Source organism: Mytilus edulis, chromosome 10 (genome assembly GCF_963676685.1).
Source record: "Mytilus edulis chromosome 10, xbMytEdul2.2, whole genome shotgun sequence".
NCBI lineage: Eukaryota > Metazoa > Mollusca > Bivalvia > Mytilida > Mytilidae > Mytilus > Mytilus edulis.
Window position 1 is genome coordinate 53,134,533 of NC_092353.1, and position 247,802 is coordinate 53,382,334.

General features: G+C 32.3%; 5 protein-coding genes, 1 long non-coding RNA gene and 1 pseudogene across 10 annotated transcripts; 4 read left to right on the top strand and 3 right to left on the bottom strand.

The window, feature by feature from the left end:
• Positions 1-1,144: 1,144 nt before the first annotated feature.
• LOC139491472 (ganglioside GM2 activator-like) lies at positions 1,145-11,135 on the bottom strand. Its single transcript, XM_071279178.1, has 5 exons — positions 11,026-11,135; positions 4,614-4,802; positions 3,308-3,506; positions 1,977-2,160; positions 1,145-1,428 (listed from the first exon to the last, which is right to left on the bottom strand). The coding sequence occupies exons 2-5, from the start codon at positions 4,687-4,689 to the stop codon at positions 1,309-1,311; spliced, it is 579 nt and encodes a 192-aa protein (XP_071135279.1). The 5' UTR covers positions 4,690-4,802; positions 11,026-11,135; the 3' UTR covers positions 1,145-1,308.
• A 7,090-nt stretch (positions 11,136-18,225) lies between these two features.
• LOC139491473 (E3 ubiquitin-protein ligase Mdm2-like) lies at positions 18,226-123,955 on the bottom strand. 3 transcript variants are annotated; one of them, XM_071279182.1, is made up of 11 exons: positions 123,878-123,955; positions 34,995-35,041; positions 30,662-30,847; positions 30,328-30,402; positions 28,955-29,088; positions 28,100-28,211; positions 27,222-27,348; positions 26,910-26,962; positions 24,317-24,529; positions 23,105-23,185; positions 18,226-21,690 (listed from the first exon to the last, which is right to left on the bottom strand). In XM_071279182.1, the coding sequence occupies exons 2-11, from the start codon at positions 35,025-35,027 to the stop codon at positions 20,980-20,982; spliced, it is 1,725 nt and encodes a 574-aa protein (XP_071135283.1). In that variant the 5' UTR covers positions 35,028-35,041; positions 123,878-123,955; the 3' UTR covers positions 18,226-20,979. The 3 variants fall into 3 exon arrangements, with proteins under 3 accessions (XP_071135283.1, XP_071135282.1, XP_071135281.1); XM_071279181.1 differs by lacking the exon at positions 123,878-123,955 and adding an exon at positions 36,099-36,206; XM_071279180.1 differs by lacking the exons at positions 34,995-35,041; positions 123,878-123,955 and adding an exon at positions 34,705-34,895.
• LOC139491475 (uncharacterized) lies at positions 36,207-61,782 on the top strand. Of its 2 annotated transcripts, none has more exons than XM_071279185.1 (9): positions 36,207-36,318; positions 44,243-44,406; positions 48,324-48,439; positions 50,099-50,168; positions 51,513-51,629; positions 52,135-52,228; positions 56,743-56,831; positions 58,690-58,800; positions 61,404-61,782. In XM_071279185.1, the coding sequence occupies exons 2-9, from the start codon at positions 44,257-44,259 to the stop codon at positions 61,578-61,580; spliced, it is 924 nt and encodes a 307-aa protein (XP_071135286.1). In that variant the 5' UTR covers positions 36,207-36,318; positions 44,243-44,256; the 3' UTR covers positions 61,581-61,782. The 2 variants fall into 2 exon arrangements, with proteins under 2 accessions (XP_071135286.1, XP_071135287.1); XM_071279186.1 differs by having other exon boundaries at positions 36,220-36,273.
• Positions 67,203-93,376, bottom strand: LOC139492488 (galactose-specific lectin nattectin-like). The gene is made up of 5 exons (XM_071280665.1): positions 92,979-93,376; positions 90,108-90,196; positions 88,288-88,375; positions 87,064-87,267; positions 67,203-68,393 (listed from the first exon to the last, which is right to left on the bottom strand). The coding sequence occupies exons 1-5, from the start codon at positions 93,295-93,297 to the stop codon at positions 68,380-68,382; spliced, it is 714 nt and encodes a 237-aa protein (XP_071136766.1). The 5' UTR covers positions 93,298-93,376; the 3' UTR covers positions 67,203-68,379.
• LOC139491474 (uncharacterized) lies at positions 111,179-119,894 on the top strand. Of its 2 annotated transcripts, XM_071279183.1 has the most exons (9): positions 111,179-111,217; positions 113,720-113,911; positions 114,614-114,729; positions 115,398-115,461; positions 115,625-115,738; positions 116,822-116,921; positions 118,372-118,460; positions 119,082-119,192; positions 119,670-119,892. In XM_071279183.1, the coding sequence occupies exons 2-9, from the start codon at positions 113,738-113,740 to the stop codon at positions 119,844-119,846; spliced, it is 945 nt and encodes a 314-aa protein (XP_071135284.1). In that variant the 5' UTR covers positions 111,179-111,217; positions 113,720-113,737; the 3' UTR covers positions 119,847-119,892. The 2 variants fall into 2 exon arrangements, with proteins under 2 accessions (XP_071135284.1, XP_071135285.1); XM_071279184.1 differs by lacking the exon at positions 115,625-115,738 and having other exon boundaries at positions 119,670-119,894.
• Positions 123,956-127,256: 3,301 nt separating the features above from the next.
• Positions 127,257-239,629, top strand: LOC139492833 (uncharacterized; annotated as a pseudogene).
• LOC139491476 (uncharacterized) lies at positions 234,198-237,181 on the top strand. Its single transcript, XR_011656549.1, has 3 exons — positions 234,198-234,308; positions 235,311-235,410; positions 237,089-237,181. It is a non-coding gene; the product is annotated as an uncharacterized lncRNA (long non-coding RNA).
• Positions 239,630-247,802: the final 8,173 nt, after the last annotated feature.

Consider the following 247,802-nt stretch of genomic DNA (forward strand, 5'->3'; position numbering starts at 1 on the left):
AAAAGGTTAGAAAAAGCACACAGAATTTAAAATAATTCAGAAAATTTCATCACTTTTTTCTATTAGGGATATTGTTTTGTAATTACGAGTTATTTTCAAATAAAAGTGCAAAGTTTGATTTCTAAAATAAAAGAAAAGGATATATATCAACGAGATGGAAGAAAAAGCTAGGAAAGAATACATCATATATTAAATAACAATTAAAATGTATGCAAATATTGTAAACCGTGTCAAAACAGTTAAACTTAGGCAGCAACCATTTGATTTTCTGGGGGGGGGGGGCTATGTTTTTTTTTTCTGTACAAACTTTTTTTTCGCCTGCGGCGAAAAACAATCTATTTTTTTCGCGACAAGTCGAAAACATTTTTTTTCTTTCAATTTTAGCATTACATATAGTGGCAGCTGGGAGTGAAACAAACAATTTTTTTTTCTCAGAATCAAAAACAAATTATTTTTTTCTCCAAAAACTGGAAACAAACTTTTTTTTCCAAAAAAAACCATAGCCCCCCCCCCCCCCCCCCCCAGAAAATCAAATGGTTGCTGCCTTATCGAACGAATGATCATTGCATGGTATTTTTTTTTAAATAGAACAAAACAAATTAACAATTGCAATATATTTATATGGTTGCAATATGTCTCAAAAAAGCTTGATTTGTGGTGTGAACCAAGGCCGGTTCATGCTGAAGGCCGTTCTTTGACCTGTAATTGTTTATTTTTACTATATCTAAACTAATTGTGACTTGGATAGAGTGTTGTGTCATTGCCACTCATATCACATCTTCTAATATCTACATCCTAGATGAAATTTGGACAGTGTACAGTTGAAAGAAAAGTTTCAGTTATATTGAGGTCGGAATTTTACCTCTTTTAAAATCCATCACTTGCATACATCTACCATAAGTGTAAAGATCTTGACGCTGTAGTATAGCTTCATGAGTTATCGGTAGGAAATTATAAAATACCTATTTAAATTTTGATCGGACATGGCAGGCCATTTATATATTCAGCTCAGTCTATTGGGTGCCCCTTTAGTGGTCACTTGAAGGGAGTCGGACCACTCAGTCAAAAAGAAAATTGGTCCAATTTTATACCTAAAACAAATACTGAATGCATGAACTAACTTTCCATATTTAAACAGAAACACTTTGAAAAAGAAATCTTTATGATTCAATTTTTGTTTTCAAAATCTTGAATTTCATACTCTTTGCTATTCGTGAAGGTTAGAAAAGATAAGATTCTTCGAATTAAATTATTTATTATCTTAAACAATAAGATAAACATAATAATTTTGTTGATAGCAGACATTTATCATCCAAAAATACATCCAAATCCTGAACAGGAATGATCTAAAGTAATTTCAACATGGTAGCATCCTAGCTGCTCTCCGGAATCTTTGTTTACAAGCTTTGCATCAACTTTGTATTTTCCCTGTAAACAAGGCATTATTTAAAGAGGAATGACGGATATATTAATCTTATTTACAAGCAAAATTAAAGTATACATTTATATCTTACAATGAGGACATAACATGCAATTCTATATTTACAATGCCATTTATTTTTAACAAATTTCGTCATTTATTAAAATTTGTTAGAAGAATTTTAATTCACAGTTACATAATTGAGAGTGTTTTTTTAAAAGCATACACTATAAAACGTTAAAATTAGTTTAAAAAGTTCCAGACAATGAAAATTCGCTCAATGACGTACGTAATGCTATTCTCATTTTGGTAAACGAATAATGAGATTACCCATTGAAAAGGTGAATCTCGCAAGTCTGAAAATAATATAGTCCGATAGCTATAATTAAAATCTAATAACACGATAACCCCAAAAACATTAATTCTAAAGGGTAAGTATATTCCCTGCTTTACATTGGGCACCCACTATTCCTACTATCCAACAAGTCAAGTTCATATGGTCGTGGGAGTGAATTACATGTAAGCAACCTTCAAATTCAAAAGCATCACAACTCACCGACATCAGATCCGAAACTATCCCTGATATTTTTGGAATTTGTATAACGACTGGTTTCAGCGTGTATTTTCCGGCTTGTATTGGGCATGTGCAGGAGAGATTTTGTGCTTTCATCTCAGAAGGACATGATACTTTCCCGTTGCTAACGAAATTTGATGTCAACAAGCTGCAGAAATCATACGTGCTACAAGTAAACACCACGATATGGCATCAGTATTTTATATTTATATAAGCATCATTCTGTTTTGTTTGTAGTTTTGGCGGTCCTTCAAATCTGAATTCTTTTTAGCCATTTATAGATTATATATTCTTTGTATTTTATAACACCCCATATATTTCGTTTTCAATTGCTGTTTTTTTTTTAGCCCTGTACTAATAAGAATTCTGTATTTTTTGCCGATTACTCTCTGTTAAGAATTCTGTAAACACCCAACATACCTTCGTGTATAGTTATATAAAGTGGCCGGTGAGGGTCATAAAAAAAGGATAGGTTTGTTTGCCCAAACCCTTCCTACCCAGAAAAAAGCTGCCTACTCAAATAGACCACTTTCGAGTTCATCCGTCACCGGAAAAAACTCGTCAATTATACGCGCCTTTATCACTGTCATTTTTGCGTTTAGGGGCGTCGTCACTTCCTTCCAATGTTGAGCGAGTGGTTAGAAAACTATAATTCTATATTGTACGAATTATTCGGCAAATTGAATTCTCAAAATTGACAATCAACACTGCTGTCATTAGGGAATTGTCAGTAAGTACCTACAGAGCAACCGTTATTTCTAGGTTATCCTGCACAAAGACGATCACTAAGACGCTTGATGAACGTAAATAGTGCAGGGATACAGGCGAGCCCCTCTATCTGGTAAGTGACGTCATAAAGGCGTGCATAATTGACGAGTTTTTGCCGGTGACGGATGAACTCGAAAGTGGTCTATTCTTTTATTGTCCTGATTTGAAGAAGTTTTTTTCAATCAGATAGGCATGAAGACTAATAAACATCCGATACTTCAATTTCTTTTTTTGAAGAAAAAAAAATACCTACCTACCTACCCACTGTCTCAACCTTTGGGTAGGGTTTGGGCAAACCAAAATATGTTTAATTATGGTCTGGGTTCTATAGACGGTCTACAAAGAATTGATACCGGCATTCGCTTTCATATTAGACAATGTCCTAAATTAAAGTTGTCAATATTTCAAGTTCAAAGTAAATCAATTGTTAGATCTAAACAGATTTTTAAACCTCTATTTCATACAACCTATATAAAGACAAATCAAATATTCTCTGTAACAAAATATTACACAAAAACTATACATATATAGATACTAAAACATACCAACTTCCAACGCCAGATACACAAGGGACACGGATCCAGAGGAAAAGTTCCTTCTTGTGAATGCTGACATCGAGCTTTATGTTTCCGGAAATATTTTTCCCAAGTTCCAGTTGACCGGAAACTGTCAGATTACCAGGTACTTTTGGCGGGTATGGGCTTAGACTCGCAGAGTTGACATGCAACACGTGCTGGTTCTTGTCTAATAAAAAACAATGGTTATTAGCAATATATATTTTTCTGTGAATATATTTAATGTGTACATAATACGTATACATCGTTCAATTATTCATCTTTGGTTATATATGTACCAATTATGTTTCTTTTCAGTCAACTGTGAGCTATTTTCTTTCGAGACTTGATAATCAATTAAAAGTTGTCGTTTGTAAATATGGATCATAAGTGTTTCTCGTTTTTTTTTTAAATATAGATTAGACCATTGATTATCCCATTTCAGTGGTTTCACACGTGTCATTTGTTGGGGGCCCTTTGTATAGCTTGTTGTTTGGTGTGCGAGCTAATTAGCCGGGTTTAAATCTATAATGGTTTACTTTCACAAATTGTGACTTGGATGGAGAGCTGTCTCATTGGCACTCTGACTCATACCACATCTTCTTATATCTATGAAAAATCTCCATTTATAACAATATACATTCAAGAAGTAAGTTAGTTAAATCTGCTGCTAACTTGATTCATTTTTTCTTACTTCAGTTAGAACTAACTTTATCAGTTTGTATGATTATAGAGATGTTTTTTCAGCTCAAACTGTTATTTTAATTCTATTGTTTGTTTTGCATTCATTGGAATGGTTAAGTAAAAATAATGATAGGTTCATACCATTTTATTTCTGTTTTAATTGTTTATTTGTTTGTGATACTGCGGCCTTTTATCATATTATACGGTATATGTTTGCTCATTGATGAAGGCCGTTCGGTTACCTATACAAGTTAATTTGTTCACTCTCGCGTCCTTTCAGTGGCGGATCAAGCCATTTTAAAAAGGGGGGTCCCAATCCAGAGGTAAAAAGGGGGGGTCCATTTATATGCTCCCATTCAAATGCATTGATCGGTCAAAAAAAAGGGGGGGGGTTCCAACCCCCGGAACCACCCTCCCTCCTGGATCCGCCACTGCCTTTCGTCAATGGTGAATAGTTATCTTATTGGAAACCATGCCACATCATTTTCCCTATTTGTATATTTATAAATTTTTATATTCGGAATGTATTGAGCAATTTGTAGTACCTTAAAAATTGACACTCTTTGTAATGTACTTTAAAATTTTGATTTCCTTTTAAAATCTTTAAACTTACTGCAGTCTGTGTATACTAGTTCACTGGCAAGACACCCAATGACCATCATGATTAAAATACAACAAATTTTATCCATGTTTAACTTTCGCCGATAATGTTAAATACAAAGAGACCTCTGGCTCAATATAGGAATTGCATCGTTTTGATAAAGTCGTGAATGTTTTAGTGGCCCAGAGAAGATGATGAAATCTGAAAAGAGCAAGTGTTAATTGATTGAGTAATCCTATCTTCTGACTGAGTTTTATTCAGATTCAATATTTTATTATAAATGCAAGATTTTCAAAGTTTTAAATATTAAATTTAAAAAAAAAATATTTCTTTTTTTAACGGAAAATATTTACTTTACAATTTCAAAGAAAAATCAAAATGGAAAAGCTAAGTGATTATTTTAAATCACTTAATTTGCTGTAGACTTTATATCAAACTTACATATAAACAAACGATATAACTCTTTTGTTAAAGACAGTTAACGAAATTGTGAATAGAAATTAACATTAACATACATTTCTACGATTTCGCGATTTCGTGTTTTTTGGGCGGTACATTTCTGATAAAATAGTTGCATATGTTACTGTATTGTATTAATACTTTAAAATATCAACTTTTGTTATTTGGAATATGTTCAGTGCAGTTTGTTTTATATTCTTACTTGAAATTAACCCTTTTCTTGCCGCTCGTTTAATGTGGTTACATTTCGTGTGCAAGACAATACGATAGCTGGACGTCTACATATGACGTCATATGCCCAACTATGAGGTCATTCGTCATCACGGCCTCATGACGTTGCATTTGAGAGACTTCGAAGAAAATATTACACTGTGCATTTAAATTAAATTTTTAATTTGAATAGTAATGAACAGGTGCTTGCATACATATATTAAAACAAAACTGTTACCTAGTTGACCTAGTTATAGCTAGTTAGGGACTTATCATTTTTACCTGGGAGGGGGAGTGGTTATTTTGAAATCAAACATTTGCGTAGGGTTAAATATTTCGCAGTGGTGTCTTAATTGCCATGGCTTTGTTTGGACTCATTTGTTTGCTTTTTGGCCTTGAATGTTTATCCCTAATATTTTATTAACTGTGCATTTACATTCAGATATCGCAGATCAAATTTATTCGTTCATAGTGTATTAATTTACGTTTTTTGATTGAGTTAAGCCTGCCAATTGATATTTTATCGTATGTTTTTCTATGTTGTGATGTTGTACTATTGTTTCAGAAAAAGGGAGAAGGTTTGGTACCATTAAAACGTTTAATCCCGCAGCAAATGTTTGCATTTGTCCTAAGTCAGGAATCTGATGTACAGTAGTTGTCGTTTGTTTATGTAATTTATACGTGTTTCTCGTTTCTCGTTTTTTATATAGATTAGACCGTTGGTTTTCCCATTTGAATGGTTTTACACTAGTAATTTTGGGGCCCTTTATAGCTTGTTGTTCGGTGTGAGCCAAGGCTCCGTGTTGAAGGCCGTACATTGACTATAATGGTTTACTTTTTTTTTTTAATTGTTATTTGGATGGAGAGTTGTCTCATTGGCACTCACACCACATCTTCCTATATCTATATACAAAATTTCTTGCCCCCACCCCCCAATAATATTTCACTATTTTAATTTGAGCCCCCCTCTATTAAACATGCCAAAAAATTTAACATGCAAAACACTTATCATGTTATTACACGAAAATATTGAAAATGAAATATTCTCAGTGGATTGAGTCCAAAAACATATTTGAGGGAAAATTGTCTTGAAATAGGGGTCTTCCATGAGCCTCTTCCATGAATATAAGTAGGCGGAGTAAGCCAGTGCTTTGAGTATTTTGTTTCTGTCTTTTTTATTCTAATTTCCTATATTATGCTATAAAAGAAAACTTGATCCTAAGTAACTTTAAAAAATAACTTTTTGAAACAGTAACAACACATTATTTACTAAAGGAATCTATTTAGAAATAATTTAATTTTGGATGTAACGCGTCTTCTGATTGGCTGGCGTTATTTTGTTATGAGCCCATAGACCTAATTTAGTCATGTGACCGTGACGTCATCAACTTTTTTTCATGGTTTTCTACGATTTAAGAAGGTATTTAGAATTAAATTATAAAAAATGACTGTAATATTTTTTCTGTCTATTCGAAATAGCATAAAAAATGTGGTGCACACTGTTAAATAACCCGCGGCCTTATTGAAACCTCAATTGAGTCGCTAAACTTTTATATGGATAGTTTATGCTTTAATTAATTGAGCTTGAACAATTCATTTACTCATTTATTGTCACATTTCATTCAGAGAAGGATTCCATTAACATATACTCATCTCAGAAATCATCGGAGGTCCAGGACAATTCAAGTATATCTTATGATTAACCTTTGTAATAAATTCCATTTTTTTATGAAAAATATCTTTATTTGCAAAACATACAAAAACCAATTTTGGTTGTGGCAAATACATTGACAAACAAACATAATGAAACATAATGAAAACTCGACAATATTATAAGAAATATGATAAAAACAGTTACTGTTCTCCTTTCCTCAGTTCTAATGACTCTTTAATAAAAGAAACAACTGCTTTTACATCATTTGGTGTTGATGGATTAAGTATTATCACGAGTTTATCAGTAAAATTAAGTGTATTAAAATTTACATATTTTTGTATATAATATTTTAGAAAGATTTCTCTTATATTTTTATTTATTTTACAGTTGAAGAAAAAATGAAATTCATCGTCTAAGATATTACATATTTTACATTTTCTTTCATTTCGTGGTATTTTGGTATATCGTCCAGTTTCTATGAAGAGACAATGATCGCTTATTCTAAATTTGGTTAACATTTTTCTTGTCTCTTTACTTGGGTGTGATAGGTAGTATTGCATTTGGTTATTTATATTAGATTTAAGAAATTTATATAGATATGTTTTATTATTTTCATTTAAGTTATTTATTTTATCATCAATAAGAGTTTGATAATAGTTGATATAACTTTTTTTTAATTGGGGTTTTAACATTTTAGTCTGTTTTAAAGTTTTAGTTTCCTCAATAAGTTTAATGTCAATATTTATATCTTGTGACACATTTTTTGCAAAAGTATACCAAGAGTATGTTCCCTTGGTATCTAAACTTTTAGTTAATTTAAAGGCTTCATTAAGAAGTGGGTTTAGATTTTCATTATTTAATCTAGATAGGTACATCATAGTTTGGGTTTTTATGAAAGTTTCTAATGGCAAAAGTCCTAGTTCATTTCTAACAGCTAGATTTGTTGAGCTTCTTTTTGTCCCCAGTACTTGTTTCATAAAATGTAGCTGGGTTTTTTTCTAAAACAGTTTTATCAATAAAATGAATAGCATCTGGTGTTGAGCTATTTTTGTTAGCTCGGAGTTTTAATGTGACTGTATTTAGAATTATCTTAATTTTTTGTATGAGAATAATATTCCTTGTTTCCCGTACGAACATATGAAATTAAAACAATTCTTAATATGACAAATAGGAAAACATATGGCCAGGAATATCTTCAAAGCAGAACCAAATGCATTGTACAATGAAAGTTCCAACCATGTACTTCGGTCCGAAGCTGCACATAACTCATTACAAACAAAGATTTATTTTGTTTCAAGCCATTGTTTCCCTACTAAACTATTATTCTACTTACAAGTACACTTGGTACAATCCAAAACCTCAGCTGATAAAAAAATGTTCAAATAAGGCCTTTGAAAATAGTGGAATAAATTGCTTTTTGAGTGTCAAAATTCGTTCGAACTACTTGATAAATTGCATGCTTATAATTGGTGCTTTTGTTTTTTCTACCCTATATACCACTTTACCTCATAGTCTTATTAAGAAAAATTCACACACCTCATTAAATGGTCATTGAGAAAAAAGTCAGAATATTCAAACTCTTTTAGGTCATTTTTTTTAAGGAACAAAAGGAGCTTCAGTCAATATATATAAACAATACACCAACGTTTTATGAGAACTGCTGAAAGCATTTTTGAGTTATTTTTGAAAACTAGAAATACCACCTTTTCTAATGAATAAAATCCTTAAACTCAATAACATAAAATCTAAAATTAATAAAAATCGAAAGGGAGTTTACATCAATAGATATAAACATTTCAGCAAAGTTTCATGAGAACTGCTGAAAACATTCTTTGTGTTAATGTCTGAAAACTGGAAAATCCCCCCTTTTTAATTAATAAAACCCGTTAACTCGGAAACGTAAAATCTAAAATTTATAAAAATTGAAAGTGACCTCATGTTAATAGATATAAACAAGTCACCAAAATTCCTTGCTTTGTAAAAGCATTTTTGAGATAATATCTGAAAACTGAAAAAAAAACCACCAATTTTATTGAATAAAAACCCATTACCCAGAAACTTAAAATCTAAAATTTATAAAAAAAAAAAAGAAAAAAAAAGGAGCTCACGTCAATATATATAAACAATTTCCCAAAGTTGAATGCAAATTGGTTAAAGAGTTTTTGAGTTAATGTCCGACATGTTGACAACAGACGGACAACAGTATACCATAATACATTCCGTAAACAAGCGTATAAAAATATTATAATACATTGAGTAGTAATTTAAACACATTCTTACTAGAATTGTCATAGAAAATGGAATGCATTACAAAGGATTATATCCGTAATAAGAAATACTGATTTGTCAAAGACCGAATTATTTTAATATTTCATTTACTGTTATATGTTTTTGTCCATTTTAATTCCTTGTTATCTGTTATGAACCAAATCAATTTGCTGTTTGCTGTTATTGGGACCCCCCTTGCCCCCCTCTTGTAATGTTCTTCTTGACATTTTGTCTCTTCAGACTCTTGATGTATGTGAAATACTAATTTCCATGTGTAAACAATATTCATCCCCCCACATTGAATTTATAAAAAAATGTAAACCCCCTTTTCCACATTAAAAAAAAACCAACCTTGATCCCTCGTGTATTTTGACCGGCCCCCTTCCCAGATAAAAAATGATTTGGATTGATGTTATTTAGTCAAACAAATAAACGTAGCATAAAACTCATGAATTGCAATAAAGATATTTTTTTTTCAAATATGGGTTTCGTTGAATGGAATTTATTTTGAAAAAAAAAAATTTATTAAAAAGAAGATGTGGTATGATTGCAAATGAGACAACTCTTCACAAGAGATCAAATGTTAAGAATATAAGTCCCTTAGTTGTGAAAACGTCATAGGGAACGCGATGTTAATACGATTATTTAGTTTATTTCGACCTTTTGATGTATTTATTCACATCAGAAAACATCAAAGGGATGATATATACCGTAAAAAAAGTCTGTAAAAATGACCCAAGGTTAAAAAATAGAGAATGGAGATAGTCGTACATGGTTAAAGTAACAAGCCATCTAAAAGTATTCAGGCATATTCAAACAAGTTTAAGAGATGCCACGGAAAAGAATTTCATATTCCCTAGTTTTAGAGTGTTTATGTAATCGTATCTAGCCAACCTTTTCATATCCTAGACCTTTTGGTCTTGAAATCCTCGTATGATATACTATAAAGTCATCGAGTGCTACACTTGATAATGCAGGAACTTTCAATGTACTGTTACTCAGTGTTGAAAAGTGTGTTTCAAAAATCTACATTCTGAACTTGAATATTATGTTTTCAAAATTTAGGGAACGACCATTTATATCAGATACGTCTAACAGCATATGCAATGAATATATAGACAAGTAAAAATAATCATATATCATTTAACTTTTACAAGGAGGAGAGGCGGTATGAATTTTTCATTTTAACTCCAATTTGATGGAAAACAAATATTGACCAAGCCAAGGATTTGTATAGTAAGATCTTACTATACAAATCCTTGACCAAGCAAAGGATAACAAAAAATCATTATGAATGCAGACTTACCCTACACCTTACAGTGTTAAATTTTGAAGAAGAAAAACATATAAATAGCTTCGAAAAACAAAAAAAGCGCGAAATTTTTGTTCTGACTGCGACAAAAATCCATAACGTATTTCTCATCATCTGATCAGTGACATGATGAATGATCCATTTCTTGCACTACATGTATGCCATGTATATCAAATGCGATACATATAAAATTAAAAATATATTTCTACTTTTTTTCTTTTTTTTTTAGGTAAGTCTCAAATAAAAATGTGAAATATCTTTGAAAACTGATAAAGAATAGAATCTCGTGTTGTGTACATGGATTTCACATCAGTGACGACAGTGTTTAATCCAATCGTACTACATGCTTATCAAATGCGATACAAAAAATTGAAAATAAATTTCTACTTGGTCTTTTAGTCAAGTCTCAAATACAAATGTAAAATCTCCTTGAAAAATTAATAACGACATCAAATACAATTTAAACAAGTATACAATTTAGAAAAAAATATAAACAAAATAAATTATTTGAGAAAACTTACATCTATGTTAAATTACATTATTCTTTTCCACAAACACATTTGTGTATATTAAAGAAATAATCAGTCCCAGCTGTCACAAAGACTTGACATTTGTTATGCACTTGTTGTAGTTTAAATTATAAAACATAATTCTTATTGATATTTAAGAAGTATTGACTTCAAACAGGAACATATATACTGTTCCCAGCTTCAAAGGAGCCTCTTCTCTTGTCATCATTTAGGCAAGTAATACAATTAAGGTACACGGAAAGTACTAACTAGAGGACCATAACAGAAGGCCAGGTTGGAGTTCCTTTATATATTTTTTTAAATACTAGGACCTTGTATCGCTTGTCTTTATCTATTTCGTCCGTTATTCTTTATTCTTTATTCTTTATATTTACATTTCATTATTCTTTATTCTGTAAACCCTATCGACCTTCTCCCCCGCCCCTAAATAAGGAAATAAACTGATCACCTGTCTACAACCTATTGTGTATGGATTGTCGTTTTTTAATTAATAAACAGGGAGCATTTCAATGGTCATATATAAGATCGTTTATTTCTGACCGTTACACTCTTTTCAATTTCCACACTCCATTGTAGTTTCCGAAATACCAGGCAAATCTCAAACAATCGTCATTTAAGGGCAATAACTCCTATAGGAGTAGTCCAATGTTAACCGTCATTGTAATCTTTGTAATGTTAATGAACTTGGTCATGAGTTTCATTACTTATTCAAATGTACCCTTTTCAACAATGTAAGAGCTAAGTTTTTACCTTTAGATATATGTAATCACCCAAATGTTTTAAAATTTAAAGACTTGATGAATACATCAGATCTATTTACACTTACTGGAATAGCAAAAGTTTGCAATTTAAAGTGTTATTAAAACCTTTTAATACATGTGCTTAATCATGTTACTATAATTTGTACTTCCTGTCAAATATCTGTATCAATTATATATACTATTCTTGCACCTTTGTTAACCATGTTGTTCTAATCTAAATATGTTCACACTTTTATTGTTTGTTAAAAAATGTTGTACTAACATACCCCACGTGGGGGCTTTAGTGAAATAACATGTCTTATGTTATATGTCATATAAGCGTTTATGTACCTCAACAAGAGGCTCTCAAGAGCCTGAATCGCTCACCTTAATTCTTTTGGTTAAATCTCTCATCAATGATTATTTTGGCTTTTCAATTTATTTAAATGTTTTTTGGATCGTCCTATTTTCTTCAAAAGCCAAAAAAAATAATCATTTTCTCCTATGTTCTATTTTAGCCATAGGAGCTATGTTTCTTGACATACAAGGAAATAAAATATAAAATTTATACTAGATACTCTGAAACTCATTTAGCCTAAGTTTGGCTGAAATTGATACAGCAGTTTCAAAGGAGAAGATTTTTTAAAGTAAGTCAACATGATGAACAAATTGTGAAAAAAGTCTTTAAAGGGCAATAACTCCTTAAGGGGTCAATTGACAATTTTGGTCAAATTGACTTAATTGAAGATCTTACTTTGCTGAACATTATTGCCGTTTACAGTTTATTTCTATCTATAATTGTATTCAAGATAATAAACAAAAACAGCAAAATTTCCTTAAAATTATCAATTCAGGGGCAGCAACCCAACAACAGGTTGTCTGATTCATCTGAAAATTTCAGGGCAGATAGATCTTGACCTGATAAACAATATTACCCACGTCAGATTTGCTCTAAATGCTTTGGTTTTTGAGTTATAAGCCAAAAACTGCATTTGACCCCTATGTTCTATTTTTAGCAATGGCGACCATGTTTGTTGATAGATCATAACTTCGGATACAATTTACAAACTATATACCCTAAGGAACATTCAGTTAAAGTTTGGAAGTATTTGGCCCAGTAGTTTCAGAGGAGAAGATTTTTGTAAAAGATTACTAAGATTTACGAAAAATGGTTAAAAATTGACCAGAAAGGGAAATAACTCTTAAAGGGGTCAACTGACCATTTCAGTCAAGTTGACTTATTTGTAAATCTTACTTTGCTGAACATTATTGCTGTTTACAGTTTATCTCTATCTATAATAATATTCAAGATAATAACCAAAAACAGAAAAAATTCCTTAAAATTACCAATTCAGGGGCAGCAACCCAACAACAGGTTGTCTGATTCATCTGAAAATTTCAGGGCAGATAGATCTTGACCTGATAAACAATATTACCCCATGTCAGATTTGCTCTAAATGCTTTGGTTTTTGAGTTATAAGCCAAAAACTGCATTTGACCCCTATGTTCTATTTTTAGCAATGGCGACCATGTTTGTTGATAGATCATAAGTTCGGATACAATTTACAAACTATATACCCTAAGGAACATTCAATTAAAGTTTGGAAGTATTTGGCCCAGTAGTTTCAGAGGAGAAGATTTTTGTAAAAGATTACTAAGATTTACGAAAAATGGTTAAAAATTGACTATAAAGGGCAATAACTCCTAAAGGGGTCAATTGACCATTTCCGTCATGTTGACTTATTTGTAAATCTTACTTTGCTGAACATTATTCCTGTTTACAGTTTATCTCTATCTATAATAATATTCAAGATAATAACCAAAAACAGCAAAATTTCCTTAAAATTACCAATTCAGGGGCAGCAACCAAACAACGGGTTGTCTGATTCATCTGAAAATTTCAGGGCAGATAGATCTTGACCTGATTAACAATATTACCCCTGTCAGATTTGCTCTAAATGCTTTGGTTTTTGAGTTATAAGCCAAAAACTGCATTTGACCCCTATGTTCTATTTTTAGCAATGGCGACCATGTTTGTTGATAGATCAAAACTTCGGATACAATTTATAAATTAGATACCCTAAGGAACATTCAGTTAAAGTTTGAAAGTATTTGGCCCAGTAGTTTCAGAGGAGAAGATTCTTGAAATAGTTTACGACGACAGACGACAGACGACAGACGACGGACGACGACGGACGCTAAGTGATGGCATAAGCTCACTTGTCCCTTCGGGACAGGTGAGCTAAAAAGTGATTTGCAGTTTCTACCTATCTTTTAATAAAATTTATTTTGAGAGAATACCCAAATATTAAAAAGCTTGTCCAAAATCGTCTTTGAAGAACAGAAATACCTAATTTAAAGTCATTACATGTATTCAGTGACAAAACCAGTTGTATAGAGTTTATACCGCTAATCAATTTGATGTCTACATTTCTACAATTTTCTTTCGAGAGAATAGACAATATTTAGTAAAACAAATCGTTATTTAAGGGCAATAACTCCTATAATAAGTAATCCAATGTTTTCTGTCATCATCAGTGTTTAAATATCTTTAACTGCTGATCGTTTTGTCTGTTTACAGTTTCTATCTACCTATAATAATCATTATCTGCAAATGTTTGCACCTGTCCTAAGTCAGGAATCTGATGTACAGTAGTTGTCGTTTGTTTATGTAATATATACGTGTTTCTCGTTTCTCGTTTTGTTTATATAGATTAGACCGTTGGTTTTCCCGTTTGAATGGTTTAACACTAGTTATTTTGGGGCCCTTTATAGCTTGTTGTTCGGTGTGAGCCAAGGCTTCGTGTTGAAGGCCGTACTTTAACCTATAATGGTTTACTTTTTAAATTGTTATTTGTATGGAGAGTTGTCTCATTGGCACTCACACCACATCTTCCTATATCTATTATCGTTTTCAAGATGATAACAGATGTCATTAATGGGCAATAACTCCATTAAGGACCCAATCAATCAATTGTTTTGATTATTTTTGTAGATTATTTAATGCTGATCATTTGTGCTTTTTACAGTTAATATTCATGCATAGTTTTCATGATAATAGTTTTATATATGAAAATAAGTTACAACTCTTTATTTAACTTTATCATCAGACCAGAACAAAAATTTTACTCAATCTGTTAAGATGCCTGAATCACATTTTTTATGTTCAGTGGGGATCATGAAAATTGGGGTTAACACACTAATTTGGCATTAAAATTAGAAAGATAATATCAGAGAACATGTCTACTAGTTTTAAGTCGATCAAACTTCAACTTCTTCGTTGACTAAAAACTTCTGCCTGAAGCTGGACAGACAGACAAAAGGACGCACTGACAGATTCATGAATGGACAGACGGACGAAAATATGTAATGCACCAAGGTGGGGCCTCAAAATGTGAAAATTGATTACTTGCCTGAAGTTTAAGTCAAAGGGACATACATCTGCACAAAATCATTAGACGGGAATAAAATTCTAACTTAATATGTTACTGGTTAGAATTAAACTTGATGGATTAAACTATATACTAAATATAATCAAGCTTGAAGGAACAAAAGGGTATTGAAAACTGATTGCCTAGCTGACAGATGAACGAACCCCCCTAACAAGTAATAAAACAAATTTTGCATCTAAGAGGATGGTAAAGGGGGAGGGGGTACTGAATACAGAAACACGTGAAACCAGATGCTACGCAGAGCGTAGCTTTATACGATCTCAAATGTCGAACCCTAAACGGTTGGGGCAAGTATGGACACAACATTCAAGCTGGATACAGCTCTGAATTTGGATTGTGATTAAATAGTTGACACAGCATAGGTTTCTGAAACAGAATGACTGTGGTCTAATGAACTTAAAATTTTTATTTTTTTTTTGCTTTTGAGCAATTGATCACCATGCTGTTGAATATTAATCCTCTCTCTCAAAAAAAAAAATTTGATGAAATTTCTGATATCTGAAATTAGAAAAATTGTACCCCCTATTTTTTTTTCACCTCCCCCTTTCCCTTATTCCAAAAATGATCTCAATTCAAATACTAATGGAGTTTGCAACAATAACTACATCATAACATATAAAATGACATACAGTCATGGTTAACATTAATATTTAAGAATTGAATGCTCTTTTTTGTAAATTTATTGGGGTGTAAAAGCGTTGACCGAAGTACATTTTGTATGAAGCGCGGAAGCGCTTCATACTAAAAATGTGCGCACGGTCAACGCTTTTACAACCCTATAAAGTTACAAAAAAAGGCATTCAATACTTATAATTACATTTTTACCTATATGATCATGAAAACACGCCTTTTATCAAGTTTTTATTTCATTTACCTGTGCACTTTATTGTGGGACCTCGTGTCATCATGAATGAAAAGTTTTATTGTGTGATACAACTGCTTAAGGAATAACACGTTATGTACAGTTAGCCAATCAGAATAACATATTATAGTGAAACATACATTTAATGTAATTATTAACTAATAGTAACTTCTAAAACAATAAATGGGGAATGTGTCCAAAGGGACACATACGATACCCTTAATAGCAAATAACGTTATAAAGGGACATAGCTTTAGAACTGTAAAAGTGAAGCTGCCAGAAATTGAACTTTAACTGAGTTTAGAGGTAATAAGCATTATATACACATATCATTAAATTTAGTTAATTCCTCAATTTTTCCACTTGTAAAGGGGCATAACCCTAGAATGGTAATCAAAGTGCTTGTTATCACTGAAAGGTTAAGATTGCTTTAATTTATCAGTTGGTAGTAAAGTGAATATTGTATTGTATATTGTATATAGCATTGACTTAGTTGATTCAACTACTATTCTGGACAAAGAAACATAACTCCGATTTTCAAAGAAGATTTCATAAAGTATTGGTTTAAGGTGATTCAACAACCATTCTGGACAAAGAAAGATAACTCCAATGTATTATCTACAAAAATGCTTGTTTTTTGCCCCTTTTTTGTCCTTTATTCCTAGACTGTTTGCCAATAACCCTTAACATATATCCCAACCTTCTACTTATGGTATTAAAAATTTTGGTACAATTTCAGAACAATTGAAATACTTATACACAACTTATTGTCCTGACACTAGATAAATGCTTGTTTGGGGCCTCTTTGGGGCCCTAATTCCTAAACCTTAGGGACCATAACCCCCAAAATCAATCCCAAGCTTCCTTTTATGGTTATAAACATTGTGTTACAATTATATTGATTTCTATTAACTAATACTAAAGTTGTCCTGACACCAGATAAATGCTTGTTTTGGGCCCCAAATATCTAAACCTTAGAGACCATAACCCCCAAAATCAATCCCAAGCTTCCTTTTGTGGTTTTAAACATTGTGTTAAACTTTTATTGATTTTTTTTACTGATACTCAAGTTGTCCTGACACTAGATAAATGATTGTTTTGGGCCCCTTTGGGCCACGAATTCCTAAACCTTAGGGACCATAACCCCCAAAATCAATCCCAAGCTTATTTTAGTGGTTATAAACATTTTGTTGAAATTTTATTGATTTCTATTTACTTATACTAATGTTAGTATTCGGAAACCATCCGTCTTTGACGACGACGACGTGATACCAATCTACGACCGCAAAAATTTTGAGGTCGTATAATAAAAATCACCAAAATGTTGCACAGCAAATACAAATCGGTGAAAACGAAGCGGGAGAAAATAGACTACAAACCAAAAGTCCTTTTGACTTTGTCGGTAGTGGACTTATCATAAACTGACAACTTGGCATCATTGGCGTTACATATTTCCAGGGTCTACTGACTAAATTAAATGTATACCAGACACTTGTATAGACTTGGAGTAATGACTTTATTTATGATCATTTCAAGTTGTCATGTGATAAACAAGAATGCATTTGTTGTTGATCTAAGTATATATATACCTACCAATATCATTATAAAAATTAACAATAATATTGGTTAATTGTATATTAATACATAGACAAAGTCAGTATACATGTTATTTAAGATTACACAAAATTTAAGTTATATCCAATAGAAAAGCTGCATATATTAGATTTTAAAAACAGGAAGGTCTAGAGGTATGGACTCAGACTTCAGTAGAGCCAAAAACAGTAAAATTCAGGAAAACACTGATGGCGTTCATTATCACTGAACTAGTATATATTTGTTTAGGGGCCAGCTGAAGGATGCCTCCGGATGCGTGATTTCTCGCTACATTGAAGACCTGTTCGTGACCTTCTGCTGTTGTTTTTTCTATGGTCGGGTTGTTGTCTCTTTGACACATTCCCCATTTCCATTCTCAATTTTACTTACAGACATAGATTTTCACCTCCTTGGATCTGTCCTTCTACCATTTAATATCAATGTTTAATAAATAAACAAACAAAAAAACTATGAAGAGCTGCTGCTACCAGAAAGCTATTTCAATGAGCAATAATATAAATACTAACACAACAAGAACAAAGTCTTTTGTATATATCCTTTATTTACGCTGATCTTATTACCAGAGATAATAATTCCATGTAACTGAACTTCTAAATATAAATTTCAAATACATGAGTACCCATATCCATTTGTTTAAATTATTTTACTTTCTAAAATGTTTATTCAATCATCAAATATAGTCATTACAAATTTCTAAATCTTGTCATATATGTGTAAACCAGTATGAAAACTTTCTAGTTGTGCTGTCAGTCATCTTGGTTATTTCAAAACATGGATATGTTTTAAAAAAAAAAAACTTGTCCATGATGATATGCTTACTTTGAATTGTTGTGAACCATTTTTAATTTCTGGCAAACAGTTATTAGTGCAAGCCATGTATTTTTAATACAATACACCAGTTCGATTATCACAAAATGAAACAATTAACTTTTTTTTTTACCTAGAAAAACAAGATTCACTAACCCAAAAATACATTATTTTAATAGATCAATGGAGTTGATTATAGTATTTAGCGTTAATAAATCCTTGTATCCAAGACAACAACAAGCACTTATTTTATAAAGGTAACAAACAATAACAGTCTATCACAAACAATAATCTTTTAACATTATAACCTATGTCTTATATCATAGGGGTCAAGTCTGATATATTGTTCTATCTAATATTAGAATTTCCCTTTAAAGACTGAAGCCCATGCCTACTGGTATGAAAAAAAACTCCCAATAGCAGAAACAAACTTACACTCCTGCACTATTACATAATTAAAAGTATTTATTTTTCCAGTAAAACATCACAAATAATTATCATAAGTGTGGTTAAATTGGTCTCAGTAGTTTCAGAAAAGATATTTGACAGATTACAAAAATTTATGTAAATTTATTTTAAAGGACAATAACTCCTTAAGGAGTCAATTGAACATTAAGGTCATGTTGACTTATTTGTAGAACAATATTGCTGTTTACAGTTTATTACTATCTATGATTAAATTCATGATAACCAAAAACTGCAAAATTTCCTAAAATATTGCCAATCGAGGAGCAGCAACCCAACAACAGTCTGAAAATTTCAGGGCAGGTATATCTTGAACTGATAAACAATTTTACCCAATGTCAAATTTACTCTAAATGCTATGGTTTCAAAGATATAAGCCAAAATCTACATTAAACCCCTATGTTCTGTTTTTAGCTATGGCGGCCATCTTGGTTGGTTGTCTGGGTTTAACATATTTTAAACTAGATACCCCAAAGATGATTGTGGTTAAGTTTGGTTAAATTTGGCCAAGTAGTTTCAGAGAAGATTTGTGTAAAAGTTATCGGACAATGGACACACAGTGATGAGAAAAGCTCACTTGGCCCTGTGGGCCAGGCGATCTTAAATGGGATTTCTTCCACTTTGATTTGGATATTTGATGCCCTTGTCTGTTTTTAGGAAACAAATGACAGAAAATAAAGTGTTTAAAAGTATCTTAATTCTAGAAGCTGTTATAATGATCCTTATTGTTAACATCAAAAGATCTAAATTGCCTCCCTTACACCACTGTAGAAAGGTTGAAAATTAGTTGGTTTACATTTAAAACTGTCCACCATAAACTTGTTTTGCCCTGCAATATACATGATATAAGGCAGAAATTTCTGGCAATGGGAAATGCAACTTATTTTTTTTTACATTTTGTTAATTCTTCTTTTGAACTTCACTAGTATGAAAAATGCATTGCAAATAATTGAGATTGCCACCAAAAGTGTTATTTTCTTTTTAAATATTTGTGTCAGTTAAGACATCTTAACTCGTTTTACAGTTTTGCTTTTTTTCTTCGTCAAAATCAAACATTTGCAATTGCTTTCATTCTGATACAATGTTTTATAGTAAAATGTGAATAAAAGTTACTTATTGGAAGATTTTGTATTAAATTATGAAATAAATAATACTTTGGTTAAATTGCACATTAAACTTTGAAATTGATGAGTGCACATATATCTGTGCAAATATTTATTAAATGAAAATTTTAATGGTAGAAATTGTGAAATATAAAATATCCAATGCTGAATGATTCGTCTATGCAGTAATTGGTGAACACATTAACATAAATAATATGACAATTATGAATCAAATTAATGTTTTAATCATGTGGTAATTGACAGAGATTGCTAAAAATGTGATCCAATAATAGCTGCCATGTGAAGACACAAAAATAAATATGATTAGAACTTAAATTAAATAACAGTACATAAAAATAAATAATACAAGCCAGTGAAACACAAACATAATGAATATGTGAGTAATAAGGTAAGAAAAAAATATAGATTAATATATACATACAATGACATAATTTGATTGATAAAAAAAAAATGCTGAGATTTTAACAATGCACTACAATATGCTTAAACATCTAACCATACTTTATCATAGACTCTAAGGGCCATTCAAAACCAATGCAATGGACTCTTCTGAAATTAAATTGGCTTAGACAATTGTCTAATTTAGATATAGATTTGTTTAATAGTTTGAAAATTCCATTATAAAAAATTATTGCTTTAATGAATATCAAAAATATCTCAGGAAGGTTGTTTCCAATGCCTTAATATATTGAAAATCTGAAAGTTTTTTTAATCATTTAATTGGCAAGTTCACTATAAGCCTACGACACAGATAATAATTCAAATAAAGGCAAAGTTTCTATGATAATTTGTATAAGTGATCACTAGTATTGATAATTCAGTCATGGCAGTGCAATTTACAAAACAAATTACAATATGGCCAGTAAAAAGTATAAAAGTATTTAAGCAAAATAGTTTTTAATGACCTTTTGAATAGGTCGTCTACAAAGGGGGCATGGTTTTGCAAGTCTTTTGAGTCGCTTGGCACATCTATAACAGCAGACTTGATGTCCAGTGCAGCCATGAATAATGCTGGCAGTTTTAGGCCGGCTGAAACAAATACAGCAAAGACCGAGTTGTGATTGAGAATTTCCAGTTTCCTTTATGCTTGAACTTTTCTCAAGCTTCAAATCTTTTTGAGGTTTGTCCGGTTTATCTATTTTTTGGGATATTGTCTCTTCATCTTTATCTTTTGCCGATGCTGTAGTTTGAAAGTTTAACAAAGTTCTATACGATCCTAACGTGGAAGAATTTTCTATCAACGACGAATACGATTTATGTTTATTTTCGGCTAAATTTTCTTGACTAGATTGCTGACTGGACACAGTACTGATTCCTGAGTCCTCTTCATCGCCTATTAAATCCTTGTCTGATTCCAATTCTATCGACGTAAGACGGTCTCTTGAAAAGCGACGTTGAATTTTTGAAGAGATGTGAGATATGTCACTACATTCAGAAGAAGATAAAAGTGCCTGATCTTTTGAGGTCATTTTTTCCAAACGTCTCTTTCGTGTAGTCTCTGGTAACCAGTTTGGACGTACTTTTTTACAATGTCCGCAGTGACCATGTAAAGGAGAATTTTTCGTATCACATTCTGTACACGTCCATTTATCCTGTAATTAGAAGATTTTGTCATGATATTTCAACAATTATTTTTTTTTTTTGTGATTTTACTTTTTTTTTTTAAAAAGGCACACAAAATTGATTTAATTTAGTGTCCCATAACCCCACCACACTTTTGCAACTGTTCCAAGTAAGGAGCCTCTGGCCTTTGTTAGTCTTGTATCATTTTTAATTTTTGTTTCTTGTGTTTAATTCAGACTTAAGTATGATACCATTACCACTGAACTAGTATACATATTTGTGAAGGGGCCAGCTTAAGGACTCCTGGTGTTGGAGTTTCTCGCTGCATTGAAGACCCATTGATGGCCTTTGACTGTTGTCTACTCTATGGTCGGGTTGTTGTCTCTTTGACACATTCCCCATTTCCATTCTCAATTTTTCTTAATCATACACTTTAAAATTTAACATGAAATCTTTGGGATATTAATTAAGTTAAAATATGACTGAATACTGTAAATTCAGAAATTATTGCGTTCATTTATTTTTGCAATTTTTGTCATTTTTGACTAAAATGCAATTTTGATAACTCTGACGCAATTTTTGCAATAATAAAAACATTGCAATAATTTCTGAATTTACAGTACTTGCTTTGGAAATACTGACAAATGAAAGACCTACAACAGACGATCTTAACACTTTATGCCACCAGTTTTTATTTCTAATCCATCCATATACTTTTTAAGGTGGTACCTAACACTACAGGGAGATAATTCTGTAAAATCAGCAGAATGTTTTAATGACATTGTGTTGTTAAGGGAATACTAAGCTTCTGATTGATCAAAATAAGTGTTTGTCAAACTGCTATATAACCAGTGTATTTTTTCTGATTAAACGGTTGGTTCAAATTTTTTGAAATGTTTATATTTTTGTCAAAGGGTCAAAGTAAATATTTTGTCAAGATTTTAAGAAAATTAAACGAGCCAAATTAATTTTAGTTCAGGTGTTGGGTACCACCTTTAATGTTTTAATAATAATGAACAAATTTGTTTTCTTTAAAGTTTCATATCAATATAAAATATAAAATTCGGATCAAGGGATAAATCATAGTTTTTAGCTATATTTATATTTTTTGAGCGCTGTGAAAATAATATTTCTCCTCACTAGTGAAATATCTGTTTTCAGAAAAGGACTGGTCGAAATTTAATTATGAACATAATCTTGATTTCTTTGTTATTTCCTATTGCGACTTCCTGAAAAAATGCGAAAGAACCTCGTGATGTGACATTAATATATACAAAAAATTTTAAAAAGGAAGGAAAAAGAAACAATTAAACAAACAGAGTCCATCTCTATAACCCTTGTATGACAATATTTCTCTACTTTCAACAATTAAATTTAAGTATTTAAAATGCTCAGCAAAAAAGTGGAGAAATATTGTTAATCTAATATCTAACATTAACTTACCCCATCTGATAATTCTGAATCACTTGAATCAGAATCACCCCAGAATTCCATATCACTATCACCACATATTATCACTACATTCTGAAAAGTAAGAAATCAAATTCACATGTTGATATTTTTAGGAAAAAAACATATATATACCTAATTCAATGATTTTGCTTGAAACACATTCAAAGGGAGATAATTCATAAATAAATTCTACAACACTCTAATTTTGTCAAGGTACAACTTATTTAACATAATCAATTAGAATTCAATGGTGTTTTAAAGACACAAAATATCATTGTTCTTTCCTAACGAATTACTGTAAATTCATTTATTTTCATGGAATAATGTAAACTTGTATTTTCATGGACTATTAATTTTTGCCAAAGTTTGCATGCAATCTCGTGGAAAATTTGTAATTCGTTGAATATTTAATTTTGTGGTTCACCTGTACTCACTAAATCCACAAAAATTGGTCTCCAACGAATAATAATGAATCCACAGTACAGTATGTGATTGTATCTGTTTGATAGCCAAAAGGAACTTCAATGACCCTTTGAAAGCTTAAAGGCAATAGTTTTAAACTTTAAAGCTGTGGTGAGTCCCATATTACAGTGTTGAAATATGATAGTTCTGAATACCACAATGTAAAATTGGCCAGGAGAGAACACAGCACTTAAAATGTCTTTTATGTTTGTGTTGATCATGTTCATAGATATTTCCTAAGCTTCTACAAAGGTATATTATTTCCCTGATTATTTCCATTCTATGTAAATAGATATAAGATGTCGTCGTATGAGTGCCAATGAGACAACTCTCAATCCAAGTCACATTTTTTACAGTTTTCAATACAGAGCATTGGCTCATTCCAAACAGCAAGCTATAAAAGGCCCCAAAAATGACATGTGTAAAACCAAATAAACGGGGAAACCAACTGTCTAATCTATATAAAACACAAGAATCGAGAAACACTTATGAACCACATCAACAACAAACAACTACTTTCTTTTTAACAACTATTACAAACACATTACTGATCTCTAAGGAGCATCTTAAGATCTAGTACAGGGAAAATGCAAAATCTTCAAAAAGGGTAACAGATTATAGATAATCATTCTAAATCATTACTTTATGAACTTTAAGTTTAGTGAAGCTAGTGATATAAATGATATATAAGATTTTAAAAGGGACAGACCCTTTCATAATCTTATATCTCCTAAAACTTACAGTATCTGAGATTCCTGATACACTGGCTGTGCTGGATATAATATCATCCTCATCTGAACAGACTTCATACTCGAATGAGATTCTGTCAGCATCAACCTCTACAGATATAACTTCATCACCACCATTGGTTCCAACCTCCACACCTATAACATCATCATCATTGTCAGCATCTAGCTCGATGGCTATTATATCTGGTACGGAATTGTCCCTTTCCTATAATTGAATATAAACTAGTTTAATTTGTTTTCTCCGCTAAATATGTTTCATGAGGTTAAATGTGTCAGTGTTTTTTTCTTAGCAATTTTTCTTTTTTTGTGGATGAATATGGGAATGTTAACTTTCAGCCAGTATGAAAAATTACGGTATTAAGGTGGTACCCAACACTTTCACTAAAATTAATTTGGCTCGTTTAATTTTCATAAAATTTTGTCAAAGTATTTACCATGAGACTTTAATTAAAATATAAAAATTTCAAAATTTTTGAACCAACTGTTTTGTCAGAAAAATTACACTGGTTATATAGCAATTTGACAAACACCAATTTTGATCATTGAGAAGCTTAAGGTGGCTCATGGGTACAAAAATTTTAGCAAAAAATTAAACCTTTATTTTTTCATTACAAATTTTATTTATTACACTATTACTTGTTACTTTATGATATGGTACAAAAAACAACCCAAAAAAATTATTTGGTTTGGCCCCAGATGACTTTAAAAATTGAAAAAGCTCCAAATTATCTCCCTTTGGTGCAAAAATGCCATTTTATGGCCTTAAATTTGAAATATCTTTTTTAACTCATCGGTGACCTATATTTTTTATTATTGTTTTCAAATAAGCTGTACATAAACTAAATAATTGTAAAATTTAAGCGATTTCTTATATTAGGTTATTTTTTTATTTCGATATTTCCTCTTTTTCTCCTATTAGTTCAACAGAAAAAAAGGACATTAACAAAAATGTATGCTTCTTCTAGAGGCAGATTTTAGCTTAAATGAACGGTGACCCCATTTTTTTATTTCATTTTTCTTTTAAGTATATGATAAAGTTCATTTATGAAAAAATATAGCGAAATCCTATATTAGAAAAAAAAATTCATTTATACCCAGGAGCCCCCTTAATATTCCTTTTACTACACAACGTAATTAAAACGTTTAGCTGACTTTACAGAGTTATCTCCCTGTAGTGTTAGGTACCACCTTAACAAAGATTAATGATTTACCTAACAACTCTGTATTGTTATGGGTTTAGTCTGAAAAGACCTACCTCAAAAGAATGCTTTCAAGTTATAACTTTTAACAACAAACATTTGTGTTGAAGGCCATTAACTTTGACCTGTTACACATTGTTACATGGATGTAAAAGAGTTTTCTCATTGGCACTCATACCAAAACTTCTGATTTCTGTAAACTGCAATGTTTCATTTTTTTATTCATCTGCTGGACAGTTGAATATGTTTAAATCTAGTAGTTTATTTCAAGAAAAGGAGGGCAAATAAATGGGGAATGTGTCTATATGGTACAGATGATGCTCCCAATTGCATATAATTTTATAGTGAATCATTACTCAGGAATGGTAGAAGTGATGCTACCCAAATTTGTACATGATCTGAGTTTTGTGGTAGTAAGTATTATGCATAAGTGTCATAATATTTGTTTGAGGCATATGCATTCTATATAGTTAAAGAACAGACTCAAAAACTCAACAATTATCCTTTTGTAAAGGGGTGGGTACAACTCTAGAACTGTAAAAGTGATGCCACCAAAACTCAAAGTTGAACTGTGCTTTCTTCAAGCTACTTGATAAAGATGATTTCTTCACAAAACAGAAATGTTTGTTTAATTCCCACAAGCAAGTTTAAGGTGGCTCGGGCGTATTCGAAGTTTCTATCAAAAGTGCCGTATTTTTGGTTATTTTATTCTTTAAAGAAAATGATTCAAATTGGTCAAAAAAAAATAGGGGGTCATGGACCATTTAAGCTCAAAATTTTACTTTTAAACAGGTATGTAAAAGGGACCATTTTTCAATGAAATGATAGGGGAAATAGAGTTGTTGACATATTTTTTTCGGAATATCAAAAAAACGTTCTATGACAATTGGTCCAAAACTGTTATATGAAAAGCTGGAATATAGCTTCAAAGAATGAGCCAATAAAAAACATAGGTCACCGATAAGGAAAAAAAAATATTTTACCTTAAAACCCAAATTTTGGCGGGAAAATGGTGAAAATGGGTGAATTGTCATTTTGACCCTTTAAAAAATACCGATAATAACGAAAATATTCTATTAGTTACATAACTACAATGATTTGACATTTCTAATCAATCAAAATATTAAAAAAAATTATATGGAATTTACGACAAATACTTTTTTAATTCATGCGTGAAATTATGCGCAGTCGAATAGTCCCGAGCCACCTTAATCACAATAGAAAGTTCACTTATAACTAGGCTGTTGATACAGCGAGTCGAGAATGGATAGGTTTAAATTCAGGATTTGGAATAAACAGGTTTGACTGCACATATAGTATCACAATTGTCTCAACTATCAGTAAATCTATCTTTCTATTTACATATCATTTGTAATTTTTACTTACAGAAACCCATCTATGTCTTCCACTACCAGTAGATGAAGCTGACAAATTTTGTGCTAAAATGGATAAAAAATACTAAAAAATATTAACTCTACTCTAAAACAAGGATGCACATGCTGTCATGCAAAACAAACCAAACTCAATGTAGACAACATCTTGCCAATGCTGAAACATGGCAAAAGCTTATCGAATTTGTATCAACATGTCATTTCGAGTTGTTGCCAATTTTTTTTTTCTTTATTTTTATAAAACTAACATTACAATGCATATAGTCTTTTATTTCATAATAAATACATATATTCTTTCCATGTTTACCTCTGTGAGCACTTGTGTCTGATGTTTGACCTTGGAAATTACTCTGATCTTTCTGCTGTTCCCCTGTCTGTGTACTGGGAATATGTACGAGTATGTCAATCAACTTTGGACAAGAAACAGTTACTATCTATAAATAAACAATTTTTTCATAAAGTTCTGATGATGAGACTAACCATTATAACTAAATGAGTGCAGAAACTAAAAAAGTTAGCAATTTTCCAAGTTTTAAAGGGGCATTACTCTAGAACAGTAATGATTTACTGGCCAAATCTATCTACATAATGTGATTTAAATTTTTTAATTAAATTGAGAATGGAAATGGGGAATGTGCCAAAGAGACAACAACCCGACCATTGAACAAAACAACAGCAGAAGGTCACCAACAGGTCTTCAATGTAGCGAGAAATTCCCGCACCCGGAGGCGTCCTTCAGCTTTGTGTATGAGTTTCATAAAATTTGGATGTGGAAATTGAACATTTTGCAATTTTCAAAGTTATAAATGGCCATTACTCCTGAAACTATTAGTGACATACTACCAAAACTGATACTGTAAATTCTGAAATTATTGTGACATTTTTGTTATAGAGAAAAATGCAACAGGGTTATAATAATGCGATTACTGTAGTTATAAAAACTCACATTTAAAAAAAATTTATGAATCCAACAGGATTTTTCTGAATATCGCAAAAATTAAAATAATTGCAATAATAAATGCATGCAATAATTTCTGAATTTACAGTACTTGATTTTACCATTGCCTACAATGGGGACATGGACAAAATTATAGATATTTTAGGTTACAATAGCCATAGAATTTTTAAAACACTCCAAAGATCATGAAGATCTCTGATTCAATTTATTATAATCATGATAATTACCCTTTTTTCTTGATTTGATGAATCACCTCTTTTCTTTGGTCTAGCGACTAAATGTTCTTTCTTAACCATACATGAGTCAGGTAACTGGTGGCAGTTAGCATCTATCAATTTCCTAAAAATACAAGACAGACGTAAATTTTAAAGCATTATAGAGATTCATAATTTCAGATAAAGATTATCAACCCAGACCTCCCTGTCTAGATGAGTTTATAGTTAGATCCATTGTACAAGTTGATAGGAGAATAAATCATTTGGACAAGATTACAGCAATTTAAAAACCAATCAACCAATCATTCTTATCCACATCCTTTGGTCTTCCATTTATTAGCAGTTACATATTGTTCCCATTCATCTACTTATTTAATTCTGAAGAACAACAAGTCGCACACTATTCCTTGCAATGCATTTTTATATAAATGAGGTCTTTCACTTTCGTCTTTTAGATCTGTTTATCCCTGCTGCAAGACTTGAAACACCCAATCTATAGGATATTTTCATATAAACTTGCTGTCATTTCAATTTTCACCTTTTCTCTCCCAAACACAGATCAACAAAAAAGTACACCTTTATAATTAGTAAATGTTTATTCCTTCAGACATATCCAACAGATACACAAATAATAAATAGCAAATTATATTGTTTCAATCAAAATATACAGTTAATTAAACAATATATAGGTGATCATCAAATTTGGCATATAGCAGTCAACTCACTACAGTGCATGCACCAGTGCAAGGCAAATTGGTGCCACCATATCTCAGTAACATGAATCCCGGCCAGGCATGAACAAAAAATTTGCTTCCGCTTTACAGATCTAACATTGCTCGGCTTATATTTTTATAGATAAATACTTACGTTGCTTCTGTAAAGGTAAACTTATCAACTCCAAATACTTTTCCCAGAGGATCTTTTTGACAGAACACTATACTAGGGTCATTTGGATTATACAACTGTCTGCTACCAATGTACTCCTTCAGATAACTACAGACCTTCAATTTATAAATAGATTAACAGGTTGTAATTACTACATCATATTCAAACATAAATAATACCACAATAAAAAGATCAATACTGTAGATTTCAGAATTCAATGCATGCATTGAGAATGGAAATTGTGAATGTGTCAAGGAGACAACAATCTGACCAAAGGCCAGAAAACAGACGATGGCCACCAATGGGTCTTCAACACAGCCAGGAAATGTGAATAATGAGCTTATACATGGTAGGCATGCCTGATCTATTTTAATTAATGTGATTGCAAAAATTTCGTGCAGGAATATCACTGCTGAAATTATGATTGCAAGTTTTTAGTATATCAAATATGAAATGGTTGTATTTTAAGTCCCCTACCAACGAAGGTGAAGGGGACTTAAGGTTTGTATTCCTTCTGTCTGTGTGTCCATCTGTCAGTTTGGCAAATCAGTTTTTAAGCTTTTTTTTTTGTGCTTGAAGAAATTTATATGTTTTTTGGTATATTGTTTAATCATGACAAGTTACAGGTCAAGTTCAATTTTCAACATTTTAGCTTTTCTCCTTGTTCAGTTAAAGCCCTTTCTCTAGAATTTAAAAAAAAATGCTTATTAATTACTAGACTTCTGTTCAAAGGGAAATAACTCACTTTTTAAAAAGATTATTAAAAGATATTTTTATTAATGATAAATGACATTTTGGATTTGTTCCCTTTTCTTTGGTAAACTGTTTGAAGAATTTAGTGGAAGGTTTGTTTGTTATTGATTTTGTATTTATATAAACTAATTTTCTGAATGCATATAATTATATATTAAAAAACATTTGGATGAAAATTGAAGTGAACTCTTTTAGATAATAATCTATTTTTGATAAAGCCATTAAAGGATAATTTAATTTAAGAAATGATTCATGGAAGCCATAGATTTTATGGAAATTTACACATGGCCTGAGCCATGGTATTCTAATTTATCCTCAGCGTTTAGGGGGGGGGGGGATAAAATAAACAAATTAATATCATCACTCTTCAGGCCATGTGTAAATTCACTAAGATAATAATTTTTTCAAACTTTTTTTTGGTCATTCTTGAAGATTTTGCTTTGATACTTAGTGTATAGTTTTATCATGACAAGTTATAGATCAAGATAAAATCACTCCTGAAAATTAGAATGAGAGCTTTAATTAATGTGAAACCTGATGCTGTGCAGTTTTGGCATTAATAAAATTATGGAAATAATTTCTGAAGTAAGAGAAATTCTTACCTCTTTTCTGGTTAACACTTCCCATGATGCTCCTACTTGTTTAAGTAGGTCAAGAAATTCACGTCTGGGTCTGACCTACAAATATAAAACACACATTAGTCATGATTTTTGTTCAATATATATCTCCTATGTGTACAAGTTCTACTATAAAAATAAAGATAACAAATTGTTAAATGCTGCTTCTGTAATTTTTCTATTTTGATTTTGATTTTTTTCATAAAATTATGCAGTTCAGGATTTTTAGGTAAAACATTGTAAAAGGTCATGCCTGTTGGAGGTGCTGATGGATAATAGTCTAGTCAGTCACGTAAAAAAAAACTTGTTTATATCTTACCATAGGATAATTGACGACACATTCTTCAGTTGTTATGTAGTAGGACTCTGTGAGTTGCTTCAAAGTAGATACATTTGATCCTGCCGGTGCGTTGTATGTATCAGGAGGCTGTCTTACCATTAAATTTGGATTATTGCACATGTTTACTTGGCTTGATGTTACTTGACCACTTAAAGTGTAATTGTGCTGAAATAAAATTAAATTGATGAAAATATCAAAATTGATTAAATTCATGAAATTTAAGCATTCAAATCATGTTAATTATTTTTAAAATACAACATAAACACTTGAACTTTTTTTTTTCATTCGTGGAAACAAACCTTTTTCTGTTGCACATACATTTTTTTTTGTTTTAATTCTTTTAAAACATGATGTGGTTAAGGAGGCTCGAAGGTCTAAATCAAATTTTTTATTTAATATCTATAGGATATCTCTATATTTTTCTATAAATGAACTTTATCTTATACTTAATAGAAAAATGAAATAAAAAAATGGGGTCAACGTTAATTTACGCTCACAATCTGCCTTCGAAAGAAGCATACATTTTTGTTAATGTCCCTTTTTACTGTTGAGCTAATAGGAGAAATAGCGGTAATATCGAAATAAAACAAGAATGTGTCCCAAGTACACGGATGCCCCACTCGCACTATCATTTTCTATGTTCAGTGGACCGTGAAATTGGGGTCAAAACTTTAATTTGGAATTAAAATTAGAAAGATCATATCATAGGGAACATGTGTACTAAGTTTCAAGTTGATTAGACTTCAACTTCTTCAAAAACTACCTTGACCAAACACTTTAACCTGAAGCGAACGGACGCAGAGATGGACGAATGGATGCACGGACAGACGAAGACGCACAGACGAAAGGAGGCACAGACCAGAAAACATAATGCCCCTCTACTATCATAGGTGGGGCATAAAAAGAACTAAATTACAGAAATCACTTAAATTTTACAATTATTTAGTTTATGTACAGCTTATTCGAAATCAACAATAAAAAATATAGGTCACCGATGAGTTAAAAAAGATATTTCACATTTTTTGGAATGATTTTTGTACCATATGACAAAGTAACAACTACTAAAGGTAATAAATAAAATTTGTAATGAAAAATTAATGTTTAATTTTTTTCTGAAAATCTTTTACCCACGAGCCTCCTTAAGTCAATTATTTTATCGTAAGTTTTTAAACACAATAATTGATAATGCTTATCATATATATGGTTACTAAATTTAAATTAACAGATGGCCATCCTTTTTGAATTATTATGTAGGCTTGATATACTCTATATCCTCTATACAAAAAAAACACTCACTAATGAGAACCTATAATGACTTCTAATAACAGATGCAAATTGTTTCGTCACAACAGTAAAATTCAGATTACCTTATAGAGAAAACAAAATTCTATCATCAAATATACAACTGTACCGTATGTATGTGTGGCCAAAGAAAATAGTTATTGGATTTTTCTAACTAACATCTTAGTTTTAAGGATCAAGGTTAAAAAAATATGGCTTTTTTCTATATACATGATATATATATATATATATATATATATAACTTCAGCTTAAACACAATAATCATTTACATAATTTTGATAATTTAATTTCACATAAGGCCAGGATTTTTTAATTTGTTGGTTTACGGATCCGCCGACCCGATTTTGCCGATTTCCAAAATAAAAATAAAATCGAATTTTCAGGCTTTTTTTTATTCTCGCCGACCCTAACAAATGCATTATCCCTGAAAAAAAATTAAAATATCCTTTTTTATGAAATGCAATGCATTAATCACTAACAGAAGTCAAGTGATGACACTTTCTGTTGTGAAAAATGAGACTTTCAGTTTACGTTTCTAAAAATAGACAAATCAATTATTAATGACCTTGAAATGTCGTTTGCGCAAATAATTTTGCGGAACGAAACCTCTGTTTAAAACCAATTACACAATAAGTTCGTTTCCCTTATTTGTCACCAGTCCGTAAGATGCATGTTCTCATATAAATAGACTTGTCCAAATGTGGACAGGTGGAAGTTTAAGGGTGTGTTTGGATATACGCCTGAGGCGTCCTATGGTTATCCATAGGTACCTATGGTTTGATATTTTGTGTATAAAATATCAAACCATAGGTACCTATGGGTAACCATAGGCCGCCTTAGGCGTATATCCAAACACCCCCATTGACATCAAGTTAAAATACTGAATTTTAACAAATCATTTGATATTTTCTTGTTTTACAGATAATAAAAAAATATCGTCCATTTGGATAAAAAACGGGAATGCATGACAACAGATTATTTAACCTGATATTCTCGTTTTTCCAGTGGACGAGTCTATTACGTTTTTGACACGTGTGTTGAAACTTATTTTCGTACGACGTTTTTACTTTTTTTTCTTTATCAGTTTTCGTGCTTATTATTTTTCACCAAGTTTTGATTAAAAGCTAAGTCAAATAACTGACGTGAATCTGTTTTTCTTGTTTGTGAAATGACGATTTAATTTCGTCTTTGTCAGTGTACCCCCCCTTTTTTTTACGGGAAATTATTAGACAATGTCATGCGATGTTTACAGCTGAGCAATAATATTTCATCAAACTAAAATTTAAGAACGATGAAAAAATAGTATGACAAACATATTATTAGAAAGGTGAAATATATTTTTATTTTGCATATGTTTTCTGTCTTGAAAGATCTTTTTTTTTCTTTTTTTTCCCGACCGACCGACCCGACTTTTTCATGGAGAAAATCCGTAAACCAACAAATTTAAAAACCGTGGCCTAACATGCATAATACCCAAATATTTAAAAATAATCTTGTCCAACGAATATCTAGCCTATCCCCTTTTCTATTTTGAAAGTTTTCCTTATTCATTTTATTATGCAATAGTCATGCTAGTTTAAACTTGATAATTATTTTGTTATAATCTATATTTGAATTATAATTTATAGCACCATTCACACATTTGTATCAAAGTTAAATGTACGTTGCAATGCAAAGAACATGAAGAAATTCATTTCCTGTTGCACACTGATATTTATTACTACTTTTATCTTATGTTGCTTTAATTCAAGTTGTATTTAAATATGAAAAAAACATGTTATATTTTTTATTCTTCCCATCAGGTTTTTATTTAGTTTAAACACTTACATGACTTAAATGACTTTTTACTTAAAAGAAACAATCTGTATTTAAAAGATTCCTTCATAAATCCTACACACTGGCAGTCTGGTTGTCTGATAAAATACATACTGTGGAATTATAAACATGATAAATATTTATCATGTTTATTCATTTATTGGGTACTGTTTTTTGTGGATTAAGGGTTAACATGGTTAACAACCAATTCATTTTTTCAATTAAACAATATTTCATTTTTGTAATTTGTTAAAAACACAAATCAAGCATGCAAGAAAATTGTTACTCAAGAAAATGAATGAATTCACAGTAAAATGTATTTATAACTTCAATATCTTTTTACTCATACAAAGCAAATTTTTTCTACACTTCAATTATGACAATTTATTATCAGAAGATGCCCACTTGTTTTGTTTTGTGGTGAAGATGGTGGTGGTGTTTTTTTTTGGGGTGTAAGTTGTATGTAATAGTTTTCATTTGTTACCAGGCACTACCAGTGAGGGGGAGGACAGGGGGTACCCTTCTCCCTTCTCCCACCCCTCTTCTCCTTTCTCCCATTAGAATAAAACATCTCCTTTTGAGATATTTTTTCTTGAAATATTAGAAAAAATTTTAAAAGGAGATATTTTATTTTTTCTCCTTTCTCCCAGCCTTCCTCTCCTTTCTCCTACCCCTTTCTCCCTGTCTCCCTTACCCCTGTCCCCCCTCACCAGTACCCACTTCTAACCTCCGCCCCACCCCACCCACAACCACATGCTGTCCTGATTTGTGTTTTTCTTGTCGTTCATACAATCAATATGTATGTCAAGAAACTCTCTCATACATGCACATATCTCTCTCAGCTTAAAATTGAACAAAATAATAAGCTGCATAGTCAAAATAAAATCTCTGCAGTGTTTTCTTACCTCAAAAAGAAATTGGCTTCCTATGTAAATTTCCATGGCACTCTGAATTCTCTCTACACTCTTAATGCGTCTTTTTCACAGGAGACTACATGCATAACTGATATAATGCCAATGGCGCAATTGATTCGCATGCGTACTCCAATGCTTTTAATTTTGTTATGTATGTACTTAATCTGTAAGGATTTCATCATCACTATAAATAGGGAAGATAACTCTACAGGAAAACAAAGTAAAAAAAAATTGATCAACATGATCAAATTAATCATGTGTGTAAACTGCTTTATTTTTACCTTGTCATGATCTGTTTGGTCTGTCATTGACATTTTCCAAGTAATACCTGTAAAATAAATTACTATGCAGGTCAACTGGTCAAAGGGTCATCAGCAGGTCCATCAATTTAACTTTTAATTAAAATTGGCTAATCCCTGAAAGGTCAAAGGCCTTTCCCTAAAAATTCAAGGTTGTTGAATATTTTTTTGGGGAAAGTTTGTATCATTTTCACATAAATTTGAAATTTTAAATAAATACTACTTGTAAACTAAAAAGTTCCATAACCTTTTACAAAAACCTTTATCACAACCTTGGGAGTTCCTACATGATCAACCTTAGTCCAAATGATAATGACGTCTTGGAAGGCTATTTTAAATTTTTGTGTTGATGCCTTCCTGTCGATGTAAGGCCTCAAAGAAAAAAAATACAATAGCCTTTCAAGATGTCATAATTATTTAGACTGCATTTGTAAATCAACCTCAATCTGTAAAATTATTTTTAGTGTAATGGTATGTGCATAGCTATCTATTTTATTCTTTTCTGTTCTCATATTACATACAGAGAGATGCACTTTCAAAAAAGAAATAAACAATATCAACATAATTAATGTTATTAATAAAGAATTAATGAAATTTCCAACTTTCAATGTGCAATAAATAACTTATTTTTTCCATAAAAGAATAAGACAGAATATTTAAAATTTCTATAAAGAGCAACTGTACCTGTCATTTTCATTTCTTTTGGAACACCAATACAATTAAAAAAATAATTTATAAATACTTGTAACATAAATTAATAAATTAAATAAATCACAAAAAAATCTGCTAGTGCTGTTCAAGTGATCATTCGGTGAAATAATGGGGTTTATATATTTATTGTTAAACATATGGTACAAGTGACAACAGATGGCATCATGTTTAATTTAAAATCATGTCATTTTCAGATAAGGAGAAACGTGTCTGTACAAGAAACAGTCGTACGCAGTATGAGTGTAAAGGGACTGTAAAAAATAATTTGTTTTTATCGGCATATAATTTAGACATCTTCTGGTATTAAAAAATTCATATAGTTTATGAAGGTCCTATATCCTAAAATATGTTTAGTTCTGTAACTGGTTAGCATACTTCATTCGATTGCAGCACTTGGTGAATCTAAGTTTTTTGTAAAGTTTTGCCGAACGTGTCTGAACATGTTTACCATTTTCCAGCATGTGCTTCCGGTTTACTATATTTAGAATGTTCAAAACGAGATTCCGCGGGAATCTACTTTCATTTTCATTTCAAAAGGGAAAAGACTATGGTATGTAAGCTAAGTTGTAATAGTAATGGTGATCATTTATATAAGGTAAAAATGACACAATTTAACAAACAATAAACAGTTTAAAATCTGATATGTTAGCACCAAAAAGAATAATAGTTTTTAAAACAAATAAGACAGCATGCATTGACACTGTCGATGACAGTAAAGTTGTTATAGAATAGAATAAAATAGAATAGAATATTTTTTATTTCCCAAAATACAGGGCCCATAAAGGGCATAAAATCAGATACAATTGATTTACATAATTGGTGACCCAATTTTCAGTTTTCCTTTTTATCAGTGTGATCATTTGAACCCAAATTGATTAGATTAACTGTACAATCAGAGACATTTATATAATACAACGGCCAGATCTCTTTAGGTAATAGAGTCTTTATTAAGTATTAAAAGTACTCGAGGTAATGGGGAATGTTTAAGCAAAAATTAACTGTTTCAGTGGTAAATTTAACATAATTAATTAAATTATTTGAGTTCATACATAATTATTTATTTCAATGTCATTTTGATTTTGATTTGTATTATTTGTATTATTGAAAAAGAGACATAAGGCCAGGATTTTTTAATTTGTTGGTTTACGGATCCGCCGACCCGATTTTGCCGATTTCCAAAATAAAAATAAAATCGAATTTTCAGGCTTTTTTTTATTCTCGCCGACCCTAACAAATGCATTATCCCTGAAAAAAAATTAAAATATCCTTTTTTATGAAATGCAATGCATTAATCACTAACAGAAGTCAAGTGATGACACTTTCTGTTGTGAAAAATGAGACTTTCAGTTTACGTTTCTAAAAATAGACAAATCAATTATTAATGACCTTGAAATGTCGTTTGCGCAAATAATTTTGCGGAACGAAACCTCTGTTTAAAACCAATTACACAATAAGTTCGTTTCCCTTATTTGTCACCAGTCCGTAAGATGCATGTTCTCATATAAATAGACTTGTCCAAATGTGGACAGGTGGAAGTTTAAGACATCAAGTTAAAATACTGAATTTTAACAAATCATTTGATATTTTCTTGTTTTACAGATAATAAAAAAATATCGTCCATTTGGATAAAAAACGGGAATGCATGACAACAGATTATTTAACCTGATATTCTCGTTTTTCCAGTGGACGAGTCTATTACGTTTTTGACACGTGTGTTGAAACTTATTTTCGTACGACGTTTTTACTTTTTTTTCTTTATCAGTTTTCGTGCTTATTATTTTTCACCAAGTTTTGATTAAAAGCTAAGTCAAATAACTGACGTGAATCTGTTTTTCTTGTTTGTGAAATGACGATTTAATTTCGTCTTTGTCAGTGTACCCCCCCTTTTTTTTACGGGAAATTATTAGACAATGTCATGCGATGTTTACAGCTGAGCAATAATATTTCATCAAACTAAAATTTAAGAACGATGAAAAAATAGTATGACAAACATATTATTAGAAAGGTGAAATATATTTTTATTTTGCATATGTTTTCTGTCTTGAAAGATCTTTTTTTTTCTTTTTTTTCCCGACCGACCGACCCGACTTTTTCATGGAGAAAATCCGTAAACCAACAAATTTAAAAACCGTGGCCTAATTTGATATTGAATTAAAAAAAAACTATATTTAACACTTAATGAATTGTTACAATCAGAGTTCATTTTATTTGATATTTTCATAATGGGTTTCTATTAAATATACACCTGTCTCGGAGACATAATTTCACAGTGTGACATGTATATTAGGCTTGAATTATTCGATGGTCAGGTAAATCACAACCTGTTAAAAAGAGTTTTACTCGACACCTGGTACACAAGAAGTTGTTACACCACAGGTGTCCAAACTCTTTCCGAAAATACTTTTTACAAAATGTAAAATTAATTAATGAGTAGAAAAAAAACTTAATTTGTTTTTTTATTTACCGTTAATCATGATCGACTTTGTCTTATATTCATAATTTGTATAGATCATTAAAAAATGATTACTTTTTTTGTTCATTATTAATTGGGCTTGTATGACGTTGTTTTTTATGATTGTCGGTAAATTTGTTTCTAAGTGTGTTTTTCGAAAGTTACATTATGAGCTTGCATTGAGTTTCTTTTTTATGATTGTCGGTTAATTTATGGTTTCTCCTTTTCATGGATTGTGTATTTAGGACTTACATTTAAAGATTATTTAATAGAAAATGGCAATATAAGTCTCACTTTTGACCTCTAATATAAAGAGATTAAACCATATTTTAAGTGTAAGGAACTGCTAAATATGGACCATAATTTGGTATTCGGCCTTTGGTTTCTTTTTGTATCCTTTTTTATAAGTTCTAAAACTTTAACTTTTATTCTGTGGGTTGTGTTGGTGTTAGAATAGTATTAATGGAACAATTGAGTTTTTCAAGAAAAAAATAATACATTTTGATTCACCGTTTACGTGACAGGAAACCAAACAGGAAACCAATCTTTATTTTCTTTATTTTGCACAATATATTTCAAAAGACATAAATGAACACCATTACTATAGTGTTACTTGCTTCATGTTCATATTTAAAATCTATTTTCAATGTTAAATTTAAAGTTTTTTTTAAACGCGACAGGAAACCATAAGAAACCGAAAGCATTTTTTTAGTTTTATTTTATTGCAAAATCTGCTTAAAATAATCTGAACAGTATACTTTTTCTTAAAATCCATCTTAAATGTAACAGTATTATAAAACTCCTAAATATGTGCTTGTTTTGAAAACAATTAGTACAATTTATTCAGAAATTTCCATATTTTCTTCATTGATACAGGATACCATAATCGTTGTATCTTGATGTTTTAGTCAAAAAAATGTATTTATATTTGGTTTTGAAATTCCAGTTATATACAACTTATTCCAAATCATTGGCAATGTAAAATTCTTTAAATCCAGTAAAGAAAAAAACTTTTAACTTGGAATTAAAATCTTTAAAATAGGCACCATGTGATACTTGTGACCTGTACACCATCTACATGGTTTCCACTTTTTAACCTACTTTAGTGGGCTAAAATCAATAAAGTACTTCCTTTCAAGTCATGCATGGTAAAAGTTTACTTCGCCTTTGACAAGTTTATTGCGTTTCTGAAAAGTGTTTGCAGAACATGAATAAAAAAAAATAATTAAAAATTGTGACAAAGATACCAACTTTGTACATTCCAAGTGTAACGGTATATTAACATGTATTTTTTATTAAATTATCTTTATTCACCTAAAATATCCAGTAATATTTACTGCTGAAGCAAAATCAATCTAACGAGCATCGGCACAATGATAAGAGACGTAATGTCTATTGAATTTTCCAAGGACCCTTTACATCGTTATCAGGAAACAAAGTGTGTTATAACGTCTGTCAAATCTGTTATCGATTTTGTCAAGTCATTGGGCATTTATTTTCACACAAGATCGTATGTAACATTATGCACATAGGAAAAATAATAGACCCCCGGCGCAATCTCTTTGAAAATTGTATTTTCCTTTTTTAAACAAGACGAAACAAGTCTACAGATAATGTTTGCTAACATCCCGTTGGAAACAAAAACAATGTTTAGACCTAGTATTTCATACATCCGGCCGTAAGGGCGTGATCACATGTTAGTCACATGTTTCACGTATGACCGGAAATGATTAGAACTTAACGACAAAAACAATTTTAATAAAAAAAAGGAAATAACTGGACTTCTGTTTCGTTTGAAATGTAACGCATAACGATAACGTCATTTTCTAACTTAATTATTATGAAGAACAAAACTAGAATGTAAATCATCTCTGATTTACCTGTTTGAACATCTCGCGAGAGTTCATATTTACATATTGTTATAAAGAATTCTATTACAACAAAGCAGATTACATCATCTAAAATTTGCGTTACGAAATTGGAAACCAAAGTAACGCTAGTGTTCTTACACCTGCTACAGAAATACTTATAGTTCTCGGCATTTTCTTCTGACTATTCTTATTGGTCGATGTTCTTAATAATTTGAAAGCAAAAGTTACGAATTTGCCGGTGACGATTATCTATAAATCAGTCAGCGTTATGCACTTCGGAAGTGAAAAGTAACGGGAGAAACGACACAAAAATACGGTCATATAATCTTTAAAATTTGTTAATTTCAATTTTTTTTCTAGGGAAGAGTAGCATACACTTGTATGTTGATAAAAATAAAGGCATCTTTAGATGTAGTTACAACTTTTCTTACAGTAATACACATTTTTATCACTTTTCTATAGTTATAGGAAACGAGCCCAATAGCAAATTATGGTCCATATACGATAAAAACTCACAGCTTCAGGTATTGCTACCTTTTCATGTAAAGATTTTTGTAAGAAGAAACATTTTACTATGTTATACTTAATGTTAACTTGGCAAGTTGACTTCAAAGCATACACCAGTTTAAATGCCATATTGATATCTAAATGTTTCAAAATGTACTGTACATGTTTCCCTTCTTTTTTTTAACTTTTGGACTAGTTAAAATCTCCTTTTAGTTTTGAAACAGACATGCACATGTGTAAATAGTTTTACAACTATTTGACTTGATTTGTTATTTAATACATTTTTTCTTTTTCTTTATACAACATTGTACAAACTGCACGAAACTGTGTCTACCTTATTTGTTGATTAGGCTGTTTTAATTGATGGTTGCCTAACGTCCAGTTGCAAATATTTCATATTTTTTATATATTTTTGTGCGAGTGTATGACATTTCTTTTCTGTACAGTATATTCAATATAATATTTAACTCTCCACAATAAACCAAACAACACAGACATTAACAGCTTTAGGTAACTATAAGGCTCTTAGCAATGAGTAAAATTCATACTGCACTGTCAACTATACAAGGTCTATTTATGAAAAAGGTTTAACAATTCAAACAAGAAAACTAACGGCCCGATTTATGTACTAAATAATAACAAAAAAATCCGAATATGATATAAAGCAACAAACCATAAGTAAATTACAAGCTCCTTACTTTGGAAAGGCACGAACATTATAAAGGCATGATAATAGATTTCACCATTATCACAAGCCGTACAATTTTATGTTCTTGTTTTTTTTTTATTGTTATGTTTTTTCCAACAGTAAGCAGATCTATAAAACCTATAAACCAATTAGTTTGGTGTGGCTTTTGGATAAACCAAATTACATCTGTAAAAAAACACTGACATACATCCCAGTATTCTGAAATGAAAAGGACCAGTCAGACTGAGAATTAGAACATGTATTTATGTATACAATATATCTAGACTATCACTACATATGATTCCATCCTTATTGCCCTTTATAGTCAATTTTTAACCATTTTTCGTAAATCTAAGTAATCTTTTACAAAAATCTTCTCCTCTGAAACTACTGGGCCAAATACTTCCAAACTTTAACTGAATGTTCCTTAGGGTATCTAGTTTGTAAATTGTATCCGAAGTTGTGATCTATCAACAAACATGGTCGCCATTGCTAAAAATAGAACATAGGGGTCAAATGCAGTTTTTGGCTTATAACTCAAAAACCAAAGCATTTAGAGCAAATCTGACATGGGATAATATTGTTTTTCAGGTCAAGATCTATCTGCCCTGAAATTTTCAGATGAATCAGACAACCTGTTGTTGGGTTACTGCCCCTGAATTGGTAATTTTAAAGAAATTTTGCTGTTTTTGGTTATTATCTTGAATATTATTATAGATAGAGATAAACTGTAAACAGCATTAATGTTCAGCAAAGTAAGATTTACAAATAAGTCAACATGACGGAAATGGTCAGTTGACCCCTTTAGGAGTTATTGCCCTTTATAGTCAATTTTTAACCATTTTTCGTAAATCTTAATAATCTTTTACAAAAATCTTCTCCTCTGAAACTACTGGGCCAAATACTTCCAAACTTTAACTGAATGTTCCTTAGGGTATCTAGTTTGTAAATTGTATCTGAAGTTATGATCTATCAACAAACATGGTCGCCATTGCTAAAAATAGAACATAGGGGTCAAATGCAGTTTTTGGCTTATAACTCAAAAACCAAAGCATTTAGAGCAAATCTGACGTTCGGTAATATTGTTTATCAGGTCAAGATCTATCTGCCCTGCAATTTTCAGATGAATCAGACAACCTGTTGTTGGGTTGCTGCCCCTGAATTGATAATTTTAAGGAAATTTTGCTGTTTTTGTTTATTATCTTGAATATAATTATAGTTAGAAATAAATTGTAAACAGCAATAATGTTCAGCAAAGTAAGATCTTCAATTAAGTCAATTTGACCAAAATTGTCAATTGACCCCTTAAGGAGTTATTGCCCTTTAAAGACTTTTTTCACAATTTGTTCATCATGTTGACTTACTTTAAAAAATCTTCTCCTTTGAAACTACTGTATCAATTTCAGCCAAACTTAGGCTAAATGAGTTTCAGAGTATCTAGTATAAATTTTATATTTTATTTCCTTGTATGTCAAGAAACATAGCTCCTATGGCTAAAATAGAACATAGGAGAAAATGATTGTTTTTTTTGGCTTTTGAAGAAAATAGGACGATCCAAAAAACATTTAAATAAATTGAAAAGCCAAAATAATCATTGATGAGAGATTTAACCAAAAGAATTAAGGTGAGCGATTCAGGCTCTTGAGAGCCTCTTGTTTTTATTCATGTTCTGCAAACACTTTTCAGAAACGCAATAAACTTGTCAAAGGAGAAGTTAACTTTTACCATGCATGACTTCAAAGGAAGTACTTTATTAATTTTAGCCCACTTAAGTAGGTTAAAATGTGGAAACCATGTAGATGGTGTTCAGGTCACAAATATCACATGGTGCCTATTTTAAAGATTTTAATTCCAAGATAAAAGTTTTTTTCTTTACTGGATTTAAAAATTTTTACTTTGCCAATGATTTGGAATAAATTGTATATAACTGGAATTTCAAAACCAAATATAAATACATTTTTTGGCTAAAACATCAAGATACAACGATTATCATGATTATGGTATCTTGTATCAATGAAGAAAATAGGGAAATTTCTGAATAAATTGTACTAACTGTTTTCAAAACAAGCACATAGTTAGGAGGTTTATAATACTGTTACATTAAAGATGGATTTTAAGAAAAAGTATACTGTTCAGATTATTTTAAGCAGATTTTGCAATAAAATAAAACTAAAAAAATGCTTTCGGTTTCTTGTGGTTTCCTGTCGCGTTTAAAAAAACCCTTTAATTTAACATTGAAAATAGATTTTAAATATTAACATGAAGCAAGTAACACTAGTAATGGTGTTCATTTATGTCTTTTGAAATATATTGTGCAAAATAAAGAAAATAAAGATTGGTTTCCTGTTTGGTTTCCTGTCACGTAAACGGTGAATCAAAATGTATTAATTTTTTCTTGAAAAACTCAATTGTTCCATTAATACTATTCTAACACCAACACAACCCACAGATTAAAAGTTGAAGTTTTAGAACTTATAAAAAAGGATACAAAAAGAAACTGAATACCAAATTATGGTCCATATACGAAAACAGTATCATTTGAACGGGATAACAATCGAGAGTAGAATAACACTATAAAATTGTATTTTAATCGTAAATTTCTAAGTTTTATGAAAAAAAATGGTGGGCCACACCGGTTCTATGGCAATATAGAGGGGAAGCTGAATGGACCAAATTTAAATTGGTCTGCATTTGATTATTATCATCATCTCAGCACATTATAGTATAATCAAATTGGTAGAACTAGTTAGATGTATTTTTTGAATATACTTACATGCTTTAGCTGTGAAAACAATCGACATAAACGAGAAAACAAATCTTTAAGCGTATCGTCTTTCCTAACAACAATGGCGGAATTTTCTCATCTTCATCCCAGGTCACATATAATCCCAATCACGTCCGGTCTCACGTGATTTCATTTATCGTTACTTGGATTATATGTCTCTGGTACAATGTAGCAATCTTTTTTTGAAGTGTTTTGATTATATTTTTAATATTTCAGAAATTTAAAGCAATATGACAACAATCCCTGTAATTGATTTCCAGCTTCATGCTGTGGGAAAGGAAGGTTGTGTTGACTTGGACAACCTTGCCTCAGAAATGTGTCAAGCACTAGAGGGAATAGGATTCTGCTATCTGAAAAATCATGGCATCTCTGAGGAAATTGTAAGTAATGATGCAGGGTGGATCCAGCCATTTTCAAAAGGGGGGTTCCGAAACCAGGATAAGTGGGGGGGGGAGGTGTCCAACTATATGTCCCCATTCAAATGCATTGATCGGCCAAAAAAGGGGGGGTTCCAACCCCTGGATCCGCCAAGGTGTTGTATCATAGTTCAGATGAGATATTAACAGCTGAATCTTCCACAAAAAGTACCGGTAGTACTGTAAATTTCATTTTTATCGTTGTTACTTTTTTGCTGGATTAAAGAAAAATGCATTACTTGTAATTTTGATTTTGTCATGTTTGTTGTTTTAAAAGTCTGCATCCAAGACAAATAGAAAATTTCTACTACATTGAATATTTAAATTGCATGGGCAGCACCCCTGAAATCCACAAAAAATGGTATTCTATTAATAATGCTTTCCATATATACATGATAGTATCTTTCCTATATTAATTTATCATATATTATCTGTAACCTGCAAATTACTCAACCCTAGCTGATGTGAAATCTTATGCTATCTCCCACTTACATTTTAACACAGCTTAAAAAATTGAAAACAACATGTTCATGATGTTTAATAATTTCAATGCATCCAAAGCGCTTTTCTGGATTTACCTTCATCAGGAACGCTCATAGCCAAACATTTGAAATCCGAGGATGTATAAGTACCGAAACCATTGACATGATTGAAGAGCTTTATGACAAAAATACCTAAAATTGATAACCGGTAAATTGATAGCCAATTTCAACTAAAGTCAACTTTTCCTGAGGGAGTTAAAACCTTAGTTTCTTAATAATTTCAAAATCTATAAACGAACAATTTTAGAAAAGTTTGTTAAATCATGTCAGTACTGAAGTACTCAAGGATGTACTTAGGTGAGGTTTTGGAATTTGTGTCAAATGTTTGGACTCCTTGGTGTTTTTCCATACAATATATACAATATAAAATATTTTGCCCCATAACACCCATTTATTTTTTTTCATATAAGACTTAATAGCTCATGAGAGGTTATTTACCAAAATTTTAGAAGATTCTTAATTTTCTTTCTTTTGTTTTGAGACCCAAATAATACCAATGCAAATATAAGGTGAAAGTCCGATTCAGCCTTTTCCCACCATATTTTAAATCTCAAATATCTTGAAAAGGAGGTCCATGACCTATCAATCGGCGTTTTACGTTTCCGCAAATTGGCATTACTTATCCGGAAAAAAAAGATGACGTTTCCGGAAAACAAAGTTTACGTTTCCGCAAATAAAGATCTTACTTTTCCGGGAAAAAAGTAACTATTCCGGAAAAAATAAAATTATTGCTTTTCCGCAAATAATTGAGGAACACCTGTTGATCGAAAGCAAAGCCATAATAAACAATAAATATTAAGTAAGTCAAACGTCATCATAACATGCAAGTAAAATTCATCATTTAAATCTATGAAAACGTATGTTCAAAAGTCAGCACTAATCAGAAATATCTTGATATGAGTTCATAAGTCAGTTCTGGTAGAATATTTGTAGCCAACACGCCGCACAACGTCCACAGTAGTACATTCATCGTTTACAAGTTTTGTATTTTGTTCAAGAAGGTAGTCCATCTTCTCCTTTTCACATTTCCAAACGGGTGCTTTTACAGTTAGAGTTCTCATCTTTATGTAAGATGTTGTTAATGCAGTTTCAATAACACATCGATAAAAACAAAAATGTTAGGATGGCTAGCGTAAAACTGCTCGTTCAAGTGGGCATGAAAAGACTCGGCACTATTCGTGTTTTCGTAACAGCAGTATGCATTACACATTCAAAGTCATTATGAACTACCTCGGGCTGTAGAGTTATTCTTGGGGTAGTGCACACATCAATAAGCCGATCCAACAGTTTCGTGTAACATTCCTCGGATTTAAGTGAAAGTAACGCAAATACAAGACGAATGTAGTTACCATTTTTACATTCATGTATCGAATAAACTGAGTTGGTAGAAAATTTTCGGACAGGATTTAAATGTGCCATCTATGAAAATATCAGTCATTTCATTACATAGACATACCAAGTTGGTGAAACATGAAAGTATAACGATTCCCGAATCAAAATCATTGACTAATTAAAAGTAAAAATAAGTTTCAGTTTTGTTAGGGAGCTACCATTTGATTTTTATGGGGGGGCTAGGATGAAATTTGAAAAAAATAGGCAGGACAGGAGTTTTGAGTAAAAAAAAAGGCAGGATGAGCAACTTGGTAAAAAAAAAAGTCAGGATGACAATTTGTGTAAAAAAAGTCAGGATAACTAGTAAAAAAAAAGGCAGGATCGAATAGAGTAAAAAATAAAAAGGCAGGACAGAGATTACAACTAAAAAAAAAAGCAGGACACAATTTTTCATCCTAGCCCCCCCATAAAAATCAAATGGTAGCTCCCTTAGTGTTCAAATCTATTTGTCTTAATGTCTCTTGAATTTCTAATCTACATTTAGGTAATTTTGGAAACTGCTTTCGCCTGTCTCTGTATAAGGATATATCAACATTTTTTAAGTCAATATATATTCAAATATTTATAATTTACCAGGTAAATTTCTGGAAAAGTAATAAATACAAATTGCGGAAACGTATACTTTAAATTTGCGGAAACGTAGCATTGGGACTTTGAAAAATTAGCGGAAATGCAATACGCCCCTATCAATATTTTTAGCTTATCTTTATCCTTAATTGATGCTCTACCAGCTTATAGTATCAATTTTAATTTCTTAAGGTAGCACAATACAAAGATTTTATAACTCCAACTCCCAAGTTTTAAAATGCTGTAACTTTCTTAATAATGCTTGAAAATTTATAAAATTGGTAGTTTTGGATAGCTAACAGATTACTCTTTCAAATTAATGCAAGGCCACGGTTTTTAAATTTGTTGGTTTACGGATTTTCTCCATGAAAAAGTCGGGTCGGTCGGTCGGGAAAAAAAAGAAAAAAAAAGATCTTTCAAGACAGAAAACATATGCAAAATAAAAATATATTTCACCTTTCTAATAATATGTTTGTCATACTATTTTTTCATCGTTCTTAAATTTTAGTTTGATGAAATATTATTGCTCAGCTGTAAACATCGCATGACATTGTCTAATAATTTCCCGTAAAAAAAAGGGGGGGTACACTGACAAAGACGAAATTAAATCGTCATTTCACAAACAAGAAAAACAGATTCACGTCAGTTATTTGACTTAGCTTTTAATCAAAACTTGGTGAAAAATAATAAGCACGAAAACTGATAAAGAAAAAAAAGTAAAAACGTCGTACGAAAATAAGTTTCAACACACGTGTCAAAAACGTAATAGACTCGTCCACTGGAAAAACGAGAATATCAGGTTAAATAATCTGTTGTCATGCATTCCCGTTTTTTATCCAAATGGACGATATTTTTTTATTATCTGTAAAACAAGAAAATATCAAATGATTTGTTAAAATTCAGTATTTTAACTTGATGTCTTAAACTTCCACCTGTCCACATTTGGACAAGTCTATTTATATGAGAACATGCATCTTACGGACTGGTGACAAATAAGGGAAACGAACTTATTGTGTAATTGGTTTTAAACAGAGGTTTCGTTCCGCAAAATTATTTGCGCAAACGACATTTCAAGGTCATTAATAATTGATTTGTCTATTTTTAGAAACGTAAACTGAAAGTCTCATTTTTCACAACAGAAAGTGTCATCACTTGACTTCTGTTAGTGATTAATGCATTGCATTTCATAAAAAAGGATATTTTAATTTTTTTTCAGGGATAATGCATTTGTTAGGGTCGGCGAGAATAAAAAAAAGCCTGAAAATTCGATTTTATTTTTATTTTGGAAATCGGCAAAATCGGGTCGGCGGATCCGTAAACCAACAAATTAAAAAATCCTGGCCTTATTTTTCTTTTATCAGTTTTTTTTTCATTTTTCAGATAAATGAAGCATTCAGCTCATCAAAAGACTTCTTTTCACAGCCTGTGAACGAAAAAGAAAAGTTTGCCAGATCACATAACTATAATTTTGGTTGGGTTGGACTAGAAGTTGAAAAGTAAAATATATATATATATTATTAACTTGCATACTGCATGTATTTAAGTCTTTGTTTTGCCTCTTAGCACATATTGCAAAGATGGCCACCAATCATTTCTGTTTTCCTCTTTTTTTGCCCTGTTGTAGGTGATGGGGGTATTAATTGGTACCTTTGACAGTCTGTCTTTCTGTTTTTCATCTTTCCATCTTCCTGTCTTTTTTTATTTCCTTCCTTCCGTCTTGCAGTCTGTCTGTACTTGCCATTTTGTTTGTTTGAAGCTGGAGCAGTGGCATTTGTATTCTCATCTGCAGTCTTATTGCGGACCTGTTTTTGTATTGTTATGAGTTACAATTTATGACTAAAATCAGCAAAGACCCATTGAAACAACATTTGATACAAAAAATTAAGAATACTTTTAGATATTTGGATGATATATTGGCTCTCAATAATGACGACTTCAGTATTTATATTAAAGAAATTTATCCTGTTGAACTTACTTTAGATAAAGCTAATACTAGCAATGACCTGCCCTTTCCTCGATCTTGATATCTATATCATTAACGGGAAGCTTAATACAAAAATTTATGATGAAAGAGATGATTTTTCATTTCCTATCGTTAATTATCCATTTTTAGATGGGGACGTTCCCTTGTCACCATCTTATGGTGTTTATATATCTCAACTTGTACAATTCACTTGTGTATGTAACAACGTATTAGATTTTAGCGAGAGAAATGTGACCAGGGTTTTCGATATCACAAACTAGTCAAAACATCTACTAAATTTTATCATCAGTATAAGGAGATCATTCGTAAATATAACTCAACATGCAGACATCTTATACTTTCAGGTATTTCATTTTATTTCACATCCAATCTTTTATGGTAATATTCTTTACAAAGCACAAAAATGTTAGTATTCACCTTAAAAGCTAACGAAACCTTTAAACAGACTTATTAGAAGGGATATAGTTACGATACTGTTGTCAGGTCATTAAAAATTGCATATTTTGGCTTTAATATTGATTCACTTATAGGGTATTTGCATCGGAATTAAACACATTTATTCTAAAACCAGTTGTTGGCATGACACGGGTTATCCGCCAGTTCTTCTCATATATTTCATGATGGTATAATACTTTACTCTGAACAGGAGGGATTGTGCCTGATATTCATATGATGAAAAAAAACCGAGAATCGAGAAACACCTATGATCCACATCAACAATTGACAACCACTGAACATCTGAGTGAGGTTCCATGTATTTGAGAAATTTGCATTGAATCAATATTATATATCTATAGATACTAAAATGTCAAAAAGTGCAAAACCCTGAATAATTTGGAACAGTCAGTTGTAATTATATGATAAATTTTGATGTTACAAAAACTTTCACTGGCCGACCGTGGGCACCTGTGCCCACCCTAGCTATAATCTCTTTTTTTGTAAAAATAGTGATTACAAATGCTTATCTGCTTTTTTCAATTGACTGTACTTGCCAGTCTTTTGATTAAACAAAAGAAATCACATGCCCACTCCTATGGGTGGGCAGAGTGGACAAGGAAGAAATTTTGCCCACCAGGTGCCCACTCCCATGGGGGGCCGGTGGACAAAGCAAAATCCACCTGAGCTGTAGTGTATGTATTATTGTATTGTGACAGTATGATTTGAATTGTAGATTAAACCCAGAAAGACCTGTGGGAGACTATAAAGAGGTTTGGAATATGACCCTAGAGGACCTTCCTTTGGTATGACAGATTTACATTCTCTTCAAATGCTCTTCTTGGTTGATATCTTTTTAGTTCACCTGGCCCAAAGGGCAAAGTGAGCTTTTCTCATCACTTTATCTCTGTCTGTCGTAGTCGTCCGTCGTCGTTCACTTTTACAAAAATCTTCTCCTCTGAAACTACTGGGTCAAATTTAATCAAACTTGGCCACAATCATCATTGTGGTATCTAGTTTAATAAAATGTGTCTGATGACCCAGCCAACCAACCAAGATGACCGCCATGGCTAAAAATAGAACAAAGGGGTAAAATGCAGATTTTGGCTTATATCTCTAAAACCAAAGCATTTAGAGCAAATCTGACATGGGGTATAATTGTTTATCAGGTCAAGATCTATCTGCCCTGAAATTTTCAGATGAATGTGATAGGTAATTTTAAGAAAATTTGGCAGTTTTTGGTTATTATCTTCAATTTTATTATATACAGAGATAAACTGTACACAGCAAAAATGTACAGCAAATTAACACCTACAAATTAATCAACATGATTAAAATGGTCAATTGACCTCTTAAGGAGTTATTGCCCTTTATAGTATTTTTTTTAAATTTTCATAAATTTTGTAAATTTTTACTAAAATGTTTTCCACTGTAGCTACTGGACCAAGTTCATTATAGATAAAGATAATTGTAAGCTGCAAGAATGTTCAGTAAAGTAAGATCTCTAAACACATCACCATCACCAAAGCACAATTTTGTCATGAATCCATAGATCTGTGTCCTTTGTTTAATATGCACATAGACCAAGATGAGCGACACAGGCTCCTTAGAGCCTCTAGTTTCTATAGATTGTACTGTTGGTTTTCCTGTTTGAATGGTTTTACACTAGTAATTTTTGGGGCCTTAAATTATAGCTCGCTGTTCAGTGAGGGGGAGGACAGGGGGATACCCTTCTCCCTTCTCCCACCCCTCTTCTCCTTTCTCCTACCCCGTTCTCCTTTCTCCCATTAGAATAAAACATCTCCTTTTGAGATATTTTTTCTTGAAATATTAGAAAAAAATTTAAAAGGAGAGATATTTTATTTTTTCTCCTTTCTCCAACTTTTTCTCCTTTCTCCCAGCCTTCCTCTCCTTTCTCCTTTCTCCTACCCTCTTTCTCCCTGTCTCCCTTACCCCTGTCCTCCCCCTCTTCAGTGTGAGCCAAGGGTCAGAGTTGAAAACCATGCTTTGACCTTTAATGGTTTACTTTTACAAACTGTGACTTTGATGGAGTGTTGTCTTTTTGGCATTGGTACCACATCTGCTTATATCTAAATAATCACTTTTTTAAATCGATAAGATTACCTGAATTTTTTTAATTTATGTTTTAGGAATGGCCTTCTGAAAAAGTTCCTAATTTTAAGCCATCTATGCAGAAATTATATGAGATGTGTACAGATTTGTCAAAGAGAATATTTGATGTCATTTCAGTTGGTCTAAAACTAGATGTATGTATCAATATCTTTTGAATAATGTTTGTTAATGAAGAGCGAAAGATTCAAACTCATAGATTAAAAAATTATTGATTATAAAAATAAACTGACAAAGCCATGGCTAAAAAGACAAATGTATTGTTGAAACTTATAAAATATTTTTTTTTGTGGAATGAGGGGAAAAATATTTTTCTTGATATTAGATTTCCTGGTTTTGCAGAGGTCTGCATAAATATTAAAACATAGATATTACAAGAATGTGTCCGTAGTACATGGATGCCCCACTCACACTATCATTTTCTATGTTCAGTGGAAAGTAAAGTAAAGTAATTTGTAAATAAATCTGCATGTGGCTCTCTTTTGTTACCTTCATTTATGTTAAAAATGTACTGTTTAAACAAGTTTAGAAAACAGCTCAATATAATGTTATATTCTAAACATAGATCACATATTTGTCAAATCTTGAAATATAAATCAAAATTGATTATTTAATTTCTTCTTTCTTATATTTCTAAATTAGGAACAAAAATTTCTTCAAAACTGCCACAAAAATATTGGAATCGCAGAAAACAAGACAACTCTCAGGTCATTATTTTATCCTGCTCTCCAAGAAGGTAATGATTAGTTTAAAAAAACAGGTAGTTTTGATTGGCAAGAAGATTTAAAGAATATGAACAATAAATTTGAAGTGTCTTCAACTTTTGTGACTATGGAAAAATAAAATAGAAGGAATTGGGATTCCTGTGTTTATGCAGATGTATCAGGGTCTGGATGAGGGGTTCTTTATTTCTTTATTCTTCAATTTTTTGGGCATTTTTTCTCTACCAGTATTCTTTATTTATTCATAAAATTGAGAAAGGAAATGGGGAATCCCATTATTCTCTGTTCTTTTATATTTTTGCACACCATTATTATCCATTCATGATTAATTTTGCCTACTTTTTAGTTCACCTGGCCCAGAGGGCCAAGTGAGCTTTTCTCATCACTTTTCGTCCGGCGTCCGTCGTCCAGCGTCGGTCGTCCAGCTTCCGGCGTCCGGCGTCCGTAAACTTTTACAAAAATCTTCTTCTCTGAAACTACTGGGCCAAATTTAACCAAACCATGGCTAAAAATAGAACATAGGGTTAAAATGTAGATTTTGGCTTATAGCTCTGAAACCAAAGCATTTAAAGCAATTCTTACAAGGTGTTAACTTGTTTACTGTGGATTCATTTATTTTCGTGGGTATCAATTTTCGTGGATAGAGAAAAAAAAGACTTTTCGTGGTATACGTAAATTCGTGGATCGCTGATTACATTAACAAAAAAATAGATACTTAATTCGTGGATTTCTTTTTGATTTAGGAGATCATATAACCTCCTTGGTTTGATCAATAATAAAACAAAACAAAAAAGAAGGAATTAATTGAAAAAGTTTTGAATTGTCAAAATCCTCGCTTGGTCATTCTAGGTTAAAGTGTTCATTGATAACTTCGATTACAATAATTGACAGAGACAACTAATTATTTGTTTGTTTTACAATTTATAAATTATTGTCTGAATTCTATAAGGCATTCAAAACTTTACGAGTGAAAGCTCATTTCCCTAATCACGATATGATAAACAGTTATATAAGTATAAGGTGTGAAAATAAATGTTCCTGTCATAAACAATATTACCTACGCGCAATATCCCCGTACTTAATCCTATTGATTTTTAATCACTGGTAAACCAAACTATGACACGGTAATTAACAACTTGCAGTTATTTTCCATGAACAGTTTTAATCAATTTTAAAAAATAAATTATCACTGATATTCGATATATTTATAATAAATTTAATCAAAATACTTGTATCTTCTTTCAATAAAAAAACATGTGTTATGTTACAATGTTTATCGCTAGTCAACACTATACTAGAACTGCAAAACATAACCGGAACTAAACATCCGACTCCATACACATTTCTTGGGATTATTCTTCGTTGAATTCTTAAATTCGTGGTTCGCTGTGACCCACGAAACCCACGAAAATTGGTATACCACGAATAAAAATGAATCCACAGTATCTAGTAAATATCTATCTGCCCTGAAATTTTCAGATGAATTGGACAACTGGTTGTTGGGTTGCTGCCCCCCAATTGGTAATTTTTAAAGAAATTTAACTGTTTTTGGTTATTATCTTGAATACTATTATAGATAGAGATAAATTGTACACAGCAATAATGTTCAGCAAATTAAGATCTACAAATAAGTCAACATTACCAAAATGGTCAGTTGACCCCTTAAGGAGTTATTGCCCTTTATAGTCATTTTTTAACATTTTTCATTAATTTGGTAAATTTTGGTAAGTTTTTACAAAGTTTTTTCCTCTGTAACTAAAGGTCCAAGTTCATTACAGATAGAGAAAATTGTAAGTAACAAAAATGATCTGTAAAGTATGATCTACAAACACATCACCATCACCAAAACACAATTTTGTGATGAATCCATCTGTTTCGTTTGTTTAATATGCACATAAACCAAGGTGAGCGACACAGGCTCTTTAGAGCCTCTAGTTTCTTTAATTATTAGTTCTGCTCATTTTCTCTATTGTTTTTATTTGCACACCATATTTTTTTTAATTATGATTCCAGAAAATCTTTTATAACCTTAACTAAATTTGTGTGTTTTCATTTTGCATACTTGATAAAAAAACATGTAAACTTGACGATAATTATAATCATATATAAAATTGCATATAGGTTGCATTTCTGTAAATATTGAAAATGCAATTTCCCATAGGACAGTAGGAACTCCTTTTACGGCTAAAACTGTACCACTTTTACTATGAAATTTTGAAAAAATCTTATCCTAGAATTGAAAGTTCATATGCACTACAATTTTTTTCAAAGGTCAAAATATAGGGCTGTGCGGCATATATTCAACGTTTATATGCCCTGAACTTTTCAGAGTTTTAACACTAATTTTCTTAACCACCCTTACCTCGAATGAAGGGTTACCACAGATTAAATGCACATGTATATTTACTGGTAACATTCCCAAGTTATGTCTCTATGAGATGGGACACAGAGAGCATAACTGGGAACCAGTATGTAAACAAAATTAATTTTCTATGAATATTCTAAATCTCCCCAAAAGAGGCGTGGTTAGAGAAACAGCTGTTTTTACAAAGTGAAACCTACATATGGCTAAAAGTTATTTGAAAAACAATGTGTTTAACATATTTCAAGTTGAGGTAAATACATCCTTTTTATTTGTTTAATTTACTGTTAAATGATGGTAGGAAATCCTGTAAGAGATGAAGGCACACTGAAAAGTAAACATTATTTTCCCCCAGAGAATATATCAAATAGCATGAATAGTGATCGCTTAAAAATTAATAAGTTAAAAAATTTTCAATTTGGACTGTTGCCTCAAGACACGTCAGAGGGTTTCTTATTTTCATTACACTCATATTGAATTTTGAAACAAACTCATATACTAAATTAGGGCTTGAAACATCACCTGTTTAATACTGAAGTTAAAATGAGGCTTGACATTTTCAGAATTCCTATGGTCATATAGGATCAGTGAGTTTTTATGCCCTACTGTGGGGCATTATGTTTTTTTCGGTCTGTGTGTCCTTTGTGTGTATGTCTATCCGTCCGTCAGTCCCAATTCAGGCGAAAGTTTTGGGTCAAGTTAGTATTTGATGTAGTTGGGAGTCCCATCAAATTTAAACTTAGTACACATGTTCCCTATCTTATGATCTTTCTAATTTAAATGACAAATTAGAGTTTTTAACCCAAATTTATGTCCACGGACCTATAAGAAAATAATAGTGAGAGTGAAGCATCAATATACTATGAACACATTCTTGTTGCTCTTGAGGTTTGAATTGGCATTTTAGAAATTACAAGACTATAGTTTCATATAAATACTGGTAGATATAGATTAATGTTAGTTTAAACATATTTATTTAGAGTGGATTAATAATTGGGAAACAAGTTATTGCAATTTATATTTAATCCCTTTACACTTTGCCGAGAACAAGTGCTGCCTTGTAGCAGCATTAGCCTGCTCTTTTTTTTATATGCAAGAGATATTGCTCTTTCTTCACATGGGCAGGCCATTTAGTGTCCTCTTCCGACAGACTAATTTACCTATAGTTTACCAATGAAATGAAGATGCGCAAGTAGAACAAACAGTTGGAAGCAATTGTAACAATTTTACACACAAATGTAATGGTCATTCATGTAGAAGTAATGAATCCCTCCAAGCAATAAATTAATTGGGGAGCTCAATATTCTGACCCTACTCCTTCTTCTGTGTATAAGCTTCCTATAGACAGGAACACCTCTAATAATATTAGAGTATATACAAGTAATTTTGTGTAGAATTTTTGATTTTGTTTTATATGTACCGCATACTATGTGGAAGGTTTTTATTATATATTTTTTGTTGTGACTTTTAAAGTTATACATACAGATATTGCTTTTAATTTGTTTATTATTATAAGCTTATCATATTTACATGTGTGCGTGTCATGCATGTTAATGACAATAATATTATAAAAATAATAGATGCTTATATGGGTATACGTATAATTTACATATGTTTCCATACATTACCTGCGAATCGGCCTTAGATTGTTCCCTTTGTTTTGTCCACCCTCACTCAACATGCTTAAGTTTTCATGAAATTTTTTATTAAGAAATTTAATTATCAAGCTGTTATGAACATTTAGCATAAAATGCACTTGGAATACATTCATTTATTCAAGAACATTGTACATAAATAATCCAGAACATATATGAAAATTTAAAATCTTGCCCAGGTTAATTTTATTCTTACTGACATGCCAAATGTATGAATAACAAATCAGTTGTTGGTCCTTCACCTCTACATCCGAGTTCTATGGATTCATCATTATTTGTTGGATACCAATTTCTTGGATTTAGTGGGTCTAGGCCTTGGGAACCGTAAGTTTATCTATTAATTGAATTACAAATTTTCCATAGGAACTTAAGCAAAATAAAATATCTATAATTATGCCAGTTTTCTCAATCTACAAAAAATGGTACCCACTAAACATGCTAAAATAAGTTAATCCACAGTAATGTTAAGGAGAGTGCTTTAGTGTTGTTCTTATTTTCTTTTTGTTCACAGTGATGAAAGAAGGACAAGTAAGATGTGGTGAACATTCCGATTATGGCTCTTTGACATTGTTATTCCAAGATCAGATTGGTGGGTTAGAGGTGAGAATTCATAATTTATTTTGGGGTAAAGATTGCATGAAATGCAATCAAAACCATATTTTATTAACTTGAAATCTAAATCTTCCAAGGCTTATTGCTACCCTTTTAATACACAAAATATAGTGTATTCTATCCATGAACATTGTCAGAAATTTATGGATGTAATATATGGTTAGATATCAAAGACACAAAATGATGTTTCGCTTGTCAAGAAAATTCAGAACTTTTCCAGGTGCATCTGTTCAGCAATTTAAATGATGTCATTGTTAAAGTCATCTTTAGAAATTAGAATTATCTCCCATTGTCCAGAATTGTAGTTGAAACACCCACAACCAATGCTTTATAAAATGAAATATTTAACTTTTCTTCCTGTCGATAAATTAAAGCAATCTTTACCATTCACTAAAATTGAGAAAGGAAATGGGGAATGTGTCAAAGCGACAACAACCCGACCATACAGCTGACAACAGCCGAAGGCCACCAATGGGTCTTCAATGTAGCAAGAAACTCCCGTACCCTTAGGGGTCCTTCAGCTAGCCCCTTGAAAAATATGTATTCTAGTACAGTGATAATGGACTTCATACTAAACTCCGAATTATCATTGATTATACACAAGAAACTAAAATTAAAAATCATACAAGACTAACAAAGGCCAGAGGATCCTGACTTGGGACAGGCGCAAAATTGTGGCGGGGTTAAACATGTTTATGAGATCTAAACCCTCCCCCTATACCTCTAGCCAATGTAGAAAAGTAATCGCATAACAATACGCACATTAAAATTCAATTCAAGAGAAGTCCGAGTCAGAAGATGAATACAAGAACTTTGATTATCTTATAGTCAATGAGATCCATATATTTAAAGTTTAATACAGGTCAAAACCTAAACAAGACGGTAACTGTTGTAAAATTGATATTCCATTTAGTATTCAATTTGGAAGCACTGGGGTTTCATTATATATTTGCTCTAGATTGTGTTTAATAACCAAAGAGTTTGATACAATTAAATAAAATAAGCATTCAAAATATTTGTAAATCCAGATTTTAAAACAATGTAATTCTTGAACAAGAAATAGTAAAATCAATGGACTATTTTCTGACTTTTGACTTCAGGTTCTATAATTTTCGATACATTTTTTGTGTAGGTCACCTACTCTGTGTTCAGGACATTCTTGTACTTGGTCAATTAGGAGCAACCAAAGGAAGAAAATCAAATATATAATCCGTGCGACTTAGGGGGAAAGTTTACTGTTTTGTTTTCGGATGATTAATTCATAGATATAGGAAGATGTGGTATGAGTATAGAAAGCATTTAAAAGTAAACTTTCCCTTAAAATTTTACCTATTGAAATCTTGAATTTACTTATTTGCGTTGCTCTTGCTTGACCTGGCTAGTACCAGGATGTCCTACCACAGAGAATGTAACCTCTTGCTTGACCGAGTACCAAAGAGAAGGTAACATGTCAAAATAACACATATTCTGAAGTCAAAAGTAGGTAATATGCAAAATGGTCTATTAGTTATCATCCTTTACATATTCACAAGGCAAAAGTTATTAGAAAAGTTTTTACAATATCTTTTACATTTTTGCTTCATATTGTGTATCATAGTTCATCCGTAATCATGTTGATAGTGAGTACGCAAGAAATTATGAAAACTTCTACCTAATAAAAATTTTCCCATTCTGATATGTCGCTCAACTAGGTTACAGGATTTGACCTCTCTATCAGGTTTCATTAGATTCTTGATGCACAACATATTAGTACAGGAGCTATTCAAGGATTTAATTTTAATTAGATTGTGAAACCTTGAATCTGTTGTCAGGAAAAATGAAAAGATATATACCATTCTATTTTAAGGTTATGAACTGTGACGACCAATATGTACCTGCAACCCCAATACCAGGCACTGTTGTAGTAAATATCGGTGACCTGATGCAAAGATGGACAGCTGATAAATTGAAGGCTACCGTAAGAACTAACATTAAAATTATAACTTAAAAAATGGAAGAATTAAATGAAGTAGCATCTCAACAATACATGCTTTAAGAGAGCTGTGGTGTAGTGGTCAGCGCATAGCTATTAACACAAAGTTTCCTGGTTCAATTTCCGTTCTGGGAGAAAATTTTAGGTTCTCCATTGATTCCATTTGCAAGTATGGTCTTGAGAAACTTTGATAGTCCCTTGGAAGGGGACGATAAATGGCTGACCCATGTTAAGAGAGAGAGCCATATCTCTTGCATGTAAAAGACACCCTTGTAGATTTTGAAAAAGAGCAGCAAAATGCTGGTACAAGGCAGCACTTGCACCCACAAAGTGGAAAGGATTTAATATATTAAAGTTGCAATATCTTGTTTCCCAATCTACTAAAAATAAATATGTTTAAACTAACAATACATGTTTTTCTTCATTTGTACCCTGACATGTGTAGCCATGCCTATAATTTGTTAAAATAGTCAGGTTCAAATAGCTGTTTCTTTTGTATACAGCTGTTGAACTAATATAGATGTTGAATAAAAGGTCATCCATGTCTCATTTAAAAATTTTTAAGATATATAAGCTCAAGAAGCAAATTAATTTTTTAAGCTACTCGTTTCACAAAAATCTATGATAAATGGGACGATTTCAACTTCCCAATTTTCAATTTCCCATTTCTCAGCAGTAACATACCCTCTGCCCCTTCATATGGTGTCTACATATCTCAAAATCGTTATGCTCGTTCATGTTCACACTATACAGACTTCATATACAGGAGTTTGCTCTTAACGCAGAAACTGCTCCAACAAAGTTATGAGGAGGACAGATTAAAAATGACACTCCGTAAACTTAACGGACACCATCACGAATTGGTTGATCCATATGATGTGTCTTTGTCCAAACTAACTAAGGACATTTTTACAACATGTTAGATTGTGGTTTGATCTTTTAATTACCAAACATGACTTATTCCCGATTGTGACTGTTTTGCTGAGTGTGGTTTCGCATTGCTATAAGATGTGTCATGGTACTTTTCTATCCGAAATTCATGTATTTTGTTTTGATGTAATATTTGTTATTCTCCTCAGATTTTGTCCTATGTCTTATCCTTTGTAGTTGTAAATCTTATTTTTTTCTGTTGTATTCATGTGTTATAGTAGAGATACTAATTATTAATCATCCAGTTCATTTAGTAGATTTTAGTTTGGTTCAACTAAATTTATATGATATATTTAGTTTACATTTTGATTTAGAAGATATACCAACATAGCTAGATAATAAATTAATTATCTAATTACTTCCACAATTTGATATTAATTAGTATTGTAATTGTCATTGTTATTATTAAATGTTATATCAACATTACAAACCTAATCTTGAATTCTATCCTAATTCTATCCTATTTTAATTTTTTTTTGGGGGGGAGGATTTTTAGAAATTCAAATGTGACGTTACTTAAATTTGTACATCTATTGAACTGACTAACGCTGGTTTAGGTTATTTATCTATCGGTTTTTATTTTGTAGCTAGTCACCAATTTTATCATTTATATATATAAAAAAAAGAAGATGTGGTATGATTGCCAATGAGACAACAAGAGAACAAAATGACACAGACATTAACAACTTTGTACTTATATCTATTATATAGTCATTTCATAAAAATTTACTGTTTGCAAAAGTATGAACTATTCTAAATGATAAGGATATTCTTATCCCAGGCAGAAAACCCTAGCAGTATTTGGCACAACTTTTTGGAACTTTTGGTCCTCAATGCTCTTCAACTTTGTACTTTTTTTGGCTTTCAAACTTTTTCATCAGAGCGTCACTGGTTAGTCTTGTGTGGATGAAACCTGCGTCTGGCGTATTACATTTTAAACCTGGCACCTTTTGTTAGCTATTATTCATGTGTTTCTCTGTTCTATATGTTCCCCCATTTATTTGTATGGTAGTCCTATCATGTAATGTTGTCATTTTAATACGTTATTTCACATTGCCATAAATACGGGAGGTTTGGTTAGCCACAAAACCAGGTTCAACCCACCATCTTTTTTTTTATTAAAATGTCCTATACCAAGTCAAGAAAATGGCCATTGTTATATTAAAGTTCGTTTCTGTGTGTGTTACATTTTAATGTTGTGTTTCTGTTGTGTCGTAGTTCTCCTCTTGTATTTGTTGTGTTTCCCTCAGTTTTATTTTTTAACCGGATTTATTTTTTTCTCAATCGATTTATGAATTTCGAACAACAGTATACTACTGTTTCCTTTATTTACAATTAAAATAAATTGTACGGTACTCTGAAATGAGTTTTTCTAGTCTTAAGATATTTTAGTGAAAAGAGCCACAAAACAGTGACCTTCAGGGTTAGCGCTATAAAACCAGGTTTAATCCACCATTTTCTACATTTGAAAATGCCTGTACTAAGTCAGGAATATGACAGGTCTTGTCCATTCGTTTTTGATGTGTTTTGTTATTAGATTTTGCCATGTGATTATGGACTTTCCGAATTGATTTTCCTCTAAGTTCAGTATTTTTGTGATTTTACTCTTCACTGTTTGAAACTTATTTTTACCCTGTTCTGAAATTTATTCTTTTCAGAAACATCGAGTGCTGAATCCAAGTAATGAACAACAGAGAAGTCAGAATAGACAATCAATAGCATTTTTTGCTCATCCAGACGATAAGTTAATGATTGAATGTTTAGACAAATCTAATAAATATGAACCTATCAGTAGCATTGACTACCTGAATTCAAGATTTAAAGCAACATACTGAAATGTACCATAATACATATTATATATGTGATTTATTCTTATTTATCAATCATATATTTTAATTTTTAACATTTGACTTATAATGGTTTACTTTTACAAATTGTGACTTGGATGGAGAGTTGTCTCATTGGCACTCATATCACTTTGTCTTGTATCTATATGAATGTATTAGATGTAAGCCTCTCATATAAAGGTAATTTATTTTTCGTTTCACTTGATCTTTAAAAGAGCCATCAGTTTGTTGACAGGAAAAGGGTTTCAAATTCCAGATGCAGTAAATGGTTAAACAAAGTTACCAGGATTATAATTTAGTACGCCAGATGCGTGTTTCGTCTAATATAAGACTCATCAGTGACGATCATATCGAAATATTTATAAAGCCTAACAAGTACAAAGTTGAAGAGCATTGAAGATCCAAATACAGTAACACTATAATAAGATGATTTGTAGTAATGGATTTGGAAAAAAATCTTAATTGCATCTATTTTTCTGTCACCAAATTGATACCTTTTCACTGCTTTAGTATGGCAAAATGAATAAACTCATTTATAAAATAAAAATTCCTTATTAGTACTGCATCTTTTAAGATAAGTTGAGATCTGCAAGTGCTATTTTATGTAGTGTTTGTGTCACCTGTGACAAAAGTTGCAGTATATGAAACATAGATATTACTATCCAGCTTCAGCGGTTTAAACTATTTATTCAAAGCTTTATATTTCAGAAGGTAGAACACCTGGATGCTTTATAATTTATATCTAGATACCTTATATTATGACGTTTCTGTCTGTGATATGTCCTATGACCTTGACCTCATTTTCATAGTTCAGCAATGCTTGAAAAAGAATTTGATTTTGTTTTGTCTTGTGAAAGTTCTCACTTACTATAAGTGAAAGGGAAACCATATTTAGCATATGGGCTCTTTGCAATGTCTTCATATCTGTCAGTAAGAGTACACCTGACATCGGCCTCCTTTCACGGATCAGGTTGAAGTTACATGATTCGGTCCTTTCAAAAACACTATGAGCAGCTTATCAGCCGTGACAGTGGTGTATGGAATGACTATAATGAGTACATGTCAGTTTGGCAGGTTTCATCTGACCTCACACTCATTTTCATGGATCATTGATTAATGTTAAGTTTTTGTGCTTTGTTCTGTTTTTTCAAGTACCTTATTAAATCAACTGATGAACTATATTTGATGTATGGAATGCATGTAAAGTGTATGTGTCTGTCTGGCATTTATCCTCTGACCTTGACCTCATTTTCGTGTCCATTGGTCAATGTTATTTTTTTTTATACTTCAAAAATGTGGTCTTTTTTCTAGTATTTTAGCAATAGGTAAACTTTTTTTTGTGACGAATTGGTTTTTAGTTGTGTATATGTCCATCAGGCATGAATTATCTGAAAATTTTCATGGTTCATTGGTCAATGTGAATTATTTTGTGGTTTGGTCTGTATTTCAAGTAATATAAGCAATTTGTCAACTATATTTGATATAGTATAGCATGGCTGAAATTGGTGCATGTAGGTATTGCAGGTTTCATATGACCTTGCCCTCATTTTCATGGTTAATTGATCAATATTTAGCTTTTGTGATATGGTCTGTTTTTCAAGTACTATAATCAATAGGTCAGCTATATTTGGTGTATGATATGGTCATAAGGTGTTTAGGTATGTCTGTCAGGTATTCATATGACCTTGACCGCATGGTTCATTGGTCAATGTTAAGTATTACTTGATTTATTTCTCTTGACTGGGTGGGGTTTAATTGGTTCGCTAATCAAAGACCCGTCCGTCTTTAGATAGGTGTTTTGGGATAAACTCATCAATTAAGACTAGTTCTCAGTGTAACCACCAAAATTTCATATATACAGCCTGGCAGGCATGGTACTGAAACTTCATGAAAAAAAAAGTGTCCAGTTATCGTCATTGGTCCGGCTAAAAATGGAAATACTGTAATACCAGTGATATTGTTGGCTTTTTTCAAAACTACCTCTACCCTTTTTTATTGGGAAAATATGCGTCATTTTCATCAAATTGGGAAATTTAAAATAAACCATGAATTTGACTGAAACTTTAATTTACAGACTCAAACCCTGCTTTAAAATAAGACTCCATTTTGTGAGTGATGATACATAAATAGACACTCAAATGTGCACATATAGTCATTTTAGGCAAGAAAATTGTTTAAATGAGTGTTTTTCAGTTTGTATTCATGCACAATTACTACTGAGACTGCACTGTTTGGGAAAAAAGTTGTCTTTTTGGGAATAATTTTAAGCCATTTTATTTTCAAATTGGGATTCTTCTCCAGGGGAAAAAGCCTTTATTCTCCACTTATTTAAGGCAAACAATATCACTGGTAATACATGTATGTGTATTCGCAATAGTGAGACATAGCCGTTCTATCACGGAGTTTAAGAACATGTATCGACGGCAAATGTAAAATATGCAAGTGTCGTAATTCTATAGCGTTTTGATGTACCCTTTAATTTCCTTTATTCTGAATTGTTTTTTGTTGTTTGGGTGGGGGCAGTGGGATAACTTGCAAATCGTACTTCGACCCTATACTTCCTTTTTTTGACAGCAAGAAGAATTTTCTTTCAAACATTTCCTTAAAGATTTTGCATATTAGATATTACGAAAGGAAATTAAAAGGTTTAAGTAACGAATGCAAATAAATCACCGCCAGAATTATCAGGATATCTTCCATTCTAAATCATTATAAATATGTGTATTGTCGAACGTTTCTCTTTCTCTCTGTTTTTAGTTTTTTGGGATACGATTGCTTTTAAGCAATCTGTAGACATACCATTGACTCAGGGCCATGCCATCCCGTCAACCGTTTTATTCTAAACATCAAGGAACATCTCAGATTCTTGAAATTGTCTTGCTTTAAATGGTATAGAATTGAATTTAAACATCTGTCCTACAATGTTCTTCTCATAATCTTCATGTTTCGATATTTCCCATGACTTGTATGCGTATTTTTAATAACACGGAAAATCAGAATTAAGCAGTATTTATATTTAGTGTTTTTATAAATTTAGAAACACGTCAGAGGGAATTCCCCAGTTTTGATAACGTAAATTACATTTTACCAGCATTTTACACGTACAGTTGAATTATTTCTGAAAATAATACTGATACATGTATCAATGAAAACAATGACAGTCGTATCCCTCAGAGTAATCTGCTCTTTAATTTTTTAAGTGTGTGGGGCGAGTTGCATGGTTACATTGTCTCTCTTTTTGATTGTCCCATATCATTTTCTTATGTACAATCACGGTTTGACGACACTGATAGGTAATTAGAAATCAATAATAACTAACAGCAATCATCCTTATAAATAAAGGCAACAGTAGTATACCGCTGTTCAAAACTCGTAAATCTATGGATAAAAAACAAAATCGGGGTTACAAACCATAACTGAGGGAAATGTATTAAATATAAGAGGAGAACAAAGACACAACATTAAAATGTAACACACACAGAAACAGACTAAGCATTAGACAAAATCTGGTGAGAATAACAAATATAACATCAAAACCAAATATATGAATTTGGGATAGAAAAGTATACCGTGCCACGTCTTATCACACACATCTTCAAATAGACTGTCCTTATGCTCCGCCCGATCAGTTGAAATAATTATAATTTTTCGCGTTTCGAAGTATAGAGCATAATTAGTGTACTATCGGTTCTTTCAATTATATGTATGGACATGTATGATATTCATTGTAGTATCACGTGAGAGTTAATTTTTCCTGGGTTAATTTCCCTATTAAACCATTCTCTCGCCAACTTCGAACTGGTCAAGTTCAGATTAAATGTTGGTTCATTATTGTTTGGTTTTTTTGTCGAGCCTGCAACTTTTGTTGCAGAAAGCTCGACATAGGGATAGTGATCCGGCGGCGGCGTTAGCTAACTTTTTAAAAGCTTTATATTTTAGAGGGTGGAAGACCTGGATGCTTCATACTTTGTATATAGTTGCCTCATGTTACGAAGTTTCCGTCAGTCACATGTCAAATGTCCTTGACCTCATTTTCATGGTTCAGTGACCACTTGAAAAAAAAGTTCAGATTTTTTGTAATGTTGAATTCTCTCTTATCATAAGTAATAGGATAATTATATTTGGTATATGCGTACCTTGCAAGGTCCTCATGCCCGTCAGACAGTTTTCACTTGACCTCGACCTCATTTCATGGATCAGTGAACAAGGTTAAGTTTTGGTGGTCAAGTCCATATCTCAGATACTATAAGCAATAGGTCTAGTATATTCGGTGTATGGAAGGACTGTAAGGTGTACATGTCCAACTGGCAGGTGTCATCTGACCTTGACCTCATTTTCATGGTTCAGTGGTTATAGTTAAGTTTTTGTGTTTTGGTCTGTTTTTCTCATACTTTATGCAATAGATCTACTATATTTGTTGTATGGAATGATTGTAAGATGTACATGTCTAGCGGGCAGATGTCATCTGACCTTGAGCTCATTTTCATGGTTGAGTGGTCAAAGTTAAGTTTTTGAGTTTTGGTCTTTTTATCTAATACTATATGCCATAGGTCAACTATATTTGGTGTATGGAAATATTTTATGATCTATATGTCAGTCCCGCAGGTTTTATTTGACCTCGACCTCATTTTCACGGTTCATTGCTCAGTGTTAAGCTTTTGTGTTTTGGTCTATTTTTCTTAAACTATAAGTAATAGGTCAACTATATTTGTTGTATGGAAGCATTGTTAGCTGTACATGTCTGCCTGGCATGGTTCATCGGACCTTGACCTCATATTCATGGTTCATTGGTCTTTGTTTAGTTATCTTGGTTAATGCTAAGTTTATGTGACAGTTTTTAATAAAGTTTTATACTTAGGACTATCAACATAATATCAATAATTAGTAAAGAAGGCGAGACATTTCAGCGTGTGCACTCTTGTTTCTTGTTTATACTATATATTGGTATTTTGTTTACTAGTATACTTTTTGTTGATATTTTGTTTATGTAAACATAAACTAATTTTCAGGACTGTCCAATGTACACCTCTCGAGACGATCTTCTGAGCATTAGGGTTTGGACACAGGTTTCCATATCGACTAAGGTAACTTGGTTGTTGGTTTTTCCTGGCAGGCGGGTTCGTTTGTGACAGAGTATTTTTTTCAATTCGTATTGAAAGCTTGAACATTGTTATTATGTATATAGATATTATTTGCAAATTTATATTATGTGTATTGAATCTATTGATGATAGATTATAATAAAATTCGATGTCCTTCTGGTCTTGTTGACGATCAGCAATCGTAAAATTGTGTTTGATATATGTCATAGAAAATCTTCAAATTAATTGAAGGGATAGTACAATAAAGAAATAAAATGTATTTAATCCTAGAGTCAACCAAGAACAAAGGGACCGGTGCGAAATAGTTGTAAGACAGGCAGCTAGATACCATAAACATACTATGTATACACAGGGCAGAGTATGAGCTTGATTTGCTATATGATATAAAAACCAAACTGACGAAAAAGGTCATTTATTCAAAATTATAAAATACAAAAAAATTTATTTTGCAAATAAAACATTTGACATAAAAGTTCATATTTAATATGAAATAATAATACATACTTAATACGAAATCACATCAACTAATATCATATAAATGAATGACAAAGAACAGCAAAGATGGGAAGAACAATCTGACACAAATTTACTCTTAGGCTGAACGAGTGGATCCGAAGTCTACTCTTAGGCTGCATGAGTTGAATCCCTACCCGAGGACTCTGGCGACGTGAATACAATTTATATACATCTTGAACAAAAAACAAGCATGACGTTCACATACATGTACATAAAAAATAGCACTTTACTTATAAGTTTAGCAAAAAAAAATTTACGAAGCCCTGGTATAATAATCATAGATGAATTCTTTATGGGAATCTTTTTTTATTATGTTTTTTTTATGTTTTTAGAGTTGTTTTTTTTTAAATTGAAATGAGTAAATAGGTATCTTATGTAGACCTTCTTAACTTTCAGTTAATTTTGTTGTGATCCAAATTGATATGAGACTTTAGAAATAATTTGCGTAACTCATGATTTGGTAAAAAGTTAAGCTTTAGTCATGATATTTAATATACATAATATAAGATTTTAAAGACTTGTGAATATCACCATTCAATATTAAAAGTAATATTTAATGACCCCGCAAGACCATTGTCCAATAAGGAAGATGACACCCAATAAGCACTGCATCATGGTCATAGGTAAAATTTCTCTGCACGTAAAAAATGTTATATAATTTCAACAATTTATCGTTAAATTAAATGGCACACTCTGACCCTTTAACCAGACTAGAGACATAATACATTTACAGTATAACTAGCTCTCTTCCTAATAAACTATTAAAACAAAATTATCTTCTCTGCTGTCTTAAATTATTTTATTCAGCTTAATTTTCAATAAGCAAATAAAATGGATTATAGTATGTTATGCGTCAAAGTATAAACATAATAACAAATGTTTTGCTAATATATAATCTCACAATCATTTTTTTTAACAAGATAATCAAATAATAAAAAAAACTTCTAGATAATCAAATAACCATTTTAAATATTTGGTCTCGTAATCAAATAATCCCTATAAATACGGACAAGTAATCACATGATCAAAAACACCTCGAGGAGGCTCTTATTATTCTGGTGTGAAGTAATTGATATTCAAATGATATTTTTCAACGCCGAATAATACATATGTTCTAATGCATAATTTATAGGGATGTTCTATCCAAGGGAATCTTTGTCTTCCAGATCTCTATTGTAATAAGCCTGTAATTAGAAATTATAATTTTACAACATACATCAACAAAAATATGTAAAAAAGTAAGTATAATTAAAAGCCAATTGTTCAGAGAACAATTGAAGGTATATCTACATAAAGGAAATTGTAATAAGAAGATAGTTTCTTTATACTAATGCGATAAATAATGGTTTAATTATATTTTTGTGTGATGTAAGGGATACAATATGCTACTTCTGGTGAAATGAATGTCACTTTCGGTCTCATAGGATAGCTTCTTTCACACTGATTCCAAAAATATATAGTTTCTATATACTTTTGTATGTAGAATGGGAGATACTTGGCCACTTCCGGTTTGTTTTTAGTCTTCAGTAATCAGTGTATGTATCTATATGACAAAATATGTGGATTCTGAGTAATTTTATATTAAAAAAATGCAAAACAGGCTACTTTCGGTTTTCTCAAGGTCACTTCCGGTTGTCTCTTCAAGGTCATTTGTCACCTAACCTTTTGTATAAGGTCAAATGCCTTTATTATGATCTTAGTTGAAGTTATAATCAAATAACCGCATATCAAGACATATCAGGGGCACCAACTCCTATAAGATGCCATTAAATTGTATAAGACTTAACGTAGCATATCTTCATAACAATAAAGCAGACATTTTGCACTTGTTTTTTTTATATGTATCTTTCAAAATGTCCTAGAAAATGCATAAACAAGCAAAAGTCACAATTTAGAACTTGACCTTGACCTTTGACCCGACCTCAATTTCTAAGTTAGGACCTAGGGGACTCAAATAAAAACATTCCAGGGTTATATGGTTAACTGTTTATGAGTTAAAAAAACATACTGACATATTTATTTTGTAAAGGTTGATAACTCTTATAAAATTTCATCGAATTGCTTCGATCCAAATTAGCCAAAAATTCCTCAGGATGTAACGAATAATTTGTAAAAAGAATTTTGCCGATATCTTTTTTTGTTACGAAGGAGATGCACACATGGTAAACAGTAAATATTAAATAGGGAGATAACTCTTACAAAGAAAATTGTTCGGCTTAGCAGGGTGAAATGTAAAAGCGCATAAACTATACGATACAATATGAGAAATATCTAAGCGACATATTGCAAAACAAACATTAATCGCAATATCAAAATTTGGCGAAAGAAAAAAAGAACGATTGAAGGTCTTTCCACAAAGTATTCAAAGTTATTGAAAGGAAGGTAGTTCCTGTTTACTCAAAGATAAAATTGTCATCCAATCATAAGTTTAATCATAATGATGAGATTAATAAGTGCTTTCTATATATTTAAAAGTGAAATAAGGGAGATAATGTGCTACTTCCGGTATATTAAGGGTCAATTCCGGTCTCATATGATAGCTTCTTTCACACTGATTCCAAAAATATATAAATTTATATATTTTGCCTTTAAATAAGGAGATAATTTGACACTTCAGGATGTGTGTGAAGTTAGCAGCCGGTTCGTTATTCGATATTCGATATTCAATATCCAACCGGCTGCTAGCAGTCGGTTGGATATTCAAAATTAAGTTGAAAATAAAAAAAAGAATAATACTTAATAACATTAAAAGCATGATTTTTATAGTTAAAAGAACTGATAAGATACGTAGGAGATAGTTTCATGACCTCTTCAAGCTGTCGCAAATTCTCGTTGTTCTCGAATATAAACCCTTTTCTAATTTGCATATTTGTCTAAATGTAATATAGATTAATGTCAATAAAAAAAAATCAAAGAGGTACAGTACTTTAATACAGGATTTTTCTTAAAAACAAAAACCGATTACTCTAGAAAACAATTAGGATTATAAATAGAAATATTTATGGAAAGCCCATAAAAGAAATATATAGTGAAAAGCTACCTGAGACCGCTTAAATGAGGGTGAGACCCCCTAGTCTTTCAATGTTCACAAAATTTAAGTAAATCATAGACTCTGTATATATAAAGGTTGTATCAGAAGGATTGCCCAGAATAATGTCATATTCGATATCTATGGAGGGCTTGTATTGTCACTTTTCAGCTAAAAATTATCAAAATTTTAGGACAAAGGGCACAGGGCAATGGTGAGAGCCCCCTAATTGCTCAATCTTTCTAATATTATGCAGACATATAGTCAATAGGTAGATACACACGTGACTAAAAGGAATTTGGATAGACTTCCTGTCTTTAATGTTTACGGAGCGCCCAAAGTGCCAGTTGGATATTCGAAATAGATAGTGAAAAGCTACCTGAGACCCCTTAAATGAGGGCGAGACCCCCCTGGTCTTTCAATGTCCACAAAATTTAAGTAAATCATAGACTCTGTAAATATAAAGGTTGTATCAGAAGGATTGCCCAAAATAATGTCATATTCGATATCTATGGAGGGCTTGTATTGTCACTTTTCAGCTAAAAATTATCAAAATTTTAGGACAAAGGGCACAGGGCTATGGTGAGAGCCCCCTTATTGCTCAATCTTTCTAATATTATGCAGACATTTAGTCAAAAGGTAGATACACACGTGAAAAAAAGGAATTTGGGTAGACTTCCTGTCTTTAATGTTTACGGGGCGCCCAAATTGGCTGTTGGATATTCGAAATAGATAGTGAAAAGCGACCTGAGAACGGTTAAATGAGGGTGAGACCCCCCTGGTCTTTCAATGTCCACAAAATTTAAGTAAATCATAGACTCTGTATATATAAAGGTTGTATCAGAAGGATTGTCCAGAATAATGTCATATTCGATATCTATGGAGGGCTTGTATTGTCACTTTTCAGCTAAAAATTATCAACATTTTAGGACAAAGGACACAGGGCAATGGTGAGTGCCCCCTAATTTCTCACTCTTTCTAATATTTTGCAGACATTTAGTCAATAGGTAGATACACACGTGACTAAAAGGAATTTGGATAGACTTCCTGTCTTTAATGTTTACGGAGCGCCCAAAGTGCCAGTTGGATATTCAAAATAGATAGTGAAAAGCTACCTGAGACCGCTTAATTGAGGGTGAGACCCCCCTGGTCTTTCAATGTCCACAAAATTTAAGTAAATCATAGACTCTGTAAATATAAAGGTTGTATCAGAAGGATTGCCCAGAATAATGTCATATTCGATATCTATGGAATGCTTGTATTGTCACTTTTCAGCTAAAAATTATCAAAATTTTAGGACAAAGGGCACAGGGCAATGATGAGAGCCCCCTAACTGCTCAATCTTTCTAATATTATGCAGACATTTAGTCAATTTGTAGATACACACGTGACTAAAAGGAATTTTGGTAGACTTTCTGTCTTTAATGTTTACGGAGCGCCCAAATTGGCAGTTGGATATTCAAAATAGATAGTGAAAAGCGACCTGAGACCGCTTAAATGAGGGTGAGACCCCCCTGGTCTTTCAATGTCCACAAAATTTAAATAAATCATAGACTCTATATATATAAAGGTTGTATCAGAAGGATTGACCAGAATAATGTCATGTTCGATATCTATGGAGGGCTTGTATTGTCACTTTTCAGCTAAAAATTATCAAAATTTTAGGACAAAGGGCACAGGGCAATGGTGAGAGCCCCCTAATTTCTCACTCTTTCTAATATTTTGCAGACATTTAGTCAATAGGTAGATACACACGTGACTAAAAGGAATTTGGGTAGACTTCCTGTCTTTAATGTTTACGGAGCGCCCAAAGTGCCAGTTGGATATTCAAAATAGATAGTGAAAAGCTACCTGAGACCGTTAATTGAGGGTGAGACCCCCCCTGGTCTTTTAATGTCCACAAAATTTATGTAAATCATAGACTCTGTATATATAAAGGTTGTATCAGAAGGATTGCCCAGAATAATGTCATATTCGATATCTATGGAGGGCTTGTATTGTCACTTTTCAGCTAAAAATTATCAAAATTATAGGACAAAGGGCACAGGGCAATGGTGAGAGCCCCCTAATTGCTCAATCTTTCTTATATTATGCAGACATTTAGTCAATAGGTCGATACACACGTGAAAAAAAGGAATTTGGGTAGACTTCCTGTCTTTAATGTTTACGGGGCGCCCAAATTGGCTGTTGGATATTCAAAATAGATAGTGAAAAGCGACCTGAGAACGGTTAAATGAGGGTGAGACCCCCCTGGTCTTTCAATGTCCACAAAATTTAAGTAAATCATAGACTCTGTATATATAAAGGTTGTATCAGAAGGATTGTCCAGAATAATGTCATATTCGATATCTATGGAGGGCTTGTATTGTCACTTTTCAGCTAAAAATTATCAACATTTTAGGACAAAGGACACAGGGCAATGGTGAGAGCCCCCTAATTTCTCACTCTTTCTAATATTTTGCAGACATTTCGATGAAGAGATCGAGATCCAAAGGTGTGGTCGGCGAAGGATCGTTACTGATCTGCAAATACTGCTGTGCTCGAAGTCCGAGGATGGTGTCTATAGGTGGTGCAATGGATAGTGGGTAGTCAAACTTGGGCGGTGGAGGCTGGAGGGCTGTCACTGCTGCAGGAAGTTAAACGATCGTTTAGGTGATCGGTGAAGCTGCCTCTCGCTGAGCCTCAACCACAGGCTTAACACCTTGGAAAGGTCAGGGTTGAGTCCAATCTTCTCCAGGCGATGCTGCATGTTACTGGCTTGAATCTTCCGCTTGATCTCTTGCAACTCCTTGGCGAGCGCCTCACACTGTTTCGGGTCTGTAATCTTTATAAACGTTCATTTATTTAAAGCGTTGACGTGAAACTTCCTAAGTGAAGGTTTGAATACCTGTAAGCGTTTGTTTGAACGCCCCTAAGCGTTGGTTTGAACAGTTGTACCTTTCCTGAAACTATAGGCATATATCTATCGAAAGGTTAAAAAAACACACATGCATTTTTGCTCGTTTTTCCATAATTTGAATTGAAAAGGTCGAGCTATAAATATTTGTTGATAAACACTACAATAATTTGTGGACCTATGGGTGGTACGGATAGAAAAATACGGACTGTCAAACAGATACATACCATATATAACATGCTAAAAACAATCTAAATGTTCATATAACCCCACTAAGGAGGCTATATTATTCTTCAATTATCTAAAAATGTATTTCATTGTACAAAAACTTTCATATTTAAAAAATTCACCATGGCCATAATGCGATACTAAACTTCTATTAAACTGTGTATTGCTACAGAACCTTATCGTTTTTGATTTCAACCTTATCGGTAAATCAAAGCACTCAAAGTCCGCGTACACTACGAAAGGGACTCTCATCGGGTGGGTGTTGTTGACAAAAGTCAGCTGGTATGTCCCTTCTTTGGGCAGCTCTGATCTTGGCTGCCTTGTGGTTGACGCAACACTCTTTGTTGGTTTCCAGAACTTCCTTGCTATAAACGTGGTTTAAGCACATGTAGCCTTGGATCAGCAGTAAGTTGAGTTCTCTCTCCCGCTGTTCACCAATGTTTGAAATGTGCAGCGGGTATACTTCACTATCATCTATTCTAAATCAAGGGTTAATCTACCCTTCTTAAGGGTTTCAAGCAAGTCCGTGGTTGAAGGGAAAATCTGGTTTCCCGAGTGAAAGTATCCCACGTTCTCATCATCCATCTTACCTGTTGGGTTAATCTTCACAGTGCAGCATCACATTGACTTGTTATCCTTTCAATGCCCAATCGTCTATAAGTTCCACTCTTGACATCTGAGAGACCTCAAGGAAGGTCTGCACCTCCATGTCAATAATAGTGGTCATCTTTCAGGTAGTAAATACATCTTTAAAGGCTTTCTTCAGTGGATATACCTCAATTTTATCCCCAATGATTTCCTATCTTCTCTGATCTGTTCCTGTAACTTATCCAGTAGTCGATCTTTCGACATCCTGCTAACCTCTATCAACTCATGCTGTTTGGCTTGGGTGATAATAATTATTATCCTTCCTAGTATAGGGTTGGAACAACGCTAAAAAAATGTTGGTCTTCGTTCCGATCAACTGATCCAACTGATCCTTCCTCATCCGGGAGTACCATCGGTGGTGGTTCATTTTGGCAATACCACTCAGGGCTTTGACGTTTTCAACAACTAATTCCAGCTATTAATAGTTATTGGATCGATGTCTTAATCTTTATAACAATCCAAAACAAAATCAATTTGTTTCACCCAAAACCAATATCCACGATTAAACGGTTTTTAGACCCAGCTTTTGATCTTTCGATCCTATCGTCCATATCAAAAAATATAAAATTCGTGGTAATCATACCCGGTGCGCCTGTTTTTTTTTCATCCCATAGCTCACAATTTGCCGAGCTCAATCGGTCTCTCTCTTTGTCAAGACGGTGGTCAGCTGCTTGTTTAATCTCTCACAACCCCAAGTGGGGATATGGTTGGCCCTTTCCAACATAAGGTTATAATTTCTGCCTACCTATTAACTAAATGTCTGCTTAGTAATACAAAGATTGAGAGATTAGATGGCTATCACCATTGCCCTGTGCCCTTTGTCCTAAAATTCTGATAATGATTAGAAAAGTGACAATATAAGCCCTCCATATATATATTGAATATGACAATATTCTGGGAAATCCTTCTAATACAACCTTCATATATACAGAGTCTATGATTTAATTAAATTTTATAGACATTGAAAGACCAGGGGGGTCTCAACCTCATTTAAGCGGTCTCGGGTAGGTTTTCGCTATATATTTTGAATATCCAACTGGCACTTTGGGCGCTCCGTAAACATAGAAGACAGGAAGTGTACCCAAAGTCCTTTTAGTCACGTTTGTATCTACCTATTGACTAAATGTCTGTTAAATATTAGAAAGATTGAGAGATCAGGGGGCTCTCACCATCACCCTGTGCCCTTTGTCCTAAAATTTGGACATTTTTTGACTGAAAAGTGACAATCTTAGCCCTCCGCAGATATTGAAGATGACGTTTTTCTGGAAACTCCATCTAATACAATCTTTATAGATACAGAGTCAATGATTTGGTTGAATTTTAGGGACATTGAAAGACCAGGGGGGTCTCAAACTCATTTAAGCGGTCTCGGGTAGGTTTTCGCTATATATTTTGAATATCCAACTGGCACTTTGGGCGCTCCGTAAACATAGAAGACAGGAAGTGTACCCAAAGTCCTTTTAGTCACGTTTGTATCTACGTATGACTAAATGTCTGTTAAATATTAGAAAGATTGAGAGATCAGGGGGGCTCTCACCATCACCCTGTGCCCTTTGTCCTAAAATTTGGACATTTTTTGACTGAAAAGTGACAATCTTAGCCCTCCGTAGATATTGAAGATGACGTTTTTCTGGAAACTCCATCTAATACAATCTTTATAGATACAGAGTCAATGATTTGGTTGAATTTTAGGGACATTGAAAGACCAGGGGGGTCTCAAACTCATTTAAGCGGTCTCGGGTAGGTTTTCGCTATATATTTTGAATATCCAACTGGCACTTTGGGCGCTCCGTAAACATAGAAGACAGGAAGTGTACCCAAAGTCCTTTTAGTCACGTTTGTATCTACCTATTGACTAAATGTCTGTTAAATATTAGAAAGATTGAGAGATCAGGGGGCTCTCACCATCACCCTGTGCCCTTTGTCCTAAAATTTGGACATTTTTTGACTGAAAAGTGACAATCTTAGCCCTCCGCAGATATTGAAGATGACGTTTTTCTGGAAACTCCATCTAATACAATCTTTATAGATACAGAGTCAATGATTTGGTTGAATTTTAGGGACATTGAAAGACCAGGGGGGTCTCAAACTCATTTAAGCGGTCTCGGGTAGGTTTTCGCTATATATTTTGAATATCCAACTGGCACTTTGGGCGCTCCGTAAACATAGAAGACAGGAAGTGTACCCAAAGTCCTTTTAGTCACGTTTGTATCTACCTATTGACTAAATGTCTGTTAAATATTAGAAAGATTGAGAGATCAGGGGGGCTCTCACCATCACCCTGTGCCCTTTGTCCTAAAATTTGGACATTTTTTGACTGAAAAGTGACAATCTTAGCCCTCCGTAGATATTGAAGATGACGTTTTTCTGGAAACTCCATCTAATACAATCTTTATAGATACAGAGTCAATGATTTGGTTGAATTTTAGGGACATTGAAAGACCAGGGGGGTCTCAAACTCATTTAAGCGGTCTCGGGTAGGTTTTCGCTATATATTTTGAATATCCAACTGGCACTTTGGGCGCTCCGTAAACATAGAAGACAGGAAGTGTACCCAAAGTCCTTTTAGTCACGTTTGTATCTACCTATTGACTAAATGTCTGTTAAATATTAGAAAGATTGAGAGATCAGGGGGCTCTCACCATCACCCTGTGCCCTTTGTCCTAAAATTTGGACATTTTTTGACTGAAAAGTGACAATCTTAGCCCTCCGCAGATATTGAAGATGACGTTTTTCTGGAAACTCCATCTAATACAATCTTTATAGATACAGAGTCAATGATTTGGTTGAATTTTAGGGACATTGAAAGACCAGGGGGGTCTCAAACTCATTTAAGCGGTCTCGGGTAGGTTTTCGCTATATATTTTGAATATCCAACTGGCACTTTGGGCGCTCCGTAAACATAGAAGACAGGAAGTGTACCCAAAGTCCTTTTAGTCACGTTTGTATCTACCTATTGACTAAATGTCTGTTAAATATTAGAAAGATTGAGAGATCAGGGGGGCTCTCACCATCACCCTGTGCCCTTTGTCCTAAAATTTGGACATTTTTTGACTGAAAAGTGACAATCTTAGCCCTCCGTAGATATTGAAGATGACGTTTTTCTGGAAACTCCATCTAATACAATCTTTATAGATACAGAGTCAATGATTTGGTTGAATTTTAGGGACATTGAAAGACCAGGGGGGTCTCAAACTCATTTAAGCGGTCTCGGGTAGGTTTTCGCTATATATTTTGAATATCCAACTGGCACTTTGGGCGCTCCGTAAACATAGAAGACAGGAAGTGTACCCAAAGTCCTTTTAGTCACGTTTGTATCTACCTATTGACTAAATGTCTGTTAAATATTAGAAAGATTGAGAGATCAGGGGGCTCTCACCATCACCCTGTGCCCTTTGTCCTAAAATTTGGACATTTTTTGACTGAAAAGTGACAATCTTAGCCCTCCGCAGATATTGAAGATGACGTTTTTCTGGAAACTCCATCTAATACAATCTTTATAGATACAGAGTCAATGATTTGGTTGAATTTTAGGGACATTGAAAGACCAGGGGGGTCTCAAACTCATTTAAGCGGTCTCGGGTAGGTTTTCGCTATATATTTTGAATATCCAACTGGCACTTTGGGCGCTCCGTAAACATAGAAGACAGGAAGTGTACCCAAAGTCCTTTTAGTCACGTTTGTATCTACGTATGACTAAATGTCTGTTAAATATTAGAAAGATTGAGAGATCAGGGGGGCTCTCACCATCACCCTGTGCCCTTTGTCCTAAAATTTGGACATTTTTTGACTGAAAAGTGACAATCTTAGCCCTCCGTAGATATTGAAGATGACGTTTTTCTGGAAACTCCATCTAATACAATCTTTATAGATACAGAGTCAATGATTTGGTTGAATTTTAGGGACATTGAAAGACCAGAGGGGTCTCAAACTCATTTAAGCGGTCTCGGGTAGGTTTTCGCTATATATTTTGAATATCCAACTGGCACTTTGGGCGCTCCGTAAACATAGAAGACAGGAAGTGTACCCAAAGTCCTTTTAGTCACGTTTGTATCTACCTATTGACTAAATGTCTGTTAAATATTAGAAAGATTGAGAGATCAGGGGGCTCTCACCATCACCCTGTGCCCTTTGTCCTAAAATTTGGACATTTTTTGACTGAAAAGTGACAATCTTAGCCCTCCGCAGATATTGAAGATGACGTTTTTCTGGAAACTCCATCTAATACAATCTTTATAGATACAGAGTCAATGATTTGGTTGAATTTTAGGGACATTGAAAGACCAGGGGGGTCTCAAACTCATTTAAGCGGTCTCGGGTAGGTTTTCGCTATATATTTTGAATATCCAACTGGCACTTTGGGCGCTCCGTAAACATAGAAGACAGGAAGTGTACCCAAAGTCCTTTTAGTCACGTTTGTATCTACCTATTGACTAAATGTCTGTTAAATATTAGAAAGATTGAGAGATCAGGGGGGCTCTCACCATCACCCTGTGCCCTTTGTCCTAAAATTTGGACATTTTTTGACTGAAAAGTGACAATCTTAGCCCTCCGTAGATATTGAAGATGACGTTTTTCTGGAAACTCCATCTAATACAATCTTTATAGATACAGAGTCAATGATTTGGTTGAATTTTAGGGACATTGAAAGACCAGGGGGGTCTCAAACTCATTTAAGCGGTCTCGGGTAGGTTTTCGCTATATATTTTGAATATCCAACTGGCACTTTGGGCGCTCCGTAAACATAGAAGACAGGAAGTGTACCCAAAGTCCTTTTAGTCACGTTTGTATCTACCTATTGACTAAATGTCTGTTAAATATTAGAAAGATTGAGAGATCAGGGGGCTCTCACCATCACCCTGTGCCCTTTGTCCTAAAATTTGGACATTTTTTGACTGAAAAGTGACAATCTTAGCCCTCCGCAGATATTGAAGATGACGTTTTTCTGGAAACTCCATCTAATACAATCTTTATAGATACAGAGTCAATGATTTGGTTGAATTTTAGGGACATTGAAAGACCAGGGGGGTCTCAAACTCATTTAAGCGGTCTCGGGTAGGTTTTCGCTATATATTTTGAATATCCAACTGGCACTTTGGGCGCTCCGTAAACATAGAAGACAGGAAGTGTACCCAAAGTCCTTTTAGTCACGTTTGTATCTACGTATGACTAAATGTCTGTTAAATATTAGAAAGATTGAGAGATCAGGGGGGCTCTCACCATCACCCTGTGCCCTTTGTCCTAAAATTTGGACATTTTTTGACTGAAAAGTGACAATCTTAGCCCTCCGTAGATATTGAAGATGACGTTTTTCTGGAAACTCCATCTAATACAATCTTTATAGATACAGAGTCAATGATTTGGTTGAATTTTAGGGACATTGAAAGACCAGAGGGGTCTCAAACTCATTTAAGCGGTCTCGGGTAGGTTTTCGCTATATATTTTGAATATCCAACTGGCACTTTGGGCGCTCCGTAAACATAGAAGACAGGAAGTGTACCCAAAGTCCTTTTAGTCACGTTTGTATCTACCTATTGACTAAATGTCTGTTAAATATTAGAAAGATTGAGAGATCAGGGGGCTCTCACCATCACCCTGTGCCCTTTGTCCTAAAATTTGGACATTTTTTGACTGAAAAGTGACAATCTTAGCCCTCCGCAGATATTGAAGATGACGTTTTTCTGGAAACTCCATCTAATACAATCTTTATAGATACAGAGTCAATGATTTGGTTGAATTTTAGGGACATTGAAAGACCAGGGGGGTCTCAAACTCATTTAAGCGGTCTCGGGTAGGTTTTCGCTATATATTTTGAATATCCAACTGGCACTTTGGGCGCTCCGTAAACATAGAAGACAGGAAGTGTACCCAAAGTCCTTTTAGTCACGTTTGTATCTACCTATTGACTAAATGTCTGTTAAATATTAGAAAGATTGAGAGATCAGGGGGGCTCTCACCATCACCCTGTGCCCTTTGTCCTAAAATTTGGACATTTTTTGACTGAAAAGTGACAATCTTAGCCCTCCGTAGATATTGAAGATGACGTTTTTCTGGAAACTCCATCTAATACAATCTTTATAGATACAGAGTCAATGATTTGGTTGAATTTTAGGGACATTGAAAGACCAGGGGGGTCTCAAACTCATTTAAGCGGTCTCGGGTAGGTTTTCGCTATATATTTTGAATATCCAACTGGCACTTTGGGCGCTCCGTAAACATAGAAGACAGGAAGTGTACCCAAAGTCCTTTTAGTCACGTTTGTATCTACCTATTGACTAAATGTCTGTTAAATATTAGAAAGATTGAGAGATCAGGGGGCTCTCACCATCACCCTGTGCCCTTTGTCCTAAAATTTGGACATTTTTTGACTGAAAAGTGACAATCTTAGCCCTCCGCAGATATTGAAGATGACGTTTTTCTGGAAACTCCATCTAATACAATCTTTATAGATACAGAGTCAATGATTTGGTTGAATTTTAGGGACATTGAAAGACCAGGGGGGTCTCAAACTCATTTAAGCGGTCTCGGGTAGGTTTTCGCTATATATTTTGAATATCCAACTGGCACTTTGGGCGCTCCGTAAACATAGAAGACAGGAAGTGTACCCAAAGTCCTTTTAGTCACGTTTGTATCTACCTATTGACTAAATGTCTGTTAAATATTAGAAAGATTGAGAGATCAGGGGGGCTCTCACCATCACCCTGTGCCCTTTGTCCTAAAATTTGGACATTTTTTGACTGAAAAGTGACAATCTTAGCCCTCCGTAGATATTGAAGATGACGTTTTTCTGGAAACTCCATCTAATACAATCTTTATAGATACAGAGTCAATGATTTGGTTGAATTTTAGGGACATTGAAAGACCAGGGGGGTCTCAAACTCATTTAAGCGGTCTCGGGTAGGTTTTCGCTATATATTTTGAATATCCAACTGGCACTTTGGGCGCTCCGTAAACATAGAAGACAGGAAGTGTACCCAAAGTCCTTTTAGTCACGTTTGTATCTACCTATTGACTAAATGTCTGTTAAATATTAGAAAGATTGAGAGATCAGGGGGCTCTCACCATCACCCTGTGCCCTTTGTCCTAAAATTTGGACATTTTTTGACTGAAAAGTGACAATCTTAGCCCTCCGCAGATATTGAAGATGACGTTTTTCTGGAAACTCCATCTAATACAATCTTTATAGATACAGAGTCAATGATTTGGTTGAATTTTAGGGACATTGAAAGACCAGGGGGGTCTCAAACTCATTTAAGCGGTCTCGGGTAGGTTTTCGCTATATATTTTGAATATCCAACTGGCACTTTGGGCGCTCCGTAAACATAGAAGACAGGAAGTGTACCCAAAGTCCTTTTAGTCACGTTTGTATCTACGTATGACTAAATGTCTGTTAAATATTAGAAAGATTGAGAGATCAGGGGGGCTCTCACCATCACCCTGTGCCCTTTGTCCTAAAATTTGGACATTTTTTGACTGAAAAGTGACAATCTTAGCCCTCCGTAGATATTGAAGATGACGTTTTTCTGGAAACTCCATCTAATACAATCTTTATAGATACAGAGTCAATGATTTGGTTGAATTTTAGGGACATTGAAAGACCAGAGGGGTCTCAAACTCATTTAAGCGGTCTCGGGTAGGTTTTCGCTATATATTTTGAATATCCAACTGGCACTTTGGGCGCTCCGTAAACATAGAAGACAGGAAGTGTACCCAAAGTCCTTTTAGTCACGTTTGTATCTACCTATTGACTAAATGTCTGTTAAATATTAGAAAGATTGAGAGATCAGGGGGCTCTCACCATCACCCTGTGCCCTTTGTCCTAAAATTTGGACATTTTTTGACTGAAAAGTGACAATCTTAGCCCTCCGCAGATATTGAAGATGACGTTTTTCTGGAAACTCCATCTAATACAATCTTTATAGATACAGAGTCAATGATTTGGTTGAATTTTAGGGACATTGAAAGACCAGGGGGGTCTCAAACTCATTTAAGCGGTCTCGGGTAGGTTTTCGCTATATATTTTGAATATCCAACTGGCACTTTGGGCGCTCCGTAAACATAGAAGACAGGAAGTGTACCCAAAGTCCTTTTAGTCACGTTTGTATCTACCTATTGACTAAATGTCTGTTAAATATTAGAAAGATTGAGAGATCAGGGGGGCTCTCACCATCACCCTGTGCCCTTTGTCCTAAAATTTGGACATTTTTTGACTGAAAAGTGACAATCTTAGCCCTCCGTAGATATTGAAGATGACGTTTTTCTGGAAACTCCATCTAATACAATCTTTATAGATACAGAGTCAATGATTTGGTTGAATTTTAGGGACATTGAAAGACCAGGGGGGTCTCAAACTCATTTAAGCGGTCTCGGGTAGGTTTTCGCTATATATTTTGAATATCCAACTGGCACTTTGGGCGCTCCGTAAACATAGAAGACAGGAAGTGTACCCAAAGTCCTTTTAGTCACGTTTGTATCTACCTATTGACTAAATGTCTGTTAAATATTAGAAAGATTGAGAGATCAGGGGGCTCTCACCATCACCCTGTGCCCTTTGTCCTAAAATTTGGACATTTTTTGACTGAAATTTTTTTTTTTGGCTTTCCATATATATTTCTATTTATAGTTAAAAATATTTCTAGAGTTATTGGTTTTTCTTTTTGTCGTAAGAAACATTATACACAAAAGTACATCTTTGAAGTCGTTTTTATGACAAAACTCTATATTACATACAGACAAATATGTCGCACGGAAAAGGGTTTATATTCGAGGACAACGAGAAATTGCGACAGCTTGAAAAGGTCATTTAATGATTCCTACGTATCTTCTCAGTCCTTTTGACTATGAAAATCGTGCTTTTTATAATTTCAAGTATTTAATTTCTGATGATTTTTCACTAAATTTTGAATATCAAACTGGCTGCTAGCAGCCGGTTGGATATTGAATATCGAATAACGAATAACGAACCGGCTGCTAACTTCACATACACCACTTCAGGTTGATCGAAATTCATTTCTAGTCTTGAGTGATAAGTTAATCCATCTAATTTACAAAATATATGAATTCCGAGTACTTTTTCATGAACAAAGTGCAAAAATGGCTACTTCCGATTTATTCAAGGTCACTTTCGGTTGTCATTTTTCAGGATTATATGTCACCCAACCTTTTGTTAAAGGTCATATGGCTTTATAATAAACCAAGTTGAAGTAATAATCAATTAACCTTATAATTGAACATTTCAGGAACAGTAACTCCTTTAAGATGCCATTGGATTATTTCAGACCAAATGAAACATATCTTTATAACAATAAAGCAAACATTTTGCACTTGTTCTTTTATATATACCTTTCAAAGTGTTTGAGAAAATGCAAAAATAAGCAAAAGTCAAAGACCTTGACCTAATTTTAATTTTTTTTTACCGAGGACCTCAAATCGAAAGATCCTAGATCTCTTTTACTTATGGTTTACAAGAAAGAAATGCATCTCACTTATATCAAACGCATAAGGGGAAATAACTCTCATATAGATGCGTTTCCCCCAGATTTAGTTTGTTATCCCGATTTTATTTTTTGTCCATGGATTTATGAGTTTTGAACAGCGGTATACTACTGTTGCCTTTATACATATATCTTCGGTCAAAATACAACAAATCATGTGAAAGATATAACAAGCAATTCTATAAAATAAATTTGTCGTAATCTTTTACGGTTGAGAAGGAGAAGCGGACACAAGGAAAACAGTGTTTGGGGAGATAAGTTCTACAAAGAAAAGTATTTGGTTACGCAGGGTAAATTTTAAAGGCGCATAAACTGTTCGATATCATATACCAAATATCTAAGCGACATATTGCGATCCAAATATTAATCACAATAACAAAATTAGGCGGAAGAAAAAAAAAATTCAGAAGAAAAACAATAGATCTTTCAACAGAAAAGTGGAAAGACCTAAAAATAATAATCAGAAGAAATACAATAGGTCTTTCCACAGAAAAGTGGAAAGACATAATAAAAATTAAGATAAAAGTTAGGTGGATGATGGCAGGATGTAATAAAAGATCAATATAGAACAATCAAAATGTATACTGATAATCAAAGAAGATTCATATAGAACAAAACAAAATGTATATTGAATATCAAAGACGATCCATATAGAACAATCAAAATGTATACTGATAATCAAAGAAGATTCATATAGAACAATCAAAATGTATACTAAATATCAAAGAAGATCTATATAGAGCAATCAAAATGTATACTGATAATCAAAGACGATCCATATAGAACAATCAAAATGTATACTGAATATCAAAAAAGATCCATATAGAACAATCAAAATGTATACTGAATATCAAAGAAAATCCATATGGAACAATCAAAATGTATTCTTAATATCAAAGAAAATCCATATAGAACAATCAAAATGTATACTGAATATCAAAAAAGATCCATATAGAACAATCAAAATGTATACTGAATATCAAAGAAAATCCATATGGAACAATCAAAATGTATTCTTAATATCAAAGAAAATCCATATAGAACAATCAAAATGTATACTGAATATCAAAGAAAATACATATGAAACAATCAAAATGTATACTGATAATCAAAGAAGATCCATATAGAACAATCAAAATGTATACTGATAATCAAAGAAGATCCATATAGAACAATCAAAATGTATACTGATAATCAAAGACGATCCATATAGAACAATCAAAATGTATACTGAATATCAAAGAAAATCCATATGAAACAATCAAAATGTATACTAATAATCAAAGAAGATCCATATAGAACAATCAAAATGTATACTGAATATCAAAGAAGATCCATATGGAACAATCATAATGTATACTGAGTATCAAAGAAAATCCATATGGAACAATCAAAATGTATATTGAATATCAAAGAAGATTAATATAGAACAATCAAAATGTATACTAAATATCAAAGAAGATCCATACAGAACAATCAAAATGTATACTGATAATCAAAGAAGATCCATATAGAACAATCAAAATGTATACTGAATATAAAAAAAGATCCATATAGAACAATCAAAATGTATACTGAATATCAAAGAAAATCCATATGGAACAATCAAATGTATACTGATAATCAAAGAAGATCCATATAGAACAATCAAAATGTATACTGTATATCAAAGAAAATCCATATGGAACAGTAAAAATGTATACTTAATACCAAAGAAGTTCCATATAGATCAATCAAAATGTATACTGATAATCAAAGACGATCCATATAGAACAATCAAAATGTATACTGATAATCAAAGAAGATCCATATAGAACAATCAAAATGTATACTGAATATCAAAGAAGATCCATATAGAACAATCAAACTGTATACTGATAATCAAAGAAGATCCATATAGAACAATCAAAATGTATACTGAATATCAAAGAAGATCCATATAGAACAATCAAACTGTATACTGATAATCAAAGAAGATCCATATAGAACAATCAAAATGTATACTGAATATCAAAAGAGATCCATATAGAACAATCAAAATGTATACTGATAATCAAAGAAAATCCATATGGAACAATCAAAATGTGTATTGAATATCAAAAAAGATCCATATAAAACAATCAAAATGTATACTGAATATCAAAGAAAATCCATATGGAACAACAAAATGTATACTGATAATCAAAGAAGATCCATATAGAGCAATCAAAATGTATACTGATAATCAAAGAAGATCCATATAGAACAATCAAATGTATACTGATAATCAAAGAAGGTCCGAATAGAACTATTAAGTTGTATACTAAATATCAGAGAGGGTTCATATACAACAATCAAAATGTTTACTAAATATCAGTTGTTATCGTTTGTTGCTATCTGTCATATTTGTTTAATCATGTGATTAAATCAGCCATGTCAATAATTATTTTCGTATGAATTGGTTCACATTAATTTATATTGGGAGCCTTTATAGGTGAATAGAAAATTTTCCTATTACCGACTTTTGACCCAAGAATTCATATTTTATCGACAGATGACCTTCTCTGTGTTTGGACAGTTGGTACTTGGTCAAGCAAGAGCAACGTAAATAAGTAAATTCAAGATTTTGTAGGTATAATTTTGAGGGAAAGTTTACTGTTTAATGTTTTCTATACATGTCTTAATTCTCAGAAAGTAGTAAATTTTCCCCTCCCAAACTACTAGGTTTATATGTTTACTTATTTTGATCACTCGCAATTGACCGAGTACCAGTATGTCTTACCACAGAGAAGGAACCCTGTCGAAAAAATATAAATTACGGAGTTCAAAGTCGGTAAAAAAAAGATTATAACTATAAGGGTTTCGCTCATTGTTCAAGAACGGTTGATGACTTAAAACTGTGGTAATACATGTCGGTTAGAATCTTTGTAATAGTTTTATCATTGGCAATCATAGCAGCATGTTTTGCTTATCGTTAAATCCATATTTGTAGAAGAGGAGTTTTTTTTATTGAAAATGTTGCAAGGAATCCTATAATTTTGTTTTATTAAGAACTACCATACATATGTATAGCTTGCTCAAGATGTTGTACGTTGTCGCAATTGAGCTCTAACATGATTTTTCTTTTTTTTGTTCAATTAAACAAAACTTAGGATACTTAATGTATCATTTTACCTACATCTGGCATATGCCATATAATCTTCTATATTAGTATAGCATTACAATTCCTTTGGCTAGATGTATGATCATAATATAATTGACATCAACACACAATGAGATTAAAACTGTTTCTTTGAAAAATATGTATAGTAGTATTATATTAAAATGGCAAGCACACAGCATGGTTTTGGGTGTGTTGTCCGATTTTCTTTTAATTCGTTGTAAAAATGTTAGGGGGGAACTGTGATGTAGATGATGATCAAATAAAATTATATTCAATTAATGTTGAAATAATAAATCTAAATAAATTCGAAACAATCTGATAATTATTAAACACCATTTATTAGTTTTTTTAAGTTGCGAACTACACCCAAAGCTTAATCGAAATCTAGTTGCTGTGATCCTTATGACATGAAACTTACTCTTTTCGCAGATAAAAGGACGAAGGAGAGCACATTCTTTATCATTCCATGCTGATTTATAGTTGAATTCAAGGCAATGTTGACCTCCATAATAATTGTTTGGTTGATTGGGACTCCAGTCAAAAAATGTGAGCTTGGTCTCACTACTCGACCAAATCCAAAGATTCTCATTTTGTATGTCTGTTCCGCCTATCCAGTATTCAACTATAATTATATACAACAATTTTAAGAACAATTAGTTTCTGTGCCTACGAAACAGTTTGGAAGACAATTATGATATGTTCCTTACGTCGTAACTACAATCCCCTTCCCTTTCATGAATGTGACCTACCGAATTAGACTATTTACCGGATTTGTAATCACATAAGCAACACGACGGGTGCCACATGTGGAGCAGGATCTGCTCACCCTTCCGGAGCACCTGAGATCACCCCTAGTTTTTGGTGGGGTTCGTGTTGTTTATTCTTTAGTTTTCTATGTTGTGTCATGTGTACTATTGTTTTTCTGTTTGTCATTTTCATTTTTAGCCATGGCGTTGTCAGTTTGTTTTAGATTTATGAGTTTGACTGTCCCTTTGGTATCTTTCGTCCCTCTTTTATGTAATATTATATCAGTTTAAATACGAAAATGTATTTTGTGCCGAATTTGGCACAACTTTTTGGAATTTTGGATCCTCAATGCTCTTCAACTTTGTACTTGTTTGGCTTTTAAATATTTTGATATGAGCGTCACTGATGAGTCTTATGTAGACGAAACGCGCGTCTGGCGTACTAAATTATAATCCTAGTACCTTTGATTACTATTTAAAACTTCTTGTTATCTCTTAATCAAAATGATGTAAGAAGGAAAATAATCACATTAATTTTAGTATTTACATTTTGCACTGCTTTAATTTTTTTTTGTTGATTCAAAATGTTCTAAAGAAATTTAAAAAAATAATCTAATTAAATGAAGTATTTTTACAGTAGGTTTATTCCTGTATGAATTAATTTTTTGAATAAACAAAACACTTGATGTTCAACTAATTGTCCTCAAATGCAGTTTCCCTTTGGAATGAAGAATTGCACCTTTTTTTTCTCCATTAAATAGGTGGTTTAACTGACTTTCAAAAACATTATATTAGTTTCCCAAAAGTTGATAAAACTAAAAACAAATGACACTATCATTATATAATATTTTAATATTAAAAGTTCTTTGGAATAAAAATGTAATACATGTACATACGTGATCCATTAACTTTGGTCTTCAAAAAATCATTTTCACAACTTGATTTGACTTCTGCAAGCATGCTTCCGTTCTTTATGCAAGTAACCTATAAATATTATAGATCTCCGGTAATTATTATAGATCTCATGATAATTGTTTAATCTTGTTTCCAAGCTGTTCACGTTGTAGTGAACACGATAATATGTTTATTTGCGAAAATGGAAAATCTCAAGAATGCGTTAGAACATAGTGAAATTAAATTCAGAATCAAACTTTATGAATAAGTCGAATCTAGACTGAAACAAGAATGTGTCCAAAGTACACGGATGTACCACTCGCACTTTCATTTTCTATGTTTAATGGACCGTGAAATTGGGTAAAACAAATTATTTAGAATTAGATTTAGAAAGATTGTACCATAGGGAACATGTATACTAAGTTTCAAGTTGATTAAACTTCAGCTTCATCAAAAACTATCTTGACCAAAATCTTTAACCTGAAACTCGCACTTTCATTTTCTATGTTCAGTGGACCGTGAAATTGGGGACAAAAGTCTACTTTGGCTTTAAAATTAGAAAGATCATATCATAAGCAATATGTGTACTACATGTAAGTTACAAGTTGATTGGACTTCAGCTTCATCAAACACTACCTTGACCAAAAACTTTACCCTGAATCGGGACAGACGGATGAACGGACAGACGGACGGACAGACCAGAAAACATAATGCCCCTCTACTATCGTAAGTGGGGCATAAACATCTTTATTATTACTCAAAATGCTTTCCCTATTGAATTTCATACATTCGAATTTATAAAGCTTTTACTTTACGACTTTAAAACACTTTAAATGTACAACTTTAAAACAATTTAAATTTCGACTTTGAAACACTTTCAATTCGTCTTTTATAACTATTAATGTTTTATAATTTTTTAGATAAATATCAATTTAAAATTATCAAATATCGACTTGTAAAAAATATATTGAAACACTGAACGAATTACAGAAGGAGAAAAATCATCAATTATAGTTGTTACATGTTATTTACTGATACTGAAAAATGTTTCTTTTTTTTATTTTTTGATACGGATTGACATTTAACACGTTCATTTATTATTGCTTGGTAATTTGGAACGATCTCATTTTTCTGCATAAACCATGACGTTGATTTTTTTAATTGAATTGTCTCACAGTTTGCCCTTTCTATCATTATATCTAACTAAATGATATTGGTATGGCCATTTGTTGAAAAATGCGGGGTGACATATTTGAGATGACATTTACGTCATTTGGTATCGGATTGATAGTTATCTGATTGGTATTCTACCATATGTCCTCATATCAAAATCTAAATAGTATCGCATTTCTAGGGGGCATTAGATAATTTTAACGAATGCCCCTATTTAGGATGTAAAATATTGAGTATGTGTACATTTTTGCAGATTTTACAATAATAAACGAAAACGTAACGCAATAGCAAATTCGTACCACAATAATTATCAGCATTGAATAAACAACAAGTTGTTTTGCAGTGATTTAATTAGTTTTTGTCTGATATCAATTTAAATGTAGAAATTCATGTAGGCAAGTAAGATACGAAGAATAGATGCATATTTGTGAGATAAAAATCACTGCAATGCACACAAAAGGTCGAGTAAACCTTTATTGCTGATATAAGTCGAACATTGTACCACTTCATTAGTCTTTGTACTCGTAACATATTTGGTTTTGAGATTTTCTGTATCCCAAATCGAATTATATGGATATAATAATGATCATCAGTTGAAAACATATTCATAATTTTACATACTCATGAACATAAAGTATTACTTAATTACCTCAGAATCGTTCCAGCTGTTTGCTACATTACTTATGTAATAGCAGTTGTTTCCGAACTTATGCCATCCGCTCTGGCATGAAAGTGAAACTGAAATTATTCACAAAATATAATCGCATTATTTAGTCACTGAATTACATTCTGGCATATATATAATTTGGTTAAAAACTTTGGGATTTGTTTTGTTCCATTGCTGTTCAATTGTCGAAAAGAGAACATTGAAAAAACCAACATAATCAGTAATACTAAGCCCTTTCATTTCTCTAATAATCCTATAGTCTACTTAAAATGAGTTTCACAAACAAGTTATGATTGTTTATATGTCCAGGCATATTCACTACAGGGATTGTACATCTAAGTGAATATCAATTTAAGCTATAATGCTGTGGTACAATTTACCATTCGTACATTGACGACTTTGCTAAAAAAAATCCCCAAGTTTATTAGTGTGTATGCCAGATGCAAGTTTCACGTGGTCACAAGCCATGTACACGGCCAATACATTAGTAATTTTGAACGCATTCAACTTGTCAGTAATATATGTATCGTCTGCACAACGAGCTTTAAGCATATTAAATGCATACAAGAAGCATGCATACGCGTTTATAGGGCGTTCAAGTAAAGTAAGTTTTCGTAAGTAGGATGTTTGTCTAACGTAGATAAAAGACACGCTAAGGAGGAAAAACGTCCCTTGAGACACCCCAAAGTCGAACCTTGGACGATTATCCATGCGTTCGGGGTGTCTTGGACAAGCAATTATGGGGTGTTTCACTGAAGTAGTTCACATATTTATTATGGGGCCAAATGATTCAAATATCTGGGTGCGGGATTTTCTTTGCTGCATCGTAGACCCATAGGTGGCCTTCGGCTGCTCTTTGGTCGGGTAGTTGTTTCGTTGACATATTCCAATTTCCATTCTGGATTTTATTGTTTGTACTACTTCTGGATACACATGGTTTTGTAAATTCGCGGACATATGTCATTTTATAAACGTCACAGCAAGTTTCGTGGCATGTCAGAATACAACGTGCCTTAAAAGTGTTCCAAACTTCGATGTAGTGTTTTACAACGCGCTCGTAACGTATGTATAACATGCGTGTAGCTAACAGGTATCACTTGAAAATCGTCTGGCGCAGGTCGGTCTATACACAAATGTGTGACGCTGGCATAAGGCTCCTCAGTGACGCTCAGATCCAAATTGCTAAAAAGCCAAACAAGTATAAAGTTGAAGAGTATTGAGGAACCACGATTAAAAAATAATATGTCACATACAGCTACGATAATCTATTACAATTTACTCTTTGATAGAGTACAACAAATACTTTGTCAAAATGTTAATAAATTTTAAACAAATCTGACAAATGATTGCTGAAAACATCAAATTTAATGTTTTTTACTGCAATTTTTTTAGATATATTTCCAAGATGAAATGCAGGTCAGTTAAACGTGTAAATGTATGAATTGGTGAAAAAACCACGCTTACTAGTATAAAGTTTCCCTTTACTATTAGGATAACACAAAATTAATTTTAAGATCTAAAATAAAGTGTATCAATTAAATCGTGTGTCTGAACTGCATAGTAAAGATGTCAGTATATTTATTTGAAATTACAAAACGTCACTTTATCATAGATATTTTCATAATATATATTCCTTATGGAACAGATTTTGTTATCCTTCAAGAACCATACCTCTAGAACGGTGAAAGTAAAATACGCCAATATCGAACTTTGCCTCTATTTTGTCACTAGAAACATTATATATTAAAAATTGAAAAGTTTTGATTAGATGGTCACAGCACGGACACATCTAGAACCCCATTTTTCAATCCTTCAAGAACCATGACTCCTGAATGATGAAGGTAAAAATCGTCAATATTGAACTGTACCTCCATTTTGTCTTCAGTAACAACAAATCAAAATTTCAAAAACCTTTGGTTGAAGTGTGTGCCAATACATGCATAGAAATTGTTTGACAGCTGCCCGCCCGAATGCCCACGTGCCTGCTGTACATAACCAAATCAGTAACTTACTCAGCACTTCTTTAATCCGTTAAAAACAAATAGATTATCAATAGATTTTGATCAAATCTAGAAATACCACCGTCCCCAGCAGACACGTACACCTTTCCAATCATATATTAGCAAGCAATGATATTAGAAAATGTTTATTCTAAATGTTTGTATAGTTTTTGTTAGTCTTTAATAAATTTATATAGTAATCAGACTATTCTTGTCCATAATTTATATTTCTCAGTGACTTTTATAACTTACTCGTAAAGATTTCTTGTAACTTATCAATGCGGTACTGTTTTAATAAACTCACCATAGATACCAGAATTTTGTATTTGCGCCACACTCGCGTGTTATTTATTCACACTAAATAGAGTTACAAAAATACGAGTGAAACTGCATGTCTGTATTTGTAGTCTCGTATTGTTTTGTGATCTCAACACAGTCACCGATCAGTTAAAATTTGTATATTTTGATAAATATTTGTACATGTACATTCATAAAGGTATGGAAATTATTTAATTATTGAAGGATGTTCGCTATTCTGTTTTAAAATAACAATTTTATAAAATGACTGTTAAAAATTGATAGTATATATATAAATAAAGAAATTAAAAAAAGTAGAATTTTTGAGATATAAAGCGTGAAGTAGTTATCGCTGGATTTTTCCTCTACTTAAAATTGGTGTCTTTTTATGGATAAAAAAAGATTTTCAAAGATGGAAAAGAAAAGTAGAGGTTATTTATCAATTTGTTTTAATGGTATTACATTAATAAAACCAGAGGATTCCGATTATCTGGCAAAACTTCAAAAAGAAGAGAAGCGAACATCCTAAAACCAAGAAGAAATTATGTTTACTTACCCGAAAGAATCCGAAACATAATTGCACTTGGTAAAGGCTCACTTTGTGGGCAGCAAGATACATCTAAATCGCAACGTTGCGTGTTACTGTCATGACTAGCATGGCAGCACGTTTCCTGTGTAGAGCACAACGCCACACAAGCCACACCAGAAGGGACTATCTTTGTCATTATTGTTGTATTACTTGGTAGAATCCGTCTGCCTTGTATTTTTACAAAATTACGTTTCCTAATATTCTGTTGTGCAAAACAAAAGGAAATCATGAGATAAAATAAAAGTAAAGAACAGACAACAATCAAATGTCTTCGCAATGTAATCATCGTGACCACAATCAGCTTAAACTAATGTTGTAAAAACATATGATGTGTATGTGTCCCTGAATATGAATTGCGTCAAAAACAATACAAACAACTGCACAAAGCAATACAAATAACGATTGGAAAATCATCGCTAAATTATTGGGTGAAAGCAGAAATCATGATTGATATCAAAATGGTTATATTTCGTGTAGGTGTTGTGTGAATATTCCTATAGTTTATTTATGATATTTAGTGCATTGTGGCATCTCTTGGACCAAGGGAGATCATTTAGGCAATAGTTGGAACAAAATTGTTCCGAGTATGATAAATGGTAACATTACTAAATGAAGGAAAAATTGTATCTGGTATGCCACATGCATAAAAAAAAAACAAAAAAAAAACAAAAACAAAACAGGAGAACAATAGACGAAGAATTACACGTATCGTCTAATCTGAAATAAACAAAATGTAGGAAATTAATATTTAAAAAAAACATTTCGAGGAAAACAAAAAAGATACCGATACGAAAAAAAAAAACGTGAAAAAACACAGACATTTTTTACAACAAAAATAGATCATTTTCAAATATTGACCAATAGTATGTTAAGTGGATCTTGTGTGGACGAGATGCGCTTCTGGCGTATTAAAATTTTGAACTTGTTGCCTTTTGTTGGCTGTTGTTTGTGTGTTTCTTTGTCGATTGTGTTCTCCAATTTATTTATATTGTAGTCCTGTGGTGTTGAGTTCTCATTTTAATGTTATATTTCACATGGCTATACAAGAGGGAGGTTTGGCATGCCACAAAACCAGGTTCAACCCACCATTTTTTCCTTTTAAAAATGTCCTGTACCAAGTCAGGAATATGGCCATTGTTATATTATAGTTCGTTTCTGTGTGTGTTACATTTTAACGTTGCGTCGTTTGTTTTCTCTTATTTTTGAGTGTAAATTCACATTGCGATAAGACGTGTCACGGTACTTGTCTATCCCAAATTCACGTATTTGGTTTTGATGTTATATTTGTTATTCTCGGGGGGATTTTTTCTGATGCTTGGTCCGTTTCTGTGTGTGTTACATTGTAGTGTTGTGTCGTTGTTCTCCTCTTATATTTAATACGTTTTCCTCAGTTTTAGTTTGTTACCCCGATTTTGTTTTTTGTCAATGGATTTATGAGTTTGAACAGCGGTATACTACTGTTGCCTTTATTAAGTACAGCTCTTCATAAGAATCAGGCAGAGTGCCATATACATTAGATTTATGAGGGTTTTAGATTTTATCTATAAATGGCCTAGAAGAAGTAGCAACAACATACTGCTCAAAAAATAAATTTGAGTGGGAAAATATGAGTGGTTGCCATGGTAACGGACACTCGTTTTTTGGGGTTGTTAAGCGTGGTAAAATCTTTCAAAAATCAGCTAAATCACTACAATTCAGAGTCTGATTATTAATAGAATCAAGCATTTTTCATTAATTTTCATATGTAACATTGATACAACTTGGTTTAAGCTTCTTTTTAGTTAAGATGGCATGTAATTCAAATTTGTAAATTTTTTGAAAAATTTTGCCAAAAAATGCATATTTTCCAACTTTTCTGAATTTGGGATTTTTGCGACATTTTCAAATTTTCTCGGGTGATTTAAAAAAACTGCAAATGTGTACAGCATAGTTAGCACTGTAGTTATGGAGTTTGGATACTACTTTACCAAATTTAATAGAAAAATTCTTGGGACTTTTTTTAGTTTGATCACCATAGCAACCGATTTTTCCCTTGGAAACGGAGTTATCATTTGAGGAATATAGCAGGTTTAAGAGCTTAACTGTACTGAATAGTTTCATAACCGATAAGAAAAAACATAAAAGCATACGCTTACTCTTAATTACCATCGTAAGAGTTGCTGACTTCAATAGCTACCATGGAAATACTTATTATCCATGGCAACGTCTATTTTAAAATGTATCAATGGAAATTTATGTAAAGAAAATAAAAATATATAGAGGGTGTATATATTCAAATTTGAATATGACAGCATGCTTTGCTTCACTCACAGTCTCTTCTTTTCTTTTCAGAAGGTTAAAAAAATGTAATATATAATGTAACATTGCGGTTGGAAGGTTGGGAAAAAAGGGGGGTAGGTTTATTTAAAAAAAGAATCATACATATAGATTCGATAACGTTTGGCCGTAGAGCCTGATTATAGTAGAATCAATTTTGTTTCAGAAATTTCATATATAACATTGATATAACTAGGTTTTAGCTTCAGATCTTAATTAAGATTGCAGTTCAACCCGACTATTAGATTTTATCTTAAAATATACTAAAAAACACATATTTTCATTTTTTCTTAGTCATGGATTTTTGTGAAATTATCAAATTTTCTCGTGTTTTTCTGAAAAGTACAAATATGTATGGCAATATTCTAATTTTTCTAGCGCAATATCACTCACAAATTTAAGCCAAACAGCAAGAGACTCAACTTGAAATCTCACTTATAAATATGAGCTTACTAACCAATAATAGAAACATTTGGTTTAAGTATTTCCAAACTAAAACTGCAGTGACAAGGACAGACATATGGACGGAAAGACCAAAAGAAAACATAGAAAGTCATGGTGCTTTAAGAACACTTCACACATAACAAAGGTAAAATCTCTTTGTTATTACTGTGCTTAAAATAATAGAGTTTAAGATCGGAAAGTGAAACATTTTTTCTGTTTATTAAACTTTCTAAATTAAGGTACATTTTCCTCGGTTCATCTTTCTTTAAGCATATTATTGAGGGAAAGAAAAGCAATAAATCTATATTCAATAACCCCTTCAGTCATGATTTTTCATACACCTATTTGAAAGTACACCGAAACGAAACTAAAACTGTAGGAGATGTAGGTTATCCGTCAATAACACAGCAACCAAAACGACAAAAACAACTAATGACATTTAGCAGGCAACATACAGATTTCAACAATACTAGTAGTTTTATATGTCAAATTTTCAATCAATACTAATTTATTTTTATAAAGATTTTATTAAAAATTAATTTATATATAGTTGGGGTCCCACTAACATATTTAACGCCGCCACATTCTCTATGTATGTGCCAGTCCCAAGTCAGTAGCCTTTAATTCAGTGATTGTCATCTGTGTATGTGTTACATATTTGGTTTCCGTTCATTTTTTGTACATAAATAAGGCCGTTAGGATTACTTGTTTGAATAGATTTACATTGTCATTTCGGGACCTTTTACAGCGGACTATGCGACATTGGCTTTGCTCATGGTTGAAGGCTGCATGATAACCTACAATTATTAGTTTCTATGTCATTCTTGGTCTTTTGTGGAGAGTTGTCTCATTGGAAACTATACCGCATCTTCATTTTTATATTAACAGAAATGATAAAAAAAAGTTTACACGAAAGTCGAAAAATATTATATGGTATGTTTGACAGAAAAAAAGAGCTCCAGAAAGATTCTCCTAAGATCAAATAGTCACTTTTAGAAATTTCGCCAGTAAACCAGGCCATTTAAGGCAAACTATACAGTTCTGATCTTGTCTGGTTCTGGGTTCTTGGTTTTAAACATTTTTAAAGTATCAAACAAAGAAACGTAAAGCAAATCGGGCATAACTCGTGAATAGTTAAAGTAACGCCAACAAAATTCAAACTTGATATCTGTTTTGTGGTTATAAGCATTGTGTATATGTTTCATAACATTTGGTTGCGGCAAACTAAAATTAGAAAATGGCAACTAACTTTGAGACGACTACCGTACTGACACTGACAGACATGGGTACCCCCCCTCCCCCAACTATTGCAGCGCGGCCATAAAAGTGTGTATTTTAGTTTTTGCCCTTATACCTTGAATAGATGAAATGTGTGCAATGCGCGAGACAATTGAAAATTTGTCCTTTTATTTCACAAGGGACACTAAAGACTTATATTCAACTTGTTGGGACTAAAAAGCATTGATAATTACAAAGACGAACAAGATTGGTATTTACTGCGCTGTTTCTAGTGTTGCAGTTAATTGAATAAGACCGTGTGTGTAATTTGTCTTCACATTTACTGTTACTAATCTTATATTTATTCACACATTCCAGCTTTGTGGTTACACTCCAAATATCGGGATTACTGCACAGTCTTTTATAAAGGTTACACAGACAGATACAGAAAATTTGTGCGCAATTCATGAAAAGGTTAAAAAAAAGATATTGAGAGTAGCAAAACATTTTTTTTTTTGAAGATTCAACATGAAAAAATGATACATTTTTACTATTAAAGGAGAAGAGGGGGATTTCAGAAGGATTAGAATTGTGCCGTAGCTGACCCCCCCCCCCTAAACACACACGCATAACAAGATATAATATTATCGGAAGCATGAACATATATGTAGTACGGTGCATAGTAAGGAATAATTCATAATTAATACAATTTTTTGTACAATAATTAATTTGTTTTGATAAGTTTGCCGGTCATAGCATAATCATTTTACCAGATTAGCACAATTCAAACTTAGCAGATGTATCTATTCGTCTATCTCGGAGACCCTGAATTCTAAATGTGTTCAATGTGTCTGTCTGTCTATCCGCCTGTACATCACACTTCAGTTTCAGTTTAGAAACGCTTTGACCAAATGATTCTATTTTTGGTTTGTAAGCTTATTATTATGTTACAGGTCAAGTTTGTGAATTATCCTGGTTGGATAACATCGATCTCAGACTTGTGTGTGCTCTAAGAAATTAAGAATTTTCCTACAACTGTTAAGGGTCATATGTATCTTGCCTTACCATAAGCCAGGTTTGCCCGGCTATTGCAATCACATGAAGTTCATCATCTGTTAACTTTCAAAAATTTATTATCAGATGATGAACTCAAAGTTAAGTCTGACAAAACGCAATTATCTTTTCAAGGAACAACTTGTATGAAACATTTGAAATTGGAAAAAAATTAACATACCCCCCTTTTATCTCAATCCTTCAACCTCAATGTTACATTATATATTACATTTATTGACCTGTCTGAAAAAAAAACCCACCAGACAAGATTGAAGCTAAACATAAAGTCATCTTCCATTTTTCAAAGAAATACTCTCAATTTATGTACTTTTTTAAATAAATTTCCATTTATGCAGTTTTTAAATGGATGTTGCTATGGATAATCTTTGTTTCCATGGTAACAATTGAAGGCAACAACACTTGATGATAGTAATTGAAAGTTTGCGTTAGCTTTTAAGTATTTTCTTATCGGATATGAAACAATTCAGGTTATTTAAGCTCATAAACTGCAATATAGTGCAAGTAATAACTCCGTTTCCAAGGTAAAAATCGGTTGCTATGGTGATTAAACTAAAAAAAGTCCCAAGAATTTTTCTATTAAATTTGTTAAAAAAGTATCCAAACTTCATAACTACAGTGCTAACTATGCTGTACACATTTGCAGTTTTCTGAAAAACACCTGAGAAAATTTGATAATTTCACAAAAATCCCAAATTCAGAAAAGTTGGAAAATATGTATTTTTGGCCAAATTTTTCAAAAAATTTACAAAGGAGTAGGTCCGGTAAGGACCGATTTTGGCCTCAAATTTCAGGTTCATCTGACGAAAGATTTTGACCACTTTTTAAACACTTAAGTGTCGATTTTATTTGAATTAATTAGTTTATGTGAAAGATTTTAACAGATTTAGTCATTAAAAACGATCCAATTCAAGCTCAAATATGAAAAATCTACCTAATATGCTGAAAAATGTCACTTTTCAGAAGGTTTTTGGTAAAAATGAAAGTGGCAGCATCCGTGTTCATCCTCAACCTTTATATATGTTATGTATTATCATAAAATGCAACTTACATTTCAATATTAAGGATGAACACGAATGCGGCCACTTTCGTTTTACACAAAAACCGTCTAAAATTTAACTAAAATGCTAGAATTATGAGGATTTCAGTAATTTAGCATGACTTAATGGTGCTAGTACTGGATATATGTGCATTGTATTGTCAAAAACAGCCTATATTTATGTAGCAGAAGCATTCTACCGTCCAATAAATAACTAAAGGTTTACATTTTAACAATTTTGTAAAACTGCTATATTTTGGGGCCAAAAAGAGGTCTTACTGAACCTACTCCTTTGGTTTACATGCAATCTTAACTAAAATGAAGCTAAAACGTTACATATGAAATTTGATAAAATATACTTTATTATATTCAATACCAGGCTCTGAATTGTAGTGATTAAGATGATTTTTGAAAGATTTTTCCACGTTTAACAACCTAAAAATAGAGTGTCCGTTACCATGGCAACCACTCATATTTTCCCACTCAAATTTATTTTTTGAGCAGTATTCAAGGAATGCTTTTTCCAGGCAATGTATAGAAAAAATCGGAAACCCTTATATATCGCACTCTGCCTGGTACTTACAAAAAATCTGATGGTTAGTCATTATTACAAAATTTGAAAGAGACTCATTTTCCTGCACCAATTTAGTCTTTTACAAGTAAACCAAATTTGATATAACATGACCATTTAAATCTGAATAGCTTTAAAAAAAAGTCTGAACAAAAAGCTATCAAGTCATTTCGGAATGACATATATTCAGTACGGTTAAACCCTTTTCCTTCTTGTCAATGTAGATCTGTTCAGTCTATTTTAGACTGTTTTTAGTTGTTATTTGTATTGTAAGTTTCACATCACGTTCTTAATTGACTGCAAGCAAATTCTCACACGTGACCATTAGATCGAGATTATTATGCTCTGGTCGATGTACATTGTCACCATCTCATGGTGTTTATATATGTCAACTTGTTTGATTACCTGGTGAATGTAACAACTTAATTGATTTTAAGAAAAGAAATCTATGTGTTACTGAAGAATAATACACCAGGGTTTCCGATATCACAAACTAGTCAAAACATTTACTAAATTTTATCATCGGTACAAGGACATCATTCGTAAATATAAATCAATATGCAGACATCTTATACATGTACGTTCAGGTATTTCACATCCAATTTGTTATGATAATATTCTTTACAAAGCACTATAATGTCTGCATTTACCTCTAAAGATACCACAATCTGATTACAAGAGATATTGTAATAGTAACTAAACTATTGTCAGATCATTATAGATGACATATTTTAGTATTAGTATCTAATCACTCATTGGGGTCTTTGCATCGGAAATAAACACATTTATTCTAAAACAAGTTGTTGCCATGATACGGGTTATGTTCTCATATTTTTTTTTATGGTGCTTTGATTCTAACGGGGGATTGTGCTTGGTTTTCATCTCTAAATTAGTTTAATTGAGACCTGCGTCTGGCATGTCAGTAACTGCTAGTACAACCCATGTGGACTTTGTCATTTCCACGCGCCCACAGTGTGCGTGTGTATTGGGTGGACATTTCGGTCCACGCCCGCCCACGTGTCCACTTGTCCACGGTATGTCGTGTGCAATGAGTGGACATCTGTGGTCCACGCCCACCGGCCGGTCCACGGTATAACGTGAAGTCCACGCCCACTGCTGTCCACGGGAGATCGGGTGGGCGGAGGTCGATCCATGAACGTTATATAACGGTACATTGGTTGCCATATGTTTATTGATTTGTAAATGTATTGATATGCACTTGTAACACTTTGTACATAATTGAGTGATTTATCTGATAATAAAACATTGTGAAAATTTTTAAATTGTTTTGTACGTGAATTAGGAAGCCGTAGCCTAATTTCAGTTTGCATTGATTTGACACCAATGAGTAAACTTACATTGAAATTATGTGAATTTGCCATTTTAAAATTGTTGTCGTAAATACTGAGTGCCGTGTAGATACAATAAACCAAGATGACACCTGATTTATTTCAATAGAATAACATTTGCCCTTAGAAGGCGGTTATTGCCACGTGCTTACAAGTCATCAGCTGTTCACAAAATTCGTTTAATCTTAAATATATGCTCCACTTGTCACTAACAACTGATTCAACCCGAACATATTTGAATATAAAAAGTCAGGGGAAAACCTTGTTATTTCCCGAAAAAATATATTGCTTATTATATAAACATTATGCCGTGAAATTTCTGTTTTTCGACCTCATTCAGAAAGGACAAATAAAAATACTATGAATACAAAAATGAAAGAAAAGATCACTGACGAACGCTTATATATGTACCAGTGTAAAAAATTAAATTCTCGTTAAAACACCAGTTGTCAATTATCTTCACTATCTTTTCTCATGTAATTGACAGGTAATAAATCACACAAGATGGTAGCGTTGTTTGTACATGCAGTCATTGAGCTGTGATTCGATCATCAGATATAGTAATAAAAGATTTTGTGATTTCAATTGCAATGTTAGAATTCGGTTAGATTGTCCATTGCATAAGTTTACCGCTCTTCAATGAATTTAGTTGAACAAACACTTAATAGTGGTATAATTGATTGACTGTAGCTTTTTTAACGTCCAGTAGCAAATATTTCATACAGGTACAAGTTTAATTTACAACTTTATATCAAAATAACGCAGACAGGTTAAAATGCAAACTTTATAGATTTGTAGGTTGTTGTTGTGTTATGTGTTATTGTCAGTTTGCTTTGTTTCTTCTATTACCTTTCCTGACATTGGACTCGGACTTCCTTTAAGTAGGTAAAGGGGAGGGTTGCAGGCGCGGATCCAGAGGGGGGATGTCCGGGGGTTGGAACCCCCCTTTTTTTTGGACGATCAATGTATTTGAATGGGAACATGTGATTGGAACCCCCCCCCCCTTTGTCCTGGGTTAGGAACCCCCTCTTTTTAAAATGGCTGGATCCACCCCTGGGTTGAGATATCACAAAACATGTATAACCCCGACACAGTTTTTGTGCTTGTCCAAATTCAATTCAAGAGTCCCTAACCAGTGAACAAAACACTATTTGGTTGCACGAATGACTTATTTGGAACTTTTCCGTTTACTAGAATTTGTATATTAGAAGTTATGCGTATAATATGTTTGGCGACTTACAAATGTATGCTTGGTTAGAACATCGCATATCTTATGTTCTTTGATTGACAAATTAAACAGTTTGATTTCTGCAAATTTAATCTATAGTCGTACAACTTTAATACTTGCTGATCGTGTAGGACTTCGGTATTTTATAAGTAGAGATCTAAATCATATGTTATATAAAATCAATTTCAAACATGAAACATAATTAAAACTAAATTATTAATTTTGAAAATTTGAAACTGGTTTAAAATGGAAATGCAATTTATTCTGGTTCTGAATCGCTTTGCATGATTTCCCAGTCGATACTACATTTGAATAAAGACAAAAAAAAATCGCATACATAGTTAATTGTGTGGTTACTCATTTGATTATTATCTCAGAAAATGACACGACTCTCTTTTGTTAGGCCACATACTTGAATAAAATTAGTGAAAGTTTCATAAATATTTATACATTTTTAAAACGACTTTAATCAAGTATTCCCGAATTATACTGCAGACATTTCCCCAATGCAATTGACTTTCAATGATTTCAATATGAATTAGCTAAAATGATATTTTACGTGGTTTGGACAATTTACACACGAAACTTATAACATTTTCAAACAAAAAAAGATTATGTTTCCTAATTTTAGTTTTCTTATTTTTTTTTTTGGACAGTGATGTTCTTTTATACCCTTGTTTTAGGTGTGTCAACATCGTTCTTTTAAATAATAAATTAAGTAAACGATGTATTCCCATTTTAATGAGCTTGTATAAATGGTATACTCAGTCGATAATGAAGATACATGTACCTAAAATACATTAAAAACTGTCAGAATTCTTTCATTGAAACAAATATTTTGTATGGAAGCCTCGTTATATGGAAGAAGAATTGTTTACTATAATGCAACTTGAATATACATATAAATACATGATTTTAAATACAAAATAATCAACCAGGCAAATAGACCTATGATGCACTTTCTGATAATAATAGTCTATTTTGAAACATGAAAATATTTTTTAAATCAAAATTTAAGTTTGTTACTTACATAAAAGAAATATTGAACGCATGTACAAGTTGAACAGATGTTATAAGATTTTGTACTTTATATATACACTATGTAGATTTTTTTCCAAACTCAACAGTCAATAATAAACTTTGCCACTGTTTAACTCTTATTACATTTTAGAAGTGCTTTTAGATTATCAATTAATGAAAGACCCAGGAAGTCATTATGATGTAAAGTTTGTACCTCTCGAAGAAGTTTATTACGAATATTGTAATACAATTTACAGTTAATCATGAAATGGAACTCGTCTTCTACTTCACCACTGTCACACATTTTGTTTATTCTTTGTTCAACGGCCATATTTTTGATACGCCTCTTTTCAAGTTTTAGGGGAAACGTTCCACAACGAATTCACGACAAAGCTGATCTTTAGTTTCTGGAGAGATATTCTGCCGTCGAGAATTGTGATTTTCTATGTTTGTATATTATGAGTTTATACATGTATTTTGTACACTTTCAATCCATAACACATGATGACGTTCTTATAAATAGTTTTTCATAGTGTCCAACACACGAGGGATTGAAAAACTGAAAGCGTTTTCGGGTGTCATAATATAATTATGTACACAGGATTCTAATATTGTTTTGGCGTTGTTGAACCAGGTATTCTTGTATCGTTTAGAAATCTCCTGGTGCCATAGAAAATCTTTGTGGCACAAACGAGAATCAGGTATTCTGATCCACCTGCACATTAGCCGCATAACATTGGATTGTGTATTAAGAAAAAACGGGATACCATCCCATCTCTTCCGTTATAGCCGGTAGGGAAGTAGCCATACCAACTCCAAGACAAGTTCGAATTGCTCGATATTGGAGCCACTCATATAGTTATCGAAGGTACCAGGATTATAATTTAGTACGCCAGACGCGCGTTTTGTCTACATCAAACTCATCAGTGACGCTCATATCAAAATATTTATAAAACCAAATATCATACTGTTTACAGCACCATACACTGGATGCATATTCTATTATTGTAGATATGTCACGTAGTCCATACCGTCCATGTCATAATATTTTGAAGTCAGTGAACCACGTTCATCATCTGATTCTTTGAAATCCAGGAGATTTGTTATAACTAACAAATAACTAAGTAAGTCGAAGTATGTGTATTTTGGAACAATTTCAAGGACCATGTCATTAAAAAAGAATCTGAATCCACTTTCTGCTTTTCGCGCATGCGTTACTTTAGTCTTGCCCGTATTGATCTTTAGGTTCCATGTTTTACTCCATTTTCTTAAGCGGTTAATATCATTCTGTCTGCAGTCCTTCGCATCTATCAAATAAAAGAACTATATCGTCCGCATAGAGATTACAACTCCCAATATCAATCCTAAATCCTAGTCTATGAATTTCTAGAATTAAGTCATCAATAAAACGTGTGAACAATGTAGGAGCAAGATGATCTTTTTTCTAACACCAGCCTCTATTGCGATCCACTCAGTAAGTTGATTGTTTAGTCATACGGCTGCTTGCAATTTTTAGTATGTTGCTTTTATTGCCCTGTTAATGTTACCACATATTCCAATTGACAGTCACTTATGAAAAAACATTTTATGATCAACTGAATCAAAAGCTTTACTGAAGTCTATACAGCATAAATATATATCTTTGTTAATTAATTTTTGGTTTCTCAGAACTGTACATAAAGGCTATAAATGTGATTAAGACATGTACCGTACAGGAAGCATGCATTACAAAATTCGTGAAGTACAACAATTAATTTATCATTTTTTTCAAAATTTCGTTTGGATTATTGTCGATTCCTACAGCTTTTTCATTTTTTTCAGTTTTGGTTTCCTCTAACGAAATCGGTTCATTCATATTCGATATGTGTTGAATGTTGTAAGCGCCTGTTCCCGCCAAAATTCTTTAGGATTGAAAGTATTTAGTGTCTGTATACGGTTTTTATGTGCTTCGTTAAAAATATACGCTCTTCCCGACGCAAACGTTTATCAAGTCTTAGCAAGTGTTTCTTGCAGTTTTGAAGCGATTTCAGATTTCCCTTTGTTCGTCTGTCGCCTTTGTATTTCAGAAATCATTTTTCAGCATCACTAACAACCTTGAATAATAGTTTTAGTTCGTTATTGCACTATGGTTTATTCCATGCTTCATTTGCTTTTTCATATTGTGTTGTAAGTCTCTATATTGTAAATACTCAGACATCTCAGTGTGAAGTGTATTAATCAGAGATTCGTTTATCGAATTTACTTCCTTGTTTGTACCTTGCAGTCTTAACAATGAGTCTATGATTCCTCCAAGGACCCTAGTACATCGCTCACTTGTGAAAATGTATTGCAATTCACTTTATTCTTTCGGTTTGTAGTCACGTCACTGCGTGCATTATCTTGAAACTGTTGTTGAATTATATTACCTAACTTGACAATTGAACAGAGCACATCAAAATTGAGTGGCCCAGAAGACTAATACTTGGAATAAGCGGTATATTGTTATGTAATATAATATCGGATATAAGTTTAATTTGTAATATAATATCGGACATAAGTTTAATTTCAATATTTTAACTCTGTGTAAGGCACAATTGTGTAGTCAACGACGGACTTTCTTAAATTTGAAACATATGTGAAATTGTTTTTTGACGTTTTCTCCGATCCCCTTCTGTTAAGCTTACAGCATTTCGTATCTTATAGAAAATTAATCAAGTGTTCCCCAATTTTTTTTTGTATTTCATCAACTATCTCCCTTTCTGGTAGACAATCTATCATGTCGTCGAAATCTTTGAGCGAGCCTGCTATGCCGCTAAAATCACCACAAATAAAAATTAGGTTTCCGTTGCTATACAGATACATTTGAGATAACAGACTGTCATCAAAATCTCGAACAAGGTTCCTCTACTCGATTGTTCGGGTTGCAAATAGCACACACAGAAGCACAGTATACGTTCCGAGTCGTTTTATTAAGGTCAATTGTATCCGTAAAATATCATCACGATTATCTGTATATGTTGAGTTCCCAAGTGAATTGTCAATACCTAATTTGATTATCAAGCAGTTAATGTAATGAGTTTTACACACAAAAACGATGTTGTTTTGGGCTTTATCTGCGGATACAACAACACATTTGTCATGGAGGTAGGATAGGTGTTTTGCAACATTTGGGTCTTTAACGATCATTATATATATATAGATAATCTCATATTGAAATCATCGAAAGCAAATTGCTTTGTGGAATGGTCTGCATTTCAAATCCGGGAAAACTTAATTACATTCGTTAAAAAATTACATGGCAGATAGTCCGAAGATCTGAACCAGATGAGATGAACATTTTTACCTTTAGTTTCAGATATATTAGTCAAAAACTGCATTTTACCCCTATGATCCTTTTAGCCATGGCGACCATGTTGATTGACAGGAGGGGTGATCGGACATATTTTTATAACTAAGTACCCTACTGATGATTGGGGCCAAGTAAGATTAAATTTTGCCCAGTAGTTGCAGAGGAGAATATTCCTAGAGAAGGTAACGACGACGGACGATGGACGTCAAGTGATGAGAAACACTCACTTGTCCTTTTAGGCCAACTAAAATATGAATAAAGGAACATCTGTTTCAGAACAATGAAACACAAAAATTAGGAAACTCAATCCTATTTTTTGGTAAAACATATTGGAGTTTTGCGGGGAAATTTTCCAACCCACGTAAACGATCATTATATATATATATATATATAATCTCATATTGAAATCATCGAAAGCAAATTGCTTTGGGAATGGTGTGCAGTTCAAATCCGGGAAAACTTAATTACAGTCGTTTAAAGCATAAATATCAAACGCAATTTATCATGTTTATGAAACTGTGAGTTTTATTTTCAAACATGTGGTCTTACAAAACAGAATGTTATCGTTTTCTGAGATAAGAATCAAATGAATAACCACATACATTAAATAATTTATGCATTTGAGTCGTTTTGTCTGCAATACAGCAATGTATTTAAATGTAGTATGGACTGGCGAAAAATACAAAGCAATATATATTTGATATTAGGTGAGAGAAGACGGGACTTATCTCATACACGGTTAGTAGCGGAGTTACGTCCCTTTATATTCCATATAAGGTAGTAGGGAGGGGGGACTTATTTCATACACGGTTAATAATGGTGTTACGTCCCTTTATAAAAACAAAACGGAATTGAGAAAAAATCGTAAAGGTTTCAACAGACGAAAAAATTGATGATTAAGATTGAAATAAATTCATATGACACATTTAAACCTAACAAGTTGTTATTGTTGGTATTTGTTTTTGTATGATCAATGGAAGTAGTTTCTTAATGCTAACAGTATTGAAGACTTGCTCATTTTGATAGGTCTAATTTTCACACGTTAAGATAGTCGGTAAGATAAATTCGTTATATAGTGTGCTTCGCTCTAACCCCATATGGAATTTACTGACCCCATATATACCGTATTAGGTCACTAGCACACTATGTTACTAATAATGCAAGTTTTTTTTATACATCGGTATCACCGACATGAGTCGATATATAGCCAAATTTATTCATGGTTCTTGTCTCTTAATTCTATAGCTAACCCAGATGTTATATGAAAATTGTCAAAAACTAAGATCGATGATATTAAATATGATGAGCTGATTTTACTTTTCATAAACATCACATTCAATTAAACAATCGATATGAATATTCAGGCAATAGAGCCCTAGATACGTAAAGTTAAAGAAAGGAGTAGGTCCGGTATGGGTCGATTTTGTCCTCAAATTTCAGGTTCATCTAATGAAAGATTTCGGACATTTTTTAAACTCTTAAGTGTCTATTTAATTGATTCAATTAGTTTATGTGAAGGTTTTTAACTGATTTACTCATTTAACTAGGAAAAATCTATCAATTATGACAGAAATGTCACTTTTCAAATGTGTTTTTGTCAAAAATGAAAGTGACCGCACCGTGTTCATCCTCAACCTTTATATATGTTATGTATTACCAATACCAATACCATTTAGTTAGGCAAACATGAAAAAACGTGAGAAAATTCAAATGAGAAAACCAACTTCATGATTTCTGCAGCAAAATGAAATCGTTCTAAATTACCAAGTGATAATTAATGAACGTGTTAAAGGTCAATCCATATCAAAAGTTCAAAAAGAAACATTTCTTAATATCAGTAAACAAAATGTTGGAATAATATTTGACTGATTTTCTTTTTCTGTAATTCATTCAAGTGTTTGATTATAATTAGTTTTTAAAAATCGATGTTTTGATATTTAGAAAGTCTAAATTTGATATTTATATAAAAAAAGTGTAAATTTGATATTTATATAAAAAAAGTCTAAACCATGAATATTTATAAAAGTCGAAATTTAAATTGTTATAATTCGTACATTCAAAATTTTATAAAGTCAAAAGTATGAGATTCTATAGGGAAAGCGTTTTGAGTTAAAGTAAAGATGTAGATTTAACACCAAAGCCAAAAAGATTTTTTAAGTCAAAGTTAAGACTCATTCATAAAGTTTTATTCTTAATTATGTTTGTCTATGTTCTAGCGCGTTCTTGAGATTTTTCCGTTTCGTAAACATACATATTATCTTGTTGACTATAACGTGAACATCTCAATCTATGAATAGAACAAACAATTATCATAAAACCAGCTGACTTGAGATCAATTATATTTATAGTTTACTTGCACAGAGAACGGACAAATGCTTGCAGAAGTTAAATCCGGTTGTGAAAATGACTTTTTGAAGACGAAAGTTAGTGAATCAGGTATGTACATGTATTGTTATCCCAGTATTACTTTTAATTTCAAAGCAATAATAAAAATGCTGTATTTTGATGAGGTCATTTTTTAAAAATTTTCAATCACTTTTAAAAAACTGATAAATTTGTTATTCAATTCAATTAAGGTGGTACCTAACACTACAGGGAGATAACTCTGTAAAGTCAGCTAAATGTTTTAATTACGTTGTGTTGTAAAAAGAATATTAAGCTTCTCAATGATCAAAATTTGTGTTTGTCAATTTGCTATATAACCAGTGTATTTTTTCTGACAAAACGGTTGGTTCAAAAATTAAATTCTTTTTATATTTTTTATTAAAGTCTCAAAGTAAATACTTTGACAAAATTTTATGAAAATTAATTTTAGTGAAAGTGTTGGGTACCACCTTAAACTACCAAATTAATTAGAAAAAAAATACATTGTTTGATTCTTTATTTAAGGGATGACTAATATTTTTTCTGTCTATGAAGAAATAACATAAAAAATTTGGTGCACACTGAATAACGCGCGTAGCGGGTTATTTAACAGTGTACACCACATTTTTTATGTTATTTCGAATAGACAGAAAAAAATATCACAGTCATTTCTTATAATTTAATTCTAAATTCCATTTTAAACCGTAGAAAACTATGAAAAACGTTGATGACATCACGGTCACATGACTTAATTATGTCTATGGACTCAAAATAACGTCAGCCAATCAGAAGACGCGTTACATCCAAAATTAAATTATTTCAAGGGGAAAATAAATTTGAAGACAACGATACATCAATACGAATTAAACATTTAGCGTTTTGTTCATTCAAACCTATTTTTATTTAAAAATTATATTCATACAGAAATAAAGCTTATGTAAAACAAATCTAATAATACTAAAGTATATCAGAATGATTTTTTAATTTCGTTGGCACATTTTGAAACAACAAAACATAGCAGTGCAAAATGTAAATACTAAAAAGCTAATGTGATTATCTCCCTTCTTACATCATTTTGATCAAGGATTAACGAGAAGTTTTGCAAAAACATTTTCGTAACTAAAGGTACTCGAACTGATGTTATATAATTGTCTTAAAAACTGTAAAGTATGCACAGAAATTAATTGTTCTTATAATTGTTGTATATAATCATAGTAAAATACTTGATAGGCGGAACAGACATACAGAATGAGAGTCATTGGATTTCGTCAAATAGTGAGACCGAGGTTACATTTTTTGACTGGGGTCCTTTCAACCAAACAATCATGATGAAAGACAAGATTGCCTTGATATCAACTTTGGATCAACACGAAAATGGAATGATCTATTTTGTGGCTACCTGAACCGTTTTATCTGCGAAAAGAGTAAGTTTCTTCTTATAGGGAACACAGCGACTTGTTTCCGATTAAGCGTATAGTGTAGGTCGGAACTTCAAAACACTAATACGTTGTGTTTACTGGTCATCGGATTGTTTCTACTTTATTTAAATTTGTTATTTCAACATTAGTTGAATATACGACTGTATTTGATCATCATCGACATCACAATTCACCCTCGGCCAACCTAACCCAAACCATGATGTGTGCTTGCCATTTTGATATAATACTTATTTTTTTCAAAGAAACAATCTTCGGATTTTGTCTAATGCTTATTGCTATCAAAGGTACCAGGATTATAATTTAGTACGCCATACACGCGTTTCGTCTACAAAAGACTCATCATTGACGCTCATATCAAAATATTTATAAAGTCAAACAAGTACAAAATTGAAGAGTATTTAGGTTCCAAAATTCCAAAAAATTGTGCCAAATACGGCTAAGGTAATATATGCCTGGGATAAGAAAATCCTTAGTTTTTCCAAAAATTCAAAGTTTTGTAAACAAGGAATTTATAAAAATCTCCACATTATTGATATTCATGTCAACATGTATGCAAGCGGCCAACACAAAAACTGAAGATGAATGAAAAGTGCCTTTTACATGTACATAGCATTTGAGTGAAATGAATAATTTTTTTTGCACATCACTAATATTTTACAAAATTTATGTGATAGTTTTGTTTATGATTATTTATTAAGTACGCACTTATCTAATCTAATGTCATACAATGCAATATACACATATATATATATTATCATATCTCACAATTTATATTGTATAACAACATGAACAAAGATAAAGGACAAATATACACATAATGTGAGTAATTTTATGGCGCCTTTGTCAATGCATATAAGGGAGTTATTCCAATTTCTTACATGTACTGTCTCATGACAAGAGAAGAATCACAATCGGATTATAATACAGATCATACACCTAAATTAAACTTTGCTTACAAGTATGTGAAAAACTCTATTATACTTTGTGTTTTATCAACCATTTGGAAACCACATGTTTTGTCCTTAAGTTGCAAACCTTTAATAATTTCGAATCAGACATTTCATAAGTTGGCATGAAAATCAGAACAGAAGTTGGTAAGGGTTTTGTCTGATCATTGTAGTCGAAATATCGAAAAATGATCTGTATTTATCAAATTTGGATAAGCACTGCTTTCGTCGACAACAGACGCATCCCATTATATATATATTAAGTTAACGCCAAGCCGATATTGTTTGATATAGCATGGAATCAACAAACCGATTAAGCACAATTAAGTGAAGCACAGTAAATTATCAACAGACTATAAAGACATCGTTCATCTCGCTTTGTGCGTACACATTCATTATTTAAGTAAAGATTTTAAATGCTATAAAATTGAGAATGTAAATTGGAAAGGTGTCAAAGAGACAACAACCCGACCATAGAACAGACAACAGCCGAAGGACACCAATGGGTATTTAATGCAGCGAACAAATCCCGCTCCCGAAGGAGTCCTTCAGCTCGGCCCAAAACAAATATGAATACTAGTTCAGTGATAAATAGATACATGAGATAACAACTATACTTGAATATCTTCAAACTATTTAAATCTTAAACCAAGTGGCAACAAATTACAAATGCGCACGCACTCCAAACGGAGATAGAATACATTACTGACAGAGTAATCTTCCTTAACTATGGATGCATCACAAGCCATACTGCTCACACAGACTTATGACGAGAAAGGATTAAAAAGGACAAACCAAAAAGTTTAAAGACACCATCACGAATTGTTTGATTTTTAATGATGTGTTTTTATCTCAACTAACTTACGACATTTTACCAAGTCTTAGATTATGGTTTACCAATTACGTAGTCTTGTCTGCTAAGTACTAAATGTGACCTATTACCGAATATTGTTGTTTCCCCGATAAAAATTGTCATTGTTACTGGACGTGTCTTGGTATGTATATATGTACGTATTTAGTTATGGTGTGTTTTTTGTAAGCATCGATTCGTTCGATATTGTGTTATGTTTGATAGTTTGTGAATTGAATTCTATTGTATGTAAAAGTTAAAATAATTAATCATCTAGTTCATTTTTATGATTTTTAGTTTAAAGAAACTTTATGCATCTAATTTATTTGTTTTTACACAGTTTTCATTCAGACGAAAAACCAACATAGTTAGAAAATGTAAATAATTACAACACTACTTACACAATTATATATAATATTCTTGTGATGCTTGTGAAATACATAACACTGTTACATGGTATGATGATATGTCGTCGATCAATGTCCAATTCGCCGCTTCAGAATCTAATGCATCTTGGGTAATATTTTCAAAAGTCTACACCAAAACGTCCTGATTGGTTAAAAATGTCATAACCAATGAACATGTAACAAACGACGTGACGTTATTTACATTTTGGGGTACCAACAATGAAATTACCCATGATGCTTGAGATTCTGAAACGGCCAATTAATCAATCGTATCATCTTCGTTGTATTTGTTATTGGTGTTATTGTAGACCATTCGAGAGTACAATTGTAGTTAATCTTAAAAGTGGAATAATTCGACGACATTGCTGTTAACCTTTTATAGCATTATCTTAGACTGCATCGTCCATGAGTAACTTTAAAAAGTTCCTTTTGACGGGAATGGAAAATTAAGTACTTTTTCTTTACAGTTTTGTAAGTTGTTCATTGTTTACAATGTCTAGGTGGCCAGTTCTGATATCATATGCATATCTATATTTGTAGGTGATCTGCATCATACTTCTATTTTTTATAACATGTAGAACAAATTCAAATTTTTTTTTCTTCAAATTCTCATCAATTTGTTTGGTTTTTTTTCATTTGTATTTCTTTAAGTTAATTATTTGTAAAGGACGTGTTATATATTTAAACGTCTGTAATGTGTGTGATATCAACTGTTCATGTTTTAAACTTTTAGTACATGTAACAGTTGGTATCAATTCGTCTGATGTGTTTCATCTTTTGATTTTGCCATTTGATTAGGGACTTTACGTTTTCAATTTTCCTAGGAGTTCAGTATTTTTGTGATTAAGTTATAATGAATAAATAAGATGTCTTGTAAAATGGTTCAAATTAGAAGTAAACTATGAGAATGAAAAAAAACCCACCGATGCTTAAATGTTTCAAATATTTGAAATTTAAAAAAAAAAAAAAAAACTTACTATGCTTATTTCATCCGTAAGAACTAATATTGCATGAACAGCCGATAATATATAAGCAATGCTTTAAGGATACAATACTGCCAGTTTGATTTTATGTCCACGAAACGCAAGACTTATACATCGATGATCATTTATTAAAGTATTGGAATACAAAGTAGATGTCTGAGACAGCTAAAATACCCATTATAGATTTTAAGACGTATGGTTTAGATGTGGAAAATGAAGGATCTATATCAGACGAAGATCTAGAGAAATTGGGAAATAAAATGTGCCAGGCCCTAAAGGAAATTGGATTCTGTTACCTAAATAATCATGGAATTCCCGATGAACAGGTACAAAACAGTATTCATAATCAAATACTGTAGGTTCTTCTATGGCTGATAAAACATTATATAAGCGAATTTAAAAAAACACATTATTTGAAGTTTAATACAACAGTCACGGATTTGAGTACAGGAAAGTATAGGTATCTTTCATTGGAGTCTAATAAAAAAGAATTGTGTAACACATTCTTATCTCTTATAATATGGATTACACAATTCAAACACTCTCAAATGTCAAATTGCGGCAAAAAAAAATCTTTAAAATTTCGATAAGGTTTTACAAATAACAGCAGCCAATACTATCGTAATACGAACATGTCATCGGTATACTAGTTTACCAGAAGATTTTAATATGTAACAGTATATAGATACATGCACATACATGTCAAAAAGAAAGAACACGTCATTCCAATATATATGAGTATGAAAGAAAATCATCACGATTCACTTATATCATGAACTACTTGGGCATTTAAGGTTAAGTGAAAAGACTGGTAGACTCGTAGTCGGGATAATGTGTCTGCCAAAGTTGTCACGTTTCCATGTGGGTTGATGACCTGTTTCAAAATTAAAAATCAGTCTAAACGTGTCGATTAAAAAGTAAGCAAGGATTAAATTTGTACAACAATAACATTTTATCGTTTTTATAGGCATTTCATATTTGCTGTTGACGTTAAGTAAAAATAAACTTAAGTTTATACTTATTTCCAGGTAAGATTAGCATTGGAAAGCTCCAAACAGTTTTTCAACCAAACTGTCGATGCAAAAATGAAATGTGCCAAACCTGATGATGGTTACTTTGGTTGGATAGGATTGGAAAGAGAAAGGTGAGGCAAATATCACCAGCTGAGTGCTTTTATTTTCCAATTGAAAACTAAAGTAGTTAATTTATTTCAAAATTTTACTTTGCATGAGTACATGCAGTAGTTGAACCATTGCAACTAGTTTACAGGTTTTGCTTTGAAAAGCATGATTGTGTTGATAAAATGTGATACGAGCTATTGAATCTTATGCTTGCTATATAGCGTTTCGTAGAATTATATTCGCTTTCATTATCTATCCATTACTTCGTCTGTGTGTCTTCGTCCTATTATTAAGTGTAAAAATATTCGAATTAGCCCTCGCCGCGATATAGCCTTTTTGTGCTAATGCGACGTAAAGCAACCAACAATCAATCAATCAATCGTCCTATTATTTTGTCAAAGCGAAGAAATAAATACAAAGAAAGAATGTTTGAGTAAACAGCTATGCTCACACCCAAACACACATTTACAATTACAAAAACACGTGAAAGCGCTACGTAAAGATATTTTTTGAGCAAATTTCCAAATATAAACATTTACATGAAAAGCAAAAACAGATTAAAAAATCAAGTTGAAAAGTAAAATAAATTAAAATCAAAATTAACTCAAACTATTAATGTCAGATGTTTCAATCAAACCTTTTTTTAATTTGCGATTTATCTGTGTGCTAACTATGATATTATTTTATCAAGATTGAATCCGAACAGACCAGCTGGTGACTATAAAGAGGCATATGGTATGATTCCTGAATGTGGGGTAAGAAAAACATATATCTTCTTCTAGTTGAATTGAGTGGATGTTTATTGTTGAAAGTGACTGTTTAAGTCCGATGAAAATGATAGCAGCGATCAATAGTCTAATTCATTTTCTAAATCATATCATTTCAAAAATACATTTCAAATAATTTTTTCTGTTGTAGATATGGCCGCCAGATATTCCCAACTTTCAAAAAATTCACTCTGACCTATTCTCGTGTTGTGTAAAGTTGGCCTTGCGTGTTTTCGACGTTATTTCTGTCGGTTTGAAATTGGAGGTGCGTATGCTTTTAAGATGACTAAATTTTGTTAAATCTTCATGACTAATATACAGACGACGATACTAATCTACATATCAAACATTTGGCAACATTTGGCATACATATTTTCCAGTCTCAGGAAAAAAAGTGTCAGGATATTGGTTGAATTACATTCAAACATAATGTTACATGAGACTTATCTGTACATAGAAACAACAAGTTTTTTTTTTATAACCTTAATTTTAACTTCTTACTTAAAGAAAATAAAATCACTAAGAAGTAACTCCATAAGCGAGTGTGTATATTTATTCTTATGCTTCTGTTCATATTAATGCAAAAAGTTATAAATTCATGTCAATTATGTACAAAGCCGGAAAAAGACACTTGAATTGAAGTCGCTTGTATGCATTAAAAATTTAAAAAGAAAACAAATACTGGAAAATATTAAATGAGTAAAATTGCCAACTATATCATAAAACAAATTGATCAATTCTAAACATGAAATATATCAGTTTTACAAATGTCTAATGAATGTATCGCTAACAAAATCTTTAACCATAATACAAACTGCTCTAAATGGAGGACCTCTGAAATTCACTCAAAAATATTTACAAGTCCTCATTGACAAGAAGTCAAGTCAGTATTTTAATGGAGGCCACTGTAGATATCCATCGCATTTGTCATCTTAAAAACGTTGGTTTAAAGAATAAAACTGTCGCTCCAGGACACACAAAAGAGAGAAAGAAAGAAACTTCCAATGCTTTTGCAGCATTTTCCAGCAACACGTAACCTATGGATGAACAATTGACCAAATAATGAAATTACCGGTAAAAGCCACATTACAGGTACATATAATTCAATAACAACCAACTGACGGCATAATTTATGTACAAAACAATAAAAGAAAATCTTAAATCAATCATAGAAACAAAAAGAACCACTGACGTACAGGCTCTTTTGTCTTCTGGTCTTGTTTTGCCATTGCATTGACCTTTGAGTTTGATTATTCTTTTGGGTTTTTCCGCCTCTCTGTCATGTTTCCATTTTAGTAAACAATCAGATATGCTAAATCGGATTTAAACCATACATTTTTATTTTTAGGATAAACATTTCCTGAGGAAGTGTCACAGTTGTATAGGTCAGAAAGGAAACATATCTAATATTAGAAGTATTTTTTATCCGGCGCTGACGTCTAAGAAAGGTAAAAATACACATTGAAGGTAATGTGAAATCCGCGAACCTTTTATCAACTAATAATTTCGAAATCCTTCGATAGTAAGGCAAAATGTAAAATACATTTTTCAGCAATGTATTTTACGACTTTAATTTTTCTTTTTAAATGTTAGAAGTTGCTTATGTTGCTTTAGTCTTAAAAATATGTACACTTAAAATAAATTATCGCATTCAGGAAATGTCACAACAAATTTATGTGTTTCATTTACCTAATCGTACATTCCATTTCATACGGTTCTACGATATTTAAATCTCTTGACTAATAAAGTGAACACCGAAGAAAAAAACATCGGGATTTATACATCCTAGATAGAATAACAGTTGCAGTTTTTACCGACGAGGATTTTCAAAACTTAGATTTTACTAAATATTTTGTAAGGTATACTCCTTTGAAGATAACTTGGTAATGCAATAATACGAGATCAACACGTGAAACCAAACCAGCAAAAACAGAGATTGCAACAAATTAGAAGCAAAAAAAATCAAGACTGTAAACCAAAAAAGGAAAATTCGGTCAAAGTGAAAATGAAACTTCAGTAATGTAAATGTCAACTTTTTACTGAACTGTTGTATATATTTTCAACGATGCGTGAACAAAACAGATATAACAGGTAAAATTGTCAAAACAGCGGTACAGCAGTCATCACTGTGTCACAATGTAAATAAGAACAAAAAAAAAAAAACAAGTATTTTACAAAAAAGCACAAAATTCATCTCTCAAATTTTACAACCATGTTCATTGCTAATAGTCGCGTGTTAGGCGTCAGAATGTAAACGTCAATATAAAAATAATTTTATCGTTCAAGGTATTTTCAAAATTATAATTTCACATGAGGAATGGTGATATAGAGGTTTGAAAAAATTAAGTGACTGTTGTTTGAATAGCGGTCAGAGGTAAATACTTCATTCATATTCAAGGCAGGAAGATATTAAACAGTAGGTCTTATCCGTACTCAAATGTGAGTGAAGATGTGAGAAGAAACATTCATTTGAAAACAAGTGAACTGCACATTTATCAAAATTTGCTTGTAGAAGGCTCCATACTCACATTTATTTAACAACAAATCAAAAGAATGTCATCAGTTATCAAGGTATCCTGCTAATTGTGTCATTAGAACACATAATTTGCACGTTTTATCTAATAATTACTGATAACAAATGTAACTGAATGAAGTCTACGTAATTTGGTATAGTGATAAGAAAATTATATAACATAGCCTTTAATAAATACCCCAGGTACTCCAGATATACTAGTAGAACTTTGCAACGTTTACATTAAAGACAATCTGTATAATTTTAAGACAGAACATACAATTGAATGATTGTTCCATTCGAAACAACAAGTTATTGTATCACTACCTGAATAAAAATAAGTGTTTAACTAGTACTGTTTTAAATGAGAACTGGTATTTGTACAGACACGATTCAAGGTCAAGTACGATGTGGTGAACACTCAGACTATGGTACCCTTACATTGCTTATACAGGACAGCATCGGTGGGTTAGAGGCAAGTTACTTATGCATTATAGAATATTTTTGTTGAAACGAACTTAAAAATATTTTTTATTTTCACATATACAACGGTCATGACCGACGCCTTACACGATTTCAATAATATGTACTAAAATTAAATTTGAAGTTTTAAATTTACGTTTCATAAAAGTATTACCGCAATTAAAACGGAACCAGATCTGTTAGACATCTCATTATACACCAACATTCCAAAAATTAGATCAGTAACTGTAGGCGTCATGAAAAAATCCAGACAATTATTTTTTTCATATCAGAAGAGGAAGTAGTAGGAACACATCGGTCACTAGGTTGCAGTGGCATATCATTTTATTTTTATTTTGGACGTTGTATCCAGCGAATCATTTCTCTAGATATGTAGTTATTATGGATTGTAAAAGTTTATTGAGAAAAAAAATAAGTGCAATACTTGCGAACACATTATTTCTAAAAACAGTCTTATTTGTTATTTTTTCCATATATTTGTAAGTGAAATTTCCTAGCTTATTCGTCTGTTTTTGCTCATTCGATATTTTGACAATTTACAGTTTTCTTGCTCTTTTACACTTGCATTTTTATCTAGCTGGAATGGACAAAATTTATTAATATTACACTGTAGGTAAAGATGCGCGAGGGTGAATATGAGCCAGCTCCTCCAATTCCAGGAACTATTGTTGTAAACATTGGCGATTTAATGCAAAGATGGACAGCAGACAAGCTTATCGCAACTGTAAGTTGTTCCTTATCAAGTCATATACCCCGGTTTCCTATATGTGTAGATCCAGTGTCACAAATCTTCGTATAATGGTACAAAAGGAAGATATGCACATTCGATTTGATTTTTAAGGTCCTAATGGGTTCATCGTGCGTATATCTCTTTAATAGCAATTACAATATGCGTATAAAACAATTAGAAGATTGGTTTTGTTAATGTTATTTCTTTTTTTGATTCACTGTCACTGTATTATCGTTGTCCAAGATGTAATTTCAACTTATTTAAATGTTCTTTCATTTAGTTAATTATTTAATAGGTAGTATGTTTTTAGACTCAGAATTGAATCAATTCCTCCACAACAAATCTAAAAAGAAAAATGAAGGTGAAAAGAAAAACAGCACCGTATTATGATACGTCTATTTTCAAATGTTTCAAATATTTACTTTTTTTATTTCGAATAAAGACATATAAGTATGTTCTTAATAATTTCAGAAGCACAGAGTTCTAATACCAAGTGAAGTGAGAAAGAAAATGGTCGACAGGCAGTCATTAGCTTTCTTTGTTAATCCTGACGAAGACGTCACTATTCATTGTCTTGACAATTCAAATAAATACGATCCAATAACAAGTCGAGACTATCTGAACATGAGATTCTATGAAAAATTCTGAAAATTTTCTAGAATAAAGCAAACTACTCAATAAACTTGTTTTTCTAAGTATAATGCTATATGGTATTATATGGTATTATGTATTATACTGTCTACCGTTACACACTTGATCCAAGATGTTCAGATAAATAGCAAAGATTAACAAACATTGTTACCTTAATATTTGCTTTATTTGACATAAGTGTTTGGATACCAGGTTTGAAGGCAAAGTTGAAATATCCACGGAAAGAAACTAGCATACATCGTCACTAAAAAATTTTTTTAAAAATACGAATCCCTCAACTTATGAAGGAGTTTTAAGTGAACATCGAATTTCGTAAAGAACAAAAGAATACAATTACCATACTTTGCTGGATTATCTTTAATATAGTAGCTCGCCACAAACACAGGGATATCTTACTCGCATAAACAGGCATATACGTGGAATAAGTTCATGTGAATTTCACGCCAGACCCACGTGAAACACACGTGAAATCACAAACAAAGTTTTCATATAAAATTTAGCGTCAATTTGAAAAATAAATCATTTAAATAACATCTCAATTTTCGAATCTAATTAAAATCATAAAAAATAATTTGTTTTCTAAAGTCTCGTGAGATGCCGTTGAATTTAAATTCACGTCAGTTCACACGAAATTGTTTTCCTGCGTTTCTTTTTTTTTCATGTTGAGGTGATCATGAATCTGGCGTCAAACGTTATGGATGAATTTCACGAGAGAGCCAGACGAAATAGATAAGCAAATGTGGTTTCCTGTGAACAAAATGTTTTAGCGTTGCAGATATTCCTTCTATGTTCTAATCGGGGCAATTCCATCTAGGCTCAAATTTTGCTTGCCAATAATGCAAATCAGAGTCATACTAATAAGAATATCATCAAATTAGAGGAAAACAAATCAAATATTTCGAATGTATCATAGCATATCTACTATGGTAGTTCGAAAAAAATGAAAAAATTGATAATTAACTACAAGTACATTGACTTTACAGATCATGACGCATTGTCATTTATTTAGAATCAATCTCTATGTTTATATTCAAGTATATCAAATGATGATGATAACTACTATATATTTTGTTAATGATTTTTCAACTACAGAAAAATGACGCAGTACGTACACCTTCACCTTCACCCGCCCCTTTTACTTGTAAATATCATAAAGACACTTAAACATGATGATACTAAAAATTAGATACATATACAATTTACCTCTCTGAATGACAAACATACAATATGAACAATTGTGAGTTATCACCTCTGCTATGCATAGTAGGTGTGTTTTGCAACTACAGATACATCTAAATGCAGAAGGGCAACCACAAAAAAATCTAACTAATTAGAATATAATTTTGCTTTTCCTCATGAGTATCTTTAAAAGATGACCGGTCATGTCAGGTGATAAAATTAACCTTGTACTGAATCTGGGATAATGACATGAAAAGCACCTGCTTTAAGTATAATAATTCTTTTTCATTCGAAAGAATCATTTAGGAGACGCAAATAAAAAGGTTTCTTTTTTTTTCCAATTTTACTCATAATTAGGATAAATAAAAACTGTATGTTTAAAAATTTAGTAAAACTACAAAATACGAAATTACAATTTTTTCCAGGCTCAGTTATGACTGCAATTAAGTTGTGATTTTACTTTTTATGCCCCACCTACGATAGTAGAGGGGCATTATGTTTTCTGGTCTGTGCCTCCGTTCGTCCGTCCGTCTGTGCGTCCGTTCGCTTCAGGTTAAAGTTTTTGGTCAAGGTAGTTTTTGAAGAAGTTGAAGTCTAATCAACTTGAAACTTAGTACACTTGTTCCCTATGATATGATCTTTCTAATTTTAATTCCAAATTAAAGTTTTGACCCCAATTTCACGGTCCACTGAACATAGAAAATGATAGTGCGAGTGGGGCATCCGTGTACTTGGGACACATTCTTGTTTCTTCTTAAATTTACAAATTGTGACATGGATGGCGAGTTTTAAAGTGCGTATTTCTAAACTTGATTATCAATTATGTATCGATGGTTTCCAGAATTTAAAATTAGATTTAAAAATACCTTTCCTCCAGCTTCAGATACAACGATCATTATAGATATATCTATGGCAAACCGTATTGCTATTTATTTGTATTTCAAGGGCTGGGGATCGATGGAAATGTTCCGAACCCCAATTGGATAAAAAAAAGGTCCTACAGATGATACAAAAATATTCTAAATCAAGAGTTTCTCCTTACATTATAGTGTTAAATGTTGAAAAAAAAATTGATTACCAGCATCGAAAAAAAAAAACCGGAATAAAACGTTTGCGCGGAAAAATTTCTGGCTCAGATAAATTGACAAAATTACCCCCCCCCCCCCCTTTTTAAGTTAAGTGGTTGCTTCTTTATGAAGGCCATTTTGATGATTTTCAGTAGTTTAAAAATAATAAAGATGTCTCGATTAAGCATTAGAAAACGTAGGCTGCAGCAGCGTGCTTACAGGCGAAGAATATATATTTTTATTCTCATAAAGCCAATGCATTACATCGGTACAGAGATTGAATGAGTAGAAGGAATGATATATTAGGGATCACTATATTCCTATCGTTTCTGTTTGTTTCAAATGGTATTTCTTCTCCAAGGAGTATTTGGTAAAGGGAGGGGGTAATGTTGTGTTTTTTTTAGTTTTAAGGGTAATTTAACGGATCCGAGATACATGTACTAGACAAACAATATATTTACCTCACACTTTTTAAGTAATTGCATTTATGAGTGAATCGTTGTTTGAGTAAAGACCAGTGGCAAACATTTCTGTCCAAGTCGAGTCGATTCGGAAAGACCTTAATTTTCAAATGAATGATGTCTTCGGCAATGATGCTGCTTTAATTTGAGTCTTGATAAGGGCATAACAAAGCTGCGTTAAATTGAAAAAAAAATAATAAATAAATATATCAAGTTTAGACAAATATTTCTGTAAAGAACTTTTTTAATAATTGATATAAATATCAATTTTATTCAAAAATTGTTTCTTCCTTAAATATACACGGTGAAACTAATGTTTTAAATGCCTAGTTTTGTGTACACTGAATCTACACAAGACCTACATCGAGTATCGACTGCATGTAGACAAAACATGATTTACACTACATGTAAACATTGAGTTTTATCAATGGGAACGTAATTTTGTTAAGTTTACGTGTGAGTTACACTTACACAACACCGAGTTTAGGTCAATGTGAACACGGCCTTAGAAAGTTAAAAAATTTCTAAAACTTTAACAACAGTGTAGTGTAAGGGTATGTGCATAGCTATATATTCTATTCTTTACTGTTCTCATATTACTTACAGAGAAATGCACTTTCAAAAAAAAAAAAAAAATATAGAAACATAATTAATGTTATTAATAATAAACTCATCATATATATATATAGATACCTGGATACCAGGACTAAATTTTGTATATACGCCAGACGCGCGTTTCGTCTAAAAAAGACTCATCAGTGACGCTTGAATTCAAAAAAAGTTAAAAAGGCCAAATAAAGTACGAAGTTGAAGAGCATTGAGGACCAAAATTCCTAAAAGAGAATTAATGAAATTTCCAATTTTCAATGTGCAATAACTTATTTTTTCCATAAAAGAATAAGACAGAAAATTTAAAATTTCTATAAAGAGCAACTGTACCTGTCATTTTCATTTCTTTTGGAACACCAATCCAATTAAAAAAATAATTTATAAATACTTGCAACATAAATAAATTAAATAAATCACAAGAAAATCTGCTAGTGCTCTTCAAGGGATCATTCGGTGAAATAATGGGGTTTATATATTTATTGTTAAACATATGGTACAAGTGACAACAGATGGCATCATGTTTAATTTAAAATCATGTCATTTTCAGATAAGGAGAAACGTGTCTGTACAAGAAACAGTCGTACACAGTATGAGTGTAAAAAATAATCTGTTTTTATCGGCATATTAGACATCTTCTAGTATTAAAAATTTCATATAGTTTATGAAGGTCCTATACATAAAATATGTTTAGTTCTGTAACTGGTTAGCATACTTCATTCGATTGCAGTGGTGAATCTAAGTTTTTTTGTAAAGTTTTCCCGAACGTGTCTGAACATGTTTACCATTTTCCAGCATGTGCTTCCGGTTAAAAATTACTATATTTAGAATTTCAAAACGAGATTCCGCGGGAATCTACTTTCATTTTCATTTCAAAAGGGACGTCACAAGACTATGTACAGGCGGAAACCCGGTTGAAATAGAACAAAAGAATCGAAGCTCTTTGTTAGAGAAGGCGATACATGCTTACTGTAATGTTTACTATAGTAACAAAAAATTTAAAAGTTAAATAGAAACAAATAAAATGACAATTTTCTTCTCAATTACGAAGTGTTCTATTATAAAAACACCATTTGTATAAGGTTTTAATTTATCTATTACATAATTAAGCAGAATAATTAGATATCAAGTCGACGACATTGGTATCTATCAAGTTGGATGTAGAAAATGCATAACCTCCGATTTTTTTGAAAAAATTACCACGGACGGAGAACATATCAAACTATTAGTTCAGTAATTTTCGTGTCTGACCGTCTGTTATGTGACTCGAGAAAAAATTCAAAAAAATGGGTAACAATTGTATCGAAAAGAAAAAATTGAGTGCACCTTTTTATGTTAGGGCGTGTTTGAGTTGAATATTTTGTCTTGAAAACGTACAAAGCAAGAATATTTGATACATCATCTCGCTTCAGATTCTATCATTTTTATATATCAAACCTACAGGTTGACTTTATAACATAAAAAAATCACTGTACTAAAAGATGAAATATATGGGTCAAGTGAGATACCTATCTAAGATCTATCTAATGAATCATAAAAACAGAGTAGGCGTGTTCGAATTGCTATTTTTTACTAAAAGTACTTGACGACAGTCTTTCAAGTTGGACATGTTGGATGATGAAAATGCATATCTTCGAAAAAAAAAAAATTTGTGTGTGATAAATAGAGGTTTATAGTTTTGAACCACTAAAAAAATCTAGTCTGCCCTTCCGCGAAATATTTAATTAAATTTTTTTTAAATGTTTATGAATTTTCAAAAAACAACCGATTAGACAATAAATTTAAGTTGAATCACTACAGACAAGTTTATAAACTGATGCTCATTAGCTAGTAGATACATTTGTTTTTTAAAATACAACTGACATATAAGGATCGGAGTTGTGCTATGAGGATAAATTTATCGGTTTCCGAGAGCAAAATTGGCAGCGTGTCATCTCTGCAATGGCTTCCATTTTTATGATTGTGAAAATAAACTGGCATAATGGGGAGATAATTTTGACGAAGTAGAATCCTGACTGTGTAAACTAAGTTGTAATGGTAATGGTTATCATTTATATAAGGTAAAAATGACACAATTTAACAAACAATAAACAGCTTAAAATCTGATATGTTAGCACCAAAAAGAATATTAGATTTTAAAACAAATAAGACAGCATTGACAGTAAAGTTGTTATATAATATGGAGTTTGAACAGGAGGAGGTGTCATATCTATACCACTTAATCTAAAGACCATTTTCATGTTCACCTGATAAATGATTTACTGAAGAAAGCTACAAGTCAAACTTATATAACCTGTACATGTATAAAGGTATATATATACGTGATAAGGTATACTGAAAATTTCACTCTTTTACATCGACAAATTAATAAGTTCCTGAACTATCCGATGCGATTTCCTTTTAGTCATGTCACATGTTACCTATCAGTATTACCTTATCTGTATGTTCCGCATCTGTCAGGCGCACCACCAAACTAGTTGTGTATTTGGGATTTGCTGTATACATACATACACGGGTCATATGATAATCACAGGGTTGACACTTTATTTAATCATTGTCATAGTGTTTTGTTTTACTATTGTAGTATTTTAATCAGCATGACTTTACAAATGACAAAAGAAATACTAAAAATCTAGACTTATAATAAGGCGTTGGTACAGTTTCCAATTTGTTAGCCAACATGACGTAAAAACGGTGAACATGGTGGTGATTAGAAGAATTCAACTTTATAAATAACTAAAATAGGACAATGCTGTTAATTAAAAATTCTTCCATTCCAGGTCCATTTGTTTTCCAAATAATTAGTATTACCAATAACTGACAAGTTCCAGGTCGATGAGTTCAAACAGAAAGATTTTGAAATCAGAGAAAACTGTGCATCTTATAATTAGCATGACTTTATCAGATGAAAATACCAATACAAAAAATCCTGGCTAAAATAAGGCTTACACATAACTAGATACTTTAATTCAGTCACAGACCCACGATATTGCAGGTGGATTAAAAGTGGAGGTATCTAAATGTGTCATTACTACAAAAAAATGTACTATGGAGGTTCTGGAAGGCTTTATCGTGTTTATCATGTTTATGTTCTTATTAAACAAAAAATATAGGTTTTTTTCTGAAAAGAAATGAGTCTGTTTGAGGCGTTTTCTGGCATCAGTTTTTATGTAATAAGATTTTAGTGAACATTATTTCCCCATTGAAATAATTCCTTGTTTTTTCCTATTATTTATTATTATTTCCTGTCTTACTAAAATTACTTATTAAATTTCATCTTAATTTCCAGTGTTAACTGACATTGTTTTCATTGAATGGACTGCGCTCATTTTTTAAATCCGCTAAAATTGCTAAATTTTAAAATCATAAAAACGCCCCATCTATTATGTCTATTCACTGAAAGTCACTTTTTTCTCGCTTAAAATCTTATCCCTTATCATGCTTATGGGAGCACAGCTTATGCTTCAGAAAACTTCACATATAATCTTATATAAATTAACTACTGATGTAGGATATCTGTGACAAAATATATTAGTATAATAGTCCCAGATGATATCAAATATATATATATGACCTCATATATAGTCTCGATAAACACTTATCTCTTCAACAACGGTATAACTGTATTGAATATGCATTAGATCAATTAATGACCTAAGGTTATTACGCAGATGGTCATAGAAAAGTTGTTTCTTGGGTGCACATACTTTGCCAATCTAAAATATACTTAGAAATAGAGGAAATATAAGGAAAAACAAGATTTTTTTTAAAATTAAAAAATTTCCTCGTGGTTTGTTACCATGGTACATTTTGTAAATTGTTAAAAGTAAAATTTGTTTTTATTTTCTGAATACCTTGTACCATAGTCTAGTTAGGACAAATTTAAAAATATGTTTTAAATTTGAAGTAATATTTTTGCCAAATTTATAATACCCCATTACTACTTTGACCCAATTTTCAGTTTTTCTTTCTATCAGTCTGAAAGATATTTTGTGATGTTTGGACCCAAATTGATTAGAGTAACTGTACAATGTCGCAATCTTATTTTGAAGTGTTTTGATTATATTTTTAATATTTCAGAAATTTAAAGCAATATGACAACAATCCCTGTAATTGATTTCCAGCTTCATGCTGTGGGAAAGGAAGGTTGTGTTGACTTGGACAACCTTGGCTCAGAAATGTGCCAAGCACTAGAGGGAATAGGATTCTGCTATCTGAAAAATCATGGCATCTCTGAGGAAATTGTAAGTAATGATGCAGGTCGGATCCAGCCCTTTTCCAAAAGGGGGTTCCCAACCCAGGATAAGGGGGGGGGGGGTGTCCAACTATATGTCCCCATTCAAATGCATTGATCGGCCAAAAAAGGGGGGTTCCAACCCCTGGAAACCCCCCTCTGGATTCGCCACTGTGTTGTATCATAGTTCATAGGAGATATTAACAGCAATCTTCCACAAAAAGTAGTACCAAATTTTTCCACCGAAAGGGGGAGGGGCCCGGCCCCCCGGGAACCCCTGGATCCGCCTATGTTCTGTCTTTTGTTTTGAGACCCATATAATACCAATGCAAATATAAGGTGAAAGTCTGAGTCAGCCTTTTCCCGCCATATTTTAAATCTCAAATACCTCGAAAAGGAGGTCCATGACCTATCAATATTTTTAGCTTATCTTTATCCTTAATTGATGCTCTACCAGCTTATAGTATCAATTTTAATTTCTTAAATTATTGATTTTACCTAACCTCACCTAAGTACATCCTTATAAGGTTTATAAGTTGTTTTTTTTTCATAATTGAGGAGCTATTTTGGAAAGGATTTTTTTCTAACTTGCCTTCACTTGGTTGTTGATATAGAACAGGCATTTGGTATTACTTTTTTTATATAACGGCCTGTTGATAAATTATTAGTCTCACATAAAAGCTATTTTCCAATACATAATACATGTAATACCTGTGTGTCAAAAAAAATTAAACAATGTGTTTTCTTCCCATCATGTCTATATCATGTAATTTTTCAATGTTTTCTATGAAAATTGCATGATAGGGACTGATATTAAAAAATGTTTATCATATAGCTTTCAATGTGTATTATTTTTCTTTTATCAGTTTTTTTTTTTCATTTTTCATATAAATGAAGCATTCAGCTCATCAAAAGACTTCTTTTCACAGCCTGTGAACGAAAAAGAAAAGTTTGCCAGATCACATAACTATAATTTTGGTTGGGTTGGACTAGAAGTTGAAAAGTAAAATATCTATATATATTATTAACTTGCATACTGCATGTATTCAAGTCTTTGTTTTGCCTCTTGACACATATTGCAAAGATAGCCACCAATCATTTCTGTTTTCCTCTTTTTTTGCCCTGTTGTAGGTGATGGGGGTATTAATTGGTACCTTTAACAGTCTGTCTTTCTGTTTTTTCATCTTTCCATCTTCCTGTCTTTTTAGCTCACCTTTCCAAAAGGAAATGTGAGCTTTTGCCATCACTTGGCGTCCGTCGTCGTCGTCCGTCCGTCGTTGTCGTCCGTCGTCGTCGTCCGTTCGTCGTCATCGTCGTAAACTATTTCAAAGATCTTCTTCTCTGAAACTACTGAACCAATTCAAACCAAACTTCATCTGATTGATTCCTAGGGTATCTAGAATAAAGTTTGTGTTTTAATTCCCATTTCATCAAAAAACATGGCCGCCATGGCTAAAAATAGAACATAGGGGTAAAATGCAATTTTTAGCTTATAACTCAAAAACCAAAGCATGGGGTAAAATTGTTTATCAAGTCAAGATCTATCTGCCCTGAAATTTTCAGATGAATCGGACAACCCGTTGTTAGGTTTAATTGGTAATTTTAAGGAAATTTTGCTGTTTTTGGTTATTATCATGAATATTATTATAGATAGAGATAAACTGTAAACAGCAAAAATGTTCAGCAAAGTAAGATTTACAAATAAGTCAACATGACCGAAATGGTCAGTTGACCCCTTTAGGAGTTATGGCTTTTTATAGTCAATTTTTAACCAATTTCCGTAAATCTAAGTTATCTTTTACAAAAATCTTCTCCTCTGAAACTACTGGGCCAAATTTAACCAAATATGGCCAAAATCATTATTAGGGTATCTAGTTTAAAAATTGTGTCCGGTGACCCGGCTAACCAACCAAGATGGCCGCCATGGCTAAAAATAGAACATAGGGGTAAAATGCAGTTTTTAGCTTATAACTCAAAAACCAAAGCATTTAGAGCAAATCTGACAGGGGTAAAATTGTTTATCAGGTCAAGATCTATCTGCCCTGAAATTTTCAGATGAATCGGACAACCCGTTGTTGGGTTGCCGCCCCTGAATTGGTAATTTTAAGGAAATTTTGCTGTTTTTGGTTATTATCTTGAATATTATTATAGATGTAGATAAACTGTAAACAGCAATAATGTAATGCTTGGGGTATACAATGTTTTTTTTATACTTTCATCATAAATTATATTATGAACACGAGACAAACGAGACATTTCAGTGTGTCCACTCTTGTTTTGTTTTTGAAGAAGATATGACAGAATCGAAGAACCATTTATATAAATTGAAAACCCAAAATAATCATTCATGGAAGATTTAAGCAAAAATTTTTTAGGTGAGCGATTCAGGCTCTTGAGAGCCTCTTGTTTTATTTCCTTCCTTCCGTCTTGCAGTCTGTCTTTTGATTTTTGATTTTCCTTTTTGAATTTTCCTCGGAGTTCAGTATTTTTGTGTTTTTACTTTTTTCTGTACTTGCCATTTTGTTTGTTTGAAGCTGGAGCAGTGGCATTTGTATTCTCAGCTGCAGTCTTATTGCGGACCTGTTTAAATTGTATTGTTATGAGTTACAATTTATGACTAAAATCAGCAAAGACCCATCGAAACAACATTTGATACAAAAATTTAAGAATACTTTTAGATATTTGGATGATATATTGGCTCTCAATAATGACGACTTCAGTATGTATTCTTAAGAAATTTATCCGGTTGAACTTACTTTAAATAAAGTTAATACTAACAATGACCACTGTCCTTTCCTCGATCTTGATATCTATATCATTAACTGGAAGCTTAATACAAAAATTTATGATGAAAGAGATGATTTTTCATTTCCTATCGTTGATTATCCATTTTTAGATGGGGACGTTCCCTTGTCACCATCTTATGGTGTTTATATATCTCAACTTGTACAATTCACTCGTGTATGTAACAACGTATTAGATTTTAGCGAGAGAAATGTGACCAGGGGTTTCGATATCACAAACTAGTCAAAACATTTACTAAATTTTATCAGTATAAGGAGATCATTCGTAAATATAACTCAACATGCAGACATCTTATACTTTCAGGTATTTCATTTTATTTCACATCCAATCTTTTAGGGTAATATTCTTTACAAAGCACAAAAATGTCAGTATTCACCCCAAAAGCTAATGAAACCTTTAAACAGACTTATTAGAAGGGATATAGTTACGATACTGTTGTCAGGTGATTAAAGATTGCATATTTTGGCTTTCATTATCATATTGATTCACTTATAGGGTATTTGCATCGGAATTAAACACATTTATTCTAAAACCAGTTGTTGGCATGGCACGGGTTATGTTCTTCTCATATATTTCATGATGGTATAATACTTAACTCCGAACAGGAGGGATTGTGCCTGATATTCACATGATGAAAAAAACGAGAATCAAGAAACACTTATGATCCACATCAACAATTGACAACCACTGAACATCCGAGCAAGGTTCCATGTATTTGAGAAATTTGCATTGAATCAATATCATATATCTATACTAAAATGTCAAAAAGTGCAAAACGCTGAATAATTTGGAACAGTCAGTTGTAATTATATGATAAATTTTGATGTTACAAAAACCTTTTTCTTAATTAAGTCATTATATTTGACCTATTAACCTATATTTTGTTATATGTATTATTGTATTGTAACAGTATGATTTGAATTGTAGATTAAACCCAGAAAGACCTGTGGGAGACTATAAAGAGGTTTGGAATATGACCCTAGAGGACCTTCCTTTGGTATGACAAATTTACATTCTCTTCAAATGCTCTTCTTGGTTGATATGTTTTTAGTTCACCTGGCCCAAAGGGCAAAGTGAGCTTTTCTCATCACTTTATCTTTATCTGTTGTCATCGTCCGTCATCGTTCACTTTTACAAAAATCTTCTCCTCTGAAACTACTGGGTCAAATTTAATCAAACTTGGCCACAATCATCATTGGGGTATCTAGTTTAATAAAATGTGTCCGACGACCCGGCCAACCAACCAAGATGACCACCATGGCTAAAAATAGAACAAAGGGGTAAAATGTAGATTTTGGCTTATATCTCTAAAACCAAAGCATTTAGAGCAAATCTGACATGGGGTATAATTGTTTATCAGGTCAAGATCTATCTGCCCTGAAATTTTCAGATGAATGTGATAGGTAATTTTAAGAAAATTTGGCAGTTTTTGGTTATTATCTTCAATATTATTATAGACAGAGATAAACTATAAACAGCAATAATGTACAGCAAAGTAATACCTACAAATTAATCAAATGATTAAAATGGTCAAGTGACCCCTTAAGGAGTTATTGCCCTTTATAGTATTTTTTTTTAATTTTCATAAATTTTGTAAATTTTTACTAAAATGTTTTCCACTATAGCTGCTGGACCAAGTTAATTATAGGTAAAGATAATTGTAAGCTGCAAGAATGTTCAGTAAAAGTAAGATCTCTAAACACATCACCATCACCAAAACACAATTTTGTCATGAATCCAAAGATCTGTGTCCTTTGTTTAATATGCACATAGACCAAGATGAGCGACACAGGCTCTTTAGAGCCTCTAGTTTCTATAGATTGTACTGTTTGTTTTCCTGTTTGAATGGTTTTACACTAGTAATTTTTGGGGCCTTAAATTATAGCTCGCTGTTCGGTGTGAGCCAAGGGTCCGAGTTGAAAACCATGCTTTGACCTATAATGGTTTACTTTTACAAACTGTGACTTTGATGGAGTGTTGTCTTATTGGCATTGGTACCACATCTGCTTATATCTAAATAATCACCTTTTTAAATTGATGAGATTACCTGATTTTTTTTTAATTCATGTTTTAGGAATGGCCTTCTGAAAAAGTTCTTAATTTTAAGCCATCTATGCAGAAATTATATGAGATGTGTACAGATCTGTCAAAGAGAATATTTGATGTCATTTCAGTTGGTCTAACACTAGATGTATGTATCAATATCTTATGAATAATGTTTGTTAATGAGGTGCGAAAGATTCCAACTCATACATTAAAAATTGATTGATTATAAAAATAAACTGACAAAGCCATGGCTAAAAAGACAATTGTATTGTTGAAACTTATAAAAAAAAAAATTTGTGGAATGAGGGGAAAAATATTTTTCTTGATATTAGATTTCCTGGTTTTGCAGAGGTCTGCATAAATATTAAAACATAGATATTACAAGAATGTGTCTATAGTACATGGATGCTCCACTCACACTTTCATTTTCTATGTTCAGTGGAAAGTAAAGTAAAGTAATTTGTAAATAAATCTGCATGTGGCTCTCTTTTGTTACCTTCATTTATGTTAAAAATGTACCGTTTAAACAAGTTTTGAAAACAGCTCAATATAATGTTATATTATAAACATAGATCACATATTTGTCAAATCTTGAAATATAAATCAAAATTGATTATTTAATTTCTTCTTTCTTATATTTCTAAATTAGGAACAAAAATTTCTTCAAAACTGCCACAAAAATATTGGAATCAAAAAAACAAGACAACTCTGAGGTCATTATTTTATCCTGCTCTCCAAGAAGGTAATGATTAGTTAAAAAAAACCAGGTAGTTTTGATTGGCAAGAAAATTTAAAGAATATGAACAATAAATTTGAAGTGTCTTCAACTTTTGTGACTATGGAAAAATAAAATAGAAGGAATTGGGATTCTTGTATTTATGCAGATGTATCAGGGTCTGGATGAGGGGTTCTTTATTTCTTTATTCTTTAATTTTTTTTTGGCATTTTTTTCTCTACCAGTATTCTTTATTTATTCATAAAATTGAGAAAGGAAATGGGGAATCCCATTATTCTCTGTTCTTTTATATTTTTGCACACCATTATTATCCATTCATGGTTAATTTTGCCTACTGTTTTCTTTAATTATTAGTTCTGCCCATTTTTTCTATTGTTTTTATTTGCACACCATAATATTTTTAATTATGATTCCAGAAAATCTTTTATAACCTTAACTTAATTTGTGTGTTTTCATTTTGCATACTTGATAAAAAAAAACATATAAACTTGACGATAATTATAATCATATATAAAATTGCATATAGGTTGCATTTCTGTAAATATTGAAAATGCAATTTCCCATAGGAACTCCTTTTACGGCTAAAACTGTACCACTTTTACTATGAAGTTTTGAAAAAAAATCTTATCCTAGAATTGAAAGTTCATATGCAATACAATTTTTTTCAAAGGTCAAAATATAGGGCTGTGCGGCATATTTTCAACGTTTATATGCCTTGAACTTTTCAGAGTTTAAACTAACACTAATTTTCTTAACCACCCCTACCTCGAATGAAGGGTTACCACAGATTTCAATGTAAACAATATGCACATGTATATTTACTGGTAACATTCCCAAGTTATGTCTCTATGAGATGGGACACAGAGAGCATAACTGGGAACCAGTATGTAAACAAAATTAATTTTCTATGAATATTCTAAATCTCCCCAAAAGAGGCGTGGTTAGAGAAACAGCTGTTTTTACAAAGTGAAACCTACATATGGCTAAAAGTTATTTGAAAAACAATGTGTTTAACATATTTCAAGTTGAGGTAATACATCCTTTTTATTTGTTTAATTTACTGTTAAATGATGGTAAGAAATCCTGTAAGAGATGAAGGCACACTGAAAAGTAAACATTATTTTCCCCCAGAGAATATATCAAATAGCATGAATAGTGATCGCTTAAAAATTAATAAGTTAAAAATTGTCAATTTGGACTGTTGCCTCAAGACACGTCAAAGGGTTTCTTATTTTCATTACACTCATATTGAATTTTGAAACAACCTCATATACTAAATTAGGGCTTGAAACATCACCTGTTTAATGCTGAAGTTAAAATGAGGCTTGATATTTTCAGAATTCCTATGGTCATATAGGATCAGTGAGTTTTTATGCCCTACTGTGGGGCATTATGTTTTTTTCGGTCTGTGTGTCCTTTGTGTGTATGTCCATCTGTCCGTCAGTCCCAATTCAGGCGAAAGTTTTGGGTCAAGTTAGTATTTGATGTAGTTGGGAGTCCCATCAAATTTAAACTTAGTACACATGTTCCCTATGATATGATCTTTCTAATTTAAATGACAAATTAGAGTTTTTAACCTAAATTTATGTCCACGGACCTATAAGAAAATAACAGTGAGAGTGAAGCATTAATATACTATGAACACATTCTTGTTACTCTTGAGGTTTGAATTGGCACTTTAGAAATTACAAGACTATAGTTTCATATAAATACTGGTAGATATAGATTAATTTTAGTTTAAACATATTTATTTAGAGTGGATTAATAATTGGGAAACAAGTTATTGCAATTTATATTTAATCCCTTTACACTTTGCGGGGGGCAAGTGCTGCCTTGTAGCGGCATTAGCCTGCTCTTTTTTTTATATCTACAAGGGTGCCTTTCTGTGCAAGAGATATTGCTCTTTCTTCACATGGGCAGGCCATTTAGTGTCCCCTTCCGACAGACTAATTTACCTATAGTTTACCAATGAAATGAAGATGCGCAAGTAGAACAAACAGTTGGAAGCAAATAATAATGTTTTTTGTTGTTGTGACTTTTAAAGTTATATATACAGATATTGCTTTTAATTTGTTTATTATTATAAGCTTATCTTATTTACATGTGTGCGTGTCATGCATGTCAATGACAAAAATGTTATAAAAATAATAGATGCTTATATGGGTATAATTTACATAGGTTTCCATTCATTACCTGTGATGGCCTTAGATTGTTCCCTTTGTTTTGTCCACCCTCACTCAACATGCTTAAGTTTTCATGAAAATTTTTATGAAGAAATTTAATTATCAAGCTGTTATGAACATTTAGCATAAAATGCACTTAGAATACATTCATTTATTCAAGAACACCGTACATAAATAATCCAGAACATATATGAAAATTTAAAATCTTGCCCAGGTTAATTTGATTCTTACTGACATGCCAAATGTATGAATAACAAATCAATTGTTGGTCCTTCAGTTCTACATCCGAGTTCTATGGATTCATCATTATTTGTTGGATACCAATTTTTTGGATTTAGTGGGTCTAGGCCTTGGGAACCGTAAGTTTATCTATTAATTGAATTACAAATTTTCCATAGGAACTTTAGCAAAATCAAATATCTATAATTATGCCAGTTTTCCTGAATCTACAAAAAATGGTACCCACTAAAATAAGTTAATCCACAGTAATGTTAAGGAGAGTGCTTTAGTGTTGTTCTTATTTTCTTTTTGTTCACAGTGATGAAAGAAGGACAAGTAAGATTTGGTGAACATTCAGATTATGGCTCTTTGACATTGTTATTTAAGATCAGATTAGTGGGTTAGAGGTGAGAATTCATAATTTATTTTGGGGTAAAGATTGCATGAAATGCAATCAAAACCATATTTTATTAACTTGATATCTAAATTTTCCAAGGCTTATTGCTACCTTTTTAATACACAAAATATAGTGCAGTCTATCCATGAACATTGTCAGAAATTTATGGATGTAATATATGGTTAGATATCAAAGACACAAAATGATGTTTCGCTTGTCAAGAAAATTCAGAACTTTTCCAAGGTGCATCTGTTCAGCAATTTAAATGATGTCATTGTTAAAGTCATCTTTAAAAATTGGAATTATCTCCCATTGTCCAGAATTGTAGTTGAAACATCCACAACCAGTGCTTTATAAAATGAAATATTTAACTTTTCTTCCTGCCGATAAATTATAGCAATCTTTACCATTCACTAAAATTGAGAAAAGAAATGGGGAATGTGTCAAAGCGACAACAACCCGACCATAGAGAAGACAACAGCCGAAGGCCATCAATGGGTCTTTATTGTAGCAAGAAACTCCCGTACCCTTAGGCGTCCTTCAGCTGGCCCCTTAAAAAATATGTATACTAGTACAGTGATAATGGACTTCATACTAAACTCCGAATTATACACAAGAAACTAAAATTAAAAATCATACAAGACTAACAAAGGCCAGAGGCTCCTGATTTGGGACAGGCGCAAAATTGCGGCGGCTTAAACATGTTTATGAGATCTAAACCCTCCCCCTATACCTCTAGCCAATGAAGAAAAGTAAACGCATAACAATATGCACATTAAAATTCAGTTCAAGAGAAGTCTGAGTCCGATGTCAGAAGATGAATACAAGAACTTTGATTAACTTATAGTCAATGAGATCTATATATTTAAAGTTTAATACAGGTCAAAACCGAAACAAGACGGTAACTGTTGTAAAATTGATATTCCATTTAGTATTCAATTTGGAAGCACTGGGGTTTCATTATATATTTGCTCTAGATTGTGTTTAACAACCAAAGAGTTTGATACAATCAAATAAAATAAGCATTCAAAATATTTGTAAATCTAAATTTTTAAACCATGTAATTCTTGAACAAGAAATAGTAAAATCAATGGACTATTTTCTGACTTTTGACTTCAGGTTCTGTAATTTTCGATACATTTTTTGTGTAGGTCACCTACTCTGTGTTCAGGACATCCTTGTACTTGGTCAATTAGGGGCAACCAAAGGAAGTAAAATCAAATATATAATCAGTGCAACTTAGGGGGAAAGTTTACTGTTTTGTTTTCGGATGATTAATTCATAGATATAAGAAGATGTGGTATGAGTATAGAAAGCATTTAAAAGTAAACTTTCCCTTAAAATTTTACCTATTGAAATCTTGAATTTACTTATTTGTGTTGCTCTTGCTTGACCTGGCTAGTACCAGGATGTCCTACCACAGAGAATGTAACCTGTTGCTTGACTGAGTACCAAGGTGTCCTACCACAGAGAAGGTAACATGTCAAAATAACACATATTCTGAAGTCAAAAGTAGGTAGTATGCAAAATGGTCTATTAGTTATCATCCTTTACATATTCACAAGGCAAAAGTTATTAGAAAAGTATTTGCAATATCTTTAACATTTTTGCTTCATATTGTGTATCATAGTTCATCCGTAATCATGTTGATAGTGAGTACGCAAGAAATTATGAAAACTTTTACCTAATAAAAATTTTCCCGTTCTGATATGTCGCTCAACTAGGTTACAGGATTTGACCTCTCTATCAGGTTTCATTAGATTCTTGATGCACAACATATTAGTACAGGAGCTATTCAAGGATTTAATCTTAATTAGATTGTGAAACTTGAATCTGTTGTCAGGAAAAATGAAAAGATATAGCATTCTATTTTAAGGTTATGAACTGTGACGACCAGTATGTACCTGCCACCCCAATACCAAGCACTGTTGTTGTAAAAATTGGTGACCTGATGCAAAGATGGACAGCTGATAAATTGAAGGCTACCGTAAGAACTAACATTAAAATTATAACTTAAAAAATGGAAGAATTAAATGAGGTAGCATCTCAACAATACATGCTTTAAGAGAGCTGTGGTGTAGTGGTCAGCGCATAGCTATTAACACAAAGTTTCCTGGTTCAATTTCCGTTCTGGGGAGAAAATTTTAGGTTCTCCCTTGATTCCATTTGCAAGTATGGTCTTGAGAAACTGTGATAGTCCCTCGGAAGGGGACGATAAATGGCTGACCCATGTTAAGAGATAGAGCCATATCTCTTGCATGTAAAAACACCCTTGTAGTTTTTGAAAAAGAGCAGCAAAATGCTGGTACAAGGCAGCACTTGCACCCACAAAGTGGGAAGGGATTAATATAAGTTGCAATATCTTGTTTTCCAATCTACTATAAATAAATATGTTTAAACTAACAATACATGTTTGTCTTCATTTGTACCCTGACATGTGTAGCCATGCCTATAATTTGTTAAAATAGTCAGGTTCAAATAGCTGTTTCTTTTGTATGCAGCTGTTGAACTAATATAGATGTTGAATAAAAGGTCATCCATGTCTCATTTAAAAAAATTTAAGATAAGCTCAAGAAGCATATTATTTTTTTAAGCTACTCTTTTCACAAAAGCCTATGATAAACAGGACGATTTCAACTTCCCAATTTTCAATTTCCCATTTCTCAGCAGTAACATATCCTCTGCCCCTTCATATGGTGTCTACATATCTCAAAACCGTTATGCTTGTGCATGTTCACACTATACAGACTTCATATACAGGAGTGTGCTCCTAACGCAGAAACTGCTCCAACAAAGTTATGAGGAGGACAGATTAAAAATGACACTCCGTAAACTTTACGGACACCATCACGAATTGGTTGATCCATATGATGTGTCTTTGTCCAAACTAACTAAGGACATTTTTACAACATGTTAGATTGTGGTTTGATCTTTTAATTACCGAACATGACTTATTCCCGATTGTTACTGTTTTGCTGAGTGTAATTTGGCATTGCTATAAGATGTGTCGGTACTTTTCTATCCGAAATTCATGTATGTTGTTTCGATATAATATTTGTTATTCTCATCAGATTTTGTCAAATGTCTTATCCTTTGTAGTTGAAAATCTTATTTTTTTTCTGTTGTATTCATGTGTTATAGTAGAGATAATTAATCATCCAGTTCATTTATTAAATTTTAGTTTGGTTCAACTAAATTTATACGATATATTTAGTTTACATTTTGATTTAGCAGATATACCAACATAGCTAGATAATAAATTAATTATCTAATTACTTCCACAATTTGATATGAATTAGTATTGTAATTGTCATTGTTATTAATAAATGTTAAATCAATATTACAAACCTAATCTTGAATTCTATCCTAATTCTATCCTACTTTTGGGTTTTTGGGGGGGGGGGGGGGGGGGGGATTTTTAGAAATTCAAATGTGACGTCACTTAAATTTGTGCGTCTATTGATTTGGCTAACACTGGTTTAGGTTATTTATCTATCCGTTTTTATTTTGTAGCTAGTCACCGATTTTATCATTTATATATAAAAAAGAAGATGTGTTATGATTCCCAATGAGACAACTGTCCACAAGAGACCAAAATGACACAGACATTAACAACTTTGTACTTATATCTATTATATAGTCATTTTATAAAAATTTACTGTTTGCAAAAGAATGAACTATTCTAAATGACAAGGATATTCTTATCCCAGGCAGAAAACCCTAGCAGTATTTGGCACAACTTTTTGGAACTTTTGGTCCTCAATGCTCTTCAACTTTGTACCTTTTTTGGCTTTCAAACTTTTTCATCAGAGCGTCACTGGTTAGTCTTGTGTGGATGAAACGTGCGTCTGGCGTATTACATTTTAAACCTGGCACCTGTTGTTAGCTATTATTCATGTGTTTCTCTGTCCTATATGTTCCCCCATTTATTTGTATTGTAGTCCTATCATGTATTGTTGTCATTTTAATGTTATATTTAACATTGCCATAAAAGCAGGAGGTTTGGCATGCCACAAAACCAGGTTCAACCCACCATTTCTTTTTATTAAAATGTCCTATACCAAGTCAGGCCATTGTTATATTAAAGTTTATTTCTGTGTGTGTTACATTTTAATGTTGTGTTTCTGTTGTGTCGTAGTTCTCCTCTTGTATTTGATGTATTTCCCTCAGTTTTATTTTTTAACCCGGATTTATTTTTTTCTCAATCGATTTATGAATTTCGAACAGCAGTATACTACTGTTTCCTTTATTTACAATTAAAATTAATCATACGTCACTCTGAAATGAGTTTTTTTAGTCTTAAGATATTTTAGTGAAAAGAGCCACAAAACAGTGATCTTCAGGGTCACGAGACTTCTTTAAGGGAATGTCTTTGTCCTCTTTTTCCCTTTTTCTTTTTAAATCATTATTTTCCGGGCACCACTTATTTATGTGTCTAGCTAAACATGCTAAATCAGGAACGCTTTCAAAGACTAGACCGCAATCATCACATGAAGGCATGGTTTCTCTCTCGTCCGGGAAATACGTCTGTTCACTTTGAACTGTTTCTCTCAAATGAGATGGATCTGGTTCTTGTTTACTATTATACTCTTCAGAAACACCTCCACCAATAAAGTTCTTGTTTTCGAATATATTGATTTTTAGTCTGTCGTCTTCCGGTGTATTCTGTTTCAGATCAATGAATAGACTCCCATATGGTCGATGTGTCCCCTCTTTGTACTTATTCATGAATTTCTTTGGATCATTAGGATACATTTGTCTAGCAAATATGGCTGGTCCAACTTGATCACGTGGGTTTTTGAATAGGACTATATACTGGCTATTGATGTTCATAGTTCGGCTTTCTTTTCCCTTCGAGAACGCATTTTGCAGTATACAAGCTACACTTAGATTCCTGTGATGACTACCCTCCACAAAGAGTTCACAAACATTCTTACTATTGGTGGCGTCTCTCATTAAATCGTCTAGGATGATTAAACTTGGAAATCTAGAGTCTATGAATGAGTCATCATTCAAATTTTCAGGTAAACCTTGAACAAACGAAATGTTTTTAATGGTCTGCTTTATTTCACTAAATAATGGCTGCCACCTTTTATAACACCATATAATCCTTTCGGGGGATGGTTCTATTATAGTCCTTGCTCGGTCCAATAATGTTTTCATCCAAAACGCCAGTAGGTCCAGCCAACATCATGGTGAATGGATGATGTAATACCACATTCAGTGGTTGCGGTGGTGGTGGTGGTGGTGGCTGCGGCGGTGGTGGTGGTGGAGGCGGTGGTGGTGGTGGTGGTGGTAGTGGTGGTGGTGGAGGAGGCGGTGGTGGAGACGGTGGTGGTGGTGAAGGCGTTGGTGGATACGCATGACTGCTCGGTGGATATGGTTGATTGGTTTCGTGTTTTTTCCTATAATGTCTCAACATAGCATCTTTTCTCGAAAATTCCGTGCCACAATCTGGACAAGTATTTGACATCTTAGAGAGCTCTTAAAACACGTCCTCTACCGTCAAATGATAGAGACAAAGTGATTAAAATATTGACCTTCGTCCTAATTATATTCTCTAATGTCCATAGGCTAAACTTTGTATCCCATCATCTAGTAAGTATCTTTTGTCATCATAAGGGGATAAGCCCAGTTTGTTGATGGATATATTATATAACTTGTGGTCATATGAACGGATCTGTGTCATGGTAGACATGTGGATTTTTTTATTGTCAATGAACAGACATTGTTTATAATGTTCGTGTCTTGTGTCATGTTTGATCACACTCTTCTTTATACCCTTTGCTGTCTTCTTCTCGCAGAGTTGTTTATTCTCCTCATATATCAATGAGTACATCTTTGACTTGAGACCGACAAATTCCTGTATGGGAATACCATGTGTTTCATCCTTCATCTTTCCTTACACCTTCTTATTCCATGTGCTATGTAGTGGATGATTTGGGTCTTATTCTGATGTATCAAACAAGTGATTGTCCTCCATCAAATCCTGATATATATCATTAGTGCTAACGGTGTAGCATAATGAGTCTGTGTCAGTAAATAAAAGTTTTGCCTTAGGTCCATATTTGTTCTTCATATAGTTATAATGAAAGTCATACGTTAGTGTCTTTGACAAATCGAGTATAGCGAAGCCAACGTAAATGGGTCTGTTCAAGTATAATCGTTGTTTCAGCATGTGAACTGCCACCAAGTTTTCGTTGAATATTTTAAAGGCATGAAACGTTGGTTTGCTGATAAGTTTTCTTGCTTTAGACTGATCACTCAAAAGCTTTATATCTGTTCTCTTCCTTAAATTTTCCATTGTTTTTCCAAAGACTGCATTATTCATGAGTTTAAAAAAAATCCTTCTCAAACTCATTCTTTGCAAGCTTTCTTTTCTCTGTGTTAAAATCGATATATTTTTTGAGCCAGGGTCGTTGTTCAAACGCGAGTACCCTATGAATCTTGGTAAGTCTCATTCCAAGTGATAAGTAGAGTTTCAAATTCCTATAATGTACCACGTATTTTTCCTTTGGATATAAATTCGGTATCAATTTTTCTGTCGAAGTTCCTTTTAAATCTAAATCTTCCAATAGCTTTTTCGCATAGGGCGATAACATTTCATCTGTAACCTTCAACTTTTCGGGAGCGAGTGGATATTCGCTATGGTAATCGTGCAGTTCCATTGGATATTCTAGGTCAACTTCTAGTATATAACCATTTTTATTCTCATCTGCAATGTCACTTATATGAAGGTTTTTAATTTCACAATCGTCTAGCCATTTGAAGTCTTTAACAGGAAGAGCCTGAGACATGGCCCATCCGTATAAGTTGTTGGCATCTAGGTACATCACAATGCTATTTGGTTCATTTTCGTCGTAATTTGGAACATCTTTATTGTTAGCTTCAGCATGACGCTGGGATATCGTTGATATTCCCCCTCTTAAACCTTTCTCTATAAACAAATGCATGTCTACGTCAGTGAGTAATTCTAAATTCACACCTATCATTTTCAAGGTTGCTTGCCAGGCTAAACCGGGCGAGGTATAGAAATATGCAGCATCCAGTCCATAGTAGTTGAGACAGATCTCCCTGAAATTTTGAAAGACGTCGGCTAATGCAAGGGCATCTGATAGAACGTATAGATCGTGCATGGTACTGTCCGAGATTCTGTATGTTATACAATTGCCATACCTGTTGTGCATGCGCATAGTCCAGTGTGGTTATACCTTCTCCCGATAGTGTACTGTAAAAATCTTCAATCGGTGGTAGTTGAGTTTCCACAAACTTTGCCTCGGAATAAAAATACTCGTATGGGTATACTTGTTTTCGCAGAAGTAGGCTTATCTGTTCTTCAAAGTGGCTAGTCATGTGTCTAAATTTACTCGAACCTTCTTTTGCCAGGTTTTCCACGAGCTTTTGTAATGAGGAAGACATAAACTGTAGCGAGTCTAAAATCCATACATCCTAATGAAAAAGAAATATACTTTTCCATATTATTAGCGATACAATTAAGCTGCTTTCCTTCAACTTTTCCAATAGCTTGCATAATTAAATGACTATCATATCCTCTCAGATTGTGAAAAACGACTGGAATTCGACCTGTAAACTTATAATTGATATTACAGTCGTTAAGAGCTGCCCCTCCAAATTTTCCAGTCACGTGACAATGATCTTGTACTCTAATGTCTGCTAGTTCCTTTTTACATATGTGACACATGGTTGCCTTCTTAAAGGATTGCCAATCACTCCCAGTCATGATCATGGGTTCGCAATGCTTAAATTTCTGTTCTATATTATCTTGTTCTTGTACCATACACTCCACAAAATTATCAGCATCATCAGCACCCCGATAAACTACTGGTTCATTTGATGTTTCAGGTGTCAGACCTACCACTTTGTAAACAAAGCCACATGGTACATGTAACGTAGTCTTTTTCGTCTTTTGATCACACTCGTTGCTTTCTATGTATGGTTCTTGAAGACATTCAATATCTGCATAAATGATGTATGGCACCTTAAGCTGTTTCCGAATATCTTTGTACTGTAACCACTTATTTTCTTCAGTTGGGAGTTCAATTTTCTGTGGTCCGTGGGTTTGGCAGTATGGTAGGTGGTTGCTTAAAAGTTTTTCTTTGGTAAATCCGTGTAAGCAGTATGGGCAGTAAAAATGTCGTCTGTGATGTGTGTGCTGGTCACCTAACAACCGATTAAGATCTTTTATCCAGCAATAATGTGATGTTTTGTTGTCCGATATCATGAGGAGGTTGACATGTTGTGCATACTGATGTTTCGAGATGTGTATCGGGAATATCTCGCCTTTGCTGAATCCAGACAAATTAATAGATATTGTGTTCTGTTTTTCGAACTTGGGAATGTCTGTTAATTTTACAGGAAACAAGATGCTTTCAAAGTTTAAGCTGCTTGTGTGATCCTTGTATTTCCATACCCGCTCTCTGTGACATTTCGCTGGGTGAATTGCTGCTAAAATCGACCAAATGAAGCATTTGTTGTCCTTGCTATTCACATTAATTATGGCATGTTTAGATCTGAGTTTGATTGGAAGTGGAATATAACTGGAGCCTTTTAAGGGTCTGTAGCGTGCCATGTGTATGGTCCAATTCATCACTTTATCCACCGTCCAATTACTTCCTTGTCGCTGATACTCAATGAATGATGTATACATCTTTTTTATAGATTCCTTTAATCCTTCATCTATATCCTCAAATTTCAAACTGGTTTGACATCTCCCGCGAAAATGAGGTACTGCTGTTTCTACGTCGTCTCCTTTTCGTCGGCTCATTTTCACTTTCATTGATAAATACCATTTTATACCACCCCTTTATTTAATTTTAAATTTGATGATTTCTTTTACATCGTCATACTGACTCTTCAAAAATGTCATCGGATCAAATTTATTTAATCTTTTCGCTTCGAAGATATGTGTTTATACGGTCTCATTAAGAGCCTTGAAATTACAAGGTTCCGACTCGTTTTCCTTATCTGCATTAGCTTCTGTACTACCACCTCCAATTTGTTGGAATTCGTGTCTCTTCATGTGACGTAAATAGTTGTATCGTCTATTAAACGATATACTACATGATATGGATTCAAGTTTCTCTTTCGAGTGAGCAGTCCTTTTATGGCGAGATAGACCTTGCTTTTGTGAAAAAGATTTTCCACAAGTGTCGCATTTGTATACGGACATCTTAATTTTCTTTACAGCAATTCCATCTTTTTACTTCTCTGTCTAATATCTGTAAAATAGTAACCTCAATATTGTGAAAGGATTTTTTATTATTATTATTTATCATAATATGATCCGGACAACCAGACATTATTCATATCAAAGGAGCCTATCGCCACTGGTACTCGCCCACGGGTCGGAAAAACGACTCCTCAGTCTACCGACCGTATCAGTCTTGATACTGATATGAATAAAGATCTAATTGATATTCAAGAATGTTTGACTAAGGCTTTCGCCAAAGTAGTCACCGCCCGTCAACATTTCCATCACTGGAAACAGAGCTGCTCTCGCAGTTAAGCAAGACTGCAAAGGTTTTGGTCGGAGAGGTCTTCCTGACTATAGCGGGGCATGCCACATGACACTTCCTCTCCGTTGTTAGCTAAATGACACTGCCCTAAGTCAGTACACCTTACCAGTGCAGGAGACTACTTCAAACTTTCGAGAACTTAAAAATGAAAATACGGTATCCCCCTTCCCCCCCCCCCCATTATTTTGAAAATAAGCATATGTCTATTCCATTTATTTGTTATACGTTAAATTAGTTGGTAGTTCAAAAATAAAATTATCAAGAAAACTTTAATTTATATCATACAATCCTTTACTATTAAGCGTTAAAAGTTGTTTAAAAAAAAACAAATTATTGGCCATACCAAACCTGTAAATCGTTAAGATACTGTTAATGTAAACTTGATTTCACCTTTAGAATGTCTTCGATAAGACTGTACGAGCCCCGCAATTCACAGCGTTTATATAGCAGAATTTTCATGAATTGTGGAAATTCCGTAATTTACGTAATCTGATTGGTTAATTTCAAATCCGGCAAATTTTTTCGATCGATAATCAGTTCAGTCTAGTTTACCTGTTGGGGCGATCAGACGTAGTTTTCTTTGCTAGCAAGGCAAATTTATTTTTTGCAGTCTGTCCTGATGTAATACAAAATAATTTGAAATAAAAGCATTTATAAATGAATAAGTTTATAAAAAATGAATAAAAGTTTAAGTACAGCGTAATACAAAATAAAAGGTTGAAATAATCATTATTTGATAAGAATTACTTGACATGTTTACATTAATGGTCATTTACCCATGTACCACTTATATATAATCACACCAGGTTATTGAGGTCAACAGAAAATGCTGAAATGTCTTGTTTATCAGTTTGGCATTTTATAATAAAAGGATTTAAGTTTAAAAGTGAATATGATCGAGAAAATAATAAAATAAGTTTTCAATTTATACTATATATTAAAATATATGATTAACGGAGGGATGATAGTTGGATATTAAAACAAAAATAACAGTATGTATCATCGAACACATTAAAATTAACTACTTGATAAATGTCATCTTTGTAGGAATAATACTATTCAATTCAAGTAATCTTATGATTTACTTATTTCAAAAGACTGCATAACGCGACAATGTTTATTATATTTTCAACATGGCGACTACATTTAAATCGGATTATTGGCAAGTCTAAACTTGATTATGACACAGACAAGTTAACGAACGCTTTCAGTGATTTAGCAATTATATTATAAATTCAAATACTTTTTTTTATAAAAAAAAAAAATCACTCCATAAATATAAAGATACATTATTCTAATTAGTGCTAATAAAATAACCATTTAATGATTTCAAAAGACCGACGCAATTTTTCAATATGGTGGATTTATTGACACGTATCAACATGTTTAAACACGCATTCAATATTGATTTAATAATCATGTTATCACAGATTAATAGCTGTAGGTGAATAAATAATACCAGAGACTTGATCTGTTAATAAACACTTAGATGGGGTTTTCCTGTCTATCTATTAATAGACCTTGAATTTTTATCAAATTTAAAGAAAAAAATTATAAATACCTATCCATAAAAACAAACGTAATTAGTAACACTTTATAATGACCTTATCTCCACAGAAATTAATTAATTAAAAACTAATTAGTGATGGAACAACGTATCATGACATCATTTATTAGGGAGGTTAACTCTGGGAGGTTAACCTCACTCCCATAGGGTTTGCATTAGAAAAAGTGGCCCAGAATGCCCACTTCCCTCACTACTAATGCAAATGAAGTATTGTTACTAAGTGTCTTGCCACGATAGTAAGTTATTTCCCTTTTCTGTTATCGCTCAACCTGTTAATAATTCTATATTCTATATTCTCTTTTATGACCCGGTAGTTCAGACCCGCTGTGTTGGGACGCAACGCCAGCTTCGTCCATTTCAGTATTTGAAGTGGTTCTAATAAAATGGTTTGTATAGTTCATTGATGTATTTCCTAGTTTTGTTTATATTTAGATACCTTAATGTGTTCTGTCCTTGTGGTACACCTGAAATTTAATGTGTGCCATACAGAATCTTTCTCCTCGAATGTATTTACAAAGAAATTCATAAAAGGCAGTTTTCTCACGGTGTAGCTTCGAAATATACTTTTCAAAAGAAATAACATGACACATTGGAGCTCATGTCCTTCCATACATACGATCTTCTCCAATAGTATCATTTGGATCATCAACAGTTTTCATCTTTTATCTACAAAATTAATTCATATATTTATTAATAAAATATTTCTCAAGTTAGATAAAAGTAAAGTTCATATAATTAATAATACATTTTCTTTTGTTCATTTATTATGTACAAACATGGCATATTGTCTCATGTGTGATGATCCTGTATCTTGTCATTTTATGTATCCTACAACGACACACAAGTATTTACTCCAAACCGGTATGTTGTGAAATCCTTTTAAATTTGAAACCGAAAGCATACTACTTTATTAGTAAAAGGCATGAATTGTAGGACATTCTTTTAATTTTGATTATTTTTACAATCTACTGGCATTTTCCTATATAACACTTATTTTACATACTTGCATTACAACTTATCCCAGTACCATTAGTAAATTAATAACGTAAATGGGGAATGTGTCAACGGGACAACAACCATACCAAGAGCAGAAAACAGCCGAAGGCCAACATCAAATCGAGAAAATCACACACCTAGAGGCGGGTCTCAGTTTACTCTAAACAAAAATGTGTACCAGTTCAGTGACAATGAACGTCATACTTAACCCAAATTAATAAATGTACGCCAGAGGCTCCTGACTTGTGACAGGCGCAAAATGCGCGGGGTTAATAATGTTTTGTGAGATCTTAACCCTCCCCCATTACATCTAACAAATGTAGAAACAAAACCACAGCAATACGGACAGTGTTGATCTTAAAGGTGTTCCGGGTCATTTGTTTCTGATTTTCACGTCCACGACGACAAAAAATGTGATGACGTCGAACAGACATTTATTCAAAAGTCCTTGTGGTATGCAAGGACTGGTTCTTACATCATTGACATCATACGTAAAGTTTTGTAAGATCATCTTGACAAATAGCTGGCCTATGTTTGACTGCCACAAAACTTTTTTTCTTCATATCTCTCAAAACAGTTGAAAAGAAACCTTTCAAGGATGCGAACACAGAATCAATGTTTCTATCAATTCGAGCAGGTTGATTACATATTCAACCAATTCAGACTTTAGTAAAGTTACTTTTTTTTCAACATTTCACAATCTTTTTGCTTTATGAAGACTTCAAATTGTCTATGTTTATTTAATATTTGAATGAGAAAGTCCTGGAAAAGCTTGCTTCTACATGTTACACTGCTTTGCGTAGATTTACTTTCTTGGGATTTTATTAATTCAGAGATGATATTCTCTGAAATGTAAAAAAAATCGCCATGGTTCGTTGTCATCTGTTGACGGAAATGGTGTAAAATTAAGAATCTTAAACTTTGGCCGGAGCGGTGTTAATTGTAAGCAAACTTCGGACTCGGACGGATGTTAATTTTAGGCATTAACAACCGTTGCTAATATTATCATATGTTGCTATGGGTGGGTGTGGCTTATGAAAATTTACAAATGCTGAGTGTTAACTTGTGATGGCATGAAACAAATGTTAAAAACGGAATAAAAATATACCACCCCACCTCTTCTCTTGAAGTCAAATGCCTTTGCTACTGTTGGTTTCAACAAGTTGATTGCCATGGTCTGTGTAAGATGCACTACTGATTAGGTATAATTCATTCATACGTCGATCATTAAGTTTAAATCAACTTATAGATGTGGTGCAATACCACACACACATACACACACACACATCCTTAAAAAACAACTTTGATTTAGATATTAGTAGTTGGATATATATGAAAAGTTCCATGGGATAACAACCAACCAACAAATACAATGTCATGTTCATCATCGTCATTGTAAATGAAGTAACTTCAAGTTCAGGTATATGAACGTTAAATATAGTCCAATGTATAGCCAAATTTGAATAATCAAAAATAAAAAGACAGGTATGTTAGTTATAGTTATCCCATGAGGACGCAGTGTGTCAGTGTACTAAGATCACTCCGATGGTCGGACGCCAGAGGGTGATCTTACACTGACACACCAAGTCAGAATGGAATAAATATTTTACATCCCAGCTGTTCTAGATTAGACGAAAAACCATTTACAATTCATAGAATCTAGTATATAACCTTTTTGACCCCGAACACTATGTTTAAATATGAAACCGTGTAAACTCGCCCCACTTGCCAATCGGCCCCACACTAAATCGCCACTTTCTAAAAAAAAAAACGCCCGCTCTTGTTTACCAACTCGCCCTACTTATGAAAAAGGATAGAATCCCATTGAACAATCAGTCTGACAACTCGCCTTATTTATGAAAAGGGTTAAGATTCCACTGAATAAAAGTCTGCCAACTCGCCTAACTCATGAAAATATCTTGCTTCCTCTATATATGTTAAATTACAGATATTTTAAATCCAGTCATCCTGGTGAAGGGGTTTGATTTGTGGGTTTATATGCAAAAGGTCTTGAGTGTACCTTTCATAAAAGCGTAAGAAAGCTCTAAAATTGTTTACATAGTATATACAAGCAAGTATTTACATTCATTTGTTTAAATTTTAATTGTAAATATGCACGAGAGACGGATGTTCTTGGCTATTCAATTCGTTTTTAAAGTATGCCCCCTTTCAACTAAAGAATTTTGGCAGAACTAACTTAGTCATAGCAACTCATTCTATATGATTTTCTTAAAAACACGAACCTTGACCAAAACGAAGATTCCAAACAGATGATGTGCAAGTTTGTCGGTTGTTCTGGTTTATTGAGTGTTTCCTTAGGGGAACCTTTTCAATATTAAAGGCTCTGTATATCGATAATGCTATAGATGTTGATTGAACACTAGTACAAACTATATATACACATGGAAAAAAGTATTGCAACACCTTGATTTTTTGAAAATTGAAAAATCAGTCTCTTATTTTGGATGGAATATGATAAAATATTTGTAAAATAATATCGAAACGTAGTTAATGATAACATTGGCTTTAAAACGAACAAAAAATGTATGAAAAAAAAAGGTTTTATCGAACCAAAATTTTTATAACAAAATGAAGTGTTTTTTGTACAAAAAAAATGCATTTTACAAGTTTTACTGTAGTCGAACTTTACAATGTCATACATTTCAAAATTAATCTGTAGATGATTGTTCACATCATGGTTGGTCGATATACGCCAAATAATTAGTACTTTGTGCGCAGCTTCCATTCAAACGGATAACCGCATCTTAATGTCTTCTGATTCCTGCCATAAGTCGACTCATTTGTTGCTAAGCTAGCAGTAACCATTCTTGACACAAGGTATTGTTTATTTCATGACCTGTTTGAACTGGGGTGTCCTTTCGTGCACTTTACGCCCATCAGTGTCCCATATATGCTCGATATGGTTCAAATTCAGGCTACGAAAGGGCCAAGGAAGATAAACCGAATTCCATTGGAACAATGGATCTTCCTCAACAACGTTAATTTCCAACTTTGGCGAGCTCTGCACAATATTGGATACGGGCATCTGTGTGTCTGTTCGTAGGCAAAGGTCCCCGAAATGGTATTATCGCACGATAACCAGTAGCGATGAGACGATCTTGAGCAGTTCTTGCTTAAAGGCTCCTGTATGGTCATTATTCACTTTTTAGGATTGTATTTTTTGCAATGGGTTTCCTTCTGACCAACCTTCATTATGCTTAATTTTAAAAATTAGGAGATCTTCTTGACCTCGGAAGGTCTTTAACATCGTTTCTTGCCTGGATTTTATTCTCAAAACGACTTATAGTGGAATGGAGATGACCAACAATACGTGCAATTATCACAGCGGCATACCTGCTTCCCTCATGCTGGATATCTGCCATCTTGCTGCAGTTATGAGTTGTGGATGACCAATTACAAGGTGTACATAACATAAATTTATAAACTTGGTTATTTTAAGTGTTGAAAACAATGAGGATTAAAACATCTGTTTTAGTGTTTACGAGTACAGTAGCTGCATGTGCAGATAAGAACTGAAAGAGTCGATATTTATTGATTAAACTCAGGTGATATTTAAATAATGTTTAACTAGTTCTATTTCAAAAAATCATTTAATAAAAAAATAAAAAGTATTTTTTTAATTTGAATTTTAATTTGGTGTTGCAATACTTTTTTCCAGGTGTATATCTTTCTCGTCTCGTGTCCGATTGACAATACTACGACATCTCCTAAAACCCAAGTCCCACTAGACCACGATCGCACCACGCTCACCGCGATCTAAAATAAATGTAGATCGCGGTGAGCTCGCAGTATGAGCGGTATGAAATTGTAAACAACGACCGTTCTCACCACGCTTATTCTGCGACCTCACTACGATTATCACGATCTTTCTACGCTCATCACGTCCTCACTACGACCATACCACGATTTATCCGATTGCAACACGATCTTACCACGCTCCTACAGCGATTATAGCACGCTCTTACCACGACCATACTACGATCATAACACGTTTATACCACGATCTTACTACGCTCCCAGCAATAAATATTATTTCATACGGTTGAATGTAATGAATTAGAGTGAAATTATTTTCTCTTGTCTTTTCATGATGTATAGGTATCGTACCTATCGTGTGGTCAGTTTCCCGCCGAAACGGGGGTTTCGGCCATTCAGCACGACAGCGTCAATGCGAGCGATTCTCATTTAAACACTTGGTAAATTAATTGTTGGTTATGGCTGAAAATGAGGAGTTAGATGTTCATGACCGTGAGGTTTCGCTTAGTGATGTGATGCAAGCTGTAAAAACGCAAGGTGAATTTAACACTAGTTTAAGAAGACATTTCCGAGTTAAGATAAAAAGTTCACGGGGCTACTGTTTCTGTTGCTTCCCAAGTTAAAAAGTTAAACACTGAATCCCAGTACAATTGGAAATACGAGGGGAATAAAGTTCAATTCCTTCTTAAAACTGAATTTTAAGAAGATCTCACACAATCCATTTGGGCAATTGATAACTCAAAAGTTGATTACGCACGAGATACTATCAAAGAAAATATTGATAAAATCAAAAGGTGAAATAAACTTATCAAAATCGTCGATAGCAGCGTAGTGGGATGGGAGACTGTTCGACAGTAAGAAACTAACCCAGTAGCAAGTGACTCTGACGATGAGAGCAAAATCAATAAAGCAGAAAACAAGGCGTTGCGTAAACGCAATTCAAAGGGAAAAATGCTGCTGCTAAGCCTAACTTTAATTATGTATCGAGTGCTCCTTCTTAATTAAATGCTACTTTTTCAGCAAAAAATCAGCCCTTTCGTGACCCCTAGTCATGGTATAACGGACAAGTCTTGTACCATGGTCAAGCCAGCACGAGTGGTAATCAGCGATGAAATTAACAACGACAAGGAGCTTGTTATGAATGTAGATCGTTCCACCATTGGAGAAACCAATGTCCTTTCAACCCAAGACCTTGCACCATGTCGAAACCAAAATAAGAGAGATTTTATAAAAGATGAGTATAGTTTGAAATTTTGACCTGATAATACTACGTCAGTTTTTTCGAATATTGAATCCGATAATCTCACTACTGATTATTACGAGTATGAACGTTTACAAAATTCCTTTTTACAGTACTTTTTACAGTACTCAACCGTCCATATGTTTACAAAACAATCGATCGGCAATCATCCATAGCGAGTTTGTCACTGAAGCTATTCACGATCTATTGATTAGGGGTTTGATTGAAGAATGTGACATTCAACAACGTATTGTAAATCCACTTACAGTTTCTGCGTCTTACAGTAAAAAGAAACGTCTCATTTTAGATCTCAGACATGTTAATAAACATCTTTGGAAAACTAGTGTATAATTTGAAGATATTCTCATAGCTATGCAATCCATTACAAACAATTCTTTTTGTTTCCAGTTTGATATTGTGTCACCATATCACCATACAAATATTATTAACCCCCATCCAGAATTTTTGGGGTTCTCCTGGAAGTATGAAAACAGTGTACAATGGTATAAATTTTTAGTCCTTCCTTTTGGGCTATCTTCAGCTTGTTATATATTTACCAAGATCACCAGGCCACTTATAAAGAAATGGAGGGGTGAAGGTAAACAAGTTTAAATGTACTTAGATGATGGTTTAGGTACTCATACAAATGAAGATATTTGTAAAGCCGTCTCTATACAAGTTAGACAATATTTGATTATGAGTGGTTTTGTTCCCAAAAATGAAAAATCTAAGTGGTCACCTTTGAAGAATTTGGTATTTTTGGGTTATTCAATTGACACCTACCAGAGTATTGTAAAAATACCGGATGCAGAATTCAAAAGGTTTTAAAAACTATAGAAGACATTGGATATTACACATTAAAATACCGAAAAGTTCACGCTAGATTTGTTGCCTCTTTGGTAGGACAAATAGTATCAATGTCATATGTTATTGGCAATGTTGCCTACATTATGTCTAAACATTTAAGTATTGATATTTTAGAGAAAACTTCATGGAATAGTTGTATTGTGTTATCAAAAGCAAGTTTTATACAAATTAAATTCTAGAAAGAAAATTTAGGGAGAGTAAATGTAAAATCATTTACTTCCGATTGTTCATGTCAAGTCCGTAGTTTACAGCAATGCTAGTAATACAGGTTATGGTGGTTACATTGTAGAAATGCCTTATGATATAGCTCATGGTATGTGGTCCGAATGTAAGTCTACTAAAAGTTCTACATGGAAAGAGCTCAATGCCGTCAAGCATATTCTTTTATCTATGTCAGATATTTTAAAAGATAAACGAATCAAATGGTTTAGCGACAACCAGAACGTAGTGAGTATTGTTGCTAAAGGTAGTATGAAACCTGAATTACAGGATATTGCTCTGTGCATTTTTGAAAATTGTTTGACACATAATATATCCATCGATGCAGAATAGGTACCTAGAACTTTTAATGAGAAAGCGAATTTCATTAGTCGTATTATTGATTACGACGATTGGGGTGTTGGTAAACAATTGTTTACGTATTCAGATTCCCTGTGGGGACCCAACGAGATAGACTGGTTTGCTAATGATGACAATCACAAGTTAACGGTATTGTATTCCCGTTATTGGACGGTGAACTAGATTGGTATTGATTCATTCACTGTGAACTGTATTGGTGTGAACGGTTGGTTTGTACCTCCTGTCTGTGTAGTATCGAAAGAACTTCGTTACATGAAGCAATGTATGGCACATGGAACAATTGTTGTGCCTTTATGGAAATCGGCAAGCTATTGGCCGATATTATCTCCCACTGGTGAAGGATTTAATAAAGAGGTGACGGGATGTATTGACCTACCCACTAACAAGGAATACTATACCCCAGTAAAGGAAATAAATCAGTATTTTGGAATATCGATTTACCTTTTAGGGTGCTGGCTTTGAAAATGGTTATTGAACCTATCAGCTACTAACATGTTAAAGCTTTTAAGTTTGTGGTGGTTTATTTCAGCTATACAGAGGTGATGGTATAAAGGTCATATTTTCTAGACAGTCTGAATGACAGTGGTGGTAGTTTTTATTTCAGTAAAAGATGAAGTGTTTAAAACAGTAAATGAGTACTTAGTTAAATTGTTTGTATGTATAACGTATTAATGTGTGATTTATTTTTACGTCTGTTTTTGCAGGCTTTTAAAAACGACCTGTTGGAATTACCTGCTTCATTGATTGAAAAAGTTTCCTTACTTCCTGATTTGTTAACGGAGAGTAAATCGAGCAGCACAGTTCAAAATTATTATTATGGTTTTTTAAGATGCAAAAAATGGGCTTTATCGAATGGAATATCTAGTGACACTATTTTACCGGCCAAACTAATTTATGTGGCTTTATATCTAGCATGTTTAGTGCCACAAAACCATACGCCCAGTCCTATCAATCAAGCTTTTTAAAGTATAAGATGGGCACATAAAATTACTAGTGAAATTTCTCCTACTGATTCCGATTTAGTGAAAAATGTTCTGGAAGGAGCTAAGAGACGCCTATCAGTTTCGGTTAAGAGAAAGAGCCTATAACTCCAGACATGCTTTCGCATATGTTTGATAAATTTTATTGTGAAGATAATCTGTATAACCAGCGTTCTATTTGTGCCTGCTTGTTATCGTATTCTAGTTTTTTACGTGTGTCCGAATTGTTGAATCTCGAAACCTGTGATGTGTTATTTTTTCAAAGTCACATTTCCGTATTTATACAGAAAAGTAAAACAGATATTAACAGAGTTGGTGATAGAATAATTATCGCCAGAACCGGGAATAAATTGTGCCCCGTAAAGAATTTAGAGAAGTATTTGGAATGGAGTAATATTCAAACAGATTGTGATTTATATTTATTTCGGAATTTGACGAAATCCAAGGATAGTTTTACATTCCGTAAAGACAACAAACCTCTAGTATTATGTATTGAAGTTTAATACAGAATGAAGGTTGTTAGTAGAGAAATATAATTTCATACGGTTGAGCGTAGTGAATTAGAGTGAAATTATTTTTCTTGTCTTTTCATGATGTATAGGTGTCGTACCTATCGTGTGGTCAGTTTCCCGCCGAAATTGGGGTTTCGGTCATTCTGCACGTTAGTGCCAAAGCGAGCGATTCTTATTTAAACACTTGGTAAATTTTAAATTATTCAATTTGTCCCTCCTTTTTTAATTATTTATAAGATATATGATTGATAGGACTGGACGGTTGTTTTTCTTTTTGGTATTATATTGTTTGAAGTATATATCTATAGTTGTGTATAATATATATACATATGTGTTTTGAATGTTCATGTGTAACATATTTAATAAACATAGCAGCGGCGTTGTCGTGTAGCTTTGCACTTTAATTATGAGGTTTTTTTTCTTTATACTTTCACAGTAAATGGTTTTTCAAAGGCATACATTATCATGGGGTGACGTACATGAGACTAGTATTATGTAGTGAAGTTTAATACCGAATGAAGGTTGTGAGTAGAGAAATATAATTTCATACGGTTGAGCGTAGTGTATTAGAGTGAAATTATTTTCTCTTGTTTTTTCATGATGTATAGGTGTCGTACCTATCGTGTGATCAGTTTCCCGACGAAACGGTCATTCAGCATGACGTGTGCGTTCTAGAATCGTACTATGGTCTTGAACAGCGTGGTTCAGTCTCACTACAAACCATTAAAAGTCTGAAATGGCCTATATCTGTACTCGACTGTACTGATTTTTACTCGACCAGTCTGAATTCGTCTGAGATTTACTTCATAATACTCGACTGTAGTCTGAAACATACTTAACAGTCTGAATGTGTACTTGACCAGTACTTAACCATTTTATACGAGTCTGAACCGTACTCGACCTAGTCTGAACCGTACTCGACCTAGTCTGAACCATACTAGACCTAGTCTGAACCATACTCGACCAAGTCTTAACCAACCTAGACCTATTCTTTGTATCTTTCAACTGAATTTTATCAATTTAGGAATTCTTTTAATAAAAATGGAATTTGAACAACAACTTGAAATTGAAAATGTATTCAATACAGTATTGAAATTAAGATTTCACAATAACCAACCATAATATAACTTCAACTCAATATTAATCAACACTTACATAATAATGTATATCAACTTTTAAAATATAAATAAAACAAGCTATGAAATAATCTAAAAAAATGAGTTTTGACTAATTTTCAATATTATTCAAAATTTTATCAATATTTCGGAAGTATTTTATGGTAACTGGACTAGTTTCACCATTAACTTAAGCCTAGTATAGATTTATGGTGTCAGTTGAGTTCAGGTAATAATGCAGTGAATGTTTTTATTAAGATATATTTAAAATAGTATATAAAACAACTTAATAAATTTAAAAAAAAATGAGAGCTTAATTGTTTTGTTTTATTAAACCAAGAATTTAATATAATCATGATAATAGAATTTCCATAGCAATCCTTGATAACCTTTTTAGAAAAGAAAATGTATTCCAAAGTATCAGTAAAAAATATTTCAATTAATTTAAGTATTTTTTTGTTGTCAAATTAACATGGCATACATAAAGCACTTTAATATGTTCTTATTACCTCAGTACATGTGTGTTTTACAGGTAAAAAGAAAGCCCAATTTTCTTAAATTCGTGTATTACTTATCTAGTATATACTAGTACATGTATATTCGAAAGGCCTTGTTATTTAATTTAAACAGGATGTTGCAATTTTGAATCAATGTTATTTAGAATTTAATACCTCTGGCCAGGTGTGATCTTATTATGAGTTTGCCCCCCAGCAGAGGTTATACTTTATATTTCACCACTAATCAGAAAAACAATTTTATTTATTTATTTAATTTTATCCCTTTTTTATATAAACTATATATAATATATTTTTTTATCCTAAATATAATCAGAGATATATTTCTTTTATAAGGTTAATTTTTTTATAAATTTTGTTGGCTGTTGTTATATATATAAGTTAAAAAGAAATTTATTTTAACAGTTAAAAAAGTAGAGGTTTTTTGGTCTAGTATGGTTCAGACTGGTCGAGTATTGTTTAGACCTTTGGTTAAATATGGTTTAGACTGGAAAAATAGGTCGAGTACATGTCGAGAATGGGTTAAGACTGTTTCAGACTGGTCGAGTAATAGTTCAGACTATTTTCAACGGCAAAGATAAGGGTCATGTACGATTCAGTACAGTCAAGTATGGTTCAGACTGGGGTCGAGTAATGTCAAGTAAAAGTCAGACCAATTCAGACTGGTCGAGTAAAAATCAGTACAGTGGAGTACAGATATAGGCCATTTCAGACTTTAATGGTTTGTAGTGTCTGTTCTTTTGGTGGTATCCATTTGACGTGACTCTGTACTTAATATACATCCTGTACGTCATTATGCCTGTCATTATGTTATTATTCTACGATAATTTTTGTATTCTTGTCTTTCATTTTTATTAGTGTGCTTTTTCTGTTTCCTTTTTTGTGTTTCTTGGTTACATATGACGTGGCTCTTTGCGAATGTGCTTTGTCTTTGTACCTTTTTGTGTTTCTTTTTTGTAAGTGGCGGGCTCTGTACTCAAAAATCCCGTCATTGTGTTATTGTGTCGTGGTGAATGTTTGTTTATATATCTGTTTGTTTTTATAGTGATAAAGATAATAACACAACGCTGACTGCTGTACATGTACCCCTATTTTAGACATATTTACCTATTATGTCTGTTTGTTTTGTTTACACATCGTTGTCAATATAAACTTGACGGTGACATCCCGTTAGTCCAGCAACCATTATTCCGAAAGCCCATTTTTCCGACATCCCATTACTCAAACAGCCTATTACTTCGACATCCCATTACTCCGACAGCCCATTATTAATACAGTGCATCTGTCATAAGTGATTGGGAAACTTTTTATCATATTTGTGGTTGTCCGTTTAGATTCAAATCATTCTGTTTATGCAGGATATTTGTCTCAAGTACTAAGGGAGCAATACACAGTTAGGAAAAAAAAAACTTAGAATCAGTCTCATAATTTTTACCCACCCTCTTTCCCGTCCTTTCTATTAGATAAGGCTTTATATTTGTGTTATGCTTGTGTATATTTATGGAAAAAGCATCTTCCATAGATTTGAGTTATAATGGTGAAATAAGATCTCTTTTTGTTGTAACCATGGCAACGATCTGCATTTATTTGATACAAAATATTGCAAAAAGGGGGTGAAAATGTCACATAAAGTCTGAAAAATTTGGTCCAAAGGAGAATGTCAATCCATTAGAGTGATACCTTTCCTGAAACCATAGACATTTTTCTATCAAGAGGTAAAAAAAAATCAAATGCATTTGTGCTCGTTTTTCCATAAAATTGAATTGAAAAGATCGAGCGTCAAATCTCTGTTGTAAAAGCAAGTAAAAGCATGAGGATAAAAGCTCTTGTGAAGGGTTTCTGCCAATCACCCATCAACCAACGTCAAAACCGTCGCACTACGAAAAGAGTGCAGTCACAACCAAAAAAGAGAAATCTAGATATCTATAAGGAAACATAATTGAGCATGTATATGCGGTAAAATATTTTGGAATTAAAACATTGCATTGAAGTGCAAGGTTTCTTGATTTTCAATCGAATAGCCTGTCGTTTACAAGTAATATTAATTCCGGAAAAAATCTGAGATAAAAATCGACGATGTTATATTATATGCAAAGTGATGCTTTACATCATAAATTCTTACAGTCTCTTTAATATGCATATTTTGCGGGTTAATTTTAAATTAAGGTTTGAGATATTCCGTTTTTATCTTTTGATTATCCTCTTTGTATGACGCTGAAAATAACTGTTTATCGGAAAGGTTTAAAATACGGTTTACAGTCATAGCAGGCAAAATGAGAGGTGACTGCAGGTCACCTACAATTTTTCAAATGTTGTAGATCTGTTCGAGTAGGGTATCATGGATTTGCAATTATTTACATGATGGTCAAGGAGAAGATTGAAAGGTAAGGAATGAAGCATTGTTTTCGAAAGTATATTATGAAAAAGACATGTCTTATGATGGTTTAAGGAAATGTCATAAAATATGCATTCGAAAGGGTCTCAAGTCATGATATGTATTACTTTTATCGTTCACTTAAGACACATCTCGACATGACTTGTGATGATCTAATGAGTGTTACGACATCATACAGTTTTGTATTCGCTCATGCAACATGCAGATCCTGGTTTTTGAAAAAGTGGGCCCAAATTAGGTATCGTTTAGTACTGACTGTCCCTCTGGTATCTTTTTTGGAGTTTGGAGTGGTATATGCTAAAAGTATATACATAAAGCATATATGTAGCTCTAACCTCTCCTTCAAAATCTGTTCCTGCATATAGCCTTTCTTTCTCTCTTTTTGGCACTGTTTGTTCTTTCATTTAATAAAGATTTACTGTTTCTCCACTTCGTCATTTAAAATTTGAATCTCCTTTTCTTTTTAATGATTCTCATATATGAATATTCATAATATTTGTTTCTTTAGATAGTAGTTCGTTAACGTATTTGCACGGGTATTTAGATTCTATTAGCGGGTACTCTATTTACCAAATATTAAAAGTATTCGCAATAATAGAACACTTCATTATAATACTACATGAACGTTAAGTTCTAACTAAATTCAAACAAATTATCGACTCATATTTTAACTACTCTTCATATATATTTTTATGTTCATCGTGCTCATCATAAGGAAAAAAATATAAAATATTCCTATACAATAAGACCAGAAATAGTTATTATTTTCATAGTTGAATAATTATTTTCCCTTTTTACTGATATTAGAGCATCATAGGCATGACTATCTTATAACAGCTAGGATTTATATTGTATAACATATCATAAGATAGTCATACCATTTCCCTTGAGATTAATCGAAAACCAGCTCTTGGCCTTGAAAAATAAAGCAAGAAATCATATGTACTTACTTATTTTCGTGAAAATAGGTATATTTTTTACTGTACATCAACCAAATTTGAAATCCAGAAGAAAATCTGCAAGGGCATATTTACGAAGTGAACTGAATCAACAGGTGAACCTCGTCTTTTTTCAATGTTGTTTTAGTGGAGTCTAGTTTCCATTTCCTTTCTTGAGTGTTGCAGTGCTTTTTCCCCATTTAAAAAAAAATTATGATGTCAAATAGAGGTGTCGTGTTAAAGGTATTTTCAATTTAATTAAATGTTATTTCTGACCATTTTCATTAACATAGACGATCTTTTTCTAATCCGCAGTAGTTTTAATTAAAAGGGGGACATGTATGTGTTCATGTGTGAAATTCAGTTGTGACATCAATATTCTTTCAGGTACATAAGTAGTCAAAGAGAATATTTGATGTCATTTCAGTTGGTCTAAAACTAGATGTATGTATCAATATCTTATGATTAATGTTTGTAATGTTGAAACTTTTAAAGAAATGTATTTATTTTTACGGCTACCAATTTTTCGTGGATTATGAGGGGAAAATATTTTTCTTGATATTAGATTTCCTGTTTTTGCAGAGGTCTGCATAAACATAGAGATAATTCCAAAGTAATCTGTAAATAGTTTTCAAGTCATTTGTAAATAAATCTGCATATGACTCTCTTTTATTACCTGCAATTATAATAAACGTGTACCGTTTAAACAAGTTTAGAAAACAGCTCCAAAATGTAATTTTCTAAACATAGATCACATATATATAAAACTTTGAAATATAAATCAAAATAGATACTTTAATTTCTTTTTTCTTAAATTTAATTAGGAGCAGAAATTTCTACAGAACTGCCACACAAATATTGGGAGCACAGAAAACAAGACTACTCTGAGGTCATTATTTTATCCTGCTCTCCAAGAAGGTAATGTTCAGTTTAAAAAACAAGTAGTTTTGATGGGCAAGAAGATTTAAAGAATGTGAACATGAAATTTGAAGTGTCTTCAACAATGTTCAATTTTAGTGATTATGAAAAAATAGAGAAGGAATTGTGAATCCTGTTTTTATGCAAGATGTATCAGGGTCTGGATGAGGGGTCCTTTATTTCTTTATTCTTTGATTTTTTACCATTTTTTCTCTATTCTTTATATCTTCTGCCCATTAATCTCTATTCTTTATATATTTGAACCCCATTATTATCCATTCTTGAATTTTTTTGCCTATTTTTTTCTGTTTTTTTTTATTCTGACCATTATTCTCTATTCTTTATAATATTTTTGCACCCCATTATTATCCATGCTTGATTATTTTTGCCTATTGTTTCTCTTTTCTTTATTTTTTTGCCCTTTGTTCTGTACTTTTTGCTAATTCTCTATTCTGTTAACCTCAACTAGACCCTTATGTAACACATGGTGTTTGGAGTTACACAGTCTCCTTAGACTAATCAGGCGCATTACATTTGCACACATTTGGGGATTAATTTTATTAAGATTGCTGAAAATATAGTATTACCTTAAATTTGTGTGTTTTCATTTTGCAGGTACCTGATAAAAAACATGTAAACCTAACAATAATTTAATATATAATTGCATATGGCTTAACAATTATTTGAAACACAATTTGTTTAACATATTTCATATTGAGGTAATACATCCAATTCATTTGTTAAATTTACATTCAAATGATTGTAAGAAATCCTGAACGAGCCGAAGGCACATTGAAAAGTGAACAGTATTTTCCCCCAGAGACTATTGAATAGTAATTGCTTTAAAAATAAACAAAAAAAAATTGTCATTTTGGACTGTTACTTCAAGACACATGGAAGCATTTTTGTGTTACATGACACTCATATTGAAATTTCAAACAACCCACATATTCTAAAATTGGGGCTTGACACACCAGCTGTTAAACGCTGTAGTTAAAAAGAGGCTTGCCATATTCAGCATGCGTACGGTCATCTTGGATCAGTGCGTTTTTACTCTTGATTTTTCATAGGTTTGAATTGACATTTTACAATTTACAGAACTAATTTTATACTAATAAATAAAATTTACTTGTATTTACCAATGAAATGAATATGCGCAAATATAACAAAGAGTTGGATGCAAATGTAAAGATTTTTACACACAAATGTGATGGTCATGCATGCAGATGTAATGAATCGCTCCAAGCAAGAAATAAATGGGGGAGCTCAATTTTCTGACCCTACACAGTTTTCCGTACATTTCCAGCTGCAGCCTTTAAATGTTCCCTTTTCTTTGTCCATTCTCACTCCCTTTTCATTTTTGGTGGGACATATAATATATTTTGCAAGTTTTCATGAACATTTTGGTTAAGAAATGTAATTATCAAGTTGTTATGAACATTTAGCATAAAATGCACTTGAAATACATTCATTAATTCAAGAACATAGTACATGAATATTCTAGAACATGCATGAAAATTCAAAATCTTGCCTTGGTTTATTTGTATCTTACTGACCTGCCTTATGTATGAATAACAAATCAATTGTTGCTCCTTCACCTCTATATCCAAGTACTGTGGATTCATCATTATTAGCTGGATATCAATTTCGTGGATTTAGTTAGACTTGAGAACCATAACTTTATATATTCACTGAATTACAAATTTTCCATAGGAAAATGTGAAAACTTTGGCAAAACCACGAAATCAAATATCAAAAATTATGGAAGTTGACCTCAGTCCATGAAAAATGGTACCCACAAAAGTAAGTTAATCCACAGTAATGTTACGGAGAGTGCTTCTAGTTTTGATTTTCATTTTGTTCACAGTGATTTAGGAAGGACAAGTTAGATGTGGTGAACATTCGGATTATGGCTCTTTGACTTTGTTATTCCAAAATCAGATTGGAGGGTTCGAGGTGAGAATTCATAATTTATGTTTATCTTTTAGTCTTTGAAATCCAAATATTTGGAGTTCAATACAGGTCAAAACCTAAACAGAATAGTCACTGTTGTAAAATTGATATTCCATTTATGATTCAGTTGGAAGCACTCACTCAGGATTTTCGTTATATATTTGCACTAGATTGTGTTTAATACCCAAAGAGTTCTATAAAATCAAATACAATAAGCATTAAAAATATTCATAAATCCAGTTTTTGACAAAACCATGTAATTCCTGAACAACAAATAATAAATAATCAATTAGTTATCATCCTTTACATAGTCACAAGGCAAAAGGTATTAGAAAATGTATTTGCAATATCTTTTACAATTTTGCTTCATATTGTGTATCATAGTTTATTCTTGATACTGTAAATTCAGAAATTATTGCGAGGTTTTTATTATTTCGAAAAATGCGACAAGAGTTGTAAACGCAATAATTTAAACTCGTATTCCGAAATATTTTATATGAATTAAACAGGATTTTTCTCAAGATCATCAAAATTAAAATCGCATTTAAATCTTAAATTACAAAATTGCAATAATAAGCTCACGCAATAATTTCTGAATTTACAGTATTAAGTATGCGAGAAATAAGACGTACAAAGGGATCCGGAATGACGAATGACTAATACAAAACTGTTTGTTTTCAGGTAATACATTGTATTGCAATTTAAGAATGATGATCAATCGTGCCAAAATATCTAATCTATACACGTTTTGAGCGAGCCACTCAAACCTACATTACTCGACTCTGAAGATGTTACATTTAGGCTGTTTCAATGCGATATTATTCATTGAAGTTTACCATTTACATGCATAGTTTTTATGAAACAAAAAAAAACCAACAAAAAACAGCAAGATTTAATGATTTTTTAGACTAAACAGACAACACCTCTTATTTTGCATTTTGCATATCACGTAGTGTAGGATAATGACAATCAAAACCAACATCACTGAATATTTTGAAGGACTTTATTCATTTAGGTTTGTTCCATTCAAAGTTGCGTAACTAGTTGCTTAAATAACTTCTTGTTTGAAGATATTTAACTACTGTTTTCACCGTCTAGTCTTTACGAATCTATTTCATGATTACTGTCTGACATTAAAAACAGCAAATATGTATATAGTAAGAAGTTCGTGTGCTGAACATTCATTAGTCAGTTGTAAATGAGGTCTGTATAGGGTTTTAGTTTACTCATTTATAAAAAAAAATCCTTATTAGTACTGTTTAAGTATTATTTACGTTCAATTCGATTTAAACTCGTCCATTTTAAGAGAAGAAGAGATCTGCAAGTGCTTTTTTATGTAGTTTTTGTCTCGCCTTCGACAAAAGTCGCAGTATGCGAGACATAGATATTACTATCCGGCGTAAACTATTTGTTTAAAGCTTTATATTTCAGAAGGTAGAAGACCTGGATGCTTCATATCTTGTATGCAGATACCTTATGTTACGAAGTTTCCGTCTGTCCTTGACCTAATTTTCATAGTTCAGCGACTGCTTAAAAAACAATTTCAGTTTTTTTTGTCATTTGAATTTCTCACTTATTATGAGTAATAGGATAACCATATTTGGTATATGGGTTCTTTGCAACGTCTACATGTCCGTCATTCCGAGTTCACCTGACATCGACCTCATTATATGGATCAGTGACCAAGGTTAAGTCACATTCTCAAACACTATGAACAGTTGGTCAACTATAATTATGTGGTGTATGGAATGACTGTAATGGGTACATGTCAGTCTGGCAGGTTTCATCTGACCTCGACCTCATTTTCATGGTTCATTGGTTAAATATTTGTGTTTTGGTCTGTTTTTCAAGTACTATAAGCAACTGGTCAACTATATTTGGTGTATGGAATAATTGTAAGGTTACATGTCTGTCTGGTATTTGTCATCTGACCATGAACTAATTTTCATGGTTTATTGATCAATGTTAATTTTTTGTGTTTAGGTCTGTTTTTCAAGTACTTTCAGGCTATAGGTCAACTATATTTTGTGTGTGTAATAGTTTTAAGGTGTATATGTCTGTCCTGCAGGAATCATCTGACCTTGACCTCATTTTCATGGTTCATTGTTCAATGTTTAGATTTTGTGGTTTGGTCTGTTTTTCAAGTACTATAAGCAATATATCAACTATATTTGATGTAAATATTGACTGTAACGGGTACATGTCGGTCTGGTAGCTTTCATCTGACCTTGACCTCATTTTCATGGTTCATTCGTCAATGTTTAGTTTTTATGGTTTGGTCTATTTTTCAAGTACTATAAGCAATAGGTCAACGGTATTTTGTGTATGGAATGGTCATAAGGTGTATATGTATGTCTGGTAGGTATCATCTGACCTTGACCTCATTTTCATGGTTCATTGGTCTGTTAAATTTTTATGTTTAGGTCTGTTTTAAGTACTATTAGCAATTAGTGAACTATATTTGGTTATGGAATGGATGTAATGTGTATATGTATATCTTGCAGGTATCATCTGACTTTGACCTCATTTTCATGGTTCATTAGTCAATGTTGGTCAACTATAATTTTTTGTGTTTAGGTCTGTTTTTCAAGTACTATTAGCAATAGGGCAACTATACTTGGTGTATGGAATGGTTTTAAGGTGCATATGTCTGTCTTGCAGGTATCATCTGACCATGACCTCATTTTCATAGTTCTTTGGTCAATGTTAAGTTTTTTTTGTCTGTTTTTCAGTTATCATAAGCAATAGGTCAATTATATTTTGTGTATAAAAATGTAAGGTGTATATAGATATAGGAAGATGTGGTATGAGTGCCAATGAGACAACTCTCCATCCAAGTAACAATTTATAAAAGTAAACCAGTGTAGATCAAGGTACGGTCTTCAACACGGAGCCTTGGCTCACACCGAACAACAAGCTATAAAGGGCCCCAAAAATTACTAGTGTAAAACCATTCAAACGGGAAAACCAAAGGTCTAATCTATATATAAAAGACAAAAAACGAGAACCACATCAACAAACGACAACTACCGAACATCAGATTCCTGACTTAGGACAGGTGCAAACAATTGCAGCGGGTTTAGACGTTTTAATGGTACCAAACCTTCACCCTTATCTGAAACAATAGTGTAACATCACAACATAGAAAAACACACTATAAAATAACAAGTGGAATAGCTTAACTCAATCAAAAGACATAGTGACCGAATGAACATACACTGAACGAATAAATTTGATCTATGATACAATGTAAATGCAAAGTTAATAAAAATAAAGGATGAATAATTATAGTAAAAGTATTATACCGCTGTGAAATGCTTAATAATTTCAGAAAAAACATCAGCTTTGAAACAAATTACGCCATTTGAAAAATCCAAAATTAAACACAGGTAAATGAAAATAATTTTGTAGATAAGTATACTTCTTCTGTCTGTATATGTTTATGTCTGTCTGACAGCATGTATCTGACCTGAGTTTCTGTGATGTTTTAGTTAAACTCTTATCTTTAAGACTTACAACTTAAAATCAATGGTCAGTAAAGCAGGCGAGACATGTCACCGTGTGCACTCTTGTGTTACGTTTTTGACGGTTTGTAAGTCAGTAAAGTTCAATGAAAGTTGATATTGACATTAAAAATCACCTCGCCCTTCGTGCTCAGGGATCGTTACATCCCTTTTTGTTCTTGGTCGGATGTCTTTTAACATCAATATTAACTTATCAAAGAACTTTTACTATAACTTATTGATGGAGAAAAGAGCATGGATTGGTTTCACTAGTAACCCGAATTTAACTTGAACGGACAAAAACGTGTTAACGCTATTTAAATGAGATTGATCGTTATTTGATAAAGATTGACAAAAATTAAAAATTATATTTAATTCATATCAATTCATATCAATTCATTTTAACGCCAGTCAAATAGATTTCTCTGCGGTGAATCAATTGAAATCAAGTTGCTGGTTAGTTGCGTTAAACTAATAGGCCACGCCCCCGTTGAACTATTTCAAACATGCATTAATTCGTTTTAAACATGGATGAGACCCGAGTTTTGTACAGATAAATCACCCAAGCAAAACGACCTCGATGTATCTTTCGTTTTTTGTTTCAAACTTTAAATGCGTATAGTCTTATTAAAGTCACATGCTTCACAATTTAAAACGTTGAAACGAATGAATAATACACGTATCATGTTCATATGTAAGGAATTAAAATAAAAACATTAAAATATATATGCACACGCGGTTTAAAAATGCAAAACTTGTGAATCTGTTGAAAAAAAAAAAAGTTAAATATATAACATGATGGTTTTCTATATTGTACTCGTATTCAAATGTAGACACGGAAAACTATGTACACAAAAATTATTTATTGTGTACATAATTTAAATCGATGTATTTCATATTTTCGGCATTGACTGTAAAAAGTGCTTAAGTCCTTTATGAGTAAAATACAGAATTAAAAATAACTCTACCTTTTTTTATATTTCTTTATTTTAGAGGTAAGCTTCTGGCCAAGTGTCACTGATTCTGTCGCAAATCATTTACTTCAATAACCAATCAATTGTATTCTGAAAGAAGTTGATTTGTTTTCTGTACGAATACATTAAAAATATTTCTCACTGACCGTTATGTTTGCAATCGATGTTCAAATACAAATCTACAGTATCTATATGAAAGAGACTTAATAATATATTTTTTTTTATTATTATTCTACACATGCATATTTGAAGGATCGAAATAATCAGTTCTACAAATGGGTGTTATTTTTTAAGACTTGAAACTTTACAATTATCAAGTGAATCCATGAAATTTTTATCGACGCACCAAACTTTCATCGTGCATAGCTCATTTTCCGATTTAACGATCTTCTTACTTGTTCATTACATTCTAAAAATTAAAATCCTTCACAAATTGCAAAAACTTGTATTCTCCGGCTAGTCTGCGCAAAAGATAAATCTTGCTTTGTTTGTGTATACACAATGTTTTGAAGGCCGATATCCAGTTTGGCTAAAAAAGAATTAATTTGCACCACAAGTTAATTACGCGAATTCTTTTTTTGCATAACTTTATCATAAAAACTGCAACATTCATTAGCGCCAATAAAACAATCATTTAATTGCGCAAATATTATAGACTTCTTTTCAAATGTTTCTTCTTAGTGCACTGAGGAGGTCCTTTTAGGTATTTTCATGTAGGTACAGAAATCGCAAACTGAAAGGGCCTCCTTAGTGCACTTAGACTGACAAAAAAAGTGCACTATGGACCTGATAGAAAGATAGAATTGACACAAAAAAACATAGCATACGGAAGGAGAAGTACATAATTTTGAATTTTAGTAATTATAAAGTTATTCAACAGTTGAAGTAGGTATTCTAATGTTACATGTACGTGTAAATAGGTTAATAGTTTCGAGATAAATATGACACAATTAATAAAATTGAGAATGGAAATGGGGAATGTGTCAAGTTTCATTTATTGGCGCAATTCATATGATAAAAAAAAGAGATGAGCGCGATTCAAAACTTTACAATATGACAAATAACACCTAACCGTTTTGACAAATCAGTAAATTCTTCGCCCGGGGATATACACCTGCCAGTAATCTACCTTCAGTAACTTTAAAATACCCAGCCGTGTCATTTCCGTATATTGTACATGTAGATAGCAAGTGTGATACATGTATATACACCAGAAATACCCATTCAAGTGATTTTTAATTTCAGAAGAACTCCATATCGGGTACATACACATAAAATTACAATAATATGAAAAAATGTATTAATAAGTTCAAATGTTGTTTTGGTAAATGCACCTAGGTATGTATTTGTAAACTTATGTTAATTCGTTATTTCATGTCTCTTTCTTTTTTTTTGCTTCAATTAATTTTTTGTATCTTATAGACTTATTCGTAAATCGAAAAAACTCACAAATCTGAATAGAATCATATGGCAATGAACATGTTGAATGATTTCTCTAACTCAAAACTAGTTATTATACATGTACATGTAGATGCCTCTGAAATTATATTTTTCTCGTTGGGTTGCTTGTTCATTAATTTACGTTTACGATATATTCTAATGTTCAGTATTTGTGAAAACCGCTCATTTATCAATTTTACAAGAAATATTATAATACTTGTAAGTCATGAACATTGAAGTTTAACTTTCTGTCATTTTTTCGTATACGCACAAACATACAATAAAATTATGCAATGCATTTTGAAAATATAGTTTTGAAAAACCGGATATTTTTGATTCATACTTTTTCTATCCCTTTTCTTAAAAATTAGGACACGTGTCACTGGTTAATATAGAATACAATTAACGGTACCAATTTTCTTGCACTAGATGCGCATTTCGAAAATACATGTCTCTTCAGTGATGCTCGAGGCCAAAATATATGAAATCAAAAGCAAATTTAATATAAAAGACGAAGAGCTATAATCCAAAAGGTCCAAAAGTATAGCCAAATTCGTGAAAGGAATACTAGTGAACCATGAATAATCCCAAACAACAAATTTGTGATTCAATTTGGTTTGTCACACTTGCTTATATTATCAATATTATGTATTGTTTTCGGCTGAGACGACTACATGTATAAAATTTATAGTAGCCTCAGTTTTCTGCAATATTGAAACAAATTGAATATCCTTTGAATTGCTTCTTAAGTTATTTTAATATATATACTGAGCCAAAAAAGTTTAGCAACAAAATTGTGAAATTTTGTTTTATTACAAAATCATAAAATTTAAACATATAATTTTAATAACACAAAAATGGAATTATGATATGTCAAAAGCAACATGAATGTTTATCACTCACATTAATTAGGATTTTCTTTGTATGGAGCGCGGGAGGGTCAAAATGCTTAAATGAGTATAGTGTTTCTCAAAATCAATTTCTCAGCCATGCCCTTAGTGCACCAATGAAGGATTGACAGGAACACCAGCAACTTCCCTTAGTCAATGCAGTACTTTTTTAGCCGAAAAAAACTTGTCACGTGTTGACGTAAAGCGAAGGAAGCGCTCCTCCCTTGACGATAGTTTTTTCTTGTCTACGAGATATCCACCTATCCTATGCAGTTGTAATTTGTCGATATCTGTTTGTTAGTCTCTGAACTGTTGCCTAGTGCACATTAAATCGAGCCATGATGTCAACAAACCTCATTCCGGCATCAACCGTTTCAAGACCTTTCTGACTGTCATTTTCGGGGTGGCCTGGTTGACGCCCCAAGCAAATTTTTCAACGGTGTTTGTGTTTTTCTTACCAATGGTGTGTTTCTGAACGTTAGTGAAAAAGAATTTTTTAATATCGTTTTAAAATTACAGGTACAGAAGGTAAAACATCATTGACACGTGCAAAGCTGAAATGGCGCGAAATCAATCAGCAGGAAAAAAGTACGACTGTTACAGGTAAAGGATTATATCAATGATGTTTAAATATTTTTTTCCAAAAACAAAAAAAAAAAAATTATAAAAAAAAAGTGTTGCTAAACCTTTTTGGCTCAGTATATATACGGAAAAACAAGGTGGATATTTAATCATCGGCTCTCGTGAAGTTTTCTTGTAGGTTAAAAGAAGGGGACAGTATACCTCTAAGTAATAAAACTTTAAGATTTGTATTCTTTAAATTGTATAACGTCTTAGTCTGGCTTTCTCTTCAATTTTTAGATTATATTCAGAATCACGTTTTTATGCCAGATCTTTTATCATTTGTTAAATCAAAGACATGTAGTAGATGTATTTTTTTTTTAGACCAAAAAAACTAGCATACGGTATTCCACATGTACGGTAAATTAAATTATTGACAAGCATACCACATCTTCTTATATTCATTCGTTATTATATGAAGATCTTCAACAAGCCTTAAAGGGATAATTCGCGATTTTTCACTTTAAATAAATGATTTTGAAAATGAACTTATTGATAACTATACACTTTTTAATTCTAAATAATTATGTTTATCCAGAGACATATACTTGTATTATATGTCTCTGGAACAAGCATGTGCATACAATAATGCATGTATGTATACGCATGAGGTTCTCGCTACATTAAAGACCCGTAATTTAGGCCTTCCTCTTTTGTCTGCTCTATAGTCGGGTTTTTGTCTCTTTTACACATTCCTCATTTTCATTCTCAATTTTTGTAATATACGACAGTATATTGTTCCTGTATCAAATACCATGTACATGTACATATATGAGGCTATGAAAGTAAGTTTACAGAAATAAAGATGATAGTGGAATAAGCACTTTAAATTACAGAATAAAGAGATGAAAATATAAAGAATAGATTAAATGATTCATGATTGCTTAACGCCCAGTTACAAATATTACACTCTACCCCTCCATCTTTTTGTCCATCCTATTTAAAATGATTCTTATAGGAGGGTCTGAGTTGGGGGGGGGGGGGGGGGGGGGGGAGGCTGTTTTTCTGTAAACATTTAATTTTCACCCCTTTTTTTCTAATCTTCAAAAAATAAGTCTATTCTTTAAAAGTAATTTTTCCCCAGTTTTCTTTAATCTTTAAAAAAAAAAAGTAAAAATCATTCTTTTAAATGAATGAGAACGGTGATTTCCAAACAACAGCAAGGCTTTCATTTGTTACTCAACAATGACGTGTTGGTGTGTATTATTCTGCATGATTTAAGTGCTAGTTCTATGAAGTAACAAGTCCAAGTTTTCATCAGTTCTTTCCAGAAGATGCCAATGAGACAACTCTTCGAAGAGACCAAATAACACAGAAATTAACAACTATAGGTCACTGTACGGCATGCAACAATGAGCTAAAGCCAACCTCATAGTCAGATATAAACAGGGGCGGATTCAGGCTTTTTGAAAGAGGGGCTGTAGTTTTGTAACGAGGGGAGCGAGGCGAAATTTTTTTTTTGCCCCTTTTTAGGACTTAAAACATAAAATAAGTGAAATATGCACTTTTTAAACGGTTCCTGGCGTGGGGCATGCATATTTTGTAGTTGCTGGTAAGGTGTAAGGGTTGGACATTTTAGATGCTGCATCTCCCTATTAATTCACAAAGTCTAGTCTGATTAATCATTTTAATAAAAAGTCCAAGCAAAAGGGGAGGTGTACGCCCTCTACGCCCCCTCTGGATCCGCCACTGAATTTAAAGCCCGAGTAGAAGTATCGGAAACCAATTCATATTGACTGAATCCTATAGTCTGTTACCACGAAACCAAAAAAGGTTTACCAAGTTTGTTTTCAATTTTATCATATTTTTACAATGATAACTTTGATAATTTTCTTTAAATTTTAAGAAGAGAAAATTCTGTTACCAGATAATGTTTAGCATTTTCTTTTATTAATCATTCAATAAAATTCAGGTATCTTTTAGTGTTTTCTTTTATTGATCATTCAATGTTCATTATATTTTTAGACCACACATTTCTCTAATCTTTATTTTTTATGCCCATTATTCTCTAATCTTCATTTTCAAGGGCATTATTCTCTAATCATTGAACCCCATCCAAACCCTCTTTTTTTTTTATTATGTTGTACATGTACTGTTATACCACTGATCGAGACTAGGGTGAGGATAGGGAGCCCGCTAACAATTTTAACCTCGCCACATTATTTATGTATGCGCCTGTCCCAAGTCAGGAGCCTGCAATTCAGTAGTTGTCGTTTGTTTATGTTTTACATATTTATTTTTCATTCATTTTTTTTTTGTTATATAAATAAGGCGGTTCGTTTTCTTGTTTGAATTGTTTTACATTGTCATATCAGGGCCTTTTATAGCTGACCATGCGGTATGGGCATTACTCATTGTTGAAGGCCGTACGGTGATCTATATTTGTTAATGTCTCTGTCATTTTGGTCTCTTGTGGACTGTTGTCTAATTGGAAATCATACCACATCTTCTTTTTTATATTCCTGTCCTTTTAAAATGACCATTATAGACATATAATAATACATTAGGCTTAACATTTCAATTTATAAATATCAAATAGCGAAAAATTTATATATTTATTCAATAACGACAATGTTGCTGCAATAGATGCCAAAAACATCAACAATATTTTATTGAAAAGAAACGGCATTTTATTTCACTTGTTCTTTAATAAAAAGATGTTTCATTTCATTTGTTATATACGGACACTGTAAATTTTGAATGTAAATGAGTAAAAATTTGTTTATATTTATATATTGTGTCTTATACGCGTCTCATTTATCTTTTTAAAGATTGATGCACACAATGCAAATGTTTAAATGTTTTGTTTAGTTCTGTGATTCTCATTTTATGTTTGTATGTGGTGAGACTTTAAAAAATAATAATAATGATAAAATATTGAATCTAAAAATATTCAGAAACTATTAACTTTTCTTAAATTTATACTTGAGTCAGAAAATTAAAACCAGCAGTGTCAAACATGTTTAACACTCAGCGGGCATTCGATATCATTGACATACTATATAGCACTAATCGCAATATGTATACATGTACATATATTTTGGGCATCTTATCAGTAATCTCTCTATTGAAGATGTTGAAATATATGTATTATAATTATTCGCTTATTAGGCAAATTCATATTCTACAAAGATATTTTCAATCATTTTAGTTTTGATAAATACCATTACAAATAACTTATTTTGTCTAGTTTCCTGTGTGAGGATATTTGATTGATAAAATTCAATAAACAATTTAAGGTTGTCGGGTAAATGTGGATTACGGATTAAGATGTTAGATGTCAAACTTGAATTAACAAACTAAGGTGAATTTAACCCGAATATGTAGTTTCTCTTCAACAGTGTTTTAATTCCAATTTCCTTATTTTCATTTAAACTAAATTAATTAGAATGAAAGAAAGATTCGAAACTAAAGATAGTCACAATTAAAAATATGTATTTTGAAAAAAAGACAAAAACCGCCAGATCATATCTGATTTAAATCCAGGGTCCGTATATGCATCTTCTGACTTCAGACTCAGACTTCTCTTGAACTGAATCTTAATGTGCGTATTGTTATGCGTTTACATTTCTACATTGGCTAGAGGTATAGGGGGAGGTTGAGATCATAAACATGTTTGCGCCTGTTCCAAGTCAGGAGTCTCTGGCCTTTGTTAGTCTTGTATTATTTTAATTTTGGTTTCTTGTGTACAATTTGGAAATTAGTATGGCGTTCATTATCACTGGACTATATATATATATATATATATATATATATATATATATATAGTATATATTTGTTAAGGGGCCAACTGAAGGACGCCTCCGGGTGCGGGAATTTCTCGCTACATTGAAGACCTGTTGGTGACCTTCTGCTCAGTGTTGGTTTTTTTCTTTGGTCGTGTTGTTGTCTCTTTGACACATTCCTCATTTTCCATTCTCAATTTTACAATGGTACGTAAATTAAGATTTTATTCGAAAAGACGGATTTTTCTACATGTTCTACATGTACCAAAAAAAATGTACAACTATTGAATATTGTAAATGTTTAATGATGATACATGTCCAGATCTAGATCGAACTGCTTTGCTTCGTCGAAAGTACGAATATAGAAAAATCACAGATTTATATTACAACTAGAAAGTCCTCGAACAGTTGAAGAAATCATCAGAATTTGTTTATTGTAAGTTATTTTGTACATGTAAAACTATAATGCGAACCCGAAGTTGTGAAATCGCAACTAAGCGTACTTTGGAAAAGCGACGGTTCTATGAAAACCTATTGTCAAGTTCAAGTTCTGTTTCGACATTATTGTAATATATGTCACTGAACGTTAAAATTCAATCCTTTATTTCGTCTTCGTCTTCGTCAAATAGTGCTGTTGGTTTCTTTTTATTATTATTACATACTAGTATACATGAATACACCACAAGTTATTCCTATGTAATCTCATTTAGATATTTAGTAGTTTAAACATATTTTATTGTTCTAAACAAATGGATTAGAAATTTAGTGCATGCAAAGTAAATTTTAAAGATGACAATGATTGCAGTATCTGTGTGAATCTACTTCTCAATCACGCTTCATAAAGATATTACAGAATATTCAAGATTTACAACTTTTCGTGAATATGATTGCCAATGGAATAAACCATGCAGCAGATTTCAAAATAACCATATTAATTTGTGTCTGAATTATAACAACTGAAACTGTAATTCTGCTGTAGTGCACCTTTAGAACTTGTATTTCAGATAATTTGACCACGTGACAAGAAATTATACAATAAACATTGGTCACGCACGATAGGTTCTGATGTAAGACACGTACCGTTACAATACCCAGTTTACACGCATCAGCGCACACAGGTTTCTCGAATGGGGCAGTTGATTGGAGGAAAGTTAACAAAAACCACGCCTACCTTTACCTATTATCCAATCAAACGCCTTTGACATAAACATAAATAATACATGAGTAATATTACAGAGATTTTGAAAAAAGTTGAGACTCTAAATTCTAACTTGAAATTATAAATTTATGCTCGTAATGCATTTTCGCAATTTACAATAAATGTTATACATACTTTCACCTATCTAGTGAGGAAAAAATAGAAATTAAAAAAAAATGCAATTTACAACTATTTCGAATTATAGTGCACAGCAAGGACGTATATTTTTTTTCCGTCCTTGTGCACAGTTTGTGATAAATGGGTGTCAAAATGTATTAAACAGAAACCCAAAGACCAGTTTCAAGAAGAATTCTTTGCTTTAATGCAGAATCGCATAAAACATAATGCTGTCATATTTTCAAAAAGAATTATCAATTAGAAAACTCCTTTTTACATTTCTAAATTCATATATTACGCAGATATAGATGTGGTAGTTGCCGATTGAGTCCAGAAGGTTTCAGGATTTACACAGAGAAGACAGAATATGTCGTCTCTGTGACACAAACAACATTGATGATGAGTACCATTACATTATGAATTGTAGAACATATAAACTATAGAAAAAGAAGGAAATGTTTAAGGAACTACTGTTAGCCAAACCCTTATATCTTTAAAGCTGATCAACAGTTAAACTCATCAAATATTGTAATATTAGAAAAACTATGTAAAAGTTATAAATGTGAAAGTCAGTCCTCCAAGCTAATTTAATTGTATCGTTTACACATGCATGTACTAATTTTACCTTATAGTTATGTGTATGTATGTTCTTGACAACTAATAATTGAAGTTTTATGAGAAATAAAGTATTCGTATTCCTTTAAACATGTAAACCATAAATTGCAGTACACGAAGACAGCCTACGGGTAAAGTACAAGTGAATATATCACAAAAAGATTATATTTAATCCTCATCCGTACGCGTCCTTGTAAATGCCGAAAACTCTGGATTTTCTTTGAAAATTACCTGAGAGGTTATAAAAGATCTAGAAAAGACCAAAAATGAATTGAAATAAAAGATTTTTGTGTAGACGAGTTACAACATTGCATAAGCATGATTAGGAAATTTGAACAAAAAAAGTTCGTGCTCATCTTTGTAGTGGCGAAAAACACGCATATCGAGTTACGGAGACGAAAAAGAATAATTACATTCATAATAATTATGATGTAAATTCACGAAATTAAAAGGTTATAATTAGAAAACAATCAAAAACACGATTCGTCATTCCCCATGTATAATTATAGATTAAAACAAAATTATAATTTTAATTCTGAAATTCAAAAGGCATGTTTCTGATACGTGACAGTTCAGCGAACACTATTACATGAATGCACGATGATATTGACCGAAAACAAAGGTGAAAGATTCAAATTGTAAAATCATTCGCTGAACGGTAGAATTTCTATCAATCATTCAACGATATAAAAAGACTTTTGAGTGTAAAAGTATGATAGAAATACTTTTAATTTATTGAAATGTCTGTTATATTGTTCCAGTCATTGGTTACTAGTGCATGATTGTCAGTCCATTTCGATATTTCATAGCACTTTTACAAATTCTGAAAAAAAAAGAAAAGAAAAAACTAATATTCCCATGGGAAAAATATATCTTCCCATGAGAAGAAAATTGTCCCGCAAAGTGTTCAACTCCCACAAAAGGGAATCTAACCAACTAAGAAATGCATAATCATCTGTAGATTGATTTTTATATATGAAACGATGTGTATTGATTTTACTTGGTTCAATGTTCAGTGGCAAGTATTTTATATATGCGCAGGTCATAAGACAGATAATCAAATTATCAGATTGCGGGATGACGGACAGGAAGACTCCAAACGTAACAGTGTGAACTAGCTGTCAGAAACTTAAGTACTCTCAGATTCTTTCATCGTTGAAGACCCTCTAGCGACTATAAAGATGAACAGGAATACAAACGCTGACCATTGATAATTTGTATTTTTGTTAAGCTCTGTGTTCGATTAGGTCCCGTGTATGTTTACCCCATATTCCTTTATTTTCTATAAAGGCGTCTGTCTTGACAGTAAGTTGACACGACTCAATCATGTTAATACTAGTTAAACCCTTAAATGTAAGACACCAGATGGAAATACTCAAAAAGGACAGCCAGTTTGGTTCTCTTTAATGTTAGAGTTCAAATCTTCATGAAGAAACGACTATATGTTTTCTGTATTCAGCATAGAATAATATCTTCTAAACTATATTTTTTCGCACAATGTCTGGATATTGGTGGACATGCATTATTGCGAAACCAGACATTTACAAATGAAAATTAACACTTAGAATATAGACATTTAGTAGGGAAGTAAATGAACAAAAGACAAGTAATTCAGAAACATAAAATTGAGAATGGAAATAGGGAATGCATGGATCACGCAAAATTAAGCAGGGGCGACATCGGAGTAATGGGAGTTTGCTTCTTGCAAGACATTCGCCGTGAAAACAATTTGATATGAAGACAAGCCTTTGTACTGTGACTTTGTTTTAAAATTTCAAACATGAGGCTGTTACGGCCCTGGTCAATGTTTTTAAGCAATACATAGTTTCCTTTCATTTTGTTGTTGGCTTTCTGAAATAAATGCTTACATATTATAGACTATCATGATCCTTTTTTTTCAATTTCAGTTAAACACTATGTCTGATTTGCTTTTTCAGAAACTTTAGCATGTTTAAATGTCTTTTTCTTTTTCTTCATCTTTTTGAAACCCTAGTTTTGTATTACCACTGACCAGTTCAGTAAAAAAAACAGCTGCTTCATGTTTGTATAAATGTGTTTGTAACCTTTCTAACATGCTATTATTTTCCGTTATTTTTTATTCCGTGTCTATAGATATATAGTCTTGATCGGAGAGTCAAGATTTATTTTGTCTGTTGGTTGCTTGGCTAGCGTAAGCTAATCGATTTACCTCACATTTTGAAGTTGGATGGAGATTGTTTTTAAATAAATGCCGTACCTTTGTACTTTGGTTTCCTGTCGGTTTTTTCTCAATTTTAAATTGGGAAGTTTTATCATTTGTTTTGCATGATTATTAATTTTGACTTGCAAATGAACAATTAATAAATCTAGTCCCATGTGTGCTAGCGAAATGTCTTTAGTGTAATCTCGGACTGTAATTTTTATTTCAACTTTTACGTTTGCTTCAGCACAACCTAAAACTCGAAAACTTTCATTTTCTTGTAAGAATGAGATTCGTTACTTCAAACAAAAATCGCTTTTATCTTTTTTTTTTTTTTTTTTTTTTTTGCAGTAAAAGACCGGTTTCTTAAAAAAACTTTCATACAATCGACTAAACGAAGTATAAGCTTCGGGAAGGTCAAGGATTATAACATATTTTTCGTAATTTTGCAAAAATCGAAAATTTACGGTAATTAATGGTCGAATTGAAGCTTAATACCTACAAAAAAATCTCAATGAGCGAAAAGACTTTCATTTTAGTCATCTCTGGTGTATTTATGATGGCTTGGTTTGAAGCGAGAACAGACGAACTATGCTTACTAGTGTTGCATAAAAAAAACATGAGGATATGGTTTGTCCTTTATGAATCTATATTGCAAATTTGACTCATATAAGGATAATGTTTGTCTCATAGAAAAATCGGTAGTTTTAACCGATAATTTATTTTTCGATTTTTATCGGATATAGTAGTTATTTGGAAAAATACAAACCGTATAATTAATTATTAAAGTTTCGTATGCATCATAAATCAACCGGCTCAATATCAATAATATCAATAGTAATGATTTTCAGCGGAGAAAAAGATAGATATTTTGGTCGTGGTTGAAAGAATCGTAAAAGTGTTATTTTTCTAAATTCTGTTTGTTTAATCGGACAAAGTAGAGTCTTAATTTGATTTTTTTTTGCCGAACTGGACTCTATATTGTGTATTGAATTGAAAGTTTGCAAACGTTCCGACCAATGAAATTCATTTTAATATGTAACGCGAACTTCAACGAGAGCACCTAGATGAAATATTTTATCTATACTACAATCAGTTTTAACTTAGAAATTTCCGCTCAAATATATAGGAAATAAAATTATATGAAAACAACAATGCAGAATGTTTCTTTTCCATTTTTTTTAACAATGTTTATGTTCATTTCAATTTGGTAAGTAGACTTATATTTAATGCCCAAAACGTAAATATATGTTTTCTTTTAAAACATTAAAAAACGTGAGAGTATGCCGATAAAAAGCCAGTCTAGGTCGTTAAACTTAAATCAACTTACCCATCGTTATCGCAGACTAAAATTTATCTCATATATATATTTTCATTTATTACAAGTACGTCAGGGTGCATGACAGCACAATAATCTGTTTACAGAATCGTAAGAACAATATTTTTGTTTGATATTTGCTTCTCTTCCACAATTAACGCCCGATTTGGCCAGTGACCGGTATTACAATTTAACACAGTTTTAAAAGTTCAGTGGGCTGCTACTTCATTTATAATTTTGGGTATGACTTTCTGTTTATCATATTCAACATACGTCAACATTGTCTTCATCAATTTTATTATTCAATTCATCAAAACCTTGTTTTTCATTACAAGCTTTTCCGTATATCAATATACGGCAAGAGAATGAATATTTGTTGCCTACCGGAAATATAAGATACATCGATTTAAATTATGTACACAATAAATAATTGCTGTGTAGTTTCCATGTCTACATTTGATTTACGAGTACAATATATATAGTAAACATAAAAAGAGAAAAGAGAAACGGTAAATATACAGGAATACATAAAGTTTCGTAAATAGTTGCAAAGGACCACATGTTACTTACATGCCATGAGGTTTCACAGCATTCAGTAATTTTTGAAACGCACATATATATGTGCGATAAAGATCTAGTGCATTTGAGCAAATTAAATTTATGTTATCCATCTAACTATTTTATTTTCAACAGATTCCCTAGTTTGACATTTTTAAACCACGCGTGCATATATATTTTAATGTTTTTATTTAAATGCCTTATATATGAAAATGTCACGTGTATTATACGTTCGTTTAATTAAATTGTGGAGCATGTGACTTAATAAGACTACGCATTTAAAGTTTGAAACAAAAAACGATAGATACATCGAGGTCGTTTTGCTTGGGTGATTTACCTGTAAAAAGCTCGGGTCTCATCCATGTTTAAAACGAATTAATGGATGTTTGAAATAGTTTAACGGGGGCGTGGCCTATTAGTTTAACGCAACTAACCAGCAACTTGATTTCAATTGATTCACCGCAGAGAAATCTATTTGACTGGCGTTAAAATGAATTGATATGAATTGATATGAATTAAATATAATTTTTAATTTTTGTCAATCTTTATCAATAAACGATCAATCTCATTTAAATAGCGTTAACACGTTTTTGTCCGTTCAAGTTAAATTCGGGTTACTAGTGTTTGTCCCATTAAATCGTGCTTTTTAAACCAGGCGTTTGTCGGTAGTTATGTTTTGAAGGTTTTCTAATATTTTTCTTTTAACAAAGATGTCCAATTATTTGATAATGTCAAAAAGACATCATTGAAACAATACTTTAAATACTATTCACATATCCTTTTGTCCCAACAACAGTAGTGTACCGATTTTCAAATCTTGTCAATCGGTTACGGAAGAGACAAATCAAGGCAACAAACAGAAACTGAGGGAATCGTAGTAACTCCAAAAGGATCGAGACCGGGTTAGTCGACAGGATACACGTCTCCTATGCATGTATCAACAACAATACGAATTAACACATAATTAAAATGTCACAATCAGTAAAATTACAGATCCGACTTTAAAATATTTAATTACAGATAAGCGCGTGTGTTGGTGCATTGCGTTTGTCTCTCCTGCGGCAATCTCAGACGAGCCTATCAAAATGATTGCAATGAAATACTGTAAACAAACTGATTTTTGCAGATACTTTATTTCGCGTTTATCCCTTTTTAGACCAATTCGCGGTGATTAAATTTCGCGATTTTAAAAACATTTTGATGTATTTTAATCAGGGAAGATCCAAATTTTTCATATTCGGGACGATTAATATTCGCGTTGTTTTTCTACTCGCGAATGGCGTGAACAATAAATCTCTCGCGAACATAGTTTGTTTACAATACTTTGATTTCCCTGTCAAATGTAATCCGTTTTTTTTTCACATTTAAAAACAAAACGAATTCTCTGAGTTCACTCCTCTGGCGACCTTCTACGCTCGTGAGTGTATATATGTGTGCCAATATAATCACATAGTCATTAATTATTTTTTTAAACAAGAAATTCAAATAATCAAAAATACACTCCTAGATTATCAAATAACCAAATAATCATGAAATATATTTTTCTGGTAATAAAATAATCACTATAAAAACGGGCAAGTAATCATATGATCAACAACCCCACGAGGAGGTTTTGTTTTGGTATATATTCATTGAAGTTCAAATGCAGAATATTACACTTCTTCTAACGCACAACTAATGGTGTTGTTCTATCTAAGGCAATCTTTGTCTTCCAGATCTTTATGGTAGCAAGACTGTAAATAAAAAAATCATTTAACGGCATACCTCAACAAAACTATATTAAGTATAATAAAATTGAAATAGAGTTTAAACTTTAATTTATACGTAAGGTATGAAATAAAAGAAGAGCAAATAGAGGAATAAATTTTTTTATACTAAATATCAGTGTTTATCGATGGTTTCTACATATATCTTTCATATCCATTTTCCAATAATTGTTCTGTTATATAAAAGGCCAATAATGTTTTTAATTTATTTGTTCAATTAAACCAAGCTGTGGATATTTATTAGTAATGCATCATTTTACCTACGTCTGCATTATTTTTGTTTTCATAATTTGTTTATTGAGATTTGCAGTAAACAATCATGCATAACGGATTATGAAATGTAATGCTCTAATGGATGAAATATGTATCATTTTTGGTAATTTTGAAAAATTAGATCATAAAAAGTTTTGTTTTCAAATTTTAGAATTGATTTTTACACCTCTGTGCTTATTGTTGCAGCAGATGACATCGATAATTTCCAAAACACTCTTACATTGTCAAAGTTGGTGAACAGATTTATGAAATATTATACCATGGAGACAAACCGAACCTTTGGATTGCTGAAATGGGTTAAAAAGAAATCATTTTATAACACTTTAAGCAATACAACATAATTTACTATATTGTAATATCTTTACAACTCCTTTAGCTTATGTATAATAAAAGAAATGACATCAACACACAGTGGGCTTTGTTGAAATGTCTTAAGTTTTACATCAAACTGTTTCATTGGAAAAATGATGTGGAAGTATATTGAAATGGCAAGGATAAAGTATGGTTTGTGGTTTGGATTGCCTGATTTTTCTTTTTATTCCTCGTAAAAATGAGAGGGGGAATTGTGATATAGATGATGATCAAGTATATTTGTAGATTCAAATGAATGCTGAAATAAAGTTGTATCTTAATAATGTTGATACAATCCGATTGCCGGTAAACAAAATTTATTAGGTTGTTTTTTTTACGTTGCGAACTACGCTCTAAGCTAAATCGACAACAAGTTGATGTGTTTTCTATGACAAGAAACTTACTCTTTTTGCAGATAAATTGACGTAGGAAACTACAATCGCTATCATTCCATTGTTGTGATTGTAGATAGTTGAATATAAGGCAATGTTCAATACTCCTCGAATTGCTTGGTTGTTTGGCAGCCCAGTCAAAAAATGTGATCTCGGTCTCTTCACTTGACCAAATCCAAAGACCCTCATTTTGTATGTCTGTTCCGCCTATCCAGAATTTCCCTTTAATAATTATATACAATAGTTTATAGAAAAAATAATTTTCTTTGAATATGTTACAATTTTGAAGACAATTTATACAATATCAGTTCAAATACCTTTAGTTACGAAAATGCTTTTTAAAACTTCTCGTTATCACTTGATCAAAACGACGCAAGAAGGGAAAGAATCACATTTGTTTTAGTATTTACAATTTCTCCGTAGTGTTTGAAAAACCTCGTAGAAAACGTGTCATTTAGCTTTGAAGAAAGTCTATCGATAAAATGAATAGATTTTGTAATATTTGTAGAACTATCAAATTGGTATATGTTAGTATACAGCATAAATTAGATGACCCCAGCTCTTAACCCTAACAAATCCAGGTGTAAAATAATGATGAAGAAAATCCGTTTCTTATTTTAATAATTTATGGTTACACTGCTTTCATTTGGTGAATGGAAATGTGCTAAAGAAATTTTAAAAATCTCACTTAACAAAATGAGTATTATTACAATAGGTTTATGTCTATACGAATGGGATTCTTAAATAAAAGAAAACGTTCATCTGAACAAAATGCTTGATGTACAATTCGTTCTGGTATATAGTTGTCTTCAAATACAGTTTCCCCTTGGAATAAAGAATAAAATACTAACTTTTTTCATTAAATTGGTGGGTTAAATGACTTTAAAAAACATTTGATCAATATCACAAAAGTTAATAAAACTAAAAAAAATGACCTCATCAAAAGACAGTATTATCATATAATATTTTAAGATTTCAATTGCTTTAAAAATTGAAATAAAATGTAACACGAGTATAACAATGCATGCCCATACCTAATCCAGCAGCTTTGGTCTTCAAATAGTCATTTTCACATTTTGATTTAACTTCTGCAAGCATGCTTCCGTACTGTTTGCAAGTAACCTATAATTATTACAGACTTCAGGTTACCTGGTTAAATGATTATTGTTTTGTTCCTTTCCCATCTGTTTATGTTTACGTTATAATCAACAAGGAAATATATATAGTGACGAAAATGGAAAATCTCAAGAATGCGTAAAACAGTAAAATTAAATTTACAAATTGAATACAATTTTTCGATGAAGTCGAAACTTTACTTAAAAATCTCGACTTTAACTCTAAATTTTTGCTGTTACTTAAAATGCTTGACCTAAAGAATCTCATACTTTCGACTTTAACATTTTTAACGTTCGACTTCAAAACACTTTAAATTTTGACTTTTATACAGATAAATGTTTTTGCATTTTTTAGAATCAAAATTGAACTTTTAAAATATCGAAACACCGACTTTTTTTCGAAAATAGTATTCAAACACTTAAATTCAAAAGAAGGTGGGGCACAAATCAGTAAAATACCATTGTAACATTTTGGTTATTGATATAGAGAATTCTTTATCTTAACTAATGATACGGATTAGCGTTTTTAGCATTTGGAACTATTTCATTATTTCTGCATACTAGTAAATCAGGACGTTGATTTCTTCATTTGAATTGTCTCACATTTTGTCAAGTGTGCCTTTTATATTTAACTAAATGGTATTTGTATGGCCATTCGTTAAAAATGCGCAGTGACATATAGTAGCTTACATTTGATTAAATTGGCGACCTACATTTGCGCAAATTTGAAAATGACAAGCATTACGTTTGCGCGAAGAAATGTTATTATATTTGAGTGAATTTACCTGTAATTTACCTGAGCTTTTACCTGTGATTTAATCCTGACCCCAACCTGAATTTTACTTTTTTTTCTTAGGAAAATGAGTTATCTCACTAGTTGTTGTCTATCATATTTGTTTTTTGTTTATTATTATGAACATAGTGTGCAATGAAACAACATCTTCTTACTTCTTGTATTTATGAATATATATCCGAAAACTCTTTATTCGTTTATATAAACATTAAAAAGCACTACATTTATGTAAAAGATTTTTTTTTAAATAAATTACAGTGAATATCATCGAATGGACATTGCTGGTGGAAATTTTTACTCACTGGTTACGTAATTTTCTACAAAGTAGTCGGCAAATTTGTTGCAGTTTTCATTAACAAGAGCATCTGACATTATATCGTCAGAAAAAAAACCGGAAATTAATTTAAAAGAAAATTTATTTAATTTCGGAAATTACAATTTAGTTTATAAAAAGTCAAGAATTTATTTGGATATTTTTTTAAATTAATCCGCGGAAACGTAGTGACTTTCAACAAGTAAGGTTCGCGCAAACGTAGTGCGTTTTGTCAAGCAAACGTGGATTTTGTGGACGTAGGACGAATTCGCGCAAACGTAATGCGTCGGATTAAATGTACGTCTTTTAGTCTCGAACATGTCGAATGGAGTCATGTTATTGGCAGTCATACCATACTTCCTTGTATTTAAATGTATATAGTATCGAATTTTGGAAAATCATCCCGAAGTTTTAAAAGTCATGAAATTTTAAAGAGTAATTAGCTACGAGATATGAAAAAAATTAAAATATGATATTTACATAACAATTTAATCTAATATATCTAAAACTCTTTCATTTTAAAAAGCACAAAATGACAAATAAATCAGCTTTTCTAAAATAGTATAATTTTTAATAAGGACAAAACTTCATCAATAAATTTTAATTTACAATCATTTCAAAATCAGATGCTTTTTGTATCGATGAATGATTGTTGTTTTTTTTTTTGTTTTTTTTTCAAATCAACAGTCATTGTTCTTAAAACATTAAGTTTGAGGTTTGGTATAAAAATTATATTTAATATTACATGTATTTTACCAACACCTTTGCCCCCTTTTCAATTTTTGTTTGGGGGGAGGGGTGTTCTATATATGTACCATTAAATAACATTTACAATGTTGAAATCTCTACTTAAAATGCTTTTGTAGTTTTATTCTACTGATTTCATTTATAATACCGGTTAATCAGACAAACAACAGTACTCATGATTTTTTTCTTTGCTCTTTTCCCTTGTACATTGCCTTGGGAGGTTGTACACTTCTTTAGTGAAATTTTTAAGAGTTCACTTTCATAATTAATCTACAATGAAAAGTCATTCATGTGTAGAATTTTATAGTGCATGGAAAGCCATGTTATATGAAAAATAGAAAGGAAAATTCTGATTTTCCATTGCACGAGAATGGGTGAGTATGTTCTAAAGGTACTTGTAGTCTCTAGTAAAATACAAAGAATAGTTTATAATTTGTGAAAATACTCACTATATTTTACACAAAAAGTCAAGAAGACTTTCATTTCTGATATCAGTTGAACATTGTTCCAGTTCATTGGGCCTTGTAATCAAGACATATTAAGTTTTTGAATTTGCTATTTCCCAAATCGAAACAAATTTATATAGTAATGTTCATCTGATGTAAACTTTTTTTTCTTTTTATGTATTCATAATTAAAAATACTCATGAAAATGAAGTATAACTTACCCTAGCATCGGCCCAGTTTTTTGTTTCATCACTGAAGTAATAGCAGTTGTTTTCGTACCTATGCCATCCGCTCTGGCATGAAAGTGAAACTGAAAATTAATTACAGAATATAATCGAATTATTCTATATTCCGGCATAGATAAATTTGGCTAATTTTTTAGGGAATTTTTAGTTCCAATGCTCCTCAATTTCGCAAGGAACGGAAATTGAAAAAAAATCAATCAGTAATACCAAGACCTTTCTTTTTCTCTAATAATCAAATATTTAAAATGAATATTAGGAATTTTACAACAGAATTATGATTTTATCTATTTCTAGGCAAATTAACTACAAGGCTTGTACATCTAAGTTATTATCAATATAAGCTACAATGCTATGGTACAATATACATAAGAATTATAACTATTCATTGTCCTACAACATGTACAATGAGTGTTGATTAAAAACATGTAAAATATATGTTATTATTTGTTAAAGGCTTTGTTTCAATGTTTTTATTTGTTTGATTTAAGGAGGTAGACCTAGGTTAAGGGAAATAACTCTTAAAATCATCAGTACGTTTGTGTCAACCATTTTCATAAATACATTCTAAGCTTCTAAGTTACATAGATTATTTTCAATCTGTTTCAGGTTAATGCTTAAAATTCATTGAGGAAACTTGACTTTTACAAACACATAACTGATTTAAAGAATTATCTCCCTGTACCAAGGTCTACCCCCTTAAAAAAGCAAACTTAATTGAATACATCTGCTTCTTACTGTTAGCGACATGTATTAAGTAAATTTCTCTTTCAGAAGTTTTCTTTAATAAAAAGACTGTAATTTTGTAACGTAATCCTTCTGATTATTCAAGCATACAGATATGTTATCTGTTAATTGAAGAAGATTTAATTCCTGACTGTTCGAAGACTAGTGGGTTGGTTGATTGGGGACAACTGGTGGCCATGATGATTGGAGAAGACTGGTGGCCATGAAATAGGTCAAATGTACGGATGAAAGTACTTTTTTTTGCAGTTTTTCAGGAAATTATTCATTATGATCGTATATATTCAAATAGAGTGTAACGATGTTTTTAATGGTGACCTTGTTGCCTTTAATATTAAGTCAGTAACAGCAGGCATTGACTTTCAAAGTAAAACACATACTAGAGTTTCATGACCGAGTTAAGTCAATGACAGTACGACGGAAACAAACATTTTTTTTCTCATCAATATAACACTATCATAATTAGAATTAAATAGGATTCTAGTTTAACATACACATAATTTATAATTCATCTTTTTTACCAAAATACCGAATTTCATTGACCACCAGCATGACGTTATGATGTTGTAAATCATTTGAAGAGTACTTTGTTAAAAAAAACGCTATTCAAAGACACCAGGTTTATAATTGTCTACGCTAGATGTGTGTATCGTCTTCAAAAGACTCACCAGTAACGCTCAAACACAAAAAAGTTTAAAAGTCTAAATGCGAAGTTGAAGAGCGTGGAGGACCAACAATGTGTGCGTCAGTGTCCTTTTGTTAGGGTCGTCAAGTTGGTTACTTATTCCTTATTCGTTACTCATTCCTTATTCCTTATTCGTTACCTATTCTTTACTTATCATTCCTTTTTCGTTACCTATTAGTTATTTAATCCTTATTCCTTATTCGTAATCTATTCGTTACTTATTCCTTATTCCTAATTCGTAACTTACTCGATTTTAATATGTTTCCCCCTTTTAATGCTTTATTTTCTTATCTCTGGTAATAGTTCTTGGTTTATCGAGGTGAAATTACCCTTATCCGTGGCTCTATTGCCTGAATATTTATAATGGGTTAGGATTAGGGTTAGGAGTGTTTGATTGAATGATATGCTTTATGAAAATTAAATTCAGCTCATAAATTTTAGTTTCATCGAAAATATTGAAACTTTCTGATCTAGGAACTTGATAATTTCCATAAAACGTTAGGTTTGGTGATTACATTAAGAGAACCATTAGTTTATGAGTAAATTTGGACGAGTGCAATTCATATATTCTAACTATTCGTGACGGTGATAAACATTTAAAAAAAACGACATTACACTCTATTTAAAAATATAAGATCATAATGATTTAGAGTTACCGAAATACGAGTAAAAGCTGCAGGTCTGCATTCGTAGAAAGTTATCGATTTCGTGACATCAAGACAGTTACCGATCAGTCAAAGTTTTTATTTTGGTGTGAATGCCAATGACACAACTCTCTACAAGAGACAAAATGACACAAACAGAAGTAAACAACTAAAGATCACCGTACGGCCTTCAACAATGAGCAAAGCCCACACCGCATAGTCAGCTATAAAATGCCAGAAATGACAAATGTAAAACAAGTCAAACGAGAAAACTAACGTCTTGATTTATGTATAATATTATAATTTTTTTTTAAAATAATAATATAATACAAAGCAACAAACGACAACCACTAAATTACAGGCTCCTGACGTGGAACAGGTACATACAGAATGTGGTGGGTTCATGTTGTTTGAAGGGGCCAACCCTCTCCCTAATCTGATATGTACATTTATAAATGTCTGAAAATATATTTAATTATTTAAATCAAGGAAAAGTAATGAATACTTACCGATTGAATTCTTCAACACAATGGCACCTTGTAAAGGCTCAATTTGTGGGCAGCAAGATTCATCTAAATTGCAATGCTTCGTGCTCCTGTCATAACTAGCATAGCAGCATGTTCCCTGTATACAGCACAAAGCAGCACAAGCCACATATGACGGGACCATCTTTGTCATTATTGTTGTACTGCTCGGAAGAATCATTCTGCCTTGTGTTGTTACAAAATCACGTTTCTTAACATTCTGTTGTGCACAACAAAAGGAATTCATGAGATAAAATAGTAGTAAAGAACAGTCAACGATCAAATTTCTTAGCAAAGTAATCATCGTGATGACATTCAGCTTAGACTAATGTTGTATAAAGTTTATGGTATCTATATGTCCCTGAAAATGAATCGCGTCAAATACAATAAAAACAATTTCGCAAACCCATACTCATGACAATTTAAAAATCATCGCCAACATTATTTGCTGAAAACAGAAATCAAAATCGATGTCAATATGGTTATTTTGCGTGTAGGTGTTGTATGCATATTCATGTAATTTGTTTATAACATTACGTACATTGCTGCATCTCATTGGGAGGACATTTAGTCAATAGTCGATACACAATTTTTCGAGTATGATAAAATGGTAACAGTATTAAATGGATGAACAATGTATCTGATATATCTTATGAATAAAAAAGGAGAGGAGAACAATAAAAACATATAGAGGAAGAAATACAGCTAACGGCTAATCTGAAATAAAAAAAAAGTAGACGGATAACATTTCACAGAAAACAATAAAAAGGAACAAAACGAACAAAAACCAACTGTAAAAAACACAGACATTCATTACAACAGGAATACAGATCATTTCCAAATAGTAAATAATAGTATGTTAAAATCTGACGGTCAGTCATTATTACAAAATTTAAAGGATAATCATTCCCTTCCATTTCGATCTGAATAGCTCATAAAAAGTCTGAACAATATGGTATTCAGACTGCGATAAATTCAGTACTGTAAAAACAATTTGCTTTTAGTCAATAAAGATCTGTTCAGACTATGTACAATTCTTGAATTCATTGGTTAGTAAGAAAAAAATGTCTGTAGGTTAAACGTCAATGGGGACAGCAAGTTATAAACAAATATAGAAAAATGAGAAAAAATTAAATAGAAACAGTAAAATATTTGCCATTCAAATTCAATCCTAAAAAAACGAAAGCCATTAAGAAATACATTCGACAAACACTGACTCCAGTAGGGTAAGCAGATCCTGCTACACATGCATATGATGGACGGACATTACAGCGACGACAGAGCGAAAAAGTCGACCAAACAAACGGCATCAAGCTCAATACGACAAAAATTAAAGATTGAATAATTATATTTTCTTTATATTCATCTGTATGTGCATAAATGCTGAGAAATTTAGCTATTTCATTGATTTATTAGGTACTATATATATTCAATTTAATCTAACCATCGTAAGAGTCCGAAAACGATGTGAAAAGAGATGGACATCAAGGTTTTCGATAGAAATAGAATTACCTACCCTCTCTCTGCTTTAAAGTCTATCCATCTCTATTGAGGGAAAAAATCCAATTTAGATTTAAAAAAAAGTAATACATGGTACACAGAGGAACAAGTGATCAGTATGCTGGAGTTTTTTTTTGACACATATTTGTTGAGTTTGGGTGTAGATTTTTTCAACAAATTGTCGGCATTCCTATGAGAACGAACTGTACTCTTCTCCTTGCCGACCTCTTCCAATTTTCATATGAGTCGGAGTTCCTTCAGACACTTGTAAAAAACAAGAAGATCAAAGAAGCCAGATCATTTGATTTCACATTCAGATATATTGATGATGTGCTTTCTATTAACTGTCCAAACTTTTCTGATTGGGTTCCATTAATATATCCTCCAGAACTAGAAATTAAAAAAAAAAACAACATACACGGTTTGTTCTGCCTCATTTTTAGACTTATACCTCGAATTTGACATGAGCGGTCATCTCAGTGCCAGAATCTACGACAAACGAGACAATTCCCCCCACCTTAGTTGCAATATACCAACTTCACCTGCATACGGGGATATACATTCCCCAACTTATTCGGTATTCAAGAGCTTGCAGCTGCTACTCAGACTTTGTAAATGTCACCAATGTCCTAGCAGAAAGTTGATGAACCAGGGGTATGTCAAAGAACGTCTCTTCCTTTTTCTAAAAAAAGTTCATCGGAAGATACCAAGACCTTGTTGATAAATATTCCGTATCAACTTCACTAATAATACACGATGGTCTTGAAGGTACTGACGTTGTTTATCATCTTAATAACATGTTATAGTATTCTTTTATTTGACTTTGTAAATTATTACTTTTACTGTTTAGTCTACTTTTGTTAATATCCATTCGACGTGGCTTGGTACTTATACATCCCGTCATTGTGTTACTTTGCTATGGTAAATTTTAGGATTCTTGTCTTTCGTTTTCGCTAATGGGCTTTGTCTATATGCCTTTTTGTTTTTCTTTGTTGACATATTTGGTTGTTTTTATAGTGATTAAGATTATAATACAATGTTGACTGCTTTATCCCTATTTTTGACATTATTATGTCTTTGTTTTGTTCATACATCGTTGTCAATATTATAGAATTTTATGCGACTGCCATACAAGTAAGAGGTTTACCTAGCTATAAAACCAGGTTTAATCCACCATTTTCTACATAAGAAAATGCCTGTACAAAGTCAGGAATATGACAGTTGTTATCCATTCGTTTGATGTGTTTAAGCTTTTGATTTTTGCCTTTGCTTAGGGACTTTCCGTTCAGAATTTTCTTCGGAGTTTGTTTTTTTTTTTTATTTTGCTTTTATAGATATGGGTCATTAATCTTTGACAACTGAACAAAACACTATTTGGTTGCATGAATGACTCATTTCGAACTTTACGGTTTTTCAAGAATTTATATATTGAAAGATATGCTTATAGATAAGTTTGGCGACTGATGCTTGAAAATAACATCACATATGTTTAGTTCTTTGACTTACAAATTAAACAGTTACATTTCTGTAAATTAAATTTATCTTCATGCCAATAGAGCAAGAACTTTAATACTAGTTTTTTGTTTAGGTCTTTGATATTAGTAGAGGTATAAATCATGTGTCAAATGAGATCTAATATCAAATCAATGACGCTGCAATTTCAAACTTTGAACAATTAATTTGTTTTACACGCAACATCATTAAAACTAAGATATTAATTCTGAAACTTTTGAAATGGTTAATATTGGCAATGCATTTTGTTCTGGTTAATAATTGCTTTGTAGCTTTCACCAGTCGAATACTACATTTGAATGCATTGCTGCATTGCAGACAAAAAGACTCAAATGAATATTTAATGTATGTGGGTATTCATTTAATTCTTATCTAAGTAAATGAAACGACTATCAATTGTAACGCCGCATAATTTGAATAATAAAAGTAGAAGTTTCATAAATTGCTTTTATTAAATCTAATCAAGTATTCCCTAATTATACTGCAGACATTTAAAGTCATAAGAAACCTCAAATTCAAAAAAAATATTGCATATGTTTTTTATAACTCAATGGATAGTTTTCATTGTAAAACTTATGTACATATACTTTTTTCTGAAGAAAATTCTTTAATTTATTCATATTTAGAAAAAGTTTACTTTATTTGAATTGCTTCCTTCCAGCAAGCAATTCCCCCGATATATTTTCCGTATGCAAGATGACCTCAGTGTGACCCATCTCGTAAAAATCCGGTGACCACAATACGCATGGATGTCCTTAAAATAAACTATTATCTGAATTTACATGTTAAACACGTGCTCAATTTCCATGCTTTTTTGTTTATTTTTCGTCAATTGTTGACAAACAGGTGACAATCGTTAAACTTCGGCTTTAAAACACGAACTTTAATTACCTGCCATATTTTCACAACAACACTGACCGATTGAAAAAAAAATTGACGATAATACGATATTTACACGAAAAAAATTATAAATTCGAGCACAGAAGACTAAGTTTATGATGTTTGTATGCATTGGTTTAAGAATTGGAAGAACAATATTTTTCACCGGTCACTCGTTTCTTATGACTTTAACCCAGGGAATTGACTTTAAGTGAATTCAATATGAATTGTGTATAATGATCTGTTTCTTGATTTAGATAACTTCTACGCGGAACTCAAATTAAAATTTTCCACATAAAAAGATGATTTTGTATCCTAATTTTCATTTCCCTTTTTCAAACGGTGAAATTCCTTGTATATCTCGAAAAGATATTACGAGCAGGGTATTACATTCTAATGTGTACGGTGATGTTGTTTATAGTGCTCGTTAATTAAGAAACGATCAATTTTAACTTATTGGTTGTTAAAGATTATCATTTTAACATTGCAGTAAGATCTATGAATATTGACAATATCGGTAATGACATTGATTCTGTTATCCGATTAAATTCTTTGGAAAACTTTTAAAACTCATTTCAATACACACAAACGGGCATGTTCTGACATGTTTTTAAATGACGTTTTAATAAACGTTATATACAGATGTTTCAACTTTGTTAATCTAATTGAAATATACTAACCGATAGAAAACAATTTAGGGAATCGTATGAAATCTATCGTTAATCGAGGAGGAACAGTTTACCCATGAATTTCAATTAACTCATTTCCAGTTTTGCCAGATTTAATGGGTATAAAAGGTTTTTGTTTTATTAAACAATAGAATACAAAAACGACACCACAAACCACATTCTCTAGGTTAGGAATATTGTGTCCGGCTAAAGTGATTCCCTCGCAAGCTCAACATAAAGATCTGGTACCAAATAAGGTTTATACATAAATATAATAACTTACATGTCAGAAACTTGTCCTGAGCCTGCCATCTTAGATTCAGCATCGTTTAGACTAGACTTGCTACAATTCCCTTTCTACTATTTCTCTCTTACTAATTTATATGTTTACTGATAAGTGTCAGCCTACTGATTGCCCTTGGAGAAAGGCCTTCCTCCTGCAGATGTCAGTATAATTGTAATCTCCTAGTTATAGCAGTAAAATTATTAAAGGGGCAAAATTGAAAAAAAAAAAAAAATATATAATTAGGAAGGGATATGTAGCAAGTATACGTTTAGACATCAATCTATTATCAGTATTTCTCAATCAATGTAACTCAGATCATCAAGGTCCCAGATATTCCGTTTGTAAATCATGTTTAAGATTTTATTTATTATTTATTTTCCTTACAGGGTAGAGATACTGAAAAAAACACAAAAATAAACAGAACTAAAAGGTAAATTAATAAAGAGGGACGTCCATAAAAGCGAGCCAAAATCAAACGCTCGACTATAATGACCAACGGAACGAATGGAAACAACTATCCTATTACTGACTTGTTAATGACATTTTCCAAATGAAAAAGGTGGGTTAAACCTATATTTATTTTAGATCGCTAAACTTCCCACTTGTATGACAGTTGTTTATTGTTCCGTTATATTGCGAAGAATATTGTTGAGCAATCCAAAAAAAAAAGGTTGGTAAACTTGACAAAAAATGCAGCAGCCCAAACTGTTTAAACATACATCACAGATATACAAACACAACTGGTTTAATAATTCAAACATACAATGTCATACTAAAATACTACGTTTAATTACCTTATATTAATGTTCTATTTCTTTTACTGTATCAACTTTTATGTAGTTTGGTCTCTTGTGGAGAGGTGTCTCATTTGCAATTATATTAATGTTCTATTTTTTTTACTGTATCAACTTTTATGTCATTTTGTCTCTTGTGGAGAGTTGTCTCATTTGCAATTATACCACACCTTCTTAATTTTATATTTACTGCAGGGTTTGTTACTCGTGCTGTATGGATGCAGTAAAATGTGTCCCCGTGGCTGTAGTGTATGCCCTGATATTTTACAGTTGTGTTTTTTTTTTTTTTTTTTGCTTTTTAGAGAGCTGTCTACATATTCCACTAGACTAATGGTCTATTTCTTTTACTGTTTTAACATCTATGTCATTCGGTCTCTTGTGGAGAGTCGTCTCATTGCAATTATACCACATCTTTTTATTTTACTGCAGGGTTTGTTACTCGTTCTGTGTGGATATATTAGAATATGTCCCCGTGCCTGCAGTGTATGTCCTGATATTTTACACTTTGGGTTTTTTGTTTGTAAGAGAGCTGTCTAAACATTGTATTATATTAATGTTCTATTTCGTTTACTGTATTTACTTCTGTGCCATTTGGTCTCTTGTAGAGAATTGCCTCATTGGCAGTTATACCACATCTTCTTATTTATATATATTTTGAATAAATCTGACACAGATGCAACAAAAAACGGTTTTGTAGTGTAGTTGATAGTACATACAGTGTTTTATTTACACTTTCCCAATAATTGGGATCCAGCAGCCAAAAATGTGTAAACATACATCATTTTTCCTTTTAATTTTTTCAATTCATATAGGTTTGATATAAATGTATATTGAAATCATAAAATAAATAATACTGATATTTAAAAATGATCATGGTGGTACTTCATCAGATCAATTATTCAGTACATTTGTGACTTAAATGACAATACATGCATGCCTGTTTTACCTCAATTTGTTTTCACGAAGACACTTTGTCTAGTATCAGCTTAGGACAAACTTTAAGATATATATAATTTGTAAAGGTAAATAAAAACATACACTGAATAGCTATAAGCTGATTAAATTTTACGATTGAGTTGTTCATTTCATTTTAACTTAATATCCAGTGAACGTAAATGTAAAAAAAAAATAATCAGCCACATCCATGACTTGATCATATTTCAAACGAAGTGATGATTAAAAAATTGTGAACTGCAAAGTTATTATCCCTTTGTAAATTTTACGTACGCCATCATAACAAGTTGGTTGACCGTTATGGAATATCTGTTTCACAGATGACACCAGATATGCCTTAATTGTCATAACTACAATTTCGTCCCCTTCCCACAATTGTGACCTCCCTCACTGGGTTTGTACTTACATGGGCAACACGACGGATGCCACATGTGAAAGCAGATTTTGCTTACCCTCGGAGCACCTGAGATCACCCCAGCGTTTGGTTGGATTCGTCTTGATCAGTTTTTGGTTTTCTATGTTGTTTTGTTTACTGTTCTTTGAAAGTTTGTCTGCTTCTTTTTTAGCCATGGCGTTGTCAGTTTATTTTCGACTTATGCGTTTGAATTATAAAAAAAAGTAGATGTGGTATGATTGCCAATGAGACAACTATCCACAAGAGACCAAAATGACACAGAAATTAACAACTATCATAGGTCACCGTACGGCCTTCAACAATGAGCAAAGCCCATACCGCATAGTGAATGTCCCTTTTATATCGTTCCAGTACAATCCAGACATATACTTTGATTGGTTGTTTAATTGATTGTTGTTTGCATGACGTCCAGTGAAAAATATAAATTAACAATTAAGGTCCTGCAATAGGGGTTAGCCGGCACGGAGGGTCGGAATTTTGGAAGCTACTGGAAAATAAGGGTTTGATAGAAATAGAAATTAAGACTTGCAACAGGTCTCATACGGACACCACAAAGAGTTACTGCAAGGATTATTCACGTGCGGAGAGTGCTATTTTCCCTTAGGCTTTAATGGCTTTAAGTCAGACGTGGATGCGAATTCATACATCTCATACAGTCACAAGGCTTCCCGATTTTTTGCAAGTATTTTACTACAGGTCGGAAGAAATCCAAAAGTGACCATATTTCGTAACCCCATTTACCCTTAGGATACATTTTATTGAACACCAACTTGCATACCGGTCAACCGGTTAATTGGTCGAAAGAATATCCAGGTAGCCGGTTAGGTAAACATTTCAATTTGACAACACTTATTGTTTGCGAATATTTATCTATTAGGCCTTGGTACTTGTCGATGAACGTTTTGAGAAAAGGGACGAGACGGTTCATTCCTCCTATTCCCACTTAATAAATTTGGTAAGAAAAGTTAAAATTTCATGTGGGAATAGGAGGAAAACTTGTACAAACAAAGGATTATACTGTAAAACATTGTTTAATCAACTTTTAATTGACCAGTGCTTTTTTCGATAGGTAATAGGTTATTTTTGTGTGTGTATAATTTTTGTGTTTTTAATTTAAATAAATATGAAAGGAATGGAAACATATATAGTAAATTATTTCTTTTATAGATAGATAGATCATAGTTTGTTGACGTCTCAACATTAATATACACAATACAATATTTACATACATCATAAAAACATAGATAGATATTAATGCCATTTTTATGACATTCAAAAAGTAAAAATTCACCAAATATTAAAGGATTTTATAAAACTGTGTACTTAAAATTTCTAAAATAAAAATCCGAGAACTTTACAGTCTTAAAATTACCGATATAAAAACATCTCCTTCTGTCTAATATAGATTTGCAGGTTTTGGCACATTTGTACATAACATTAACGTTTTGGCACTCCAACACAAAAGACAGTTTCTCATTATTCGTAAACCTGTTAAAATTCTCATCTTCACTGTTTATGTGTTCATAAAGTTCTTTCCTTAAATTGCCATAAAGCGGACATTCAAGTAGTACATGTTCCTCAGTTTCCATCTTACTATCACATTTAAAGCAAGTCCGTTCATGAAACAAACAATACAAGTTAACAGCACTGGTACTAGGTTTGTTTTGCGTTTGTTGTACATGGAAATCTTGCAACATGGGAAGTTTGTTTTTTTTTTTATTATCTATCATCAATTTATGTGTTTGGATTGCAATTTTTTAGCTTTACAAATTCATTGATTTTTCAATCTTATATTAATTCTGTTTATATGACTTATTTTGTATTCTAAGGTAATCATTTGACGAAGAAAAAGCATCTTACAAATAAACAGTGAATATTTTTTTTTCTAAATGATATATTTAAAGGGTAAGAAATATGTTTTCTTTCAAAAATACAGGTAAATCTTGGGAGAATTTTAATTTTAATTAATCTTGATTGTTATAAAAACAAATTATGTTTTGACTTTCCGATTGTCAACATCCTTTTTCTCAGCAGTACCATCTGCCACATCGTATGGCGTTTAAACATCTCAATTGATACGTTAAGCTCGTGCATTTTCACACTATATGGACTTCATTTGCAGGGTTGTGCCCCATACGAAAGTTACCTTTTTAATTAATTTTACAACCTGATCATCATCAAACAAACAAATATCATATACTAGTATTTTTCAACCCCATGGAATATCAATAGAAAAATAATATTGAGAATTGTTTTATTTGTTGTGGGTTATTGCTTTCTACTTCATGAGGTTTATTGAAAAATTGGCAAATCACTCTATAACACGGTATACAATTTATAAGATAACACCTATAACAATGAAGAAATTAAGGTAAAGAAAAAAAAAAGATTTTAATTAGCTGTAAACAATATCACTTCTTAGGATCCAAGGTACGCATTTAATTAGTCTTCTAGTTTCGGCCTATATTTCCCAGCATCAATGATCTCGTAATAAATGCAGTAACTATTAACTGAATTATTAGACACGTCCAGCTAACGGATAACTGATTTGTTGGTTAGCGTTAAGCTTGACCATCTTTTAACTTATAATGGTTTTAGCAACAGACATTACTCATATGCAAGTGCTAGCCTAGAGTTGTTTACTTGTTTATTGACAGTTTTTGTACATTCATATAAGAAATATGTGGAGATCCAATATTTTCTATTCGTCATTTTAATATTAAGAAGCTTAATAGTAAACATAGCCGTACAATATTAAATAACAGACAAATAATGGAAAGAAATCTCATTGTCGTGCTTTGTGGCGTAATTTGATTATATTCCGAATGTGAGACTGAATTTTGAGTTTAAATAGTCAATACTTTTGATTGGTTCGTATTTATTAGATTTGTCCAGGCACTCAATCATTACATCATCATCTGAGAAAGTAAAAAAGGCTATAGATTGCCTTGTCTTTCCAATTCCTGTATTTCCACTAGGCATCAAAATTCGGTGTTTCTGAAATGAATCAGTAGTATTTAAAAGTATTTGTAGATGAGTCTATAGTTAAACATTTTTAAATATCAAGATACAGGAAAATTAATGCTTACAGAGTCCATAATCAGCTACTGGAAGAAGACTTTATAAGTTTGATTATATTGTGTCTCATTCCTTTTGCATACTTAAGAAAATAAAATATGTTTAAAGTAATTAGCTCCTTTTCGTATTGATTACTGTGGATTCATTCATTTTTGTTGGATTTGATTTTATCATCATTATTTCATAGGTTCCTCCTACAATCATATCAGACTTTGTATTACGTATAGTGCTAAAATTTGTGCTTCCAACTACCCATGACAATCATTAAATCGGGTTTTCATGAACAATAGTGAACTACACTGATGTAGTGAAATAATAGGGAAATGTTACGAAGATTATTGATTGGAGAGGCAACAAGCTAAAACATTATAATTAGCAAGTGAACAAGTTAAAAAAATATACAAATACACATATGATACAGATTTCAATGTACACGATAAATGAACATGTTTTGGAAAATACTTAATCATCTATATACACGCTCGCAAAAAAAGTATGTTTTTATTTAGAAAAACTACATTATCTAGTAGCAAATGTTTCGTACATACTCAAGACGAAAACAAGCTACAAATTAATCAAAAATTTAAATTTTGCAAAAAGTTGTTTCAATATTTCTTGAACGCAAATAATGCATGACACTCAACCTACACTCGGCATCAGATACTGCCCCATTCCGACTGCACGTAGGTGAGTATTTATACATCCTGGTCAATCAGATTTACCTTAGTTCTTTGATGTAGCAATTATCTTTGGAAATGACTTTGGGAAATGGATGACCTGAGGTCGATTCGTTCGGGACGTTTTAAGAACCTGCCAAATTGACGACCATTTTAGCGTGGGTTACACTATCCATGTTAGAATCTCATCAACATTTAGGGGGAACAATTTCCTAGCTCCATAAAATATTGTTCCGTAATTTTAGTTTTAAGCTATAAAAAAAAGCAATAACAGACGCAAAATAAATTTTGGCATTAAATGACAGTGGGTTTACCGTATGGATACCTTTAAGTGTAAAACACAGGAGAAAGAGTCTTTATTGATATCTTTCAGATTAAATAAAACACTTTGCAACTTACACCAAGATATCGTCAAATGAAATTGGATACCCTGTATTTATCATGCTTTTCAATAACATATGGTCAAAACACTGAAAACCCCTACTAGTTATTAAAAACTATCATTCTGCATTGACCATTATATATTGGTCTCTTGAAATTAGATACACCAAATCGGGCTAACGCCCCTCATACATGTACAATGTAGGTGTATTCAATACTAACTAAGAAAAGAAAAATTAAAAACAGAAATTTAGAATGTTATTTTTTTCTATTTTTTTACCCAAAAAAATGTACATCAAGCCGTAACCTTAACACAGACCTCTGACAAGAAACTTGCAATCCTAACAAATTAAAGATTTGTATGCAAATCCTATTAATTTAATTTTATTATACTTACTGTGGCCTTTAACTTATCACCTGTCCACCTTTGTAATATATCACCAATGTTATCTAAAATAGTACCAGGTATCTACGAAAGCCGAGAAAGCTCACCTATACATGTAATTCAGAATTCAACATTCGGAATTCAGAATTCGGAATTCAGAATTCGGAAACATTCGTTTTATAATGTTATAAACTTAGTTATTATTGTAATAATTACTATTTGTTTTCATTGTGATATGAAAATTTAATACCTGTCTTTATATCATCTACTCCTCCTTATATCAAGAAATTCTATTTATTTGTCCATGGCATAATTTATATAGGAGGGTTTGCTTTCATTTCATCTTTGTGTGTTTACTGGTTTGAAATCAACCCTTGTAATCCTATGGTTTTAACTTCCACCCTTACCACCATCCCAACATACACCACTACACTTTTATATTCCTTGTCTTTATTTACTCTCTAAAAACATGCATGTTCATCAAACCCCGAAAATATCTTATTTTGAACAAAAAGCGAAAATATGATTAGCGTTAAAATTAAATATAGAATTACATTAAACTTGGGTAGTAAAAGCTTTTTCATGATCGAAAGATGATTTCTCTGGCAAAACTTTGCAAAAAAAGTATTCTTAATTATCCGTATTTTGACATGTAAATACGGACCTCCATATAGTTTTATATCTATAATTTGAAAGGGATTATTTAAGGGGGAAAAACAAGGCGACAAACAGGTGACACGGATTCTAGCACTTGTTTTTAGCTTTGGGCTTGCTCTCTCTCAACACTTTATTACATGCCTATGAGTCTAACTACAATCCTTTTTTTTTGTCATTTGCCCTTGTATAAACGCATGTTTCTGAAGGGAATTTACTATAGTTCCGTGAAACGTTTTCTCGGAAAGATGTTTGATTGTGAAAAAAAGTTCAGAGATATATTATATCCTATATTTATTTGCAATCCTCTTTCCCCTGACGCGATAAGAACGTGAACATACATTCTATCTTGCTGAGAAAGGCGATATCAATTTCCCGCGATTTTTAGTGTGGTGAAAGCAAACTTACACAATACTGAGTACATACAAAAACGCAACATAACAAGTTTGAAACTTTTATTACAGTTACTTCATTATCTACTATAATAAAAGCAACAACAACAATAATAACCTTGGGTATTGCACATGTTTCTTAATTCAATTGGATCGATCATAATAGTTTAACGAGTGAGTGAAGGAAATCTGCTTAACGTACAGAAGCAAATAAACTATATGCATATTCCTGATGTGAACATGTGAATAAATGATGAATAAACTCTGCTTTGTGTTTGTCCGATATGTTGAGCCGGAACCCAATTTCAAAGTCTTTTGATTGATCTAGCGGACAAAGGTTCGAACTTACAACATTCTGTACTCAGACAAGCATGCTAACAACGAGACCATCTAGTTTGTTTAGTTTAATCATGGATGTTTGAATATTACTTTAATAATATTATTTATAAAGTCCTGTTATTTACATAGCTACTGATATATTTCATGGATGATAAATTGTTTCATTCTTTAGACAAAGTAATGTTCCATTTGTTGTTGCGTTTTAATTGAAATTCACTATACAAACGGAAAGCAATTACCGATCATCATAGACTATCAATAACAGAACTATTAAACTCTTTGTGTATGTTTATCTTAAGCCAGCAAATTCTCAAGATTTCTTATACTGTAATCTGACAAGTAAATAATCTGTGTATTGAAGTCGGTCGCTGTTGAAAGTTAGATCTTATAATAATGATAATTACTGTATTTAAAGAATGTGACTCAATTAGCATTCTCTAATCTACCTTGAGACTCTCACAAAAATAATACAGAACATATATTATAGATATTACAGTCTTTGAATATATCATGCTATATATAAATGATTGTCTGTAGAAAAGGAAAACTAAAAACAAATTATTCATTTAATTTATTGCTCATAATTGTATATAAAGATGTCTTTTTTTTGGAACTCATAATTGATAATAAATTATCATAGTTTATATCTTTTTAAATATAACCATTATTATTTGTTCTAGTACTTTAATTTATGATATTGCAGTTAATGACGAGTGTGTAGGGAGGCACGCGCGGGAAATGTTTATTTGTAACAATTGATTGACATACAGTAGCACATGCGATGATAATTTTCATTTTCCACATCACGTATCTTGAATTTTGACTTGACTGTATTTAACTTAATAAAAAAAGAGACATATAGAAAAAGTTGGCCAAGTTTTGTAATAAATAATTTTGTTTTGAACATGCTCAAAATTGTCCACCTGACAGGACGGACTCACATGTACCGGCCGTCAACATATACTCAAGGGGTACACCAGATGAGTAACGGAGTTTAACGGATATATACGGACACGAACAAAATGTTTGACGTAACAAATTGAGATGCTATCCGTTACTAATCCGTGCGCGTTATATGGTGTCAGACCACCAATTAAAAGTCCCTATCTGTTCTACCAAATTTTGCAATTTTCATAGCTTTCTATATTTTTTATCTTAAGTTTAACCTCTTACAAACCAGGTATGTCCTGAATCGTACAGGTATCACATTTTTTCATGCCAATTTTCAGCATACCTTTAAAGCCATATAAGAAAGAAGAGACCTTCCGAACTGATGTACCACTAAAAATAACCCCTGGTTTTCTTGAAATCTTAAACTAGTATACTATGGAGCGCATTAATCCTCAAATTTTAATGTCAACTCATAGACAAGTAAATTTGGACTCAAAATGGTCTTAATATATTTATTTTTCACCAAAAGTTTCATTTCTGCAAATTTGTTGGGTAGTTTAAGTAAATAATGACATCAAATGCACTATTTTTTGTCCGAGAAGGCCTACGTTCTAAATTTGAGGGAGTAATTGGTAGTGTGACACCTAAAGAGACAAAGAAATTGATTAGAAATCTTTTATTTTGCTTTATTCTTAATCCTTAGTCAATTTGTAGTTAAAAACAGCCTATCTGAGCATTATGCGACTTATATTAAAAATTTCACAGCTCAATTTAAACTGACTGTAATGCATGACCTTGATAGAAAATACTTGAAAATTTCATTTTGGGCTACAGGAACATGAACTTTCCATATCAAGATCAGTTTTTCCTTGTTTGTTCTACTACTTTAAAGACTTTCCACAATTTTTGCAATGGATTTAGTAAAAAATCCAAGGTATTGAAGTGTCAATGAATATTGACCCCCCTTTTTTCATCTGGTGTCAGTAAAGTACTACAAATTGATCAAAAGTGCAGTCATGGTCATTTATCTGTGTTTATATTTAAATCAGTTAATAAAATTTAAGATATAAAAATTTCATTTGGAATAATAAATGGTACTTTTGTGAGTGTCTGCAGTGTTTACATTAGACTATGCCATCTGCCAAGTACATATTATGACGCAATGATATAAGGGGTAAAAAAATGTGTACAAATTTTAATGGACAATATTCGAGACTTTGTTGTTTTGTTGTCTTTCAAGCGGTCACATTGATAAATCTGTTGATGTCAGCCGGACATCTATGACCAGAAAACAGAAAGCTAAATTTGACCACAGTGATTTAATTAAATTCCGTGTAAAGAAAGCTAAACAAAAAGTTGCTAGCTTAGCCGAACTGCCCCCATGCGAATCAATTATCCTTCAAAATGACCTGTGAGCTTCACTTCAGACCACTATTTGGACTTCTTCAAATATTGCACATCCACCAAAGCAGTCTCCTTTAGACTCCGGTTAGGAAGACACAAATGGATTAACCCTAATATGTTTAAAGAGAAAAATGTCATCTGATTACCTACAAGATCTACTTTGTACCTGCAATTATAAATCTGTGTGCTAAAAAAACTGTGTTTGCTTTGAACAAAAGCTGTCAAGCACCGTACGTTGTCCGTGTGAAGGAATTTAAGCGTGCTGTTCTGCTAAGCGTATTGAATCCGCTCCGATGACGGAGAGATTGACCCTCACTTACGATTCTTGTAAACACGTTCCCACAGTACTTTTTACATGTAGTTTATCCCTATTTTTTTTTTTATTAAAACCAAATTTTTTGAATGTAGCTTTGGAAAGACAAGTTATATATGGTTTAATCTATCATTATTATCTTCCATTTTCCTAAACAATAGTCTACACATATTCAGGATTATCCAAATAAGACAATGGTCATGCATTTAATTATGTTGTTTTACTCTAAACAAAACACTTAATAAATTCAAGTCACCTGGTCACACCTATGATGTTTCTTAAACCGCGCGTTCGCCTCGGTTGATCATGATTTTTTTTCAACTTATCTGTCCGACTTTGTAAATACACAATATTTATTCTATAGTCAGATAATTATTATTTTTCAAAAATAAGAAACCTAAAAAATTATAAACAATGTTTCAGCGCTGGAATTGTTTTTTCTACTTTACTATATATAAAAATATTAATTTTCGCGAACCGATTAGGTCACAGAAAATACAAATTTTACGACGAGTAAGGAATGTTTTACAAATAATGTGAAAACACAGAACCCCGATCTAATGTTCTAGGTGTTCATCATTTTCTGTTTTGTATCTACTAACAAGATTACATTTTTCTATAAGTCCTATTTAAGTGTTCACCAAACTGCTTTAAAAATAGATATTCCCAATTCGACGATTGGTGGAACTACTGAGGTGATCCATAAAATTCACAAACCTAAATAAACCTGTCCCGATTCATTGAACTAGTGTGGCGTCGATGTAAAGCAACACAAGCTTGCATGTAAAGCACACGCTTCCCAAAAATAAGGAGAGTTGCACAAATAATGTGAATACACAGACCCCGATCCAATTTATCGTTTGCTAAAAATGATCAAGTATTCATCATTTTCTGTTTTGTTGAGTTTGGAGGATTTATATTTCAACAGACAATCGGTATTCCAATGGGTACTAATTGTGCATCCCTGCTGGCTGATTTGTTTTTGTACTCGTATGAAGCAGAATTCATTCAGAACCTTCTAAAAGACGAAAAGAAAAAGCACCTTGCGAAATTCTTTAATTTTACTTTCCGATATATTGATGATGTTCTATCATTGAATAACCCATACTTCAGCCAATACTTACATCTCATTTATCCCAGTGAACTTGAAATTAAGGATACTACTGATAGTAGAAGGACTGCTTCATACCTTGATCTTTTCCTCAATATTGACGTAGATGGACGACTTCACACGAAAGTCTATGACAAACGGGACGATTTCAACTTCCCAATTATCAATTTCCCATTTCTCAGCAGTAACATACCATCTGCCCCTTCGTATGGTGTTTACATATCACAATTGATACGTTATTCACGTGCTTGTTCACACTGTACTGACTTCATATACAGGTGTGTGCTCCTTACGCAGAAACTACTCCAACAAAGTTATGAGGAGGACAGATTAAAATTGACACTCCGTAAATTTTATGGACACCATCACGAATTGGTGGATCCATACGATGTGTCTTTAACCAAACTAGCTAAGGACATTTTTACCACATGGTAGATTGTGGTTTGTCATTATGTCGTCTAATCTTTTAATAACCAAACGTGACTTATTCCCGATTGTGACTGTTTTGCTGAGTGTGAATTCGCATTACTACATGTATAAGACGTGTTACGGTACTTGTCTATCCCAAATTCATGTATTTAGTTTAAATGTTTAATGTTATATTTGTAATTCTCATCGGATTTTGTCAAATGTTTTGACGTCTTTTCAATTATATTTATGTGTTATGGAAAGAAAAATTAATCACCGCCGTCATTTATTAGATTTGATTTTGGTCAACGTAATCTGTACGATAATTTACGTTTGAAGTTGGATTCATAACAAACTGGATATATATATATTATAATTAATTGCTATTAATAAGTATTGCAATATGCATTGTGTTTAAATGCAATATCAGTATTTAGTTCTATTATAATCTGTAATCAATCCTAATGCTATCTTACTTTTGAGATATATAGTTTTTCATATGTGACGTCATTCTTCTGCTGTTTCAGAAATTTCATAAATTCAAATGTTTCGTAATTTTTAATGCCTTTTCACTATCGTATGTGACGTCATTTTCACAATTTACTGCGTTAAGGCCTGGACTGAGTCGGGTGTGTCTATTCTGTGTTGGTCTTTGCATTATGTATTCGTGTTTGTTTTCTGTAATGAGTAAACACTTCAGTTTCATTATGTATATCTGTTATATTCATTTGATAAAATTTACTGTTTGCAATAACATTAATTGTTCTAAATAATAAGGATGTTCTTATCCCAAGCATAAAAACATAGCCGTATTTGACACAGCCTTTTTCAACTTTTGATCTTCAGTGCTGTACAACTTTGTACTTTTTTTCGCTTTCGATCTTTTATATCTGGGCGTCACTGGTGAGTCTTGTGTGGACGAGGCGCATTTTTGACGTATTGAATTTTAAACCTGATGCTTTTTGTTATTCATTAATCATGTGTTTTTTTTTGTCTAATACGTTCTCCTATTTATTTGTATTGTGGTCCTGTAATATTATGTTGTCATTTCAATGTTATATTTAACATTGCCATTAAAGTGCGAGGTTTGGCATGCCACAAAACCATGTTTAACCCACCATTTTTTCCTTTAAAAATGTCCTGTACCAAGTCAGGAATATGGCCATTGTTATATTATTGTTCGTTTCTGTGTGTGTTACATTTTAACGTTGCGTCGTTTGTTTTCTCTTATTTTTGTGTGTAATTTCACATTGCGATAAGACGTGTCACGATATTTGTCTATCCCAAATTCATGTATTTGGTATTGATGTTATATTTGTTATTCTCGTGGGATTTTGTCTGATGCTTGGTCCGTTTCTGTGTGTGTTACATTTTAGTGTTGTGTCGTTGTTCTCCTCTTATATTTAATGCGTTTCCCTCGGTTTTAGTTTGTTACCCCGATTTTGTTTTTTGTCCATGGATTTATGAGTTTTGAACAGCGATATACTACTTTTGCCTTTATTTCGCATTCAGCTCTTTAATGTAATATTGTTCATAAAAAGCCTATAAATTTAGGAATTATCCCTCATATTTGTCTTCTTGCCTTCATATACTGATTAATATGCTGTCAAAATGCCATTTTGTAATATTAGCAGCCCTTTATAGAAGAAGTAAAATATGTCGTTTTGACATCCTTTGAAGCATATGCTTGTGATTTAATCGAACTTATAGATAACGAATATATATAAGAAAATTTGGCGTTTTTACCTCATGGTTGAATTAATAATATGTTCAGGCTTGATCACTGGCTTCAATTTCACAAAAAGTGGAAAACATTGTGAGGATTGCTTAGTCTTGGGTTTTCTATGCTGTGTCTTGAGTAATATTATTTGTCTTTTGTCTTTTTCTCTTTTTTTTATCCACTTTTTTAATGGCATTGCCAGTTTATTTTCGATCTATGAGTGTGAATGTGAGTTTGGTACCTTTCGCCCCTCTTTTGGAAGAGAAAAAAAAAACAATTCAAGACTTTGTAAACAATCCGAAAAAAAGCTGCTGGTGCCAATGATTGACTGCAAACCAGACACCAAACCCTATAGAAACAAACATCGTCCTTTTTCCAATTATCCCATTAATTAATGTGACGACAGGGTCTTCACTATATATCAGTTTGTTATTCAACATGTACAATTCAGTAATGCATGCATGTTGAAGGTTCCATCTTTTCGCAGTGTACGTAGTTATCAAAGGTACCGGGATTATAATTTAATACCCCAGACTCGCGTTTCGTCTACATAAGACTCATCAGCGGCGCTTAGATCAAAATAGTTATAAAGCCAAACAAGTTAGTTGAAGAGCATTGAGAACCCAAAATTCCAAAATGTGAGTTTTGAAAAACTAAGGATTTTCTTATCCCAGGCATAGGTTACCTTAGCCGTATTTGGCACAACCTTTTGGAATTTTGGATCCTCAATGCTCTTCAACTTTGTACTAGTTTGGGTTAATAAATATTTTTGATTTGAGCGTCAATGATGAGTCTTATGTAGACGAAACGCGCGTCTGGCGTACCAAATTATAATCCTGGTACCTTTGATAGCTAATTGTACCAAATACGACTAATGTAATCTATTCTTGGGACCTTGAGCCCAGTTTCAAGGTCTTAAACCAAGGACCTATAATCAAAAGACTCTAGGCCTCTACTTTATATTGTTATCAAGTTATATTTCCATACGACTAATATTAGATATAAAAAGGGGGGGCGGAAACTTGAATCAAATGTCTAAGTACCCTTACAACTAAAATTTATGTGTTACGAGATGTCGCAACTAACAATTGTGTGAAAATATCTTGTCAATATCTTATATGATTTCTGATAATAAGAGATAACAAGCAGAAATCTAAATTTTAAACATGACCTTCACCTTTGACCTAGACCTCATTTTCATTTTTTTGTACCAAGAACCTCTAATCTAAAGACCCTAGGCCTCTATCACTTATGGTTTTCCAGTTAAAAATACATTTCAAAATATCAAATACAAAAGGGGAAATAATTTTCATATGGATCTCATATTCCAAATATCTCAGCGACATCTTGCGAAACAAAAAATCAGCAAAGAAAAAAAAAATTGGCGGAAAAAAAAAAAAAATAAGAAGAAAACCAATAGGTCTTTCCACAAAAAAGTGGAAAGACCTTATTAATAAGCAGCTGCGCCGTGAGCGCATACACATGATACGCCCGTCGTCTTGTGTGAAAGTTTTATGCAATAATCATAAATAGTTCTTGAAAAAGTTTTAAGCAATAACCATATATTGTTTTTGAGATACGGAGGGACATATGAAACCCCCCTCTTTTTTTTCTTCAAAAACCAAAAAGAATACAAACCTTTAGATTAATATAACAAAGAAGTGTGTACAGTTTTAAGCAATAATCATAAATTGTTTTTGAGATACGGCGCGACATGTAAAAAAACCTGCCCCCCTTTTTTTTTTTACAAAATACTAAATAACTGAGAAATAAAATTTTGAATCATCACCAAAAAGTATATAGATGTTTAGATTAATATAACAAAGAAGTGTGTAAAGTTTTAAACAATAATCATAAATCGTTGTTGAGATACGGTGCGACATGTAAAAACCCCTCCCCTTGTTTACAAAATACTCTATAACTTAAAAATGAAATTTTGAATCATCACCAAAAAGTATACAGATCTTTAGATTAATATAACTAAGAATTTTGTAAAGATTTAAGCAATAATCAAAAATCGGTTTTCATATACGGTGCGACATGTGAAAAAGACACCCCCCTGTTTTAGTTACAAAGTGCCGTACCTCAAAAAGTTTTAATCTTATTTTCACCAAAAAGTATACAGATCATTTGACCATCATAAGAAACAACTATAATAAGTTTAGTGAAATTTGGATAATAACGGTGGGACATGTTTACGCCGGACAACACGGTTTGAAAACACCTTAACTTGAAGTTCAAAACGACAAAGTAGATGCTTTGTTAAAATTTTTCACAATTTGAAAATTGGTTTTATTAAACTATTAATGATTCAAACAAACTTTTCTATTTGATTGACGAGATCTCTAACAGATATGTCGTATGTTCTTCTGCAAATCATCGTGTTAAATGATCTTATATTCCCAGAAGCACTACGACTCATTTATTCATGAAACATTTGGTTTTTATAATAACCCACATTTTTTAATAAAGTAATGTTAGCTTGCAATTTGTTAATACAGAGACTTTTTGAATAATTCCAAATCAATATATTCCTGTATATCTAGATAATTTGTTTCCGTTCAAGGAATTATTACATATACATCAAAATGTTTTTCATGGTGTACTTACTACATTTTGGTCGAAATATAAAACGTGCCGTCATGATATATTATTTACAAACTATTTTATCGACTGTAACAACTTCAAACGACAACACATACATGTCATCATTACTTGGTCCTCATCATTGATTTCAACATCAATTAATTAATAATTTATCAGTCAAATTAAATATTCCAGTTTTAATTATCTTTAAAATACATCATGTACATGGTATACATGGTATCATATATAATATATGATGAAAATTTTCATTAAGTGATATTGCAAATATAATATTTATAAACTATTTCATCAACTATAACAACTTCTAACGACCTACCACCGATCTCGTCATTACTTGGTCCTCATCATTGATTTCAACATTTTATTAGTTCAGTTAAATATTCCAATAAAGTATTATCTTTAAAATACATGGTATAATATATGCTAAAAAAATCATTCAGTGCAAAAAGAGGGACGAAAGATACCAAAGGGACAGTCAAACTCATACATCTAAAACAAACTGACAACGCCATGGCTAAAAATGAAAAAGACACACAACATAGAAAACTAAAGAATAAACAACATGAACCCCACCAAAAACTAAGGGAGATCTCAGGTGCTCCGGAAGGGTAAGCAGATCCTGCTCCACATGTGGCACCCGTCGTGTTGCTTATGTGATTACAAATCCCGTAAATAGTCTAATTCGGTAGGTCACATTCATGAAAGGGAAGGGGATTGTAGTTACGACGTAAGAAACATATCCGATATCATTTGTGAAACGGTTATTCCATAATGGTCAACCAACTCGTGATGGCGTCCGTAAAATATACGAAGGGGTGATTTCAACTTCACCATTTGGAACTCTTGGTTTAATAGCTTCCTTGTGAGCAGTAACCCTCTATCAAGAAAATCATGATAAAAATGCAAGCACGGGAATATCGTATCAATTGGGAGATATATACCCCGTATGCAGGTGCTGCTGGAATGTTGCTACTTAGAAATGGAAAGTTCACAATTGGAAAGCTGAAATCATCTCTTTTGTCGTAAAGTTTTGCTTTCAACCGACCCTCATTGTCAATTTCTGGATGTAAGTCAATATATGAAGCCGACTTAACTGTATCTGTAGTATCCTTTATCTCCAATTCGATGGGATAGATGCGTTCCACAAAGTCACCAAATTTTGAATTGTTTAGTGAAAGAACGTCATCTATATAGCGGAAAGTAGAGTTAAAGGATATTGCTAACTTCTTATCTTTCTTCCTAAGAAGTTCCTGCATGAAGTCAGCCTCATAATAATAAAGAAACAAGTCGGCAAGTAGAGGGGCACAGTTTGTTTCCATTGGGATGCCGACAGTCTGTTGAAAACCACGTCCTCCGAACGTTACAAATATGTTGTCAATCAAGAAATCAAGCATCTTGATATTATTGGTTTCAGAGAATTTTTTGTTTGATGATAGGTGTAATATAAAGAGCTAGTGTGTAAAAAAGTATAAAAGACTAGTGACTACATATACCATTAAGTATTATAGATATAATAAAAAGTAAAATCACAAAAATACTGAACTCAGAGGAAAATCAATTCGGAAAGTCCATAATCACATGGCAGAATCAAATAACAAAACGCATCAAAAACGAATGGACAAGAACTGTCATATTCCTGACTTGGTACAGGCATTTTCAAATGTAGCAAATGGTGGATTGAACCTGGTTTTATAGCTAGCTAAATCTCTCACTTGTATGACAGTCGTATCACATTCCATTATATTGTCACCGATGCTTGAACAAAACAAACAGACACAATAGTTAAAAATGTCAAAAAAAAGGGTACAGCAGTCAACATTGTGTTATCATATTAATCCCTATAAAAACATCAAATGTAACGAAGAAGCACACATCAAATTAACATCCTCATTTTGATTATATTATACGATTTTATTTGTCTATGTAAAATGCACCCATCAAGGAAGGAGGGTTTTGAGTACAACGTGAGTGTAAAATTGTGCGTTTGAAATTCGCACAGGTAGACATGAAATAATTTTGTCGTTCAAAGTATGACGGGATGCATAAATACAGTCACGCAAAATAGATATAACAAAAACTGACTAAATATATTCAATAAATTCGCCTATAATCAAACATAACTTTTTGGATTATTACAGTATAAACATAAAAATAAAAAAAACTAAATTCAGACAGGCATCTTTAATCTTTTTTACATTTTTTTTTCAAATAAACTTGGATTTTCATCAAACTATGCAGCTATCTTAGATAAATATTAAGATAAGTAAAACAAACGACACAACGGAAACATAACATTAAAATGTAACACACACACAGAAACGACTTATAATATAACAATGGCCATATTCCTGACTTGGTACAGGACATTTTGTCAAAATAGAGATAGTACATTTTTTTATTTTTTTTGGTCAAAATAGAGATAGTATAATTTAAATTTTAAATAACTTTTTTCAAATCAACTTGGATTTATGCAGCTGTCTTAGATACATATGAAATTTACTTAATCTCCGGTCATTATGTAGTTTGGTGTATCGCTGTCAAATTTAAGAATAAAATTAATCTAGGTAAAAAAGCCAGGATTTGCTATTTCGGACAAAATAGAGATAGTACACTTTAATTTTTTTAATAGTTTTTTCAAATCAACTTGGATTTTCATCAAACTAAGCAGCTATCATAGATATATACAAAGCTTACTGAATCCCCGGTCATTATTTAGTTTGGTGTATTGTTATCAAATTTAAGATTTAAATTAATCTACGTAAAAAAGCTAGGATTTGCAAATATGGACAAAATTCAGATAATACACTTTAATTTTTTTTAATAATTTTTTCAAATCAACTTGGATTTTCATCAAACTATACAGCTAATTTAGTGATATATTAATCTTATCGAATCACATTGTTATAAGTTTGATGTATTGCTTTCAAATTTAAAAATCAAATTAATCTAGGTAAAAAGAACTAGAATTTGTAGTTTGGACTATATTCAGATAGAAAATGTTTTTTTTTAAATTTTTTTTAAATCAACTTGGATTTTCATCAAACTATACAGCTTAGTAACCTTGGTGATGCATTAATTTTTTGTTTTATTTAATCATTATCCTATCAGGTCATAGTTCTTTCGTACTGGACTATTGTTTGTAATGGTTTATGGTCAGGGTTACGGGTTTATATTTTAAAAACCGGTGCTTTGTTTTTTGTGCGGCTGAACTGTCAAGTCTATACTACAGGCCTAATATGTTCTTGACCAAAAGACACGGGGAAAATCTAAGATAAATCTCATTACAGATCCAATATCGAGGTATAAATAAAAAGCACACCTCCTTCCTATGGCCTAAATTTAAATCTAAAATATCCCAAATGGCAGGACGGGTAATCGGACTACGTGCATATGAAAGGTAAGCTATAACGTTTTATCGACAAAAAGGTCCAGGTGGGAAAAACAAAAGAAGACCTACATCTCATAGAATACAGATCGGGTCCTGAGGTTACCAACCCCTTACCATCACTTTTTTTAAAAGTTTCCTTGTACAACATTTTGATCCTTATATGATGAAAATTAAACACACTGACATCGGGTCTCCTGGACCAAACAATGCAGGTGGAAGGACTACGTAAGTTATACACTATACGTTAAATATTGGGATTTGGTATAGCTGAACCGTATTAATTCTTTTTTAATCCATCCGTCAATGCTTTTATTTCCCCTTTTAAAAAACCAAACCTATGTCGGTTTTTTTTACTCAAAATGCAGAGTTTATGACTACTCTGAGAACGGTCTACACCACATTTTCAATCTTGGTATCTGACATTACTTCTCTCTGTGTTTAAATGATTTATAATTGATATGGTCCTCATTACAAATCAACTATTATAACAGTTATTTTTAATTTTTCGAAAGACGTCATAAACAGCCAGAGAAAAACATGTAAGTTATTGAAAAGAAATTGAGAGAAAAAGTTGGGGTCGGACACCCTACCCCACCCTTACGGAAATGTTAATAAAAAATGTTCTACGGCAATACTTTTTTCGCCACTAGATGCAATGGGAAGCTGAATACCCAAGGTCTACTTGAGAAAAAATCCCGGGTGTGGTTCGGCTTAGGGTTTTTTTTTAATTTGGTCCAAAGTTGGGGTCGGACACCCTACCCAACCCTTATGGAAATGTTAATAAAAAATGTTCTACGGCAATACTTTTTTCGCCACTAGGTGCAATGGGAAGCTGAATACCCAAGGTCTACTTGAGAAAAAATCCAGGGTGTGGTTCGGCTTAGTTTTTTCTTAAAATTTGGTCCAAAGTTGGTGTCGGACACCCTACCCCACCCTTACGGAAATGTTAATTAAAAATGTTCTACGGCAATACTTTTGTCGCCACTAGGTGCAATGGGAAGCTGAATACCAAAGGTCTACTTGAGAAAAAATCCAGGGTGTGGTTCGGCTTAGTTTTTTCTTAAAATTTGGTCCAAAGTTGGTGTCGGACACCCTACCCCACCCTTACGGAAATGTTAATTAAAAATGTTCTACGGCAATACTTTTGTCGCCACTAGGTGCAATGGAAAGCTGAATACCAAAGGTCTACTTGAGAAAAAATCCAGGGTGTGGTTCGGCTTAGTTTTTTTTAAAGATTTGGTCCAAAGTTGGGGTCGGACTACCTAACCCTTACGGAAATGTTAATAAAAAATGTTCCACGGCAAAACTTTTTTCGCCACTAGGTGCAATGGGAAGCTGAATACCCAAGGTCTACTTGAGAAAAAATCCAGGGTGTGGTTCGGCTTACCTTTCTTTTTTTAAATTTGGTCCAAAGTTGGGGTCGGACACCCTACCCCACCCTTACGGAAATGTTAATAAAAAATGTTCTACGGCAATACTTTTTTCGCCACTAGGTGCAATGGGAAGCTGAATACCCAAGGTCTACTTGAGAAAATATCCAGGATGTGGTACGGCTTAGTTTTTTTTTTAAATTTGGTCCAAAGTTGGGGTCGGACACACTACCCAACCTTTACGGAAATGTTAATAAAAAATGTTCTACGCAATACTTTTTTCACCACTAGGTGCAATAGGAAGCTGAATACCCAAGGTCTACTTGAGAAAAAATCCAGGGTGTGGTTCGGCTTAGTTTTTTTTTAAAATTTGGTCCAAAGTTGAAGTCGAACACCCTACCCCACTCTTACGGAAATGTTAATAAAAAATGTTTTACGGCAAAACTTTTTTCGCCACTAGATGCAATGGGAAGCTGAATACCCAAGGTCTACTTGAGAAAAAATCCCGGGTGTGGTTCGGCTTAGTTTTTTTTTTTTTTAATTTGGTCCAAAGTTGGGGTCGGACACCCTACCCAACCCTTACGGAAATGTTAATAAAAAATGTTCTACGGCAATACTTTTTCGCCACTAGGTGCAATGGGAAGCTGAATACCCAAGGTCTACTTGAGAAAAAAATCCAGGGTGTGGTTCGGCTTAGTTTTTTTTTTTAAATTTGGTCCAAAGTTGGTGTCGGGTACCCTACCCCACCTTTACGGAAATGTTAATAAAAAATGTTCTACGACAATACTTTTTTCGCCACTAGTTGCAATGGGAAGCTGAATACCCAAGGTCTACTTGAGAAAAATCCAGCGTGTGGTTCGGCTTAGTTTTTTTTTAAAATTTGGTCCAAACTTGGGGTCGGACACCCTACCCCACCCTTACGGAAATGTTAATAAAAAATGTTCTACGGCAATACTTTTTTCGCCACTAGGTGCAATGGGAAGCTGAATACCCAAGGTCTACTTGAGCAAATATCCAGGATGTGGTACGGCTTACTTTTTTTTTTAAATTTGGTCCAAAGTTGGGGATAGAAACACTACCCAACCCTTACGGAAATGTTAATAAAAAATGTTCTACGCAATATTTTTTTCGCCACTAGGTGCAATAGGAAGCTGAATACCCAAGGTCTACTTGAGAAAAAATCCAGGTTGTGGTTCGGCTTAGTTTTTTTTTAAATTTGGTCCAAAGTTCGGGTCAGACACCCTACCCCACCCTTACGGAAATGTTAATAAAAAATGTTCTACGGCAATACTTTTTTGTCACTAGGTGCAATGGGAAGCTGAATACCCAAGGTCTACTTGAGAAAAAATCCAGGGTGTGGTTCGGCTTACTTTTTTAAAAATTTGGTCCAAAGTTGGGGTCGGATACACTACCCCACCCTTACGGACATGTTAATAAAAAATGTTCTACGGCAATGCTTTTTTCGCCACTAGGTGCAATGGGAAGCTGAATACCCAAGGTCTACTTGAGAAAAAATTTAGGGTGTGGTTCGGCTTAGTTTTTTTTAATTTGGTCCAAAGTTGGGGTCGGACACCCTGCCCCACCCTTACGGAAATGTTAATAAAAAATGTTCTACGGCAATACTTTTTTCGCCACTAGGTGCAATGGGAAGCTGAATACCTAAGGTCTACTTGAGAAAAAATCCAGGGTGTGGTTCGGCTTAGTTTTTTTTAAAATTTGGTCCAAAGTTGGGGTCCAGAACTCTAAGTTGGGGTATAGCATATAGTTTTGTTTTTGAATAGAGAATAAATAATTTTCTTGCCCACCACACTTTGTGTACAAAAAAATAAAGCTTTCGGCTAATCAAAAGTAAGCGGTAACCTCTGCTATAGAAAAAGAAATTTCGTTGAAACAGATTTGTATGAGTAAATAAATATTAAAGCACGAGCGCAACTTTCTTTTCTTGTAATGCAGAACAATTGTAACTTCATAGGAACTATTTGACAGGATGCCGAGAATATGGAAAGCTATTTAGCGCAATAACACAAAAAAAAAAAAAAATCTGATGACAGAATCTGACAAGCAATTGTACAAGCATTTCAATAATTTAACAACTATTTTCAATTGTATATACACTCTAAGCTGTTGACTATTTAAAGTAAAAACGTGCAGCATCCTGTTTGGTATAAATGACAGCGATTATTATTGTCTTTAAATTATTGAACAGGACTAGAATTTTCTTTTAAATTCATTGAATAGTGACTTCGATTGCTTAATATAATTGTGTATAAAAAAAATGATAATATAGTGTTTATATATTAATAAAAACATTTTGAGTACGTTTGATTCTTATGCAACTTTTGGGTTCATAGACATTTTCGAAAAATGGCTGCTAGCGTAGTGGCTGCTGGCGAGTGGCTGCTACATGTAGCTTGAGCCTGGTGTTATAATAGGCTAAACACTTTACACAGTTGTTATTGTGATATTAAGGTCTGCAGACTTTTGGATGAAATTTTATTATTTCACATGTCGCAATGCGTCTTGAGAATGCATTATTTTATTAACTTTCGACTTTACACAGTTGTATGTTGTCATAGTCGGTCTGTATATTGATCAAATCCGGGTCATACACGTACGGTAGGACATTTACCAGCTGAACCATATGAGTATCAATACCAAATAGGTATTTTATACATGTATCAGAATTTCTTAAAAATATCTTCAAAAATGTAAAATTTAGATTCCACAAAAACGATGATAGATTTCAAGTTGAAATTGAAATAGCTGAAAAAATTGAAGAAATTAGATTTTAAAGGATCAAATATTTGTATATGTGCGTTTAAAAAAAAAACTATTACGGTATTGTTGTATAACCGTTGTCCGTCCGTCTGTCGTCCACATTTCGGACATTATAACTCAAAAAACATTTTTTAACTTTAAAACATCCGTGCAACCTTAATTGCATTATAGTTTGCCTGATAGGAGCCGGCATGGTGACGTCGCGTTAGTCCTACAACTATTATTCCGACATCCAATCATTCCGACAGCCATTACTCCGACAGCTCATTATTCCGACAGCTCATTTTACCGACAATGCATCTGCCATAACTTTATGGGTTAAGTTTCTCTAAAACAACAAACTCCATTCTCCATATTTTTTGTATTTGTTCGTTTTTATTCCCATTATTCGCCTCATGTTGGATATTTGATGGATATTTGTCTCAGTTTCTTGGAGATACACTTTCTTATTAATTGACCCCATAAGGATTAATACCCTTTGAGGTCATTTTTTGGCAATTATTTGTACACTTAGAAACTTCAGGGCCAAATTAAACCAAACTTAGCCTGAACCATCCTCAGGGAATGTTGTTTAGCAAAAATTATCTGAAAACCTCGCCCATCAACCAAAATGGCCGCCATGGCTAAAAAACAGTTAAGCTTATATCTCTGAAACTTAATCATCAAGATCTATCTACCGTTTAAATTTTCACACGCATCAGACAACCTGCTGTTTCATTATTTCCCTGAATTGGTAATTTTTAGGACATTTGGCAGTTTTATTCTTTATATTCTTGCCTATATAGTTCTTGAGTGTCCTTTGTTTAATATGCACTGCAGCACATAGATCAAGGTGAGCGAAACAAAAGCCTCATGTTTTTTTTTTGTCATCTCTTCTTTTCGTATGTTCAGTAGATCCAATTGTAATTAACACTTCTTGTCATCTTTACAAAAACTTTGTAATACCTTTGATTATGACTTAAGAGCTACCTTAGTCTTATAAACAATTGCTGGAAATTTTGTCGGATGAATTCGAGTCAACATCAATGTGTCGACTTTTGAAGAGGGTTAATTACTTGGGGAGTATGAAATCTGCAACAAAATACAGATGGATAGTTTTAGATACGAGTCCGATAAAGTGATACTTGATCTAAAGCCAGTACTGTAAAAAAATATCTTTATCTGATTCGCATTTTTTTCGTTTTACCGTGAAGATATCTACCTGGATTCGCACCTATAGTGAAGAAGAACTGATTAATATGACGTTAAACGGTTGTTTGCTTCTTCTTTTTTTCGAACATGATACATTCGGGGGTGGGGATAGGTAGTATTTGTCTTATCGTGTAATGGACATATTGAGTTAATAGACTTTGAAGCTAGGATTGAAAAACACCGTAGGAGTGTATGTTAGGACGGTGATGAGAGGGACATTAGGAACCAGAGACTTACAGGGGTAGATTCCAAAACGGCAAAAGCACAAAGATATGACGAAAAGCAACCCCCACTATAAATTATGTTATGGACAACAAAATAGATATAAACTAATTATATAAGGTGGAGTAGTTAACATAAAGGCACTCATACAATTTTCATATCACAACTAAAACATATATCAATTATTAAAATGTGTATGTTATAACATTTGATAAAAATGATTTCCCAATTCTGAATTCCGAATTTTGAATTCCGCATTCTGAATTCTGAATTCTGAATTATAGATGAGCCTTCTCGGCTTTCGTAGGTATCGGTGTGGCTGGTACAAACTGTCCATCTTGGTTTTTCACCTTTCAAATTATATTAATTTTATATCAAACACAATTTTTTATACATATTTTCTTTGTTCCTTGCGGATCAGTTCACATATTGTAGCTTCTCTTCTTATTTCATTTATTTTTGTGATCCCTATATAATGCTACAAAACTACTGCTAACAATTAATGTAATGAGGGAAGGGACCTTGCTTGAATAAAACTATAAAAGCTACAGGTTTAATCCCTAGAATACTTTTGGAAGCTATACAAGAAAAATACCTCTAATCCACCAACATCGTCTTGGAAAAGTTAAAGGGCCATAATCCGTGTGTTCTCCACATCGGAATTGTCCTTTCTTTATTTCTGAATACAACAGACAATGAAAGTATAAAAAATTATATAATAATTAAATTCCAGTTTGATTTGGGTTTTAATTAATACAAAAAAGTTAAAAATATTAAAGTTCGTATTTGGAGACAAACTGATTCCAGTAAAAAAAAATGTATTATGTAGAAATGTTATAATGTATTTCACAAACTGATTCATTTAAAACTAAATTTGTCAGAATGACGCGTATTGCCATGCTCGCAAAAAAACTTGAAGCCTTTTTTTAAAAGTAGAAATTTGAGAATGAAAGTATGTTTAACTGTTGTTTTCACGAAATTTTTAAAGTCCAAAGCGGATCGTAATGTCAGCACCATTCAGTGGAGCGGAACCAGACGTTAACTCAATTTGTAACTCATTATGGTAGACTCACATACTTAGAATCAGTTCAATTTGTGAAGGCGTTTAGAAAACAGTTAATTTTACTGTTGTTTGCACAAGTTTCCAAATCCAACACCCGTTGTTTCGATAGAAATCATCGGATCTAAACCAAACATAAACCCGATCATCTGTAACTAGTCATTGTAGACTCACATAAAAATCAACTCAATATGTGAAGACGGTTTAGAAAAAAAAGTCAATATAACTGCTGTTTTCACAAGTATTCCAAGCCCAAAGATTGTTGTTTTGGCAAAAAATCAGCGGAGTGAAGCCAAACATAAACTCGATCTGTAACTCATAATAATAGACTCGCATACTAAAATTCAGCACAATTTTTAAACGAATTAAGAAAAAAAGTTTGTATAACTGTTCGTTCCCGAATGCTGGAATGACAGAATGACGGAATGACAGAGAAAGGATAAACTATATGGCCCGACAACTGTGTTAAGGGGCCATATAAATAGCGCAATCAGTATCGGATATTCCTCCGTAAATTTGAATCATTTGTTCGACATATTGAACTTCTGTATTAGTTCGGTGCAAAGAACTGTCTTACCCTTACCTTCTATTTTGTTTTCATTTGAGAGCAATGACTAGTCGTTTGTAGACGAAATTCAAATGTTAACAAAACAGGAAAACAGGAAAAGATGGCATTACGATCTGATTTGTATAAAAACGGATCAGCCGACAGGTCTCATTACGTGATGGTGACCCCTGTTAACTAACGTCTTCTCCGTTTGATTCCAGGTGGAAATTTGTCTCATTGGAAGTCATACCTCATTTTAAACTTTTTAAGTGTTAATTCGCGCCCTTTGCGACACATGGCGATAACGGGAGTTGTAAGTTCTAGGTAAGTGTTAATTAAGGAAGTGTACAGATACATAATTGTATTACCATATTCCGCAGGAATTTCTGGATAATACAATGACCTTAATGCACTCTTATTGTTTGGGGTTCCTATCAGTTTATGACACTTCCGGAAATACTGTTTGTCCTAAAGAACAGAAAAGATACCATGCCAATAACTGGTGAAATTTCGCTGAGTCGCTACGTATACATTCTGATACTCTTTCATAATAAATGTCATAAATAACCATGACCGGAAGATAACATGGGTAATTAACCCCTACTGAAAATTCAGTAATTATTGCGATTTTTTCAGAAAGTAAAAATGTGAGATGAATTATTGCGATTTCAGGAAAATCTGTCTACTATACATTTGTAGCTAGCTGATATATGCATTGGATATCAGAATAACAAAAACAGTTCTTTTGTTTGTTTTCCCTTTGACATGTATATTCAAAGATAATTTCCGAGATTAATACAATGTAAACTATTGTTGTCTTTCATTAAGAAGTGTTTCTTATGGGAACGAACTGTGCGCCTCTCCTTGCCGATCTCTTCTTATTTTCATATGAATCGGAGTTCCTTCAGACACTTGTCAAAAACAAGAAGATCAAAGAAGCCAGGTTATTCAATTTCACTTTCAGATATATTGATGATGTTCTTTCCATTAACAATCCGAACTTTTCTGATTGGGTTCCATTAATATATCCCCAGAACTAGAAATTAAAGAAACAACAGACACGTCTTCCTCCGCCTCAGTTTTAGACTTATACCTCGAATTTGACATATACAGTCATCTTAGTACCATAATCTATGAAAAACGAGACGATTTTAATTTTGAACTTATCAATCCCTTGTTGATAAATATTGCGTATCAACTTCACAAATAATACACGATGGTCTTGAAGTATAGATTCTGCGTGCTGACGTTGTTTATCATCTTAATACGTGTTATATTGTTCTTTTATTTGTCTTTATTAATATCACGTTTACTGTTTGGTTTGTGTTTAGTGATATCCATTTGACGTGGCTTTGTACTTATACATCCCGTCATTGTGTTGTTTGCATTATCTTTCATATTTGCTTTGTCCGTGCGACTTTTTATGTTTGTTTGATACATATGACGTGGCTCTGTACTTAAACATTCCGCTATTGTGTTATTGTTCCATTATAACTTTTGTATTCTGGTCTTTCATATTTGCTAATGCCTTGCCTATATGCCCTTTTGTGTTTCTTTTATACATAATGACGTGGCTCTTTTTTTAGAAGAAATACACAATAAGCATATAGACAAGCGGCAAGAAGGAAAGGTAAACTTCTAATTTACATTCTGCAAAGGATATGCCTAAAGAACTAAAGACTATAATATTTTCATACTTTGAACGACAAAATTATTTTATATCGCTACCTGTGTGAAATTTACATTCTGCCGTCATGCGCACGATTCTACGTTAGAGTCGATGTTGGTCTAGCCATTTGGTCCCAGTACAGAAGTCTTTCAGTCGTTTATGGGTGGATTTGGCATACATAGATAAAATTCAAAAATGGGAATGCTATGGGTTTGTTAGGTTTGATATATGCCTTTTTGTGCTTCTTTGTTAAAGTGATTAAGATTCTTGTGGTACTTGTACGTCCTGTCATTATTGTTTGAGATATTCTCGTATTCTTGTCTTTCGTTTTTGCTTTGTGCTTTGTCTGTATGCCTTTTGGTGTTGTGCTTTGTCTATATGCCTTTTTATGTTTCTTTGTTACATATATGACGTGGCTATGTACTTATACATCCCGTCATTGTGTTATTGTACTATGGCAAATTTGTGTATTCTTGTCTTTAAATTTTGCTAATATGCTTGGTCTATGTAAAGATTGTTGCCAATCTTTAATTTAAAAACAATATCTTTGGTTTCTGGATATTAAATAATGACTAAACAACTTTTAAAAGTATCAGAGATTATTATTATCAATAATAATAAATACAGGTAAATGAAATACAATATGTTAAAACGTTTGAATGTGTTTTTCGTGTATGCGTTATTACCTCTTGTAATCTTTCAAGCTTGGTTCAAATTCGTTTCGTTATAAGAAAAATCCGGTTTTTATAAGACTTAGCACGCCTTATCCTTGCGTGTAAGAATATAGTCCGTTGCCGGTCAAGGTTAAATCATGTAAATAACTGTCAGTACGTACATACATATGAATTATAAAGAAAGCAAGCATAATTTCGTACGTCTCGACACCGATTCAACGATATAAAGCATGTAAATACAAGTAACTAAAGAAATGTAGGATTCATAACAAGCTAGAAAACAAAGATGTTATTCGAACGCCACATGTTGGCGGAATTTCGTAACGTTAAATCGGCAACTGTCAAATTTGCCGGGAACGACGTTACGTTTACAAAAAGGTACTGCCGCGATATTTAACGTTCACAACAGTCTATATGCCATTTTGTGCTTTTTTGTTACATATTCTTTTTTTTTTAGTGATTAAGATTATAACACAATGTTGACTGCTGTATATTTGACATTTTTACCTATTATGTCTGTCTGTTTTGTTCACACATCGTTGTCAATATAATGGAATTTGATGCGACTGTCATACAAGTGAGAAGTTTAGCTAGCTATAAAACCTTGTTCAATCCACCATTTTCTACATAAGAAAATGCCTGTACCAAGTCAGGAATATGACAGTTGTTATCCATTCGTTTGCTGTGTTTGAGCTTTTGATTTTTCCATTTGATTAGGGACTTTCCGTTTTGAACTTTCCTCGGAGTTCAGTATTTTTGTGATTATATTTTTTTCAGTATTTAAATGATTTTGTTGGACACATTTTTGTTGATCAGTAAATATATATTTATATTTCTCTGAATGATATTATCTCGAGTTCCGACGTATCCCAACGTGCTTCAATTTTATTTGTATCTCTCCTGATGCCTTTTAATTATTTTGGTATCACATTTTTATTCTTGCATTTTGTCTGCATTTTTTTATGCCCCCGCCGTAGTTTACCCTTGTCCGTCCGTACGTCCCAAAATTGTTTTCCGTTCTCCAACTTTAATTTGCCCTAACCAAATGTTATGAAACTTAAAAACAATGCTTATAATCACAAAACACAGATTAAGTTCGAATTTGGGAGGCGTCTCTTTTACAGTTCTAGAGTTATGCCCCTTTACAAATGAAAAAAATGCAGATTTTTTTTGTTTCTGTTCTCTACATGCTATAACTTTAGTTTGCCTCAATCAAATGTTATGAAACTTAAACACAATGCTTATTACCACTAAACACAGATCAAATTTAAGTTTTGGTGGCGTCACTATAGCCTTTTTAGAGTTATGTCCCTTTACAAATGGAAAAATACTAAATTTTTCGTTTTTGTTCCCTTACTTTAGTTTGCCTCAACCAAATGTTATGAAACTTATGCACAATGCTAATAACTACAAAACACAGACCAAGTTCTAAATTTGTTTGCGTCTCTTTTACCGTTCTAGAGTTATGCCCCTTTACAAATATTATTCGTTCCCGATATCTAACTTAAGTTCGCCCCAACTAAATGTTCTGAAACTTTTAAACAATGCTTATTACCACAAAACTCAGATCAAGTACAAATTTGGGTAGCATCACTTTTACAGTTCTTGAGTTATGTCCCTTTATAATGTTACATGCAAGCGGGGGCATCATATGTGTCCAATGGACACATTTCCCATTTATTTTATTCATGAAGGCGTTAACAAAAAAAAAAAAAAAAAAAATACAAACACAAACACAAAGTATGCATCCTGTAAAAAAAAGCTACGATGAAAATTTAAAAAGGAAAGTCCCTAATCAAATGGCAAAATCAAAAGCTCAAACATATCAAACGAGTTGATAACAACTGTCATATTCCTGACTTGGTACAAGAAAGATTTTGTTTTCTCTAGTAAATGTTTGCTATAGACGAAAATAAAATACTACCTTCAAATTTAGACCATTCGCAATAACATCAAACACTTTCAGGGAGAGTTCTGTTCCCTTGTCCCACAAAATCTCCAAAGAGCGTTTGAACTCGGGAATATGTGAAGGCCATTCCTGTAAAATATTGCTCGATTTTACCAATACAAGTACTTTAATAGACATGTGAACATCAAGTACAAATTGATAGAGCAAATATGATGTCATATAATATATACTTGCATATGATACCGGTTTAATTTTAGTTAGGCACTACCTCGTTTATCCAACGAAGAAATGCATGGCTATCAAAATTGTAAATTGAGGTTTGCTACTTTTAATTGCGCAAAGAAACATGCACAAGATAGCCAATATGGTATTTTGCATCTATCTGTTTATGGTAGCATTATAAATAAATCTATTAAGTGTAGAAATTGACCTTCAAATATTTTTCCTTTGTCTAACACACGTAATGACAAATTTATAATTCTTGATACTGTTGATGTTGAATCATCCATATGATATTTGTGGGAAAAAGGATATGATAATTACCCCAATTGTAGTTTGGATATATATGTCCCCCGCGTAACGCGGTGCAAGGATCATGGAAATACCGGGCGTCCGTCCGTGCGTCCGGTCTTGTTAGCGCTCTCACAGGTACATTTCTTGCCAGATTTTTTTATAAAGCTTATACTATTGGTTAATATCAGCAATATCTCGGACAAGTTTTATAATGGTGGGCAATCGACTTTTTTTAAAGGAGTTATACATCTTGGAAATATTAAATTTATGAAAAATGGCATCGTTAGCGGTCTCACGGATACAATTCTTGTCAGATTTTTTATAAAACTTATACTATAGACTAATATTAGCAATATCTCAGACAAGTTCTAAAATGGTGGACGAACGACTTTTTTTAAAAGAGTTATGCCCTTTGAAATATTAAATTTATTGAAAATGGCCTCGTTATCACTCCCAAGGGTACAAATCTTGCCATATTTTTATAAAAATTATACAATAATAGGTTAATATCAGCAATATCTCGGACAAGTTCTATAATTGTGGACGATCGACTTTTTAAAAAAAAGTTATGACCCTTGGAAATATAAAATATATGCAACGCGGGGGACATTTGAACTCTGTACTTTTATGTATTTTGAAATTCTGTATAGTTGAAAATGCACATTGTGTAAGGTCGTTTCTTTTGTGCTGTACTATAGTATGATATGAAATACAGCAATCGTTATTTGATGCAGAAAATATGAAGTCAGGTGTACAAGTTAAGTACTTTGTGGTTCTCAGTTATTCAGTATTTAATCCAAATGTTCCTCTGTGGTATAGAAATATAATTAGGCTTAAACTTACAGCTAGTACACCTTAGTTGGGTGGGAAGTACATTTAGTTGTATAGATACGCAACCATTTGTGAAGTCAAACAACAATTTACCGTCCAATATTTCGTTCGACCTACGCAGCAGAATTCACATACTGTTGAATGATTAATGTTTTCTCATTCTGAATATATTCATTCACGAAATAATTACCGCTAGACGTTAACAATCAATCAATCAGTTGATGTCTATTAAAACAATAATTGACTAAAAACAGCCAGAATAAAAAAAAAACGTTTAATTTTTTTTTTTTTTTTTGCTTATGTGATTTTCGTTTCTTTTTTGTTAACTCTATATCATATTCACTAAACTGATCAAAATATCTGAAGGAAATCTGCGTGCTGAATTAGAAATACATGCATATACCTATAATGGTTTACTTTTACTAGTTGTGACTTGGATGAAGAGTTGTTTCATTGGCACTCATACCACATATGCATTTATCTATATACGTCACTCTGTTATCTATATGATACACACTTAATTAATGTGTATGCTATGTAAACTAACGGCCAACAAAAAAAAAAAAAAAAAAAAAACACGGAGGAAAGTCAATGGTATTAGAATAGAATTCCTAAAATCTAATTGATTGTAATTTTATATATTTAGCAATGATATAATCACAAGAAAAAAAATCATACATCGGAATAATCTTCTTGCTTATTCATAGTTACGTTCCATGTTTCCTTATAATCCCCCGGATGTTCTGGACCATTCAGCCTATAAAACAATACCGATATTGAATAATTTTATTAACAAAGAACTCCTTCTTAGAAAATGAATTATCCAGAGTTCTCAGAAGCTTTAATTTTAATAATTCCCACAGTTCATGGACTCTCCAATTAAAGACCAAATAACAAAATATTTTTGTTGTTTCTTCACTTAATTTTTTTCTTCAAATTTATTGATGGTTGCAACACTATAATGTGTTATAGTTTTACGACATATGAAAGGTAAAGTGGGAGGTTTACAATGTACGAGCATGCACATTCTTTTCCAAATAACTATATAAACCACATATCGTTAAGATAAAGAATATACTCTACCTTCATTTTAAGAAATAATAACAATGAATAATACTTTGCTTTATCTTGTATTATATTCTATTTTTTTGTATTCAATTTAGAGTATACGGCAATGTTATAACACTCCAATTAACACACCTACGATGAAATAAAAGTTAGGAGACCTTAAGGGGTCACCACAATTATAGCCTTAAAACAGATCGGTGGTTCTCGTCGAATACCCCAGCTGCCTCCACCAATTAAGTCGTACCGCAACGATATTCACAGCATTGCTGAAAGTGGTGAATAACACAATCAATCAATCAATCAATCAATCAATTAATCAACCAATCAATAAATCAGCCAATCAATCGATCAATCAATCAATCAATCAACCATGCAAAATAGACATGTATTTGTATTATTCAATGTAGAATGTGTCAGATGATGATGGAAGTGTTTAACGACTTTGATTGTCTATACAGCGCTCGCACGGTCGGTAAAATGTGTTAGAAAACTACTGGTATTCCTTTTATTGATATGAAATTTTGTTACATTAGTTATATTTACTTTTCATCCTCTTTTCCAACCCATCCAAAATTAAAATGTTTTGATTTTAATCTTGCAAACGTTTCTTTTTCTTCATCTGGTTGCACAAAGAACTTTCCTGATGAGCAGAAGGTATCGTTTATCTGAAAATAAAAGAATAAAAACTCGAGTTTAGCCAATTTGACTAGATAAAAAGACCGTATTAAATATAAATGAATTTTGAGCAAACTTTTCACAAACATAAAGTTTTTATAGAAAATCTCGTTAATATTTACTTTTGTAACTTGATGATTAATACTTTCTAAACACAAAATAAAGATAATATTAGATGCATATAACATATTTGTTACGTTTGGAGGACGTGTTTTTCAACAGACTGTCGGCATTCCAATGGGAACCAATTGTGCCCCTCTTCTTGCCGACTTGTTCCTTTATTATTATGGATCTGACTTCATACAGGAACTTCTTAGGAAGAAAGATAAGAAGTTAGCAATATATTTTTACTTTACTTTCCGCTATATAGATGATGTTCTCTCACTAAATAATTCAAAACTTGGTGACTATGTTGAACACATCTATCCCATCGGACTAGAGATGAAGGATACAACAGATACAATTAAGTATGCCTCATATCTTGACTTACATCTAGAAATTGACAATGAGGGTCGGTTGACAACAAAACTTTATGACAAAAGAGATGATTTTAGCTTCCCAATTGTGAACTTGCCATTTCTATGTAGCAACATTCCAGCAGCGCCACCATACGGAGTATATATCTTCCAATTGATACGATATTCCTGGGCTTGAATTCCTATCATGATTTCCTTGATAGAGGGTTGCTGCTCACAAGAAAGCTATTAAATCAAGAGTTCCAAATGGTGAAGTTAAAATCATCCCTTCGTAAATTTTGTTAACCGTTATGGAATAACCGTTTCACAGATGATATCGGATATGTTCCTTATGTCGTAACTGCAATCCCCTTCCCTTTTCACGAATGTGACCTACCGAATTAGACTATTTACCGGATTTGTGATAACATGAGCAACACGACGTGTGCCACATGTGAAAGAACGGACGGTATGGACATATTTAAAATCGAGACACATCTTTACTTTACAATAATTGTCGATCATTCGATCTGAATCCCAGCTGTCCTCGTTCCTACTTATTTCAATAACTTACAACTTCTTGAGAAATGCCATGGTTTTTCAGGTAACAGAATCCTATTTTTTTTCCAGCGCTGTACACATTTCTAAGCCCAATATTTCGAGGTCAGCAGCTTGTCAATCTTGGCCTAAGGCATACGCCTGGAAATCTATTACTGGAACATACACAGTGTTCATTTTACCTGCAAATAGCAATGTGTATGCGTGTACAATTGAAACATTCAACCTGTACAATAATAAGCTGTAAACCAATGTTGATAATGATTTTCAGAAGATTGGCTACATTTAATATAATGGTACCTGAGATAACCCTGATGTTTTTATAGTATGTTTTGTTCAGATTTTAGTTTGAGTTGGTGGGTTTTGTAAAGTGTTGTTTGTTGCTTTCTGTCATGTCATGTCATTTTCAGTTTCTCTTTAAATAATAAATTTATAAATCCCTTTGGTTTCCTCCGCATCTCTAATTAATTACGACAGGGGAAACCGTTAGTTTTTTCTTTAATAACACCAATATGCATACCCCTTCATTATATCTTTTATCTATATAGCTTCATTCCGAACAAAGAAAAATGCTCAAGTTAGAATCCAGAAATATTTTGTTTCGAACACGATAACGTATGAACAAAGTGAATACTATCTGTTTCCGAATTTGTTTCGAGAACTTTAAAGGAATTAAAATAAACAACAACAAAAAACAAAGTAAGAAAGAAAGAAAAAATACAAAAAAAAATACAAAAGATTTAGCAACCTGGACTCCGATAGGTTGCTTTTTTAATTTATTGCAAATTTCAGTGTTCCTTACCTTTCTTCGGGTTTCCCTGTCTCAAGTTTTTGTAACTGAAGTGAAATAAATGATAACTATTTATGTCTATGCGGTATCAGTTTGAACCTTGTTTACATATTCAAAGTAACTTGGTGATATAGATTAAAATGTGGATAAAATTCTCGATACATCTATCTTTAACGCAGGCTCACAGATGTAGATAGTCATAGCTTTTACAGTTAACCTTTCACGTGAATCAACAAGAACCTTAATCTATTTACAAACACTATGTCGACTTCACTGTATTTAAATTATAAAAAAATAATGCAATGTATCGTTACTTTTCTAAAGCATAAGAAAAAGAATAAATACATTACAGCTAGGAAAAAACTATATATTCAAAATAAAATAAAATTTCGCGAAATTCGATGAATAATCTGATTAAAAAAACGTCATGTCAAAACATTAGTTTACTACAGCCAAGGCCAAGTGAAAACTTCCAACACATCGTTGGCTTGCATCAAATAGAAGGGCAATGGCCAGTTTTCTTTAAGTTAGTTACTTATGTGTATCGTTTTCATCACAACACAGAACCCAGGCACTGACCATTCACCTTTTGTGTTAAAGGGGTGTAGTTTCTGTATGTTTTATTCATCTTGAACGAAAATCAACTTTTTTAACCATCAAACATTTTGCTTGTTTTCAATTTTCAATCATGAACTATAAAATCATTGTTTGAAGCCATGTCATTGTCAGTTTATTTTCGAGTTTGAATGTCCCTTTGATATCTTGTGCCTCGCTTTTATTTGATTAACATGTTTAAGCAGCTTACTACGCAAATTTCTTTCATCAGAAACAACATTCCATAAATAGCCGATAGTATATAAGTAATACTTAAAATGCAATACCATCATTTTTTTATGTTCATTATACGCAAGACTAGGTTTAATATCTAATTTGTCTATAATCATTTATTCATGTTATTCTAATTTTGGAAGTACGAAGTAAATGTCTTAGACAGCTAAAATACCAATAATAGATTTTAAGACGTATGGTATAGATGTTGAAAATGAAGGATCTATATCAGACGAAGAGCTCAGGAAATTGGGAAATGAAATGTGCCAGGCTCTAGAGGAAACTGGATTTTGTTACTTAAATAATCACAGAATTCCCGAAGACCAGGTACAAAATAGTATTCATAATCAAAACACTGTTGTTCTAAAGCTTATGTAAAATATATTGGGGAATCAATGTAAATCATTATTGAAGTCGAATACAACATTCACGGATTTGAGGACAGGATATTTTTTTTGGATTATATATATAAAAAAACGTAATATGTGACACACTTCTATCTCTTACATATTGATAAAACAAACACTCTCAAATGTCAAAATTGCGTCAAAAAATGCTCCAAAAGTTCGATAAGGTTTTAAAAATAACAGCAGCCAATACTATCGTAATACGAACATGTCATCGGTTTAATAGTATATTTCATATAGATACTTTAGGATTAAACGCATTTTTAAAGGACTGTATTGGTGTATACATTTTTGTAAACTCGATCCATTCACTAACAAACAAATAAAAGTCCGAAGGACTTTTATGATATGTTTGTGAGTGATTTGGTCCAGTTTATACACCAATAAATTTCTTTCAAAAGGCGTTTAATCCTGTATAATTCAATTTTATAATTCTTTAAAAATGATGATATGGAATTTGTTTTTCCACATTCGTAACCTCTATCACCCGTCAATTGTATATATATGTGTGTCATCGAATTGGTCTGTCTCATGAATATTTTTGTTTGTTAACGCAAAAGATATGTACTCCATGATATTTGCTATATTATAAAAAAATAAACTAAAAAAATTTTTCATTATCATTCAAATGAATGTTTTGTGTTTATTATTAAATTTAACGATTAACATGAAGTGAAAATAAATATTTTTAACGTCGAACCGGATTGTGTTATTATCGCCGCCATCTTGTTTAATTGGTTACAAAAAGTAGTTCGGTCAACGTCGTCTATCGAAAAATAATCAACGTCAAATTCCACTATCGGAAGTCCTTTCGACAAATCATATAAGAAGTATATGCACATACATGTAAAAAAAAGAAATGACACGTCCGTTCAATAACATGAATAAGAGTATGAAGGAAAATCAGAACGAGTCTCTTATATTATGTACTATTAGCGGCATTTAGGATTAAGTGCAAAGACTGGCCGACTTGGAGTCGGTATAATGTGTCTGCAAAAGTTGGCACGTGTTCCTGTGAGTTAATAACTTGTTAGAAAATTGAAAGTCAGCCTCAACGTGTCGATTTAGTAGTAAGCAAGGATCAAATTTGTACAACAAGAACATTTTATCGTTTCGATATGCATGTCATATTTGCTGTTTAACGTCATTAAGTAAAAATAAACTTAAAGTTTCGACATATTTCCAGATTAGATTAGCATTGGAAAGCTCCAAACAGTTTTTCACCAAATCCGTCGATGAAAAAATGAAATGTGTCATACCTGATGATGGTTACATCGGCTGGATAGGACTGGAAAAAGAAAGGTGGGGCAGTTATCAACAGCTGAGTATTTTTATGATGGTGTTAATAAGTAGTGATATGAGGTATCAAATATTGTGCTTGCTATATAGCATTCCGTAGACTTTTTATATTCGTTTTCATCATTTATCGGTTACTCTTTTTCGTCTGTGTTTCTTCGTCCTATGGTTTTGGGTGGTTCTTTTGGTATCTTTTTTTTCCGTATGCCAACATATATCAGATAAATATCTTTAGATGATTCTCAAAGCAAAGAATTATATACAAAGACAATTTGTTTAAGGTGACGGCTATTCTTACACCCAAAACACATTTCGATTACAAAAACGCATACACGCACTATGTAAAGATATCTCTTCAGTTAATGTCCAAATCTAAAGAAAAATGAAAAAAGTGGAATAATTTGAAATTTTTTATTTACTTAAATGATTAATACCATCTGTTTATATTTAACCTGGTGTTAATCTTTAATATATCTATGTGCTAACTATGATATTATTTCATCAAGGTTGAATCCAGACAGACCAGCTGGTGACTATAAATAGGTGTATGGTATGATTCCTGAATGTGGGGTAAGGGAAACATATCTTCTCCTTTCCTTTGAATAGAGTGACTGTTTATTGTTGAAAGTTCAATAGAAATTATATGTTTCATGTAGTATCGATCAATAGTTATGATGGATGTAATGTTATCTAATTCCTATACTAAATCATATCATAGCTAAAATACATATGAAAGTATTTTTTTCTGTTTTAGATATGGCCGCCGAATATTCCCAACTTTCAAAGAGTTCATTCTGACCTATTCTCGAGTTGTGTAAAGTTGGCCTTACGTGTATTTGACGTTATTTCTGTCGGTTTGAAATTGGAGGTGCGTATGTTTTTAAGAATGACTAAATTTTGTAAACTCTTTATAACTAATCTACAGACGGCGAAACCAATGTACATATCAAATATGTTTTGGCAACATTTGGCATAAACTTGTTGCAGTCTCAGAATAAAAAGTGTCAGAATATTGGTTGAATTATATTCAAATATAATGTTACATGATCCCTATCTGTACATATAAACAACAGGTTTTTTATTTAATGTAAAGTATATTAACGTCTCACTTAAGAAAACAAAGACACTTAGAAGTAACTCCATTAGCGGCTGTGTATATTTTTACTAATGCTTCTGTTTATATAAATGCAAAAAGTTATAAATTCATGTCAATTATGTACAAAGCTGGGAAAAGACACTATAATTGAAGTCGCTTGTATGCATTAAAAATTTTAAAAGAACACAAATATAACAGTTCCACAAATGTTTAATGAATTATATATAGCTTAAAAAATATTTTACCATAATACAAACTGCTCTGATTGGAGGACCTCTGAAATTAACTCAAAAATATTTACAAGTCCTTATTGACAAGAAGTCAAGTCATTAGTTTACGGGAGGCAACTGTTGATATCCATCGCATTTGTCATCTTAAAAACGTTGGTTTAAAGAATAAAACTGTCGCACGGGGACACACAAAAGAGAGAAAGAAAGAAACTTCCAATGCTTTTCCATCAACATGTAAGCTATGAATGAACCATTGACCAAATAATGAAAATACCGGTAAAAGCTACATTGCGGGTACATATAATTCAATAACAACTAACTGACGGCATAATTTATGTTCAAAACATTAAACGAAAATCTTAAATCAATCATAGAAACAAAAAGAACCACTGGCTCTTTTGTCATTTGGTCTTGTTTTACTATGGCATTGGCCTTTGAGTTTGACTATTCTTTTGGGTTTTCCGCCTCTCTGTCATGTTTCCATTTTAGTAAACAATACGATATGCTAAATTGGATTTGATCCATACATTTTTTTTATTTTTAGGATAAACATTTCCTGAGGAAGTGTCACAGTTGTATAGGTAAGAAAGGAAACATATCTAATATTAGAAGTATTTTTTATCCGGCGCTGACGTCTAAACAAGGTAAAAACACATAGAAGGTAATATGAAATCCGCGAACCTTTCATCAACTAATAATTTCGAAATCTTTCGATATTTAAACAAAAATGTAAAACACATTTTTCAGCAATGTATTTTACGACGTTTTTTTTTTAAATGTTAGAAGTTGCTTATGTTGCTTTAAACTTAGAAATGTGTACACTTAAAATAAATTATCGCAATCAGCAAATGTCACAACAAATTTATGTGTTTCATTTACGTAATCGTAAATTCCATTTCATACGGTTCTACGATATTTAAATTTTTTGGCTAATAAAGTCAACACCGTCGAAAAAACATCGGGACTCATACAGCCTTGATAGAATGACAGTCGGAGTTTTACCGACGAGGATTTCCAAAAAAAAAAGCTTTTACTAAATATATTTTAAGGTATCCTCCATTGAAAATAACTTGGTAATGCAATAATACGAGATCAACACGTGAAACCAAACCAGAAAAAAAAGAGATTGCAACAAATCAGAAGCAAAACAATTCAAGAATATATAAAACAAAAAACGACAATTCGGTCAAAGTGAAAATGAAACTTCAACTGTCATATTCCTGACTTGGTACAGGCATTGTCAAATGTAGAAAATTGTGGATTGAACCTGGTTTTATAGTCCTCAATCTCTCACTTGTATGACAGTCGCGTCAAATTCCCTTATATTTACAACGATGCGTGAATAAAAAATACATACACGTACTAGGTAAAATTGTCAAAACAGGGGTACAACAGTCATCACTGTGTCACAATGTTATTTAGAACAAAAACAAACACATATTTAACAAAGCACAAAAAGCATCTATCAAATTTAACAACCCCATTCATTGCTAAGAGTCGAGAGTTTGGCGTCAGAAATTAAACGTCAATATTAAAATAATTTTGTCGGTCAAAGTATTTTCAAATTATAGTTTCACATGAGGAATGGTGGTATACAGGGTTGAAAAAAATTGGTGACTGTTGTTTTAATAGCGGTAAGTGGTAAATACTCCATTCCTATTCAAGACAGAAACATATTAAACAGTAGGTCTTATCCGTACTCAAATGTAAGTGAAGATGTGAGAAGAAACATGAGAAATGTGAACATTCATTTGAAAACAAGTGAACTGCACATTTATCAAAATTTGCTTGTAGAAGGCTCCATACTCACATTTATATAACTACAAATCAAAAGAATGTCATCAATTATCAAGGTATCCTGTTAATTGTGTCATTAGAACTCACTATACAAAAGATCTTAAAATCATCCAGAATGAACATGTTCTCTCATGGTAATATCCCATTGCTGGAAATTTTAATCAATTCCAAATTATCCCCTTTGATAACATAACTATCAAAGTATTATTATATCTTGTATGCCCAATAATTTGCACGTTTTATCTTATAATTACTGATAGCAAATGTAACTGAATGAAGTCTACAAAATTTGGTATAGTGATAAGAAAATTATATAACATAGCCTTAAAGGAATACCCCAGGTACTCAAGATGTACTAGTAGAACTTGGCAACGTTTAAATTAAAGAAAATATGTATCATTTTAAGACAGACCGATACAATTGAATGATTGTTTCATCAAAAACAAACAAGTGATTGTATCAATACCTGAATAAAAATGAGTATGTAACTAATACTGTTTTAAATGAGAACTGGTTTTTGTACAGACACCATTCAAGGTCAAGTACGATGTGGTGAACACTCAGACTATGGTACCCTTACATTGCTTATCCAGGACAGCATCGGTGGGTTAGAGGCAAGTTACTTAATGCATTATAGAATTTTGTTGTTGAAACAAACTTAAAAATCTTTTTTATTTTCACATAGACACCGCTCATGACCGACGCCTTACACGATTTCAATAATCTGTACTAAAATTAAATTTTGAAGTTTTACGTTTCATAAAAGTTTTACCGCAATTAAAACGGAACCAGATCTGTAAATCAGGTATTATACCAGGATTATATTTTATTACGCCAGACGCGCGTGTCGTCTTCATAAGATGTAAGCCATCTCATTATACACCAACATTCCAAAATTTAATCAGTAACTGTAGGCGTCATGAAAAAATCCAGACAATTATTTTTTTATATCAGAGGACGAAGTAGTAGGAATCACTAGGTTGCAGTGGGATATCATTTTTTTAATATCTTGGACGTTGTATCCAGCGAACCATTTCTTTAGATATGTAGTTATTATGGATTGTAAAAGTTTATTGAGAAAGAAATAAGTGCAATAATTGCGAACACATGATTTCCCAAAACAGCCTTATTTGTTATTTTTTTCCATATATTTGTAAGTGAAATTTCCTAACTTATTCGTCTGTTTTTGCTCAATCGATATTTTGACGATTTACAGTTTTCTTGCTCCTTTACACTTGCATTTTTATCTTACTGGAATGGACACTATTAATTAATATTACACTGTAGGTAAAGATGCGCGAGGGTGAATATGAGCCAGCTCCTCCAATTCCTGGAACTATTGTTGTAAATATTGGCGATTTAATGCAAAGGTGGACAGCAGACAAGCTTATCGCAACTGTAAGTTGTTCCCTATCAAGTCATATAATATACCCCGGTTTCCTAAATGTATAGATCCAGTGTCACAAATCTTCGTATAATGGTACAAAAGGAAAATATGCACATTGATTTTTCATGTCCCAATGGGTTCATCGTAAGTATATCTCTTTAATAGCAATAACAATATGCGTATAAAACACTAAGAAGAATGGTTTTATTATTAATGTTATTATTTTTAATACGCTGTCACTGTATTATCGTTGTCCAAGATGTAATTTCAACTTATTTAAATTTTCTTTCATTTAGTTAATTATTTAATAGGTATAAAAAAGAAGATGTGGTATGATTGCCAATGAGACAACTATCCACAAAAGACCAAAATGACATAGACATTAACAACTGTAGGTACCGTACGGCCTTCAACAATGAGCAAAGCCCATACCGCATAGTCAGCTATAAAAGGCCCCGATAAGACAATGTAAAACAATTCAAACGAGAAAACTAACGGCCTTATTTATGTAAACAAAATGAGCGAAAAACAAATATGTAACACATAAACAAACGACAACCGCTGAATTACAGGCTCCTGACTTGGGACAGGCACATACATAAATATTGTGGCGGGGTTATACATGTTAGCGGGATTCCAACCCTCCCCTAACCTGGGACAGTGGTATAACAGTACAACATAAGAACGAACTATAAAAATCAGTTGAAAAAGGCTAAACTCATCAGATGGACAAAAATACAAGTTGATTTAAGACTCAGAATTGAATCAATTCCTCCACTACAAATTTAAAAAGAAAAATGAAGGTGAAAGAAAAACAAACACCGTATTATGATACATCAATTTTCAAATGTTTCAAATTTTTACTTTTTTTTATTTCGAATAATGACATATAAATCTGTTCTTAATAATTTCAGAAGCACAGAGTTCTAATACCAAATGAAGTGAGAAAGAAAATGGTCGACAGGCAGTCATTAGCTTTCTTTGTTAATCCTGACGAAGACGTCACTATTCATTGTCTTGACAATTCAAATAAATACGATCCAATAACAAGTCGAGACTATCTGAACATGAGATTCTATGAAAAATTCTGAAAATTTTCCAGAATTAAGCAAACTACTCAATAAACTTGTTTTTCTATAAGATATGGTTAAATGTAACAAGTATAGTGCTATATGGTATTATATGGTATTATGAATTATACTGTCTACCGTTACTCACTTGATCCAAGATGTTCAGATAAATAGCAAGGATGAACAAACATTGTTACCTTAATAATTGCTTTATTTTGACATAAGTGTTTTGATACCAGGTTGAAATATCTACGGAAAGAAACTAACATATATCGTCACTAAAAAAATGACAAATCCCTCAACTTATGAAGGGGTTTTAAATGAACATCGAATTTCGTAAAAAAAAAAAGAATACAATTGCCATACTTTGCTGGATTATCTTTAAGTAAGTAACTCGCAACAAACACAGGGATATTTTACTCGCATACACAGGCTTATAGTGGAATAAGATCATGTGAATTTCATGCCAGACCCACGTGAAACACACGTGAAATCACATACAAAGTTTTCATATAAAATTGTGCGTCAATTTGAAAAATAAATCATTTAAATATCATCTCAATTTTCAAATTTAATCAAAATGATTAAAAAATAATGTATTTTCTAAAGTCTCGTGAGATGCCGTTGAATTTCAATTCACGTCAGTTCACAAGTGTTTACATGCGTTTCTTTTTTTTCATGTTGAGGTGATCATGAATCTGGCGTCAAAAGTTTAGTGTGAATTTCACGAGAGATCCAGACGAAATGAATAAGCAAATGGGTTTCCTGTGTACAACAAGTTTTAGCGTTGCAGATATTCCTTCTATATTTTAATCGGGGCAGTTCCATCTAGGCTCACGTTTTACTTGCCAATAATGCAAATAAGAGCCATACTAATAAGAATATCATCAAATTAGAGGAAAAAATATCAATTATTTCAAATGTATCATGCATATTAAAATTGATAACTAACTACAAGTACATTGACTTTACAGATCATGACGCATTGTCATTTATTTAGAATCAATCTCTAAGTTCATATTCAAGTATATCAAATAATGATGATAACTACTTTATATCATGTTTATGTTTTTTCAACTACAGTACGTATACCTTCACCTGCATCCACCCTTTTACTTGTAAATATTATAAAGACACTTAAACATGATGATATTAAAAGTTTGATAAAATTGGGTACTGTATATACAATTTACCTCTGTAAATGACAAATAAATACCATAAAAACAATTGTAAGTTGTTACTACTGCTATGCATAGTATGTGTGTTTTGCAACTGCAGATAAATCTAAGTGCAGGAGGGCAACCACAAAAATATCTAACTAATTCGATAATAGTTTTGTTTTCCTTATAATGATTTGTAATTAAGAATTGGGCGCTATAAAAGTAATGTTGCACCCATTACATTATCTCGTCATACTGACAATTATCAAGATGGTCTGACAAAATCCCATTATATGGAGTTTCATAAATTTCTTCTCTGATATCATTCAATAAGCTATTCTGATTTGACGTCAAAGGGGGAGTTTCTTTCGTAACAACATCCACAGAAGTGTTCATATCATTATTTGCAGTATTGTCTTGTTCCGCCATTTCCTCTTCATTAACATAATCGTAGATTGAATTTACATTTAAGGTGCTGTTTTGTATCCTTGGATGGTATATTTGTCTGCTTCGACCATTGCAATGACGATATACCAAGTCACCAATTATTACCAGTAGCGACAAAACTGCTAAAACACCCACTCCCAACAAACCGTAGTATAAGTTTGTTAAGTGTTTATTTTCCTTTGTTCTTTTGTCTGCAAAAAAGATATTGGAATAATTTGAGTACATACGTCCTCCATGACTATCAGCTATTTCACTTTAAATTTAACATGTCTCTTATTTTTTATATAAATTTTAGTATAACGAAAAAAAAAGAATGTGTTTATTCTTTCCTCTGATCTCAGTTTATATCTCTTCAAAGTTTATTACGACAATTATCTATTATCTAGCTTTGTTTTCGATCTAAATTCTATTTTACTGAACACTTGTCATGACGTTTCATCAACACAAAAATGTCTATAAATCTATATGTTTATGTTATTCATTCAATTAATATCCATCTTGAATTAAAAAAAAACAAATGCAAGAGAAATTTGGTTTATCAAAATAAATATATTTCTAAAATTATGTATGGAAATGAAAACAAACACTAAACTAACTGCAGAGTAGACATGAGCCTTAGACCACTAATAATTACATCATAGTTTGTACTGGGATTATATTTGTAGATCTAGAACTTGTGCTTTTACAATTATAATCAATTACATTATAATTATGACTTCAGTAATTTAATAATATGTATATCTGTACTGGAAGTTTCATGTCGTTCTTATAAGTTTGAGCATATATTGTAACAGCCTCTTAAATTTTTACTAATTTGTCTAATGTTCAAATGGTGTAAAATATGGAACATGAACAACATTTGAGACCATATCAACCGGTGTATAAGCGCATGTTCATGCTATTACACCAATTTGTATTTTATTCTATAGTGTATAAGGTTTATAAATTATTTGGGTAATATAGAAATGGTTAACAGATCTGATGATTGTCCTCTTTTCATTGAAACTGGCAAGGCGATAAAACATGACGAGACCAAAAGAAAACCATGTTTACGGATTTGACCCAAATTCTCATATTTATTTTTTCATAAATACATTTGGTGTATTTACTGTCTTCTGATTGGTTAAAAGTATTAGTTTTATTTTCAATGCTGTCAATTTTTATGGCGACACGTCCACTCTGACGTTGTTGTATATTCATGCGCCAACATTTGTGCATGAACGTTGTTATTGTTAATATAAATATTATAAAAAGTTCTTTGAGCCTTATTTTTGATAGATATTCATTTATAATGAATGGCAATAATTTATTTTGAATTTATTGACCCATAAAATAAATTTTTCACTCTTTTTTTTTCTCTTTTTTTTTTAATAAAATAGATCCTTTATTGCACAATTCTCTGATGTTTACAACTTACTCGACTCACAGCATTCAGTCGGGTATCCCTGTAAATTAGTTACTGTTTAACCAGGGAGATTATACAGTAAAATTATTATATATCAAATATGATTAGTTATACAGTAATAATATATAAATACATTGATTTTGACAATTTTTTACAGTTTCCTCATATCACGTAATTACGGAATTTGTACTATCTATTGTCTGATATTGTTTATAAGTTTGCATTTCTCCTGTAAATACTCCTGATTACCCAGTAGGGGTGTTCCTTAGATAGGAAGCTCACACAAGAAAGAAAGAAGTTAATCGTTGACCTTAACCTTGATCTAAACAAGTTCACGTGAAAGTTGAGATGATCGGATGATTAAAGAATGCCACGTGTATAAATTTGATGATGAGCAGGAGGTTCTCATCTAATTTAAGTGTCTCTAATCGTGAGTTTTTGAAATATTTCCAATTTTTTTATTTATGATAATTTTATAGAAAGCATCATGATTTATTCTAAAATGTAAAGGAATTTCTTGTCTGACATTAGATAGTACAGTGTTAATGTTCACTAAGCATGCTGACTTTTTGTACAGGTAAACATTGATCATTTGTCATATGTAAACATACACATGAAACTTGTTTACATTTCCTATGAGTCATCCTTCATGATATGTATAATGATATTAAATATAAATACATTTATGATATAAACATGGTTATTATATATTTTTATAAACATCACTCAAAAACCTACTTGATTTTTTATCAAGAACTTTCATACTATCAAAGTATTGTTGAAATTCTATTCACTATTCACATTTTACATAATCCGCTTCGCTTCGCTTCGAACACACCTACTCTGTTTTTATGACTCATTACAGAGGTATTTCACTTGACCTATATATTTCATCTTTTAGTACTGTGATTGTTTTATGTTATCCAGTCCATCTGTAGCTTTAATATATACAATATTAGAATCTGAAGCGAGATGATGTATCAAATATACTTGCTTTGTACGTCTTCAACTCAAACACACCCTAACATAAAAAGGTGCACTCGATTTTCTTTTTTCGATACAATTGTTACCCATTTTTTAGAATTTTTTCTTGAGTCACATAATGGAAGTACAGAAACGAAAAGAGTGCAGTTTTATGCATAATGTGTGTATAATAGAGAAATGTGTAAGTTTGAATTTGTTATAGTTAGATCACACACTCAGAAGGTTTCTGAATATGTATGATATACTTTGAATTATTAAGAATATACAAAGTGTTGGGGTTTGAAAACTTATTTATAAATACACAATTACCTGGTGAGTATGCTGATGCAGTCGTCAGATATAAAAAGCTGGATTTAAGCTGAATATTGTCTTCCGTTGTTTGACCTGACTTGTTTGCTGGAAAACAGTAAACTCATTATGCATGTCTACTTTGCTTTCCATCATAATGTTGGTATTATAGGATAACATTGGTGTTTAGTTTTAGATAATTGTAGAGCCGAATTTGCATTTGACATTAAAATACATGCATTCTAAAATATATATAAAATGACCGAGGGATATGTTTTGTATTCATTGTTGAATCATGAAATACAAGATTTTCAAAAGGAAAAGTGTTTTCCTTAACCGTATTTCGCACAACCTTTATGACTTTTAGGTCCTCAATGCTCTTTAGCTTTTTACTGTTTGGCTTTCTTACTACTTGAACTAAGCGTCACAAATAAGTCTTATGTAGATGAAACGCGCGTCTGTCGTATCAAATTATAAATCAGGTGGTACCTTTGATAAATATCTAAAAAATACAAACAAGTTTGACACAATAAATTGAAAACTCAATCCATCGAACACTTTTCGTCGGTCTTTGGAACTTATAGACAACAAACTTTCAAATTGTTTACAGCAAAATAAACTAGCTAATGGAACAACTCAATAGGACTTCGGATTCACCATCTGATAGATAAGTCAAGTGATACTTAAAATTGAACATAGAAACTGATTATTATTATGTTCTTCACTATACAACACATATACAAAGATTTTCTTCCAACAAATCCTTCATTTCATCAAAATCTGTAATAGAGTGGCGAAAGATACCAGTTGGACATTTAACAAAATATATATATAAAGAAAACAGACAACGCCATGGCCAAAAAAGATAAAGACATACAGACAAACAACAGTACACAAGACCCAACACAGAAAACCTACGACTAAGCAATACAAACCTTACCAAAAACCGTTAACATGTACTGCTATTGAATTATTGTCGTCCCACACGCCGTTTCGCCTGCGGCTTTCACATGTACAGTGACCGTAAACATGTTATCATTTGTTAGAAACTCGGCAACCACACAGCACAGGTGTGAAATTTTAAAGGAAGAAAAGTAAAACAAACAAGAAAAGAAGATTGTTTTAATTGATACGAGTAGAAATAGCCTAATACACCTGATAATTTAACAACGGATTTAACGAAATTGAATTCGCAAATGGAAACACAAGGACATTATAAAAAACATAAAGGTGTTCAAAACGACCGTAGGCATGTTATATTTTTTAAGTAACGATATGTGTTGCATCTTTTGTTGATCTATCTGATACAATTTGACATGTTTCAAGGGTAGTATAGGTTATCGATTTTCGAGTATTATGAACCAATAAAAAAGGAACAATAAAGGAAAAAAACTTAAGCAATTCTCCAAAATGAATATGACCAGGTGTATACGTTCAGCTTTGCTTTACCTTGCAAAACCACATTTGGTAAAAATATTTAAATCGGAAGAAACAGATCAAACAACTGTTATATCAACGACAGCGAAATAAATTGTTAAAGAGTTGAAATATAGACATATCATATCGGGTAACAAAATCATAATGATTATGTAGTTATGATTTCAGACGTTCTTTCTGATAACCTTTGAGCATCCTTTTATTGAAGTCCATAAAGTAGAAACTAAAGACAAATGCAAACGTCGTACGATGAGACATATCATAAGAGAAGTGAAGGTAATACACACTGAAAACACATATCATATTCACAATTACTGTAAACATACTGATATAACGAAATTGAATAGCAAATTGAAACACAAGGACATTATAAAAAAAACCAATAAAAGGTGTTCAAAACGACCGTAGGCATATTATATTTTTTAAGTAACGATATGTGTTGCATCTTTTGATGATCTATCCGATACAATTTGATATGTTTCAAGGGTAGTATAGTTTATCGGTTTTCGAGTATTATGATCCAATAAAGAAGAAACAAATAAAGGAAAAAGACTTAAGCAATTCTCCAAAATGAATATAAGTTCTTCGCTTTAACATGCAAAACCACATTTGGTTAAACTATCAAAATCGGACGATCAAACAACTGTTATATCAAGATCAAAGACTGCCAAATAATGTTGTTAATGAGTTGAAATATAGACATATCATATCGGGTAACAAAATCATAATGATTATGTAGTTATGATTTCAGACGTTCTTTCTGATAACCTTTGAGCATCATTTTAGTGAAGTCCATAAAGTAGAAACAAAAGACATTTACAAACGTCGTACAAGAGACATATCATAAGAGATGTATCTATATCCTTTGGATCACAAGTGAAGGTAATACAAACTGAAAACACAATTACTGTAAATGTCAGCGCCATAATTTTCAATCTGCAAATGTGCGGAAACAAATGTTTTTTCTTCCCTTACCGGTATGTATTGAAACTCATGCTATTCAGATATCATGACAACACCGCCTTTACTGCGTCAAGCGCTCTAGAACACTCCGACACCTTGACTGAATCGAGAGTTGTAACACAGTACATGATAAAAAAGGCATGCAGTTGGAAATGATTGTAGATAATCTGAATTATCTTTTGTAAAGGATCATAAAATTCAGTAACAGAAAAATGATTTATAAGTTAACAAATGTCAACTATACGACAATTCCGCCCATTGAAGGTGAAAAATGGCTGAAAACACATATTAAATTCGTTATCACTCTCAATATCAGCACAACAGTGTTGAATTACAGAATTTTCTGTAGATAAAAGACCAAATAACTATCTTACATATGTTCTTAAACACCAAATACTTCTTTTATATGATAATTTCTTTACAAAGTATATATTTACCTGTTATTTGTAGGTAGACTTCTTTTGTTATGATTGATTGGTTCGTCTTTGTACTGCATGAGTATTTGCCTGTATCCAGTCTTCGTACATGACTAATTTGAAGATTAAACTCTCCTTTATCAAAATTACCGACTACTCTTAATCTTCTATGTTGGGGTAACATTGTGTTTATAATTTGTCCCTGGGAATATGTTTCTTCTGGGTTAAGTCGATACCATTGCACATTGCCATCTAATGCAGTTATTTGGCACGTTAAAATAACAGTTTTATTTTTTTCACTATACACAATTGGTATTGCAACTTCCTGCTCTCCTGCATGTAGAATGATACAATTTGTATTTCTAAGGCAAACATTTTGAAAATAAAAATTTTGAATAAATTGAACTGTTGAATACTAAGTTCATGGTGTTTGATTAGTGAATAGATGGATAACAAAATATAATGATTACTTCTCTCTCCATAAATAATGAGAACATTATTAGTTATTGTGACATATTAAAAAAACATTTTATGAGTTGTGAAACAATAGACTACTACATAAAGAAGCTTTATCATGATATATATGAAATGAATATAGAAGATTTTGCATTGATTAGTATCCTGCCAAGACTATGTTGTTGCTTTAAAAGGGGGACTAGCTGTCAAATTCATGTTCACCGATTCGACTAAAATTCTCATATTTAATTTATATCAATGTAAAACATTTGTCCAAACTATTATAAGTCTTAAAAATACACAGTTTTCAGGTAATGGGTGTGATATTATGTAGCCTCCTTTTGTGTGTATTTCAGTCTTATCGACATCTAATTAACTATATGGTCTGTTTAATTTCATATTATAGATTAAAAATATATGTTTACCATCGTTTTTACCTGTATAAGAAATTTTTTTTTTTTTGGGGGGGGGGGGGTCGAATCAATCAATCACATGATTTACCTTTGTTTCACTCTCAATGTTGACATTCTTTTCGTTATAAATAACTTAACATATACATTTCATGCGTTATTCCTCTCTAGCTAAGGGGTTAGATTGAATTTCACATTAATACAGATTCAATGAGGTCGAGTTATTCACTTGCAGTTGAAAAATTCAGCATCAATGTTTTTTTTAGCTTATTTTCACAAAATTGAACCATACTGGCTGTTAAAAGAGAATAATCATTTCACTATTTTATTTTCATTAATGATTGCACAAAAAACAAATAATAATACTTTATGTTTTATTTTTATAAATCTGGTACCTAGTGCCCCTTTAATTAAAAAACTGATATTTTCTTACCATAGACAAAATTGTTTGACAAACTGGACATAACACTATATAATACAAAACAAATCATCGTACGTAGCTGTACATCTGAAAGTAAACAATATCTTACTGACTTAAATCAATGAGCTACAACTGTCAATAATGTCATAGAAGTTTATACCTTATTTCTGGGCACACATTTTACTTAATCTTAAACAAGTTATGTTAATTTCCTTTAATACTAACAACAATTATTGAGTAACATTAGATCTCCTTGTACATTAATGTACACAACATAATTTTACACAATTATTTATTTTGCTATAAACAATGATAAAGACCAAAATGCATACGAAGATTAATTATAAAAAGAGGAAATTTCACATAAAAAAAAAATGAATTTTCAAAGCAAAACC

Coding starts and splice junctions, on each gene's coding strand:
- LOC139491472 (XM_071279178.1), bottom strand. CDS start 4,689: ATGGATAAAATTTGTTGTATTTTAATCATGATGGTCATTGGGTGTCTT. Junction 3,507..4,613: donor ACTAGTATACACAGACTGCA/GTAAGTTTAAAG, acceptor GTTTTTTATTAG/ACAAGAACCAGCACGTGTTG. Junction 2,161..3,307: donor GTATCTGGCGTTGGAAGTTG/GTATGTTTTAGT, acceptor GTTTACTTGTAG/CACGTATGATTTCTGCAGCT.
- LOC139491473 (XM_071279180.1), bottom strand. CDS start 34,740: ATGGAAATTTACATAGGAAGCCAATTTCTTTTTGAG. Junction 30,848..34,704: donor GAAGCCAATTTCTTTTTGAG/GTAAGAAAACAC, acceptor ATTTTATTTCAG/CACAATTACACTTTAAGTGG. Junction 26,963..27,221: donor AGACACAAGTGCTCACAGAG/GTAAACATGGAA, acceptor TATCCATTTTAG/CACAAAATTTGTCAGCTTCA.
- LOC139491475 (XM_071279185.1), top strand. CDS start 44,257: ATGACAACAATCCCTGTAATTGATTTCCAGCTTCATGCTGTGGGAAAG. Junction 44,407..48,323: donor ATGGCATCTCTGAGGAAATT/GTAAGTAATGAT, acceptor TTCATTTTTCAG/ATAAATGAAGCATTCAGCTC. Junction 58,801..61,403: donor CTGATAAATTGAAGGCTACC/GTAAGAACTAAC, acceptor TATTCTTTTCAG/AAACATCGAGTGCTGAATCC.
- LOC139492488 (XM_071280665.1), bottom strand. CDS start 93,297: ATGATTACATTGCGAAGACATTTGATTGTTGTCTGTTCTTTACTTTTA. Junction 90,197..92,978: donor TATGTTTCGGATTCTTTCGG/GTAAGTAAACAT, acceptor GAATAATTTCAG/TTTCACTTTCATGCCAGAGC. Junction 87,268..88,287: donor GACCAAAGTTAATGGATCAC/GTATGTACATGT, acceptor ATATAATTATAG/TTGAATACTGGATAGGCGGA.
- LOC139491474 (XM_071279183.1), top strand. CDS start 113,738: ATGTCTGAGACAGCTAAAATACCCATTATAGATTTTAAGACGTATGGT. Junction 113,912..114,613: donor ATGGAATTCCCGATGAACAG/GTACAAAACAGT, acceptor ACTTATTTCCAG/GTAAGATTAGCATTGGAAAG. Junction 118,461..119,081: donor ACAGCATCGGTGGGTTAGAG/GCAAGTTACTTA, acceptor ATTACACTGTAG/GTAAAGATGCGCGAGGGTGA.